Here is a 288,358-nt window from a genome sequence, read left to right on the forward strand (position 1 = left end):
ATTCATAGAAGTTTGCCAAAGTTTTAGAAGTCATGCTGAGTTTCCACCAACTCCTAAGCAGAGGCACTTTCCATGCTTTTCTTGTAATTGCACTTAGGTGCTGAGCCCAGGAAAAGTCCTCTGAAATAATACTACCTCGGATTTTGAAGTTGCTAACCCTCTCCACCTCTGATCCTCCACTGAGCACTTGATGACGTTTTATAAATGATGGGGAATTGAATCACAGAGTATACCAGCACGTAAAGCACATTTCTGGTGGATTTTTTGAACTGCGACATTTTAATTAGCTACAGTTAAGCCTTTTCAGTAAATTGCATCTTTCAGAATTTTTATTGTTTCCAATTACATCAATCAAGTTGTATTATTCACCATCACATCAAAATGGGTTGTGGTAAAGTTACAGGGATTTTAAATAATACTGAATTCCTTCATTAAATTCCAAAGCTTATCCACTTAACATTTACGAGGAAATTTATGTCATTACCTTTCGAGTGACTTGTGTACAAACGAATGGATGGATTGCAGTTATTTGCTTAAAGCTATTCCTATTTGAAACTTTGTGCTAAGAAAATAACTTGTCATTCTGTGACCATATGGATGAATTCAATCTTGTTTCTTGTATTCCAAACTGCAGGATGAAAAACATATCATGAGAGAGTTGTTCATTTAGGGGTTATAATTGAAGTTTTAAAAATTGATAGAAGGTTGGAAGGAGAAGAAACAAAGTTGATGAAGCCAGTGTACTTGTCTAAACGGAACAACTGTCTGGTTCTTTGTGATGGATTTCTGCTTTCCACCCATCACAGATTCTTAGAAAAACACAGCAGAGAAACAATCCTTTAATCCATTAGTTGGTGTTGAACGTTTAAACTGTCTACTCCCATCGACCAGCACCAGGACTACAATTCTCCATACCCCTACCACCCATGTAGCTATCCAAACTTCTCTTATATGTTAAAATCTAGCTCACATCCAACACTTGTGATGGCAGCTCAGGACTCTCTGAGTGAAGAAATTTCCCGTTATGTTCCCCCTTAAACTTTTCACCTTTCACTCTTAACCTATGACCTCTGGTTGTCGTCCCACCCAACCTTAGTGGAAAAAGCCTGTTTTCATTCAATTCCCTTTGACGGAATGCCAGAACCCTTGTTGAAGGCCAAGGATGTTGTCAAGCTTATGGAAAGAAATCTATTGAAAGTCTGATGGGGTTCTTGATAATTGACTCAGGATTTTGGCTGTATTCATAGTTTGGGTGAGAACGACCAGAGACCCTGTAACTTTCTCACTCAGGATGAAAAACTACGAAAGTCTATCAAACTCTCTCCAATAACTTTCTTCTGAGATTGGAGTGCTTTGTGAAGAGTAACTGCTTTACACTGACTCTACATCTTTGATGTAAAAGAAACCATATATTTGGTGTGATTCGAATTTCTTCCTCATCACAGAAGTTGCAAAATGTTAACTTTAACAAAGCATTTCCTTCTCCTCTTCTGGAATGGTTCTTTTCTTTCTGAAAAAGCTTTAATTTAACCATAGTACAAATCCAGAAATCGTGTGATCTTCCCAATGATTGGAAGACCATGCAAAAATAAACAGCTCTTTTCTATTGAAGCATTTTAGCCATCCCAAAGCTTGCAGGAAATATGACAAGTCTGACAAAAGATCTCCTTCACGGAGATGTTTCTCTGCTGTTAGCTGGGAATTGTCCCAAAAAGGAAATTGGAAACAGTAAACAATTCACTTCATGCCAGCAAGAAAATGAACTTCAAGGTAGTATATGGTGACAAACTACTTGGAAATGCTAGTTATTCTCCATGCTGGAAAACATATATCTTCCAATGAGGCATGTGATTTGAAGATACCACCAAAACAGTTTGCCTGGCTGCCACTGAAAGAGGGTAGCATGGTGGTGCAGTAGTTGGTTCTGCTATCTCGAAGCTCTAAATGACCACTTGGTCTAGGTTAATGACAAAAGGGAATCAAAGGGTGCTGATGGGAATGTGAGAGAGGGTAAATTGAAAGGCTTCAGATTGTACTGCTGGGATCTAGCATGAACCTTGTTAGGGTATACTCTGGAGTTATGCAATATAGCAAATATTAATTTCAACAGAAACCAGATGTGAATGTACACTGTAACTTGAATTTAAAATGCATCTCAGAACAATGGTCTTCCTGGAGCTGCAGACGGGGTGGGTAGTGGTTTCCAAACCAGGAAACACCCCATTCACCTGAGATGTCTGCAAATGCATGAATTTACATCAGAGACAGATGATTAACACTCAATTTGGGTGTGTTGGTGTGAAGATCTAGATGTTTGAATTATGAATGCATTGTAACTATAGAAATAGTCCTGTTGTTACCTTTGTTCTTTAACATATAAAAAATGATATAATATTGTGTCACGAGGCCTCTTCTTCCAAGAGTGTCTCCCAGTGACTTTGATCAGAGTCACAACACCTGACAGACAAATAGATCCTTGGCTTAACCAAGGTCCCAAGCCTTTGCAGAATTAATCTGATCTTTGGGAGGGCAATGTTGGGCTTTTACAAGCGGCTTGTGTTGACAGCTGGGGATAGGCTATGTTCATTAAGATTCTGCTTTAAGCTTTCCTGCAGAGTGTGATCAGTGCCAGATGTTGCAGTTTGGGAAGACAAACCAGGGTAGCAGTTATACAATGAATGGTAGGGTACTGAGGAGTGTGGTAGAACAGTGGGGTCTGGGAATACAGATCCGTAATTCCTTGGAAGTGGGGTCACAGGTAGGTAGGGTCAAAAAGAGAGCTTTTGATACATTGGCCTTCATAAAACAGAGTATTGAGGACAGGGGTTGGGATGATATGATGAAGTTGTATAAAATGTTGGTTCAACTAATTTGGGGTATCATGTGTAGTTCTGGTAACCTACCTACAGGAAAAATATCAACAAAATTGGAAGAGTACAGAGAAAATTTACAAAGACATTGCCAGGATCTGAGTTAGATGTAAAGGTTGAAAAGGTTAGGGCTTTATTCCCTGGAGCATAGGAGAATGAGGAGAGATTTGATAGAGGTATATAAAAATATGAAAGGTATAGATATGGTTAATACAAACAGGCATTTTTCACTAAGGTTGGGTGAGTCCAGAACTAGAGGTCATAGGTTAAGGGGAACATCAGGGGGAGCTTCTCTACTGAGAGGGTGGTGTGCGTGTGGAACGAGCTGCAAGAAGAAGCGGTGGATATGGGTTTGATTACAACATTTAAAAGAAATTTGGATAGGTAGATGGGATATGGAGGGCTACGGTCCAGTTGTGGGTTGATGGGAGCAGGCAGAATAACTGTTTAGCATAGACTAGATGGGTCAAAGGGCCTGTTGTGTGCTCTATGACTCATCAGGTTTGGTCTTGAAGGTTTACACTGTCAATTATTTTATCAGCCTATGTGCCTTCATGTGGTTAGAATGAGCATGTTGGCAAATTCCAAGACATATGAAATTCTTTCCGAAATAGCACTTCAGTTTATTGGCACAATGAATATTTAAATTTTACTGTCCATAAAATGATTGACATGCAATGTACTTTAGACAAACATTTCTTTGAAGAACAGAGAATATGAGTTATAAATCACCGATGAACTTGGGAACCGTTGGCCAAAATAATGTTTAATCTTAACTGCAGAGAAACACATGTTTTAGATAATGTCTATATTGTAATAATTATGATTCTCAATTTCAAATAATGAACACATTTTTACTATATTCTTATTTTTTATATTCAATACAAAGGCAGACACTTACTGAACATTCAAAGAACCAGTCTGAAATATGTCATACACAAGGTGCTATGAATTGCTTCAGATAGATACACACTTGTTCTAAAAGACTAAGCTTGGCATTTTCTTAGGTCTTGAAATTAAAACGTGGAACAGTTTGCCCAAATTCTTTTCTCCGCTTGGTTCGCTGAAAAGTACTCAAGTCTGTTTTATTTCCTGACACAACATTGACCATACTTTGATAATATTTCGAGGTAAAGTGCCAGAACTGTAAAGAACACTTTCTTGCCTGTCCCTTAACTCTTCCTCAGCGCTTCAACCTGTTATCATTATAAGTTTCAAGAACCAAAGGTAACAAGCTAATGAAATTTTCCATCTTTAGGCAATCATTAACAGTATGTCTGGCTGAGTAGCATTTGTATAGCTCACAAATCTAAATTATTTTTGCAAATAAATTCAAATAAATAAAGTTTGCTTTGTAAAAAAATATTTGTAAACATCAAGTAAAGAAAATATCCTTTCTGCATTGAAAATAAATTGGGTTGGTTATTGCTACTTAGTGAAAACCACTGCATGCATAATTTAAAAAAATTGTATTTGTTGATAATGATTGATCTCAGCACTTATAAATAACCTGAAATAATGTAGCAAGCGACATTACACAAGATTCGTCTCTTTCTGTGCTGTATGTTCATAGATGGTATGACTGAGATTAACATCGCTTTGAAAATCCCTTTTGCTACAAGGTTAGGGGATCAGAGATGAGGTTAAGTTGGTTGGGACTGGTACTCAGAGTTATTGCACAGTGCTTCCAGAGATCCAGCACGACCTCGAAAGGCCAAAAAGCCCAGCTTAGTGTTGTTTCATTCCATTTATTCTACAATTCTGTGACAGTTTAACTTATCTGGAGTCGGCATGCTAGCGTAGCAGTTAGCACAACACTACGACGGGACCAGCGACTCGGGTACAACTCCCACTGCTGTTTTGTAGGGATTGTGTATATTCTCCCCATGGGGTTACTCCAGGTGCCCTGGTGTCCTCCCAGATTCCAAAGACACATGGATGGGTGTAACTGGGCCAGCGCAGGCTCATTACTAGAAGGCTCTGTTGCCATGCTATTTCTCTAAATAAATCTCACTTCATATTCTTAGAAAGTGGGAGTAAGGCAACTTAAAAAAAAACAGAAGCAAAATAGTTTTCCTTCTTGATCATGGGTAAGGCACCTGCTTTAGTATCTGAACACGGTCAGTCACTGAGCTAAGGTATTCCTCCGATGTAGTACATATTGGGATTCTTGTGATTCCTGCAATACCCTCTTTCTTATTTCCCATTATTTTGGAGTTTCACTCATGAGTTGTTTCACCTACACAATTGTTTTTAACCCATAATGCCAAATTAATCACACTCACTAGAAAATACTTCAATAGTAGACCAGGAATTTTGACTCAGCCATAACATTTAGGCCCTAAGGAGGACAAATGAAGCGTATGTCTTTGCAATCATCTGAGGTCTCAGACGCACTAAAAAAGGGCAGGAATGACAATTCACAGTAATGTTTCAACTGTGACACTATAATGCTGTTTGAAAGCTCGTGGGGATACATGCAAGCCATTGAGTTCAAGCCAGATGAATTTCATTGTCTGCAAGAAGATCATTGTCCAGAAATGAATTCCATTACACAGTGAGCTATGTGGTTGTCCATGCTGTACACCACTTCTGAAAATTCAGCCCATTCAAGTCTAGTGCTACCAGTCGGGGATGAATTCCTAGGCCCGTGTGTCAGATTTGCAATTACTTTTGAAATCTTTCCGTGCAAAATGTAAAATAGACAAATTCAGGTTGTTATCATCAGAATCGGCTGACGCCTTTGTGATAATGGCCAGATCTGCCTGTGGGTTTGAAGCTGGAAAAAAAGGTGCACAAAAACATGGGTTTTAATCTTAAACTTCATCTCTCACCCATTTGACCGGGTAACAGATACTTGGAAGGCACAGATGGAAGTGAATTGTGCCTGAGCATCTGCCAGCACTCAAATATGTTACACATACAGTGTATCATGCCATAAGCCTATGACTCATGGAAAATAAAACTCTCCCTTTCCAAGCTCTGTAAATGGATTTGTGAAATCATTTTAAATTCCTTGACATTCTGATGTATCACTTTCAGGAGCTAGGGGGATACTGAAATTCTGGGAATGAACTAGACTGTATCATCATGACTTTTTAACCAGCATTCTTAGATCATGAAGCTCTGGCTAGAAACCCAGGAGCTTCTCTTGAGACAAGAATCCAGGAAAAGTGTAAGATCTTAAAATTTGTGATGCAAACACCACATTGCAGAAGGGATAACAGCTCATTAAAGCTTGGATTCTTTCGAAGTTATCCAGACTCTCATCTGGACTGTGACATATGTGCTGGTGATGCAGTGGTATCTGCACTGGACTTCGGAACAAGAGGTCCTGGGTTCGAATCCAGCTGGATCTTTGCTTGAATTCCACTTGCACTGGGTTGAGTGTTGAGCTAGCAACTCAGCCTTGTAAAACAGAGAAATGTTAAAGAGATGGCAAGGTTGTGGTCCAATGCACCACTTGTGATGTGGGGAGTAAAATAAAAACTTGCATCGGGCAGAAGATCAAAAGCTGAAAGCATGTACCACCAGGATAAAGGACTACTTCCATCCCATTGTTGTAAGACCACTGAATGGTCCACGACAATAAGATGAAATCTTGACCTCCCAATCTACCTTGTTATGACATTGTACCTTATTGCCTGCTTGCACTGAACTTTGTAACTCTGCACTCTCTATATTACCTCAAGGCACTGCTGTACTGAAATGATCTGTATGGATGTATTGCAAAACAGTTTTTCACTGTACCTTGGTATATGTGACAATAATAAACCAATAATAATAATAATTTACTGACCAATGTAATTTAGTCTCAGAGGGAACAAGTGCCCTCTGAGATTCCAGAACTACCTCTACACGAGGCAATATATGACAGAATAGGCAGAATGGAACACTTTCTCTACAAATGGAGTTCAAAAAGCTATTATGCATCCCGCGCACTGAACTCCACGGCTGGAAAAATTCTTTCCAGTTATTAAAAGCTGCACTTCTGAAATAATTCCAATATATTTCCATTGCGAAAGTTATATACAACAGCTAACAAACAATACTGGAAGAAATCAGTAGGTCAGGCAGCATCTGTGGAGGAAAATGGCCAGTGAATGTTTCGGGCTGAGGTTCTTCGCTTGGACCTTACTGCAGGACAGTGTTAATAGACATCGACATCCCTCCACAGATGCTGCCTGACCCACTGAGTTGTGCCAGTATTTTGTTTGTTATTTCAAAATTCTTTAAATAAAAGGCACACGAGGAGATCAATATCTCACTGACACAATAAAAACTGCAGCCTCTGTAAGTTTGAACCAAAAGCAGAAAAGACTGGAAGCAGATCAGTTAATATTTGTGGAGTGAGAAACGGAGCTAACATTTGAGTCTGGACAGAGCATCTTCAACATGAAGCATGACTTTTCTTCCTCTTTCCAGAGATGCTGTCTGACGTCTTGAGTGCTTCCAGTATTTTGTGTTTTCACCTCAGTAACACCAATCATTTTGGTGGACACAGTACGGATCATAGGTGCTGTGCAGTACCGTTCTACTGTATGTCCTCATGACTCTATTACTTATGTATCATTAAATAGTTACCAATCGATTCAATACACTGTAGTGTGTGTTCACGTGTTAGATGGCCAGCAATAATAGCCTAATAGTGCATTGGAACAGTTTTGTCCCACTCTAAAACAAGCAGTGTCTCACAATGTGAAACAACCTTATTAAAGGCCAATGTCATTAACCTTCTCTGATTGGTTATTTATAAAGCTGCTTTACATTTGAAGACAACCTCGTTTTTGAGTAGAGAGAAATACATTCCAATGCACCCTTTGGCTTTGATGGCAATAGACACTTGTATTCCAGCCAGTAAAAATTAATGCTTAGATTTAATGTATTTCCATTTCCAGACAAAACCCACTCTTGCTCCTTCTCCTGAGAACTGCTGAAGTCATGTTGTAAATATTTCACAACTTGGACCTTGACCCAAACCACCCAGGCACAACCAGGGTGATTACAGGAGAGTACTATATATGTTTTAAATGTGGTTGGTTATTATGGCCAGAACATTTTGATACAGACGTTACAGATCACTGGTGTTGTGTAGTACTGTTCTGTGTTCTCACGATCCTATTGCTCATGTATCATTAAACAGTTATCAATTCTATCAATATACTTTAGTGTGTGTTCACATGTTAAATGGGAAGTAATAATAGCCAAATTATGGTCCAACTGGTCCATGTAATAGGGGAATGTGATACATACCAGAAGAAAGCAAAGGATTGTGCAGACAGTGTTCACTAAAGCGGGATAGTCATTAAATAGTGAAATGGACAATTTAAGCCTAATGGATTGTTTCTGTATTGTGGATCCAATATAGTTGACCTTGCTTTGATATCAAAGTCAAGGTCACATTTGGCAAATGGTGGATAATAACTTCTAGGCTTGATATAGCTCTCAGTTCATAAAAGTATTCTTTGTCCTTGTTCCATAAAAACTGCAGCCTCTGTAAAAATGAACCAATATGATAATGTGAAGTGATCAAGAATTATAGAACTACAGAATTTAATCTTAAAATTAGAATCACGTCCTTGTTGGGAAACACATCTCTAGGCAGAATTGTGGGATCCCCTTCAGCAAAGTTTTATAAGAAACTTTACATCTAGGACAGATAGGTTTCTGTAAACCAAGTTATAGTGAAATTATAAAAACAAGAGTTCTGCAGATGCTGGAAGTCCAGAGGAGTGATGAAGTGTCCCAGCCCGAAACACTGGTTGTCTGTTCTACAGATGCCACCTGACCTGCTACGTTCCTCCTGCATTTTGTGAGTATTATACTGAATTGAGTCATTTGGAATGGAATGATATAACAACATAGAGGGACCGAATAGCTTAATCCTATTTCCATAATCTTGTCCTGCTGTGATTACACACCCTGCCTGAACCACCTGAGGGGAGAGCTGCAGTTACAATTTAACATTTACATAGAGACTTTCTATTTAAGTGTGGAAACACAAGAGTTCACCCACACTGATAAATTTAGACCTGTCATTAGTGCAAGAGACAGACATGCAGATTAGCTGCTTTTGATTTTTTCCAAGAACAGATGGACAATCTGGCAGGTTATCCATACCTGTATATACACACATAATATCTAGGTTTTGTTTATAGAGAACAAATGAAAATCTCCCTAATGTTGTGATCCATGGATATTTACTACTATACTCCTGCTATGACTATTTAATTATGACCATCTCCCTTTGGTTTATTCAAACCCAGATGGTTTCCACCTAGAGAAATGAAGACAGGGAAAATAATTGGTTGGAGACATGGTTTGAGTACAGGAATGCAAGAAAATAGGAGCAGGAGTAGGTTAACTGGCTCCTCGCACCTTCCCCTGCCATTCAATATGATTACCGCTAATCTATGCTAATTTCAGCTCCGCTACCGTGCCTGTTCCCCATACCTGTCTATCTTCCAAATATTCATCTATCTCCACTTTAAATAATCTGGCCTCCACCACCTTAGGGGCAGAAAATTCCAGAGATTGACTCTGTCTGAGAAGTGATTTCTATGTGTGTCAGTTTTAAATGACCAGCTCCTCATTTTCTAGTTCTGATTCCTTGTTCTTGACTCTTTCAATGACATTCAGGAGCACACTCTCAGTGACACAAGCTTCACTTTGAAAACCGCACTATTTCACATAACTATATATTAAATCCTGCACAATCTTATATTCTTCTATGTGTGCAAATTATAAAATAACATTTTCTCTTATTTAAGACTTATGAAAAGATAATCTAGAATTAAATACAAAATTTTTATCATACTATAATTTTAAACTGTGCAAAATTAAAAATAAAGGCACATGAAGCAGCCTGCTTTTGTCATAGAGAAATCCCTTCCAGAGGAACCTCTTCTGATGACTTTGTCCGGACGATTCGAGGTGAGGTACAGGAAGGGTTCTGAAACGTTCCTTGAGAGAGATTTGCACCCTCCAGCACCATGAATCCCGGCACAAATATCTCACCTTTTGAAGTCTGTGTCTGTGTCGAGGAATGTAAAGTATGAGTTGTATCATTGGTAGATGGTGGAAGTGTCTTCCAGTTTGGTAAATGTAAATTTAATTGGTCCTTCCCAATGGAAGGACTCAATGGTATACCGTCTTCTATCAAAGGCAGCTCCGAAACCGACTCAGTAAGCTGGGCATCGTGAACATGTGACAATCTATTTTGGATTGATGATGAATTGCCATTTGGAATGGAGAGCTTTGCGCTTTCTACAGAATCTCTGGCAGCTATACAGGTATCTTCTACTTCTGGTGCCAGTTCCTTCCTTCTTGGTCTTTTAGAGTTTGGGTTTGCATCCTTAGGAGCACTTTGGCTATTGCTTGATGAGGAACCGGCTGCTTCTACTCCGGAGTGTGTTGAAGGAGGGCTCACCAAATCAGGTTTCGGGCTAACTGAGGAACTGCCTGGGACATTCCACTTATTGGAATGGCTCCACACAGCAGGGTGCAGCTTGTCCAGCTGGCGGCCACGTTGGACTGGTGTGGGAAACAATGTGCCTTGAAAGACTCGGTACAGGTATCTGCAAAAATAATTTTACAGAAAGAGGTTGGATTAGGGTTTAGAATTGTTATTTTTCTTGTACTTTTCTTTTAGTTTAACTTCCCTACGGGTGCCTGTATTTTGATCTAATCATTTATACACATGCAACTGTTCAGTGACTTCTCCAGTAATTACGATACAGTTAGTCATAGTCATAGCAAAGTACAGTACAGAAACAGGCCCTCGGCCACCTAGTCCATACCGAACCATTTAATCTGCCTAGTCCCACTGACCTGCAATCGGAAAATAGCCCTCCATACTCCTCCCATCCATGTACCTGCCCAAACTTCTCTTAAGCAGTGAAATCGAGCTCACGTGCACCGTTTCATTTGCTATTTGAATGTTTTGCACCTTGCTTCCAAAGGAACACTGTCTTGTTCAGCTGTATCTATGTCTAGTTTGAGTGATAATTAAACTTGATTTGATCCTCCTTTTAGAACACTTCTTCATCTTTGAGATGCATCTTTACTGCGCCTTCTGAATTTCCTGCTAAAACAACAGCCACTGCCGTTCTGCTGACATCCCTTTTAGTATCCATTCCAATTAACTTTGGCCAGTTCCTCTCATGCCTCTGTGATTCCCTTTTCACCACTGCAATACCGATATATCCAATTTTAGCTTCTCCTCTTCTTAAACTGCAGGGTGAATTCTATGATCACTGCCTCCTAAGGGTTCCTTTAGCTTAAGCTCCCTAATCAAATCTGGGTTATTACACAGCACCCAATTCAGAATTGTCATTCCCCTAGTGGGCTCAATCATAAGCTGCTCTAGAAAGTCTTTTCATAGGCATTCTACAAATTCCCTCTCTTGGGATCCAGCACCAACCTTATTTTCCCAATCTACCAGCATATTGAAATCCCCCGTGATTATCACAACATTGCCCCTTTTACATGCCTTTTCTATCTTCTGTTGTAAGTTATATCCCACATCCTGACTACTGTTTGGTGGTCTGCATATAACTCTCATCAGAAATTTTTTACTCTTGCTGTTTCTTAACTCTACCCACAAGGATTCTACATCTTCCGATTCTATGTCACCTCTTTCTGACGATTTGATTTCATCTTTTACCGACAGAGCCACCCCACCCCCTCTACCTACCTGCTTGTCCTTTCGATACAATGTGGAATTGGGAATAACCTAAATAGGTCTGGTATGGAAACAAAAGGCTAGTAATTTATGTGTAAATGATATTCTGTCAAGAACGCCTGTAGCATTCTTGGACTCTCATTAAGCAGATGTTCTAGATAAATGCTTTTGTGTAAACAGTTACTCTAAGGCCAGAAGGAATGGCTTGTGTTGCTTCCCATGGTTTGGTCACAAGAATTGTTATTTAAGGAACACGGATGCATCTTATACTGCCCCAAATCAGTGTCCCAACATGTACCAAAAGTTGAGTATGCCATAGGGTAAACTTAACATTTGCTTTTCTAGGAAAAATACTTCCAATGGCATAAAAAAATCAAAAACATTTCAATACTGCTATTAAATTATATCTAAAGAGTGTTTCATTTTAAGAATTATCATTCTTCTCTCAGTTTCCATCCTTTGGGGCACCACAGTTCACTGCTTCAATTTCAACTGTGACTGTCAAACATACTTCTGCAGAAGCTGCTGGGTCAGGGGTCTTGGACTGAATAGCTGACAGCAAACACTAGGAGTGACTGAAAGGGAGGCCAGAGGTCTAGGAGTGACTGCAAGGGAGGCCAGAGGTCTAGGAGTGACTGAAAGGGAGGCCAGAGGTCTAGGAGTGACTGCAAGGGAGGCCAGAGGTCTAGGAGTGACTGAAAGGGAGGCCAGAGGTCTAGGAGTGACTGCAAGGGAGGCCAGAGGTCTAGGAGTGACTGAAAGGGAGACCAGAGGTCTAGGAGTGACTGAAAGGGAGGCCAGAGGTCTAGGAGTGACTGCAAGGGAGGCCAGAGGTCTAGGAGTGACTGAAAGGGAGACCAGAGGTCTAGGAGTGACTGAAAGGGAAGCCAGAGGTCTAGGAGTGACTGCAAGGGAGGCCAGAGGTCTGGGAGTGACTGCAAGGGAGGCCAGAGGTCTAGGAGTGACAGAAAGGGAGGCCACAGGATCTGGGAGCTGGACAGGTTCAGAATATAGGTCCCAATGTGGACAGTGGGATCACCCATATCACAATTCTGATAGGATCTTACTTATAACAGATTAGGCTAACACAACGCTCAATGCTGATTAGTTTACCATTTCTGTTTGTTTTCTTTCTCCTAATTTTCAATCAAGTAATCAATTACCATGGTGTATGTGCTCAATAGGATTTTGTTAGCTCACTACCCAATTCCGTTAGGGCTGCACCCAGTCAGTGACACTCCAAATTTGCTTTGTTAAGTTACCTGGGTAGTAAAGCTGCAACAGGCGTAAGAACACAGATCAGGTAGAACTTTGGATCCGCCATCAGCCTCTGCATAGTCCAGTATGGATTGGATGGCGGGTAACATTTAGGACAAGCTGCATTGTAGCTCAGTGCAACGGTAAAGAACAGAACGATGCTGAAAACAATGGAAGTGACGTGTATCCAAGTCTGAAAACATAAAGGAATACTGATCGTCAGAAACAAATGTTACATTACTAACAAAGATCTGACAGATTAATAAACAATAATCAACTCATGCAAAAATATTAACAGTTGAAGGAAAACTGAAGAGAATTTCTGAACACCAAACCCTATTTGTAGAAGTCTCCTTTATGCTTTAATTAAGGTCATCGTGCTAGCTTCCAAGGCCATCAAGCTGAGCAGTGGTGGTGGGGACAAGCTCTCACTATCTCAAAGTGCTCCTCAGGGCATGCTCCTCATATAGCCTCTGACAACCAAGTCCAACTCCTGGCCTTCTCGTGTGGCTTAGCCTCTAAGCCCGGCGGAACTGTTTCTACTGACAGGAGAAGGGGCGAAGGTGGGTCCTGGTGCCTTAAAGTGTTTCGGGTAGATGGAGCTCATCAGCCTGGGAAGGCAGTCCATCTAAGAGAGGGAAAACTCTGATTTCAAACCTCCGCTGCCTTGCGGCCGTACCCACTCATGGGAAAGGCTTCGGGAGTAAACCCTGAGGATAAATCTGGAGCTGGAGTCCCTAAGGCAGTCCGACATTGCCTTCAACCTCGTTCTAGCAACGACACTGGTGCCAAGCTGTATCGGCCCTTGCCCTTCCCTTGGACAACACCGGTGGCGTGGAGAGGGGAGACTTGCTGCGTGGGCAACTGCCGGTCTTCCATACAACCCTGCCCAGGCCTGCGCCCTGGAATTCCAGGTGCAGATCCATGGTCTTGCGAGACTAACGGATTCCACCCAGTGCTAGTTTAGTGACTATGAAGCTCGGGAATCTTCTTGGGAAGAATTTTAGGAAGAAGGCAAGAGGAGGTGAAGTAAAATGTTAACAACCTGGAATTGGCGATGATGGAGGTGTGAGGTTTTTGGTGCTAAGTGTTATAAAGTAGTCCGATATCAGCTTATCAATGACTCACCCATGCAGCTAAACAAGGTAAACCATAGGCTGTTGTCTGCAATTCCTTGCTCCACCACGGCTTGAATTGTTATAGCCTGCTCCGGTTACCAGCAGAAGTCATTGAATTGACATGAATATCAAATAATTGAAATGCTTTCTATCATCCTTGACAAGTTAAATCCTTTCAATGAAGTGTAGCTTAGTTTTAATGCCTTACTAAACCCCAATCCATGCTTAACAACCTCGTTGGTTCTGAAAAATTAAATCCCCTACAATTATTTTTAAGTTCCTCGGCTCTTAAAATAAAATTTCAAAAAAAGTTGAATTGTAATAGTTTTTAGACAAGAATACCCAATTATACTACAGTCGGCCCTCCTTATCCGTGGGTTCTGCATGCGCGGATTCAACCAACCGCGGATTGGGAAAACCCGGAAGTTCTCTCTCCGGCACTTGTTGTTTGAGCATATACAGACTTTTTTTCTTGTCATTATTCCTTAAACAAAACAGTATAACAACTATTTACATAGCATTTACATTGTATTAGGTATTAGAAGAAATCTAGAGATGATTTAAAGTATACGGGAGGATGTGCATAGGTTACTGCGGATCGGGAATTGAAAAAAAACAGAAGTTCTCTAAGTCAGAACAGGTACATCTGGTATTATTTAGTGTCAGTTAGTCAAACGTTTGTCTTAGTATATTTTACCTTTCTATGCATATAAAACACTTAAGAAACTTATGTATTTCAATAATTACAAAACTGCATTGCTTAGTAATAACTGTAGCTTTCATCGGGGCAGGGCCTTCACATGCTCCATTATTCTCACTTTATCCTTTAAAATTGTTCCTATCGTTGACCAACTGTAGCCTGACGCTTTTCCAATGATTGATGGCGTTTCACCTCTTTCTGATCGCTTTACTATTTCCACTTTATTTTCAATCGTGATCATTTTCTGGAACAGAAATTGTGCAGGTGGCGGGTCCCAAGCTCCGCCAGGTCCTAAAGTCCACTGCACTGACACAAGTTAAATAAGCTCCAGAGTTCCGCCGGGTCCTAAAGTCCACCAACTTGAGCATCCGTGTTTTTTGGTATCCGCGGGGGGGTCCCGGAACCAATCCCCCCCCCCTCGGATAAGGAGGGCCGAATGTATGTGTATCGAGAGATAATGATATAGACTACACAATGAGAATGCCTGCACATTGAGCTTATAGAAGGAAGGATTAACTTTGTTTGTCACATGTACATCGAAATATACAGTGAGATGCATCTGTTTGCAATAATGACCAGCGCAGTCTGAGGATTGTGCTGGAGACAGTCCACAGCGTCAATATCTTCTGGCATCAATGTAACATGCCCATAACTCATTAACCTTAACTGTAACCATACGTCTTTGGAATGTAGGAGCAAGCCCACGTGGTCACAGGGAGAATGTACAAATCCCTCACAGGCGTCAATGGGCCGCCAGCCCGGTGATCGCTGGTACCTTAAAGCGATTACACTAATTGCAGTGCTATTGTGCTGCTCATTAAGTTCCTCTCAATAAATATCAACCTATTGGAAAAGAACAGTGCGGACATCTAGCAACTTCTTACCCATGTTTTAGTTTCAATGCACAGGTGCATTAAGATCGTGAACAGAGCCAGGGTGGTTATGGGTGTTCCCCAGGTAAAGACATCAACATCTGAATCCCGGAAAGCCTACAAGAGGGAAATGAAAAAAAAAACAGTTCCAAGTTGTTTTTGATTTTTGCTCAGTTTTTTTTTTCTGAGTTTAATTAGACAGAAGAGAAACCAACGTACCAAATATGGAAAGAAGAAGCAGATGATGCTTTGGTAGAGGGCATCTATCATGTTCATCCAGAACATGTATGGCTTGTATTCCTAGAAGAGCAAGGAAATTGAATGGTTGGTTTCATGCAGAATTTGCAACAGATGCCACAGAGCTACAGCTAACAAAGAGTGATTTTATTAGTCGGGTGGCTTTAAGTTCTACAAATAAATCAATTGCCTTTTTAAGACCAGTTAGCTTGTATTTTATTTGTTGCGTCTCTGTTTAATAGCTTAATTTTTATTTCTTTTATGGGATGTGGAGACGACTGTTTGGACTATCATTCATTGTCCAACTCTTGTCCTTGAATGGAGAGGCTTCATAAAGCCATTAGAGAAGGCAATTCAAGTCAGAGCTGTACAGCATGTAAAAAGTCCCTTTGGCCCATCAAGTCTATGCTGAACTTTAGCCAACTGCGTACACTAATCCCATTTTATTCCTCCGATGTTCCCAACAACTCCCTCTACTTGTGACTGATTAAATGTAAATTCGCAGTGGCCAGTTAACTTATCAATCTGAATGTCTTTGAGATGTGGGGAACTCAGGGAGAATGTACAAACTTCACGCAGGCAGGAGCAGAGGTCAGGGTCAAACCCAAGCTGCTGGAACTGTGAGGGAGCAGTACTGCCAAAGGCCAGACTAGTAAAGATGGCAAATTTTATTTATTATTTATTTTATTCATTTAGCATGGAAAAAGTCCTCCTGGCCTAACGAGCTGCACCACCCAGCAACCCACCTACATAACACCAGCCCCATCACAGGACAATTTACAATGACCAACTACCCTACTAATTGAACTGTGGGAGGAAATTTTGGCACACGGTGGAAACCCATGAGGTCACAGGGTGAACGTACAAACTTCTTACAGAGAGCGCCCGTGATGAACCCCGCGCTGTAGTAGTGCCGCGCAGAGTGCTATGCCTCTGTGGTTCCCATTTTCCAGCGATAAACTTCCACGTTCTTTTGTGGTGACATTTTTCTAACTAGCTTTTAAATTCCTGAATTCATTAACGTAACTTGACTTTAAATAACCAACTGACAGTACGTTAGCCACTACTTACCTCAGAATTCTGACCACTTTTATACAGGTGAGGCAGGGCCACCAACGTTTCTGCGGAGACATCCTTATCAAGTATTCCAGTGATGAGTTGAGGGATGGACGAAAACAGAAGGTTGAAGAAAATAAGGTACCACTGGTCGATCATTGTTGAACCCGAAAATCCACAGAAGAACTGATACCAGAAGAGGAGGGCGACAAACATCTGAAAAGAAAATGGAATCAAAGACAGTCGTGACCCGTGCTTGTTGAACTGAGTAGTGAAATGCTAACGCAAGGTGACCGAGTCAGCAAAATTTAAACATTTGGAAAATGACGTCACAGCTACGCACCTGGAAGTAAATATCAAATGGAGTTGGAAACCTCTTTTTTCCCCACACAGAACAGAGTTGTTAAATAAGGTACAATTACAAATTAAATGATTCCAAAGGAATAGCATGAGATGATGACAGGCATTGATCGTGTGGCTAGTCAGAGGCTTTTTCCCAGGGCTGAAATGGCTAGCAGTTTTAAGGTGCTTGGAAGTAGGTACAAAGGAGATGTCAGGGGTAAGTTTTTTACGCAGAGTGGTGAGCGCGTGGAAGGGGTTGCCAGTGACGGTGGTGGAGGGAGATACATTAGGGCCTTTTAAGAGACTCCTGGATAGGTACATGGAGCTTAGAAAAATAGAGGGCTATGTATAACCCTAGGTAATTTCTGAAGTAAGTACATGATTGGCACAGCATTGTGGGCCGAAGGGCCTGTATTGTGCTGTAGGTTTTCTATGTTTCTATGAATAACACAGTCCAAGTGATGAAAGTTCAAATTACATTTGGGGCATTTTGTTATTATGCTCCTGTGATGTGAGACATTTATATTTAACAGGTTATATAATAGGAAATAGAGGCAGTAGTAAGAGGACGAATCACGGCGACATATTTGATTAGAATCAAAGGGTTTGCAGGCATGGAACCAGTTCCTGAATATGCACACTATTGGAGTTTTAGGGAGAGCCAACATGTAATCAGATAAAGATTGTATCTGTTATTTACTCGTGTGATGTAGGTGTCAGTGGTAAGACAAAAACTTATCGTGACTCCTCACTGCCCCTGAACTAGGTGGCTAACCAGGTTATTCCATAAGAAATGAAGCATCAGATGTAAGTTAGTGAGCTTCCTTCCTGGAGGATATCTGTGACTAAATTTCATTTTCAAGATTCAGGATTGTTTATTGTCACTCTACAGTACAGAGTGTAAAGGAGAACAAAATGATTGTTACTCCGGATCCAATGCAGCATTAAAAACACAATAAGCAAAAAAGAACACAATAAAAAAAACCCTCTATGTATAAGCAGTCTTTAAAAAAATGTAATGCACAATTAACAGTTTGAGTGAGGCTGTATATACATAAGATGAGCTGATGAGTGGTCACTTTGATTGGTGCCTCTTGTGCTGAATAAAAAGAGCACTGGGTATATGTTTGTGGTCTGCTGCTGTAGCCCATCCACTTCGAAGTTTGGCATGTTGTGTTTTCAGAGACACACCACAGTTATTTGAGTAATGTCACTTTCATGTCTGCTTGAACCAGTCTGGCCATTGTTCTCTAAGTTATTTTCACCCACAGAACTTCCACTCAATTAGATTTTTTTTCATTTCTCGCACCACTCTCTGTAAACTCTAGAGACTGCTGTGCATGGAAGACCCAGGAGATCAGCCGTTTCTGAGATACCCAAACCACCCAGTCCCACCAACAATCACTGACGGTCAAAATCACTTAGATTACAGTTCTACCCCATTCTGATGTCTGGTCTGAACAGCAACTGAACCACTTAACCACGTTTGCATGCTTTTATGCATTGAATTGCTGCCACGTGATTGGCTGATTAGATACTTGCATTAACGAGCAGGTGTACCGGTGTAGCTAATAAATTGGCCAGTGAGTGTACACGGACTGACCGTTTATACATTTAAGTGATGGTTCAGGAGTATCTGAACCTGAGGTGACTCTGACAGGAAAGGATAAAGTGACAAAGTGACTCTTGGCAAGAGGAACTCTTCTAGGTATCACAGGGCATACGAAAACACAGTAGGTACAATATGAGGTGTGCAGTAGGAGTGTAAACTGGCAGCGCATGGGGTGGGCGGTGATAAAAAGACCTGAGGGACTGTGGAGAGGAGCGGCTGATTTGTGTGTCGAGGTGGCGGGGGGGGTGATTTATGCTAATTAATTTAATTATGTGAATTTACATTTTCCAGACGCCATGGCGGGATTCAACTTTCTGTCTCCAGGTCAACAGACAGGGCCTACGTCCAGCACCTCAACCGTGGCAGTAATGAGTTCCTGATGTAAGTGTCAGCCTTGCTGCTAGTTCCAAGTTAGACTGCTCAACGTGACTACTCACACAGTGGTCAGTAACGGCCGCTGTGGTGTGTCTGACCACTTCTGGTGCCTGTGCAGAGTTGTGCAGCCTGGTTAATTTTTAAGGCTGAGTTGCAATACCTTCCTCTGGGCATTAAAAACATTGAAAATTCTGTCCCATTAAAGAAGTGCCTTTACAAGCAGATGGTGTGGACTCCAGCGTATATGAGCCAACCTCCTAAACAGGGAAAAACACTGCGTGGCTTTCCTCAGTCAAAGCAGACACTGAGTCTGCACGGTCAAGCCATGATTTATATTTTGCTTAGCGACACACCCTGGAGTAGGACCTTCTGGCCCTTTGAGTCATGCCGCTCCAGTAAAGCCAACAACCCTGAACTAATCATGGGACAATTTACTTATTTATTGAGATACAGCACAGAATAGGCCCAGCAACCAGAATCAGAATCAGGTTTATTATCACCGGCAGGTGTCGTGCAATTTGCTAACTCAGCAGCAGCAGTTCAATGCTATACGTTACTTAGAAGGGAAAAAAGTGGAAGTAAATAGATAAGTAAATCAATTACAGTCTACGTATACTGAATTAATTAAAAACAGAAATAATATATATTAAAAAAGCGAGGTAGTGTCTAAGGGTTCAATGGCCATTTAGGAATCGGATGGCAGAGGGGAAGAAGTTGTTCCTGAACCACTGAGTGTGTGTCTTCAGGCTTCTGTACCTCCTACCTGATGGTGACAGTGAGAAAAGGGCATGCCCTGGGTGCTGGACTCTGCCTTTCTGAGACACCGCTCCCTGAAGATGCCCTGGGTACTGCCCAGGATGGAGCTGACTAAATTTATGACCCTCCGCAGCTTCTGTGCAGTAGCCCCCCCCCCCACCCCATACCAGACAGCGATGCAGCCTCCAACTTAATGATAGCCTAATCATGGGACAATTTACAATGGACAATTAATCCAGCCGGTGTGTCTTGAGACTGTGGGAGGGAACTGGAGCACCTGAGGAAAACCCACACATTCCACAGGGTGGATGTACTGAGATTCCTTATAGATGGTGCCAGAATTGAACTGCGAACTCTGCCGCGCCGAGTTGCAATAGCGTCACACTAACTGCTACACTATCGTGGTGCTCATATCATGCACAATACAAAACGTGGGCCATATGTTTCTGTCTAGGCCACCTCATTGAGTGACAACCTGCCAGCGATCCCAGGGCTGTTCCCCTACGTACACTTACCTGCATCACCACCTGTACGGGTGAGATCTCAGAGTGATTTCCATTGGCCAGAGTGACCTTCATAACAGCCAAAGTCCAACGCTAACCTAACAATATCCCTGGAGCTTTGACAGCTGGCTAAGCCACACCCATGAATGGAACTCTTTGAACACTGCTGACATTTCCAAATACTGGTTTTTTGTCAAAGCTGAGGAAAGGTTTTTGACCTGGAATGTTAACTGGTTTTTCTCTCCGCAGATGCAGCTGGGCCTGCTGAGTATCTCCTGCAACTTCTATTTATATTTTGGATCATCAATTTGGCCTTCTCCATAAAAGGACTGACACCACTGCTCAGATTAAAAAAGGTTTTAAAAAACACACCCGATTTCTTATTGAGAAAGGTCTTGCATCAGGTACCCAGAATTCTTCAGAAAACTAGGGGTGGAATGAGATATTAGAGAAAATTTAAGCTTTAAATATACCCAATGACCTGACATTCACAGCTGTCTGTGGCAATGAATTCCACAGATTCACCTGACTCTGGCTAACATCCCTACCGTCTAGATACTTCATTACTCTTTCCTCTGACAATATATGCCTTTTTTTTTTAGCACACTGGCATTGTCACTAGAGCGAGAATTTGTTATCTATTTCTTTCAAACTTGAGAGAGTGGTGTAGAGACACCTTCTTGAACCACTTCCTCTTTTCAATAGTTCTGTCGGATTTTCTACCTCCATCTCAGCAGGCATTTCTCCCAAAGGACGGCACCTTTTACACTGTGAAATTCAGCACTCCACTGGAATGTCAACCTACAACTTGTATGTCTGGAAAGAAATCTTGAGCTCAAGATCAATGAACAGCAATCTAATAGTAAAGCTGGTGATGAATATCATGCTTAAAACAGGTGACAGAAAAACAACTTACTGCGTTTTTGTAGAAGAAATACAGCACCATGTTGGCGAGGCGGGAGTAACACCAGTGACCGTGGACCAACAAGAGCTTTTGTAAATGTCGAAACCGTGCGATCGCAAAGTCACTCGCCATTGCTGCCTGGTGGAAGGATGAGAAAATAACTGCACAAAAATTTTCTGCACCAAAGCATCGTTATTAAAATTATTCCCATTTAAACAGATACGGAGGGGCTATTGCACAGGGTCGGAAAAAGCTGCAGAAATTTGTAAAAGTTAGCCAGCTCCGTCATGGGCACTAGCCTCCCCACCATCAAGGACATCTTCAAAAGGCGATGCCTCAAAAAGGCGGCATCCATCTTTAAGGACCCCCGTCACCCAGGACGGGATCTCTTTTCATTAACTCCAACAGAGAGAAGGTACAGGAGCACGAAGACACACGCTCAATGCTTTAGGAACAGCTCCACCATCAGATTTCTGGACAATGAAGCCATTAACACTACCTCACTATTTTTAAACACTAGAGGTCTGTAGATGCTGGAAATCTAGAGTAACACACACAGCGTGATGAAGAGTCTAGGCCCAGGACATCATCAACTCTTCTCCTTTTGATCGATGCTGTATGATCTGCTGAGTTCCTCCAGCATTTTGTGTTACTCACTATTTTTGCTCTCTTTTTGCACTAGTTATTTATCTTTTCACTCTCTTTAAATTTACCTATCATATGTTATAGTATATTTATCTATGGGGATGTATGGAGAGTCCAGGGAGGGGATAGAACTTCTGGTGAAGGGGCTTGTCATGTCCATTCTAGGGCAGCCCACTCAACTTTGGTCCCCACCGGACACTCAGCTCTCACCTGAGGCTCGAAATAACTGTTTGCCGGCAACAGCAGCCACACCCCAGTACATCGGTTTGACAGGCAGGTTAAATGAGGTGAGGGTAGCTGTCAGGACTCATACCTCGGCGAGTCAGGGACGTGCCAGTCCGAGCATGTGAAGTCAGCTCCGGTGGAAGGGAGTTCTGTAACGCTTTGTGGGGAGCAAGGGGCACGACAAGGCACAGAAGAAGGCACGGTCATCCACCGTATCCAAAGAAAACTCCAGCTTGTGACAACTACTCGTATCACCGGACTTGGACCTTGGAGGTCGAGGGAGTGGAACTGCCCCAGTGCAATGGCTTTTCCACTTTAAAAACTCTCCCGCACAGGGTTCTGTCATTGTCAGATATGGCAGACAACCACTATAGTATATTATGCATTGCACTGTACTGCTGCAGCAAAATAAGCAAATTTCACAGTATTTGTCAGTGACAACAAACCTGATTCTTATTCTGAGGAAAGAAGGGCATCAGCATGGATTAATAAAGAGTCTCGAACTCAGCAAAATGCACCAGCCTTTGCACCAGGATAGGGCAAGTCTAGAGGGGAACAAGCCAAATGTAGGCAAATGGGTCTAGCTTGGTTTAGCAGCCTGCTGAGCATGCACGAGTTGGGCTGAAGGGCCTGTTTAACATGCTGTATAGCTTTATGACCCTGGAACAAGCTGTGGTAACAACACCATTACATCTACAGGGCTTTTGGGGGGGGGGGGGGGTGATAAAGATGTATTAATGAGAATCCTAAAGAAGAAAGTAGAGTGTAGGAAAGAGGCAAGATGTAAAAATCAGAATCACAACCAGATTAATTATCACTGACTGAAATGACCTGAAATTTGATGCTTTGCAACAGCAGTGTAGTTCAAGGACGTGAGAGTACAGTAAATCACAATAATAACTAAAACAGGGCAACAAAGAGATTAACAAGGTACTGCTCATGGTTCAAGGAGCGATACATCAAAGAGGTGGCATCTATTGCCCAGGTTATGCCCTGTTCTCATTGTTACCGTCAGGGAGGAGATATAGAAGCCTAAAGCTTCTTCCCTCTACCATCTGATTTCTGAATGATAGATAGATAGATAGATAGATACTTTATTCATCCCCATGGGGAAATTCAACTTTTTTTCCAATGTCCCATACACTTGTTGTAGCAAAACTAATTACATACAATACTTAACTCAGTAAAAAATATGATATGCATCTAAATCACTATCTCAAAAAGCATTAATAATAGCTTTTAAAAAGTTCTTAAGTCCTGGCGGTAGAATTGTAAAGCCTAATGGCATTGGGGAATATTGAACCCACAAACTCTACCTCATTACTTTTTTATTTCTATGCTTGTTCTACTTATTTATCTATGTATGTATATATATGTATGCACATACAAACATAAATATATATATATATATATACTGTAAATCACATTTTTTCTATTATTATGTATTGCATTGTACTGCTGCCGCAAAGACCTCAAGTTTCATGATATATTATATCCCAGTGATACTATATTCCGATTCTGATTCGCAGGCTGTTCAGAAATCTGATGGTGGAGGGGATGAACCTGTTTTTGAACCGTTGACTGTGGGTCTTCAGGCTCCTCTTGAGTCGCAGAAACCAAAGTTAAACAACAAAGACAGCTTAACAATGTCTTGTAAATATTGTAAACCTGATGGCTTGCAAATACTTGGCAAGTAGAGGGTGCAAGGAGGGAACTAATAAAGAGGCCAATGAATATATATTACAGATGTATTTAACTGAATTTAAAATCTTCATCTGCTGAGGTCGGATTTCAAAGTTCAAAATTCAAGGTAAATTTATTTTCAAAGGACGTATATGGCACCATACACAGCCCTGAGATTCACTTTCTTGCAGGCATACACAATAAATCCAAGAAACAAAACAGAATCAATGAAAGATCGCACCCAAAGGGATGGACAAGAAACCTGTGAGCAAAAGACAACAGACTGCAAACACAAAGAAAAGAAGCAATAAATACTGAGAAGACAAGGATTAAGAGTCTTTGAAAGTGAGTCCTAGGTTGTGGGTACAGGTCAGCGATGGGGTAAGTGAAGTTGAATAGCTATCCCCTCTGTTTCAAGAGGCTGATGGCTGAGGGGTAATAACTGTTCCTCAATCTGATGGTGTGGGTCCTGAGGCTCCTATATCTTCTTCCTGACGGCAGCAGTGAGGAGAGAGTGTGGCCTGGATGGTGGGTATCCTTGATGATGGATGTTGCTTTCTTTCGACAGTGTCCTGTGTAGATGTACTCAATGGTGGGGAGAGCTTTACCCACAATTGCCTGGGTCATATCTGCTACTTTTCGAAGAATTATCTATTGAAGGGCATTGGTGTTTCCATATCAGGTCATGAAGCAACCAGACAATATACTCTTCACTACACATTTATAGAAGTTTGTCAAAGCTTTAGATGAGATGCTGAATCTTCGCAAACTTCTAAGGAAGCAGAGGCGCTACCGTGCTTTCTTCATTAAACTTTCACATGCTGGACCCAGGACAGATCCTCTGAATGATAACATTGAGGCATTTCAAGTTGCTGACCCTCTCCACCTCTGACCCCCGATGAGGACTGGCTCATGGACCTTTGATTTCCTCCTCTTGGAGTCAATAATCCTGGTCTTGTTGACATTGAGCAAGAGGTTCTTGTGGCACTACTCAGCAAGATTTTCAATCTCTCTCTTATATGCTAATCCATCACCACCTTTGATTCAACCTACGACAGTGGTGTCAAATCGAACCAGATCAAATCACAGATACAGCTGAACAAGACAGCATTCCCTCTGGGGCCAAGGTGCAAAGCAGACACAGCACATTCAAAATAGTGAGAAAAAAATATAGTCACACAAGAAAACACATATATAGTCCAAGACCCTGAGCAAAATGTCATGCAAATTGTTGGTGCAGTTCCTGGCAATCCAGCCTGTCATTCCAATGTTCGAACACTGGAGGGCAGCACTGATGGGAGAGGGCAGCCTCCAACCAAGCGTGGATGCCATGCTACACTGCCTCTGGTATCTCCTCACCTGGACCGCAGCAGCAGGCAAGCCCATGACTTGGGGCCTAGTCTTTGTTACAACTGAGACCACACTGCTGCCTTGCTGTCTGTCACGCCACCAAACAAGGGAAACAGGCCTGTGGCATCTTACATTATCAATGTCTAACCGGGTCTTGCAACTGCAAGAGAAACATCCAAGGTAATCACTACACTCCGCCTCTGTGCACCATCTCTAATGCCTTTGAGTAGCGGGCAGCAACACGGTCTGCACCCAGGTCAGCTCCTCCAAGCCCAATCCGGCTCTTCCGACCTGCTGGTTGGCTTCTCCTTCTCCGACCTGCTGGCAGAATACTCCTCTGATTTGCCGGCTGGCTCCCATGACACCCTGGCTGGCTACTCCAAACAACGAGCAGCTCACTGATATGGTGGACCTGCTGTACCTGTAGTTCTAGGAGTCCGCACTGCTTCAAGTATACTTACGATTGTAAAAAACACATTTAACAAAGAAAAGGACACCTTTGGTTGGCCCCCCGAGAGCCTTTAATCATCAGCATATGGCACTGGAGCAAGTAGAACAGGGGGCTAAGCACACAGCCTTGTGGTGCTGATGGGAGTTTGTGGAGGAGAAGTTTTTGCCAATCTAAACTGACTGGATCTGCAAATGAGAAATCAAAGATCCAAATGCACAAGGGGGTATTGAAGCCAAGGTCCTGAAGTTTATAATTAGTGTTGAGGGGACGACAGTATCGAATGGCCGAGCTGCAGTCAACGAAGAGCATGTGCCTCTTCACTGTCCCGATGCTCCAGGATTGAGTAAAGAGCCGATGAAATGGCATCTGCTGTGTAGCTGTTGTGACAGTAGGCAAATTGCAGTGGATTGAAGTCACTTCTTACACTGGAGTTGAAGTGTTTCATCACCACCCTGTCAAAGCACTTCATCACAGTGCTTGTCAGTGCTACTGGACGATAGTGACTGAGGCAGGTTTAATAAGGCCTGCTTGAAGCAGGTGGGTACTCAGACTGCCAAAGCAAGAAACTGATGATATTAATGAACACTCCAGCTGGTTGACCAGCACTGGTCTTTAATAACTGGCCAGGTACTCCATCTGGGCTGGATGCTTTCCATGGGTTCACCCTCCTGAAAGATGCTCTCATGTTCTCATCAGAGACTGAAAGCATGGGGTCACTGGGGGCTGTGGGAGTTTGTGAAGGTTCCTCCATGTTCTGATGATCACAGTGAGAATAGAAGGCACTGAGTTCGTCTGGGAGTGAAAAATCGTTGTCACTTAGTTTCACTTTGTAAGAGGTAATTACTTTCAAGCCCTGCATTAGCTTCCAAGCATCCTTCAGTGAGTCTAGTATGGTCTGGAGTTGCCACTTTGCACACGAGATAGCTTTCTGGAGATTGTACCTAGACCTCTTGTATCTTCCTTGGCCACCAGACCTGAATGCCACTGATCTGACCCTCAACAGATTGCGAACTTCATTGTTCATCCAGAGTTTCTGGTTGGGGAAGACCGAACGATTCTGTGGGGAAATACTCATTTACGATTGCTTTAATCAAGTCCATGACAGCCCTGGTATATTCATTCAGAACCTTTGATGAGTCTTGAATACGACGCAGTCTACCGACTCAAAGTAATCCTGTACGGTAGTACGTAAGAGTAAAGAATGCATACCTCTTGCTCATTACTTCACGTCTCTGGTTACTGGTCCAGTGTATTTCACCACTATTCCCTATGAACACTAATGTTCCATACAAGCCTGCTTAAAAATCACATTAGCAGGTCTTTTCATATAGTTTATTAATATAACGCATTCATGACTATACATCATGCAACCAGGCAGAAGAAAAACAGCCCCATACAAGATGACTACTGCACTAACACCGTCGCTTTCCACTGAGGATATATCGTGCCATGTTGCCTGACTTACTCCACCAAATGAAATCATATTTAAGTTCTGACATGTTAATTAAACTGTCAGTGGGTAGATTCATAGGGATTGCTGAGGTGTACGCATTGTACTTTAATTATTTTACCAGCCCAGAGTTTTTCCAAGTGTAGACCTGAACGATGGGTTAATAAACATCAGCTACTTCGAGAAAGCCGAGTCAAACTGTCTCCACCTCATTAAAAGAAACATTTTTAACTATACTGATTGACGTGAGTGGCATCGAGCCAAAAGAATATCATAGAATTCGAGAGGACTAGAAGATGAAAACAAGGATGTAATGCTGAGATCTTATAAGGCAATGTGAGACCACATTTGAAGCAGTTTGGGCCCCATATCAAAGAAAGGATGTGCTGGTACTGGATAGGGTCCAGATGAGGTTCACACGAATGATCCCAGGGTTAAAGTATGAGGAATGTTCGATGGCTCTGGGCCTGTACTCAATAGGATTTAGAGGAACAAATGAAATCTCACTGAAACCTACAAATATTGAAAGGCCTAGATAGTGTGTACTTGGAGAGGATGTTTCCAATTGTGGATAAGTCTAGGACTACAGGCAGTGCCTCAAAATAGAAGGACATTCCTTTAAAACATACAATTTCCAACCACTGACACCAGGCAGACTATCTCAGAAGAGCATTGATAATGGCTGGGGTCACCTGCCTTGTAAAGACTTTGACCAGAAAAAGACAATGGCAAACCATTTCTGTAGAAAAATTTGCCAAGAACAATCATGGTCGTGGAAAGACCAAGATCGCCCATGTCATAGGACATGACACATAACAAATGAACAATATTAATATTATTCCCCCAAGGTGCAGATCATATTACGAACACCACAGAGCACACAGCATGTAGGAGATAGCACAAATAACACATATGGTTATGATTTCAGGAAAACATGCAGTCACAAATATAAAGAATATAGCTCAAGTCCCTAAGAGGCATGATTGTAGATTGATGGTAAGTTATGCTGGTCCAGCTTGTTCCTCTACTGAGTGGACACTGGAGAGCAGCACTGGAGGGCAGCTTCAAATGAACACTAGAGGCAGCACTGAGTGAACAATGGAGAGCAGCACTGGAGGGCAGCTTCAAATGAACACTAGAGGCAGCACTGAGCGAACAATGGAGAGCAGTACTGGAGGGCAGCTTCAAATGAACACTAGAGGCAGCACTGAGTGAACAATGGAGAGCAGTACTGGAGGGCAGCTTCAAATGAACACTAGAGGCAGCACTGAGCGAACAATGGAGAGCAGTACTGGAGGGCAGCTTCAAATGAACACTAGAGGCAGCACTGAGCGAACAATGGAGAGCAGTACTGGAGGGCAGCTTCAAATGAACACTAGAGGCAGCACTGAGCGAACAATGGAGAGCAGTACTGGAGGGCAGCTTCAAATGAACACTAGAGGCAGCACTGAGCGAACACTGGAGAGCAGCAATGATGGGAAGGGCCAGACCCCAAACCAGTGCGCCTATAGAGGCCATTGTTTTCTCCGACGCAACTCCGCTGGGCGAATGCAACAGGCGACCCCATGGTGAGGGCCTAGACCTCACCACAACAGAGGCAACACAGCTCTCCTGCTGTTGGTCTTTCCAATGAACCAGTGAACTGGATTTGCAGTGTTCTATATTACCGATGTCCAGCAAGGTCTTGTGATCACAATACAAACGTCCAAGCCAATTGCTCACACCTATTTCTGCACTGTACACGGTCTCATCACAACCGTACGCAATGTCCACACGACAACACAACAATGGAACGCATTAGCTCCCCCAGATTCTACCATTCATCGGTACACTATGAGGCAACATACAGTGGCCTCTAAACCAGCATACATTTGGGATGCGGGAGGAGACTAGAGCACTTGGAGGGAGCCCACATGGTCACAGGGAGAACGTGCTCACTCCAGACAGCCAGCACCTGAGGTCAGCATTGACTCTACTAGCTGTGTCTACTAACTGTCCGGATGTGGGTCAGATTTCCCAAGATGTCTCTGTGCTTGAGTAACCTTCTGACCTCCAACGTTCTGGCTCCAAATTGGTCTGTTCTATCTCAGGCTTCAATTGTGTGGGTTCAATACACTGGAATCCTCTTTCTAAACCTCTACATCTTCCCCTCCACATTTACTGGAACTTGCTGTGCATAAATTATCTGTCCTATATTATATTTTACAACTGTGGCTATATTTTAGATGGATTTAACTGAACACAGGGACTTTTGGATATCTGCATTAATGTAAACCAACATTCTCAACCACTGCCTTCAAACTCAACAGACAGACATACTTTATTGATCCTGAGGGAAATTGGGTTTTGTTACAGCCGCACCAGCCAAGAATAGTGAAGAAATATAGCAATATAAAACCATAAATAATTCATAATAAGTTAATCATGCTAAGTGGAAATACGTTCAGGACCAGCCTATTGGCATAGGGTGTCTGACACTCTGAGGGAGGAGTTGTAAAGTTTGATGGCCACAGGCAGGAATGACTTCCTATGACGCTCAGTGTTGCATCTCGGTGGAATGAGTCTCTGGCTGAATGTACTCCTGTGCCTAACCAGTACATTATGGAGTGGATGGGAGACATTGTCCAAGATGGCATGCAACTTGGACAGCATCCTCTTTTCAGACACCACCGTCAGAGAGTCCAGTTCCACCCCCACAACATCACTGGCCTTACAAATAAGTTTGTTGATTCTGTTGGTGTCTGCTACCCTCAGCCTGCTGCCCCAGCACACAACAACAAACATGATAGCACTGGCCACCACAGACTCGTAGAACATCTTCAGCATCGTCCGGCAGATGTTAAAGGACCTCAGTCTCCTCAGGAAATAGAGACGGCTCTGACCCTTCTTGTAGACAGCCTCGGTGTTCTTTGACCAGTCCAGTTTATTGTCCATTCATATCCCCAGGTACTTGTAATCCTCCACCATGTCCACACTGACCCCTTGGATGGAAACAGGGGTCACCGGTGCCTTAGCCCTCCTCAGGTCCACCACCAGCTCCTTAGTCTTTTTCACATTAAGCTGCAGATGATTCTGCTCGCACCATGTGACCAAGTTTCCCACCGTCACCCTGTACTCAGCCTCATCTCCCTTGCTGATGCATCCAACTATGGCAGAGTCATCAGAAAACTTCTGAAGATGGCAAGATTCTGTGCAGTAGTTGAAGTCCGAGGTGTAGATGGTGAAGAGAAAGGGAGACAGGACAGTCCCCTGTGGAGCCCCAGTGCTGCTGACCACTCTGTCTGACACACAGTGTTGCAAGCGCACGTACTGTGGTCTGCCAGTCAGGTAATCAATAATCCATGACACCAGGGAAGCATCCACCTGCATCACTGTCAGCTTCTCACCCAGCAGAGCAGGGCGGATGGTGTTGAACGCACTGGAGAAGTCAAAAAACATGACCCTCACAGTGCTTGCCTGCTTGTCCAGGTGAGCGTAGACATGGTTCAGCAGGTAGACGATGGCATCCTCAACTCCTAGTTGGGGCTGATAGGCGAACTGGAGGGGGTCTAAGTGTGCCCTAACCATAGGCCGGAGCTGCTCTAGAACAAGTCTCTTCAGGGTCTTCATGATGTGGGAAGTCAATGCCACCGGTCTGTAGTCATTGGAGCAACTGGGGTGCGGCGTCTTCGGTATAGGAACGAGGAAGGACGTCTTCCACAGCACAGAAACCCTCGGAGACTCAGGCTCAGGTTGAAGACATGGTGAAGTACTCCACATAGCTGAGGGGCACAGGCTTTGAGCACCCTGGGGCTGACACCATCCGGGCCTGCAGCCTTGCTTGGGTGGAGACGTTTCAGCTGTCTTCTCACCTGTTCAGCTGTGAAGCCCACCGTGGTGGTTTAACACCTTAACATGAAACTTTAGGTCAGCTGTTCAAGTGTCTTTTTCTGGTCCCAAACACACTTCTGTGAAGCACCATTTAATGTGTTAAAGACACTATATAAATGAAAGCTGTTATTTGATTAGAATATTGAAGTGCTCCTAGCATCTCCAGAGTAGACCCTACTGAGATCATTACCTTCAGCAGCAGAAGGGAAAAAAATCTCAGTAAGATTCAAGATTAAGAGCAGATGATAATGACCCACCCTTCACAACTTCATCAAGAACCGTTTAGGCAGTTTGGCTCCTTTGGAGGCAGACTTATAGAAATTGATTTGAGAGCATGTTTACCTGCATCCCTTCCTGGCCAGAGATTCCCACTCCAACATCAGCAACCTGGATCATGCTCACATCATTGGCCCCGTCTCCTGCAGGTAATGAATAATAGAGTGAAAACCAGGAATGGACACAATGGCTCCTTCATTGTTGATTTTGTCAATCATGTAAGTCAACGATTTGGACTACGGTATTAATGGATTTGTGGCTAAATTTCCTGATGACACAAAGATAGGTGGAGGAGCGGGTAGTGTTGAGGAAACAGAGCCTGCAGAGAGACTTAGATCGTTTAGATAGAAATGGGCAAAGAAGTGGCAAATGAAATACAATGTTGGAAAGTGTATGGTCATGCACTTTGGTGGAAGAAATAAAGAGGCAGACTATTATTTAGCTAGCGAGAAAATTCAAAATGCAGAGATGCAAAGAGACTAAGGAGTCCTTGTGCAAGATACCCTGAAGGTTAGCCTCCAGGTTGAGTCGGTTGTGAAGAAGGTGAATGCAATGTTGGCATTCATTCCTAGAGATATAGAATATAAGAGCAGGGATGTGATGTTGAGGCTCTATAAGGCACTCGTGAGACCACACTTGGAGTATTGTGTGCAGTTTTGGACTCCTTATTTTAGAAAGGATATACTGACATTGGAGAGGGTTCAGAGAAGATTCACGAGAATTATTCCAGGAATACAAAGGTTACCATATGAGGAATGTCTGGCAGCTCTTGGGCAGTATTCCCTGGAGTTTAGGAGAATGAGGGGGGATCTTATAGAAACATTCTGAATGTTAAAAGGCCTGAACAGATTAGATATTGGCAAAGTTATTTCCCATGGTAGGGGATTCTAGGACAAGAGGGCACAAATTCAGGATTGAAGGATGTTCTTTTAGAACTGAGATGTGGAGAAATTACTTTAGTCAGAAGGTGGTAAATCTATGGAATTTGTTGCCACGAGTGGCTGTGGAGGCCAAGTCATTGGGTGTATTTAAGGCAGAGATAGATAGGGTTCTTGATCAGCTGGGGCATCAAAGGGTATGGGGTGAAAGCAGGGGAGTGGGGATGACTGGAAGAATTGGATCAGCCCAATTCTGGTGGAGCAGACTCGATGGGCTGAATGGCCTACTTGTGCTCCTATATCTTATGGTATTATGATTTTCTACAAATCTGTTAAGGTGATAGAATTTCCACTATTGATATCTGAAATATAAATGAAAATGCTCAGCCGGTCAGACAGTATCTGTGGAGGTGGAAACCGAGAGAGCATTCCAAGTTGACAAACTTCCTTCAGAACGTACTCGAGTTGAGCTGGGTGACAACCCAGAGCAGCAGCAGATGAACAGAGCATCAATTTTGACTTTCACCACGTGAAAAACTGACCGTCCGACAACCTAGGTGAGTTGCATAGATCCAGCATCAGCTTGTTGAGTTCCTGATGTGATAGAAATATTCAGGTTCCTCTGATTCTACTGAGGCTGCAGAGATATGGTAAACTATATAGGGACTTACAGAATGTTAGCATTTAACCCCATGCTTAGTTGGAGGAATTACATTCGGTGATTCTGTTCCTAAGGAAGAAATACAAGGTAGTAGGTGATAGGTGAAACCGGGAGGGGGAGGGGTGCAGTAAAGAGCTGGGCGGTTGATTGGTGAAATAGATAAAGAGCTGGAGAAGGGGAAATCTGATAGGAGAGAACAGAAGGCCATGGAAGAAAGGGAAAGGGGGGGGGGGAACCACCTGATGCACCATCAATAACTCTCTCTGAGACGTGAAGTCGAGATATCGGCTTTTATTGACTGGAAGAAAGAACAAGCAGTAGTTGACCACCATACTACATCCTGGAGAATGAGGGCCGGGCTCAGGCCTCAATCGCCTTTATACAGGGGTCTGTGGGAGGAGCCACAGGAGCAGTCAGCAGGGGGCGTGTCCAGACAGGTATACGTAGTTCACCACACCACCAGATGAGGCGATGGTCAGGTAAGGTGATAAGGTGAGAGAGGGAAATGGGAATGGGAAATGGTGAAGGAAAGGGTGGGGGTAGGGGCAATTACTAGAAGTTTGAGAAACTGATGTTCATGCCATCAGGTTGGAAGCTATCCATACAAATTAAAATGTGTGGCCACTGGGAGATCCCGCTTTTTCTGCCGGACGGAGCGTAGGTGCTCGGCAAAATGGTCTCCCAATCTACATTGGGCCTCACTGGTGTACAGGAGGTCCCACCGGAAGCACTGGATACAGTAGATGACCCCAACAGTCTGATAGAAGTGTCGCCTCTCCTGGAAGGACTGTTTGGGGCACTGAAAGTTTGTGAGTGAGGAGGTGTAGGGCAGGGAGGTGCTCTGCTTGCAAGGATAAGTACCAGGAAGGAGTCACACCAGGAGAGATCCCTGTGGAAAGCAGGAAGTGTGGGAGCTTCCAGCTGCCACCCTTTTTATTCCACTTCCCATTTCCATTCCGACGTGTCAGTCCATGGCCTCCTCTACTGCTGTGATGAGGCCACACTCAGGTTGGAGGAGCAACATTTTATTATATTCCATCTGGGTAGCCTCCAACCTGATGGCATGAACATCGATTTCTTAAACTTCCAGTAATTGCTCTTCTCCGTCACCATTCCCATTCCCATTTCCCTCTCTCATCCTACCTGCCCATGACCTTCCTCTGGTACTCCTTCTACCCCTTCCCTTTCTCCCACGGCCTTCTACCCTCTGCCATCAGCTTCCCCCTTCTCCACCTCTTTATCTCTTTCACCAATCACTTCCCAGCTCTTTACCTTACCCCTCTCCCTCCCGGTTTCACCTATCACCTACTACCTTGTATTTCTTCCTCCGCTCCCCCCACCTTCTCACTCTGACCTCATCTTTTTCTCCAGTCCTGAGGGAGGGTCTCGGCCCAAAATGTCAATTGTTTATTAATTTCCATAGATGCTGCCTGGTCTGCTGAGTTCCTCCAGCATTTTGTGTGTGTTGCTTGGATTTCCAACCTCTGCAGATTTTCTCTTCCTAGAGATTGAATTCTACAACAGGCCTACTCCAGCTCAGGACTGTCCTTGTGAGTTAAATCGCTTAATTTAATTACTCCATCTAAATTACAGAGGCAAGTTAGCCTCTTGTAGAGTCTCAAACCGGAGACTGATAGAGCCCCCCTGCATGTAGCTACTACAGGAATGCAATGGGTACATAGGCTTTGGATATAGATGAGTGAGAATAATCAATAGGGTTGGATCAGTAACTTCCAAGCCAGTAGCATCATCATATGAACCTGACTTTGATATCGGACTAACATTAAACATATGGAAATAGTACAACAGCAGCTTATTCTGTGATTGCTTTAATACTTAAATGGGAAGAATGAGAAGCTGGAATGGGTGATTTGACTCATTGAACCTGCTCCACCATTCAATAGGCTCATGGCTGATCTTTTACTTTGTGTGACTTTGCCGCATCGACAGATTCCCTGACTTACATCCATAATTCGATCCAAGAGCATTTGAAATTAACACACAGCCATCAGCAAAAGCTGTTCTGTGACCTCAGTGGAACAGTGTGTCTGCAGACAAAAAGCTGAACGCCCTCACCTATTGCTAAGGTCATCACTTTTAGCTTGTCCCGCACCAGTCTGACGACCATGCTTTTCTGCAAAGGTGTGGAGCGGCAGCACAGTACGCTGTGGCACCGTTGGGCCAGCGCGAGGAACTTGTCCTCCAGCGCTCCCTCCAATGCGAAGGTCAGAGTCCTCCCATCGACGACCAGGCTGAAGTTATGTCGCAGCGCAGCCGAGCTCGATGACGTTCCGTTTGAAGGCAGAGGCTCGACCAAACCATTTGCAATAACGTGTGAGCGATTGTTCTGTGGACTCTTCGATTCCACGTAGTTTAAGCATTGCTCCAGCAAAGCTGCACAGCCCTCCTGTTGACAATGGAGTTTAACGTAAGAAACACGCAGATAACACAGTCCGCTCTCCTCTCCTATCAGATTCCTTCCTTTTTAGCCCTATACTTTTTCCACCTATCACGTCCCAGTTTCTCACTTCATCCCACCGCCCGCACCCACTCACCTGGCTTCACCTATCACGTCCCAGCTTCTCACTTCATCCCACCGCCCGCACCCACTCACCTGGCTTTACCTATCACGTCCCAGCTTCTCACTTCGTCCCACCGCCCGCACCCACTCACCTGGCTTCACCTATCACGTCCCAGCTTCTCACTTTGTCCCACCGCCCACACCCACCCACCTGGCTTCACCTATCACGTCCCAGCTTCTCACTTCGTCCCACCGCCCACACCCACCCACCTGGCTTCACCTATCACGTCCCAGCTTCTCACTTCATCCCACCGCCCACACCCACTCACCTGGCTTCACCTATCACGTCCCAGCTTCTCACTTCGTCCCACCGCCCACACCCACCCACCTGGCTTCACCTATCACCTCCCAGCTTCTCACTTTGTCCCACCGCCCACACCCACCCACCTGGCTTCACCTATCACGTCCCAGCTTCTCACTTCGTCCCACCCCCCACACCCACCCACCTGGCTTCACCTATCACGTCCCAGCTTCTCACTTCGTCCCACCGCCCACACCCACCCACCTGGCTTCACCTATCACGTCCCAGCTCTTCGTCCCACCCCCCACACCCACCCACCTGGCTTCACCTATCACGTCCCAGCTTCTCACTTCGTCCCACCCCCCACACCCACCCACCTGGCTTCACCTATCACGTCCCAGCTTCTCACTTCGTCCCACCGCCCACACCCACCCACCTGGCTTCACCTATCACGTCCCAGCTTCTCACTTCGTCCCACCCCCCACACCCACCCACCTGGCTTCACCTATCACGTCCCAGCTTCTCACTTCGTCCCACCGCCCACACCCACTCACCTGGCTTCACCTATCACGTCCCAGCTCTTCGTCCCACCCCCCACACCCACCCACCTGGCTTCACCTATCACGTCCCAGCTTCTCACTTCGTCCCACCGCCCACACCCACTCACCTGGCTTCACCTATCACGTCCCAGCTTGTACTCCTTCCCCTCCCCCCACCTTCTTACTCTGGCGTCTTCTCCCTTCCTTTCTGGTCATGGAGGGTCTTGGCCCGAAATTTCAATTCTTTATTCCTCTCCATAGATTCTGCCTGGCTTAAGTTCCTCCAGCACTCCCGCGTAACTTTGGATTTCCAGAATCTCTTGGGTTTATGATTTACACACCAATCACAACGGATGGCAGAGAGGGAGTGCCAGGGGCAGGGGTTGGCGTGACACACTGGCCAAGGTCATTTGATTCCAAACAATTGGTTTATTGTTCATTACAGAATGTCTCTCTGGTGCTTCCCCATTCTCTCCCCTCTCCATTCTCCTTTACCTAACCATGATTCCTTCTCCCAGCCCCCCTTCCCACCCTCAGTCCACAATAGAGACCCATATCAGAATCAGGTTTATCATCACTCATTTATGTTATGAAATCTGTTTTTTTTTGTGGCAGCAGTACAGTGCAATACATAAAATTACTGCAGTACTCTGCAAAAGTCTTGGGCACTCTATCTATATATATGTGCCTAAGACTTTTGCACAATACTGTAGTTCTTTGATAATAAATTTACTTTGAGTTTGACTTTGAAAGAAACCACTGTCAACCAGCTGCTTTCCCTCCCCTCCACCCTAAAATCTACAAACACTTCCAATGAATTTTCCAACATGCAGGCCTCAATCTGAATCCAGAGTTTCAAAATATCCTTCCTTGTTTGTTTGTTCTCTGAAAATGATTGGAGTATGTCCTCCCTTCACTCATTCAGTGAAGGATGTTTCATAAGACAGCGAACAACAGACAAATGTCTTTGGACATCCAAGCCCAACAACCGACAAGCCCACTGGTAATCCAGAGCCAATGATGCTGCTGTCTCATCACAGATTCTCATAAATACAAAGACACTGGCCAGCAGAGGAGAGTCAAGAAAAGGAGACACAAGATACTGCAGACGCTGGAATCTGGAGCAAAAACAAACAAACTGCAGTGTTCAGCGTCTGTGGAGGTAGAGATAATCAATCTTTCAGGTTGAGACCTTGCAGAACCTACGGACTCACTTTCAAGGACTCTACAACTCATGCTCTCAGTATTATTTATGTTTGTATGTATGTATGCATACGTAGTTTTATTAATTGATTCTATTGTATTTCTTTATTCTGTGAATGCCTGCAAAAAAACAAATTTCAAGGTAGTACATGGTGATATAGTTGTACTTCAAAAATAAATTTACTTTGAACATTGAAGGAATCCTCAAATGGATAGAACTACATATGAAGGATGATTGATAAGTTCGTGGCCTAAGGTAGAAGGAGTCAATTTTAGGAAACCTAGCACATTTATTTTTCAACAAACGGATCTTGGACCCTCAGAAAGAGTCCACAGATGGGTGATTGATAAGTTCGTGGCCTAGGGTAGAAGGAGATGAGTTATACAGGTCTCATTACATGCACATGCAGTTCAACTCTTTGAGTGATTATGCAGAAAGTTTGAAGTTAATAACTCATCTCCTTCTACCCTAGGCCACAAACTTATCAATCACCCCTGATGAGTTATCAACTTCAAAGAGAGCTGTATAACTCATCTCCTTCTACCTTAGGCCATGAACTTATCAATCACCCCGATGAGTTATCAACTTCAAACTTTCTGCATAATCACTCAAAGAGTTGAACTGCATGTGCATGTAACGACAGCTGTATAACTCATCTCTTTCTACCTTAGGCCACGAACTCATCAATCACCCATCTGTGGACACTTTCTGGAGGTCCAAGATCCATATGCTCCACAACTGCTGGACTAAGTGTGTAAATGTAGGACAGGACTATGTTGAAAATTAATGTGCTAGGCTTTCTGCTACTTTCTGACGAATACTGCTTGACCTGCTGAGTTCCTCCAGCATTTTGTGTGTGTTCCGTTGGATTTCCAGCATCTGCAGGATCTTTTGTGTTTATGAGTTGCCAACACTGCCCAGGTGCATGTTATCCTTGCCTCCTCTGGTGCACACGCAATCCCAAAGTTGAACCAATGGCCTAGCAATTCCGGTAACAACTAGCATTTTCTCCTCTTCTCCCTTCTTTCTTTTTCCTTTCCCCATTCTGGTTACCCTCTTACCCTTTTTCTTCTCCTCACCTGCCCGTTACCTCCCCCAGTGCCCTTCCTCCTTACCTTTCTTCCGTGGTCCATCCTCCTTTCTTATTGGATTCCTTCTTCTTCAGCCCTTTACCTCTTCTACATATCCCTTCCGTTTCTTACTTCATCCCTCCTCCCCACCCACCTGACTTCCCCCTCATCCAGTTTCACCTATCACCTGCCAAAATGTACTCCTTCCTTTACCCCCTTCCACCTTATTCTGACTTCTTCCCCCTTTCTTTCCAGTCCTGATGAAGGGCCTCTGCCTGAAACATCGACTGGGGGCTTATTCCTTTCCACAGATACTGCCTGAGCTGACGAGTTCCTCCTGCATTTTGTATGCGTTACTCTGGATTTCCAGCATCTGCAGGACCTCTTGTGTTCATGGTTCACAAATACTGTACAGGAATTTACTATCCTGATGTCCTAGCAATTCAGGTCAATGGAAATTCCAGTAATATCTGGTATTTTCTCCCCCTCCCCTTCTGCTTTTTCCGTTCTGGCTACTCTCTTACCCTTTCTCTTCCCTTCATCTGTTTATCACCTCCCCCGGAGCCCCTCCTCCTTCTCTTCTTCCATGGTCCACTCTCCTCTCCTATCAGATTCCTTCTTCTTCAGCCCTTTAATTCTTTCACCTATCCTCTCGCAGTTTCTTACTTCACTCTCCCCTTCCCCCTCACCCTGGCTTTACCTATTACCTGCCAGCTTTTACTCCTTCCCCTACCCCTTCCTTTCCAGTCCCGAGGAAGGGTTTTGGCTCGAAACGTTGACTCATTGACTCAGCTCGAAGCATTTCTCTCTATAAATGCTACCTGACCTGCTGAGTTCCTCCAGCATTTTGCATGTGTTGCTCAAGATTTGCAGCATCCCTTGTATTTATCAAGGACAATCAGGGATGGGTTAAAAATTCTGCAATGCCCAGCAGTGCCAAAATTCCATCAAAAAGTACTTTTCCATACAAAAGTTGATCTACTTCACCTTCTTCAGAAAGAAGGTAATTAGTTCTCAACACTATTGCAGCCTTGAGGCAAACAACAGCCATTTCTCTCTGCTTCCTTTCTGTTCCTTTGTATAATAATAGAGCAATACAGCATGGATACAGGTTCTTCAGCCTGATGAGTCCAGGTCATCTGTAGCGCCCACCATGCTAGTCCAATTGCTTGTAATCGGCCCTCATACCACTAAGCCATGCCCTATCCATCAACCTTTCCGAGTGCCTCTTAAATGATACTATTCTATCTGCCTCACCACTTTCTCTGGCAGCTCATTCCATACACTCACCACCCTTTTCGTGAAAAAGTTGCCCCTCAGGTCCCATTTAAATCCTTCCCTCTCACCCTAAGCCTACACCCGCTAGTTTTGGACGTCCCTACCCTGAGGAAAAGGTGCTTTTATTGTCCACTTGATATATGCCTCCCAATATTTCTGTAAGATCACCCCAATTTCCCCCACGTTCCAAGGAATAGAGACTCAGCCTGGCCAATCTCTCCCGGTAATTCAGGCCCTCTAGTCTTGGCAACATGTTCATAAATCTTGTCTTGTATCTAATAGTTATTTGCTAAATGTTCTGATGGATATGCCAAAGGTAAAAAAATTAAAACTGGTTAAAGCATTCCACTGTGCCTTTGTGGGAGTTTATGGATCAGCATCAGCTCCTTGGAATAACACTCAGTGGATTTATGTACACACTGTTAGGTTCAGCAGTGCAGTGCTTTGGAAGAACTTCCATGCAACAGCACACACAGCTGACATCTGCTGAAACTAACAGATGCTCCCTAATTATTCCTGCTTCATCTGCATTTGCAAACTGCCTCAGTGTGAGTTAGCTTTTGGACTAAGTGAAATTATTCGGTTCTTCATTTGCAGTACCAGCTCTCCCATGAATTTTGAAACTGCAAGTTATGTTAAATGCATCACGAACAATCTGCCTAGCTTTCGATTTACACAAGAGCTGGAAAGTTAAATTAATACAGAAGGATACTCTAACTTTCAATCTGTTTCTTTCTGCATTCATGCTGTTTGACTTGCTGCATAGTTCTAAATTTTACTGGTTTTAATTCTACCTTCACAGCTGGTTCAGTGTGGATATATTTTCCCTACTTGTCATGAAAATGCTATTATTGCTCTTAAAAGAGATACTGAAATAGAAACTGTAAGGTGCTAAGCTATGTATACGAGAAAATCAAACCTGACCAGTGACACATTTTCAGTAGCTTTTGTTTAAGGAATATTGTTTTATTTTCAAGTACTAGTTTTCAATCAAGAGATAAATATGGTCATGCTGATGAGATAAAGCAAACAGTCAGGTGGGAACCTGAGGTTAGAATCAAACGGGAGAATAAGTAAGCTGGAGACGGAAGATAGGGATTTGCGGAGGAGGCAATTACATTAGCCTTATTTGTCATGTGTACATTGAAACTTCAAAGCATACAGTGGAATAATGTCATTTTGCATTAACGACCAACACAGTCTGAGTAAGTGCTGGGGGCAGCTCACATGTATCGCCATAGTTCTGGCGCTAACACAGCTTGTCTACATCTTACTAACCCTACTTACTAACCCTATCTTTTGGAATGTTGGATTGTGGGAATTGAACCCTGAACCTTCCAATTGTTGGTGCTGTAAAACGTTAAGCTTACTGCTGTGCTATTGTGCCGCCCACCAGTTAGGAAGCCAAATAGAAAAAGGAAAGGCCAATGTCAGGAGTTATAAGAACTAATGTAAAATGCTAATGATTCTGGATAGAATGGATAGTGGAAGGCACTTTGGAGAAAGACTCAAGGTTGCAGTATCAAATAAACATGAAATGAATAAGACCAATATAAGGAAAACATTTCCTGCAGTGCGTGGTTAGAATCGAACTGTGCTATGAAAGTAGGCTTCGTGATTCCCTTCAAAATGAATTTACATAAATATGTAGTGGGCAGAAATTCCCAAATTTGCAAGGCGTAAGTGTTGGCGCTGCAGCTGGTAGGAGCAACTCCGGCGATGATGGGCTGAATGGCCTAATGGCGGTCAGGTTACATAGCGCAGCGGCAGCAGTCGCTGACTGGGGTTCGATTCCGGCAGCTGCCTGTGTACATTCTCTCGCACGGGATGCCCCTGGGTGCTCTGGTTTTCTCCCACATTCCAAAGACGTTGGGTTAGGGTTAGTAAGTTGTGGGCATGGAGATGCTGGTGCCAGAAGCTTGGCAATACACGTGGGCTGCCCCAGCACAATCCTCGCTGATCTGATTTGACGCAAATGACAGATTCCACTGTCATCTAATCCAACCTGACCCTTCTATAATTCTATTTTAATAAAAGCAACTTTGGGTTGAAAGGGGAAACTTTGCACACTCACCTGAGATTCAGCATTCATGGTGAGGAGCTCTTCATCTTGACCGAGGAGCTTGCAAGCGTACGCAATATTGATTGCCGTTTCCTGTTTGTCTCCAGTCAGCACCCATATTTGCAAGGCAGCTTTTCGCAGGTTCGCTATCGTTTCCGGAACGCCCTCCTGCAAGCGATCCTCGATGCCTGTGGCCCCTGAGTGGACGAGATATGACATGGGAGTGAAATGACTTCCAGTATAAGGCAAGTGCAAAAGGACTCATTCCATTCTGTGAAAAGAGGGAGCTAAGAGACAAGAGTAGACCAGCTATCCCATCAAAGCTGCCCACTGCAGTGAAGTATCTCAGAGGGATTCTACCTATTAAGTGACTGCGTGTATCACTTTGCACTATTTATAGATGGGCCTGAACTGTATCGAATTCACTGTGAGATTGTGGCAAGTGCGCCTGCAAACAATTGATCAGCTCTAAGCAGGACGGACATTTAATAACTTTCGGTTTATCTCACATGTTCCCTTCCTCTGAGGCTCCCACCTAAAGGGGGGGAGCGATGAACCGTACTGAATCGATGTGGCAAGTGCACATGCAGCCGGCTGATCGCACAGTGAATCGACTGGGCCTCCTGTGCACGGGAGGCACTCTCTTTTGGGCGTGGGCTTTCGAGTGTGCAAGTCCCTTTTGTCTCAGCAAGCCCGGTTCGTGGTTCTCACAGTGCAAGTTGCCCAGGGTGTACAGTGGCTCATGTGACTCAGTAAAAGCGTTTGAACTACTGCCCCATTTTCATTCTTGCTCCGCATGTATGTAATAGGACCACTGAAGGATAACTTTGGAAAGGTTTTCGGAGGGCCCAGTTCATAGCTCCCGCACCATGAGTTGCACTGTGTGTACCGTTACTAACGTGACTCAGTAAAAAGTTTAATCCTGCTGCACCATTGTTGTTCTTGCTCCGCATGTTATGTTTTGTACTTCAAAACATAAAATTAATTGAAAAAAGAAACTGGGAGAACGCATGCCTTAGTTTAATTTATACATTAAGAGAGGCACACGCATATATGACGTGGGGACGTAATGACGCATGCCATTCACGTACTTTTGCATATAACCTGTAATGAATTAGGTCAACAAAGAATGATTAATCAAACAACATATTTACAATATTACTGAAATATTAAATACATAACACTCCTTCCAGCCTAGCTATAAACTCCAACTCAATATAGAATGCAAGAACGCATTTCAACTCAATATGTAGCATATTGCTTTTGTGGGATAACATTTTTCCTGACATGGGAGGTCACGTTGCCTGGCAGGTGAGACTTGTGGCTGTGAAACAATCTCAGGTTCCGGGGTCTCCCCTGTGGTGGTTGTAGGTGTTGACTCTGGGTCTGCAGCAAGTGGTTCTGACAGCTCTGGACCCTCGTCTTCTGGATGTCTCGCACCCTGAGCAGTGCATGGCAAGCTGCTCGATTCAATGACCTATCCCAGGCCACCAGACAAAGCTTCGAGCCAACACTTTCATTTCATGCCTGGATGACTGGCGTGTAGCTCCTCCAACACTTTGGCTCTCAGATAATTCAACAACTCTCAGTCCCCACATAAGGTAACCTCCATCAAGAGTATGATCATTCCGGCGCTGGTAAATATGGGGTAACTGTAGCTTCTGCTGCACACTGGTGTTCCAGCCATTCTGGTGGTCATGTAGACCTGAGACAGTGTGGGGTCTTTTCTGGTTTCCCTTTGGATCATCTCCACCATAATAGGGGAGACTTTGGAATTGCATTAAGGAGGATACGTCAAGAAGAGTGTCCTCTTTTGCAAATTTTTTCGGGTACTTCCTTGTCCAAGTGTAAACAGGAAAATTCATCAGCATTGCCATGATTAGTTGTCCTCTTGAATTTGACTGTGTCATTGTGTCCTCCAAGAAAAAGAGCTCGTCCCTGCTTTTCTGCTGCTGCTGTTAGTGAAACACCCTTCGGTGGATGGAAAATGGACGCCAGTGGTTGCTGATCAATAATGAGGGTTAAACACTCTCCCATACAAGTACAGGTTGAAATGTTCCACACCCCAAAGCAGACTGAAGGCCTCGCTGTCAACCTCTGTGTAATTCTTCTCTGCAGCGGTAAGGGAACACGATGCAAAGGCTCTGGGATGTCCACTTCTATCATTCCTAACATGTGACATGACTACACCTATACCATGAAGAGAGGCGTTCCAGGCAAGCTTCACTGAACGACGTGGATCATAATGTGCAAGTACAGTGTCTGACGTCACCAATTCCTTTACTTTTTTGAAAGCCACCTCACAGTGCTTTGTTCATTGCAATTTCTTCCCGAACTGTAGTGATGAGTTCAAGGGGTGGAGCACAGTTGCCAGGTTCGGCAGGAACCCGTTATAGTAATTGACATCTTTTCTATAATTCGGTGACCAGAACTGTACACAATACTCCAAATTTCGCCTCACCAATGCCTTGTACAATTTTAACATTACATCCCAACTCCTATACTCAATGCTCTGATTTATAAAGGCCAGCATACCAAAAGCTTTCTTCACCACCCTATCCACATGAGATTCGACCTTCAGGGAGTTTTATTAAATTAAAATACAATGCAGTTAGAAAAATAGCTGCCTAGCCACTTTCTGCTGGTAAAACTGAAGATGATGGTCTATTATTTCATAATACATCTCAAAAATAACAGAAAAATTGCTGTTTTCCAGTTTGTGAGTTTATCTGGTCAGATCAGAAATCACTGTTATCTATTATGAGCCTATCCATATCATTTTAGCTTTGCAACCAGCCTCATCATTCTATACTCAGCTGGCAGCTTGACACAAATAGTTGTGGCATGAATCCTGATTTATCATTTCCCCATACAGATTTACAGCTCAGTAAATGGATGGGACAGATCTGGGGGATTTTGTTCACTTTCTCGGATAATAGTGCTGATTTTATCCCTTCCAAGTAAGTGCTGGCTAGTTCAGAGCTCCTGCACGAAGGCTGACATTCCAAACACTTGCCGAGAAAATTCCGCCAGCTATTTCCCAATACTGGGCAACTGGTGGTCCAGGGAAATGCTGGCAACTCCTTGCATTTATGCTGGGAATCTGTCCTTAAATCCTGTACATCCTGTACTTTGGCCCATTAGTCTCAATGGAGAGCATAAGGCAGGCGAAAGGAAGAATTAGCTGAGTTACATTTGCTTTAATAATCTCAGTTTACAGTAAAGGTATTTTTTATTTTTAAATAGCTTTAATACTGTTTACACTTATTCTGTGATTTATTTTTGAATTTTGCTGGCATTGTTGCTTGCGCTGTCCTGCTGAACATTGTGGGCATGCTCTGACGGCGCTGGAATGTGTGGCGACGCCCGCGGGCTGCCTCCAGCACATCTTTACGTTGCGTTGGTTGTTAACGTATGCTTTGATGTACATGTGAGAAAGAAATGAATCTGATCTCATAATGATGTACGACTTAGTAAATGTGTTGGTTATATGTGTGCAATTGCTTGCCGTGCTGGAAGGGCCGGTAATTGTGCTGTATCTCTAAAGACGTAAGTGCCTTGACTGAGAGTAAAGATGTTGGTGTTGCTTTACCCTCTACCAGTTCCGGTCAAGATGGCGCCGGTGTACAATGCTCCCCTGGTGGGCATCTTCTGGATAACCCACGAAAATGTCGATTTTACTTCTTTGTCGTGTTTTTCACCTTAAATGTGTTTCTGGGACCGTTAGCGCCTGCGATTTACAGTTTGGAGTTGCTTGAGTGATCCAGTGCTTTGCTCTCTCCAGGAAGATTCCGGAAAGTAAGCGCATACTCGGACGGCCTCGTTGTGAAGAAACTTCAAGATTGGACACAGGCCGATGTTTTACTACATTTGGCTGATTAAAGCCTCAAGGAAGATTGAGACATCGAAGCAAATGTGGAAGGCAAGTGAGAGTTCATGTTCTTTCTTTGTTTTGTGGCTATCTGGGGAAGACAAATTTCAGCATTGTATATGGATACAAGCTTTGATAGTAAATGAACCTTTGAACAACGGTTTTCGCAGCAGTTCCATGATTAGGACATGTTATGGATCGCCAACATGACAGGATCCTAGTGCTGGACAAGATTTCACATATCATGGCAAACGATGTCCCTGTACATGGGTTCTTATTCAGGAATACGTGCATGAACTTAGGTTCAGGAATATTGCATATCTCAGCACAAAATGCACACAACAAACACTACTCTGTCTATAGTAAGACCCAATACTCTACTCTTTCAGTCACATGCTTACACCTGAACATTTTTATAGACATTTGTCCAGTTTTCTCAAATAGTGAAAGACTGGGGTAACAAAATTAAATGCAAAGCAAAAAACAAACTGCAGATGCTAAAAACCTGAAATTAAAACAGGGAATACTGAGCGAGCCAGGCTGCATTTGCAAACAGAAAAAAATTGAGTTAATCGTTTATGAAAATGGTACTGATGATTGGTTGTTAACTTTAAACATCAACTCTTGGTTTTCTCTCTCTACAGACACTGCCTGACCTGCTGAATACCACTGGCATTCTCTGTAGTTGTTTTAAAGATTCACATGATGTATGAAAACAGGACAGATGTACTTTGATTGTGCTCTGGAAAGACCTGATTTTTATTAATTGATATAATTTATTACCCAATTTTTTTGTATTCCACTGAAACCTCATTATAGTCGGTTTGGTGGAAGAGCCCCAAATGTTATCAGAGTCTCCACAGATGCATAATTGTAGACACACTGCATGGGCATTTTTGCTAACTACTTACTTTTAAGATCCAAAAGCACAGATGTGCTTATCTAAGGCCCACAGTAACACACAGCAGTTATCTCATACCTAACAGCTGAAGGTCAGTCTCCAAACAGACTGCTGACTGGTACAGGAGCTCGTCTCGATTTTCAACAGAAGATTCTGCCTCCAAGCGGTTTTCTAGCCAGTGTGCATACTCCTCCTTATGTAGCACCTGAAACAATAACAAACGGCAAACGTTAGGGATCTTTTTTCCAGAGCGATTACCATGAATAAATCCCATAAACGCTTGCTTATTCTGTGGAGCACACACAAGATGCTGGAGGAAGTTAGCAGGTCAGGTCGTTGGAAAGGAATAAACAGTAGATGTTTCAGGCCAAGACCCTTCATCAGGACTGAAGAGGACAGAAGCTAGTATAAGAGGGTGGGGAGGAGGGAAGGAGTAAAAGCTAGACGGTGATAGGTGAAGCCAGGTGGGTAGGGGGAAGGGGGCTGAAGTGAGAATCTGGGAGGTGATTGGTGGAAAAGGTAAAAGGCTGAAGAAGAAGGAATCTGATTGGAGCAAAGAGTGGAGCATGGGAGAAAGGGAAGGAGCAGGGGTATTAAAGGGAGGTGACAAGCAGGTGAGAAGAAGTAAAAGAGGTAAGAGGAGAGCTGAGTGGGGAATGAAAGAAAAGTGAAGGGAAAGTGGGGAAAAACTACTGTACGTTAGAGAAGCAGAGTTCCTCCAGCATTCTGTATGTGTCACTCTGACTTTCCAGCATCTGCAGAATCTCTTGTGTTTTTGATTTTCTCTTTTGTAATTTAAGTTTTAAGTTTGGCATCAAACTGGAAACATAACATAAATAAAACTAAGGTCACTGTTTTAACAGAGGCGGGCAGTTTGATCTCGACTAATGCCGGGACTTGGATCATAATTCTGCCTCAAGTTCATTCTTCAACCCAGGGAAGTAGAAGCTCTTATGTCTATAGGCACCAGCCGACACAGGCAGGGCCAAAAACACAAAGAGATTCTGCAGATGCTGGAAATCTTGAGCAACACGAACAAAATGCTTGAGGAACTCAGAACTGTGGCTGACAAGTGAAGTTAAGGACTGTATGGAAGCCAAGGAAAGGGCGTATAAGGTAGCAAAAGTTGGATGATTGGGAAGCTTTTAAAATCCAACAAAAGGCGACTAAAAAAGCTATAAGGGAAAAGATGAAATATGAAGGCTGACTGGCAAACAATATAAAGCATGATACCAAAAGCTTTTTCAGTTATATAAAGAGTAAAAGGGAGGTGAGAGTTGATATCGGACCACTGAAAAATTATGCTGGTGAGGTAGTAATGGGGGACAAAGAAATGTCAGATGAACTTAATGGGTTCTTTGCATCAGTCTTCACGGTGGAAGACACTAGCAGTGTGCCAGAGGTCCATGAGTATCAGGGAGCAGGAGTGAGTGCCATTGCTATTACAAAGGAAAAAGTGCTGGGCAAACCAAAAAGTCTTAAGGTGGATAAGTCACCTGGACCACTTGGACTATATTCCAGAGTCCTGAGAGAGTTTGCTGATGAGATAACAGATGCATTAGTCATGATCTTTCAAGAATTACTTGATTCTGGCATGGTCCCGGAGGACTGGAAGATTGCAAATGTCATTCCACTCTTTAAGAAGGGAGGAAGGCGAAAGAAAGGAAAATATAGGCCAGTTAGTCTGACCTCATTGCTTTGGAAAGTGTTGGAGTCTATTACTAAGGATGAGGTTTCGAAGTACTTGGAGACTAATGATAATGAGGCTGCTTAACAAGATAAAATCCTATAGCGTTACAGGAAAGATACTGGCATGGATAGTGAAATGGCTGATGGGCAGGAGGTAACGAGTGGGAATAAAAGAGGCCTTTTCTGGTTGGCTGCTGGTGACTAGTGGTGTTCCTCAGGGGTCACTATTGGGACTGCCGCTTTTCACATTGTGTGTCTATGATTTAGAAAATGAAATTGATGCCTTTGTGGCAAAGTTTGCGAATGACATAAATATAGGGGAGGGGTAGGTAATGCTGAGGAAGCAATGCGATTACAGCAAGACTTAGACATATTGGAAGAATGGGCAAAAAGTGGCAGATGGAATACAGCGCTGGGAAATTTATGATAATGTATTTTGGTAAAAGGAATGATAGTGTGGACTATTATCTAGATGTGGAGGTCTAATAGTGGAGTAGATGAGGTTTGAGGTTAAGGGATGTGGGGATCTGACGGTGGAGTAGATGAGGTGCAGAGGGACTTTGGAGTCCTCGTACAATACTTTCAGAAGGTTAATTTACAGGTTGAGTCTCTGGTAAAGCAGGCAAATGCAATGTTGGTATTTATTTCAAGGGAAATAGAATATAAAAGTAAGGAGCTAATGCTGAACCTTTATAAGACACTAGTCAGGCCACACTTGGAGTATTGTCAACAGTTTTGGGCCCCATATCTCAGAAAGGATGTGTTGTCATTGGAGAGTCCAGTGGTGCCTCATGAAGATGATTCTGGGAATGAAGGGGTTAACACATGAGAGGCATTTGATAGCTTTGGGCCTGTACTCACTGGAATTTAGAAGAATGCAGGGGGATCTCTGAATCCTACGTAATGTTGAAAGGACTAGATGGGTGGATGTGGGAGAGGATGTTTCCTATGGTGGGGCTATCCAGAACTAGAGAGCACAGCCTCAAAGTTGAGGGGCATCCCTTTAGAACAGAGGTAAGGAGGAACTTTTTTAGCCAGAGAGTAGTGAATCTGTGGCATGCTCTACCACAGACTGCGGTGGAGGCCAAGTCTGGGGGTATATTTAAGGTGGAAGGTAATTGTTTCCTGATCGGTCAGAGCATCAAAGGATATGGTGAGAAGGCAGGTGTACGGGGTTGAGTGGGATCTGGGATCAGCCGTGATGGAAGGGTGGAGCAGACTTGATGGGCCGAATGGTCTAATTCTGCTCCTGTGTTTTATGGGTCTAAGATTGGGTAACATCTATGGAGGGCAGGTATAACAGTTAATGTTTCGGACCAAATCTTTACCACAGGGTTTGGTACTGGGCCTCTAACTCTTGCTTGCAGTTTATTTTAATGACTTGAATGTGGATGTCAGAGATCTGATTCGTAAGCTTGCAGGAAAGCTGACGGTGTCTGTGATTAGCCAAGAAGTTTATCTAAGGTTACAGCGCGGTTGGAAATTTTGCGTGGAGCACTGGAAGATGGAAATTAATTCTGACAGGTGGGAGGAAATGCATTTTAGGAAGTCAAATAGGAATTGACATGCACCGTAATGTAGGGTCTATAGAATTTTGTTGAACAAATGGGCCTGGGGCTTTAAGTCCACATTTTCCTGAAAGTGGCAAAGTAGGCAGTGGCATGCTTGCCTTCACAGATAGGTTAGACAATGGAATGTAAAACATTAGTTTGATTGTACTTGTAATATTGTGTAAATTCCTGGTTGGCACAAACAGGAAGGATGTAACAACAAAAATGCACAGATTACTCCAAGTACAGTGGAGTTTCACCAGGCGGTTACTTGGATGTGATCATTTAGGTTATGGGGAAAGATCTGATTGGCTAGATGTGTTTTCCTTGGAGCTGAGAGGCTGAAGGGTGATGCAAAAGAGATATATAAAATTATTAGAGACCCGATAGGGTAGGGCTGACTTCTCTTTTGACCATGTGTATGAGTATCGAAAGCAAGACGTCACAATTTTAAGGTGAGGGGAAGAGTTTCATAGGGGGTTTGAAGGGGAAATGGTGTTACTTACACAGAGAGTGGTTGATACCTGGAAAAAGCTATCATAGGTGGTGGAGGAATTGAATACAATCATTAAGTTTAATGGACATTCAGACAGGTATTTTAATATGTAAGAAATAGAAGTATACAGATTGAATGTCAACACTAGGGTCACCATGGAGATGGTGGACTGAAAGGCATGTTGCTGTAGGACTCTGAGTCTAAATGCCAGTGAACAGGGAGGTTAAGAGTAGGCTGACTGTTAACATGAACATAACATCAAAACAAGTACAGGGATAGAGAAGACACCCACATCTCATTCAATGGATTTTAGTTCCCTGCACAACTCAAAGCTGTTCTCCCTCTCATGCCTGTCAAACCCCTTTTAAATTTTTTGACTATACTCTGCGATGTGGGAGGAAAGGGAAGAAACCTACACGGTCTCAGGGAGAAAATACAAACCTTACACAGGCAGTAATGAACACACATTCCGTGAAGTCGTGATACAGTAGAACTGACTATCGTTGCAACACATCACCTTACTGTGGGCAACTCTCAACCATCATGTTACGGACTTTCTTTCAAGGACTCCAATTCGTGTTCTCAGTATTATTATTTTTTATTTTATTTGCACAGTTGTCTTCTTTTGCACTTTGGTTGTTTGTCAGTCTGTTTTTTTTTATTGATTCTATTCTATTGGTTCTACTATGAATGCTTGCAAGGAAATGAAGCACAGAGTAGCATATGGTGACATAACTACTTCGTATAGGCACGGCAGCGCCTCTAATTCCTTGTGAAGTTTCAGCATGACATCTAAAACTTTGACAAACTTCTCTGGATGTGTGGTGGGGAGTATATTGACTGGTTGCATCACAGCCTGGTATGGAAGCACCAATGCCCTCGAACAGAATATCTTACAAAAAATACTGGAGATGGGCCAGTCCATAACAAGTAAAGCCCCCCCCCCCCCCACCACTGAGCACGTCTACACAGACCGCTGTCACAGGAAGGCAGCATCCATCATCAGGGACCCCATCACCAAGATCATGCTCTCTTCATGCTGCCATCAGCAAGAAGGTACAGGAGCCTCAGAACTCTCACCACCAGGTTCAGGAACAGTAATTACCCCTCAACCATCAGGCTCTTGAACCAAAGGGGATAACTTCTTTTCCCCTATCATCTGATGGACTCACTTTCAAAGACCACTCATTTCACGTTCTCAATATTTATTGCTTATTTATTATTTTAATTTCTTTCCTTTTGTATTTGCATAGTTTGTTGTCTTTTGCACACTGGTTCAACACCCAGTAGGCGCATTTATTTCAACGAATCTCAGGGTTGTGTCTGGTGACATACAAGTACTTTGATAATAAATTAACATTGAAATTTGATCAATAACAGTGAGGGAGATTTTCAGATCATTAGTTCAGTACTGCTTGTGGAACTTGCTGTTTGCAATCTCCTTTGTTTCATACATCGTCAAAAAACCTAATAAAAATTGTCGTATTTATAAATCTGAATTTATATAAAATTATTTACAATCTATTTTCAGTCATTAGGAATTATGAAAGATGCTGTGAAAATAAAGGTGCTTTCTTGGTGCTGCCTTGTAGGAGTTGTAGGCAGTGTTAGGTGTCTATGAAGAGCTTTCAGCACAGTTAGTTTAAACAATGAGTTCTCAGAATGATTAAGGACAGATTCCTTCTTCACCTAACTATTTTTAAATAGCGATTGAAAATTCAAACCTTTTTTTTCTAATGAAGCTAAAGTTTAAGCAAAAAGTTACCTTTTTATAATTTTCATTGGGTCAATGACATTCAATAAAACAGGTCCCTATTTAAAAATGCATTTATCTCACTCTTTCAAAAAGATGGAGTGTATTTAAATTGTATTTCCGTATTATGCCGACTTCAGCTTTGCATACAATTTATTTTCTTTCTTTATTAGTTTACATTAGTTTTGCATTTCAGTCATGATAATTCATTGCAGTTGTTTGGACTGTACAACAATGACTAAAACACTGGATTAATGGACCGTGCATCCACTTGACAGAATAATATAACCTCGACAAGCCATATTAAATTGCTGTAGATTAACAAAGCCAGGCAGGCAGCACAGCAGCTGAGAAATTTATTTGTTTGTTTTATAACTCAGCTTTTTTAAAAAAAATTCAGACTCCCAAGAACCTGAAATTTCAGGCTCCAAGAACCTGTGGCTCAGAAGGGTAGGGAAAGGAAGAGGAAGGTAGTAGTGATAGGGGACTCTATAGTTAGGGGGTCAGACTGTGGATGCAGGAAAGAAACTCGGGTGGTAGTTTGCCCCCTGGGTGCCAGGGTCCGGGAAGTTTCAGATCGCGTCCACGATATCCTGCAGTGGGAGGGAGAACAGCCAGAGGTTGTGGTACCAATGACATAGGTAGGAAAAGGGAATAGGTCCTGAAAAAAGACTACAGAAAGTTAGGAAGGAAGTTGAGAAGCAGGTAGTCATCTCGGGATTACTGCCTGTGCTATGTGACAGTGAGTATAGGAATAGAATGAGGTGGAGGATAAATGTGTGGCTGAGGGATTGGAGCAGGGGGCAAGGATTCAGATTTCATTGGGACCTCCTTTCTGGCAGGTGTGACCTGTACAAAAGGAACGGTTTGCACTTGAATCCCAGGGGGACCAATATCCTGGCCGGGAGGTTTGCCAAGGCAACTGGGGAGAGTTTAAACTAGAATTGTTGGGGGGTGGGAACTGAACTGAAGAGACTGGGGAAAAGGCCGTTGGCTCACAAATAGAGAAAGCTTGGAGACAGTGTGTGAGGGAGGATAGGTAGTAATTTCTAAGATAGGGATATGTTCGGCACAACGTTGAGGGCCGAAGGGCCTGTATTGTGCTGTAGGTTTTCTTTGTTTCTATGTAACCACTGAACAGATCTCAGCACATAGTCTGACCATAGGCCAGGAGTCAGTCCAAACAGTGATGGTCCTCCCTGTCAACCACATCTCTTTCTGTGTAAGACAGGTTGTACAGGCAAGGACAACTACATGTACTAAAAACATTAAAATGTCAGAAACACTAGAGGTACCAAATCTGATCCATTTTCTCCTCACGTTGGAAGGTAAGTTTTAGAGTAATATAGTCATACAACCTATCACCTTCCTCTGGTGCCTGCTGGTCCTCCACTTTTCCCAATGGTCCATGGTCCACTGTCCCCCCTCCCCCCCCCCTCCGCCCCACCACCGATCTTCGTCCTCAACCATTATTTCCAGCTTCCACTCATTCACTTCCCCTCACCTACTTTTTTTGGATTCTGATCTCTTCCCTTCCAGTCCCGAAGAAGGGTCTCGACCCAAATCATCAACTGTTTATTCCTCTCCAGAGGTGCTGCCATGACTTGCTGAGTTCCTCTAACATTTTGACTTCCACATCTCTTGCAGAACTTCCTCATATCCCCTCTAAACCTTGTGCTGCCTACCTTGAACCTATGCCCTTTGGTTATAGATACCTCTGAAATGGGGAATGGTTTACCACTGTCCATGCTCCCCCACAATTTTGTACATCTCTATCAAGTTCCTTTCAATTTCAATAGCTTCCATAATCTGAGAAAAGAGAAGGAACTGTACTCATCAATTTCTCCCCCTTCCCTGCTTCTCTCTTTCCATTTGCCATTCTGGTTACTCTCTCAGGCCTTCTCTTCTCCACACCTCCCCATTTCCTATCTTTCATTGTCTACTGTCCTCTCCTATCAGATTCCTTCTTCTTCAGCCCTGAATCCCCCTCCCCCACCCACCCACATTTCCCCTCATCTGGTCTCACCATCACACGGCAGCTAGTATTCCTTCCCCTGCCCTCATCTTCTTATTCTGGCTTATCCTCTCTTCCTGTCCAGTCCTGATGAAGGTTGTCAGCCCAAAACAGTGACTACTTATTCCACTCCGTAGATGCAGCCTGACTTGCTAAGTTCCTCCAGCACTCAGCACTTTGAGTTATGGCTCAAGATTTCCAGCATCTGCAGAATCATTTGTGTTCGTACTTATACAGTGAGTTCCACATCACTTCCTAAATCACTCTACAGGTGTCCCTTGCTTTATGAAAGTTTGCTTTACGCCACTTCGCTTTTACGAAAGACCTACTTTAGTACCTGTTTTGCTAACCGAAAGAAATCTGAAGAGGATTTTTGCTTTTACGCAAAAAGGCGCCCACTTTAAACTTGTGTTTACCCTGAGAAAGACTACCATGACTGTAAAGCAGTGTGTGGGCAAATGTGTGCGCATGCGTGTACGTGCCAATTTTTTTCAACAAATCGGTTTTGGCTAGATCTTCCCGATTCTGGTAAGTGAAACTACAGTGTACATACATTATTTCTACTTTTATATAGGCTGTATATTTATCATATCATTTCCTGCTTTTACTATATGTTAGTGCTACTTTAGGTTTTATGTGCTATTTGGTATGATTTGGTAGGTTATTTTTTGGGTCTGGGAACGCTTAAAATTTTTTCCCATATAAATTAATGGAAATTGCTTCCTCGCTTTACAACATTTTGGCTTACGAAAGGTTTCATAGGAACGCCCTACTTTCAGATAGCGGGGCAAACCTGTATAGTAAACCAATCTTGTTCTTTCAATTCAGAACCATTGCTATAAGGAGAATGTGGTAGCCAATTGGTAGGTATCAAGATGCCTCTAGCAGCAATATGATTAGGACTAGATAATACCCTATGTCTTGATGGAGGTGGTCGAGGGGAAGATATTGGCTCAATCAGGATAACTCTCTGGACAGTGGGTCGTCTGCTGAGAGTTTTGTGTTGCTAAGTCTGAAGTAGGAGGTGAACTAACAGTGATCAGATCCAGAGGCAAAACTGCCACCAAATTTGTCACAGCAAACACTGATTTCCGAAAAGGACATGGAAGTCAGTGTATACATCCCCTCTGTGGACTCTTACGTCGTGCTTCAGTAAAGCAGCCAGAATGATCAAAGCCCCCACCTACCCTGGACATCCTCCCTTTACCCTTCTTCCATTGGTCAGAAGGTGCAAAAGTCTGAAAGCATGTACCACCAGGCTCAAGAACATAGGGCTATTAAATAATTTCCTACAATGGTAAATTGGACTCTTAACCTCACGATCCACTTTGCACCTTACTGTTTACCCGCAGGGAGCTTTCTCTGTAGCTGTTACACTTTATCCCGCATTGTCATTGTTTTATTCCTGTTCTACGTAGCTCAATGCATCGTGTAACGATCTGATCCCTATGAACAGTGTGCAGGAAAAACTTTTCACAGTCTCTCAGTACAGGTGACAATAATAAATCAGTTCCAATTCTATTCTGGATTATGGAGAACACTGACATGAAGAGGCTGCTAATAAGAGTACATCTCTAACTCCCTGTCTGCTTTGACACTCTCCACCCACACAAATGGTCCGATGCTTCTCTTGCTCCACTTACTCTCTCCTCCACATTGCCATGATTGTATCTCAAATTCATACATTTCAAAACATCCTACTTAATCTCAATACTTAGCTGAATAATTACTTATTAATATTTATATAGGATTCTTTAAGTATAGTAGTCTGCGTGTATGATTTAAAAACGATATTTCAAGTAGTGTGTGTTTGCAGGGTCAGTATTTATTCCCTATTTCCAAATGCTTTTCGATGATAGTGAGTGTGTTCTGAACTGCTGTACCCTTACAATATGGTTCATCAGGAAACTTCAGGACTTTGCATTTTGTATTTAGGATGACACAAACAGACAGTATCCCACTGAATAATTAATAGTAATTCCTGATTCAAAATGTTAGTGTCATAAAACATTTTAGCAAAAACATCCAGGTTATTGAGGGAGTCCTGCTCAGACAAAGATGCCATTTTTGATGAGGTGATAGACTGAGGCTTGTCTACCTCTCAGGTGAACATGGGAGATCCACGCCATTATTCTGCCAAAGAGCAGGATACTTATCCCTGGCACAAACACAAAAGATTCTACAGATACCGGAAATTCAGAGTAACACACACAAAATGCAGGAGGAACTCAGCAGGTCAGGCAGCATCAATGCAAAGGAATAAAGAGTCAATTTTTATGATCCTGATGAATGGTCTCAGCCCAATTCGTCGACATTTTACTCCCTACCATTGATGCTGGCCGACCTGCTGAGTTCCTCCAGCATTTTGTGTGTGTTACTCTAGTTACCCCTGGCATTCCATTCAATACTCATCCCTCAATCAATATTTCTAAGCCATAGCTTATCCAGTCATTAGCACACAGGAGTTTATGGGAGTTTGTTGTCTACAAATGGGCTGCAGTGCCCTCTATAATGGCGAGCACTTGATTAGTTATAAAGACCTTTGGGATGTTCAGGGAAAGAAATGGAACATTTAACAGAAAAGCAAGACTTTCACCCCACGAGTGAGAACCAAACGATTCTTGATTAAATGAGTTCAGGCACCAATTTAAAACTCAGAGGAAGGAATTTTCCATTACAGAAGTGTTCTGGAACCTGATTCTTTAGCCAGCTTTCCAAGCAAAAAAATTCCTCGCTCCTAAAGCAGTTTTACCAGCTGGGCAGCTTTGTACAGAGGAGAGTGGAGAAGAAATCCACTGGAAGGAAAAGTGAACAAATATTTAACCGCTTAATAAAAAAAAAACAATGGATTTAGCTGTTGTTTTGGTTTCCAGTATAATCCCATTAAATTTACCTGGACTGCAATTCATCTACTGCTTTACTCCCTTCCCCAGGTATATGTAGTTCACCACACTCCCTTCCCTGCTAGCGCACCCAGGATGAACCATCTATCATCTACAAAGTAAGTGGATTGATTATAATTGTACCACTGGTGTCAAAGTGGCTTTAAAAATGGTGTGAGGTGTACACTCGGATGCTGCTGTAGTGCAAACTGCACCTGTTGCTTTCTGCGTGTGTCTTGCAGTATTGAGATATGTGGGCACTTCTTGTGATCACTGTACAGAGCTAATTTGTTGTTTACTCTGCCAAATTGACACGAGATAGGAACAGCAGGAAGCAACTTGGCTTCTTGAGCCTGTCCTGTTTCACCGTTTAATAATAGTGTGACTGATCAGACTGGAACCTCAATTCTCCACTCTCCTTTATCTACAACTTTTTATCCCCTTTCTTGGACCAAAAAAACCCCCCATAAGACATAGGAGCAGAATTGGACCATTTGGCCCATTGATTCTGCTCCACCATTCCATCATGGCTGAGTTATTATCCCTCAACCTCATTCTCCTGCCTTCTCCCTATACATTTGACACCCTGACTAATCAAGAACCTGTCGACCACCACTTTAAATATATCCAGTGACTTGGTCTGCACAGCCAGAGGTGGCCATGAATTCCACATATTCACCACCCTCTGGCTAAAGAAATTCTTCTTAGCTCTGATCTAAACGGAGATCCCTCAGTTCTGTGACTGTGCCTTCTGGACTCACTCATCTCTGTTCTTCAGAATATGTCCACTGGCCAAAGGCATGCTAGTGATATGTATAAAATACACAGTGAGTGGTAAAGTGGGAGGCAGGTGAAAAAGGTGGTTGGTGTTGGGAGACTTTGTATGTGTGGGTATTATGTCCTGCCGTTAGTAATTTAGTGTGTTATGGAGACTGAAAATGGATGCTTTCACCGTACCTTACCTAACCAAAGATAATAACCAAAAGGACATTTTCAAACAGAACCAAAAATAAAGACCAAAATATTCAGGCTCCATATGTAGGGATAAGAATAAAGGATTGTGAGGTTGTTTGAGCAATGAGATATTGCAGGTATAAGTTGACCCATGAGTCCTGACGAAGGGTGTCGGCCCGAAACGTCGACAGTGCTTCTCCGTATAGATGCTGTCTGGCCTGCTGTGTTCCACCAGCATTTTGTGTGTGTTGCTCCATGTATTTAACCACTGCTTTCTGAGGAACCTTTTTAGATTGCATGTTAAATTTCTAACCGGTGCATCTTGGGAGTTGTGTGTATTCGATCATACCATGGGCACGGACATCAAGAACAGTCTTATATTTTGGACTGTTGTTCAGGGGAAACTTTGCTGCACTGCAGCTTAACTGTATCTTTCAGCATGGAGATTTATTTCTGTTTTGTTATAGTTATACCGCTTAAATTAAGACAGAATTCTTGCAAAGGTAGAAGAATGGGTATGGGTGATACGCGGGATTAATTTAGGAGACTTCTGGCCACCTAGGAGAGAATGGATTGAACAGCCTCTTTCTGCACAATAATGTTCTACTATTTAAGTGTATATAATTTGAAGACAACCTCAGGATGACTGCATTATTATAATTCTCTGATGATCCTTGAAAAGCACGATGATGAGGTCCTCTCTCTGCTGGTTGGGGTCGAAGATGAATGTTGCATCCCAGCTGTCTACATGATATGCAAGCCAGGACAGAACAATATGGGGAGCAGGCTGTTGTCCAATTGGCTGCCCCCTCCTACATGCAGCTGGTGAATCCAAACGAACAGCAGAGACCAATACAGATTGGATGAGCTTTATTTGTCACATACACATCGAAATATACAGTGAAATGTGATGTTTCCGTCAAATTAGATCAGAAAAGACTGTGCTGGGCTGCCTTCTAATGTCGCCATGCTTCCGGTGCCAATATAGCATGCCCACAACTCACAAACACTAACTCGTACCTCTTTGGACTGAGGGAGGAAACCAGAGCACCTGGAGGAAACCCGCGCGGTCACAGGGAGAACATACAAACTCCTCACAGACAACAGCGGGATTTGAACCCTGATCTCAAAGCTGGCACTGTAAAGCACTGCACTAAACGTTATGCCATCATTTGGTTGTTGAACACCATTGCAATGAACACACTTTGATAGCATGCCGACACAGTACCAAATATATGTGCTACAGGAAACATCATTAAGCTGGGAAGAGTGCAGAGTACAATAACATTGCTGGGAGTTGAGCAACTGAATTATAGCGAGAGGTTGAACAGGCTGGAACTTTTGGGACTTTATTTATTGGAGCATAGGAGATGGTGCAGTGTTGTTATGTATAAAATTACAAGGAGCATAGGTAGGGTGAATACACACAGTCTTTTTCCCAGGGATGGGGAATCAAGAACTAGAGGACACAGGTTTACGGTGAGAGGGGAAAGATTTAATATGAACCCAACTTTTTCACCCGGAGGGTGGTCTGTACATGGAATGAGCTGACAGAGGAAGTGATGAGGGATGCATATTATCATTTAAAAAACAATTGTACAGGAACATGGATAGGGAAGATTGAGAGGGACGTTACCAAGCGCAGGCAAATGGGAAGCTTTGTCGCATGGGTCAGTTGGGCCGAAGCACCTGCTTCCCATTCTGTGTGCCCCTATGATACTACCAACTTGGTGTTTGTTGTTCTAAAATAATTAAAAACTGAATCATCTTAAGAATGGCTTTGGGGAGTCTTCTCAATTATCAATTTAAAAGTAATTCAAGCTCTGTTTAGTTACACCTAATGGCACCCTGAATCCGTTCTGGGGAGGCTTCAGACAATGGAAGGCAGCATGGTAGTGTAGCAGTTAGCGTAATGCCTGAATCGCTGAGACCAGTCAGAAGTATTCAAGGACTTTTTACAAAACTCAACAGTTCTTCCTTATCCATCAGGTAACCACTTTGTTTCCACGTATCCCTAAATCCTTGCAACATTGTCCCAGTTTCCTTTCCAGAAATGATTCCTATTCTTCATAGATCATGACCGCCGACAGGAAAGCGCGGTATGGGCCGTCGCTCCATTTCCTTCAGTAACTTCTCCTCTCCTTGGTACTTCAGCAGCTCACACAGGGCCAGTTATCAGGATTCAATTCCCTCCACTGTCTGTAGGGAACTTGTATGGTCTTCCCGTGACCACTGTGCGGGTTACCTCCAGGCACTCAGATCTCCTCCTGGATTCCAAGTCAGTGTGGGTTAGTAAGTTGTGGGTATGCCAGGCTGGCACTGGGGGCACAGTGACACCTGCAGCTTGCCCCCCAGCACATCCTCAGATAGTGTTGATCGTCAATGCAAATAATGCATTTCACTCCATGTTTCGACAAACATACGACAAATAAAGCTAATCTTTAATTTTTAATCTTTACAATAGGAAATGGCAAATGCAGTTTATTCACTGTAGTACTGTGTGCTAGTGAATCAGATGAAAACACTCTAACCAGGGATAGCCTGATGAACACACCCATCCACAGACCTCACTGACAGGCTGGGAGGACGTAAGTGCCATTTCTCTGCTGGTGGAAGCAATTAAGGGCTGCACTGCCTTCAGAGATGACACCAGGTTAGTACCCCTGGCACATCATTAGAGGCAAATCTGCGGCACAAGTGAAGCCGAGTTGATCAAATATTGCAGAGGAGTCAAAAGCTCTTCTGCTGTGGGACAATGGAGCAAGGAAGAGCGAATGCTGATGGAAGAACAGCAGGACAGTGCTCGTGAGATGGGTAAATACAGTGGAATTCGGTGCATCTAAACATCACAGAAGTTTCATGCAGAAATTTATTTCAACAAGTTATCTGGTGGGGGACAAATGGGTAGCATCTGTGGAAGCAAAAGGATAGCTGACGTATCTGGTTGAGGCCTAGACCACTACTGAGGCAGGGTCTTGACGCAAAGTGTCAACCTCCACAGATACTGCCTGTCCTCTAGCAGTTTGTTTCCACTCCAGATTCCAGCATCTGCATTCTCCTGTGCCCTGATTAAACAGGTAGGCCACCTCAGTAATGGAGGATAACCTGCATGGGTTACACCAGGACCCTCAAGGACGGCTTCTAACCCACTGTTATCAGACTCTACAATAAGACAGATTATTGACCTCAGAATCTTCCTCTTTATGACCTTGCACTTTATTGCTACCTGCCCGCAATTTCTCTCTAGCTTTTACACTGCATTTTACGTTGTTCTATTTCAACGCACAGTGTAATGATTGCATTGCACAAACAAGGTGCATGACACGTTTTTTTACTGTATCGCAGTACATGATAAACCAAAGGTTGCTTTCTCAAAAATGAGGCATTCATCGTTCAGGACCCACCACCCAAGACACGCCTTCTCCTTATTACTACCACCGAGGAGAAGGTACAGGAGCCCGGAGACGCACACTCAACATTTTAAGAACAGCTTCTTCCTTTCTACCATCAGAATTCTGAATGGACAATGAACCCATGAACACTTCCTCACTACTTCTGCTCTCTTTTTGCACTACTCATTTAGCTTTTTTTAATATATATTTATTATAATTTATAACATATTTCATATATTGCACTGTACCACTGGCACAAAACAATAAATTTCACAATATTTTTGGGCCCTTTATTGAGTGTATCTGCTCATTAATGTAAATATCTAATTAGCCAATCATGTGGCAGCAACTCAATACATAAAAGCATGTAGGCATGGTCAAGAGGTTCAGTTGTTCAGACCAAGCATCAGACTGGGATGAAATGTGATCTAAGTGACTTTGACAGTGAAATGATTGCTGGTGCCAGACAGGGTGATTTGATTATCTCGTAACTTGCTGATCTCTTGAGATTTTCATGAACACCAGTCTCCAGACCAAGAGTTGCTAACCTTTTTTATGTCATGGACCAATACCGTGAATCAAGGGGTCTGTGGACCTCGGGTTGGGAACCACTGCTCTAGAGATTAGAGAATGGTGCAAAAAACAGACAAAAAAAAAATCGTCCAGTAAGAGGCTGTCTGTCAGCGAAGATGCCCTGTTAATGAGAGTTCTGAGGAGAACGGGCAGTCTGGTTTAGACTGACAGGAAGGTGACAGTAACTCAAATAACCATGTGTTACAACTGCATTGCATAGTAGAGCACCTCTGAACACCCAACATGTCAAACCTTGAAAGAGATGAGCTACTGCGGCATATATATCAGAAACTCAGTGGCCACTTTAGGTATCTCCGATACCTAATAAAGTGGCCGCCGGGTGTATTTCAGTGACAACAAACCTGATGCTGATTCTGATCAATATTTGTATCAGTGCCGATGGGTATGTTGGCTTCTTCCCTTTTGTTTCATAGGTGCCAAAACAGTTCAAATAAATCTACAGCAAACAACATGGAATCACCTTTGCAAAGAGATTAAAATCATGAGCTATTGCAGTCATAACCAACTGTGGGTAAACGCAGCATAGAATGGTTTTAAAGCATGCCTGACAGTTGGCATGGACTCTGTGGGCCCAATGGCCTGGTTGCCGACTGCAGCACTCTCTATTATACTAGTCTGCACAGAGCAAATGGATCCTTAAGGCTTGCAAAAATACTTACCCGTTTGGCAATGCAGAGTGTCCGCAGTCCATCTGTAGCATACTGGTTTAGGTAATTCTGGGTTTTGTTCCGAATTTTTCTTGTGCGTTTGCCTGTAGTGTTTTCTTCTGAGTTGAAAAGAGAAATAAAAAGATCAGTTAAAATCTGCAAGACAATAAAACATTTGACATGCTGTGCAGTTGCTAAGAAACCTCAAAACAATATAAAAATGATTAAAGATGCTTCGACAGGTCACAACAAATAACTCAAGAAAATTATCCCAGATTAATGCATTGTACATCTGAGCAAATTAAACATGTTCTTCCTGGAGGAGGATCATTGAATATTTCTCCCTTTTAATCTAAATTAGTTATCCAGTTGCCATGGGCATTCACTTTCATTTTGAGGAATAGACCTGTGGCTCTGCCTGTTTTCTGTTTGATCACCCTTTCGAGGCACATTTCTGGTGGAGCATGCTTGTCTTGGCCATCTGTTTAACCTCATCTGAGGGCAATGTGCAACATGGCAAACTTTGTTGAAATGCCAAGTTTTCAGTGGCCTCTGGCTTTTTGCGCAACAAGGACTTGTAACACATAACATCAAAATACTGTATGACGAATAAGCTCTTCTCGGGCTTCCAGAAGAAGAGTTAGTTCGTCGTATTCACCAGGAGAGCACTAGATCCTTTTTCAAGATACAGTATTTTCTACACCTGATCAATCAACCACACACAAAATGCTGGAGGAACTCAGCAGGTCAAGCAGCATCTGTGGAGAGCAATAAAGAGTTGACATTTCAGGCTGAAACCCTTCATGAGGACTTCAATCAAACGAGTGTAATTAATACACTTGTACAACTACTTCAAGTCTGCTTATTTCTAAGGTACGTGTGTCACAGTAAGTAATGGCTGCAGTATCGAAACTTCTTTACATCTTTCAGATTGCAATTATGGTTGGAAGAACTCCAACACAAGAATATTTATCAGACGTTAAGTGTTGAATATGGTCTTTTGGAGTGTGTCCAATCAGCTGCTTGTTTTTCCATTTACGATGTTGTCAATACATCTCTTTTTAATTTGATTTTAATGCTGCTTATGCAGGTTTTAAATCCAATGTTACGGATGCATATCTACTGCATGACATTTATGATCAACATTAAGCTGCACTGGCACTTTGCTTCAAGTGAATTGCAACAAACATTGGTGACTATCTCTGACAGTTTACCACAACTACTTCCATTTACTTCACTGATGTTCTCTTGGTGTTTCTAAATCAATGTTCGGCAAAAGGACTTAACTTCAGGTAAAAAAAAACACTCAAGAGATGCATCAACTCTCAAATGCAAACAAATGGGAAGTGGTGATAATTATTCAGGTGAGAGTGACTATTTTGAAAAAAAAATCGTTCTTTCATTCATCTGATCGTGAACACTTCATTGGTTCCATGGCAGATGGAATTTAATGCAGACAAGTGTGAAGCGTTGCATTTTGGAAGGACAGCTCAAGGTAGGTCATACACAGTAAATGGTAGGGTACTGAGGAGTGCGGAGGAACAAAGAGATCCGGGAGTTCAGATACATAATTCCCTGAAAGTGGCATCACAGGTAGACAGGGTTGTAAAGAAGGCTTTTGGCATCCTGGCATTCATAAATCAAAATATTGAGTATAGGAGTTGGGATGTTATGGTGAGGTTGTATAAGACATTGGTGAGGCCAAATTTGGAGTGTTGTGCGCAGTTCTGGTCACCTAATTATAGGAAGGATATCAGTAAGATTGAAAGAGTGCAGAGAAGATTAGCTAGGATGTTGCCAGGTCTTCAGGAGTTGAGTTACAGGGAAAGATTGAACAGGTTAGGACTTTATTCCTTGGAGCGCAGAAGAATGAGGGGGGATTTGATAGAGGTTTACAAAATTATGAGTGGTATAGACAGAGTAAATGCGAGTAGGCTCTTTCCACTTAGATTAGGAGAGATAAATACGAGGGGACATGGCTTTAGGGTGAAAGGGGAAAGGTTTAGGGGGAGCATTAGGGGGAACTTCTTCAATCAGAGAGTGGTGGGAGTGTGGACCGAGCTGCCATCTGACGTGGTAAATGCGGGCTCACTCTTAAGTTTTAAGAATAGATTGGATAGATACATGGATGGGAGAGGTCTGGAGGGTTATGGACTGGGTGCAGGTCAATGGGACTAGCGGAATAAAGTTTTAGCACAGACTAGAAGGGCCAAATGGTCTGTTTTCTGTGTAGTGTTCTATGGTTTTATTATTCTCACTGTTTTCACCAACTTGTGCTCCCAACCAACCCAGCCCAGGCAAATGGGATAATTGAGCAGTCCTCAGAAGTGCTTGGAAAGCAACGTGTAATCACACGGATGATTCCGGAATATGAGGAGCGTTTGGCAACTTTAGGCCTGTACTCACAGGAATTTAGAAGAATCTGGGGGTGGGGGGGGGGGGGGGGGGATCTCATTGCAACCTACCGAATCTTGAAAGGACCAGATAAAATGGATATGGAGAAGATGTTTCCTATGGTGAGGATATCCAAAACTAGAGGTAACAGCCTCAAAATTGAAGGGTGACCTCGTAGAACAGAGATAATTAGCCAGAGAGTAGTGAATCTATGGAATGCTCTACCACAGTCTACGGTGGAGGCCAAGTCCATGGGTATATTTAAAGTGGAAGTTGACAGTTTCCTGATTGGTCAGGGTATCAAAGGATATGGTGAGAAAGCAGGTGTATGGGGTTGAGTGGGATCCGGGATTAGTCTTGATGGAATGGTGGAGCAGACTTAATGGGCTGAATGGTCTGATTCTGCTCCCATGTCTTTATGATGTGGTATTCTTAAAACAAAATAAAGGAAAATTGATCTTTATTAGTGGCATCATTGGTAAAGCTAATCTAAAATCAAAAAGCTAACATTTTCTTGGTAGACCTTTAGGGGTCTAAAAGAGACACAAAATGACGACAGATGCTAGAACCTGGGTCAACACACAAGATGCGAGAGAAACTCAGCAGGTGAGGCAACATCCATAGACAGACAGTCAACTCTTCATCTGAACTGCCAGGTGGTCTGTTGAGTTCCTCCAGCATTTTGTGCATTGTTCTAGACTTTCAGGGGTGTCTGATTATTAGCTTATCTGTTAAAACTGAACTCCTTCCACAGTGCAAAGGTATTTATGACACTTACAGGAGATTGCAGCTGCAGAAATCTGGAGCAACAGACAAAGCAGTGGATGATGTCAGCGGGGCAGAAACTGCACCTAATGGACAGTGGACATTTTGGTTCGAGAACCTTCATCTGGACAGCAAGAAAGAAGGGAGGCGGCTGAAATGAGGTGGAGGGAAGGGGTGGAACAAGGGCTGGCAGGTCTAGATTATGAGGAATCACCCCGAGTCTGGGAGGGGGGGGGGGTTACTGAACAAGTGAGAGGGAATAGGTTACACGGGTACCCTGGGACTGATGAGATTGCTCGGAGACCAGAATAGACTTAGAGTGTAGATGAACGAGACTGAAAATGATCAAACCCAGAGGAGATCAAAGTTCTTATTGTCATGCTTTGCCAGCTATTAAAATTAATATCTCTATATATAAAATTCAGTGCGCACCTGTTTCTGTCACTGGGCAAGAAACTGCACAGCACCAAATTTTTGCACACATTGGTCATTACAAATTGGAGGGAACATTGCCTATGGGTTGCCCCTTAGCACATTCTCAACTGACTCAAAACATTGCATTTCACTGTATGTTTCAATAAGGCTAATCTTTCTAAATTAACAGCATCCCCCCCGCCCCCTGATAAAGGTTAAACTGTTCTCTTTGTGACTCTAGGCCAGGGATTCCAATCTTGCTCTCGACTGTGGGCATTTTCAGCATTTCAGTAGGGACCATGATTGCTATTCATCCACTCTGATGAAAGGTCACCTGCCAACAGGTTAACCCTGATTTGTTCCTTGATTCCTTATTGGTTTGCAAGTACAGCAGGATTTGGTTTGCAGGCTATTAAGAATTAAATGAAATGTTGGCCTTCATTGCTAGAGGGATTGAATTTAAGAGCAGGGAGGCTATGCTGCAAATGTACAGGGTATTGGTGAGGCCGCACATGGAGTACTTTGTGCAGTTCTGGTCTCCTTACTTGAGGAAAGATTACCGGCTTTTGAGGCAGTGCAGAGGAGGTTCACCAGATTGATTCCAGAGATGAGCAGGTTAGACATTGAGGAGAGATTGAGTCGCCTGAGACTGTACTCACTGGAATTCAGAAGCATGAGAGGAGATCTTATAGAAACATATAAAATTATGAAAGGGATAGATAAGATCGAGGCAGGAAAGTCGTTTCTACTGAGAGGTGAGACTTAGAACTAGATTCAGGGGAATAGATTTAGAATGGAGATGAGGAGGAACTGCTTTTCCCAGAGAGTGGTGAATCTGTGGAATTCTCTGCCCAATGAAGCTGTGGAGGCTACCATTTTGTGTTTGTGTCTCCCAAGAGGTCTTCTCTTTTCCGTAATTCTGACAAAATATCCTTGACACAAAACACTAACTCTGTTTCTCTTTTCACACCTGAGTGCTTCTAGCATTTTAAGATTTCCAGTATTTGACTGACTGGCTCATTTGATGAGTATTGATGGCTCTTTGAAATTGTCAGCAAAACAGTGGACAGCACAGTGACAAAGTATACCTGCTTCATCACAGCTCTTGAGACCTGCGTTCAACCCTGACCCTATCTGCTGTCTGTGTGGGATCTGTACATATTCCTGTGGTAGTGTGCATTTCCCCAGGTGCTCCGGTTTGCTCCCACATCCCAAGAATGTGTACACTGGAAGGTTAACTGGCCACTAAAAATTGTACTGAGTGCAATGGTGACCTTCAATAGGATTTGATGTAAAACTAGAGAGTATTAATAAAACTGGATTAAAATAGGTTAGTGCAAATCGGTGGTTGATGGGCAACACAGTCTCAATGGGCTGAAGGGATGCTATAAGTCAAAAGAAAAATTATCTCTACCAAGCTCTAGAAATGCAACACTGCATCAGTTGAGCAAGAAGCATTAGACCATAAGACAGAAGGGCAGAATTATTTTATTTGGCCCATCAAATCTGCTCTGCTATTTGACCATGGCTGATTTAATAAATCCTCAACCCTATTATCCTGTCTTCTCCCTGTACCCTTTGACACCCTTACGAATTAAGAACCTATCAACCTCCGTTTTAAATATACCCAGACTTGGCATCCATAGCCATCTGTGCCAATGAATTCCACAGATTCACCACCCTCTGGCTAAACATATTTCACTTCATCTCCATTATAAAGAGACATTCTTCTGAGGTGCTCTCTGGTCCTAAACTCTCCAACTACTGTAAACAACCTATCCACATCCATTCTATGTAGGCCTTTCAATATTCTGTAGATTTCAATGAGATCCCCCTCATTGTTCTAAACTCCAGCAACCATAGGCCCAGAATAATCAAGCATTCCTCATGCATTACCTCTTTCATTCCTGGGATTATTCTTGTAAACCTCCTTTGGACCCTTCTCAACGCCAGCATATCCTTTTTTTTAGATAGGGGGCCCAAAACTGCTCACAATATTCCAAATGCGGTGCGACCAATGTCTTATAAAACCGTCAGCATTACATCCTTGCTTTTATGTTCCCGTCCTCTTGAAATGAATGCTAACATTGCATTTATCTTCCTCACAGGACTCAACCTGCAAGGTTACCCTTTAAGGAATCCTGCACCAGGACTCCCGTCCTTTTGCATCTCTGATTTCTGAACATTTAGAGAACAGTCTACGCCTTTATTCCTTCACCTATACACTTCCTTCTACTGTAGTCTACCTGCCATGTCCTTACCTGTTGTCTTCTGCAGACTCCCTACATCCTCAATGTTACCTATCCCTCCACCAACCTTTGTACCATCCACAAACTTGTCCAGAAAGCTATCAGAGGATTGTGAAATTAAAAATTGACATGCCCAGCTCCTTGAGAAATCCAAAAAGGGGCAGGTGCCTCTCTATGCCAAGAGTTTAATCTGCTTCCAACAGTTTTACTAATCACCCAGGCATCCAAAGACTCGACACCAGTGCCACTGCATTCTTTAATTCTAAGGAAGTAGTTTCACTTCTAAGCTGCGAGATATAAAAATGTGCAGATCCTTTCTGCTGAAAAGAATATTGATGAACCGACAATGCACAACAAGCTTTTGATCATCGTTGCTATCGACAACTGTACAGGTGGACATTTCAGGAAGCTTCAGAAGGAATGCTGTTGCTAGGGCAATAACAATTAACCAGGAACTGAACATGGCATGCTGGGAAAGTTTCTATATGCCCTTCAGTATGCCTTGTACTAATGATTATGTTAAGAAGGTTTGATGTCAGCATGGTGAGTTCAGGGATGGAGGTCTTCACATTTTTCAGGTTATCTGATGACACGGAAACCTCAAGCGATGCTGCACTGTATCAGCATTATTGCTAGAAGAAAAACTTCTAAGGGCTGTGATGATTCATTCAAAGTTCAAAGTACATTTATTATCAAAGTATGTATACTACATGTAACCTTGAGATTCTTCGCTTTTCAGGCAGCCACAAAACAAAAAAAAACCCAATAGAACCCATTAAAAAAAGAAACTGTCAAACACCCAATGTGCAGAAAAAAAACAATTTGTGCAAACAATAAAAATAAGCAATTGACACTCAGAACTGAATTTCACAAAAGTGAGTCATCACTGCAGCTTGTCCAGGAGCCCGTTAGTTGCAGGCCACAGCCTCAGAACAGCGCGGAGACAGGTAAACCTTGCCAAGCCATGTGCTGAGCCGCCTTTCCCTCGCCTCTGGACCGGATACACTGACCTTTCCAATCTGGCTGTCCAAACCTCGGGTCAGGCTGAGGGACAGAGGGTCATGAATGGAGAAGGACGCATATACGTTCACTATCCACGCTGTGCAGCAGACAAGGATCAAGGATCAACTTTATTCCCCATATATATTTACATGTATTAGCAGTTTGCTGTGGTGTACTGATTAGGGTGCAACATTCAGCTAAAAAAAATTACAAATAGAGAATTACATAAAAGATAAAATGCAGATATGGATTAAACTGCTGACAACATAAAAAAACAGCATGTATAGAGGGTCTGGGGCTACCTAGAATGGTTAATCATATTCACTGTCTGCAGGGAAGAAACTCTTAAGATGGCATGAAATTTTTGTTTTAATCAACCTATAGTGCAAATAGCCTAACACAGGAATTCACTTATCACTAGGGAGATAAAAATGAGGATTCTCCATGCAATGCTACTGTCACACAATGACAAAAGATTGCGTACAAATCCCAAACCAGTTCTGCTGTTATGAAGGAAAATAGGAGGGAGTCACTGACTGAGGAAAATTAATAATCTTTCCGACAGAAATTTTAATGAAGAGTCCATTACCAGAGCTGGCTAAACTCCCACAGGCCATTTGTTTTTGGTGTCTATGATAGTTTACAGGTTTTCATCTCAAACTTTGAACATCCACTGGCACAGAGAACATTTTACAAAAATAGAAACTGCAGTCGGTGTCATTATTGTCAGGATGCAAGAATCACTTTGTCAGCTTCCTCAATGCATTAACCTCAGAGATATTATCCTGTCGAAAATTAATCACTAATTTCTATTTTGTGTATTACAAGTTACTGGTCAGACTATCATCCGACACTGCAGGTTCTACGTCAGACCATGATCTTATTTCTATGGTCAGGAAACTTTTAAGGCATTTTTCCTCAGAAATCAGAATCAGAATCAGGTTCATTATCACTGACATGTGTTGTGAAATTTGATGTTTCTGTGACACCAGTATAATGCAAAACATAAAAATCACTATAAATTACAATAAAATTAAAAATACAGTTTATAAAAATATTTCCAGAACAAATTAATTTTCAATATTTTATTTCCCTCTCCTGACACTGCTGCAAACCAAAGTCTTTAGCAAATGTCTACAGATGTGCCGTGGGGAGCATTTGACAAGTTCATTGATTGCCTCAGCCTTTGTCGTGGTTACTTGAAATGCCCCATTCTGACTGGCTGCATCACCGCTGGTATGGATGCCAAAATGCACAGGATCAAAAGAGGCTGCAGCAGATAGCTGACTCTGCCATTTCCATCATGGGCACAATTCTCCCACCATCGAGGGCATCTCCATAAGATGGTGCCTCAAGAATGTGGGATCTATCATGTAGGACCCTCGCCATCTGGCCCTCACAATCTGCCGTCTTCTTATTTCGACCAACGGCGATGAGGTACAGGTATGTCAGCGTTACAAAACCTAATTCTGATTCTCACTAAATGGCACTGGTGAACTGGCTTGGTTTTGTGATAACCTGGTAGTTTCACTATCATGATTACTGATCCAAGCCTCTCAATTCCAGATTCCTTTAACTGAATAAGAGCATGTGTCGGCATGTGCATTGCTAATCCAGTGACACAACTCCAGAGTTACAAACTAAACCCAATCTGCTCATGCTGGATTTGGGAAAATAGTTATTATAGCATTTTCCATGAGGAAAACAGTTCAGGAATGGGAAACATAAACACAAGAGATCCTGCATTTGCTGGAAATTCAGATAAAATGCTGGAGGACCTCAGTAGGTCAGGTTGCATCCATGCAAATAATTAAAACAGTCAAAATTTCAGGCCGAGACCCATCATCACGACTGGAAAAGAAGGCATGAACATCAATTTCTCCAAGACCAGTTAACTTTTTTACTCCTCCCGCTTCCTTCTCTTTCAATTCTACACTCTGGCCCCACCACTTTTCTGGCACACTCTTTTCCTCACTTGCCTATCACCTCCTCCTTCCCTTTCTCCAATGATCCACTCCCAACTCCTATCAGATTTTTTCTCCTCCAGTTCTTTGAGTTTTCCACCTATCACCTCCCAGCTTCTTATTTCATCTCACCTCCCCGCCCACCTGGCTTCACCTATCACTTTCTAGTTTGTCCTCTTTCCACTCCCCCACCTTCTTATTCTGGCCTCCCCCCCACCCCCCAACTTCCTTTCCAGTCCTGAAGGTGGGCCTCGGCCTGATACCACGACTGTTTATTCACGTCCTGCAGGTGGGCTAACATCTATGGAGAGAAATAAACAGCCAATATTTCGAGCCCAGCCTGGAAAGGAAGGGGCAAAAGCAAAAGCGTCAGAAGCCTGTGCCCCCTTCCTTTCCAAATCTGATGGAGGGTCTTGACCCGAAACATTAACTACTTCGATGATGCCTGACCGGCTGAGTTCCTCCAGCATTTTGTGTGCATTGCTCAGAAGTGGGAAATAAGATTTAGAAATTTTCAGATTTAGGCAGCACAGTGGAGCAACTAATGGAGCTGCCATTTGACAGTGCAAAGACCCAGGTTTAATCCTGACCTCCACCACGGGCACTAGCCCCCCCACCTATGAACACTGCTTCACTTTTGCACTACTTATTTACTTTGTTTCTATTTCTTACTGTAACTTATGATAACGTTTTTATGCATTGCGCTGTACAGCTGCCACAAAATAACAAATTTCATGTCAGTGATAATAAATCTGATTCTGAATCTGACCCCTGTGACTGTGTGGGTATTCTCCAGGGACTCTGGTTTCTCCCTGGATCCCCAATCCGTACGGGTTACTAGATTACTTGGTCGCGATAAAATGACCCTGCTGTGGAGGTGAATCGATGAGAACGTGGGGAGAATAAAAGACGTAGGCTTGATGTAAATGTGTGGTTGGCAGAACAGACAGTGGGATGAACGGTGAGTCTCCGAGCTCTATCTCCGTGATTCTATGCAAGCATTTGGAATTCGAGATTTATTGAGAAAGAGTGCAAACAGGGCAACTTTAAATGTTGAACAGAATAAGCAAAGGGACCGGCTAAGGTGCCTGCGCAAAACTGCATGAGGTCTAAGTACTTGGAAGTAAAAATTTATGGCGTGTGGGGATTACCTGATTTCAGTTCAGAGTGGGGAATAAGCCACTGAGTCACATCACACTGCTACCCTCTAGCATTTGATAATATAAACCACGCTGAAAGAGGTTTGAAATCAAATAGCCAGCAGGGTTGACTTCACTGGAGAACCATAGGTAGTAATTGGGTTGAATTCTCAAAATTCAAAGTAAATTTATTATCAAAGTACATATATGTCACCATGTACAACCCTGAGACTCATTTTCTCATTGGCATTCACAGTAAATACAAAGAAACAATAAAAAACACGTAAAATAATAGTAATAAGCAATAAGTATCAAGAACATGAGATGAAGAGTCCTTGAAAGTGAGTCCACAGGTTGTAGGAAAAGTTTAGTGTTGGGATGAGTGAAGTTGAGTGAAGTTATCACATTTGGTTCAGGTGTTTGATGGTTAAGGGGAAATAACTGTTCCTGAACCTGGTGGTGAGGGTCTTGAGGCTCCAGTACTTCCTTCCTGATGGCAACAGCAAAGAGAGAGCATGGTCTGGATGGTCAGAATCAAGTTTATTATCACCGGCATGTGACGTGAAAATTGTTACGTCACAATTGGAGGTCCTTGATGATGGACGTTACATTCCTGCAACAAGGCTCTGTGCTGATGTGCTCAGTAGAGAGGAGCGCTTTACCCATGATGGACTGGACCATATCCACTACTTTTTGTGGGCATTTCTATTCAAGGGCATTGGTGTTTCACATCAGGCCATGATGGAACAGTCAATACTATATTCTCCACTGCACATCTATACCAATTTGCCAATGTTTTAAATAACATGACAAATTTTCACAACCTTCTAAGAAAGCCGAGGCGCTATGTGCTTTGTAATGGCACTTATATGAGGGACCCAGGACAGATCCTCTGAAATGATAACACCAAGGAATTTGAAGTTGCTGACCTCTCCCACCTTGATCCCCCAATGAGGACCGGCTCAGAGACCTCGGGTTTCCTTCTCCTGAAGTCAATAGTCATCTTCTAGGTCTTGCTAGCGTTGGGTGAGAGGTTGTTGGTGTGGCACCACTCAGCCAGGTTTTCAGTCTCGCTGATTCGTCACCACCTTTGATCTGGCCGTTGACAGAGGTATTGTCAGCAAACTTAAATGTGGCATGGGCACCATGCTTAGCTTCACAGCCTTAAGTGCAATATGAAGAGAGCAGGGGGCTAAGAACAGCCTTGTGGTGCACCCGTGCTAATGGTGATTTTGGAGTTCTCATTGCAACCATCAGGGAAAAGATACAGAAGACTGAAGACACGCGCTCAACTCTTTAGGAACAGCTTCTTGCCTTTCCCGATCAAATTTCGAACAGTTTACCAACACGACCTCATTATTTTCCTTTTTTGGACTGTTTTTTAAAATACATTTCTTATTGTAACTTGCCGTAATTTTTCTAATGTTTTGCACTGCACTGGTGCTGCAAAACAATAAGTTTCATAACATACAGTATGTTAGAGCTAATAAGCCTGATTCTGACAAGGGAGAAGTTAATACCATAGAAGGTATTAACTGTGCCTTTGTTACAGAAATATCTAAAGTGCTCAATCATTGAGTAACTATCCAAAAATGGATGCTGAGTCAAAAGAGATTTTAGCAAGGGTAACGAAAAGCTTGTTCAAAGAGATGGATTTTAAGGAAGGTCTCAAAAAAGGTGATTAGAATTCTGGAAGGATCTTTGAAAGGAAGGTGACCCTGGAGGAAATGAAACATTGATAGAACTTAGAACATTAAAATGTAGCCCAGCGCCTTTGGTCCATCTTTGCCAATCTTTTAATCTACTCTAAGATCAATCTAACCCTTCCCTCTCACACATCCCTCTATTGTTCTATCAAAGAATATCTTGAATGTCCCTAATGCACCAGCTCTACCCACCCCCCGCAGTACAATCCATGCACGTGCCGCTCTCTGTGTAAAAAATTTGTCTCTGCCATCCCGCCCCCCCTTATACTTCTGTTCAATCACTTTAAATTCATGCCCTTTTGCATCAGCCATTTCTACCCTGAGAAAAAGTCCCTGGCGGTCCACTTGATGTGTGCCTCTTATCATTTGTACACCTCCATCAAGTGAACCAGCATCAGAGTCGAGATTACAGGATGCAGCTCGACTGACACAGAAGGTAAAGGGCCAAACCACAATTTGGCAACATCACCTAGGCACAACAGACACCACTGTCTACACAATATATACTGGATATACTTGTAATCAAAAGCAAAATCATTCCAATCACTAATTATTAAGAATTAACATAGAAAACAAAGGATTTTGGCAAAAATGCTTCCTTCCATCAAGATAATTCAATAACACTCATCTCTCTGCTGCACAGCTGGGATTTGTGATGTAGGTTGAGACAGGGTTTAACCTTCGTATGTTCCTTAATTCATATAAAATAAAACACCCACTAGGCCATTTCCTGTTCAGAAATGCAAAGTTCAGTGAACAAAATATTTTTCATGTGGTTCTGTATTTTCATTGAACTCATCTTCTAATGCACAGGTCCATGTCAGAGATCTTATCTCCATTGATCTGATAAAATACTGTGGAAAATGAATCAGCGAATGTGTTTTTCCATGTTATAAAAATAGCCGTACATATCTTTAAAATCTCTCTGAAACAACCCGCTGTCCCTGCAGGCTTCAAGCAGCCACCATTATGCCGATGCCCAAGAGAGCATCGGTAACTGGCCTTATTGATTCCGGTCCAGTGGCACCGACTTCAACAATCATTAGTGCTTAGAGCGGCTGGTAATGGGTCATATAAAATCCCACCTTCCTGCTACATTGGACCCTTTCCGGTTCGCCTACCTCTCAAACCAATTCGCTAGTGACGCCGTGGCCTTCACCCTCCATTCCCTCTGACCTGTCCCACCTAGAAAATGACGTCTTACGTAAGATAATAAGATACAAGGATCAGAATTAGGCCATTTGGCCCATCAAATCTACTCTACCATTTCATCATGGCTGATCCCTCTCAGCCCCAATCTCCTGCCTTCTCCCCATATCCTTTCATGCTCTCACCAATCAAGAATCTATCAACCTCTGCCTTAAATATACACAAAGACTTGGCCTCCACAGCTGCCTGTGGCAAAATTCGCCACTCTCTGACTAAAGAAATCTACTCCTCATTGCTGTTCTGAAAGGAGCCCTCTCTATTTTGATGCTGTGTCCGCTAGTCTTAGACTCTCCCACCATAGGAAACATCCTCTCCACATCCACTCTAACAAGGCCTTTCACCATTTGATAATGAGGTCACCCTCATTCTTTTGAATTCTAGTGAATACAGGCCCAGAGCCAACAAACACTCTTCATATGACAAGCCATTCAATCCTAGAATCATTTTCGTGAACCTCCTTTGAACCCGCTCCAGTTTCAGCACATCCCTTCTAAGATAAGGGGCCCAAAATTGCTCACAATAGCCCAAGTGAGCCAGGATGTTGTTCATTGACTTCATTTCAGCATTTAACACAGTCATCCGTCAGAGGCTGGTGGGTAATCCGTCCTCATTGGGATTCAACACCCCTCTCTGTAACTGGATCTTGGACTTCTTTACGGAAAGAACCCTGTCAGTCTAATTTGGCAGCAACATTACAAGCTCCACCAAGCTGAGCGCTGGTGTCTCCCAGGGCTGTGTGCTTATTCCACTGCTGTTCATGCTACTGACTCATGACTGCACTGCCAGATCCAGCTCAAACTGCATCATCAAGTTTGCTGATGACACCAGAGACTGGTCTCAGCAAAAATGAATCAGCATACAGAGAGGAGGTAGGGAGGCTTGTCAAATGCCGTGAGGGCAGCAACCTGACTCTCAACGTGGACAAGACAAAAGGGATGACCGTGGACTTCAGGAAGGCACAGGTCGACCACCCTCCATTGCACATCAAAGGCTCTGCTGTGGAGAGAGTGAAGAGCAAAGTTCCTTTCGTACACATAATGGATGATCTAACCTGGACCCACAATACCTCCTCATTAGTCAAGAAGGCACAGTAGCCTCTACACTTTCTGAGAGACTGAGGCGAGGAAGGGTCCCCGCCCCCCTTCTACTTCCTACAGGAGTAACATCGAGAGTGTCTTGTCTGGCTACATCATTGTGCGGTACAGAAACTACAGGGCACTGGACCACAAGACCCTACAGAGGACAGTAAAAACTGCTGAGAGAATTACTAGGGTCTCCCTCCTGTCTACTTGTGACACTTACTGGGAACGTTGCCAAGGAAGGACCCCAATTATTGTTGAGGATCCCTGACACCCAGCCCACAATCTCTTTGACCCACTGCTGCCAGAAAGGTGGTACAGAAATGTTAGGGGCTGAGGCTGGCAGACTGGATAACAGCCTCTCCCTCTCAGGCTGTGAGACTAATGAAAACCCTACCACACTGAGGTCTCATCACTAGGGCAACGTGCTGTTCACTGTACTGTTTAATACGCTGCTCTCTACCACATGCATTCTGAATTATATTTTAAGATTGCCTCTATTCCCCTGAACTTCAGTGAATGGAAAAGCAAACTGCTTAAACATTCCTTGTAGAAAAACCCTACCGGTTAGCAGGTTAATTGGTCACTGTAAATTATCCTGTGATTAGGATATTGTTAAATAGGTGGGCTGCTGGGCGGTGAGGCTCTCTGGGCTGGTACAGCCTGTTCCACCCTGTATCCCTAAATAAACAAAAAACCTCCATATCCGGGATTATCTAAGTGAATCTTCTTTGAATCACATTAAAAGACATAAGAGGCTTTCCTCAAAGAGTAGATCTTTGCAATGCTCTAGATGTAATCTCATTACAACTGCTCCGTACAGGAAGAATTCCCCCCTTAAACCTCCAGGTTCCTTGAAGTTTGAACCAAGGTTCAATTAGCCTTCCCTATGATCTGCTGCAACAGTGCACCATCTTTCTGTTCTCTAGTTTTTCAGGGACCCCTCCACCCAATTTTTTAAAATTCTACTGTGAATGCCTGCAAGAAAATAAGTCTTCGAGTAGTGCACGCATGGACTCTATTATGGAGTCTATGTACCCCCGCGGGCGGGTGTGCAGCAGGCTTGGCAATTGCTTGTATGTTCCAGGGTTATTTAACTCCCTTCTTTTCACTGTAGTCTTCTCAAGACTTGACCAAAAGCACACATTATTATCCCCCCTGCTTACCCTTGTCCTTGTCCAGGAAAGAGCATCACCATTCTGACTAATGCTGAAAAGGAGTGGTACTCACTTAGTATTTAATTAATGTTTATAGCCACGGTGTTGACGATTAAATTTCAGTTTGATAGTTTTGGTTAATGGCCCTATGGCCCAAGCTTATATTGGTTTTCTTTCCCTAAATATTCTGCCACAGTTCTCATTAAAGTCAGTGAACTGTCAGTGAACCTCAGAATAGAGGCGATGTCCTTTTAAAATGGAGCTGAGGAGTTTCTTTAGCCAGAGAGTGGTGAATCTGTGGAATTCTTTGCCGCAGGTGCCGTGGTTTTTCGTGCCTCACAAATGACCAAGAGACGCAGAAGATTCTTCAAGAAGGGTTAAACTTTAATTTGCAAATCAAAGCTGAGACAGTCATTGAGCTAGTCGCTGACTGCCCCCCCCCCCCCCCCGACACAGCATTTTTTATAGCAATCTCCTGGTCCAGTTGCATTAGCATATGTAATCGATCTATAGTTGCGTATTACACGTACCTCACGTACATCATGTCCCTATTGTTTCTATCAATTGATTTAATCATGTTCTAATCTACATCTCTTAGCTACCTCTCATTAACATACCATTGTCTTCTACATTTTTAGGATTTCAGTCTCCTACCAAATTGGGTACACGCATAGCAAATAATAGTCCTAGGATTATGTGACTTAATTTTGTTCTAATCTATATCTCTTAGCTACTTCTCATTAACACACCATTGTCTTCTACATTCTTAAGATACATGCATAGCAAATAGCAAGTTTCAAAACTGACTTCATAGTTTTGGTAAATTTATACTTTTATACTCCAATACAGGCAGCTGTGGAGGTCAAGTCTTTATGTATATATAAGGCAGAGCTTGTGAGATTCTTGATTGGTGATGGCGTTGAAGGGATACAGGGAGAAGGGAGGCGACTGGGGCTGAGAGGAAAATTGGATCAGTCATGATGAAATGGCAGAGCAGTCTCAATGGGCCAAATGACCTAATTCTATATCTTATGGTCTTATATATCAATGACCAAAGCAGTCCAAGTATGCGTTGAGGTCAGCTGCATAGCATGCCACAACTTACTAACCCTAACCCTTACATCTTTGGAATATGTGAGGAAACTGGAGTACTCAGGAAAGCCCATGCAGTCACAAACTGCTTACAGACAGCAGTGAGAATTAAGACCATAAGGCATAGGAGCAGAATTAGGCCGGCCATTCAGCCCATTGATTCTTCTCTGCCATTCCATCATGGATGATCTCAGATCCCACTCAACTCAATACACCTGCCTCCTCGCCATATCCATTAATGCCCTGACCAATCAAGAAACTATCTACTTCGGCCTTAAATATACCCATGGACCTGGCCTCCCAGACTCCAGTGTCTCTCTCTCCCCGCACTTGGGCCATATCCAAACATTCTGTCAACATATGTACTTTGACTGGAAATTTATTTTGAACTTTTAATGCTGCAGCTCTCTGTAACTTCTCCACCTAAAACAAGAAGACTTGGTCCTACATTTAGTTTCACATTTTAACACACTGCCACTTTGCCATCATTCTTCCAACTGACCTATCTATCCAGGGATCCCTCTGCAGATCAAGAGTTCTCAACCTGGGGTCCCTGGATACATCGCTTAGTGGCTTTGGTCCATAGAATAAAGAAAGGTTGGGAACCCCTAATGTAAACTGTTGCAGCCTCCTCTTGCCTTCCTTGTTATATTAGTGTCATCTGAAAATCTGGCAACTCAACACTCACTTCCTTCTTCCAAGTCATTGGGTGAACCGCTACAGTCTCAGCACTGACCACATTGTACCCCACTGGTCATGGATCATCAACTGTAAAAATATATCCCCCCCCCCCCTCACTTGGTGCTTCTTGCCTCTTTTGGTGCCCCTAGGTTGGCATGGAGGCCAGATGTCTGCAAATCCAGGCCAGCGGCTGGATGTTGGAGACCTAACATTTGACTGTCTGAACATCCAGGGCCGAGGACTGTGGTCAGACGCCCAGAGGCCAGAGCTCCGCAGTCTGAAGGCCTGTCTGTACCTGTGTGCAGTGGGTGGGAACGAGCTTGTTTTACTTTTGTTGCTGGTGTTTTCCCGTTGAACGTGGTAGACATGCAATGTCGCCACCAGAATGTGCAGCAACACTTGCAGCTGCCCTCAGCACTCCCGGGGGTTGTGTTGGCAGTTAACACAAATGACCATTTCACTGTATGTCTCGATGTACATGTGATAAATAAATGAACCTGAATCTGTCCATGTTACCTCTAGCACCAGGGTTCTAACCTTGTGACTTAAGCTTTTGTGAAATACTGAACCTCATTAAACACCCTTTGGAAGTCTGAACACACTTACGCGCTCCCCTCTAGCCACACTGGTCCATACTTTCTCAATAAAAGTTTATCATACACGACTCCCCTTCATGGAAATTGGAATTGGAGGACACTTGCACCACTCATAGTCCTCTTGATGACACAGCAGTGTAAGTTACAGGCCATCTCAAACTGCAGGGACTGTACACCTTGTATAATTCCTCATGGTCCCAGAACACATTCTACACAATCAAGACAGATTACGAATGCTCTGCTTTCTGAGGAGGCTGAAGTGAGCTGGACTATGCATAATCAATAGTCACAGTCTTCTACAGATGTGCAGTAGGGTGCATCCTAACGTGCTGCATCACTGGTTGGTATGGAAACGGCACTGCGGCGGACAGGAAGGCTCGAGAGTGCTTAGTCAAAATGGTCCAATGCATCACCGGCACCAACCTACCCACCATCAAGGACATATATTCAGAAGGGTGCAGGTAAAAGGCAAGTAATATCATGAGGGACCCCACTCACCTTGCTCATGGACTGTTTGTCCCACCTCCAAGAGGAGGAAACTACGTAGCATCCACAGCAGGACCAGTAGACTCAAAAACAGCTGCTTTCCCCGAATGGTAAGGCGAATCAACACCTCCAGCCTTTAAGCTACCACACCACACCCCCCATCACCACTACTTCATCATGACTTGTCAGTCACCTTATGTAGACACCCCTGTGTCTAGCATCACTTTATAGGAATACAATCAATCTATGGATATAAGCTATCCTATCTATTTAATTTTATTTTTGTTTTTTAAACTATTGTGTTCTTTATCTTACTGTGTTTCTTTCTGTGCTGCATTAGATCCAGAGTAACTACAATTTCATTCTCCCTGTGTACTGCAAACGTTACTGAACAACCCTCCATCTTGCACACCATGCTCATTCTACTTGTGTGAATATGGTTTTTCAAACGTGTTGCCAGTATTTCCCCACTTACTGCTTTTAATGCCTGTCCAACAACAGTTATTGGACCAATCCATCACTTTCTGTCTTACCCTAATTTAAATAGTGCTGTCACATTAATAATTTTCTGGCCTTCTGGCACAGCTATCAGTTTATATACGTTCACCTACATACTTAGAACATAAGAGCAGTACAGTGCAGACCCTTCAGCCCACAATGCTGTCCTGACATTTTAACCTACTCTAAGATTAATCTCCTACATAGCCTTCTATTTTTCACTCATCCATGTGTCATTTTAAGAGTTTCTTAAGTGTGATAACATATATGCCTCTACCACCACCCTCCATGCATCTGTCAATGTTCAACGTCAAAGTAAATTTATTATCAAAGTACATATAGGTCACCATTATTAACCCTCAGATTCATTTCTTATGGGCATACTCGATAAATCTATAGAATAATAATCATAAAAGAATCAATGAAAGTGCCCAGCCTGGGCGTTCAACCAGAGTGCAAACACAAAAAGAAAGAAATAATAATAAATAAATTAGCAATAAATATGCTCAGAACATGAGCTGAAGAGTCCTTGAAAGTGAGTCCATAGGTTGTGGGAGCAGTTCAGTGATGAGCCAAGTGAAGTTGAGTGAAGTTATCCCACTTTGTTTAAGAACTTGATGGCTGAGAGTTAGTAATTCCTCCTGAACCTAGTGATGTGAGTCCTCAGGCTCCTGTACCTTCTTCCTGATGGCAGCAGCAAGAAGAGAGCATGTCTTGGGTGATGGGGATCACTGATGATGGATGCTGCTTTCCTGCGACAGTGTTTCACGTAGACGTGTTCAATGGTGGGGAGGGTTTATCCATGATGGACAGGGCCATATCCACTGCTTTTTGTCAAATTTTCCATTTAAGGAAAATTTAAGTGTTTCCATACCAGGCAGTGATGCAGCCAGTCAATATACTCTCTACCACACATCTATAGAAGTTTGTCGAAGTTTTCGATTTCATGCTGAATCTTCATGAACTGCTAAGGAAGTAGAGGTGCTGCTGTGCTTTCTTCATAATTGCACTTACTTGCTGGGCCCAGGACAGGTCATCCAAAATAATAACATCGACGAATTTAAAGCTGCTGACCCTCTCCTCCTCTGAACCTCCGATGAGGATTAGCTCATGGACCTTTGGTTTCCTTCTCCTGAAGCCTATAATCATCTCCTTCATTTTGCAGACATTGAGTTAAGAGGTTGTTGTTATGACATCACTCAGCCAGATTTCCAATCACTCTCCTAAATGCTGCTTCGTCTCTACCTTTGATTCGGCCTATGACAGTGGTGTCATCAGCAAACATGGATATGGCATTGGAGCTGTGCTTAGCCTTAGTCATAAGCATAATGCAAGTAGAGCAGGGGCTAAACACACAACCTTGTGGTACACCTGTGCTGATAAGAGATTGTGGAAGGGATATTGTTGCCAATCCGAACTGACTGGGTTCTGCAAGTGAGGAAATCGAAGATCGAATTGCACAAGGAGGTATTGTGGCTGAAGTCATTGATTAGTTTTGAGGGGATGATTGCATTGAATGCTGAGCTGTGGTTGATAAAGAGCATCCTGAGAATGAATCTTTGTTGTCTAGATATTCCTGGGTTGAGTGGAGAGCCAATGAAATGGCATCTGCTGTGGACCTGTTGCTCCAGTAGGCAAATTGGAGAGGATCTAAACTGCTTCTCAGGCAGGAGTCGAAATGTTTCATCGCCAATCCCTCAAAGCACTTCAGCGTGGATCAAAGTGCTACTGGACAATAGTCAATGAGGCAGGTCACCATGCTCTTTTTGGGCACTGGTCTAATTGAAGCCTGGCTGAAGCAGCTGGACACCTCAGTTTGGTGGACCGAGAGGCTAAAGATCTCAGTGAACACTCCAGCCAGTTGATCAGCCCGGGTCTTTAGTACTTGGTCAGGTACCCTGTCTGGGCCAGATACTTTTCATGGGCTCACCCTCCTAAAAGCTGCTTGCATGTCCCCTCAGAGAATGAAATCACAGGATCTTCAGGGGCTGTGAGAGTTTGTGATGGTTCCTCCATGTTTTGATGATCAAAGCGAACATAGAAGGCATGGACCTCACCTGGAAGTAAAGCCCTGCTGATTGATTTAACTTTCCAAGAGGTGGTAGTTTTCAAGCCCTGCCATAGCTGTCAAACATCCTTTGTTGATTCAAGTTTAGTCCGGAATTGCCACTTTGCCTGTGAGATGGCTTTCCGGAGATCACACCTGGACCTCTCGTAACTTTCTTGGTCGCCAGACTTGAATGTCACTGATCTGTCCCTCAGCAGAGTGCAGATCTCATGGTTCATCCATTTGGGGAAGACTGTGAATTATTTTGTGGGGACACACTCGTTTACAGTTGTTTTAATAAAGTCCATCACAACCATGGTGTAATTATTCAGATTCACAGATGAATAAGGCCAGTCTATTGACTCGAAGTAATTCCACAGCTGCTCCTCTGCCTCCTGTGACCACCTCTTTGTTGTTCTAATCTCTGGAGCTTTGCTCTCTGTGTGAAAAAACTTACCTCTGACATGCCCTCCCTATATTCTCCTTTTAAACACCTTAAAATGAGGCCCTTTTTGTACTGTTATTTCATCTACTTGACTATGAAAGCCTCACACACTATGATACATACTCCTCCTCCAGGGGCTGTGTCTGTACTTTCTGCTGCCTCAGGCAAACAGCCAACAAAGAATCATAGAGCACCATAGCACAGAAACAGGCCCTTCAGAGAACACAATGAAAGATCTCACCCAACCCGGATATCCCTCCTTCTCTCCCTTCCATCAGGCAGGAGATACAAGAACTTGAAAACACACACCACTAGGCTTAAGAGCACCTTCTACCCTGCTGTTAGAAGACGAGCAAACGAACCTCTGGTACGGTAAAGGTGAACTCTTTGCCTCACAGCTGACCCCAGCATGACCCTCACAGCTTACTGTCTACCCACACTAGACATTCAGAGTTCAAAGTGAATTTCTCCAGAACAGTAACACTACATTCTCCACTTTGTTATTGCTTTTCCTTTGCAATAACTCAAGGTACTTATGCCGTGAAATGGTCTGTTTTTATGGCACAGGTTTTCATTACATGTTTCAACGAACACGTGAGAAATAAATCTGAATCTTGAATCTATCTCAGTACATGTGGTAATAATGAGCTAGTTACCAGTCTTTGCATGATATTGATCTTTTGTGCTCACTGTTGTATTTATTGTTACCATGGGAACTCAGTACTTTGTGAGCTTCATGCAAGTACGGAGTTTCACTGAACCCTGCAGTACACTCAGCGGCCACTTAATTAGCTACCTCAGTGGACACAGTGTTTGTTCGTGGTCTTTCGCTGATGTGGCCCATCCACTTCAAGACTTGTGACTTTAGAGATGCTCATCTGCATGTGCTGTCGTAGCACGTGGTTACTTGAGCTATTGTTGCCTTCCTGTCAGCTTAAACCAGTCCAGTCATTCTCCTCTGACCTCTCTCACTAACAGAAGTAATACTCACAGGATGTTTTTATCTTTTCCACACCACTCTCTGTAAACTCTATAGATTGTTGTGCATGAAAATCCCAGATCAGCAGTTTCTGAGATACTCAAACCACCCCATCTGGCACCAACAATCATTCCCCAGTCAAAGTCACTTAGGTCATAGTTGTTCCCCATTCTGATGTTCGGTCTGAACAACAACTGAACCTCTTTGATCCCGTCGGCATGCTTTTATGCACTGAATTGCTGGCACATGATTGGCTGCTTAGATACCTGCATTAATGAGAAGGTGTACCTAATAAAGTGGCAACTGAGTGTATATGGCAATAAAGTAAAGTAATTCAATCTTCTGAAAGATCCAGAGTTGAATTTAGGCCTCTGAAACAGTGAAGCTCCTAGAAATTGGATGCCCCCCATTCCCCTATTTCTGGTATGCTAAACAAATGTACCGCATAGTTTACTTCCTCTGCTCCCCGCCCCCCCCCCCACCCCCACTCCACATACAGTAAGTGACGTTGGGAGGCCAAAGCATATCATGTCACTCTTATGAAATTTGCTCACAGTGCAGCTGTGGGTAGTTTAATTGGAATTCTGTCTCTCACTTACCGTATGACCATAAGAGCTAGGAACAGAATTAAGCAATTTTGTCCATCAAGTCCACTCTGCCATTTGAGCATGGCAGATTAATTATCCCTCTCAACCCCGTTTCCCTGCCTTCTCCCTGTAACCTTGGACACCATAATCTCATCAACAACTGATTTATCTCTGCTTTAAATATACCTAATGACTTGGCCTCCACAGCTTCCTGCAGCAATGAATTTCACAGATTCTCCACCCTCTGGCTAAAGAAATTCCTCCTCATCACTGTTCTAAAGGGACTTCCTTGTGTTCTGAGTTGTGCCCTCTGGTTCTAGAGTGCCCCACTATTGGAAACATTCTCTCCATGTCCCCTCTATCTAGGCTTTCCAATATACAAACCCCATTTCCAGAAAAGTTGGGATATTTTCCAAAATGCAATAAAAACAAAAATCTGTGATATGTTAATTCACGTGAAGCTTTATTTAACTAACAAAAGTACAAAGAAAAGATTTTCAATAGTTTACTGACCAACTTAATTGTATTTTGTAAATATACACAAATTTTGAATTTGATGGCTGCAACACACTCAACAAAAGTTGGGACAGAGGCATGTTTACCATTTTGTTACATCACCTTTCCTCTTAATAACACTTTTTAATCATTTTGGAACTGAGGATACTAATTGTAGTAGATTTGCAATTAGAAATTTTGTCCTTTCTTGCTTGATATAAGACTTCAGTTGCTCAACAGTCCGTGGTCTCCGTTGTCTGATTCTCCTCTTCATGATGCACCATACATTTTCAATAGGAGATAGATCTGGACTGGCAGTAGGCCAGTCAAGCACGAGCACTCTGTGTCTACAAAGCCATGTTGTTGTACCCCGTGCAGAATGTAGTCTGGCATTGTCCTGCTGAAATAAGCATGGACGTCCCGGGAAGAGACGTCACCTTGATGGCAACATATGTCTCTCGAAAATCCTAATATACGCCTCAGAGTCAATGGTACCTTCACATACATGCAACTCACCCATGCCGTGGGCACTGATGCACCCCCATACCATCACAGATGCTGGCTTTTGCACCTTTCGCTGATAACAATCAGGATGGGCGTTTTCATCTTTGGCACGGAGAACTCAACGCCCGTTTTTTCCGAAAACTAGCTGAAATGTGGACTCATCTGACCACAGCACACGGCTCCACAGTCTTTCGGTCCATTTGAGATGAGCTCGGGCCCAGAGAACTCGCCGGTGTTTCTGCATAGAGTTGATGTATGGCTTCCACCTTGCGTAATACAGTTTCAAGTTGCATTTCTGGATGCAGCGACGGACTGTGTTAAGTGACAACGGTTTTCCGAAGTACTCCCGAGCCCAGGTGGCTATAATTGTCACAGTAGCATGACGGTTTCTTAGGTAGTGCCGCCTGAGGGCTCGAAGATCACGCGCATTCAACAGTGGTTTCCGACCTTGCCCTTTACGCACTGAGATGTCTCTGAATTGTCTGAATCTTTTCACAATATTATGTACTGTAGATGCTGAAAGACCTAAATTCTCTGCAATCTTGTGTTGGGAAATGTTCCTTTTGAACTGACTAACAATTCTCTCACGAATTTTGGCACAAAGGGGTGAGCCATGACCCATCCTTGCTTGCAAAGACTGAGCCTTTGATGGACGCTACTTTTACACCCAGTCATGATACCTCACCTGCTACCAATTAGCCTGCTTAATATGGAGTCTTCCAAACCGGTGTTACTTGAATATTCTGTGCACTTTTCAATCTTATTTTAACTCTGTCCCAACTTTTGTTGAGTGTGTTGCAGCCATCAAATTCTAAATATGTGTATATTTACAAAATACAAGTAAGTTGGTCAGTAAAACTATTGAAAATCTTTTCTTTGTACTTTTGTCAGTTAAATAAAGGTTCACGTGAATTAACATATCACAGATTTTTGTTTTTATTGCATTTTGGAAAATATCCCAACTTTTCTGGAAATGGGGTTTGTACAATAGGTTTCAATGAGATCCCCAGGGCCCGGTGTTCCAATGAGAAACTCCAGCAAGTACAGGCCCAGGGCCGACATACACTCCTTATACGTAAACCCCTTAATTCTTGGGATCATTCTCATGCAGCTTTTCCAGACCTTCTCCAATGCCAGCAATCCTTTCTTAGTTAAGGGGTTGAAAACTGCTTACAATGCACCAAATGCTCTCTAACCAATGCCTTATAAAGCCTCAGCAAGACATCCTTGCTTTTATATTTTAGTCCTCTGAAAATAACTGCTAGCATTGCATTTGCCTTCCTCACCACTGACTCAACCCACAACTTAATCTTTTGAGAACCCCGCACTAGGACTCCCAAATCCCTCTGCACCTCTGATTTCTGAATTTACTCCCAGTTTGGAAAATAGTCTACATCTTTGTTCCATTCAACAAAGGGCCCATCCATAGTCATACTCCGTCACTGTGAAGAATATTATTTGCAGAATGCTTTCGGTAAAGCAGAAATAGCCCCTTACCTGTGGGTTGCTTCTGGAGAAGGTCCATGATGACAGAATCGGCCCCTTTAGTGTAAACAACAATCTCATCAGTCAGGGGGTGCCTCACCACCACGGACATCCGCTTCCGGGTAGAATCGAAGCCCAGCGTATGCAGGAGCTCAAAGGCGAGCTTGCCCACGTGAGGCAACTCCACGGTCACCTGCTCTGGGAGTCGGCCCACCAGGGCGCAGTTGTAGGCTTTGGCTGCGTAAACCAGGGCAGCTTCATCCGGGCTCTCTGCCTCGTAGCGCAGCTCTCCGTCCTTTCCCTCAGCTATCGTGCTCTCTGCCTGAAAGCCGTTGGGGGATCTGCCAAGCTCTTCGGCCATCCTCACGGAGGCAGTGTCTGAAGAAGGAGAGGCCAAGGTGCTGGCGGAGACTCTGTGCAGAGATTTACTTGTGGAAAGACTGGAGGAACTGCTGTTGTTAGAACCCGAGGTGAGGCGGCTGGGAGTAAACCTTTTGATGAAATCTTCTAACGACTTGACCGGAGACTTCATCTCAAAGCGGGCTCGGCCCTTAAGTCTCGGTTGGTTCGGGGATGAAACCATTACAGTGTTACAAACAGTCAGTGCTATAAAAAAGTCAGTGACATCAGACAGTTCGGGGGTTAAGTAGCTTAACGGTTGGCCGTGTTGTCTCAAATCTTTCAGTCGACTGGCACATTCATTCACCTTTTCCAGCAACTGAGGGTCGGGCGTGATGTCTTTTTCCTAGAAAGAAATAAAATCCCGAATGGAAGATTAAAGCCAGCAAGGCTATATCTCCTGTGCACTGGTCAATGTATCATCAAATGAGTTTGTTCCAATTTCCTCCCACACCCAAAGGACTGCTGGTAGGTTAAATGGCTACTGTAAGCGACCCCAAGTGTAGGTGGGTGGATGATGAGGAATTGATGTGTAAGGAAGAAAGAACAGATTGCAGGTAAACAAGTTGTGACTGGTAATGCGTGTACTCTGAGAACCAGGGGCAGCTTGGCAGCACAGCGGTTAGCGTAACTCCATTATAGTGCTAGCAAACTTGGTTCAATTCCCACTGTTGTCTGTGAGGAGATTGTATGCTCTCCCCATGATAGTGTGCGTTTCCTCTGGGTGCTTCTGTTTCCTCCCATATTCCATAGATGTACGGGTTAGTTGGTCACATTGGTGTAATTAGAGGGCACAAGCACTTTGGGCTGGAAGGGCGTGTTATCGTGCTGCATTTCTAAATAAACAAACTAACAAACAATCCAGCAAAGACTCGACAGGCAGAATGTCTTTATGACAAACAATCTGCAGAGGCTGGAAATCCAAGCAACACACACAAAATGCTGGAGGAACTCAGCAGGCCAGGCAGCATCTATGGAAAAGAGTACAGTCGACATTTCGGGGTGAGCCCCTACATCAGGAGTCTGAAAGGTCTCGGCCTGAAACATCGACGCTTTACTTTTTTCCATAGATGCTGCCTGGCCTGCTGAGCTCCCCCTGCATTTTGTGTGTGTTGCTTGGATGTCTTCATGTGTCTTTCTGTGTCTTTCCACACCTTCCACAACAAAGACCCATATATGATAATCACTGAAAGAAAATCCTTTAGGGTTTTCTGTTTTTACCTTAGGATGTCAGATATGTGAAATTTAGTTCCAGAAGGAAGTCAACTTAATGTGTTGAGGGAAAACAGGTAAGAACATGGAATAATATGATACAAGAGATAGAAACATAGAAAACCTACAGCACAATAATAGGCCCTTCAACCCCCAATGCTGTGCCAAACATGTCCTTACTTTAAAAATTACTTAAGGTTACCCAGAGCCCTCTATTTTTCTGAGCTCCATGTACCTATCCAGGAGTCTCTTAAAAGACTCTATCGTATCTGCCTCCAGCACCATCGCCGACAGCCCCTCCCATGCACTCACCACTCTCTGCGTTAAAAACTTACCCCTGACATCTCCTCTGTACCTACTTCCAAGCACCTTAAAACTGTGCCCTCTCATGCTCGCCATTTCAGTCCTGGGAAAAAGCCTCTGATTATGCACATGATCAATGCCTCTCATCATCTTGTACACTTCTCTCAGGTCACCTCTCATCCAACATCACTCCAAGGAGAAAAGGCCAAGTTCACTCAACCTATTCTCATAAGGCATGCTCCCCAATCCAGGCAACATCCTTGTAAATCTCCTCTGTACCCTTTCTATGGTTTACACATCCTTCCTGTAGTGAGGTGACCAGAACTGAGCACAGTACTCCAAGTGGGGTCTGACTAGGGTCCTATATAGCTGCAACATTACCTCTCAGCTCCTAAATTCAATTCCACGATTGATGAAGGCCAATGCACCGTATGCCTTCTTAACCACAGTGTCAACCTACGCAGCAGCTTTGAGTGTCCTATGGACTCGGACCGCAAGATCCCTCTGATCCTCCACACTGCCAAGAGTCTTACTATTAATACTATATTCTGCCATCATATTTGACCTACCAAAATGAACCACCTCACACTTATCTGGGTTGAACTCCAGCTGCCACTTCTCAGCTCAGTTTTGCATTCTATCAATGTCCCATTGTAACCTCTGACAGCCCTCCACACTATCCACAACACCTCCAACCTTTGTGTCATCAGCAAATTTACTAACCCATCCCTCCACTTCCTCATCCAGGTCATTTATAAAAATCACAAAGAGTAGGGGTCCCAGAACAGATCCCTGAGGCACACCACTGGTCACTGGCCTCCATGCAGAATATGACCCGTCTACAACCACTCTTTGCCTTCTGTGGGCAAGCCAATTCTGGATCCATAAAGCAAGGACCCCTTAGATCCCATGCCTCCTTACTTTCTCAATAAGCCTTGCATGGGGTACCTTATCAAATGCCTTGCTGAAATCCATATACACTACATCTACTGCTTTACCTTCATCAATGTGTTTAGTCACATGCTCAAAAAATTCAATCAGGCTCATAAGGCACGACCTGCCTTTGACAGAGCCATGCTGACTATTCCTAATCATATTATGCCTCTCCAAATTTTTATAAATCTTGCCTCTCAGGATCTTCTCCATCAACTTACCAACCACTGAAGACTCACTGGTCTATAATTTACTGGGCTATCTCTAATCCCTTTCTTGAATAAGGGAACAACATCTGCAACCCTCCAATCCTCTGGAACCTCTCCCGTCCTCATTGATGATGCAAAGATCATTGCCAGAGGATCAGCAATCTCCTTCCTCACTTCCCACAGTAGCCTGGGCTATATCTCATCCAGTCCTGGTGACTTATCCAACTTGATGCTTTTCAAAAGCTCCAGCACATCCTCTTTCTTAATGTCTATATGCTCAAGCTTTTCAGTTGGCTGTACAATCACGATTGTAGTCCTCCCTACAATCACAAAGGTCCTTTTCCTTAGTGAACACTGAAGCAAAGTATTCATTAAGTATCTCTGCTATCTCCTCTGGTTCCATACACACTTTTCCACCGTCCCACTTGATTTAGTCCTATCCTGTCATGTCTTATCCTCTTGCTCTTCACATACTTGTAGAATGCCTTGAGGTTTTCCTTAATCCTGCCCATCAAGGCCTTCTCATGGCCCCTTCTGGCTCTGCTAATTTCATTCTTAAGCTCTTTCCTGCTAGCCTTATAATTTTCTAGATCTCCATCATTACCTAGTTTTTTGAACCTTTCGTAAGTTTTTCTTTTCTTCTTGACTAGATTTTCAACAGCCTTTGTACACCACAGTTCCTGTACCCTACCATTCCTTCCATCTCATTGGAACGTACCTGTGCAGAACATCACGCAAGTATCCTCTGAACATTTCCTACATTTCCCTGAGAACATCTGTTCCCAGTTTATGCTTCCAAGTTCCTGCCTGATAGCTTCATATTTCCCCTTACTCCAGTTAAATGCTTTCCTAACTTGTCTGTTCCTATCTCTCTCCAATGCTATGGTAAAGGAGATAGAATTGTGATCACTATCTCCAAAATGCTGTCCCACTGAGAGACCTGACACCTGACCAGGTTCATTTCCCAATACCAGATCAAGTACAGCCTCTCTTCTTGTAGGCTTATCTACATATTGTGTCAGGAAACCTTCCTGAACACACCTAACAAACTCCACCCCATCTAAACCCCTTGCTCTAGGAAGATGCCAATCAATATTGGGGAAATTAAAGTCTCCCACCACCATGACCTTGTTATTGTTACACTTTTCCAGAATCTGTCTCCCTATCTGCTCCTCGATGTCCCTGTTACTATTTGGTGGTCTATAAAAAAAAACACCTTGTAGTTTTTGATCCCTTCCTGTTCCTAACTTCCACCCACAGAGACTGAGTAGACAATCCCTCCATGACTTACTCCTTTTCCGCAGCCGTGACACTATCTCTGATCAGCAGTGCCACACCCCCACCTCTTTTGCCTCCCTCCATATCCTTTCTGAAACATCTAAAGCCTGGCACTCTAAATAACCATTCCTGCCCTTGAGCCATCCAAGTCTCTTTAACGGCCACAACATCATAGCTCCAGTACTGATCCAGGCCCTAAGCTCATCCGCTTTGTTCATGATGAGTACAGAGCAGCTGAACCAACTACCCTGTAGGCCTGATGTACATTAACACCATGCTTTGTCAAGATGTCAGGGTGTATCCTAGCTGAGAGCCATTGTTGTTTATCATTGTGGGAGTCTTTCAACTTAGAGCCCAGCCCATACATTAACTCGTGCCATCTAGCATTTTGTCAACCAATCAACTCAATACCTAAAATATCTCTTGAATAGATGCTTTGCTTTTTCTTCCTTGAAAGTAAGTCCTAGTCAGCTTAGTCTTTCTGGAATATGAACCTTTCATTTCTAGCTTCACACAAGAGATTCTGCAGACGCTGTAATTCTTGAGCAACACACACAAACAGCAGGAGAAACTCAGGAGATCAGGCAGCATCTATGGAGGGAAATGAACAGTAGAGATTTTTGGCCAAGGACCTTCATCAAACTCTTATGTATCTTGTTCGCATTATGCCTTTGCTTCCCAATTTCAGCTGGCCTCCAATTATCTAAGCAGTTATGGGCTCGTTTTTTTAACCCCTCACGATGTTTCCTTGCGTTATATTATAAACATATTTGTTTAGTTATTTTTTTATTTTTTGAGAAACAGTGTGGAGTAGGCTCTTACGGGCCTGCAAAGACCAATTACCCTACTGATGGTATGTCTTTGGACTCTGGGTGGAAACTGCAGCACGTGGAGAAAACCCAGTCACTGGGAGAATGTGCTAACTCCTTACAGGCAGAAGTGGGAATTGAACCCGTGTAGTCTGTACTGTAAAGTGTGGTGCTAACAACTACGCTACCGTGCAGCCTCGTATTTGCCATTTATATTTTCTCCAAGTTTATTAAAAGCCCCCTGCATTTTGTCAATATCTTCCATTGATATTATCTACACCTTTCAATTAGTTTTGAACTGAAATTTTTCCCAGCCTAGCTCATTCTTGCTAAATTAGAACAGAAAATACCCTACAGAAACATTCCTGATAAGAAGTTAGTGCCCGGAATCATTGACTCTGTTTTTCTCTCTCCAAAGATGCTGACTGACCTGCAGTGTATTTCCAAGCACACTCTGTTTTATTTTAGATTGCCAGCATCTGCAGCATTTTGCTTGTGGATGACCATTCACATTAATGTACTGACACACTGAGGTAGAACTACCAGCTAATTTGCCCAAAAACTTTCTCACCCAATAAACACTTTTAGTGAACACTCATAAACAGAAAAAGAATTGAGCAACACGCACAAAATACTGGAGGAGCTCAGCAATTTAGGCAGCATAAGGCCACATGATATATAGGATATGGCTTTATAAATTCTCAACATTACATTCATGCTTTTATATTCTAGTCCTCTTGAAATGAATGCTAACATTGCATTTGCCTTCCTCATCTCAGACTCAACCTGCAAATTAACCTTTGGGGAATCTGGCACAAGGGCTTCTAAGTCCCTTTGCATCTCATCTTTTTGTATTTTCTCTCCATTTGGAAAATACTTAACCTTTCCATTCCTTCTACCAAGGTGCCTGACGATACATTGTATTCCATCTGCCATTTTTTTGCCTATTCTTCTGATCCATCTACGTCCATCTGTAGCCTCTACTTCCACAGAAATACCTGCCCCTCCACCTACCTTCATATCGTCTGCAAACTTTGCAAGAAAGCCATCAGTTCCATCATCCAAATCATTGACATTTTAAGATAAAAAGAATCAGTCCCAACACAGACCCCTGTGGAACACCACTGGTCACTGGCAGCCAGCCCGGGAAGGCTCCCTTTAGTCCCACTCTTGGCCTCTTGCCAATCAGCCTCTGTTTTACTGGAGGGATCTTATTGGTCAATGTTTCAGGCTGAATCCCTTCATCAGGTTTGGAAAGGAAGGGGGCACAAGCTTCTGACATTATTGCTTCTGCTCCTTCCTTCCCGGTCTTGGCTCAAAATATCAACTGTTTATTTCTCTCCATAGATGTTGGCTGACCTGCTGAGGTCCTCCAGCATTTTAAATGACTAGTTAACTCCTATTGGGCAGGTTCCTGATAAACACTGGATGGATGCTTTGCTTAACTTCGCCTGCCCTTGACTGGTGTATGCTACCACCTGAGTATGCAGGGCTGTCCCAAGTTTTCATGCTGCATCTATAACATTAGTGTGGAGTATGTGCCCAAGTCAAAGATTCAGGCTTGGAGCCAGAATCTGTTCACTTTTGGTTAATGTTAGAAATCCGTCACGGACCCCTGACTGTATGTTGCGCTCACTTACCATGGGGCTGCTGAAAGCCGTGTGCTTGGACAAGATACTGGCCCTCTTAGCCTCTGCCCTGCTGCCAGTCCGACGATGAGACTTCGTGCTTTGGGTTCTGTGGGTTACTTTGGCACTCTGGTGACTGGAAATGCTGTCGCACCTCGGCATTGTTCCCGATTTGGATATACATTCTTCGTCCTCTGAGTCAGGGTCTTGGTACATCGCCAATCTCTTTGCTATTGGTGGAAAAAGAAGTTATTTCTTCAGTTCAATATTAAACAGAACAACTGAAAAGGTGACTATTGTTGATTTAAAACAGAATGGCATTTTGCTCTTTTTTTTCTCTTATAATAAACTAATTATTGTTCATTTTAGACTGGGTTAATTTTGGAGGTAAATTGGTTTATTATTGACATACATACTGAGATACAGCTAAAAACTTTGTTTGGCATGCTATCCGTACATATTATTTCATCACATCAGTACACTGTGGTAGTACAAGGAGAAAGCAACACACAATGGAGAATTAAGTGTTGCAGCTACACAGAAAGTGCAGTGCAGGCTAGCACAGTAGCATAGTGGTTAGCACAATGCTTTACAGTGCTGGCGACCCAGGTTCAATTCCCGCTTTGTACTTTGTACGTTTTGCCCGTGACTGTGTGAGTTTCCTTCAGGTGATCCGGCTGCCTCCCACAATTCAAAGACATACCTTGAATTAATTTTTAGGTTAATAAGTTGACCTGTAATTAGGCTAGAGTTAAACTGGGGCAGCTTGAAGGGCACGGAATCTCGATAGATAAATAAATAATAAATTAATTAAGGTGCAAGGGCATAACGAGGTAGACTGTGAGGTGTAGAGTCCATCTTCTTGTACTAAGGGACTGTCCAATAGTCCTATAACAGTAGGATAGAAGCTGTTCTAGAGTTTGGTGGCATGTGCTTTCAGGCTTCTAAATCTTCTGCCCGCTAGGAGCGGGGAGAGAAAAGAATGCCCAGGGTGGGTGCGGACTTTGATTATTCTGGCTGCGTTACCGAAGCAGTAAGAAGTGTAGACAGTGTGGTGAGGCTAGATTTCATAAAGTGCTGAGTTGTGTCCACAGTTTTCTGCAAGTTCTTGCATTCTTGGGAAGAGCAGTTGCCCAATCAAGTTGTGCCGGATCTGGATACGATGATCGTATAAAAATCGGGGTGCTGAATTTCTTCAGCCTCCTGAGGAAGGAGAGGGACAGGTGAACTTTCTTGGTCATGGCGGGTCTATGTGGATGGACCAGGACAGGCGATTGGTGATCTTCACTCTTTGGAGCTTGTACTCCTCATTCCAGTGTGAGCATAACATATAGAATATTCCTAAAATAGATACCATACAGAATCACACCGGCAAGAATTGTTCCTTGAGTATGCAATGAGTATCCCAGCGGTTTCACACCCCCATACCCGGTCTGTTTGGTAAAAAACGTGTTCCTGTTACCAATCTAAAAAAACCCACACAATTTAAGATCAGTGTGATCTTTAAGAATTGTGTTCTAGGTTTGCAGACTTCTCCAATGTCCAGTTCTTTGGGCGGTGAATCTGTGGAATTCATTGCCACAGACAGCCTTGGAGGCCTAGTCACTGGGTCTATTTAAAACAGAGGTTGACAGGTTCCTGATTAGTCAGGACATCAAAGGTTACAGGGAGAAGGCAGGAAAATAAGGTTAATAAATCAGCCATGCTGGATTGGCAGAGCAGACTCGATGGGCCAAATGGCCCAGTTGTACTCCAATGTCTTGTGGTCTTCTGGCCTTATGGAAATTGAATATAAATGCTGAGATTAGCAGACACATCAGATATCATTTGCAAGGAGGGAATTGGAGTTACTGTTTCAGGTTAATGATCTTATTCAGTCAAATTACCGATCATTGACCTGGAATGTTAACTTTGCTGCAGTCAGTGACTAAAGGGTGCACGACATTGAGAGGATGTTTCCTGTTGTGGGGAAGTCTTGGTCCAGAGGGCACAGCCTCAGAATAGAGGGATGTCCCCTGAGAACAGGGATGAAGAGGAATTTCTTTAGCCAGAAGACGATGAATCTGTGGAATTCATTGCCACAGAATACTGTGGTGGTGAAGCCATTGGGTTTATTTAAAATAAGTTTGATAGGTTATTGATTAGTCAGTGAATCAAAGGCTACAGGGGGAGGCAGGAGAATGGGGTTCAGTGGGATAATAAATAAGACATGATGAAATGGCGGATCAGGCAAGAAGGACTGAATGGCCTAATTCTGTTCCTATGTCTTAGGGTCTTATTGTCTTCTCATGTACACACTTTTGATTCTTGGACAATCCTTCTCCTTAAGCAACTGTACCTTAAGATCAATCCAAGTAGCTCCAGTTTCTTTACTTAATTAAAATGTGCCAGTCCAAAAAAAATCTTCTAAACCCTCTTGCACCCCCTTCAAGTGTTTGATACGGTTCTTAAGTGATGGTATCCAGAATTGTACAAAATGTTCCAGTGAAGTCTAACTGGTGGTTCTCAAGTTTATCGAACATCCAGGATCTGTACACAACAATGCAACTAAAACACAGGCAGGGCCCAGGGCTTTAGTAACATGTCCTCCCATTATCTGTGCAAGACCACTGGTTTATTTTTCTCATGGTGTCACGTATCCCATGTGCATTTATAGGTCCTCTCAGATTCGAGTCTTGAAATGAATTGTATTTTGTTGATCAAACTGCTTCCCATATCTTATCTCTGGGGCAGGAAACTTCAACCTTGCTGCTGTTCCCTGCCTATCGGGCTCCACAACGTCTCACGATTGGATCAAAGAAACTGTCTAACCAAGGAAAAACGCATTCTGTCTTATACTGGACAGGAGAATGGACATCAAATCTGTAAAATGCAGAAGGATTCACCTTGCAAACATAATCATCTATTTCAGAAGCATGTTATATTCTGGAACACATTTCTCAGTAGATAATAGTGAAAACACCACTCACACTTGAAAAGTAATTTTATGGACATCTAATGTCAAATTTCAAAGTAAATGCCAAAGGAAATGTATTATCAAAGTACATATACGTTACCATATACAACCCTGAGATTCATTTTCATGCAGGCATACTCAATAAATTGATAGGATTATAACCACAGCAGAATCAATGAAAGGCCGCGTTCAACCAGAGTTTAGAAAATAACAAATTATGCAAATACAAAAAGAAGGAAATAGTAATAATAAATTAGTGAGATGAAGAGTCCTCGAAACAACAGAAATGGATAATCAAATGTAAAAATATTCATCAATTACAAGAAGTTCAGACTAAGATGGTGAAAACGCTTGCATCAAGAGGTATGGATGCTTGGAATTCTCTTTTCCAGAGCCTCCTCCTCTGAGTACATTCAAAGATGAGACTGTTACATTTTTAAAACATTACAGCATTTGTGTGGAAATTAAAGGATCCGGTGACTGGAAGGAAAACTTCATTATGGAGGTGTTCCTAGCTATGACTAACCAGAATGGCATCTATCATTGATAGATGATTCTATTTCTCAATTTCCTGTTGACCATTGACATTTTTGAGCTGCACTTTCAGTTGGTTACACAGAACTATACTTGATTAAGCTTTAATCCCATCATTGATTTCTCTGAGCACTTTAATATTACGTGCAAAATATAGTCCAGTAGTCAGCTAGTAATTGTCCAGTATAAGTAATCCTTCAACCCATCATCAGCACTGAAGCCTGGCATGGTCATTCTGTCAGAAACCTCAAAGCATGTGGCTGTAGAACTGACAGGGCCTTGGGAGGACCAGACTGTGCGTAAGAAAGCCAATCACCAGGAGCTGGTAGAGCAGTGTCAGAGATGGGTGGAAGGCACGATGAGAGCCTATAGAGGAGGGGTGAAGAGGTTTTGCTGGCTGCTCGCTCTGCAGAACCCACTCTCTCTTTGGCCTTAGAGAGGCTGAAAAGTAAAGAGCCATCATGTCTGTCACAGAGGCAGATGGCTTTGGATCAAGAGGTGTGACCTGTGAACCAATGCCGCTGGGACACAAGCCCGGCCTGATCAGCCCTGGCTGGGTCACCTGGGCGAGGATATCCGATGCCCAAAGTACTGGCCGACCCCAGGTCACATCACGGTCTTAGCGCATCCTAGGACATATCACAGCATCACATAGGATCTTATCATCGCTTTCTTTCACTGATGGAGGAGATAACTTCTTTGATAACACGAAGCACACTGCAGATGCTGTGGTCAAAGCAACACGCTGGAGGAACTCAGCAGGGTCTCAGCCCAAAACATTGACTGCTCATTTCCACGGATGCTGTCCGTCCTCCTGCTGAGTTCCTCTAGCGTGTTGTATGTGTAATTTCTTTGTTAGTAAGGCTCCATATAAAACCTTTGGCCTGTGATTTCAAAGAAACCATACACCTGAATGGTGTTACTGCAGCATTCAATTCAAGAGAACAAGAACGTAAAAACAAGGATGTACTGATCTGTTTTTTTAAAGTGTTGGTAAACCACACTTGGAATACTGTAAGCAATTTTGTGCCCCATATCTGAGGAAGCATGGGCTGGCCCTGGAGAAGATCCAGAGGATGTTCAGAGGAATGGTCTGAGGAATGAAAGGATTAACATACGAGGAGTGTTGGACATCTCTGGGCTTGCACTCGATGGTGTCCAAATAATGAATGAGTATCTCATTGAAACCTACTGGATACTGAAAAGGCCAAACAGAGTGGATGTAAAAGAGGATGCCTCCGTCAGTAGGATAGCCTTGGATCTGAGGGTATCACCTCAGAATAACGAGGCATCACTATAAACTGAGTTGAGAAGGAATTTCTTCAGTCAGAGTGGACTTCATTGGCACAGAGGCCAAGTCATTACATGCCTTAAGACAAAGATTGACAGATTCTTGATTGGTAAACAGGTTAGTGCTTATGAGAAGGCAGAAGAATGGGTTGAAGAGAAAATTCAGCCATAAATGAATGGTAGAGCGGACTTGTTCAGCCGGATGGCCTAATTTTGCTCCTATATCTTACAGAAAAAGGTTAGCTTTATTTGTCACATGTAGAATACAACAGATTATGGAGCAGGTGAAGGTTAATACAGCAAAACTAAATACAATTCCAATTACTTCCTTTCCTGAACTGCAGGAGTCAGAATGGGCTGCTGCTGTCTGGTTTCCAAAGCACCTGAGTGTCCTTGCACCTGTCTGAGCAGCAGCCGAATGCGATCCTGTTAATGGACAGCCATTCGGGAACACATCAACAGAACGCAGCGGTAGAAATTGTACTCTTCATTTAATGGCATAACTGTAACTGTTCACACAAAGAGCTGACTATTGACTACAGTAAGAAGAAACCAGGAGCCCATGAGCCGGTCCTCATTAAAGGGGATTGGAGGTGGAGAGGGGCAGTAACTTGAAGTTCCCTGTATTATCATATCAGAGGATCTGTTCTGGGACCAGCACGTAAGTGTCATTACAAAGAAGGCACAAAAGTGCATCTACTTCCTTCGAAGTTTGCGTAGATTCGGCAAGTCATCTAAAACTTTAACAAACTTCCACAGATGCACAATGGAGAGTATCCTGACTGGTTGCTTCACAGTCTTTTATGGAAATACCTACACTCAAGAATGGAAAAGCCTGCAAAGTGGTGGTTACAACCTACCCATCAAATGAAAACCCCTCCTCACCATCGAGCACATTTATGAGGAGTGCTGCCACAAGAAAGCAGCATCCACCATCATGGTCCCCCACCATCCAGGCCATGCTTTCTTCTCTCTGCTGCCTTTTAGAAAGAGGTACAGGAGCCTACAGTCCCACACCACCAGGTTCAGGAGTACTTAATACCCTTTGTAATGTTTCACTGCCAATGCTAATGTAATGGCTTCTCTGTAATGTTCACTGCTGAGGTAATGGTTTCTCTGTAGCAGCAACGTTTAGGTTATGGCTAGGAGATAACGGGGTTGGTATGCAGGGGTTAGCCCATGAGGAAATGTTCTTTCGTGTGTGTCTGGGAACTGGGTTTTTGTGGTTTTTTGTTGAGGAGAATGAAGAGGGAAAATGTGTGTGGAGAGAGCTGGTAGACCACTGGACGGAGTGGACTGGGATCTGAGGGTCCGAAGGTCAGCGACGTTTGGAGATCGATGGAGAAAGGATGACTACTGAGTGAGCTCGAACTGGGACTTTGACTTGGGCCCTTTTTTTGTTTTGTTTATTTTCATTACTAACCCTATATTCAGATTAAGAATCATAAAGTTTATGATTTAATTGCATATGGTGTGCTGTCTGATATTTTGCATTGTGGGTTTGTAACTGGGGGTACGTTACACGGCATCCACATAAACGTGATTATCCAGTTTGGCGGGGCCGAAAGCTGTTTCCCCTAGATGAACACGAGCTGGGCGAGTCTGAGGGTTACACCTTTAACTATTAGATTCCTGAACCAGCATGGATAACATCACTCACCACAACAATGAATTGATTTCACAACCTATGGACTCTACAACGCATAATCTCATCATTTTTTCCCTCGTTTATTTATTCATTTATTTACTTTTTGTATTTGCACAAATTATTTTTGTTTGCACATTGGTTGTTTATCAGACTTTGTGTTTGATTTTCCACGGATTCTATCGTATTTCTTTATTCCACTGTGAACGCTTGCGAGAAAATAAATCTCATGGCAGCAGAGTAATTGGCACAACACTATACAATACAGGTGATCCAGGTTCAACTGCCGTCTCTGCTTGTATGTTCTCCTAGAGACCGCGTGGGTGTCCCAAGTGCTCCGATCTCCCCCAGCGGTCCAAAGACGTACTGGCTTGTAGGTTAATCGGTCATTTAAGTTGTCCCGTGATTAGGCTAGGATTAAATCAGAGAATTGCTGGACGGTGTGATTCAAAGGGCCGGAAGGGGCTGTTCTGCGCTGTATCTCAATAAATAAATAATAAATATTGTGACACAAACGTACATTGATAATAAATTTACTTTGAAATAGAGCTTGAAGCAAATTAAACCTTTGGACTCCAGTCTTCCTTTCTCTGCAGTGTCATGAAGGACTGTTTGCTTCCTTTACAGTTTCACATTAACAAGTGAGATTATAATTGACGCCAGAAGGAAACTTGACTTACCATTCGCATCGTGAGAATACTCAACTCCTGCTACTGTACATCGTCGGAACACCATCTTATTTTCCGTCAGTGTCCCAGTTTTGTCAGAGAATACATACTGTATTTGCCCTAGATCTTCTGTGATGTTCAGTGCCCGGCACTGCAGGTGAGAGTCCGTCTCCTCATCATACAGGTCAGTGTCTTGATGGATGAAAAATACTTGGCATATTTTAATAATCTCAATGGACACGTACAGTGAAATAGGGATCAGCACCTGCATCCAAAAATAAAATGATCAAACGTTTTTACAGCGGTACTTAAAACTCACACATATCACCCAGGAAGCAATGTTTTAGATGTAATGCTTGAAGCTGAATGAGAACTGTTGTTTGGTTATAGCATATCATTATCACTGTCTGGTGTGGGAGTTGCGAGGCATCTGACTACATTATCCTGCAAAGGGTTATGAGAACTGCTGAGAGGATCCCTGGGTTCTCTCTTCCACCCAGCTAAGTTACTTACCAGGAGCGCTGCATACACAGAGCCCTTAACATTATCAATGATCTGTCCCAATCATCCAACAATCTCTTTGATCCCGTACCATCAGGTAGGAGGTACCACAGTATTAAGAGAAGAGCTGTCAGGATGGGAAACAGCTCCTTCCCCCAGGCCGTGAGACTGCTGAAATCCTGACCACCATCCAAGTTTCACCAGCTACGAAGCACCAGTCACGTTGTACTTGTTCACTTTTTAACTTGTGAGATAAATGCACCTTATTATTTTTTAATTTATTTTTGGTAATATTACCTTACAGGTTCTGTGTGTGAGTTATATGTACTACGCTGTTCCTGGTCCGGAGGAAAATTGTTCTGATTGGTGGTATACATGTGTATGACAATAACCTTGAACTTGAACTTCATACAGATTCACAATTCTCACAAAGAAAATACCATGGCCGGAACATTAGTTGCAGGCTTTTCTGAGGGATTATTGCAGCTAGGTTCTATTTCACAGGAAGCCCAAAGCATTTAAAGTGCTCCAGGTATTATCCCCCTCCCCTTTGCCATGTGATCTAGAGAGAAAAACCCGAGGTTCTGGTGAGGGGAAGGAAGGACAAGAGATGGATGGGGTATAGGAGGGGTTGAATGTTAGGACATCAGGCATGGTGAGAAACAGGAACTCGCAGGCCGAAAAGAACATCGGTCAGACTCAAGGCTCAGAACCTCCCACATTCCAAAGACATAGGGGTTAGAATGTTAATTGGTCACATGGGTGTAATTTATTTTATGAATTTTATTCAGCGATACAGTGTCACCCTAGCAACCCCACAACCCTGATTAACCCTCACCTAATCACGGGGCAATTTACAATGGCCAGTTAAACTAACCGGAGAGTCTTTGGACTGTGGGAGGAAACTGAAGTACCAGGGGAAACCCCATGCATTCCATGGGGAGTTGTGAGCTCATTGGGCTGGTAGGGCCAGTTACAGCATGGTGTTTCTAAATAATTAAAAAATAACAAGTAGCCACCCAGTTCAAAGGTCGGTTAGGAATGGACAATTCTGTATGTAAAGTCACCTATGGTGTTTTGTAGCAACACACACAAAATGCTGGTGGAACACAGCAGGCCAGGCAGCATCTATGGGAAGAAGTACAGTCGACGTTTCAGGTCGAGATACTGCTTGAATTTCCAGCATCTGCAGATTTCCTCAAGTTATGCTGTTTTGTAATTGGATTTCCAAATAGATTCCACTGCCTGGTATAGAAAGTCAGGTTCATACTCTTGACTTCATCCTGTGAACCATTCGTGTCCAACCTACACAGTGATTTGGAAGCTGATCCTGCCTTCCCAAATGAAACAGCGGTTCAGTGCCTTCAGTTTCCAGGGGGCCCTAGACTGGTGACCACAGTAAAATCAGAGACTCTTGCTCCCTTACAATAGCTTTTAACGTCAATCTGCCCATCATGTCTGGAGATGTAAGGAGTTTTTATGTTCTCACCATGACACCATTGATCTGCTCTGGACACTCTGGTTTCCTCTCACATTCCAAAGATATGTGAGTCAGGGTTAGTAAGTTGTTGACATACTATGTTGGCACTGGAAATGTGACCTCCACCACCACAATATGGCAGATTTGATTTGACGTCAACAACACAATTCACTATATGTTTTGATGTTTCAATGTACATGTGACAAATAAAGCTTATCTTTATAAAGCTAGTCTTAATAGAGGTAATCTTTACAAGGATATCAATTTCAGAAGGTAGCAAATCTCACTCAGTACCATTAGACACTCAAGAGCAGGGGGAAATTCCATAATGATGCATTCTACCTCATAGTGACAGGGGGAGTGAAATTAATGCATTTCATCTTAGTTACCTGTAGCACAATTATCATAGTGAAGAACAAGTATAGTCCAGATAATGCAGGAGATAAGGAGGTGCCATCAGCACTGAGAACGTCAAATACTGGCCGCTGATCACCATACCCAGCTACCCAGAGACCATGACCTGTGCATAGTCAGAGAGAATATGATATTAAGGAGCATATCCAACAACACCAATGAAAAACAAAACATGTTCTAGTTGATTCTAGTTAGTTCACAAAATATTTTGTAAAACACCTTTTGATGACTCGGATCTTTCCCTTCTCACTTTCAACTTGTGCCTCTTATTTTGGACTCCCCAACTCCAGAGTAAAGACTACAACTACTCACCTTTTGTACAGCCCTATTCCACCTGTATCAGACACTTGAACAGACCTCTTGTAGCACAAGATGGATTCTTGACCTCACGATCTACCATGTTAAGATCTTGCACTTTTTCGTTCACCTGCACTGCACTTTCTCTGCAGCTTTTACACTCTATTTGGCATTTTGTTTTACCTTGTTCTACCTCAGCGCGCTATATAATGATTTGATCTGCAAAGAACAGTGTACAAGACAAACTTTCCACTCTGTCTTGGTACATGTGACAATAACAAACCACTTACAATAGCCTCATGATTTTATAAACCTCTAGTAGATCAGTCCTCAGCCTTTTATACTCTAGGGAAAAAGTCTTTTCAGCTTCTCCTGGAATGGACACAGTCCAGAGGATGTTTGTGAGAATGATCCGAAAATGAAATGGTTAACATAGGAGAAGCATTCGATGACTCTGGGCCTGTACTCACTGGAGTTTTGAAGGATGAAAGAGGATCTTATTGAAACCTACTGAATATTGAAAGGCCTAGATAGAGTGGATGTGGGAAAGGATGTTTCTAATAGTCTCAAAGTCTAGGACCGGAGGGCACAGCTCTGATTACAAGGATATCTCTTGAGAACAGAGATGAGGACTTTCTTCAGCCAAGGGTGGTGAATCTGTGGAGTTCATTGCCACGTATGGCTGTGGAAGCCAAGTCACTGGGTATATTTGAAATGAAAGTTGTTAAGTTTTTGATAGTGAGAGTGTCAAAGGTTATGGGGAATGGGGGTGAGAGAGAAAATAAGTTAGCCATGATAGGATGGCACAGCAGACTTGATGGGCTGAATGGTCTAACTGTACTCCTATGGTGTTACGGTCCGATATTCCTTCCTGAAATCTGATCAATAAAAATAGATGTAGGCTTACTGCACAGTGAAGAATTAAAGCATCATTGATGCCAAGGAATTAGAGAGTAATCACAATCCTGCCATTCATCGTACTGACTCCATGTAAAAACTTTCAATGGCACCTTTGAAGACCACATGCTTAGTGCTCTGACCAAACTTGCCAGAGCAACAGTAACTCACTTTATAATTGTCAACCGAGATTTGACTTTCGGTTTCCAGGTGACATGGGGCAGCACAGTGAGATGGGTGGTAGAGCTCTGCCGCATAGCATCAGCGACCCAGGTTGAATCGTGATCTCTGGTGTCATCCTCTATGACTGCACAGGTCTCCTCTGGGTGCTCTGGTTTGCTCCCGCAGCACAACAACATGTATAAGTCGTATAGCAGAATCGGGGTAAGTGTTTTATTTATTTATTTATTATTGAAATATAGTGCGGAATAAGCCCGTCCATCCTTCCAGCCTCACTGCACAGCAACCCCCCGATTTAACCCTCGCCTCAGTAAGGGGCAAGTTACAATGAATAGTTAACCAACCAACTGGCAGGTCTTTGGAATGTGGGAGGAAACTAGAGCACCGGAGGAAACCCATGCAGTCACAGGGAGAAAGTTCAGATTCCTTACAGGCAGCGACGGGAACTGAACCCCTGCCGCTGCTACTGTGCTGCCCCGTGTTGATGGGATCATGGAGAGAACAGGTTGCAGGGACATCAGGATTCCTACATAATACTGGTTTAGACTTGACGGGCTCAATAGCCCTCTTCAATGACGTAAAGAAATATGAATTGAATCAGCACTGCTAATGGGTCTGCTAGTCCCTGTCTAAACTCTCTTGACAGGTCAGAACACATTACTCTAAACAAACATACTTACCAATGGCTGAGAAAAGGCACATGACGACAAGGATGATAACACACCAGAAGACGTCTACATTCATTTGTCTCTCCAGTTTGCTGCGCTTGTAACGTGGACCATTGTTGTTTAACATGGCTTTAGTCTCATGGCCTAGGAGGATTGGAGATAAATGGGTGAGGAAGGTTACTGGGATGGCTACATCCTTGAGCGAGGCCAGGGATAAAGCAGTCAGGAGGTCATGTTCTAAATGCTAAAGCACTAGTTTGGCCACAGCAGGAGCTCTGCATGAGGTTCAGATCATCCCATTGTGGGATGGTCAGAGAGAAGTTGCAAGGACTGCAGAAGTACTGATAGAAGGAAAGTCTGAAGATCATTTCTTTAGGGAGGTTGTGGGAAGGATTAATTAGGGTGTAGAAAACTATGAGAACAGATAGCAGCTACTTCCCTTGGGTCAGAGGCCAAATACAAGAAGCAATAGATAGCAGGATAGGAGAGGAATTAGAGGTAGACAAAGGAATCTTTCAATGAGTGGTTGGGATAGTGAAGGATAACAGAGACAGAAATTCTCACCAAATTTGTAAAGAACACCTGATAAGTTGTAAGCTACAGAGGTATGGGCAGGGAGCTGGGAAAGGGGAAAGACCCAAGTAACCTTTCCAATTGGCATGGACCGTGGATGTTATCACTGTCCACCAGTGGCAGGCTGGGAAGATTAGAATAGCCATGATCTGGCAGGATGGTGGAACAGGCTGCATCTACTTTTTATATTGTGAATTAAATACATAATTACAAGGATTAAAAATGAAATAAGAGATGTTGAATCTCTGCTGTTATAAAGTCCAAGTGAGATCTATACATTCAAATAAATCTATCTGATATCACTCATAGTTGACACGGCATATCACTGGAATTTAAAAAAAAAGATCACAAGCACTCATTTCATGGAGAGGTTCTGTGCCAAGGAGACCATTTATATTCCTCTCATAGACTTTGCGTGCCTCCCATATCTTCTCTCTACCTTGAACCTTTATTCAAATCAAGGATCGTGGCAGCCTGGTTAAGCCTAAGCTACCTGTGTACTGATGCCCATTCCCTGATCGACCAATGCTCTTTCACATCCCAATAACTCAGTCGTGTTTTATCCTGTGGATCTTAGTTCTCTGCACAGGATTCCCAGCTGGGAGCATGGTCTACTTTCTTGTGCGTTCCCAACATCAGGACTCCCTTCAATCACAGGTCCAATAGTCCAGCACCAATTTACTTGTGGACTTCCTTCCGTTTATGCTGCTAGCATGTCCACTGACTGTCTTCCTTTCTTCCTTATCCTATTCATTCTGATAATTATCTTTCCTGAACTCTGTGCATTTTCTTGAAGCTTTCGTAGATATCGTCCTTATTAGCCAATTCAGTTGTGAGAGCATCTCTTTATTCTCAGAAAAATTACTTCATTACTAGATGGCATTTGTTACACAAAGTCAGAGGTTCCCAACCTTTTTTATGCCATGGACCCCTCCCATTAACCAGGTTGGGAACTCCTGCACTGTCTACTTTGCTCCTAAGGGAGTCAGTTCACATTCTACAATACCTGCAACAAAGCCCTTTCATACCCTTCCAATCCCCTCCCTCATTGACAACTCCAGCGACCTCGGATCTATTCTGACCTTCAGTTGTCTGTATGAAGTTTGCACTTGCTCTTGTGTAAATTTTGTCCCAACAATCTCTTTGACTGCACCTCCCCCCCATCAAACAGGGAGATACAAGACTGTCATTTGGACAAGAAGTGTTACAGTGGGAAACAGCTTTGTCCCTAGGCCGTAAGGCTGTTGAACTCCCTGCAGCCACCCAGGTTTCATCACGTATGAAGTGCCAGTTGTGTTATACTGTTTACTTTTTCACTTGCATCATATACACACCTTATTATTTTAAATTTATTTGTGGTGATATTACTTTATGTGTTGTATATGAGTTATATGTACTGTGTTCTGCATCTCAGTCCAGAGGATCATTGTTTCATTTGGTGATATACATGGATTGAGCTGAATGACAATAAGCTTGAACTTGACCATTTCTCCATGCAACAATCTGCTGGAGGAACTCAGGGGGTCCAGCAGCATCTATGGGGGCGGGGAGTGGAATTATTGAGGTTTCAAGTTGACCTGAAATATTGACTCCCTCATAGCTGACCTGCTGTGTTCCTCCAGCAGACTGTCTGTCGTGCAGGATTTTGCCTCCCACAGCCTCTCAAGTCTCCTTACACACTCTCTCTGTGACCATCTGTGTTTTCCCTGGGTACTCTGGTTTCCACTCCCACCCCCATAATTTTTACTGGAAGGTTGACTGAATGGAGTAAATTGCCCCTGGAGTAGGTGGATGACTGGAGAATCAGGCAGCTGGAGTGGGGGTGGGGGTAGGTTGATGAGCATATGGATAATAGTTTACAGGGAAATAAATGGGTGGGAGGGAATAGGATGGATTGAATAGTGCTCGGAGGGCTGGTAGAAAATCAATGGGCCGAGTGGACTGAGAAAAACACCTCCTCACTAGATCCCACGTCTTTTGCCCTTCACTTGACTCTGTGTCACTGCTCATTGAACCATGCACTGCTGAGACTAGATTTTTATTAGCCTGCCTCAACTCATCATGATCTTGCAGAACACTATTAAATCTCTACACCAACAGTCCAAACTTGTAGCTGAAATCCCTCACCCTGGAGATTCCATTTCTGAGAGGCTTTGGATCCTCGTGGGCACCTTTCTTTCAAGCCAGTGATGAGTGGTGCTGCTTTCATGTAGAACACAAAATCAGACTATGATTTCTGAAGTTTGACCATCAAATATCTAATAAAAGTGCTGGTGGAACTCAGCAGGTAAGGGAACATCCATAAATGAATTGCTGAGTTCCTCCAACATTTTTAATGTTGTTACTTTGGATTTCCAGCTTCTGGAGAATCTTATACGTGTCGCCGCCAGACTTTGAGAAAAAGTCCAGATCATGGGATAGAGTTACAGCTCTAAGTGAGAAATTTGTTGCTATTCAGATCACTAAAATAGCAAATGGGATGTGCATTTAATGTGGTACATGCATGAAATGTGTGGCTGTTTAATATGACCTCAATACTGCAATCATGTCAAAGCAGGTGGGAATATGAGATGGGAGGGAGAGGGTGGTTAAAAAATGGAAGAAACTAAATAAAAAAGATAGAGAATGAAAAAGGAAGGGTAAAAGTTTTAAGAGAAAGCAGAGGATGAAAGCATTATGTAGAATACTTCAGCTTTATTGACAACATATCACAAAAAAAGTCAGCATAACCAATTGCTGTGGTCCAAACCAATGTCGATTTATGACACAAGACTTACAAACGTTTGTGCATTCATTGTAAGGAAGAACCGTATTTTGAATATTAAATTATTCCAAAGCATATTATATCAGCAAACCTCAAAAGAAGGCCGGCATCTAAGTGAACTTCTGATGGTCAATTCTGTTCTGCTTTATCTGTTTTGGGTACTTACATCATAATAAATCGAAGGTTTTTCAAATAAACAAATCAATCTGAACTTGGCTAACTAGTCGCCACACTTCAAACGAGTTCAATCTTATCAGGAATTGATGGAGAAAGGCAACAGATTATCAATAGATACTTTCGTCTTAATGGCACTGTTGAGCAGATTTGGCTCGATTTTCTCAGGGCACTGAACCAAATACAGACAGTAAATCCATACTAGAAAGACCATGTGTCTTTTGCACATCACCCACTGGCCATGTTTCATAGACAATTGACAAATTTTATACTTCTTTTTCTGATCACTAAGGACGAGGAGGGCGGAACAAAGTCAAGATGGCACTAAATGGTGACTCCTTTGGTTTCATCTTCAGAAACAGCTCTATTTCCGTCTTTGATATCTCTTTTTTCCTCTTTTTCAAGGTTCTTTTGAAGTCCCTGACCCGGAGTTACACCGTGGCTTTGGTCCCTTGTGGGAATGGGACCCGCTCTCAGGGCCTCACAACCCGCCGCTTTTTGGTATCTCAGGGACTCGGCCTGGAAGATTAGCACGCCTTCAGGGTGTCGGATTTTCGTGGCTCTGGAGATGGGCTCATTTAAGGCCAGTGCCCCTAATAACTGAGGCGTCGCAGGAGAATGCAGGACATCACGAGCAGTGGGTTAGCTATTGCCTGTGTGTCCGAGGACCTAGGCCTTGGGGACGATTCTCTGGGCATGGAGCTCGGAAGAAGCAATGTAACAGACTTTTAATATCATGGATCAGTGAGTTGTTTGTTATGCCTCCCCTCTCGCTGTGGAAAGGGGACTCTTCTTTTTCCCTTATTTGGGAGTGAGACAGAGAGCTCCTGCGGTATGTCGAATTACCGGGTGAACAGGTAGTCTTTGGGGTATCGCAAGTCCGTGTCTTTATTGATGCTTTGCTGCACGCTTGAGTGCTTGTGGAGGGCTCTGATGCTTTTTTTTTGCTGGTTGGGGTGGGGGGGGGGGTCGTGGCCTTGCTGCTGCTTGTGTGTGGGAGGGGGGAGCGGGGGGGGGGGCTTTGGAGTTCTAACGTTCAACTGTCATTCATTCTTTGGGGCACTCCTCTGATTTTGTGGACGTTTGCAAAGAAAAAGAATTTCAGGATGTGTACTGTATACATTTCTCTGACGTTAAATGTACCGATTGAACCTATTGAATTCTGCCTCTTCAGTCACTGATGCAAAGTCTCCATTTCCACCATGGCCAATCACAAGGTGAATCTCCTGAGGCCATCCTGGGTGGAAAAAAATCAGTGGAAAGTCTCCAGATCCGTTGCAGAAGGAGGGACAATAAAAATGAAAGAAAATACAGGCAGACTTCTTCATGTCAAACTTCCACATACAATATAATCACTGGCACTTCACTCCTTCTCCAAGCCAACACTTACACATCTTTATGCAGGCTGGCCGTTTTTGTGAAGGATTTGGGCAGGTTTGAAGAAGAAATCAATCTTTCCTGAACTCAGCACTTTGTATCCAATGTACTGGCTATGAAATTTATACCATGATGAAATCTAGGCCTCATACCATATTTATGTTGACATTTTCCATTTCACATGGGTTTTTTTAATGGATTAATGACTTCAGGGTGATTTTTTTAAAAATCTGTAAACAGTACGCTTGAACAAGGATGGAATGTGATGTTAGAAACATCACAGGACACAAGCTTGCCCTCGGCTGATTACATTGAACTGTGCTTTTGAGACCCAAATATACTGATTAAAAAGAAACCAAATCCCATGGGAGGAACTCACAGAGCATGAGTTATAACATTGTGCGTTTATCACAAACAACAATGGGGATATTTCTTGCCCCTTGACTTCAGAGGCTCCTGTGAAAAGACATACACTCATACACATGTACCTGCATAGATTACAATGCCCACGACTTCTTCTGTGTTTCTAATGGTACATCCCCGAAGTAAGAGGTTGTCTTTAGAAAGTCCAGCTTTCTTGTCATTTTTATATACTCTGTAATATAAGGAAACTTAGGTTAAACAAAACTTTGTTTCTGCACAAGCTCTTTCAGTCCCATTACTAGCTCTGTTTTCATATATGTAATTATGACTAGTTGCTGACCCTTTGAACTTATTGGACTGAGTAATGATTAGTTTGTCACCCACTCAGTAACAATCTGAAATGGCTTGATGTTTGGTTCAGCATCTCCAGTGTGGACGATGACTTGGTTATGCACTTCACATTCACAACAAAGCTATTCCTTAATTTTCCATTTGTGTGCCGATATCCGTACCTCCCATGTGCTGTCAACACATAATAAAGCAAAGTCCATACCTCTCCGCACACCAAATATCTGAAGACCCCATGCAGAAATTACGTGCTATTCCAGCGAAGTGCGTGAGGCAGTCTTGTCACTGCACATTGAAAACAAGAGATCGCACAAAAGCTGGAAATCCAGAGTAACGTACACATAAAATGCTGGAGGAACTCAGCAAATCAAGCAGCATCACTGGAATGGAATAAAGAGTCGACAGTTCAGGCTCAGACCCTCATCAGGACTGTCCCGAAAGAACTGGAGAGATTTAACACCTTCATGATGGGGTACAGAAGTGTGTCTGAGGGTGGAGACATGTCTCTACCAAGGAGGTGTAAGGCACCTGTGATCAAGGTTATATGAAGCCGTGATGGATGGTTGTATGAGCAGCTGGTGCACATCACAAGCCCTGGGTATGTGACCACTGACACCAGGCAGACAATCTCTGAAGAGCATTAATAATGGCTGGGGTCACCTGTCTTGTGGCAAACCACTTCTGTAGAAAACGTTGCCAGGGTCATGAATAGAGACAGATGGAAGACCATGATTGCCATGTCATACAACATGGCACAAAATGATGATGATGATAGAAATGTACAGGGACTGGACATCCATGGTGAACAATGTCAACCAGCGAGTTGTTTGTTATCTCTCCTGCTCGTTGGAAAGTGGAATGGAGTCTCCTCTTTCTCCCTTATTAGGAGAGAGAGAGAGAGAGCCTGCAGCATGTCGAATTATCGGGTGAACAATGTCATCTTTGGGGTAATCACAGGTCTGTGTCTCTGCTATTGCTTTGCTCACGTTTGAGTGCTGGTAGTGGGTGCGCTTTGTTTTTGCCGGTGGAGGAGGGGGGATTGCTGCTTGCTGCCGCTTACACGCGGGAGGAAGGGGAGCTGGGGGGTACTTTGGGGTTCTAACATTTAACTGTCGTTCATTCTTTGGGGCACTCCTCTGTTTTCGTAGACGATTGCAAAGAAATAGCATTTCAGGATGTATATTGTATACATTTCTCTGACATTAAATGTACCTCTGAACCTTTGAAAATCAGGCGATCAGGGCCATGGAAATGAATGTTGTTGAAGAGAGCATGCAAGGTGTCGAGACTCTATATGAGAATGGACTGGACCAAAGGAGTATAAAATGGCGTTCAGGTAGGCAGAAAAATGCTCATTAAAACCTGTTTCTACATAGCCAGTCCACTAAAGTCAATGGAATCAAATTTCAGAGTTCACATGTATACTTAGAGGTGAGATCAACATGTATCATTACACAAAGATACATAAGATTTTACAAAAGCTTAACATCTGAAATAGTTTGAGATTTAATTGTAAACGTTTAAGTACTGTGCAAAAGTCTTAGGCACATATATAGCTAGCTTTTGCACAGTATTGTATATTATGTCTTTCCAGTTACCAAATTACACTTAATACTACTGAGCTAATAAAAAGCTACGTACTCTTATTTCTGTTTCCCATCCACCTTCCTCTTTTAACCAATACACAGTACTGTGCAAAAGGTTTAGGTGCCTAAGACTTTTGCACAGTTCTGTAACTGGCAAAGGAATGGTCTCCATGGGCAAAATTCAACAGGTTGCACTTACAGAGTTCTCGTAAATGAACAAAATGCTCCAGGCCTTTTTAGGGGAGAGTCATCAACCAGCATTTTGATGCAAAGCATATACACTCAGCGGCCACTTTATTAGGCACACCAGTACACCTGTTTATTAATGCAGATATCTAATCAGCCAATCATGTGGCAGCTGCTCAATGCATAAAAGCATGTAGGCATGGTCAAGGGGTTCAGTTGTTCAGACCAAATATCAGACTGGGGAAGAAATGTGATCCAAGTGACTTTGACTGTGGAAAGATTGTTGGTGCCACAGGGAGTGGTTTGGTATATCAGAAACAGCTGATCTCCTGGGATTTTCAAGTCTCTCAAGTTTTCAGAGAATGGAGCAAGAAACAAGAAAAAATCCAGTGAGTGGCAGTTCAGTGGGTGAAAGTGCCTTGTCAATGGGAGAGGTCAGAGGAGAATGGCCAGACTGGTTCAAGATGACAGGAGGGCAGCAGTAACTCAAATTACCACACATTACAACAGTGGTGTGCCAAAGAGCATCTCTGAATGTACAACATGCCGATCCTTCTACAGCAGCAGAAGACCATGAACATACACTTAGTGGCCAATTTAACGGGTACAGGAGGTACCAAATGAAGTGGCCACTGAATGTAAATACTCCATGCTCTCACCTCTTACTGATTCTCCAAGCAGCTCTAGTAGATTTTTAGTGTGCTTCTATTTCAGGCTTCTTGAGAATTGCTGATTTTAATTGTTCCACAAGTGGCATCTGTGCCTTCAGTTACCTAGTTCTAACTCTGAAGTTCTCTCCATGAATCTATCTGTCTCTCTAACTTTATCTCTTCCATTACAATGTTCCTTTAAAGTTACCTTGCTTGCCTGGTTTTTAGCACCGGTCTGCCCATCCAGCTAGAACTAAAAACTAAATTGGATATTTCTTTTTATGTGCTATAACATATTAAGTCACACATTTATAGTGTGATTTAAGTGCAAGCTGGTGTTTTGCTGCTTAGCACAGAGTTTAATTAAAAATATTTTCCCCGCAAAATAAAGTCTCTGTAATTGGTCTGAGAAGTTGGAATTTCAGTACCACGAAGCCCAGTCTGAATTTACAAAGAACAATTGTTAGCAGCTGATCGAATATAATCTAATTTTAATCTCTTATCTTCTCATCAAACACCATTAGCTTAATTGGGAAACCTTTTTCTAGGACTGTGTATGTAATTAAATCATATACCTGTTTATAATACGGATGCACATCGACAACAAGGAAGTCATCCAAGATTCATGTGTTTTATAATTAACTATAAAAAGGATAAGGAGCTTCATCTAGTTGCAAATTATTTTAAGATAAGTAAATGATTTACTGTTTTATGCAACTTCCATAATAAATTTTGTTATTGTTTTCCTTCATTATTACTTTGATGTACTTATGAATGAAATGATCGATCTGGATGGCATACGAACAAAAGCTTTTCACTGTACCTTGGTACGTACAGTATTAGAACAATGTACCATGGATGCAGGTCACAAACAAGAGCAAATCTACAGACGCGGGAAATCCAAGCATCTCAAACAAAATACCGGAGGAACTCAGCAGGCCAGGCAGCATCTACAGAAAAGAATCCACGTTTCGGGCCGTTCAGCAGGACTGGAGAAAAAAAGATGGGGGTCCTTGGCCCAACGAGTCCATGCTAACAACAGTGCCACCCAGTTAGTTTCAATTTCCTGCATTCGGCCCATATCCCTCTAAGCCCCACCCCACCATGTATCTCTAATGTACTTTTAAACGATACTATTGTACCTGCCTCAGCCACTTTCTCTGGTGGCTTGTTCCATATATTCACCACCGTCTGTTTGGAAAAAATGCCTCTCAGCTCCCTTTTAAATCTTTCTCCTTTTACCCGGAATCTATGCTCCCAAATTTTGGTCAACCTTGGGAAAAAACGTTACCATCCACTTTATCCATACCTTTCACAATTTTAAAACATTTCTATAATGTCTATGTTCAGAGGAATAAAGATCTAGTCTGGCCAACTTCTCCCTAAAACTCGGGCTCTCAATTCATAGCAATGTCTTTGTAAATCTTTTCTGCATCCTTCCACTTCAACCATATCTTCCCTATAACAGGGTGACCGAAGATGTACAACATTACTTTAAATGTGTCCTCACAAGTGACTTATACAACTACCATGTAAAATGTTTCCTCTAATTTGTAATGACCAGTGTGTGCAAAAATCTTGAGCTGTGCAATTATTTGCCCAGTGACAATAACATGTGCGCACTGAATTTTTAAGTGGAAATAAACCCAAAGCTAGTCCAAACTACCAAGTCCAGTTTGTTGTTCATTGTTTTAAAGAAATAAAATAACTGTCAATAAGTATTTTGATCACCTCTGGGTTTGATCGTTTTTGCTCTTGTTCATCTGCACTCTTATAAAACATACATAGCAGTCCTGTGGTGGGCAATGAAGGATTTTCTCACCGGAGCTTTTGCACACCGCCCAAATGTGATTTGCTTGCTAAATGATGTTTTAAAAAGTGAAATTTCCAACTATCATGCCACTTCTTCCCACTTGCAAATTCTCCAGCAACTTTTGCTTCACGACAATACACACAGGTTAGCAGTCCTGACGAAGGGTCTTGGCCCGAAACGTTGACTGCTTGTTTCCACGGATGCCGCCCAACCTGCTGAGTTCCTCCAGCGTCTTTGTACCAGTTTCTGTATTCTACATAAATATTTCCCATGGCTGCACGCTCCTGACCTCATGAGTGTTTGGTGTAGTAGTTTCAACTGTTTCACTAAGCCATTCTGCTTTAAATGAAGTACGGTAGTTGTTCTTCTGCACTTCACACCCTTTGCTGCTTTGGAATGCAATGTAGCGAATCAATAATTTCTTCAATTAAAACTGTATAAATAAGCCAGTCTTAAAATCTGCGGACAAAACATCGCAAACTCCATGTTGTCAACACCGTCCACATCAGAAACCGGAAAAGAAAATGTGATTGTGTACGATCGTGAAATATATTTAATGTGCCAACAAGGTGGAGGGTGACAACCTTTTGAGCGCAGTTTAAATTCCTTTGTCTCTCTCTCACACACACACACACACACACACACACACACACACACACACACACACACACACACACACACACACACACACACACACACACACACACACACACACACACACACACACACACACACACACACACACACACACACACACACACACACACACACACACAGTCCAGATAATGTCCCATCTCCTAAATTCAGTGCTCTGAGTGATGTAGGCCAACATGCAGAAATGCCTTTTTCCCCACCCTGTCTTCTGTGGTACCACTTTCAATGAACTAAGCTCTTGTACGCCTAGGTTCCTCTATTCCATTTCACTTCCTCGTGCTCTATCATTCATAAGTCCAATTCTGATTTGACCTTCCAAAATGCATCACCTCATGTTTATCTGTATTAAAATCCACTTGCTACTCCTCAGCCTACATGACAGTAATAAACCGATTACTAAGTATATCATTTGGTACAATCCGATAAAACCTAATAAGTTAACTAATTCTAAAATGACTGGTCTTAAATGATCTGAAATAACAATGATAGCTTTGCAGTTTTATGTCTTTTAACTGCATGATAGGCCACCAATTCAGAATTCATTCTACAATAAACAGCTCAATAATATGCCTTTCAATCCTTGTGGGTGATGCTGTCAAACTCAAAGGCAATTGCTCTTACCACAATCTAATATCCTGGGTTTGGTAAATAAACTGGGATGACTTCCTGACTGGGAAATGCTTTCATAATAAGTTTACCGCTTGCGTTCCATCACACATTGACAATGAACTTTGTCTCTGACCATACTAAAAGCGAAACCAGTTCCTGCTTCACCTTTGCTTCTCTACGCAGGCTCTGCTGAACTTCCTGATTACTGTACGGTCAGCAATGAGTAATTAACCACACCCTCAACCACTACAACCACAAACTGAAACAGAGTTTCATGAAGCAAAATCTGGAGGAGTGCTTCAATTGCCAAGGGATTCAGCATAGAACAGAACATTACAGCATATTACAACCTTTTGGGTGTTGAGGCGGAGGTACATCTCTACCAAAGGCGCTTCTTCCCTCTGCTAGCCTGCAGGTCACCCTTGGGCAAGGTGTAACACCTGCTTAGCACCTGCCCCCCAATCAGGGTTACGTGAAGCCATGGGAGCAGGTGGTGAATGGTCATGTGATCAGCTGGTGCATATCACAAGTCCTGGTTATGCGGCCACTGATGACAAGCAGACAATCTCTGAAGAGTATTGATAATAGCTGGGGTCATCCATCTTGTAAAGACACTGCCCAGAAGAAAGCAATTGCAAACCTCTTCTGTAGCAAATTTGCCAAGAACAATCATGGCTTACATCATATGACAAGGCACATAATGAAGATGATAATGATAGGCCCTTCAGGTCACGATGTCGGACTGACCTCTTCATCTACTCCAAGAACAATCTAACCCTTCCCTCCTACAAAACCCTCCAATAGTCTATCATTCATGTGCCAGTCGAAGAATAGTAGGCTCCAGACTAGGTGCTGGTAAATGGAATTAGTTTTGGAAGATGCTTGATGCAAGTACACGATGAGCCAAAAGGTCGGGTTCTCTACTGTCTAACTCCATTGTTTTCCATTCTCTCAGATCTGTGCAGTCTAATTTCTGATACCAGAGAGCTGGATTCAGCTGATGCTAAGTGGCTTCTGTGCATTTATTACTTTTGTGACACATAGCAGATGAGAAATCCATTGTGCTGAGCCCCATAATGAATGGCCACCTTAGATTATGCAAGGTAACTCAACTTCTTTAGTATAAATTTCACTATACAATGACAGTGCAGAAGGCAGCTATGAAAAGATTACATGGAACATCTTTAAACTGTTTTTCTAAATTAGCATGAAGTGAATAATGTTACGTACCCGTGACACGTGATAGTGGTACCCTTGTCACGTGACTGGGGTTGAAGCTATACTGGACTTGAGGTAATGGTCTTGTGATGGTGGAGTGACGTCATTTTCCCACCATTAGAGGTCATGGGACAGGTTTTTTTTACAGGATATAAAAGGAGGACCCCTCCCTGTGAGGAGGGGCAGTTCGTGGCTGGATTTGCCATGTTGACTTCATGCCACTGCATGATTTAATGTTAAGACGCAGTTTAGTTGAAAGATGAAGTTTTATCTAATGCCTAAAGTTTAAAAGGTCATTGCCAGCAGTTTCTTTATAACACTGCTAGTTGAGAATCAGTGGAGAGTGAAGATTGGAGTTCGGGAGTTAAAAGATCGAGGAGAATCGATTTCGACGGTGCAACAGGTTCGACCTTGTTTGATCCTTATTCGGAAGGAATTCATTGACTGTTCTTGTGTTAATCCCTGTGAAATAGCAGAAAGGATTGGGAACAGTTCTGTAAAGGAAAGGTCAGTGCCTTTAAGCCGTTTCATTTGTCCATCTTCGTAAAATTCTTCGTGGGAAAAGTTCGATTTGGGAACCGAAGCAACACGACGTGAAAGAGAATTTAAATCGTCTTAAAAAGTCTCTCCCTTAAATGGACTGTAAGCATTTTGAACTTTTGCAATACTACTTTGAAGAACTGTTTTTGCAACATCGCTTTAAGAACTGTTTAAGCTTCCTTGCTTTAAGAACTGTTTAAGCTGCCGCACAGCAGCTGATTTCCGGTTACGTTAGTGATTTGTTTACTTTTGGGGGGTTTGTTTTCAGTGTTTAATAAACGTGTTATTTGTTATAAAAACCCCTGCCTAACTCATATATTTATTGTTGCTTGAATCCATAACAATAGGAAGATCTTTTGGCTTGAGACGAACAGGAATTCATCTCCAGTACTTTTAAAGAAAAGGAAGGTTTCTGATTTTTAGCAAAGTTATGCACATTCAGAAGCCTTATCATGATTTCATTTAAAAAAAAAATATTTATTCAGAAGTACAGCACAGTAACAGGCCCTTCTGGCCCAAAGAGACCCACTGCTCAATTAACCTTTAAACTGTATTTCTTTTGGAATGTAGGAGGAAATTGGAGCACTTGAAGGAACATACAAACTCCTTAAAGACAGTGGCGGGAATTGAACCTGCATCGCTGGCACTGTAATGGCTTTACGCTAACCGCTATGCTATTGTGTCAACTCTTTTAAGCATATTGTTTTAATCTAATACTCTCAATCTGCAAATGGGGAAGAGTTAGAAACGATTCACAACTTCCCACAATCCCGTGATATTATTGGCCCAAAGTTACTTGCAATGGTGATAAACGTTCAAACTCTCAGCTGACAGCAATGCAATAAATCTTTTCAACTTCAATTTAGTCACATCATGAATACATTATTTAGAGATACAACATGGAATAGACTCTTCTGACCCTTCAAGTTGCACTACCCAGCAACCCCAACAACCCCGATTTAACCCTAACCTAATCACAGGACAAATTACAATACCCAATTAACCAAAAGAGACAGGCCAACCCCTATTGACATCAATGGATCTGTGGTTGAGAGGGTGAACAGCTTTGAGATCCTTGGCATCCACATCACCGAGGATCTCACGTGGTCTGTACATACCGGCTATGAGGTGAAAAAAGCACAACGGCACCTCTTTCATCTCAGACGGTTGAAGAAATTTGATATGGAGTCCCCAAATCCTAAGGACTTTCTACAGGGGCACAACTGAGAGCATCCTGACTGGCTGCATCACTGCCTGATATGGGAAATGTACTTCTCTCAGTCACAGGACCCTGCAGAGAGTGGTGTGGACAGCCCAGCGCATCTGTAGTTGCGAACTTCCCACTACCCTGGACATTTACAGAGACAGGTGCGTAAAATGGACCCAAAGGACCATTGGGGACCCGAGTTACCCCAACCACAAACTGTTCCAGCTGGTACCATCCGGGAAATGGTACTACAGGATAAAAGCCAGAACCAACAGGCTCCGGGACAGCTTCTTCCACTGGGCCATCAAACTGATTAATTCACGCTGATACAATTGTATTTCTATGCTATATTGACTGTCCTGTTGTACATACTATTTCTCACAAGTGACTATAAATTGCACATTTAGATAGCGACATAATGTATAGACTTTTATTAATGTAAAGGATGTAAGTAATAAAGTCAATTCAATACCCAGTACGTCTTTGCCCTGTGGGAGGACGCCGGAGAAGCTGCAGAAATCCCGCACATTCTATGGGGAGGACAAACTGAGACTCTTTACAGAGGACACTGGGATTGAACTCCCAACTCCAACGCCCTGAGCTGTAACAGCTTTGCACTAACCACTATGCTGCCATGGCGCACATCTCCTAGAAATGAACTTCCACACGCTTTTGCGGTGACCTTTCCCTAATCAAAGAATGACGGAAGGGTACAGAATGTACAGGGTGATGGGGGGGGGGGGGGAGGAGTGCATTAAAAGCAAAATCACAAAACTTAAAGGCTTTTTCATCTGAGCGCATGTGGCATTTGTAAAAGAATAAATGAACGAGATCACCAGCTGATCGTGATCTTATAGCCGTAATAGATATGTGATTGCAATGAGGCAGAAAGGAAGTGGAGGCGAAACAGCTCTGATTGGCAAATGAAGTTTTGAAAAGTGATTCTGAAGATGCAGAATCAGTTCGTGTGATGAGAAATAGCGAGAGAAATACTCTGATGGTGGGAATAGTCTTTATAACAGTAGTTACTCTGTGGGACAAGAGTACAAATCAAGAGATAATGGGCAACTGTAAAAATCTTGCAGAAATAATTGTAGATGCCATTCATTTTCATATATTAAATAAAATAAAAATAGCCTCTTCCCTACTTGCTACCAAATTCTTAAACTGACTTGAAATTCTACCTTGGACTGTATTTCTCTCAACCTGCACCAACATCATTATGTTATTTTTGTTTACTTTTGTTCTGTTTCTGCAAGATGTTTCTTATAGTGGGAGAGCCTCGGACCAGAGGACACAATCTCAGAATAGAACGTCCGTTTACAACAGAGATGAGGAGGAATTTCTTTAGCCAGAGGGGGGTGAATCTGGAACTGATTGCCACAGATGGCTGCGAAGGCCAGGTCATTGGGGACTGCGACAGATGAGGAGAATGGGCTGATCGAATACAGTGTCAGGAATTGTATGGTCATGCACTTTGGTAGAAAAAACAAAAGGTTTCATTATTTTCTAAATGGAGAGAAAATACAAAAAAACTGAGGTGCAAAGGGACTTGGGAGTCCTTGTGCAGAGTTCCCAAAAGGTTAATTTGCAGGTTGAGTCTGTGGTGAGGAAGAAAAATGTGATGTAAGCATTCATTTCAAGAGGATAAGAATATAAAAGCACAGATGTAATGTGGAGACTTTATAAAGCACTAGTGTGGCCTCACCTGGAGTATTTTGAGCAGTTTTGGGCCCCTTATCTTAGAAAGGATGTGCTGAAAATGGAGAGGAGGTTCACAAAAATGATTCCAGGATTGAACAGTTTGTCACATGAAGAGCAATTGATGGGTCTGGGCCTGAATTCACTGGAATTCAGAAGAATGAGGGCTGACCTGATTGAAACCTATCGAATGTTGAAAGGCCTTGAGAGAGTGGATATGGAGTGGATGTTTCCTTTGGTGGGAGAGTCTAAGACCTGAGGACACAGCCTTAGAATAGAGAGGGATCCTCTTAGAATGCAGATGAGGAGGAACTTTTTTTAGGGAGAGAGCGGTGAATCTGTGGATTTCTTTGCCACGGATGGTTGTGGACGTCAAGCCTTTACGTATACTTAAGACAGAAGTTGACTGGTCAGAGCATGAAAGGATACGGGGCGGGGGGAAGGCATAAGATCAGAACTGAGATGAAAATTGCGTCAGCCATGATGAAATGGCGGAGAAGACTCAACGGGCCAAATGGCCTATTTCGGCTCCCATATCTTATGATCTTATATTTAAAGTGTAGGTTGATACATTCTTGATTAGTAGGGGTCTCAAAGGTTATGGGGAGAATGGGGTTGAAAGGAATAAATAATCAACCACGATGGAACAGCGGGGCAGACCTGAAAGGACTAACTCTGCTCCTAGGACCTATGGTCTTGTTCAACACCTCGTTTTAAAGCTTTGAAGCTGGACTTGAACCTTCAACCTTCTCAATGAAAATTGAACCTCTCTGCTCATCAAGCAACAAGATACGCAGGTCATGTTTCATCCATTTCTGTCTTATGGTCTTCATTGTGCTGTGTACGTTATGCGGGTTTAAGTTTCTGTACTTATATCTCTCATGTTTGTATTGTACTGAGCTATTTTTCATGGTACTTATACTCTGAGTGTGTACACCCATGACATTCAACTCCAGCTTGACCCAGAATCACATTCACAAAAGAAGAGTTCATGGAGTCTCTCTGGGATCTATCCTGGGACCAGGCAGAAAACAGATCACTTTAGATCTGGTCATGGATAATGAGGCAGGATTAATTAATTATCACATGGTAGGAAGATCACCAGGGAGACAGTAATCATATAACACAATAGAATTTCACATAAAGTTTGCGACTGTGGAACATAAATAAAGACAATTACTTCGTAGAAAGGCAGATTGGTTCAATGTATGAAGTGGTCAGAATTACTAGCAAACACTGATAAATTTTAAAGAGCTGAGCTATAAACATAAAGTAAGGTGGATATCTTCCCATTTGTGCAATGTGGAAGACGGATGTAGTGACTCACAACTCACTTAATGACTGGCAAGAGGCACCTAAACTCTCAGATTACGAGTAACACTATTTCATCACACTGCAGAATGCATTTAACAAGCTATAAATGTGCTATAAACTCCATGGAGAAGGTAAATTAAAGAGTCTGCAATTTGATAGGGTGAACATCCATTAATCATTAGTTCTTGCTTCTCATGAACAATCCATGCCTGATATACGCAAAGGGATGCATGAGGAGGGTTTTTCAGAAAAAGGCACATGACCTTTTAATTTAATTTCATCATTCAGTAATGGCCACACACTCATCTGAGTTTCACAGTTGTTGCCTACATAATATCCAAATCTTTCCAGCATTACAATTCAGTCATTGTCAAAAAATGTATTATTACAAATCGCCCAAGTCTCCACTAAAAAGAAACCCATTGCAAAATCTCCCAGAGGAGAGGATGATGAAGAAAATGAACTAGCTCAAGCAACACACACACAATGCTGGAGGAAGTCAGCAGGTCAGGCAGCATCTACGGAAACGAGTACAGCCGATGCTTTAGCCGAGACCCTTTGGTAGCTCCTGTTTTTGATGACTGTCCCAAGTCTCCATGTAGGGGTCAGCTGAGTGACTCTATTAAAAGGCAAAGGAACAGTTGGCATTTGAGAGACTTTTAAAAGTGTGACATCTAGACTCCTGAGGTCATATTATTTATTACTTATTTCACGAATGGTGGGTTCTCACTCTTCGGAACTCAACAAGCAGCCTGAGGTTCAGGATGTCTAGCAGCGGCTTGGAAGATGTGCGCCTTTGGGGTGCGGCTCTGAGGGCGGTCCGATTCCTTGCCGGTGTCGCCGACTGAAGTGTCACGGGGGGATCGAAACATTTAGACAGCGGCCGCAGCTGTTGGAGGCCTCTGCACTCAGGCGATCTCTACCAATGGTGAGAGAGGGTTTGCCGATTCTCAAGCCGGGGGAACTTGAAATAAGCGACGCTGCAGATTGTTAACATCGAAACAATGAGCTGTCAGTCTCCCCTCTCGCTGTGCGGGAACGGTATCTCCCTCTCCCTCATTAGTGAGAGATAGGGCCTGTTGAGATGTCAGGGTGTTGGGATGAACAGTAGTTTTTGATGGACTGCAGATCATGGTATTTGGGGGCTTGCTATTACTCACATAGTGGGTGGTGCAAAGGACTGATGCTCTTTGCTTGAACAAGTTGGAGGAAGGGACTTTTTTGTCATTCATTCTGTGTTTTTCTCTCAGTTTTCTGGACGTCTGTGAAGAGTAAGGATTTCAAGTATACCGTATACATTCTTCAACATTACTGAGATACAGCATGGAATAGGCCGTGCCACCCAGCAATCCTCTAATTTAATCCAGGCCTAATCATGGGACAATTTATAAAGATCAATTAACTTAACACGTGGTACTCTTTGGACTGCTCGACACCAAATTCAGGAAACCCTGGTTGATGAGAGATATTGAGTCTTAGGTAAGGTAAGGAAAGGGAGCACACATCACTTTAGGCAGCTGGGTACGAATTAATCCCTCGATGAATATAAAATGTTTAAGACAAGGGTTAAGAAGGAGAATCAGCAGGGCAAAAAAAAAGAGAGATAGATAGAGAGAGGTTAGCCATACTGGATCTTTATTAGACCGTAAAACATAGGAGCAGAATTAGGCCATCTGGCCCATCGATTCTGCTCCACCATTCAATCATGGCTGATCCATTTTTAAAATCTCATCCTCAACCCCAGTTTCCGGCCTTCTCTCCTTAATCTTTGATGCCATGTTCCATCAATCTCTGCCTTAAATACACCCAATGACCTGGCCTCCACAACTACACGTGGCAACAAATTCCACAAATTCACCACCCTTTGACTGCAGAAATTACTCTGTATCTCTGTTTTGAAAGGGCGCCCTCTATCCTGAAGTTGTGCCCTCCCGTCCTAGACTCTCCCACCATGGGATACATCCTTTCTACATCCTCTCTGTCTTGGCCTCTCAACATTCGAAAGATTTCAATGACAGCCCCCCTCATCCTTCTGAATTCCAGCGAGTACAGACCCAAAGCCATCTAATTTCCTCGTATGATAACCTTTTTATTCCTGGAATCATCGTTTTGAACCCCTTCTGAACCCTCTCCAATGCTAGCACATCTTTTCTAAGGTAGTGGCCAAAACTTGCTCACAATACTCCAAGCAAGGACTCACCAGTGCTTTATAAAGCCTCAGCATCACAGCCTTGCTCTTGTATTCTAGTCCTCTTGAAATGAATGCTAACATGGCATTAGCCTTCCTCACCAGTGACTCAACCTGCTAGTTAACCTTTAGGGTGTTTTGCACAAGGACTCTCAAGTCCCTTTGCATCTCAGATTCCTGGATATTCTCCCTGCTTAGAAAATAGTCCACACATTTATTTTTATTACCAAAGTGCGTGACCATGCATTCTCCAACATTGAATTTCATTTGCCACTATCTTGCCCATTCTCCTAATCTGTCTAGGTCTTTCTGCATCCTACCTATTTCCTCAACACTACCTGCCCCTCCACCAATTTTCGTATCATCTGCAAACTTGGCAACAAAGCCACCTATTTCATCATCTAAATCAGTTATATACAGCATAAAATGAAGCGGTCCCAACACCGACCCCTGCAGAACACCACTAGTCATTGGCAGTAAACTAGAAAAGGATCCTTTGATTCCCACTCGCTGCCTCCTGCCAATCAGCCAATTCTCTAGCCATGTTAGTAACTTTCCTGTAATACCATGGGCTCTTAACTTGGTAAGCAGCCTCGTGTGTGGCACCTTGTCGAAGGCCTTCTGAAAGTCCAAATATACAACATCCACTGCATCCCCTTTATCCATCCCTGGAGCGCAGGAAAACGAGGGTGACCTAACAGAAGTTTATAAAATCGTAAGGAGTATGGACAAGGTATATAGTCATAGTCTTTGTCCCAGAGCTCGAGGACACACAGACAAGATAAGAGGGGAAGGATTTAAAAGAGACCTACGAGGAAACCTCTTTGCATCGAGGGTCATAAGTACCTGGAATGAGTGTCAGGGGAAATAGTCAATGGTTGAGGCAGGTACCATGCAACATTTAAGAGGTATATGGATAGATACGTGGAGGGGAGGGGCTTGGAGGGTTATGGTTTGAACACGGATAACAGGGACGAGCAGGAAGGATGCTGTGGTCGATATTGGCCATTTGGGCCGGAAAGCTTGTTTCCGTGCCGTACTAATTTATGTTGAAAAACGGGCATAGAAGGCTGTGATGTCGCTTTGGGAGAATAGCCAGCCAAAGCAGAAAGCACAGTCACCTAAACGTGGCACAAGTACATGCCAAAGAAGGGGTCACCCACGGTACAAAGACAATGCAAGGACACAATACAAACTATATTGTTCAATGTCTCAAGGAACTTTGATTAGTGTAGATATCCAAAGCCATAGGCTCTCACAGCATGCTGTAGTCTCTCTGTACCACAGGCTGAGATTTCTAATGGCCATTAAATGATAGCGTGATGGAGTGGTGAAGTAGCAGCAATAAATATCACATGTTGTAAAACAACATCATGACCAAAACCACTAAATATCAATGTTGGAATATTGTTCTTTTAAATGAGAAACATATCATCAGGATAAAAATTAAAAAAAGCAGTTTGATGAGGAATATTAATCTCTAATATACAAATGGGTGACCTACGTGATTGCAAGATCCAGTGTAATCCACCTGCCAAAAGGTTAATTGTAAATTTATTGCAGCATAAAGTTTGAGTTTGCAGATCTTACGACACTAACTGATATAATCAGAGAGCAAAAATCAAACCTATGTTCCAGAAACAATCATAATTGCACAATCTTTGAATTTTTAATTTTTGAAATTCACCCGCTGTCCGACCTGATATGGGTGAAAATCCGAGATGGGCCATATAAATGGCCTCCAGAACATAAACCACTCGGAACCTCACAAAATCTTCTGTGCACCTCTATCACTGGGAATCAAAGGCTTAAATATCAGCTACTACAGGAAAAAAAAAACAAGTCCATAACCACAGAAAATATTCAACTACTGACACAACTTTTAGGAGAGAGGGTCAAATGATAAAACCTTTTGGACAAAGAAAGATTAGATTGAAAACTTTTTGAAATATAATATTCAGGGAGAACTGGGTCCTTCTATGCTCAGGATGTTAAAATTCTCGAATGGTTACTGAATGGTGAAGTTAATTGGAAACAGAAAAGACCACTCTCCAGAGGACATGGAGAAGGTGTTTCCAATAGTGGGGGAGTCTAGGAGCAATGGGCACAGAGTAAAACAATGTCTCTTGAAAATAAAGATGAGGAGTTATTTCTTTTGCTAGTGGGTGGCAAATCTGTGGAGTTCAATGCCACAGACCAGCTGTGAAGGTCAAATTATTGGGTATATTTTAAAGTGGAGTTTGGTAAGCTCTTAGAGTAGTTGCTCCCGGAAACTCCAGCCATTGGTGCTTTGCCATCATCCCTGCTAGTGTCCCTTTCCAATTAATTTAGGCAAGTTTCTCTCTGATGCCTCTCTAATCCCCTTTTTTTCCTATTGTAATACTAATACATCTAATTTTAGCTTCTCACTTTCAAACCGCAGGGGGAGCTCTATCATATTATGATTACTGTCTCCTAAGGCTTCCTTTATCTTAAGCTCCCTAATCAAATCAGATGCAATACATAACTGCCGCCATCTGATTTCTCAATGGACATTGAACTTATGAACACTACCTCACTCTTTTTTGCACTACTTATTAATTTAACTATTTTATTATATACATTTATTGTAATTCACAGATTTATTATTATTATGTATTGCAATTTTGATGTACAGTACTGCTGTAGCTAAAACACCAATTTCACGACACATGATATTAAACCTGATTCCGATTCTGGAACTCTGCAGATCAGGCAGCATCTATGGAGGAAGTTAACTGTCAACTTTCCAGGCTGAGACCCTTCATCAGTACCTCAATGGCCCAAATCCCTTCATGGAGAATGATACTGCTCTCCCTAGAAATACACCCACACAAAAATGTTCTGTTTGTGGAGGTATCCATTCTAATATGGAGGCTCTGCATGTTGGAAGCTGCTTCAATATAAAAATTATTATCACTGATATTTTTCTTCCAATACAATGAGTACTTCATGCCATAAAAATCCAGGATTATAGTCTCTTCTCTTTTAATGTCTTGTTACCGAAAAGGGCAAAAGATAGAGGTCACTCTCACAACACATCGACAAAGTTTTTTTACTAAACAGTTAAATGGCTGGCTTACTATTTACTATTCTAATTCAGGTTTCCAGGATTAAGTTATTCCCTGGCGCTGTCATTTAAGAACATATACTTAGCAATTCAGTATAATAGGTACTAAAGCACATGTGGCAATATTATTAATTAACACATTGAATTTGCTGCGACATAAACAGTATGGGATAAGAAACATGTTGATGCATTTATGAAAATTACACAGCACAATTTCAAATGAAAAATAAATATAGAAGCTTTAATGTAGGTAAGCAGAACTCATTAGGACCTCAGCGATCAAGCATTGTGCACGTTGCACACCCTGTACTCTGAAGTAACCAGGCTCCTGCACACTAATGGAGCCAAAGCAGCATCTGTTCTTAGAAAAACATGAAATACACGTCAGATTAATTTGAGTTAAATACAATGATATTGGCCTTTTGACAGCCCAAGGTTGCCTGTCTTGACGATCCTGCTGACTGAGTGAACTCCCTTACATAACAGACACACGACAACCTCTCCATCTTGTGTGACTAAGCATAACGGATTAGGAGCTGCAGACCAACAAAAATATATATATAGATGTCCTAAATAAAGAAAAACGCTGGCAAAACTCAGCAGGTCAGGCAGCACTGGTGAAAAGAAAAAGAAGAATTAATATTTCAGATCAGGGAACTGGACTCAGGAACCTGAGTTATGGCGAAAGATTGAGCAATTGGGACATTTTTCACTGGAGTGCAGCAGAGTGCGGGTGATCTGTCAGAGGTATATAACATCATGAGGGGCACAGATCACATTAATGCAGTCTTTTTCCATGGGTTAGGGAAATCTAGAACTAGAGGGCTTGGTTTTGGTGTGAGAAGAGAGAGATTTAATAGGAACCTAAGGCTCTTCCAGAGAATGGTCAGTATATACCAGGGGAAGTGGTTGAGCAAGTGCATTAGCAATACATGTGTAATATAGATATATAATGTAAATAATACACTTTAATATACTTGTCCAAGTGCCTTTTAGATGTTGCCAATCATGGGCAAATGGGACTAGTTAAATGGGAATCATCAGCATGGATCACTTTGGCCACAGGGCTGGATGGCTCTATAATCTCTACTTTTCTTCACACAGATGTTGCCTGGCCTGCTAAGTGTTTCAGGTATTTTATGCTTTTATACAGGATTAAGAACTGTGAAAAAGATAGTTTCAAAAATACAGTTTTTTCCCCTTAATTAGGTCTCTCGAAACTGAAATGGCTTCAAGGGGTTCCCACCTTCAAATTTCCACCTCCCCTCCCAACTGAGATCAGGGGATAACAGCGTCACTAAAGTAAAAGTGTGGTTGGAAACTGTGAGGCTTAACTGGATAAGACCAGCAAAGACATGGGGATAGTGAAATGTAATTTGCCTGTAGCTGATTAGTTGGGGTTTGGGGGAGGGGGCTCTGTGTATAAAGTTCACATAAATTAAACTTATGAGTGCCACATATTGGGGGGGGGCATGTCAAATGCATACGTTTAAGCTGAGAGAAAGAAAGTTTAAAGGAGATGTGTACGGCAATCTTTTTCTAAACTGGGGGAGGTGGGTGTGTGAATTAGGCTGCCAGAAGCAGGTGTGATAGTGGCATTTAAGAGGCCATAAGGTAAGCACATGAATATGCAGGGATAGATCGATATGGATCAATTACAGGCAGAAGAGATAGAGTTAATTTTGCCAAGATGTTTGATTCAAATGCAGTAGGCAGAGGGATCTATGCTGTACTGTTCTATGTCATCTGTCCACCACCACTACACTGCCTAGGCTGCATGAACCGCACCTTGTATTGTACGTCAGCTGTGCAAGTTTAAAGTCGACCAGCATCTCTTCAAGGGAATTTGCACCATGACTACATCAGTCTGTGGAAGTCACTCTAGAAGTTACTAGAGTCATAAGGGACTCAATAAAATCCAACAGGTAGCTGGTTCCACAATATTCGAGCAGTGAATTGGTAAGCTTGTGGAGAAGGTAAAACGTTCTTTATCAATATTTGTGCCACAGGCTCAAACAATGGGAGGAGATAGCCAAAGATGAGAATGGTAAGAATATGAGACTGGATACTACTTACATGTAACCTTGAAATCTGTTCAGATCGTTGTTTGGCTTTTCACATTCGATAACACTGTTAAACTTCATCGGGTCAAATTCAGTCTCCTAAATACGCGTACAATGGATGCAAAGAAGAAAAAAGTCAATCAAGTTGATTTCAAAGGGAAGTGCATGCAAAAGGACAAAATAGTGCCCTGTCACTTGAAATTATATCTTGAATATGTTCAATAAGATTTCAAAGTAATTTTATTATCAAGGTACGCATATGTCAACATATATACAATCCAAAGATTCACTCCTTTCTGATGCCAGCAGTGAAAAGAGAACTTGGACTAGATCGCAGCGTGTTTGATGATGGACACTGCTTTCTTGTGTTAGCACTCCTTGTAGATAAGCTCAATGTTAGGGAGGGCTTTTCTAGTGAAGGACTGGGCCGTACCCAACACTTTTTACGGGTTTTTCCATTCCTGGCCATTAGTGCTTTCATACCAGGCTGTAATGCATCCAGTCACGATACTCTCCACCGTGCAGCAAAAGAAGTGAGTCAAAGTTTTAGGTGACATGCCAAATCTGCTCCGATTTCCCCACACTGGTGCTCATAAAACATGTGTAAACACCTGTTTTTGGTTTAAGCTATGTTTAGTAAAATTCTGAGAAGCTGCTATCCAGTTATTTGGAACTATGACAATCTAGCTCCTGAGCACTCCTTTTAAATTTCCCAGGGCCCTGCTTCCCGTGCTCCTTTAAACGCACTGAGGCCCTCTTTTCTGCACTCCCTTGAAACATCAGTTAAATAGTCCAGAAAGTCTGTCAGCCCAGCACCACCAAAGACCCAAATGTGGCAGGTTACTGGGATTTTGGTGCACTGACTTTATGGAGGACTACTAGCTTCTCCGAAGATCATCATGTTGCTGTCTGGAGTTGAGCCATATTAGATTAGATTAGATTAGATTCAACTTTATTGTCATTGTGCCAAGCACAGATACAAAGCCAATGAAATGCAGTTAGTATCTAACCAGAAATGCAAACAATAGTATTATTTACAAAATAACTGTGAATAAAAAGTAAGTGCTACAGCACACAAATATAAAAGTACTGAGACAGTACAATATGGGTGCAATACTGCTTAGTGCTGTGATGTGAGGTTCAGCAGGGTCACAGCCTCAGGGAAGAAGCTCTTCCTGTGCCTGCTGGTGCGGGAGCGGAGGCTCCTATAGCGCCTACCGGATGGGAGGAGAATAAAAAGTCCATGGTTAGGGTGAGATACATCCTTGATAATGCTTTACGCCCTGCCCAGGCAGCGTTTATGGTAGACGCTCTCAATGGTGGGCAATTGGGTGCCGATAATCCGCTGGGCAGTTTTCACCACCCGCTGGAGTGCTTTGCAGTCTGATACGGGACAATTGCCATACCACACTGAGATACAGTCGGTGAGTATGCTGTCAATGGTACAGCGGTAAAGGTCTGTCAGTATCCTAGGACAGAGGTGAGCTTTCTTGATGCTCTGCAGGAAATAAAGGTTCTGTTGCACCTTTTTGATCGGGATAGAGGAGTTCAGGAACGCAGTCATAGGTGAAAAAGGAGTACAGAAGAGGGCTCAGCACAGAGCTTTGAGGTACGCTAGTGTTCAGGATGAGAGTGGAGGAGGAGAGGTTGTCTAACTTAACAGACTGGGGTCTATTAGTCAGAAAGTCCAAGGTCCAATTGCAGAGGGATGAGCTGATACCAAGCTGGCGAAGTTTGGCGATCAGCTTGGAGGGGATCACAGTATTGAATGCCGAACTAAAGTCAATGAACTGCATTCTGACGTAAGAGTTGGGGTTGTCCAGGTGGGTCAGGGCAGAGTGAAGTGCCGTGGAGATGGCGTCCTCTGTTGACCTGTTGGTGCGATTGGCAAATTGAAGCACCATATGGTGCTTAGCTCCCAGTAAGGTGAAGGGGGAGATTCAATCAAGATTCAACAGTGAAGCTGGCGGAAGTGAAGTCACTGCAAAGGCAGTGAAGGCAGAGACAGGCCACAACAGTAAAAGGTCCTCAGTTGTCTTGCATTCCATGCCACTGGATCCTGACCTCGATCTATCAAGTGCCATGATGCCCGTGTGTCAGCCTCCCCATGCTAACCAAAGTCACGCACAGGCATTCTCCACTTGTGTGAATCCCGGATTGGCCTCTGCAGCCACCTGAAGATCCAGCAATAGACAATCTCTTCGGAAAGCATCACGCTCAACTTGAGTGACCGCATCACTACCAGATCACTGAACACGCTGAGAAGATAAGTGACCTTTCTGATGGCACTGGTCAAGAGTGGTCAAGGTTGAAGATGGAGAAGAGTACGTTATAAATTTATAATTTCTTTTTTCAGACTGAATGGTTTTGTCGTTAGTTCCTAGTTTCTTTGCACATGACTTTAGGGGCTTGGCTTGGTCTTCCGTCAATTTCCATTTGAAACAATAAGCTTTAACATTCTCTGCACCGATGCTGGAAGGTTTGCTGAGATGTTCAAAGTCCATTTCTGCAAATGACAATGCTCCGGCTGGCCACTGCCTTGATTTCAGTTACCAGTTCCACGTTTCTGTTCAATGCGAAGGTGGAAGAATGATCCAAAGTTGAAACCATGGTGAGGAACTACAAATCTAGCTGACCTGCTCATTAGTTTGCTCACAAGGCACTTATGAAGATTAAGTACCATCTATGAAAATTATTTATTTTACTTAGAGGTATCACATGGAACAGGCCCTCCCACCCAATGAGCCACACCTCCCAGCAACCCACCTACTTAACACTAGCCTAATCATAGGACAATTCAGAATGACCAATTAAACTACTAACTGGTATATCTTTGGACTGTGGGAGGAAACCGGAGCACTCAGAGGAAACCCACATGGGGAGAACATACAAACTCCTTACTGACGGTGCCAGAATTGAACTCTGAACCCTGGAATGCTCCAAGCTGTACTAGCATTGCAGTAACGGCTTCTCTAGCATGATGCCTCAAATTAGTAAGAGTGTCAAAGGTTATGGGGAGAAGGCAAGAGAATGGAGTTGAGAGAGATAATAAATCAGCCATGATAGAACGGAGGAGCAGAATCAATGGGCCAAAATGGCCTAAATCTGCTTCTATATCTTATGGTCTAATATCACAAATTTAAGGAAAACAGGTGGTTACAGTATAAGAGGAGGCCATTTGGCCCAATGCTTCTGTGGCCACTCTCTACCAGGGTAAGACCATAAGACACAGGAGCAGAACTTGCTCATTTTGGTCATCGAAGCTGCTCTGCCATTTGATCATGGCTGATTTATTTTCCCTTTCAACTCCATCTTCAGGCCTTTCCCCCATAACCTTTGACTCCCTTACTAATTAAGCACCTATTAATCTCCACTTTAAATATACCCAGTGATTTGGCCTCCACAGCCATCCGTGCCAATGGATTCACACAGACTCACCATCTTCTGGCTCAGGCAACTCAGCATTGTTCAGGGAGGGAATGTAAAAGATGGTGAGAGTCCTGCATCCTTCTCAGCTGTGTTTTCAGTTTGAGCAGGAAGTCTCCTTCTCTATGTTTAAACCATGTTAGAGCCAAAAGGTTCTTACAGTCCTAGCCTGAGTGCTTGTTAAGAAAACTCCATTCTTAATAAAAGATCTTGTAATGGCAAGTCTTGTATTCTTATTCCCAGAACAGTGTGCTCCTGATGTCAATGCTCAGCTGCTGTCTCCAATCTAGAGACCGAATAGTGAGATTCCTAGTCTCTGTGGTCACAGTCTAGATCTTGATGGACTGTCTCATCTTTATTACATTCTAGAGGTTGTATTGAGAGCATCCTGAGCAGCTGCATCACTGCCTGGTACGGAAATTGCACCATTTCGGATCGCGAGACCCTGCAGCGGATAGTGAGGTCAGCTGGGAAGATCATCGGGGTCTCTCTTCCCGCCATTACAGACATTTACACTACATGCTGCATCCACAAAGCAAACAGCATTATGAAGGACCCCACGCACCCCTCATACAAACTCTCCTCCCTCCTGCCGTCTGGGAAAAGGAACCGAAGCATTCAGGCTCTCACAACCAGACTATGTAACAGTTTCTGCCCCCATGCCATCAGACTCCTCAATACCCAGAGTCTGGACCAACACCAACTTACTGCTCTCTACTGTGCCTATTGTCTTGTTTATTATTTATTATAATGCCTGCACTGTTTTGTCCGCTTTATGCAGTCCCGGGTAGGCCTGTAATCTAGTGTAGTTTTTTTTCTGTGTTGTTTTTATGTAGTTCAGTTTAGTTTTTGTACTGTGTCATGTAACACATGGTCCTGAAAAACGTTGTCTCATTTTTACTCTGTACTGTACCAGCAGTTATGGTCGAGATGACAATAAAAGTGACTTGACTGTAAATGTCCTTCGATTGAAGCAGTGGAAGAGACATTTGTATAGGTCTCTCCTTTGATACAGAACATTAGTGAATCAGGCTGATCTTCCTGACCTCAATCTCTTCTGTTTTCATCAAACACTGAAGTGTTTCTGCTTTTACTAGGTCTCTGCAGTTTCAGGGTATCTTCCTATCTCCATGCAATCCCTATAGCCTTACTGTGGCATCATATCAGTCAACACAAGACTGCACCTACTGAGAGGCACTTGTTTGGACTGGTGTGAGAGAGCACAGAATAGCTCGTTCTTATTTTTGTCAGGACAGTCACTAACAGCAACGTTAAAGCACATCTAAGAGGCATTTACTCCGGCGCCTTCCACCTTGAGCAAAGGCCACATGAAACAATCAAATTAATTGTTTTAAGTAAAAAAGTAACCTTCTGATGAAGAGCAATGAGAGACACTGAACCCATGAACACTACCTCACTACTTTTTTATTTCCAATTTTGCATTACTTATTTAACTTAACCATTTAATTACCAGTATGTATAATTACTGCAATTCATGTTTTTTTTCTCTGTCATTATGTATTGTATTGTTCTGCTGCTGCAAAGTGAACAAATTTTTTGCGACATATGCCAGTGATGTTAAACCTGATTCTGATTCTGTTGTTGAATCTATCAAAATTTATAGGTCACACATGAACTAGTCTCGCAGCATTTAAAGAGCAGGTAATTCAGGAAAAAGGCTGCACTGTATTGATCTATTTATGGCAAACAGTTGGGAATGAAGTGGAATGATTAAACGAAAATCTGCCAAGTGTGAGCAAAGCTGCAAAAAGCCACAAGGGAAACCTTGGCAGTAACAGACTGATTCAGTCCTGAAACTGCACAGGGAATTATTAAGTTACTGATCTCTTCCAGCTCCAATCAAACAACTCTACCTAAATCTGTAGTCTGCCTTTTCTATTTCAAAGCTATTAGCCCTACAAATAATCCACAGTATGTCCTGATTTCTAAAGCAGCCCGGAACGAGTAGTGAGTATTGCTTTGGCTCTCATATGGTGTGGGATATTGTCGAAGGTCTCAGATCTGATGCAGGTAAAATGCACGCCATCATGCAAGTAAGGGATAACCCCAGAGGCTTCTACAGACCATTACCCACCCAACAGGGAAGCTTGATTCCTACCTGTAAAAACAGAATGTTCATTTCTGTACAGAATAAATGATCAATCCCTCTAAGATATGCTGGGTTTTGCATTTCCATGTGTATTACTGATGAAAGATGCATGATAGAAATCACATCAGTCCGGGGTGACGTTTCACTCTGGGTACAAAAGTTGAAGGAAAAATCTTCTAAACTTCCATTGTAGATCCTCCCAGCTCAACTGCAGAACCCTATATACAGCACGGTTAGGATATACCCTAATAACAATCTCTTTATTGTTCTTGCTTCCTCTAATTAATCTGGCTTCTGGCCTGTCCCCCTTTTCCCCTCTCACTGGCTCAATAATAATGTCTCATATCAGCTTTTTATCTTTTATGCAAGATAATACTTCCCCTCTCCTGCACGCACTCCTTATAAATATTTTCCAGTTCCTTATCCTTCTCCTTTTCATTTTGGACATCTTTTCAGCACATTTATCTATTTTCTTTTTCATACCTCACCTCTCATCCACTGAACTCTCCTCAGCTACTCCTGGAGGACCAAGATCATGATAACTTGAGAGTCATATTCCCACAGCCTCAACAGTGATAGAGTTCCTGTTGTCCTTACTTACCACCACATGAGCCCCTGCATCTTTCTTTACAACTTCTACTGTCTCCAAAGGGATCTTACCACCAAAGATATCTTTATCTTCCCCCCTACCTCCGCTTTCCACAGGGATTGCCCCCTCTGTGACCTTCTTGTCCATTTGTCCCTCCCCACTAATCTCCCTCTCAACATTTATCCCTGCAAGTGGCCAAGGTGCTACGCCTGCCCATTCATCTCTTCCCTCACCTTGATTCAGGACCCAAAACAGTCCCTCCAAGAGAGGCAACACTTCACCTTCGAATCTGCTTGGGTTGTCTATTGTGCTTAGTGATTCCAGTGCAACCGCCTCTACATTGGTGAAACCCTTTGTAAACCTGGGGCCTATTTTGTCGAGCACCTCCGCTCCATCCACCAAAAGCAGAACTTACTGGTGGCCAAAAATTTTAATTCCCATTCTTGTTCTGACATGTTGGTCAACGACTTTCTCTTGTGCCATGATGAAGCCACCCTCAATGTGGAGGAGCAATGCCTTATATTCTGTCTGGGTAGTCTCCAATCTGATGGCATAATCATTGATATCTCCTTCCCATTAAAATTGCTTTCCCTTCCCCTCCATTCTTCTCCTATTCCCCACTCTGGCTGTTTACCCCTGCTCTTTCCTCCTGGGTCATCTCCTCCTTCCCTTTCTCTTATGGTCCACTCTCCTCTCCTATCAGATTCCTTCCCCTCCAGCCCTTTACCTTTCCTACCCTCCTGGCTTCACCTATCACCTTCTAGCTATCCTCCTTCCCCTCTCCCCACCTTTTTAATCTGTCTTCTTCCCCCTTTCTTTCCAGTCCTGAAGAAGGCTCTTGGTCTGAAACAATGACTGTTTATTCACTTCTATAGATGCCGCCTGGCCTGCTGAGTCCCTCCAGCATTCATCTGGTTTCACTAAAGATTGGAACATTAAACAACTTCTTTTGGCTGTTGATAAAAACAGCAGTTATATCAGGAGAATGCGTGGCAGCAAAGAAACGCATACAAACATTCCTCAATTTACAACAGGGTTGCATTCCTGGAGAAGATTTTAAACAAAATTCTTTAAATTAATAAGTCTGAGTGAAATGCCATATGGGTGCTTTGAGGCAATCTGTCCCTATGGACCCCGAGCTGGATAATATATTGTGTGGCAAAAGACAGATTTGCAAAACAATAAAAGATAAATGGCGTTGTAGTAAAAATATCTAAATGAAGTTGTAAACTGAAGGGTTTCCAAAAGACAGTTATGTTTTCTTTTAAAGCTGTTAGCTCAGAAGAAAACCCACATTGACAGAATCACCCAAATTTTGGAACAAGTAACTTTATAAAACTTCAAACACACCTCTACACCGTTCATGGGTAAAACAATACCACGGCCTAGTCAGGGCAGAAACAGGACGATGGTACAGATGAATGAGTGGCTGAGGAAGTGGTGCAGGGGGGCAGAGTTTAGATTTCTCGATCACTGGGCTCTCCTCTGGGGAAGTTATGACTTGTACTAAAAGGACAGGTTACACCTGAACCCGAGGGGGACCAATATCCTTGCTGGTAGGTTTGCCAGAGCTGTGAGAAGGGTTTAAGCTAATCTGGCTGGGATACGGGAAAGGCAATTCTGGATTGGTTGTTGTGAAACGAACCAGACTGTATAAGGGAGCTTAAGGTAAGGGAATCCTTGGGAGGTCGGATCGACAGAATTCACCCTGCCATTTGAGAGGGAGAAAGTAAAGTCAGAATTACAATGGAATAAAGGGAATTACAGAGGCATGAGAGAGAAGCTGGCCGAAGTTCACTGGAAGTGGACATTAGCAGAGATGATGACAGAACAGCTATTTTACGTCAGTCTTCACTGTGGAAGACACTAGTAGTATGCCAGAAATTCAATTGTAACAGGGCATAAGTGAGGGCAGTTTTTATCACTAAGGAGAAGGTACTTGGGAGGCTGAAAGGTCTGAGGGTAGATAAGTTACTTGGACCAGATGGACCACACTGTCAGGTTTCTCAAAGAGGTAGCTGAAGAAATTGTGGAGGGAGTAGTAATAATCTTTCAAGAATCGCTAGGTTCTAGGATAGATTCAGGGGATGGGAAATTGTAAATGCCACTGCACTTTTTAAGAAGGGAGGGAGGCAAAAGAAAAGAAACTATATGTCAGTTAGCCTGACACCAGGCTAATGTTAGGCTAATGTGCAGATGTTAGAGTCTATAATTAGGGATGAGATTCCAGGGTACCTGAGTTACACGATGAAGTAGGACAAAGTCAGTACGGTTTCCTTAAGGAGAAATCTTGCATGACAAATATGTTGGAACTCTTAAAGGAAACAGCAGACAGGGTAGACAAAGAGACAGTGGATGTTGTTTACTTGGATTTACAGAAGATCTTTGACAAAATGCCACACACGAGGCTGCTTAACAAGAACCCATGATTATCCAGGAAAGATATTAACATGGATAGGAGATTGACTGACTGTCAGCAGAGAGCAGTGGGAGTAAAAGAGGCCTATTTTGGTTGGCTGCTAGTGTGGTGTGCCATGGTGTTGGCAATGGGACCGCTTTTTTTTACGTTATATGTCAACGATTTGGATCATGGAGCTGATGGCATTGCAGCAGATGATACAAAGATGTGTGGAGGGCAGGCAGTGTTGAGGAAGCAGGGAGCCTGCTCAAGGACTTGGACAGATTGGGAGAATGGGCAAAGAAATGGCAGGTGGAACATAATGTAGGGAAGTGTACGATCAAGCACTTTGGTAGAAGGAATAATGGTGTAGAATGTTTTCTAAGTAAGGAGAAAATGAAAAAAAAACCTGAATTGCAAAGGGACTTGGGATTCTTTGTGTAAGATTCCATAAATATTAACTTGCAGATTGAGTTGGTGGTAAGGAAGGCAAGAACAACATTAGCATTCATTTCCAGAGGATTGGAATATAAGATGCAGAGGCTTTGCAAGGTATTAGTCAGACTGCACCTCTGAGCAGTTTTGGTCCCCTTATCTAAGAAAAGACGCGTTGTCACTTCAGAGAGTCCAGAGGATGTTCACGAGAATAATTCCAGGAATGAAAGGGTTAAGATATGAGGAGCATTTGATTGCTCTGGGCAGGTACTCACTAGAGTTTAGAAGAATGAGGGGTATCTCATTGAAACCTACTGAATATTCAAAGGCCTAGATAGAATGGATGTAGAGAGAATGTTTCGTATAGTGGGTGAGTCTAGGACCAGAGAGCACAGCCTCAGAGTATAGAGACATCCATTTAGAACAGAGATGATAAGGAATGCCTTTAGCCAGAGGGTGGTGAATCTGTGGAATCTGTGAAGGCAAAGTCAATTGTGTACAGTACATTTAAAGCGGACGTTGAAAGGTTCTTGGTTAGTCAGGGCTTCAAAAGTTACGGAGAGAAGGCAGGGGAGTGGGGTTGAGAAAGATAATAGTAGAATGTAGTGGAAAGACTGAGCAGATTCGATGGGCTGAGTGGCCTAATTCTGCTCCTATATCTTATGGTCTTGAAAAAACATTCAGTGAGCAGCAGTTCTGGGGGGGATAATGAGAGAGTCAGTGGAGAATGGCCAGACTGGTTCAAGCTGACAGGAATGCGAAAGTAACTCATCTAACTATGAGTTACAACAGTAATGTGCAGAAGAGCATCTCTGAACGCACAACACATCGAACCTTGAAGTGAATGGGCTATAGCAACAGAAGACCACAAATGTACACCGAGAGGCTCCTATGACAAGCTAATAAACCAGGCAGGAGTACAAGATCAGGCAGAAAGTGGGCTACCAACTCAGCCACAGACCTGGCAGTGAACTCTCTGCAATTGAGAGAAATCACTGGCAACCTATGTCTGGGGCGGCAAGGCCTCGGCTCAGCACACTTCCGACAACGGGAGAGTGTAAGTGCAAGGGATAGGTGCGACTGGGTCCAGGGAGAGGTACGGAACTGTGAGGACGAAAAGCCGTTATCGAAAGCAGTGGAGGTGAGGTCACAGGGTGCTTGGATGAAATGGGATTTTCCCAAGCGCAAGATCATTTGGGCAGAGCTTTGGAGACTGGAGCCATTCCGCATTTTTTCCCTCCTGTGGTCCGTGTATGACTCTCTCCCTACACCATGACAGCCGCACACATGGGGGCTGAGAGAGGACACTAACTGTAAGCTTTGTCGTCAGCGGCGTTCACAGGCACACAAACTGTCAGGATGCAAAACAGCTTTAACTCAAGGACTGGGCGGGTGGCACCACCACAAGGTCCTGCTGTCCCTTGCTGACACAGTGGAGCAGGAGAGGTGTAAAAAGAGACCAGCAGGCAGAGAGGCAAACAGGGCAGTCATTTTCATCAAGGAAGAGGGGCAAGGCCATCATAGCAAGGAGGCCTAAATCCAATCTGCTGCAACCTGCCAAATCGTGGAAGAGGAGGGTCGATGTGGGGAGGAAGCCGCGGTTCCCGGAGGTCGTACAAACCACACATTGTACTGTGGTCCACCAAAGACAAGAAAATCATCCTGGAGGAGCTCACAGTACCATGGGAGGAATGAAGTGAGGAGGCTCATGAGAGGAAGGCCCTGAAGTGCCAGTCCTTAGTCCAGGAGTGCAGGGACAAAGGATGGCAGACATGGCTATTCCCCATGGAGATCAGGTGTAGAGGGTTCCCAGCAAGATCAGGATGGAGTTTGCTGTCTGTGCTGGGCCTTGATGAAAAGAGCAGGAACCAGGCAGCTCGCAGGTTGGGGGAGGAAGCAGAAAGAGCGTCTTGTTGGATATGAACCTGGTGAGGGGAGTTGAGCTGGAAGTCAGGAGCAGATGGGCAGTGTCTTGGCCACCACTGCTGACCCATCAACTGGAGAGTGTAGTGGTTAGGGGTCAAAACACTCTAGGAAGGTTGGGCAGCTCCTGACGATATCTGCTCCTGGCCAAAGGCTACGGTTACCTCATCAGGTAACTGCCGAGAGCACCCCAGTGTATGATGCAAATGTACACTTTATTAGTTACAGGAGGTACATAACAAAGTAGCTACTGTGCATTTAGCAATCAGTAATGTTTTCAGTTGCTATTAATTGTTCTAAATTAAAAAGGTCCTACCCACGTTAGTAAGTTTCAAGCTTTACAGATCAATAACCTATCAAACTTTCAACATGCTCAGTCAGATAAAATTCTGATCCAACCTGTAATGAGAAATTCAAATACACTCAGTGGGCATAGAATCTTGTCTTAGTTTCCTCTGCTCGAAGGGGACGTTAGTTTGTCCTCAAAAAAACGCTCTAAGTATTAACTGGATAACTCAAAGATCTTATTTAGCAGCAGATAGAAGAGTCAAAATTATACGGGTTTGTATGCCAAAGAGTTCTTGCAGATGTTGAAAAATTCACACGGAGAGGAGAAGGGGTAGGGGATGGTGTGAATTGTGCGTGGGGAATGGTGAAATGTTTCTTGAACTACTGATGAATTTCACTGGGACTCCCAAAAGACAAAAGCAGAATAATAGTTCTGACCAGACTCAAATATATAAGGCGAAGGCTCCAAGAGCAAACATTTGCTTTCAATTAACAACTGAGGCCAATAACATCCCAAGTGAGTGAGTGGGCCCTCATCCGAAGAGGACAGAAACTTAGAAATAGATCTAAAGAGAATTATCTGAGGACAGTGACCAATAAGCTTGTTTGGTAATATTAAGTGATAATTGAATAGGCTGACTTTTAATAAAAATATAGGAATCTCACATCGCGAATGGGTCGCCAATAATGAACAATATTAAAATTTGCTTTTACGGTACTTGTAATCTAGCTAACAATTAGGGGATTTGTTGCAATCAAATCATGGCTTCTAACATCCAAACTGTAATGTCTTTAGGAAAGAAGCTACAGTTGGAAAAGATAGCAGCAAATAAAGAAAAGAGGCTTCATTTGGAAATGCAGTGGAGGAATGAGCCTTTAAATTGCATTTGTGAGAACAGAAGGTGAGCCTTCAATTCTAAGGTTACTGGGCTTTGATGTATATTGTCGATGTGAGGTGCTGCAATCAATGTTGTCTTTCTAATGTGGAAACCTTCCATTCAACAGTAGTTTTGATTAAGTGGAGCATAAGACAGAGGAGCAGAGTTAGGCCATTTAGCCCATTGCTCTGCATTTCATCATGGCTGATTTACTATCCCTCTCAACCCCATTCTCCTGCCTTCTTTCTGTAATCTTCTGTAAACTAGTCAAAAACCTGTCTACCTCTGCTATAAATATAGCCAACACATGGCCTTCCCTGCTAACTGTAGCAATAAATTCCATCTGCTGAAACTCCATCTCTTTCAGATTCTGTATTACCCACTGGGTGTAATTTTCATTATTTTTTACTTTAAATTTCTGATTATTTCATATTCCTTTATATAACTTTCCAAACCAAAGTCTAATATTGTTCATTGCTCTTTTTGCTTAGAAGTGCGAAGAACTGGAGCTACTTGAAGAAAGGAACAAGAAAGGGTAAAAGTAGCAAATACGCACTAGTGAGCATGCTTTTAAGGTGAGAGGGGCTAAGATGAAAGGAGCTATGCAAGGTTTGTCTTTGTTACCAAAGTGAGTGGCAGGTGGCTGAGATGTGCTGCCAGGAGTGGGAGTGGAGGCAGAAATGACAGATGCATTTAAGTTGCTCTGATATAGGCACATGAATGTGCACAGAAAACTACATTCAGTGTAGTTTCTGTAATGTTCATGTAGCACCATAGTCCTGAAAAGCATTGTCTCATTTTTACTGTGTACTGTACCAGCAGTTATGGTCAAAATGACAATAAAAAGTGACTTGATTTGACTTGACTTGGTGGGATGTGGACCTTGTATCAACGATTAGTTTCATCATCATCATGTGTCATAATGATGTGGGCGACCATGGTATCTATAACCGTGATTGTGCTTGGCAAATTTTTCTACAGAAGTGGTTTGCTACTGCCTTCTTCTGGACAGTGTCTTTACAAGATGGGTGACCCCAGCCACTATCAAAACTCTTCAGAGAGTGCCTACCTAGTGTCAGTGGTTACATAACCAGGACTTGTGATATGCACCAGTTGCTCACACGACCATCCGCCACCTGTGCCCATGTCTTCACGTGACCCTGTTCGGGGGGCTAAGCAGATGCTACACCTTGCCCAAGGGTGACCTATAGGCTAGTGAAGGGAAGGTGCATCTTACACCTCCTTTGATAGAAACATATCTCCACCCCACCACCCAGGGATCAGTTTAGAAATATATTCAACTGCTAGTTTAATTAGTATAGCACAACATTGTGGGCTGAAGGGCCTGTCTCCATGCTATGTTCAATGAGAATGGGATCAATTGGAATGGTCTTTCTACGTTATTGTACAACACAATGAACCAAATAGCCTCTGAAAATTGATGCAAAGAAGTCAAAATTGTTGTAAAGTTGCTTACCAGCTCTGTAAGCCCCTTAATAACCTGTCGCTGCTTGAGGTTGGTCTCTCCATCAAGATTAGCTGTTTCAATGTGGCAGAGACCGTCAGGATCACTGGAATACAACAGCAGGATGTCGGCAGGAATGATTTCATTGCATCGCAGGCGAACAAAGTCCCCAACTTGAACTTCTTTCCAATACTTTTCCACGTACTTTTTCTCATTCCTAGTAAGAAGCACATACACAGTGGGTATATAGTCTCAGGTAAAAATCTACATTTCAATAAATACCCAACAAGACAAAGACAACATTTTAAATCATAGACCGTAAGACCACAGGTGCAGAATTAGGCCATTCAACCAATCGAGCCTGCTCCAACATTCCATTATGGCTGATTTATTATCCCTCTCAACCCCATTCTCCTGACTTCTCCTCTTATCTTTTGACACACTTACTAATCAAGAACTTATCAACTTTGGCTTTAAATATACCCAGTGACTTGGCTTCCACATCCGTCTGTGGCAATGAACTCCACAGATTCACCACCCTCTGGCTGAAATATTTCCTTCTCAGCTCTGCTCTAAAGTGACATCCTTCTATTCCGAGGCTGTGCCCTCTGGTCCTAATCTCCCCTACTATAGGAAACACCCCCTCCACATCCACTCTATCTGGGCCTTTCTATACTTGATAGGTTTCAACGAGATCTCCTCTTGTTCTTCCAAACTCCAGTGTGTACAGGCCCAGAGCCTTCAAGTAGTTTCTCACACATTAACCCTTTCATTCCCAGAATCATTCTTGTGAACCTCCTCAGGATCCTCTGCAATGCCAGCACATTCTTTCTTAGATAAATAGCCCAAAACTACTCACAATACTTACAAGTGCTGTCTGACCAATGTCATAAGAAGCGTTACCTTTATTGGAAATAGGTGTTGTAAGAATACATGTGAGTACAAGAAAAAGGAACAGTGATTGGCCAAATGGCCCCTAGAGCTTGATCTAGGCCTCAATTCTGTTTTCCTGCCTTTTGACATAATCCTTTGGTATTTTTATAGATCAAAAATCTGGTCTGTCTCAGCTTTGAAAATACTCAATGACTAATAACACACACAAAATGCTGGTGGAACGCAGCAGGCCAGGCAGCATCTATAGGGAGAAGCGCTGTCAACGTTTCGGGCCAAGACCCTTGACCTGTGTCCTGACGAAGCGTCTCGGCCCGAAGCGTCTCGACAGCGCTTCTCCCTATAGATGCTGCCTGGCCTGCTGCGTTCCACCAGCATTTTGTGTGTGTTGCTTGAATTTCCAGCATCTGCAGATTTCCTCGTGTATGCAATGACTAATGAATTATCTTGGCCCACAGCATCTACAGTTATTCCCCTCCATTGATGCTGCCTGACTTGCTGAGTTCCTCTAGCACTTTGTGTTGCTCAGGGTCTCCACCCACACGAAGGGGTACAGAATTCCTAAGTTTCACAACACTCTGAAGAAACAGAATCGTCTAATATCATAAACACCTTCACTTTGTCTGTAACAAGCAGGAATCCTGGTAACCAACCATTTTAATACAATTGCCTATTCCAATTCCAGCAACATGGTCCATAGCCACGGATGAGACCACTCAGGTTGGAGGAGCTACACCTCATATTCTGTCTGGATAGCCTCCAAACTGACAGCGTGAACATTGATTTCTTTTAGCTTCAGGTAGTTTCTCCCCATACCCCTCCTCCCTCTTTCCATTCCCCATTCTGGCTCCCCTCTTGCCCCTTCTCTTCTCATCATCTCCCTCTGGTTTCCATCCTCCTTACCTTTCTCCCATAGTCCACTCTCCTCTCCTATCAGATTCCTTCTTCTTCTTCTTCTTCTTCTTCTTCTTCTTCAGCCCTTTGCCTTTTCCACCTATCACCTCCCAGCTTCTCACTTCACACCCCCTCTCCTCCCCATCTGGCTTCACCTATCACCTTCTAGCTTGTACTCCATCACCTTCCTCAATCTTCTTAATCTTCTCCCTTCTTTTTCAAACCCGATGTAGGGCCTCAGCCCAAAATGTCAGTTCTTTATTTCTCTCTGTAGATACTGCCTTACCTGCTGAATTCCTCCAGCATGTTGTGTCTGATCCTTTTATACCTTCTCAAATGAGTACACAATTTTGGATTTGATATGAGGCAATACATTGCATCGAGTGCCATAGATTCATAGAAACAGGCCCTACAGCCCATCTAGTCCATGTTACACCACTTAAAGTGCCCCCTTCAATTGACCAACTCTGGGACCACACCCCTCCATACCCCTACCATCCATGTACCAATCCAAACTTCTGTTAGACATTGAAATTGAGTTTGCATGCCAGATGCACTGGCAGCTCGTTCTACACGCTCACAACCCGCTGAGTGAAAAAGTTTCCCCTCATGTTGCCCTTAAACTTTACACCTTTCACCCTTAACCCATGACCTCTAGTTGTAGTTCCACCCAGTCTCAGTGGCAAAAGCCTGCTTGCATTTCCCCTTTCTGTACCCCTCATAATTTTGTATACCTCTATCAAATCCCCCCTCAATCTTCTACAGTTCCAAGGAATAAAGTCCTAACCTATTCAATCTTTCCTTATATGTAACTCAGGTCCTCCAGACCCAGCAAAATCCTTGTAAACTTTCTCTGCACTCTTTCAACCTTATTTACATCTTTCTTAAAGGTAGGTGACCAAATCTGCACACAAGACCCCAAATTAGGCCTCACTAACATCAATATAACATCCTATCTCCTCTACTCAATGCTTTGATTTATGAAGGCTATTGTACCTACACTTATTTGGCTTGAAATATTACCATACAATGTTATATACACATTAATATAAATATTTTACAGTCTTTGGCTTCAAAAAGGCAATTTCACATGAAACGATTCGTTATTAGAATCAGAATCAGAATCAGGTTTATTATCACCAGCACGTGACGTGAAATTTGTTAACTTAGCAGCAACAGTTCAATGCAACGCATAATCCAGCAGAGAAAAATAAAATAAAATTTAAAATAATAATAATAAATAAGTAAATCAATTACATATATTGAATAGATTAAAACAAATGTGCAAAAACAGAAATACTGTATACTAAAAAAAGTGAGGTAGTGTCCAAAGCTTCTATGTCCAATTAGGAATCGGATAGCAGAAGGGAAGAAGCTGTTTCTCCATCGCTAAGTATGTGCCATCAGGCTTCTGCACCTCCTACCTGATGGTAAGTGAGAAAAGGGCATGTCCTGGGTGCTGGAGGTCCTTAACAATGGACGCTGCCTTTCTGAGACACCGCTCCCTGAAGATGTCCTGGGTACTTTGTAGGCTAGTGCCCAAGATGGAGCTGACTAGATTTACAACCTTCTGCAGCTTCTTTCGGTCCTGTGCAGTAGCCCCTCCATACCAGACAGTGATGCAGCCTGTCAGAATGCTCTCCACAGTACATCTATAGAAGTTTTTGAGTGTATTTGTTGACATGCCAAATCTCTTCAAACTCCTAATAAAGTATAGCTGCTGTCTTGGCTTCTTTATAACTACATCGATATGTTGGAACCAGGTTAGATCCTCAGAGATCTTCACATCCCTCTACTAGGATTGGTGTGTGTTCCTTCGTCTTACCCTCCTGTAGTCCACAATCAGCTCTTTCATCTTACTGATGTTGAGTGCCAGGTTGTTGCTGTGACATTACTCCACTAGGTGGTACATCTCACTCCTGTACGCCCTTTCGTCACCATCTGAGATTCTACCAATGATGGATGTATCATCAGCAAATTTATAGATGGTGTTTGAGCTATGCCTAGCCACACGGCCATGTGTATATAGAGAGTAGAGCAGTGAGCTAAGCATATACCCCTGAGGGGGCACCAGTGTTGATCGCCAGCGAGGAGGAGATGTTATCATCAATCCACACAGATTGTGGTCTTCCGGTTAGGAAGTTGAGGATCCAATTGCAGATGTTGGTACAGAGGCCCAGGTTCTGCAACTTCTCAATCAGGATTGTGGGAATGATGGTATTAAATGCTGAGCTATAGTCGATGAACAGCATCCTGACATAGGATTTTGTGTTGTCCAAGTGGTCTAAAGTCGTGTGGAGAACCTTTGAGATTGTGTCTGCCATTGACTTATTGTGGCCATAGGCAAATTGAATTGGGTCCAGGTCCTTGCTGAGGCAGGAGTTCAGTCTAGTCATGACCAACCTCTCAAAGCATTTCATCACTGTAGATGTACAAAGCAAATGGAAATTGTTTGCTCTACTGAAGTTAAATCAAAAATAAATTGGACAAATAACAGAAAACCTTCAAGCATCTAGCAAAATGTCAAATCATTACGATAACTAAGGGGAAGGATTTATTTTGAGACGAGACAAAACAAGTTTAACCACTTGATCTCCATTAAGAGATTGTAACACAATACAGGAACATTGTGCTTCTAGTTATTTGTCTGAGTAAAAAAAAAATGCCTGCTGATGTAAATCAATTCAACTGCACCAACCAGTCCAGTTGTATCAATTACAAGATGTTTCAAAGCCTACTGCAAACGTTGCCATGTCAGAATTCGGGAACAGTCTATTGTGAATAAAGCCAGACAGCTTTAGCAGTTTAATACCAAGAATACCCCAAAAGGGCAGACACAATGCACACTCCATAGGGAAATGTAATGGAGTGACTCTGGACAGACAGAACCAAAATTACATCCCATTATGCTTTGCAAAAGGCAGATGTATTAGGATTCATTTTGAAACCACTCCTCCTGCCTTCACACCAACAAGCAACATTGAAAACAGAAAGAAGACACAATTAACTATCTTTGTAGGATTATTGCAGCACAGAGCATGCAGCCAATCAACTTTGTACTGGGTCCGAAGAGGACGATTCTACACTTCTTTTTTGTAGTCCAACACTCTATTCCATTTCACGTATCCATCCTATTGCTTTGAATTGTCCACCTAAGAGACGTCACAGGTGGTGTGGCACGGCGGGTGTCCGAGCGGGGTTGGGAGCTGACCCCACCTGTCAGTGCTGCCCTCCAGTGTTCACTTGGTTAAAGACAAGCTGGACTGCATTCGTCTGCAGCTGCACAAGCACATGATGAGGAACTGCTGCATAAAATATTCTTGCAGGAACGCGGCTCCAGGGAAATGTCCCACGCACCATCAATCTACAGGCCATAACTACCAGGGACTTGGGCTATGTTTGCTTTGTGAGATGGTATGTTTCACTGTTATTGTAATTTTGGTGCATTGTGACTGTTGGCACTTTGTTTTGCACCATGGCCCTGGAGGAACACTGTTCATTTGGCAATCTGAACTTATTTCTGTCTCTGTGGAATTACCCTACGAGGAAAGTAAAAGTATCTCTTCAAACCCTCCTTTCTGACAAAATAAATCTACAGCCCCAGCTCTGTCTGTCAGAAGAACTAGTTCCTTCTACCTATGCCATCCCAATCAGTCTGATGGGACGCAAGGCTCCTGCCATTGAGAAGGAGGAACAGGAACGTGGGTTCCACACCATCAACTTCAGGAACAGTTATTACCGTACAACCATCAGGCTCCTGAGCCAGCGTGGATAACTTCACTCGCCTCAATACTAAACCGATTCCACAATTTATGGATTCACTTTCAAGGACTCTATGTCTCATGTTCTCAGTATTACTTATCTATTTATGTATTTATTTTTGTTTTTGCATAGTTCGTCACTTTTCCACATTAGGTCATTTGTTAGTCTTTGTGTGTAGTTTTAATTGATTCTATTGTATTTCTTTGTTCTACTGTGAATGCTGTAAAAAAATGAATCACAAGGTTGTATATGGTGATATACACGTACCTTGATAATAAATTTACTTTGAACTTTGAACAGCTTCTCTATATACCCTGTTGAAACTAGCAATGACTAAAATGTCTGCCAATATTTCATAAACTCACAAGAGGCTCAAGTACTTCATAGCCATTTGGCTATTTCCTTCAAGACTCCATCAGGCTGCTTATCTACAATAAGCTCTGTCCAGTTTAGCACTCGGGGAGAATAAAATCACAACCATGGTTCTGCTGGTAACCCTCTCCACCCCTTAATCAGAAAGGCGTAGGTTCAAGTCCAATTCCAGCCACAAGCACATCAGGTGATGCTGTAGTCAAGGACTGAGTCATGGAGTATTACAGCATAGAAACAGGCCCTTTGGCTTAACACACGCATACCAATCAAAATGCCCATTGAAGCTCGTCTCACTTGCTCGTGTTTGGTCCCTGTCCCACTAGTTTCTTTTTGATTTATCATCCATTCAACAGCAAATCCCAACAGATCTATTGTGACCCTGCACCACCAACCCACAGTCTCACACCACCCATGCGTGAATAATGTGTGGATAGAGCTCCTGGCATTTGTTGGTGGACATGTGTAGCAAGAATATCCAACACCTCCTGTTGAACTGCGCAAACTCACTGAGTACAAAGATACCGCCTTTTTGATGCAAAATTAAACCAAAAGATCCAACTATCATCTTAGCTGGACATAGAAGTTCCCCTCAATTTACTGCCTCTAAATGGAAGTCAGCTTTGCCTGATATCTGTCCAATATTTGACCCTTGATAATAATCATAAAATGACTGCACTTGCACAAGTTGATGCAACCAACACAGTTCACTGGACCATTCAATGTACATGTGACAAATAAAGCTAATCTTTAATGACTGCAATATGCACAGAATGCTGGAGGAACTCAGCAGGCCAAGCAGCATCTATGGAAATCAGTAAACAGTCAATGTTTCAGGCCGAGACCCTTCAGCAGTGAGTCCTGCTGAAGTGTCTTGGCCTGAAATGTCGACTGTACTCTTTTCCATAGACGCTGGCTGGCCTGCTGAATACTCCAGAATTTTATGTGTGTTGCTTGGATTTCCAGCATCTGCAGATTTTCTCTTGTTTATCATAAAATGATTGGTTAATGTCACAATGCTGATTTTGGTTGCTTTTTATGCACACATCATTAAAGATTAGCTTTATTTGTCACATGTACATTGAATGGTCCAGTGAACTGTGTTGGTTGCATCAAATGGAGGATTGCGCTGGGCTTGCTTCCTTTGTATGCCTACAAGTCACTAACCATAACCCACGTATCGTTGGAATCGGGAGCACCCGGAGGAAATCCACGGCGTCACAGGGAGAATGTATGTACTCCTCACAGGCAGCGGTGGGAATTGAACCCCAATCTTACAGCTGACTTCTGTAAGGCTTTGTGTGAACCACTACACTACTGTGCCATGCCAATAATAGAAATTTACTGCACTTGAAGCCATTAACCTCACTGCATCTGTGTTGATTAAAACTGGATAATGTATGTTACAGAGACTGTTGTGTTTGCCATAATACAAAAATGACTACACCCCTTTAGATTCAGGGACACCTTGAGTGGCAATATACCTGAAAGACCTTTTACCTTCATCCTCCAGATAAACCCATGGATGAAAGGGATGTGGAGGGTTTTGGTCTCATGCAGGTAGATGGGACTAGGCAGAAGACTAAGTTGGCATGGACTAGATGGGCCAAAAGGACTGTTTCTGTGCTGCAGTACTCTGTAATTATAACCGATAAGACACAGGAGCTTAATTAGGTCATTTGGTCCAATTTTCGCCATTCCACCATGTCTGATTTATTATCCCTCTCAACCCCATTTTCCTCCCTTCTCCCTGTAACCTTTGACACCCTTACTAACCAAAAAATCTATCAACCTCTGCCTTAAATATACCCGATAATTTGACCTCCATAGCCATCTGTGGGAAAGGATTCCATAGATTCACCACCCTCATAAATTTCTGCCACCCCTCCCAAAGCCCCAATACAGGGTCCATGCCTGTGCCATCTATCCAAAGTCCACTCTGCACAAGGAATAACTCTCCCTTCTCTACACCAACCCTCAATTCCAGCCCCTCCAATGCCCAATTCATTCTAGCACCCTCAATCGCATTTTAGTCTTTTTAAAATTATTTTGTGCTCCTGCCCAACCTCCCTTCATCTGCAATCCATAAGTATTTGAAGTGTCCAAGTTATTCTGCTGTGTTCTTCATTCTTGTCATCCTCACTGAGTTCCGAAGACACAAGGTGAATTTTAAATCTGAGGAATTTGGAGAAATTTCACTCCTTGTGCCAGCTTTGCCATTTTGATAAATCATTCAGTAACCTTTGCCCTGGCTCCAAATTCCTCCCATTTAATAATCACCTTGCGTCTTAAATCTGATCCAATAGACAAGAGACTATTGCACTTGAATCTGGAGTAACAGAAAAAACTGTGGAAGAAGTCAGCGTCCAACATTAAGGACGCTAACCTTCTAGGACATGTCTTCTTCTCATTATTCGCATCAGAGCAGGAAAACCCACACTCATCAATTTAGGAACTGCTTCTTTCCCTCCACCATTGACTGAACCACAGACCATGAACACTACCTCATTAGTCCTTTCTACTACTCTGTACATTTCTGTATTTTATACATTTTTTATGTCTTGCATTGTACTGCATCTGTGAAACAGCACATTTCATGCCTTAAATCAGCGATCTGATTTTGATCTGCAGCGAGAAATGTCATCTTTGTTCTGATGGCGGCATAATCTTGGATTTTTGCAAACAAATCCAGAAGTCGAGCTTGAATCCTTAACCTCTGACTTGAGGAAAAGCACTATGTTAATACACTGTAGCCCCTTGAGGAGGAGGTCTTGCATCAGCTACACAGTGACTGTGATATAATATGTGCAAGTTCTGTATTTGAAAATTACAGTGCTCCCATGAGTCCAATGGACTCCCTCTAAATTTTTATTAAAGAAATGACATTATAAGTCAATGCTTTGGCACATGCTGTTCTAAATTGATGACAGGAGTCAAACTGCTAGCATTTATTGCCTTTGGGTCTTATAGAGGCTCAAAGCTTATCAATAAAAAGTAGTTTTGTTGATATGTATTGTTGTGCAAGCAAGCACTTATGCATTTGTTTTAATAAGCAGTGGTGGAACTCAGCACTGATTTAATTTCCCCTTCTTGTGTCCTCGTCTCTCTACACCTGGACATCTTTCCTGGCTGCAGACAGGACATGGTGGTAACTGGAAGTTTTAAGATCACAATCTCAGCAGGCACAACCGTTTGAAAAGACTGCAGCGGTGCCTTATGACGGATCAGTTGATTTAATTCTCCGAGTACAGAGAGTATGAAAAATGAGCATGTGAGACTACAGATCCCTACCTAGCAACTGTAGCCAGACAGAACAGGAAAGGAAAATAAATGACTTATTACGATATAGTTATTAAAATAACTACTGCTATCTCCTGAATATTGCAAGAGCTTCAAAAGCCTAATAAAAGGACTCGGCGTGACAAATAAGGGCAATATGTATTTATCAAATCATGCACCCTTTTTCTCCAGCAAGTCTTGTAGCAATCAAACTTAAACTCAGTGTTGCTACTGCTTTGACATCCATGAGCTACTGAAGGCTTAAAGTACATAACGGCACAAAATCAGTGAGTCTATTCCACAGGAATGACTGAATGAATGGGACATGTGAGCGTGTCTTGCGAGTACTGCATTAGGAAATGCACCACGTGTTCCTCTTTCTGAAGCCCATCACACCTGTTGGGGCATAGGCCACCCAACAGCAGCTCTCCTCACTCTGTCCCGGGCCGACAGAAGTGTGATTATCCCTGCGGCTTCCGCCCTCGCCACACGACTTGGTATGCCTTCAGGGCGAAGATCCTTCCTCTCCCAGGGATGAGGCCTTCGGAGCTTCTGCAGCTCTGGGAATCTGTTCTTTTACAGGATGGGGTTTTCAAAGCATGCGCACCCCTGTTCCTTTTGCAGCCGAGCCTGGGAACACCCGTGGCAGAGTTACCACGTGTTTGCTGCAGGTTACCGTCACCCAGCAGGAGGAGGTTTGAACTCTGGTGCAGAGTGAGAAAGGGCAATTCCGGTGTACACTTAGTTCTCCCAATGCTCCTTAAGCACCTGCTATATTTGTTTTGTCTTCCTGTCCTTGGAATTCTGAATCCTTTCACTGAAGTCACATTGCAAACTGACAGTCACCATATGTGGCCACTTCATTAGGTACCCCCTGTCCCGAATAAAGTGACTACTGAGTGTACACTACGCTCATGGTCTTCAGCTGCTGTAGACCATCCACTTGAAGGTTTGACATGCTGAGCATTCAGATGCTCTTCCACACATCACCGTTGGTAGATAGTTACTGTCGCCTTCCTGTCAGCTTGAACCAGTCTGGCCATTCTCCTCTGACCCCTCTCACTGAACAAGGGGTTTTAGCCCACAGAGCTGCAGCTCACTGGTTGTTTTTATTTTGTTTTTCACACCATTCCCCCTAAACTCTAGAGAATGTTGTGCGCAAAAATCCCAGGAGGTCACCAGTTTCTGAGATACTCAAACCACTCCATCTGGCACCAACAATCATTCCACGGTCAAAGTCACTTAGCTCGCATTTCTTCTCCATTCTGATGTTTGGTCTGAACAACAACTGAACCCCTTGACCACATCTGCTTTTATTTACTGAGTTGCTGCCACATGATTGGCTGATTAGGAATTTGCATTAACGAAGTGTACCTAATAGAGTGTCCATTGGGTGTATTTGCTATTCATTGTACTGAGTGTTACATTGAGTGACATCACAAATGACCCCAACCCTCTTGTTTGACAGCTACACAAAAATATGACTTTATATCAAGGATAATAATAAAACTTCCCTCTCAAGGGAGAGAAAAAATGCAGGTATAAACTTGTTACTTGGTAGGACTAGAGGACAAAACAATTTCTATTTCCAAGAGTGATCGGAGTCTGAATCTCACCATCTGAAAAGATGGTGAAGGCAGATTCACTACCCAATCTAAACAGGTAACTGAACAAGTACTTAAAGTGCCTTTGCCAAAGGACAGTCAATGGAGTTGCATGATCTAAAGTAACAGATTCAGTCAGCAACCATTTTTATTCTTATTCTTCCGGCAGAAGAGGCCATTTGGTCCGTCAGATCCATGCCAGCTCCCAAGCAAGAAGTTGGCAGAAACCAACAGTCACAACGAAAATGTGCAAGTTCCACAAGAAAAAAACAGCATCAGAATCAGGATGAAATCCAGGCTGCTAGACCTGTGAGTCACTCATTCATGGGATGTGGCTGTCTGGCAAGGTCAAATCTAATTAATCTTGACCGCTGTCTCGTAAGGTGGATTACAGTGGTTAGGAGATGACCCCAATGTTGTGGATCTGGAGGCCAGTTGAAGATAAAGACAGAAGAGAGTGCAGATGCTGGAAATCTATGGTGACAGGAAAGTGCAGGAAAAATTCAGTGGGTCAGGCAGCATCCGTGGAGGGAAATGGGCAGTTGGCATGTTGGGTTGAGACGTTTCATCAGTACTGGAAAGAAAGAGTGGAGACAGCCAGTATACAAAAGGTGGGGGAAGGGTGGAAGAAGCACAAGAGGGTGATAGGGGTATCCAGGTAACGCCACCAAACGCTTCCAAGGGTGACATTCTCAAGCTAAGTCACGAACCAACTCCTTTCACTTCAGACGTGAAAATGTTCACTTTTTATTTCAGATGTGGTTTTGTTGCTGTTGGAGCCTGCTATCTACGCTCTGATGGTGTATTTTCAGGCCGATCGGGCGATCTGGAGCTTCGTTGTCTCCACGAGGCTGCGAAAAAAGTGTGCGGCATGGAGGCCAGGAAGCCGGGAGGCGTGACGAGAGCCCATGATCGACTCTGCCTCCCGACGATCTCGCTGATTAGAGTGCCGAGGAAGATTGAAGTCATCGGAAGCCAGCGAGCGTTCAGCACTGTCTACCAGCTTCTCACTCTCTGCTGCCGGAGAAGAGTGGCTGCATGTGGCAGTTTCTCTCTCCCTCTCGCTTACTGCTCCCGAGGGAAGCTCACTGCGCTTAAGTGATCTCTCTCGCCCTCCCTCGATGCTGTTGGAGTTTGGTCTAATCAATGCGGTTTGTAAATTGGACTCCAATACAATTATGAAGTGTTCCATTTTTCCATTTGCTCCTCTTTTTCGTTGTTGCTATTACTGGGAGATTTTTGGCCTGAAGATAACGAACACCGAAATGAAACGCACCCTCTGATTTTGTGTTTTGGCTCTCTTTTTGTTGCTGTTTGCGAGATTCGTGGGTTTTTTTTTTGCATGTCTGGGAGAGATGGGTGGTTTTGATGATCTTCTTTGAACAGGTTTCATGGTTTTCGTTTGTTTTGCGTCTGTCTGTGGGGAAGATGTACCTCAGGGTTGTATATTGCGCACCTACTTTGATAATAAATGTACTTTGAATATTTTGCTACTTTTTAAGTTGTATGTCAGTGACTTGGATGACAGAGTTGATGGCACTGTGGCCAAGTTTGTAGACAATATGGAGATTCGTGGAGGGCCAGGTAGTGTTGAGAAAGCAGGGAGGCTGCAGAAGGACTTAGACCGATAAGGAGAATGGAATACAATGTTGGGAAGTGTATGGCCATTCACTTTAGTAGAAGGAATAAAAGCATAGACTATTTTCTAAACGGGGAGAAAATTCAAAAATCCAAGGTGCAAAGGGACTTGTAAGTTCTCGAGCAGAATTCCCTAAAAGTTAACTTGCAGGTTGAGTTGGTGGTGAGGAAGGGAAATGCAACGTTTGCATTCATTTTGCAAGTACCAGAATCTAAATGATTAGAAAGTTTGGCTCTTTATAGGAGTCAAACTGCATATACTGGAGGCTGTGGTAGAACAAAGGACCCTACAAAAAATCCTGGCAATTCTGGACAATGTTTCTCACCCTCTGCATGCCACCTTGGCTGAACAGAGGAACACTTTTAGTAATAGACTAAGGCAACCGCACTGCTCCAAAGAGGGCAACATGAGCTCATTCTTCCCCCCCCCCGGCTATTAAGCTCTAAAATGAGCCAGGGAGGTGATGACCCTCTGCTCTCAAGACTGTTTGAGGTAAGTTTTTTCTTATTCTTTCTTATTTCTCTTTCAATATTTGTATATCTGTGCACTTGTAATGACACTGTAATTTCCTTTGGGATCAATAAAGTATCTATCTAAAAACAAAGATGTAATGTTGAGACTTTATAAAGCACTGGTGAAACCTCGCTTGGAGTACTGTGAGCAGTTTTGGACCCCTTATCTAAAAAAGGATGTGTGCTGACATTGCAGAGGGTTCAAAGGAGGTTGAAGAGAATGATTTCAGGGTTAAAAGGCTTATCATAAGAGGAGTGTTTGATGGATCTAGGACTGCATTCGCTGTCATTTAGAATGAGGGTGGATCTCATCGCAACCTATCGAATGTTGAAAGGCATTGAACATTCAAGAGTGGATTTAAAGAGGATGTTTCCATTGTGGGAGTGTCTAGGACCAGAAGGAACAACCTCAGAACAAAGGGACATCCACATTTCTTTAGCCAGAGGGTGGTGAAGCTGTGGAAATGGCTGTAGAGGCCAGGTCAATGAGTGTACTTAAGGTAGTTGATAGATTTTTGCTCAGTCAGGATGTGAAAGGTTACAGGCAGAAGGCAGGAGAATAGGGTGAAAGGGACAATAAATCAGCCATGATAGAGTGGCAGCATAAACTCGATGGGCCGAATGGCCTAATTCTCCTCCACTGTCTTATAGTCTTATATGATTGACAGCTGAATCGACTGAATCCATCGATGTAGGAATTACACCAAATTGTCAGCAATGGCCCAAAATAGTTGGATGCCTGTTTGCTTTTCATCCCTGCAACTCCTCCCCAACGGAGAGCGTTCACTGTCTACAATACTTGGCCCACGTGAAGGTCATATGGAAGCAGAGCTCATTGGCAGGTCAAACATCTCACTCTAGTCATATCAGTTCCCAAGGCAAGGCACTGCATTGCTTTGCTCTCATTCAGACAGTATTCAGTATTCACTTGAGCAAATTATTAAACATCGTTGGAGCAGGCACCGTTGATGGCCAATCTATTCAAAACATTGTTACCGAGGAGGTAAACCATGGACAAAGCCTCCACTGGAGACTCAAACTACAGCTTCTAAAGTGACCGACAGACGATGTGGCAAATAAAAACTACGCAGTTACTTTGAGGTGCTTCAGAACAAGGGCACACAAAACAGTGATTGATTTGTGTTGTTTTCCCTTGTTAGTGATTATGAATACAAACCACTTAAAAAATAAATCTAAGTGCAGCAATCAGATTACCATACTTGTGCACGAGATTACAAAGATTACGAACCCTGTCACCCTGCGACAGGCACATCCTAAAAGTCCTTTGATACACGAAACCCCGGGACACCTGCGGTTTGCATTTCCAATTTTTAAATCAGACAGATTTTAATCAACACCATTGCACAAACTTTTGGCAGTTCTTCAAAAGACTGCTGCGCACACGTGCGCACACACAGCACACAGAATCAAGGACACAAATTGGTTATCCGGTAGCTGGAGAAATGGGGAAGAAAACCTGACCATTTGCAGTTAAGCCTATTGTCACAGGTCACTCTGGCGCTCGAATGAACCCTAACTGTAGTGCCACATGGCAAAGAATAAGGTCTCACATTTTGTGACTTGCTATGGAGTATATTTTAAAAATTCCTCTTTCAGGAGCTGGACATCAGGAACATTTTAGCCCATCTCTAAATTCCTTTCAAAGGATGACAGTGAGTCACCTTCTGAAACCACTACAGTTCCTCTGGTGAAGGCACTCGCTCAGTGCTAGTGGGGAGAATTCCTGAATTTAGTCTCAACGTTGATAAAGGATGGGTGATAAATTCTTGAGTTGTGGCCAAGAAAGCACACCAGCCCGTCTCCTTCGCGGAAGGTCAAAGAAAATTCAGCATGTCCCTGTTGGCCTTCAGCATTTTTATAAAAATCGAAAACACCCTATCCTGATGCATTACAAGTTCATATATTGGGATGGCAGTAGTTTTGCCCAAGATCGCAAGAAACTGCAGAGAGTTAAGGAGCTCCTGCATCGGACCATCATCGAAACCAGCCTCCCCTCTGTCTGTACTTCTTGCTGCCTCGCAAAAGCTGTGAACATAATCAAATACCCCTCCCAACCTGGGCATTCACTCCTCTCCTCCCTTCCATTGGACAAAAGCTGGACAGCTTCTATCCTGACTCCTGAACAGATGTTAGAGATGAACTTAGTCCTTACATTCTACCTTTTCATGGTCTTTGCACTTTATTGTCTACCCGCACTGTATTTTCTCTGTAACTGCAACCTTAACACTATGTTCTGCATTGTTCTAGCTTCTCCCTGACCTGAACGCACACGTTTAGAAATGAGCTGCATGGATGGATTGCAAAGCGAAGTTTTTCCTACTGTATTTCAGTACATATGACAATAATAAACCAATGGCAAAACCACTATGGTGGGCAACTGTTGGTTGTATTCTTATGTACCTGCTGCCTTTGTCCTTCTTGGCGGCAGAGGTTTGGAAGGTGCTCTGGGTGACTGGCTGCAATACAACGAGGACCACCATCCAGGCCAAGCGTTTTTCTCACTGGTGCCATCAGGACGGGAGCACAGGAGACTTAGATCTCACACCACCAGGTTCAGGAACAGCTACCGCCCATCAATCATCTGGCTCCTGAACCAGTGTGGATAACTTCAAATCTGGACTGATACTGTAGGGTAATGTAATTGGTGGAAATGTACATAATTCTTAGCCACCGACATTGAGTTGGGCTCACTTTAAGAGGCTGGTCAGACATAATGACTAAACGAGGTAACATACTTTTACCGCGCTTTGCGTTGTGTTTCAAGTACAATAACGGTTTTTCTTAAACATAAAACACCCCCCCACCATTTTTATTTGCAAAACCTTACATTGGTGATCCCGATGCTCTAGGATGATTCCAGTTACTGAACACGTTGGCTAATGCGGTCACCTTGAAACTGCCGGAGCTTTGGGAGCAAAATGCCACTGTTTGGTGTGTACAAGCTGAGGCCTCTGCTGTTCCTCCACCCAACCCAAGCCAGGCGGCTTGTCCGAGTTCCAGACAGGCTCACAATGCCAGCCTTAGTGAATTCTGGAGGAAGGGCTGTGTAGGGAAATGTAATTGTGAAAACCTACATAATTCCCAGCCACCGACATTGAGTTGGAGTCACTTTAAGAGACTGGTCTGACGTGATGACTTAATTACATACTTTTACCGTGCCTTGTGTTCAGTGTTTGGAGTACAATAAAGGAGTTGTTATGGTTTTTCTTAAACTTAAAACGCCTTCGCTGTTTTTATTTGCGAAAACCTACAATACCACAACTTATGGACTCACTTTCAAGGACCCTACAACTCATGCTTTCAGTATCATTTATTCGTTGCACAGTTTATCTTATTTTACACATTGGCTGTTTGTCTATCTTGCATGTAGTTTTGTATGTATCTTGTACGTATGTAGTATTGATTCTATTGTACTCTACTGTGAATGCCCACAAGAAAATCTCAAGAGTAGTATATTATGACATATATGTACTTTAATAATAAATTTACTCTGAACTTTGACCACAAAGTACTTAGATTTTGAAATTATCTGTATGGATGGCTAAGGAGTTTGCAAAGACTCAGCATGATATCAAAAACTTTGAAAATCTTCTATAAATGTGTGGTAGAGAGTTTATTGACTGGCTGCATCACAGCCTGGTATGGAAACACCAATGCCCTTGAACGGAAACACCTACAAAAAGTAGTGGATACGTTCCAGGTCATCATGGGTAAAGCGTTCCCCACCATAGAACACATCTACATGGAGCACTGTCACAGGAAAGAAGCATCCATCATTAGGGACCCCACCATCCAGGTAATGCTCTCTTTTTTCAGCTGCCATCAGGAAGAAAGTACAGGAACCTTCCACTAGATTCAGGAACAGTTATTACCCTTCAACCATCAGGCTTTTGAACCAAAGGGCTTAACTGTACTCAACTTCACTTGTCCCATCACTGAAATGTTCCCATAACCTATGGACTCACTTGCAAGTACTCTTTACCTCATATTCTCAATACTTATTGCCTATTTATTATTTCTTTCTTTTCGTATTTGCACAGTTTGTTGTCTTTTGCACACTGGTTGAATGCCGAAGTTGGGGTGGTCTTTCATTGATTCTATTATGGTTATTGGATTTATTGTGTATGCCCACAAGGAAATGAATCTCAGGGTTATATATGGTGACGTATATGTACATTGATAGTAAATTTACTATGAATTTTGAGCTTTTCCCCCTGCATCTTGGTACATGTGACAATAATAAACCAGTATCAAAACCACTATGGCGGGCAACTTTGAAAGGAACCTGCTGTTGGTTGTATTCTTAAGTACCGGCTGCCTTTGTCTTTCCTGGTGGTAGAGGTTTGGGAGACCAGTTGCAATAAATTCCACAGATGATACACAGCGTAGCCACTTTGGTGGTGGCAAGTTTCTTCGTCCCAGATAGCATCACAATTCCTGAGAGTTGTTGGAGCTGCCTATATCCTGCTGGAAGTGGAGGCTGAAACAGGTTATATAATGGACTAAAGGACAGTGACTGTACACGGATCTTCATGATCCAAATGAATTGGTGGAGCAGGTTCAAGAGCACAAATTGCTGAATGCTTTTATGCTCCTGTTTTGTTGATTCTGCAACTGTCTCAAAGCTTTAGCTTAATAAGTAAGGGGTTTACTGAAATTCAGAGATTTACTGGAAACCATTTCAGAGATCGAGATCAAACCAGCCTTTGCTGTTTCTTTTGTGAAGTGCCAGAAAGTAGTGATTCGATGTTTTTTTCCATCCGCCGAGGCATTGATTACTTCTGGAGGATTTAGTTCCAAATTTTTTTTCCCAATTATCTCCAGATGTTGCTCTTTGAAGGTGAACAATATTTTGCAGCATCCTTCTGTTCACAGACTTGGTGGCTGGCGGCAAGGCGTTACCTTTGCTTTTTCACAGCATACCAGTGTTGCCACTCTCATCAATTATCTCCAAACCGAGTCATTTCAGAGGCAAGTGCAGAGGGTTTGAGGGTCACACGCAGCACAAGTTTGCTTCCTTGAAAAGCATCCATGAGCTAAGGCTTTTAGAGAGTCATAGAGCACTACAGCACTGAAAGAAGACCTTCAGTCCATCTAGTCCATGCCGAACAATTACTCTATCTTGTCCCATTGATCTGCATCTGGACCATAGCCCTCCATTCCTCTCCCCTTCATGGACTTACCCAAATTTTTTTAAAACATTGAAATCAAACCCACATCTACCATTTCCACTTGCACGTCATATACCAAATTCTCTCTAATATTTCCCTTAAACATCTCACCTTTAACCCATGACCTCTAGTTCCAGTCTCATCCAACCTTAATGGAAAAAGACCTGCTTGCATTTTCTGTATCTATAACTTTGTATACCTAAATTTTGAAAGCAATCCACAAATTTAATGGACGTCGTTGCTGATATTTAACTTTTTATTCCAGATTTATTTAATTACCTAAATTTAACTTCATCAGCATCACAATGGGAATCAAACTCATGTCTTCAATTCAGTGTCTGGATTCCAGCCCAGTAAGTTAACTACTCTAAACTTGGAGCTGCAGGCTGTAATCAAGAGAAGATGTGGCATCAGAAAATGATCGGGGCAAAAGTAGGAGGCTGAGCTTTGATGCAAAACTCCAGCAAACAAAATAGGATCATCAGGAGCAACACGAACAATACAGGAAGTTCAAAGTTCAAAAGTTCAAAGTAAATTTATTATCAAAATATGTAAACCATATTCAACCTTGATATTCATTTTCATCCACTGGAAAACAACAAAATAGAATGAAATCCATGAAAAAACAGACATAACAAAGACTGACAAGCAGTCAGTGGGAAAAAGAGGACAAATCACTCAAATAATTTAAAAAATAAACAAATTCCGAGAACATGAACTATAGAGTCTACAGCTGCAGAGTCAGTTCAGCACTGAGGTGACTGAAGCTGGTCCAGGAGCCCATTGGTGGTGAGGCAACAACTACTCCTGAACCTGGAGGTGTGGGACCCAGGACTCCTGGACCTCCAGTCTGATGGTATTGGCGAGAAGAGAGGGAAATGGGTAAAACACAGGCAGACTGGACAGGCCCAGACGGGGGATCTTGGCTGGCATGGAGAAGTGGGGCTGAGCACCAGTTTGTTTTCAATCTTAGGCCTTGATGCTTTAATCTGAAGCTCACCCTGGCCATCTCTTCCAGCGATGGCAGACCTCAGTTTGCATCAAGGTGCCGTGCTTGCATTTTGGCCAGTCAAGTTCACTGAGTCCTTCAGGAGATCATAAGATGAAAAACGTACTTCTGATCATCAGTATTACCCGCGTCCGACAGGCTTGGTTTCTGCTTGTATTCCCATATTTCCGAGTGTGCAGTTCTAGTGCCAGCCAAGAAACTGATAAATTTTGTCCGCCAGTGGAGTTCATAGTGCTATAGTAACATGTCGGACCCAGTTAAACACTGCAGGATTTATCATGATGTTTTAAAACTTTAAGTCTTGTCAAAACTTGTTAAGTTTAGAACAGCTATGGGAGGAAGCAGTAAATCGCAGCCTGGAGCCGAGATTTACAGGGTTATTGGGGCTCAGATACCGAGCATGTGCAAATCATTCACTCATTGCTATTTTGAGGCAGACTATAAAAACCCAACGTAATCTCATCCCAGTCCAACAGATGCTCCCAACCACCCAGCCCTACCCCGCCATCAAGCTCCACTGCGGTAGCGTAAGAGCTTAAAGTCTGACACCCTTAGCGTTCAACCATTATGTCCGAATTTAACCACTGCTTCTGCAAACAGGAACTATCTCATTTCCCAGCCGCCTGCTAGGAAAGTACATAAACATAGGCCTGGAAAAAATTAGGCAGGTGGATCTGGAAATAAACTATCCAACAATCGCACCCAGTGTGCAGTATACCACACCACAGAAATGAGGTCTGCAACTTCATTCACCAGACTGCCTGGTTCTGAACTCCCTACCTGTGTTTTCCCAACGGATTGAATACAAACAATATCCGTCTGTGTGTGTCACAACATGAGCTCCACAATATTCAGCATTGTTGAAAGAAAATAATTACATTGCAGAAGAAAATGCCTTTGGTTCTTTGGTTTCCTCCTCTATTGACAATATTGTGCCGAGTAACTGAAGAATCTCTGTGCACATAAAGCAGAAACAAACTGGTGAACTTTAAACCGACTGCAGATGCTGGAATCTGGAGCAACAAACTATTTTTATTTTATTTATTTATTGAGATGGAGCACAGAACAGGCCCTTCCAGTCTTTCGAGCCACAGTGCCCGGTAATCCCCCAGTTTAGTCCTAGCCTAGTCACGGGGCAATTTACAATGAACAATTAACCTACCAACTGGAACAGCTTTGGACCGCGAGAGGAAACAGGCGCACCCAGAGGAAATACTCGTGGTCATGGGGAGAGTGCACAAATTCCTTAAGGGCAGTGGCGGGAATTGAACCCAGGTTGCTGGTACTGTGAAGCGTTATGCCAACCACTACGCTAAGCTGCTGGAGGAAGTTAGCAGGTCAAGCAGCATCTGTCGGAGGGGAAGAAAGTGTTGACGGTTCAGGCTGAGATCCTGCACTGGGTCCGAAACGCATGCTGGAAGAACTCAGCAGGTCAGACAGCATCTATGGAGAGGGATTAAACAGTCAGCATTTCAGGCCAGAACCCTTCATCAGGACTCAAATATGGTTTCTGCTGCAGGGTTTTGGCCCGAAATGTCAATGTTTCCGTTTCCTCGCACAGAGACTGCTAAATGAACATTGAATCTGCTCTCGGAAAACTGGTCAGTGTTGTGCTGAGTGGAGGAACAGATGCTATCAGACTAACAGCGTTGGGCTGTTGTCCTTGCTAATGTGATGGCCACTTAAGGAAGGGCTGCTGAGGCAAGTAATTGAGAGTAACTGGGCAAATCAGCAGGTCAGGCAGCATCTATGGAGGGACACGAACAGTCGACATTTCAGCCCCTTTATCTGGAAAGAAGAGGGGCAGAAGCCAGAATAATAAGGTGGGCAAAAAGGTGGAGTACGAGCTGGCTGGTGATAGGGGGTGGACACCGTGGCATGAGGCCTCATCCTTGCTAGGACCGAGGCCACACAGCTCCCTCACTGTCAGTCTCTCCAGGAGAACCGGACTAACACTATTCTGTGTTAGTTAAAGTCTGTCCCGAGCCTTACAGGCTCATCAGGCCAGTGCTTACGCTGGGTTCCGTGGCGTGAAGTGACTGAGAGTACAAGACTCCCCCCCCCCCCCCCCCCCCCGATAGGACGCCAGTCTATCGCGAGGTTAACCCCCATTTTCAGCTGGGTGGACTGGAGCAGTGTGTGGTTAAGGACACAACATGCTGTCTCGGCTGGGGCTCGAACTCACGACCTTCAGGTCGCTAGTCCAACGCCTTAACCATTTGGTCACGCGCCACACGCCCAATAGGACCTTGAGATTGTTGAAAGACTGCACACCGCCTGCGCGCACTGACTCTGACGCCTTTCTGTAGCACACCCAGCTCCTCCTTTTAACAAGCAACTCACCGATGGGGCAGGCCAACTGTACTTGAAGTCCTTAATGGCCAGCAGTGTCTTGTAATCATAAAAAAAAGATGCTTAGAAAAGACAAGAACAGCTTTGGCTGGTCTTGAAGAAGCTGCTGCATCCGAGCATGCCGCCATTTTGCTGGGAAGTTTCCTTTAAACTTTCCTCCAATCACCTTAAAAGAATGTCCTCTGGTTTCAATTAATAGCCCAACATATTTTAAGAATACTTGTTTCCCCCCCTAAAGCATTACACAGTTTTGTATCAAAAGTTTCAGTGAACCATACAAGTTGAAAGGGATTTTTGGAACTGGAGCCCCAGTGAGTGGGAAGGGAGTGCCAGATTCAGGAAACTGATGAGTGAAAGGGAATCCGGGACTGGGGCCCTGTGTGCAGGAGGGAGCACAAAAACTGGGGCACCAGTGAGAAAGAGTCATTATAGTTAACTCCTCAATCAAACCTGGAGAACCAGATGCTGAAACACTGGAATTTCTGTATCACTGGACAGTGGACAATTAAAGTGGTACCATATAACCATATGTCAATTACAGCATAGAAGCGGACCATTTTGGCCCTTCTAGTCCGTGCCAAATGCTTACTCTCACCTAGTCCCACTGACTCACACTCAGCCCATAACCCTCCATTCCTTTCCTGTCCATATACCTATCCAATTTTCTTTTTAATGATGAAACCGAACCTGCCTCTACCACTTCTACTGGAAGCTCGTTCCACACAGCTACCACTCTCTGAGTAAAGAAGTTCTCCCTCGTGTTACCCCTAAACTTTTGCCCCTTAACTGTATCTGTACCTGTATACAGTATCTCTTTGTCCTAAGAACACTAGTTATACTTAACTATCAGCTAGAAACTATTTACTGAAGATGGCTTTCTGAAGAACAAAATAACGTTCAGTTTAATGCAGCACTCATTTTTTGCCAAGTTCTAAGATACTGTATTCATGAGTCATACAGCACAGAAACAGGCCCTTCAGCCCAAGGTGTCTATACTAACCAAGTTGTCAATCTGAAGTACTTTGATTGTTTGAAAATTGGCTTAAACATGCAGTGACACTGCAAACCAGGTGAAAACCATCCAGCACAGAGCACTGAGCTCACCCTGCAGAGCAAATCAACCAAAATGGAGGAATTCCAGAGTCCTGCTCCCAATCGAGATTTGATAATTCCTTCAGGAATGCGTGCATCAGATAAGAACAGCACCAAGTTTGATCTTGACCTTTTCTATTAAGAAAAACTCAGCTCTACAGTGATTCTAGTTAACTCCTCAATCAAACAAGGAATGACATGAAGGTGCCACAATAGCGTAGTAGTTAGCGTGATGCTGTTACAGCTCGGGAGTGGGGGAGGTTTCAATTCCAGTGCCGTCTGTGAGGAGCTTATACGTTCTCCCCGTAAATCACATTGATTTCCTCCTGGTTCTCCAGGTTCCTCCCACAATCCAAAGATGTACTGGTTAGTCGGTTAGTTGGTCAGTGTAAATTGTCCCATGATTAGGCGACTGTTAAATAGGTGGGTTGCTGGGCAGTGCAGCTCGTAGGGCCAGAAGGGTAAACTCCTTGTTGTACCCCTGTATCTAGAAATAAATGATATTTCATAAATAAAATTATTTCACAGGAGCACTGCAATGTAGCGTGTTTTACAAATATTGTACCTGTCATTCCAAATTCGACAATGATTAAATCTGCTCCCAGCACCCGCAGATAAACTATTTGAGGCTAAGAGGAATGAGAATGCCGTGTTATTACCCGCCACGTATCAGTTAGCAAAACAGAGCGTTGATCTAGCTCCAGACACTGTCAAACAGCTGATGCGGCCTGCAGCTCGGTTATCTCTGAGGCCCAAGTACACAGAGTGGACAGTCACGAGGCAGCGGGACCAATGGCATCCCAGGGCGGGTACTCAGGATGTGCATGGCACAACTGGCAGGTGTGTTTATAGACATTTTTAATATGTAGATGCCCTCCAGCTTCAAAACATCCACCATTGTTCCTGTACCTAAAAAGACCAAGGTAACATGTCTGAACAACTGGCATCCTGTCACACACCTCAATAATTAAGAAAATGCTTTGAGAAGCTGATCAAGGTCTACATCTGCAGCTTGCTGCCACCCACACTGGACCCCCTACATTTCTCCTACTGACACAACCGATCGACAGATGAAGCAATAGCCACAACTCTACACACCTTACACATCTGGAGAAGAGGGATGATTATGTGAGAATGCTGTCCTTGGAGTACAGTTCAGCTTCCAACACCATAATTCCCTCCCGGCTCGACAAGAAGCTCGGCCTTCACCCTCCCTTATGCAGCTGGATCCTGGACTTCTTGTCAGAATGCTGGCAGGTGGTAAGAGTGGACTCCCTCACCTCTGCCCCTCTGACCCTCAACACTGGTGCCCCTCAGGGCTGTGTCCTAGGCCCTCTCCTTTGCTCTCTGTATACCCATGACTGTGTTGTCACCCACAGCTCCAATCTGCTGATTAAATTTGCTGACGACACCACACTGATTGGCCTAATCTCAAATAATAACGAGGCAGCCTACAGAGAGGAAGTCATCACCTCGACACAGTGGTGTCAAGAAAACAACCTCTCCCTCAATGTCGCAAAAACAAAGGAGCTGATTGTGGACTACAGGAGGAATGGAGACAGGCTAGCCCCTATTGACATCAATGGATCTGGGGTTGAGAGGGTGAACAGCTTTAAGTGCCTCGGCATAAACATCACTGAGGATCTCACATGGTCTGTACATACCGGCTATGAGGTGAAAAAGGCACAACAGCGCCTCTTTCACCTCGGACGGTTGAGGAAGTTTGATATGGGCCCCCAAGTCCTAAGAACTTTCTACAGGGGCACAATTGAGAGCATCCTGACTGGCTGCATCACTGCCTGGAATGGGAACAATACGTCCCTCAATCGCAGGACACTGCAGAGAGTGGTGCAGACAGCCCAGCACATGTGTAGATATGAACTTTCCAATATTCAGGACACTTACAAAGACGGGTGTGTAAAACAGGCCCAAAGGATCATTGGGGACCCAAGTCACCCCAACCACAAACTGTTCCAGCTGCTACCATCTGGGAAACGGTACCGGAGCATAAAAGCCAGGACCAACAGCTTCTTCCAGCAGGCCATCAGACTGCTTAACTGATGCTGACACAACTGTATTTCTATGTTATATTGTCTGTCCTGTTGCACATAATATTTATTATAAATTGCACATTTAGATGGAGATGTAACTTAAAAGATTTTTACTTATGTATATGATGGATGCAAGTATTAAAATCCATTCAATTCAATTCAAAGTAAATTTATTATCAAAATACATATACGTCACCAGATACAACCCTGAGACTCATCTTCTTGCAGGCATTCACAGTTGAACAAAGAAATACAACAGAATCAATGAAAAACTACACACAAAGACCGACAAGCAACCGAAGTGCAAAAGAAAAGACAAACTGTGCAAATGTAAAGAAAGCAAATAATAATGTTAAGTAAGTAAATAAATAGTACTGAGAACATGAGTCGTAGAGTCTTTGAAAGTGAGTCCATAAGGTTGTGGAATTAGTTCAGCGTTGAGGTGAGTGAAGTTATCTACACTGTTTAGGAGTCTGATGTTGAAGGTTAATAACTGGTCCAGAACCTGGTGCTGTGGAACCTAAGGCTCCTGTACCTCCTTGCTGATGGCAGCAGTGAGAATAGAGCATGGCCTGGAATGTGGGGTTTGTTGATGATGGAAACAGCTTTCTTGGGAGTAGAGCTCCGTGTAGACGTGCTCAATGATAGGGAGGGTTTAGACTGTGATGGACAGGGTTCTATCCAATACTTTTTGTAGGCCTTTCCATCTTGGGCACTAGCGATTCCATGCCAAGCCATTAAGCAACCAGTCAGGATACTTACTTTCCACTGTGTACCTACAGAAGTTAGTCAAAGTTTTAGACGACATGCCAAATTTGCGCAAACTTCCAAGAAAGTAGAGGCACTGCTGTGCCTTCTTTGAAATGGCATTTAGATACTGGTTCCCAGGACAGATCTCCTGAAATGATAATGTCATTGAATTTAAAGTAACTGACTTTCTCCGCCTCTCGTCGCTTAATGAGGACTGGCTCATGGACTCATGTTTTCTTGCTCCCGCAGCTGATAATCAGTTCTTTGGTTTTGCTGACGGTGAGTGAGAGTCAGTTGTTGTGATTAATCAACTTTACAATCAATGAACTTATGAACTGCAGTCAAGAGTAAGGCGGCAACCATTTTGCGCAGAGCAAGTTCCCACACACAGCAATGGTTGTTAGCAACAATTGTGTATTTAATATTTCAGTAATATTATAAATACATTGTTTGATTAAGCATTCTTTGTTATTTAAATAATTTTGTGTTATACATAGAAGTATGAGAATGGCATACATCATTTTGCCACCGCATCATATACGTACATGCACATCACTAGAAGTAAAAACGAAACATACACATTTACTGGGCTTTTGGCTTTTCCTTTCAATATGTTTTATGTGTTTGAATTACTAAACATAATGCTACAAAAAGATTTGATAAATCCTGAAATCACAGAGGTCATGAATGCCTGAGTGATAACTGGCCACAGCTTGCTACCTTCCCCTCCTCACTGATCTGGTCAACCCTATTTACAGCATGCAAACCTTGCTTTTCCAACTTACGCTTTGGAAGATCAGGCAAGGTTTTAGCATCTGATCCCTGCTGAAAAAGAGACGTTTCTGAGGAAAGTGAAACTAGGGCCAGACTCCCACCCTCTCCATAAACATCTAACCTACGGATCTTCGGTGTCCCTGGTTTGCCCTGCCTTTAGCAGTTGTGGATCCTGGAATTTCAATTGAAACTTCCCTCTTCTCCCAAAAACACTTTGCTTTGACGTGGCCAGATCTAAGTGTGGGAAAGCTGCCTGCCGTTCAGGCTAATGTTCTCATGTGATGTTTTTGGAACTGCTCTCCATCACAATTGGGCAAGAGGAAAATAAAGGAATATTTTGTCTTTAACAGCCGTGCACATCTATAACTTACTGACTCACAGCTCTTGTCAGATCAGGATGAATCAATACAACCCAGGTTACGACATACGTTTCATTCCCCTACTCTGAACCAAAGTAGAGAGCAGAACATATTGATGGGAAAATAGTAAATGGGTGACATCCAACTGTTATAACAAGACAGAATACTGTAGACACTGACAGTCCTCACTTCCATTTGTTGGCCCTGTGTTAAATTATTTCACCACAAGCCACAAACTATCCCATCCAGGTGATTTAGGAAGAGGGCACGATTTAGATCTGAACAACTAATTTACAGGCCTGCAACCAGGTACTTGGGCTTCTTTGTGATAATGCCTGGCCATGAATCAATGCTTTGCTGTTATTTCTGTACAGCCACGAAGTATTTATCTCCCAAAACCAACAGCCAAATTGAGATTTTGCGAGTGAAGTCATCACGTACACTTCCTTTTATATTGTGCATTATTGACGGCATTTTGGTTTCTTTTACTGACTGGATGAATTGGCACTGAACCCTTCAGCAGAGTAACACTGAAATGTCGTAGTAGAAAAAAGATGTATGAGAAGAAACAGATCTCCTTTTAAGCTGGTTAAGCTGTTATCAGGATCTACTGGACAATTCAGCTTCAACTCAATTGCATTTGGAAGCTTGGATGCATTAATGTAAGCAAGTAGGGTCAATGGTTAAAGATGAGTTAACAGCAGCATGGTCACAAGCCGTACAAAAAATGGCCCTTTGGATCCAACTATGAATTTCCACGTGTGTGAAATCTGATCCTGTCACAGAAATGGTAATTAAATGCCTTAACACACAGGAGGCAATAGATAACAGGCTGGCCATCAACCACACTTCTACAACAGCACTGGTCTAGTTTAGGCACCAGCTTGCAAGCTCAGAAGGCAATGAATCGTGGACATGGAACATTACTGCATAGTACAGGTCCTATGGTCCATGATGATGTGCCACTCTTTTAACCTACTCAGTTATCAATCTAAATCTTTCCCTCATTAATCACCCTCCATTTTCTATATCATCCATGTGTCTATCTGCGAACAGTCGGTAACGGTTTTCATTGATGAATCGCTTGTGCAGATTGCATCAAGGCCTGGCATGTAAACACCAATGCCCATGAACAGAAAAGACTACAGAAAGCAGTGGGCATAGCACAGTCCAACACAGGTAAAGTCCTCCACACCTGTGTGCACATCTACAAAGAGCCTGTCAGGAGAAAACAGCACCCATCAAGGACCCCACCACTCAGGCCATGCTCTCTTCTCCCTACTATCATTGAGGAGGCGGCACAGGAGCCCGAGGTCCCACACCACCGGGTTCAGGAACAGTTCAACCATCACGGATAACTTCATTCACGTCAGCACTGAACTGGTTTCACAACCCATGGACACTTTCAAGGACTCTTACATAATGCTTTCAACATTATTTATTTATTATTTGGGGGCTTTTTTCTGTATTTGAACAGTTTGTCTGCTTTTGCACATCAGTTGTTTATCTGACTCTCTTTGCGTGTAGTTTTTCATCGGTTATATCGTCTTTCTTTAAATCTACTGTGAATGCCCACAACAAAATACAGCTCAGCGTAGTATATACAGTAGTGACACATATGTACAGTACTTTGATAATAAATTTACTTTGTATTTTATAACTTTATAGGTTGCCCCAGGTAATGAATGGGTTCTAATTTTGGGGATTGAGTTAAAGAAGTGAGAGGTAATGTTGCAGCTCTATAAAATTCTGGTTAGACCACAATTGGAGTATTGTGTTCAGTTCTGGTTGTCTCATTAAGGAAGTTTAGAGAGGACATAGATGAAATTTACCAGGGTACTGCCTAGATTACAGATCATAACTTATGAGGAAAGGTTGAGCAAGTTAGGGCTTTTCTTTCTGGAGCAAAGGAGGCTGAGAGAGGTGATAGAGGTGTTCAAGATGATAAAGGGCAAAGATATAGCGGACAGCCAGAACACTTTCCCTTTATCATGGCTAATATGAGAGGGCATAATTTTAAGGTGATTAGCAGAAAGTTTAGAGGGGATGTCAGAGGTTTTTTTTACACAGAGTGGTAAGTACATGGAACACTTCTCACACACCCTTTAAACTTCAGATCCTCAAACTACAGCAGAAGGAATTTCAGAAACAAAGTGCACCATTTAGTCTCTGCTATGTAGCACTATTGACCAGGAATGAATTTCTAGATAAATATCTTGCATTGGAGAGCAGCCAAACAATTCTAAATTAATAATCAGAAGTTGTACAAAAAGCACATTACATACAAGGCATTATTACTTACAAACAATTAGAACAAGAAATGACCCATAATTGGACTGGAAGTTCAAACTATAAAAAATATTTTGATTAAATTAAACTTGTTAATCTGCAGAACAATTGCAGTTTGACTTTTCCTCCCTGCTGCAACATTCCAGACTGCAGAGATTTGAAAAATGCATTCTTAGTTGGAAAACATTTTTAGGTACGTGATGTGTAGCGGCTGCTATTCTGGAAACTACACTCACCCAGGCTAGCAAGTTATGCACACACAGACTCTATTAAATTTGACCATGTAAATAAATTACCATGACCACTGGTGGGACCAGGCTTGGGCTTGAGGTAGTTCCAGAGTTGGTGAGAATTAAATATTCAGTAATGATTGTCTCAGATTGAGAAGTCTGTCATTGGAAGGAGAACTGATGGAGTGGCGAAGTGGGGTGAAGGAAAAACTTGACAATCAACATGGATGTAGTGAGCCAGAGGCCCAGTCCCTGTGATGTAGGTTCCATTTATGACAAAAGAGAGGGTGAATGAGACAGGCAAAGAAAGGAAGTGAGAAGAGTATTAACAGAGGGGAATAGTCGACATTTCGGGCCGAGACCTCTCATCACGACTGCTTCATCCTTCATCAGTCAGTCCTGATGAAGGGTCTTGGTGCGAAACATCAACTGCTTATTCCCTTCCAAAGATGATGCCTGACATGCTGAGCTCCTCCAGAATTTTGTGTGTGTAGATCAGAACTTGCTGAGTTCCTCCAGCATTTTGTGTGTGGTGCTCAGGATTTCAGTACCTATTGTGTTTATGAGTAGGGAAATAAAATGAGAATCAGAATCAGGCTAATTAAGACAGACATACGTCCTGAAGCATATAGTGCAAGACATGATGAATTTCTACAATAAAGAATAAATAGTGCAGAAGAGAAGTAGTGGGGGAAGTTTTCATTAACCATTCAGATACGTGATGACAGAGAGGAAGAAACTGTTCCTAAAATACTACCTATGGATCTTCAGACTCGGCAGTAGTAATGAGAAGAGGACAGATCCCAGGTGTTGAGGGCCCTTAATAACTGGCGCCACCTTCCTGAGACGCCATATCTTGAAGATGTCTTCGATGGAGGGGAAGGTTGTGCTTTTCTGGAGCTGGCTGACTCTACAAACTGTCACCTCTTTCAATGAAGCCTCCTTACCAGGTGGTAATGCAAGCAGTTAGAATGCTCTCCACCGTACATCTGTAGAAATTTGCACGAGGCTTTGGTGACATACCAAAATCTCCACAAACTCCTAATTAAGTATAGCCACTAACATGCCTTCTTAGTGAATGCGTCAAAGTATTAGGGCCAAGATGGGTCCTCTGAGATGCTGTAGCCCAGGAACTTGAAGCTGCTCACACTTTCCACAGCTGACCTCTCAATGATGATCGGTGGGTGTCTTTCGAATGTCCCCCTCCTAAAGTCCAAATTAAATTCCTTGGCCTCGCTGCCATTGAGATTTTGAGAAGCTTGTGAGCACATAGACACAACCTGTTTCACGATCACTGTATTTTATTGCAATACGAAGACTTCTTTATGTGTTTCCGTTAAGCCACTGTACATTTAACAGTGATTATGTGTCTACTTTTGTATAAATGGATCCAGGAATTCAGTGGTCACAGGAAGAACAAGTAAACACCACACAGACAGCACCAGAGATCAGAATGCAACCTGAGTCGCTGGAGGTGTGAGGCAGCAGTTCCGCTCACATTCCCACCGGGCCACCCCATCCTCAAAAGTAGTAAAGTTTTGGATTGGCTAAAAAGATAACCGAGTCCTAGAACATGGTCATACAACACTACAGCACAGAAACGGGTCCTTCTGCCTATCTAGTCCGTGCCTAACTATTAGTCTGCCTAGAACCATCACCCTGTACCTAGGCATAGCCCTCCATACCTCTCCCATCCAAGTAACCATCCAACTTTCTTTTAAATGTTGAAATCGAAACCACATCTACTACTCCCGCTGGCAGCTCATTCCATACTCACACCAACCCCAGAGTGAAAAAAGGCCCCTCCTTCTCCCCATAATCATTACACGTTTCACCATTAAGCCAGGACCTTTGGTTCTAGTCTTCTAGGATTAGACTGAGATGGAGAAAATAGAAAGTGGCTTGTGTGGAGCATAAAAGTTGGCTTAGACTTCTCGAGATGAACTGCCCATGTCAATAGCACATACCCTTTGAAATTCTAAGTGCCCACTGAAGAGGTTATTGAAGAGCTCGACAAGCATACACTCACTAAGCAACTGACTTTTTATCAGAATAGAAGCTGACAGAAGGTATAATAAACTCACTGTAATGTTACTAAGTGAAAGGAAATTATAGTTCCAAGAGAGAAACTGAAATAGTGAGTGATTTTCTTCCCTTTGTACCAGAGTTGAAAAGATTAAGGCGCTTCCCAATCACACTAAGAGTTATTGCTTCAAGCATTCCATCCACAGATAAGAACATTATCTGGGTTGACACTTTAAAATTAAATTGCTGGCTTTGGAACATCCCAACGATATGTATTATATGAATAGAAATTCTCAAGAATTTCTTGAGAAAAAGGTAGTCACAAAAGGAATAGGTTAGGAAAAGACTGTGGTCAGAATGTGGAACTACAGTCTTGAAGTAGAAGTCTGACAAAAACAAGTTAGATCCAAGTTCGAAAATGAGCGTCAGAAGCCATGAACAGATGCAAGTAGAAAGGTAGAACTTGGAAGCTCGTAAAGAAAAGTCATGGCAGGATTTCCAAATGCTTGGAACTAACTACAGCAATCAAAAGACCAAGTGAGTACAAATAGATCAAGTAATCCTGGTTGCTGTGCTAAAGGCCAGCGGCGTAACAGGCAGCAACTACTAAGTGATTCTGGTGCAAACTCTCAAGCCACATTTGTGTCATCCACCAATGGTCTCTCGGCATCCCCAGCATCGGGGACATCTTCAAAAGGGGACACCTCAAAAAGGTGGCATTCATCATGAAAGACCCCCCTTACCATCCAGGAGTCATATAACAGAGAGATACAGAACACTACAGCACAGAAACACGCCCATTTAGTCTGTGCTGGACTATTATTCTACCTAGGACCATCAACGGGCCCCCGGGTATAGCCCTCCAGTCCCAGAGGACTATTCTTGGGTGGTGCAGGAGCCTAAAGGCACACAGTAAATGTTTTAGCAACAGTTCTTTCCCTCCAACATCAGCTTTCTTAACAGTCCATGAACTCGCAAACATTATATTTTTGCTGTCCTATTTTTTACTTTTTATTTATTTATCTACACACACAAACACACACATTTCTTAATGTAATTTATAGTATCTTATGTATTGCACTGTATTGCTGCCATAAATTTCATCACATAGTCAGTGGTAATAAACCAGATTCTATCACATTACAAGACAAATGGAATAAGGGTGCATTGGGTGTGACTTTGACATCAGTGTCATAGATTGGTGTGAGTACACCAGCCAAGAGTTGAACTGGCAGCCTGTCTCTCCAAGTCCTGCACTCCACAGTAGCTGCAGCACCTCAGAGGGTAATCTCTAGCCAAATTTAAAACTCCAGCATTGTATGTCCTACACCAACTCTTAAATACCGTATACAAATGTGATTTAGTGAACTCTTGCCTATGGGTCAGTGGGTTATGAGTGGGTGCTACAACTAAACCAAAATCTGTGTACTGATCTGCCATAACTTGGCGGTAATTCACCTAGTTTCGGTCAGGTTATTATCACCCACCCTCTCAGGTAGGCACAGAACCCGTTAGCACTGAAGAAGGGTCTCGGCCCAAAACGTCGACTGTTTATTCATTTCCATAGATGCTGCCTGACCTACCGAATTCCTCCAGCATTTTGTGTGTGTTGCTTTGGATTTCCATCACCGCCAAATTTATTGTGCTTTTGTTTCAAAACAATCTGCTTACCCCGGCCAGGATTTATCCCCCTTTTAGCAGTTCAAATGGCTGTATGCAGGATCTTTCTGTAGATAGAAAGGCAAAGTGGCAATGCATCTAAACGATTTACTTGACTGCCAGAAGCTCAGGGACGCATGAAGTGAGTGCAAGGCGCGGTACTGTTACCATACTGTACCCCGAAGAAAAGAATAAATTAAAAATACTCCCATGAATGCAGATCCTTTTCTTCTTATTTATAGAAGATCATACACTTGTGAAGCATTTCATGTTGAAATGAGCTGCCAGAACAGACAGGGAGGATCTCAGATTAAAGTACACTGAATGCACAGGAAAGAACAGGGCAGTGTAACACTGCGACTTTGGCAGAGAGGAAATGTTTAGCTTTGGTTAGGGTCCCCACCCATGACCTTTGAATGTAACCGGGCCAAGCTGGTGCAGTAAGTAGATTGTGAAACAGAAACAGAAAAACATTGGAAGCATTTAACAGGTCAAGAGGCATCCATGGGGAGAGAAGGAGCCAGTGACTCAGATCAAGAGCCCTTTGTTAGAACTCACGAAGAGAGAAAGCAAGCCGGCTCTTTGTTGCAGAGAGGAAGGTGTTCCGGAGTGTGGGGAATGTGTCAAGTGGGGAAAACTCTTTCTGAATGGAGATAAGAAGGGAGTGGATACCCACTGTGAATTGTATAGTGATTTTGTTTTATTCATTTTCAGGATGTGGACACCATTGGCAAGACAACTAATTTGGTCCATTGCCAACTGCTCTTGAAAAGCTAACGATTCCTTTAAAAAACATACAGTTAGTGAACAGTATAAAACAAAACAATCTGAAACAGGAAGTTTCAGCCTCATCGGTGGATACAGAGCTGCTACCAGAAATTGTTCAATTCAATATAAAATCACATGGGTTTCATTGCATCTCACTTTCTAGGTTTCTAGTTCTGTAAGAGTACAGAAAAAAAAAGACAAACACGATAATCAATGTAAAAAGAACAGGGGTCTGAAAAGGATTGAACCATGGGTCAGTCCACATAACCAATGAAGAGACAAGCATGGCTTGGCCAGTAAGAATTCCCATAGCTACAACTCCGACCTGGAAAAAGTGGAGTTTAAAAAACATTATTGAAAGTGAGAACAAAGTGAGTTGAAATCCATTGTTAAGGATGCGGTTTCGGGGTACTTGGTTAAACATAGTAAAATAGGCCGTAGTCAACGTGGTTTGCAAGGGAACATTTTGCCTGACAAATCTGTTGGAATTCTTTGAAGAAATAAGAAGCAGGATAGACAAAGGAGAATCGGTTAATGTGGTGTACTTGGATTTCCAGAAGGCCTTTGACAAGGTGCCACATGTGAGGCTGCTTAACAAGCTATGATCCCATGGTACTACAGGAAAGATTCTAGCACTGGCTGATTGGCAGGTGGCAAAGAATGGGAATAAAGAGAGCCTTTTCTGACTGGCTGCCGGTGACTAGTGGTGTTCCATGGGGGTCTGTGTTGGGACCGATTCTTTTTACATTATATGTGAATAACTTAGATGATGGAATTGATGGCTTTGTTGCGAAGTTTGTGGACGATACAAAGACAGGTAAACGGGCAGGTAGTTTTGGGGAAGTAAAGAGGCTACAGAAGGAATTAAGTCTGATTAGGAGAATGGGCAAAGAAATGGAAGATTGAATATAGTATCAAGAAGTGTGCTTTGTGGATCCTGTACTTTGATGGAAGAAATAAAAGGGTAGACTATTTTCTAAATGGAGATAAAACTCAAAAATCAGAGATACAAAGGGACTTGAGGGTATTTGTGCAGGATTCCTATGAAACTGTAAGACAGAATAAGGCCATTCAGCCCATTGAGTCCACTCCAATATTTCAACATGGCTGATGCTAGATCCCATTAAACCCCATACACTTTCTCTCTCATCATATCCCTTGATGCCCCAACCAATCAGGAAACTACCAACTTCCGCTTTGAATACACCCATGGACTTGGTCTCCACCACAGTCTGTGGCAAAGCATTCCAGATTCACCACCCATTGGCTAAAAAAATTCCCCCTTACTTCTGTTCTAAAATGTCAGCCCCCAATTTTGAGGCTCTGCCCTCTAGTTCTGGGTATCCCCACCAGACAAAACTTCCTCTCCACATCCACCTTTCAACATTTGGTAGGTCTCAATGAGATCCCTACGCATTCTGCTAAATTCCAGTTGGTACAGGCCCAAAGCTGCCAAACGCTCCTCATATGTTAACCCCTTTATTCCCGGTATCATCCTTGTGAACCTCCTCTGGAGTCTCTCCAATGACAATACATTTTTTCTGAGATAAGGGGCCCAAAATAGTTGACAGTACTCCAAGTGTGGCCTGACAAATGTCTTATAAAGCTTCAGCGTTATCTCGTTGTTTTTATATTCTGTTCTCCTTGAAACAAATACCAACATTGCATTTGCCTTCTTTACCATTAATTTTCCTGGGAGTCTTGCACAAGAACTCTCTTTGCTCTTCTGATGTTTGAATGCTCTCCCCATGTAGATAATATTCTGCACTATTGTTCCTTTTACCAAAACGCATTATCATACATTTCCCAACTCTATATCCCATCTGCCACTGTTTTGCCCAATCTTCCAATTTGTCTAAGTCCTGCTACAATTGCATCACTTCCCCAGCACTACCTACCCCTCCATTTATCTTTGTATCTTTGCCACAAAGCAATCAAGTCCACTATCTAAATCATCGACAAACAATGTGAAAAGTAGCAGTCCCAATACTAACCCAATACTGGCAGCCATCGAGAAAAGACCACTTTTTTATTTCCCATAATGCCAGAGGATTTCCTTTTATTAAAAAGCCCCATGTGAGACACCTTACCAAATGCCTTCTGAAATCTAAGTAACATTCACTACCTCCCCTTTGTCCACCTTGCTTGTTACTTTCTTGAAGAATTCTAACAGATTTGTCAGGTAAGATTTCACTTTACAGAAACCGTGCTGACTTTCACTTATCTTATCATTAGTCTCCAAATACCCAGAAACCTCATCCTTAATAATGGACTCCAACACTTCCCAACCACTGAGGCTAGGCTTACTGGCCTATAACTTCTTCTCTTTTGTCTTCCTCCCATCTTAAAGACTGGAGTGACACTGCAATTTTCCAGTCCTTTAGGACCATGCCACAATCAAGTGATTCTTGAAAAATCATGACCAATACATCTATCTCTTCAGCAACCTCTCTCAGGACTCAGATGTAATCCATCTGGGACAGATGACTTATCTACTTTAAGACCTTTGATTTTGCCTAGCACTTCTTCCTTTCTAATAGAAATATCACTCACTCCTGTTCCCTGACACCCATGGACCACAGCTAGTGTCTTCCACAGTAAAGACTGAAGCAAAGTACATATTAATTTCATCTGCTTTTTCTTTGTCCCCCATTACTACCTCACCAGCATCATTTTCCAGTGGCACAGTATCAACTCTCATCTCCCTTTTATTCTTTATATAGCTGAAAAAACTTGTGGTATTCTTATTTATATTATCTATATTATTTATATAGATATAGTGGTATTATTTATATTATATTATAAAGGGAGGGAAGTTCAAGGGGGATATTAGAGGAAGGTTTTTCACTCAGAGAGTGGTTGGTGCGTGGAATGCATTGCCTGAGTCAGTGGTGGAGGCAGATACACTAGTGAAGTTTAAGAGACTACTAGACAGGTACATGGAGGAATTTAAGGTAGGGTGTTATATGGGAGGCAGGGTTTGAGGGTCAGCACAACACTGTGGGCCGAAGGGCCTGTACTGTGCTGTACTGTTCTATGTTCTATGATCGGCTACTTTGCCCTCGTATTTCATCTTTTCCCTTCTTCTAGCTTTATTCATTGTCTTTTGTTAGATTTTAAAAGCTTCCCAATCATCCAACTTCCCACTCACTTTTGCTACCTTATAAGCCCTTTCCTTGGCTTTAATTCAGTCCTTAACTTCCCTTGTCAGCCACAGTTGCCAAGCCCTGCCACTTGAGAACTTCTTCTGTGGGACTTATCTATCCTGTGCCTTGTGAACTATTCCCAGAAATATCAGCCACCTCTGTTCCACTATCATCCCCCTCCAATCCTCTCTCATGCCTCTGTAATTTCCTTTATTCCACTGTGATGCTGATACACGTAACTAATACATCTCCCTCTCAAACTGCAGTATGAATTGAATCATATCATGATCACTATCTCTTAAGGGTTCATTTACGTTAAGCTGACTAATAAAATCTGAGTTATTACACAACACCCAATCTAAGATAACCTTTCCCCTAATAGGCTTGAGTAGAAGCTGCTCTAAAAAGCCATCTTGTAGGCATTTGACAAATTCCCTCTCTTGCGATCCAACACCAACCTGATTTTCCCAATCCCTTTGCATATTGAAGTAATCCTTTACAAATATGACATTACCCTTATTACATGACCTTTCCAGCTCTTTTTGCAATCTCAACCCCACATCTTGGCTAGCACATCTTCCTTAAAGGTTAGTTTGAGTCTGTGGTAAAAAAGGCAAAAGGGATGTCAGCATTCATTTCCAGAGGACTGGAATATGGAAGGATGTTTTGTTTAGGCTTTATAAAGCACTGGTGAAGCCTCACTTGCAGTTTGGACCCCTTATCTTGGAAAAAAATGTACAGACACTGGAGAAGATTCAAAGGAGGTTCACGAAGAGCATTTGATGGCTCTGAGACTATATTCACTATAACTCAGAAGAATGAGGGGTGACCTAATTGAAACCTGTTGAATGGTGAAACATTTTGATAGAGTGGGTGTGGAGACGATGCTTCCTGTGGCGGGAGAGTCTGGGGCCAGAGGACACAGCCTCAAAATAGAGGGGTGTCCTTTTAGAATGGAGATGAGGAATTTCTTTAGCCAGAGAATGGCGCATCTGTGGAATTCTTTGCCGCAGGCAGTTGTGGAGGCCAAGTCTTTACAAATATTTAAGGCAGAGGCTGATATCAATTCTTGATTGGTCAAGGCATGAAGAGATATGGGGAGAAGGCAAGACATTGGGGTTGAGAAGACAATTGGATCAGCGATGATGAAATGGCATAGCAGACACGATGTGCCAAATGGCCTAATTCTACTTCTGTATCTTATGGTCTAACAAATATAGCCAGACAAAGGGATAGTGGTAATGAAAAGAGTTTAGGCTTCTGTTCTAGGGAGAAGTGAAGGACCCTCAGACCATCTTGGGATGGAGGTAAGAAGGGACTGGATACTCATTATGAACCGTAAAATAATTATATTTTATTCATTTTCAGGACATGGACATCATTGGCAAGACAAACATTTTTGTTTATTGCCAACTGCTGTTGAAATAGTGGCAATGCAATTATGCTTTAAACCACAGTCGTCCCTCTGATGAAGGGACTCCCAGGATGCTGCAGGGTATAGAGATCTAAAATTCAGATCCAGCTTCAATGATTGAAGAGAGACACATTTCCAAGTTAGCATTGTCTGGGCCCTGAAAGGAACTTGCAGGCACTCATTCTCATTTCCACTCTTGCCCTTCTTGATTGTAGAGGGTGTAGATTTGGAAAGTGCTGTTAAAGCAACCTAGACAAGTAATCACAACTTATACATTACCAGTATCTTTATAACCAGTTCATTCTACTTTTTTAGATCACAGTATTTTTAATACAGGTTTTTTTTAGCACATGAGTAAAAACACAAAATGCTGGCAGAACTCAGCAGGCCAGACAGCATCTATGGGAGGAAGTAGTGACAACATTTCCCCAAGGGTTTCGGCCCGAAATGTCGTCACTACTTCCTCCCATAGATGCTGTCTGGCCTGCTGAGTTCTGCCAGCATTTTGTGTTTTTATTTATTTCCAGCATCTGCAGATTCACTCGTGTGCCTTTTTTTGGCACATGTATATTTTGTAGAATGGTTAGGACAGCCAGTTAACCAGCCATATTCTATTTCAATTTCAGGTAGAATCCAGAGGGAAATATGCTACCTGACTCATTCCCCACTATAGATGCTGCCTGAGCAGCTGAGTTCCTCCAGCACTTTGTGTGCTTTCCTCAAAATTTCCAGCATTTGCCGAATATTTTGTGTTTAAGTCCAATTTATTTTTATACATTTGTTAGCACATTATTCTGGTACAGTATACAGTACACCAGGAAGATGGGGGACAGTGATGAAGGAGGTCATCTGTCTCAGAACAGAAATACAGGTGGCCCCTGTTTTTCGAACGTTCGCTTTACGACAGCTCGCTGTTACGAAAGACCTACATTAGTACCTGTTTTCACTAACCAAAGAGGAATTTCGCTTTTACGAAAAAAAGACGCCCGCTTTATACGTGTGCTTACCCCAACAAAGACTACAATGACCGTGAAGCCTTGTGCGGGCAGTTGTGTGCACACGCATGTACGTGCCGATTTTTTTCTCCAAATCGATTATGGCTTGCTGTCTTCCCCATTCTGATAAGTGAAACTACACCATACATACAATATTTCTACTTTATATAGGCTGTATATTTATCATATCATTCCTGATTTTACTATATGTTAGTGTTATTTTAGGTTTTATGTGTTATTTGGTTTGATTTGGTAGGTTTTTTTTTGGGTCTGGGAATGCTCAAAATTTTTTCCCATATAAATTAATGGTAATTGCTTCTTCGCTTTACGACATTTCAGTTTACAAATGGTTTCATAAGTGCGCTATACCTTCGTATAGCAGGGGAAACCTGTATTCTAATTGCATCGCTGTTTTGTTTTAAAAGACGCAAGAAGTGTTTGTAGGTTCTGATCTACAGCAACTGACCTCTGACGGACAGGGTGCATTGCTACTTCTCAAAACTCCCAGCGCTACAACAGCAGTTAGACTCGTGGCCATGAAGGAGCAGACACACATGTCTATGTCAGAGTGGTCTGTGTCTTGGAGGAAAAGCCACATCTGTTGCCCTAATCCTCCTGAGCAGCAGGGACCATCAAAGTCAGGATCCACAATAACAAGCCTGGCTTTAATTTTACTAAGCTGCAAGAGTATCCAGACATTGAATTATTGGAAAAAGCATTCTGCAATTAATGAGAAAAGCAACCAAACAGCTGGAAAAAGTTCAGTTGGTTGAGGAGCAAAGTGAGCAAATGGAACTGGAAACTCTCCATTCAGAAGAATGGGGGCGAGGAGGGCGAAGTCTCGTATATTTTTTTCCGGTAAGATTGCAGTATGCTTGGTCGCAGCAACCTCTCCGGGACCATAAAAAGGTGTAATTGTTCATCCTTTGCTTTTTTTGTGCAACTCCAAGATACTGCTGGATGTTGAGAACATCAAATGCTGCAGGTCTGTGTCGCTGGCGAGTTGCTTCATGGTGTTGGAGCTGGACTTGCTGCGCATCATATTTCCAGCACTAAAGCACCCAAGAAGGAAGGTGTGAGAGGCGGTGCAGGGTCCAATAAACTTTTGTCTTGGATGTTTTTCCTGTGATTGGAAGACCCTGTTGGGACATTTATAATGTAGAATACATGTACACCACCTAGTTAATGCAAATATCTAATCAGCCAATCATGCGGCAGCAACTCAATGCATAAAAGCATGCAGACGTGGTCAAGAGGTTCAGCAGTTGTTCTGAAAAAAATATCAGAATGGGAAAGAAATGTGATTTACATGACTTTGACCATGGAATGATGGCTGGTGCCAGACAGGGTGTTTTAAGGATCTCAGGACCTCCTTGGATTTTCATGCACAGCAGACTCTAGAGTTTACAGAGAATAATGTGAAAGCCAAAAAACATCCAGTGATTGGCGGTTCGGTGGGTGAAAATGTCTTGTTAATGAGAGAGGTCAGAGGAGAATGGCCAGGTGATTCAAGTCGACAGGAAGGTGGCAATAGCTCAAATAACCATGCATTACAACAGCGGTGGGCAGAAGAGCTCCTCTGAAGGCCCAACACATCAAATCTTGTACTGGATGGACTACAGCAGCAGAAGATCACAAACACAGACAGTGGCCATTTTATTGAGTGCAAGAGGTATAAAGTCGCCACTAACAGCATTATGTGTCTTTTCATATACTACTAAGCTAGCTATGAAAAGGGTTTCCACAAGCACCACATGTGTGAGTATCTGAGAGGAATCCGAATGGCACTGAGTTTTTCCTTGACATTCTTCATTACAGCAATCAATTCTCAATTCCTGTATTTAACCAGAATGCAACGAGCTTCTGTACTATTACATCAACTTCCCTTTATGATCTGAACTACAACGGTCAGAGAGGCAACCATCTACTACCACTCTCCGGCTTCTCCTGCGAAGCCTTTCTCAAAGAACACGACATCAATAGCTATCCTCTGATCCGCTGGCAACTCACGTGCAGCTAAGGATGTTTCAAATATCTCTGCTAAGGCCCCTGCAATTTCTGTACTAGCCTCCCATAGGGAACACCTTGACAGACCCTGGGGATTTATCCATCCTAATTTGCCTCAAGACAGCAAACACCTCCTCCTCTGTAAGTGAGGTTAAGAACCTCACTGCTGCTTTGCCTCACTTCTGTGTCTGTAGACCGTGCGTCTGTCTCTTGAGTAAATACAGATGCAAAAAAAATTTAAGATCTCCCCCATCCCTTTCAGCTCTACCTATAGATTACCACTCTGATCTTCCAGAGGAACAATTTTGTCCCTTGCTTTCATTTTAATATATCTGTAAAAACCCTTAGGATTCTCCTTCACCTCGTCTGCTAGAGCAACCTCATGCCTTATTTTAACCCTCCTTTTGTCCTTAAGCATTCTCTCACATTTCTTATTCTCCCTCAGCTACCTCATCTCTTCCTACCGCCTATGTCTGCTATACACCTCTTTTTTTTCTTTATCACTGCCTCAATATCTCTCAAAAGCCAAGGTTCCCTAAACTTGTTGTCCTTGCCTTTTATCCTGACAGGAACATACTAACTTTATATTCTCTTTTGAAGTACACCTTTGCCAGAAGGTATCTTTATCTTTAGTTAACAATTTTCCTGTATTTAACATGAAGTCTTTTATACATGTTTGTTTCCCCATGGGACATCTTGTTCCAGTGTTAAACAATCAAGAATGACTATAGACAATTGCCTTTCGTTTAACATTTAAAAAGACACAATTGAATTCTGGAGCTTTGGAAATGGTTTAAAGGATTTTTTTTCCCCAAGACAGCCCTAGACCACAGCCACTTATAACCAGACATCCATCCACCCCCAGGCGTTTTGATGTCTCCTGGATGAACTGTGGTGCCAAAAAATGGGAGGTATACAAAATATACTTGCCCTGCATTGAAATGACCAAAATAGTGGAACAGGCCTGAGGTGCTGAATAGCCTTCTCAGAGAACACAGAATAGTACCACAATTAAAATAGTAATCAAACGGCCAACTAAACTCATCCCTTCTGCCTACATAATGTCCACATCCGTCCATTTCCCTCTCATTCATGTGCTTATCCAAATGTCTTTTAAAAATCCCTAATATATCTGCCTGTACCACCACCCCAGGCAACACATTCTAGGTACCCACCACTCTGTGTAAAAACTTACCCCTCACATCTCTCTCACCTCTCTCACCTTAAATGCCTGCCCTCTGATATTAGATATTTCAACCCAGGGAAAAGGATACTGCCTGTCTACTCTATCAATGCCTCTTATGATCTTATTAACTCCCATCAGATCTTCCCTCAGTCTCCACCACTCCAGAGAAAACAACCCAAGTTTGTCCAGCCTCTCATTATAGCACAAACCCTGTTTCTGTTTCCAATGGATCTTCCTCCATTATGAGCCATTTGATGAGGTTTTAATAATGTTTTTGTCTTTGATACGAGTAAATTGTTCCCTGTCATAACCACTGCCTAAAGCAAATTTCAGAATTAAATACACCCCTGCTTTTTCATGTAGAAATGGCCACAGAATCCCTAACCACAGAAGGCGTTTCTATCACAAACAAAAAACATTTTAAACAACGTAGTCCCGGAGATTTCCACCCTGGGAAATTCATAAGCAATCAAGTTCAATGCCAGCTAACTGAATGCATTCAATGAGAAGCTGCTCTAACAACAGAGAAAGCCATTCAGCCCATTCAGTCTGTGCCACGCAGAGAATGATCCCATTCTCTTCCTCACTTTCTAATAACTCTTTCTCCCCATATTCCCATCAGCTCCCCACAGAATTTAACGCCCATCTTCACACTAAGGGCAACTCTCACTCACTGATAGATTTACTAATCCACACATCTTTGGTGTGCGAGGAAAGGGTCGCGTCCAGGCGCAACCCACAACATCCAGCGGTCACAGGGAGAAACGTGCAAACTCCAGGACGGAGAGCATCAGCGGTCACAACTGAACCGGGCTCACTGGCATGTGAGGCAGCAGTTCGACCACTGTGTCGTCACCTTTTCATTGAATCCAAACAGTTCAGGTCAGGGCGGGCTAGCTGAGCTCTCATTTTGTAACTGCATTGCATTTGTGGTTTCAAAATGACAATAAACTGAAACTGAACTGAAATGAACTGAACTGATTAAGGCCAAAGGGGAAACTGTTGAAAGCTTAGAACCAAGGACAAAATCAGCGTATCAAAGCCAGGAATTCCAGATCATGTGCATTTAACATCCCTAAGGTGACCTTGCCCCCACTATCCCCCAGCAAGGAAAGAACTTCTTTCCCCAATAGATGCCACATGCCAAGTAAAAGGTGGTTTTAAAAGCAATTGGCAGGTAAAGAACATCAGAGGTTTCCCCTAAACATAAAGTCTAGAAGCAGGAGTCAGCCTCAAAGCAAGATACGTGTTATTCAGGACAGAAATAAGCAGATATTTCTTCACCCAGATAATGGCAAATCTTAGGAATTCTCTAGCCAAGGATTTTGGAGCACAGTGGTTTATTACAGATTAGATTACTGACAGACATCTGGTACAAGTACAGCTTAGAGGGCTCTTCATGTAAATTTAAAAAAAATTAAAAATTAAAAACTCTGAAATTTGTGCAAATTGTTAAAAACCATCTACCAGATCAAGAATGTTACAAGTTTCAACAAGGTACCTCCAAATTTTCAATGTTTGTATAACTCCAGCTCAAAATGATTTAGGAAAAAACCTGGGGTGTGGGTATAAAAGAAGGAAATTAGAATGGGAGGGAGAAGTTGGAGTTGAAGGTGTAGAGGGAGAGGGATAAAAGAGATAGAGAGAAAGAAAGAGGATGAGAGAAAAGGACAGGGAGGTTGAAAGAGAAGTGGGATGTGTGTGTGTGTGAGAGAGACAGCAGTATCAGACTTTAAAGGCAGATATTTAGGAGTGAATGGAGCTCACGAAAAGCAGGCTTCCATTGTGCCAAGGTGAGGTAATTTCCTTACCACAACAAGACAAAGGTGAAATGATGTGGAAAACACATGCATCAGCAAGGGAGAGGAACCATTCAACCCACAAATCCATACTCTCCCCTTGTACTAGTGCCAGAGGAGGAGTGCATGGTATACCACCACTCCCAAGTTCCCTTCTCTGACATAGGCCACCTCGAATTGGAGATTTAACACCACTCCTTCATCAGGTCAAAGCCTGGGAAGTTCCTGCTGCTGTTTATTGCACTTGCTAGAGAGGTTTAAGATGGCTACTCACTACTGCCTTCACATGAACAATAATGGATGGAGCAAAACCTGCAGGCCTTATTAACAGCTACAAGGGGGAGAAATGCCACATGTTTCCATTTTGCACAGGATGCAAGACCATACTCCAAAGACTTGAGATGAAGCACTATTCTAATCCCATAAAGAGTAAATGCTACAGATTATGCATTAAACTCAAGTTCAAGTTTATTGTCATCTGACTGTACATATATACAACCATACGAAACAATGCTCCTCTAGACCACAGTGCACCCACAAAACCTATATCACACACAGCACGTAAAACAAAATATTACCACAAAAAAGTAAGTAACATATGATTCAAAATTCATGTAGTGCTTAGCACAGGTAAACAGTAAACAGCTTTCCCTAGTAGACATACAAAAACCCATGGAAACAATTTAATATAAATCATAAAAACACGCAAATTCATTCTCAATTGAGATCAATAGATCATCTGGTCACTGACATTTGCTGACAATGGAATCACGCTGTGTGCAAATTGGCTTAAATGGCAACACCTAAAAGCAACTTTTCCCATCACTCTCCCCTAAAATGATTCAATGTTCCCTCCATGACAGGAAGGTATTCACGTTCACTTAGAAACCTGGTTGTATGGAGTAACTGTGGGGCAATTTATTATTGGAACGATGATGAACGCACAATGGAAGAAATATACACGCAGACTAAACCAGCAACTCTAGTGAAAAGGAACTGCCTGTCTGCTGGTAGAATCCTCAGGACAGGCAGCAAAGTAAACCTGAACTCGCTTTCAGAAGTTTCTAGGACAAGTTCACACCCTGTTACACGTATTCTAAACATAGTAATTTCATGAAACATTCAGGGCTCTCATTCCCTCCATTTAACACTAAATAGTCACTTGCATAAACAGGCAATTCAATACTTGTTTAAGGCCATTTTTCATTTACGGACTTTAAGCTCCATCAGGAAAAAAAATTCTTTAAAGCGGTCTTTTTTTTTTATTTTGGAAAGCAACCAGTCATTCAGATGTGTCCTGAGGCATAGCTTCAATCTGCAGTTTCCAACAAAGAGCCAAGTCAAACTCTCACCTGCCAATCTGTGTACTTTGGCAAATGATGTGAAAAACCTTTCTCACCAACTTGCGTTTTCTCATAAGCTTGTCACTTCACTAAACCACACTTGCGTTTCTTCCCCTCCGAAGCATGGAAAGAAACCGCTGCCCCTTGTGCTGTACACTACAAGCAACTCTCTGTATAAAAGAAATGGGTTGAAGTGCTTTTTTTAACCAGATCCCAGGGCCGTGCAGTGAATATGTAAGTGATCTGTAAAATTGCTTTTAGGAAAGATTACCTGTTATAAATTTATTGAAATGAATCACGTAATCTTGATCCATGATGTGGGAGTCGGAGGAATTACCCACTTCTTCTCCCACTATTTTGACTTCAATCTAGTTTCTTGCCTTCCCTCCCAAAATACACAAGGTTTTGGGCGAGGTGAGAGTTTATGTATTATGTGGTACACTGTATCACCAAAAGGAATATTCTCGTCACTCTTCCTGCGTAGAATACGGCAGACTGGAACATAGGTCTGACTTGCACAAAGACCAACTTACTGACATTAAGCTGTTTCTAATTCCTCATACTTGCTCATTTCTATCAGGAAATTGAATATTATTACACATTTGTCAAATACTCAACACTCAGACAGCAAGGAACATCAAAGGTTAGTTTACTCCATGAAAGCATTTTATCATTAGCTCAGAGGCTCTTTTACATTTGTGTGCCCACAGGTGATCGCTTTATGTACTTTGGTAAATTACACCTTGGATTACCATTGATAATGGAACACCCAATGCAAATATTTTAGGCATAAATTAGGAGGATAGGTACAAAATGCTTCATCCTGTGCTTGGAAGGTAGGTTTACCTTCGAATGGAGTCCAATTAAGAAACAAAAAAACTAACTACCTGTTCAACCATTAATCCCTTGTAAGCATTTAATTCTGGATGTGGTCTCACCAATGCCCTACATAACCTTCCCGGCTTTTGTGTTCAAGTGTGCGATAACATCCAGTTAGCTTTCCTCATCACTTGTAATACTTGCATTATAGTTATTTTTGCAAATCATCCACTAAGACAGCCCAATTCCTTCTCTACATTCACCCACCATTTAAATAATATGTTTAGTTTTTCTTATTTTCCCTACCAAAATCGACATTTTCGCAAGTTCAACGTTCAATGTAAATTTATTATCAAAGTACTGTACATATACAACCCTAAGATTCTCTTTCTTGTGGGAAAACTCAATAGCTCTACAGAGTAAACATAACTGAAACGATGAAAGACTGCCCAACTTTGGCATTCAACCAGTGTGCAAAAGACAACAAACTGAGCAAATACAAAGAAAGAAATAATAAATAAACAAGCAATAAATATTGAGAACATAAGATAAAGTATCCTTGAAAGTGACTCCATTAGTTGTTGGAACATTTCAATGCTGGGACAAGTGAAGTTGAGTGAAGTCATCCCCTTTAGTTCAAGAGCCAGATGGTTGAGGGATAATAACTATTTTTGAACCTTGTGTTGGCGCGTGGCCTAGTGGATAAGGCGTCAGTCTACTGATCTGAAGGTCACTGGTTCGAGCCTCAGCTGAGGCAGCGTGTTGTGTCCTTGAGCAAGGCACTTAACAACACATTGCTCTGCGACGTCACCGGTACCAAGCTGCATGGGTCCTAGTGCCCTTCCTTTGGACAACATCGGTGGCGTGGAGAGGGGAAGGCTTGCAGCATGGGCAGCTGCCAGTCTCCTCACAACCCTGCCCAGGCCTGCGCACTGGAAACCTTCCAAGGCGCAAATCCATGGTCTCACGAGACTAATGGATGCCTATTATTACTATTATTGTTGCTACATGAAATGCTGTTGCAGGAAAGCAGGCATTATATTTCATTTGCAAGATTTTGTCCACTCAGTTAAACTTTCATAATCTTTTTATAGGCTCTATTACATCTCCCTAACTTACTTATCTACCCATCATTTCAGTAACCCTAACCCCAATCCTTTCTCCAAGTCATTAATACAAACTTTATGAAGCTGAGGCCTTAGTACTGATCTTTGTGACACACTAACTGTGGCATCATGGCAACCAGAAAGAGACACAGCTATCCCTACTCCCCAGTTACCACTAACAGACAATTTTCTATCTACAATCAAATGTTATACATCTTAGCTGCTATTTTCTGCAATGATCTTCAACAGATCAAGTGGCACAGCTGGTACAGCCAGGTTCAATGCTGAACGTGGGTGCTGTCTGCATGGAGTTTGTATGTTCTTCCTGTAACTGCGTGGGTTTCCTTCCACATCCCAGCGATACGCAGGACAGTAGGTTAATTGATCATTGCAAACTGGCCCTTACAGACAGACAGACATACTTTATTGATCCCGAGGGAAATTGGGTTTCGTTACAGTCGCACCAACCAAGAATAGTGTAGAAATATAGCAATATAAAACCATAAATAATTAAATAATCAATTAAATAATAACAGGTAAATTATGCCAAGTATGCGGTCGGTGATGGTAGAATCTGGGGGGAGTTGATGATTGGGAACAAAATAACAGGACAATGTAGGATGTGTTGTGAGCTGAAGAGCCAGTTTCCATGCTGTCTTTAACACCCTTTCTGCCTAGTCCCATCTACAGGACTGTGCATATATATACAGCTAAGGTGCCTAAGATATTTGCACGGTACTGTATTTGTCAACGTGGAGTGGACAGTAAGTTTGTAAATCCGGCGGAAGCAAAGCGAGTTGGGAATGATGAGGGTGGAGTTCTGCCGGGGGGTGGGGGGGGGGGGGGGGAATGTGAGATAGATGGTAGAGAAGGAGTGTCAGGGGCAGGGGGTGATGCAAATGCAGACACACCCAGCCTTGAGACACCAGGCAAGGTCATTTGATTCCAAACAATTGGTTTATTGATCATTACAGAATATCTCTCTGGTGCTTCCTGCTCCCTCCTCTCTCTTCCCCTTTTCCCAGCCATGATTTTCCCTGCCTTATTCCCACTCTCAGTCCACAAGAGACCCATATCAGAATCACGTTTATCACTACTCACATGTGTCATGAGTTTAGTTTGTTTTACAGCAGCAGTACAGTGCAATACATAAAGTCACTACAGTACTGTGCAAAAGCCTTAGGCACCCTAGCTATATATTTGTGCTTAAGACTTTCACACATTTTTGCACATGTACCCGAACCACAGCCCATCAGAATCAGGTTTAATATCACCGGCATATGTTGTGAAATTTGTAATCTTTATGGCAGCAGTACAATGAAATAAATATAGAGAAGAAAGAACTGAGTTACAGTAAGTATATATGTGTCCATTAAATAGTTAAGCCAAAATAAGTTATGCAAAATAAACAAAAATAATAAAGTAGTGAGGTAGTGCTCATGGGTTCAATGTCCAATTAGAAGTAGGATACCTCATATCTCATCCATATATCTATTTAACCTTCCTTTAAACGTTACAACTGAACTCACATCCAGCACTTCCACCGGCAGCTCGTCCAACACTCGTACCATTCTCTGGATGAAGAAGATTCCCCTTAAGTATTTCACCTTTCATCCTAAACCCAAAACCTCAAGTTCTAGTCTCACTCAACTTCAGGGGAAAACACCTGTGTATTTCATCCCATCTATACCCTTCATAATTTAGTATACCTCTGTAAGAACACCCCTCATTCCAGGGAATGAAGGAATAAAGTCTTGACTTATTCAACCTAACACTGTAATTGAGGATCTCAAGTCATGGTAAGATCTGTGCAAGTCATGGGGGTACAGGAAGCCAGTCTCATGGGACAGACCGGTGAACAGTACAGCACAGTATGGGCTCTTCAGCCCTGAACCTATGATCTTATAGTACGCTTGTGGTGAGCTAGGACCTGTAACATTGTTTAGCTCTGCACAGTTCCCCAAACTCCTTCCTCCCCCAGCACACTGAGTTCTGCAAGGTCTGTTGGTACTCTGCCCTTCCAAGCAGAAGGTGTAATTGGACATCTCTGTAGAGCTGCATCTTTAGAAAATAGCTCAGCTCAAAGCATGTCCACTCACTGCAGGGCGCCCGGTCTCTGCAGTGAGGAAAGGTACCCTCTGCCCGTTAGGCCGCTGGCATTCAGGGCAGCAATGAAGGTCCTCCATCTCTGGTGGTGTTCAGGGCTTCCCTCATCATGTCAGTAGCTTGGTTTTCACTACTGTCAGTTGTGCAAGTCCTGGGTGGAGACTCAAGAATACTGTCCCCCTCAGATGTAGAAAGATTCTTCATTAGTGATTCTGTAATAGCTTCATTTTACTAATCAGGGTTGTTAGCTCTGGGCTGAACCCCTGAGCCTGGACGACTGGTGGAGCATTCTTAGTCTGGCCTCTACCCTTTGACTTGTTTGGCATCAGTGACCCTACCAAGAGCCAAAACATAAAGCCCTGACTCCAGCCAACATAGGACTCCAGTCATGGAAGCACACAAGCCTCCAAACCCTACAAGTTAGTGGTCGTCTTGGAAGAGTGAAGCAGGGTGCTGAACATAGTTTATTTATTAGAGATTGAGAGCGGAACAGGCTCTTCCAGCCCAATAAGCTGTGACACCCAGCAAACTAGTTTAATAACAGGACAATATAAAATGACCAATTAACCTACTAACTGGTACATCTTTAGACCGTGGGAGGAAACCACAGCACCCGGAGAAAACTTGCATGGTCACGGGGAGAATGCGCAAACCCCCTACAGATAGAGCTGAAATTGAACTCCGAACTTCAATGCCACGAGCTGCAATGGCATCACGCTGACCGCTACGCCATTGTGGCACCCCACCTTTGACAAGAAAACTTCAAACAAACCAGGGAAAAGTTTGAAGGAGACGTGCGGGTTAAGTTGTTTTGCAGAGAGGGTGGTGGGTGCCCGGAATACAGTGCCAAGGGTGGTGGTGATGGTGGATAGAGGAGTTTAAGGGGCTCTTAAACAGGCATCTGTAGATAATGGAGGGATATGGCTATCATGAAGGTAGAAGGGATTTGTTTAGTTAAGCACTTGTTTAGTTTAATTAACCTGGCACAATCTTGTAGGCCAAAACCCTGACCCTGTGTTGTACTTTCCTGTGTTCAATGTCTCTGTTCTCCACGCTATTGAAATTATAGTTGGTTTTACATAAAAAAAAGACCTGACATTAAGCCCTTACAAGCAAAATCAAGGCCTGCCTAACTAAAGGCCAATCTACAATAACTCCCTTCAATCATAGATTTTTTTTCCTAACTACTGCCAAATGTTCAGCCTAAGGAATTGAAAACAAACGATTCATCCCAACGACTGATCCTCAGAGAAATTTATGCATAATCCATAAAATGAAAACAAAATGATTGTATGTGCTAAATTTAGGCTTGTGTAGTAGAGTTGAGGATAATGTTGCTTAAGTGCATTGATTTGTTTAAGTGAAATATGAGCCACTTATCAGTGACAATGAACACACACCCTTCTGTGATTGCATGAAGGCTTCTGTAGAGGGATGGAAGAGAGGGGTCCAACCTTTGATAAAGACGAAGAAGAAGAAAGTTAGGGACAATACCACATAACCTCTGGCGTCTCACTAGCTATGTGTCAGCAGAACAAAGTACTGTATAGGCAACATCGCTCAAAGATCAAAGCTCATTTATTATCTAAGACCGACCAAACATCCAATGTGCGAAAGAGGACAAACTGCACAAATAAAAAAAGTAAACAAATAATAAAAGAACGTGAGCTGCGAAGTCCCCGAAAGTGAATCCGCAGACTGCAGTCAGCTCAGTGCTGAGGTGAGTGAAACCGGTCTAGAAGCCCAATTGTTGTGGACAACGACTGCTCCCAAATCTGGTGGCGTGGGATCTGAGACCCCGGCACTTCCCGTCCTATAGTAATAGTAGGGAGGGAGAGGACAGAGAGGGGAGGAGGGGATAGGGAGGGGGAGGGGGGGAGAGGGAAAGATGGAGAGGGAGAGGGGGAGGGGAAGGGGGGGAGAGAGAGAGGGGGAGGGGAAGGGGGGGAGAGAGAGGGAGAGGGACAGATACCGAATGTAGGCAGATGAGATGGACTCAGGTGGGGAATCCTGGCTGTCATCAGGGTTTGAAGGATGCCAAAGAGCCGATACACAGCACATTCGCAAAGAAGCTAAAAATTCTTTTTTTTAATTTTCAGATAAGCTCAGAACAAGTACTTCTGGCCCAAGAAGCTGCACCACCCAGCAACCCACCTCTGTAACTCTAGCCTAATGACAAGACAACTTACAATGAACAACTAACCTACTAACCGGCAAATCTTTGAACTGTGGGAGGAAACCCAAGCGCTCACGGAAGGGCATACAAACTTCTTACAGAAGATGCCAGAATTAAACTCTGACACCCCTGAGCTGTAATAGCACTTTGCTACCGTAGTGCCCTATCCGAGGGTAGGAATTATTGAGCTACACTGTGTATGTGTGTGCATACACAATAGAGACCATGAAGAATGCTGTGCTTGTGCTGTTTATGTACGTGGACACACGTGTGACGGACACTATGAATTAGGTTGTGTGCAGTATTGGTCCTTTGAGCCTGCTCTAACACCAGATCATGGCTGATTCTCCACCTCAATGTCATATTGATGCTCTCACATACCCTACGACGCCTCATGACTAAAAATCTGTCTGCCTCTTAACACATTGTGTGACTTCTCTTCTGCAGCTTTCTGTGATAGAGAACTCCACAGTGTCACAACCCTTTAGGTAAAGGATATTTTCTCAGTTCTAAATATTTTACCCCACATCCTATCATTTTGACCCTGGTTATAGAATTGCCCCTCCCATCAGGGGAAATATCCTCCCTGCATCCAGCCCTGTCGAGCTTTGTTAGAATCTGTACGTTTCAAGCTCTCCTCTCATTCTACTAAAAATTTAGTGAATACAGGCTGAGTCGACCTGAGTTTCACAGGACAGTCCCAAATTTCTGGAATCAGCCCTCCGTTGATTCACGACAAGTAAATGGGAGGTATATCCCTTCTCAGACAAGGAAACCAGAACTACAGCACATTATTTCAAGTATCAAATTATCTCAAAGCCCTGCAAAATTGTAGTAAGACTTCTTTGCTTCTGCATTCAAAGCTCTTTGCTGCAGCAGGGACAGCCAGATAATTGCAATCAGACATCAGTGAGAGAGAAGTTATTGGAGGAAAAAACTTTTGAGGGACAGGAAAAATCCAAACCTGGAAAAACAAGGTAACAGCACCACTATGACAAAGTCAGCATGGCCAGGATGGGCCAAAGGGCCTGCTTCTGTGCTGAAATGCTCTGAAGATGAAAGGTAACATACCACTTGAGTTCTTAACTGCTTGCTACACCTACATGTTTGCTTACAGTGAGTAGAAATGAAGGCCCACATACTACTTGATTTATTCTTCTAGAAATGAAGGCCAGCACACCACATGATTTCTTAACTGCTGAGTGTACAAAACATCCAGAACTGTTGTACATCAACATTTACTAATCTGTCACCATTTAAGTAGCACTCTACTTTCCTGTTTTCCTATCTAAGTGAATAACTTCACATCTATTCACATTATATTGTACTGTCTGCGCATTTTTCTAAAATGCCTCCTAGCATCCTCCTTGGAATACACAACCCCTTTAGCTTTGTGTCTGTTAGAGGGTTAGAACATATCGCAAATAGCTTCAGCAACTAACTTCACCCACCAATCTTCAGATCTGAATATGAACTGCAGATTAAATATAAAATGCAGCTCTGAACAATGGGTTCCAAAGGACCATGAACCACAGTTAAATGGAAAACCAGACAATGCTGATTTAAATTTATTGTCTGGGTGTGTGTAGTGTGGGTGGAAAGAGGGAGGTGTAATTCATAGGAAGCATTGTAAATATGGGATTGTCCTGAATTGTCCTTTGATCTTTAGTTTATAAAATGTCGTGTAGCGTTGAGTCAAGCAGGTCATTTTTCTCCTAAAGGGGTCTCAGTACGATGGTGCTGTGTCTCATTTTGTTAAATAAAGAGACTGCTTGATATCTACCAGTACTCTCCAGTGACTTCATTCAACAGTGTCATTAGCATATTTGGAAAAATGACATTTGTTTCCCTCAGCCAAATCATTGATATATAAAATGCAGGAGGAACTCAGCAGGTTCAGTAGCATCTATGGAGGGGAATAAACAGCCACATCCTCTTTTTCCATTCTCACTTTGGCTTGCTTCTTACCCCTTCTCTGCTTCTCACATGCTAATCACCTCCCCCTGCTGTCCTTCCTCATTCCTTTCTCCCATGGTTCACTCTCCTTCCTATCATATTCCTTCTTCATTCCTTCATCTTTTCCACCTGTCATCTCCCAGCTCACCCCTCCCTCACTCACTGACTTCCCCCTCACCTGGTTTCACCTATCACCTTCTAGCCTGTAATCCTTCTACATCCTGCACCTTCTTACTCTGCATTCTTCCCCCTTCCTTTCTTGTCCTGCTGAAGGGTCTCGGCCTGAAACATCGACTGTACTCTTTTGCACTGATGCAGCCTGGCCTGCTGAGTTCCTCCAGCATCTTGTGTGTGTTACATCAGATCTTTATTCTTTTTCATAGATGCTGCCTGACCTGATGAGTTCCTCCAGCACTTTCTGTGTGTTACTTGGAATATCCAGCATCTGCAGAATCTCTTGGGTTTATAAATCTTTGAACTATTTTGTGAATAACTGAGACCAAAGTCCTCAGCTCACAATTTTATTTATTTAGAGATACAGTGTGAAACAGGCCCTTCTGGCCCAACAAACCACACCACCCAGCAACCCACCTACTTAACCCTAGCTTAATCATAGGACAATTTACAATGCCTAATTAAACACTAAACATCTTTAGAACGTGGGAGGAAAGGGGAACCCGGAGGAAACCTACGTGCTCACAGGAAGGACGTACAAACTTCTAACACACTGAGTTGGCACTGAACTCCGAACTCCAAATCCCGAGCTGTAACAGCATCATACTAACCGCTACGCACCTCCAAGAGGACCACAGCTTTGTCATGGTTTGGAGAGTCGCTTGCCCCAGAGACAGCTACGTTGGCGGAGTCAGGGCTTTAAGCTTTGGCTCTTGGTAGAGCCACCCATGCCAAACAGGTCCAAGGATAGAGGCCAGACTAAGAGTGGTCCACCAATCCTCCAGCTTTGGGGGGGGGGGTTCCAACTCAGGGCTAGCAACCCTAAGTGGTCAGACAGAACTGCTGCGGAAACGGCAATGGCGAATGCTTTTACATCTGTGCGCTACAGCATTCCTGAGTCTCCACCCGGGACTTGCATAGTTGACAGTAGTGAAAACTGAGAGGAGGCTACGGGCATGATGAAAGAAGCCCCGAACACCGCCAGGTCCAATAACAAAACTGAATTTTGGAATGTATGAACCATGCACAACACTGGCAAGCTAGCAGAAATGAGTCCTTACAACCTCAATGTACTGGGCTTCAGTGAAAGCGGATGGGACAGGGTTTGGCAGGCTAGGCAGCAACCGGTGAAACCGTTTTATACTCAGGAAGAGAAGATGGTCAGCATCATGATGATAGCTGTCGGTTTGAAGAAAGGAGTTGAGAAGTGCTTGCTGGAGTGGAAAGCAGTCAACAGGAGGCTGATGGGAGTCAGGCTGAAAGGGAAGCAAGTGAACATGACTGTGACCCAGTGCAATAATGATAGCGACCCAGGGTGGGGCTTCAACTAGCATGCGCTGAAGCTGGCAGGAGGGAAGGGGGAATTATGAGAGGAGGTGGAGAGATGTTGCAGCGCAGGCTGAAGAGGCAGGCAGTCAGGGTCACCGGGGAAATATATACTGGATTTCGGGATTGGTGTGCAGAGGGTTCCAGCCGGACACGATGGTTCCATGGGAGACGGGAGTGGTCTGCTACTGACGGCTGAGAAAGAGCAGGAAGCACGATGGATAATGGAGAATTACTGAATAGATCATCACCAGAGTAAGAACCTGACATGCAGGGAATAGAGGGGGACTTCAGCAACAGCACCATTACACCCAAGAGAAAGGAGATTGTTGCTACGATTGTATCACTGAGGAGCAGCAAAGCTCCAGGACATGGCAGGTTGAGTACTGACTGTCCAGAGCTGGGCCAGGGCTTGAAGCAGCCATCCTGCAGCCACTGTTTGCTGAAGTCTGGGAATGGGTACCCAGGAGCTGGATGGGAACGATCACCTTTGGGATCCCCAGGAGGGGAGAACTAAGTGATTGCAACAACTGGCGTGGCACCACACTTTTGCTGGGGCCCAGTGGGATTCTCGATGGGGTCACTGTCCAACAGATTACCGAGGCCATCAAAGTGTGCTTGAGGAAGCAGCAAGCTGGCTTCCAGAAGAACACAGGCTGTGTCAACCAGATTTTCACGCTGTGTAACATCACAGCACAGTGCACAGAGGCCTGGAGAAGGCTTTTGATAGCATACACAGGGAGAACCCTGGCAAATTCTCAGATCATACGGGATTCCTTCCAAAACGTTCCAGCTCATCCACCTTCTCTGCTAAATTCTCCTGCACACCTGAGGGCAATAATTTGAGCTTTGAAATCAAGACAGAAGTCAGGCAAGGCTGTGTGATGTCGGTGATATTATTTAACCAGGTGATTGACTGAGTTACGAAGCAAACAATGAAAAATTAGCAGAGAGGCATAAGGTTGGTTCTATTCTCTACTTTGGAAGACCTTGACTTTATGGATGATCTCACATTACCATCACATGCACACCAGCACAGGAGAAACCTGAGTTGCTGTGTACCCTTGGTGGACAGGTTGGACTCAAGAGTCAGCCAGTGAAAGATTGAGACCATGACATTCAATGTAGAGTCTCCTCGTCCCATCAAGGCACACGGTGTCAACTTACCCTGTACCAGCAGATTCTCCTACCTGAGCAGCATCATTCGAACAGATGGTGGGACCGAGGACGACATTCAGTGCAGACTCAGCAAAGCGAGAAACATCTTCAGATCAATAAGTGACTTATGGGGATCAACGAAGCGCAGCGTCAACATTGGGGTGGAAGCTGCACCAGAGTTAAGTTCTGTCCACACTCTTGTAGAGATCAGAATGCTGGTGCATGACAATGAACGACCCTATCAAGCTCATTCCCAAAGATCCTCCCTATTTTCTGGCCTAGGAAGATCTCCAACCATGCCCTACTCCTTCAGTGGCATCAAGGAGACATGGCCACAATCGAAATGAGGAAGCATTGGAGATGGATTGGGCATGCGTTAAGAGGAGAGGCCAACTCCATCATCAAGACAACACTTCATTGAACCCCCGAAGGGTGGAGGAAACGTGGGAGACCAAATGAAAATTGCCGCCATATTGTAGAGGCAAAAATAAGGACTCTAAACCACTCCTGGGGCACAATAGAAAAAATGGCCAAGGACAGACAGAGATGGAGGATCCTTAGTGTTATCCTAAACTCTAGTGGCGTAATGGACAGTAAGTAAGTAGTTACCACTACACTACTGTGGCACCCCACTTAAATTATCATGTACTGTTCTGTAAAAAACAGACACACCAATTCCTACTTTGTTTTTTGTTGGCTAATAAATATTCAAATCACGCTAGTACATTATACTTTTTGATCTATTTTAATTCTGCACATTACACACTTGTAGGACTTTAAAATCAGACCTACTGAAAATTCAAATAATGATTCTCCCTTATCTAGTGTATTCTAGTAGTTATCTCCTCAAAATATTCCAGCAGCATTGCCAAATACAATTTCCTTTCCAATTCCTACTGACTTTGTCAAATTCTGTTGATACTATGTGTCCTTGATAAAAGACAAGCATTTTACTGCTGCACAAGGAGAACACCCATTAATCATCTTTGAGAGGTCAGCAGCAGAAAGGGTGAATAGTTTCAAGTTTCTGGGCATCCGCATCTCAGAGAATCTACCCTGGGCCCTTGATACTGATGCAATGATGAAGAAGGCGCGCCAGCGGCTATAATTCTTTAGGAGCTTGAGTCGATTTGGTATGTCACCTTCAGATCAATGAGCGACATATGGGGATCAATGAAGTGCAGCGTGAAGCTGCACCAGAGTTAAGTTCTGTCCACACTCTTGTAGAGATCAGAATGCTGGTGCATGACAATGAACAACCTCACCAAGCTCTCTCCCAAAGATCCTCCCTATTTTCTCGCCTCACCGCCTGGTGTGGGACACAAATTGCAAATTGGAAAGAGATGAAGAGGGTTGTAAACTCACCCAGATCCATCCTAGGCACTGGACTCCTCACCATCAAGGACATATTCAAAAGGCAATGCCTCAATGAGGTCCCATCCATCATTATGGACCCCCATCACCCGGGATGTGCCCTCTTCTCATTACTACAATCAGGAATGAGGTACAGGAGCCCAAATATTCACACTCAGATGTTTTCAGAACAGCTTCTTCCCCTCAGCCAATCGATTTCTCAATGGTCCATGAACAGCCTCACTTTCTTTGCGCTATTTTTTAATATATTCATATTGTAACTTTCAGTAATTTTTAAAATATTTCAGACTGTACTGCTGCCATAGAACAGTAAATTTCACAACCGTAAGTCAGTGATAAGAATTCTGTTTCTTTTTAAAATTGAAGGGTCACATTTGCTACCCTTCAATCTGCAGCAACTGTCCATCGAATTCTGAAAAATGGCAACTAAAACATGCAGTGCAGTTAAACAGCAGCCCACCAGGTCTGGGAACTCATTCTAAACTCATCTATGCCCCTCTGATAACACCAAGGATCGCCACCACCCGACAAGGGAAAGACAAGGGAAGCTGCTCCATTGCGAACATAATCACTAAAAGCTTCTTCGCAAAGCCACTCACTGTTCCAGCCTGAACAGATACTCCTTCAAAGACACTGAGTGAGAGCCTTGTAACTCTTCATTTTGATAATAAATTTACTTTGATCGTTGAACTTTGCACCTGGAAAGCAGCATCCTCAGAATTCCAACACCCTATCACCCACCCGCGGACAGCCAGAAGTGCACAATAGATGCCAGCAAAGTCCTTATGTTGAGAATGAGCAATTCGCAGCTTTATAATCTGCTTCATAAAATTCTACTTAGCCGGCTTCTGGAGTGTTACATTCAGCTCCAGCTCCCCCGTGACAGGAAGGATGTAGAGACTTTGGAGGGGGTGCAGAAGAGGTTTACAGGATGTTGCCTGGTTTAGAGGGCATGTGTTATGAGGAGAGGTTGGACAAGATTGGATTGTTTTCTCTGGAGTGGCAGAGGCTAAGGAGAGACATGGTAGCTTATAGGACTGAGGGGCACAGATAGTCAGTAACCTATTCCCAGGGCTGATGTGCCTAATACTATGGAGCATGCATTTAAGGTGAGAGTGGGAAAATTCAAAAGAGATGTGTGGGCTAAGTTCTGTTTGCAAAGGGAGTGGTGGTGTCTGGACTGCACTGCCAGGAGTGACGGGGGAGGCAGATTCGATAGAGGTGTCTGAGAGGTTCTTAGCCAAGCATGTGAATATGCAGAGAACAGTGGTACGTGGATCTTGTGCAGGCAGAAGGGATTAGTTTAGTTAGGTGATTAATTACTAAATTAACTAGTTAGGCACAACACCGTGGGCCAAAAGGCCTGTTCTTGAGCTGTACTGTTCAATGTTCCAACAGCAATAGTTTACAATCTAATTATACTGTTCAAGTCCCTAAAACAATAAACCTCTTCAGTCAAACTGCAAAAAATTACCTTTTAAGAAACACAACAGGAGTTCAATTGGTGAAAGGATAAACCTTCCTCAAGGCCAAGTTTTGTCATGATTTGTACCATGAAAATAAATCAACTTAAAAATATAATTGAGGCAGAACAAATAACTTTAGAAATCCAGCAAGGTTACGGGCAATTAAATACAAAAAAAAACCCTCAAGAGATTAGTAAAGGGCATACAGTCTTTCCAAGGTGGCTGACCAAATCTATACATACAGCCACCCTCTCTCTCAATAGGTTTCACTCCCTGTTAGTGAATGTGCACCTGCTGGTTTGAAATAGTGACATCCCAAAAACACAAGAGGTTGGGAGGACTAGGCCACTCAGGTTCTCAAACCTGCCCCATGGTTTCAATGTGCTCCTGGTCAATCTTTGCTAGCCTCAATTCTTCTTCTGTGCCAGTTACCCCAGCCCTCAATCTCTCAGATATTTACCTACAGAACTGTGCAAAAGTCTTAGGCACCCTAGATTTATTTTTTTTTTACATGGTTTCAGCTGGTAAGGTCCCCACAGAACTCTGATCTCAAAATCATCCAGGTTGGCTTGAATTACCTGGAGAGACAGAAGCAAGCAAGAAAGCCATAGTCTGCAAAAGAACTGTGGCAAGTTTTCCAAGATGCTTGGAATAATCTACTAGCTGATTTTCTTATAAAACTGAACGACAGTGTACCTAAGAGAATTGATGCAGTTTTAAAGGCAAAGGGTTATCACACCAAATATTGTTTTCATTTGGTTTTTTTTTACTGCTTACTGCTTTTTTTGATATTTAGAAACTTTTCATTTCATTATTTTGAAAGCATCTTCACTTTACAGAATTTTTTTACGTGTGTCTAAGGCTTCTGCACTGTATTGCCCTATTAAATATTTCCATTGATCTAAACTCTATCACAAGAGTCCAGAGACACAATCCTCAGAGAAGAAATTTCTACACGTGCTGTAACCATTTTAAGTGGCAGGCCCTTTATTTTGTAGCAATGTCTCTTCTGTTTGATTGGCCCACCAGCAAAAGCATGCCAACATTGACCCCACCAAACCCCATTAGGATCTCATATGTTTGAATAAGGTCAACCGGTATTCCTTTAGATTTCAAGGATTATAGACTCAAAATGTCCAGCCCCTTTGTTATAAGTGCACGAGCAAACTGAACAATCACATAGAACTGGTGTTCCAAATAACAGGCGATTTATTTAAAAAAAAACCTGGTGGACATCAGGAAACCAGCCAAAGCTGACCTACCTGATCATGAATGTTTGTACAGCTTTAACATTCTTGATTGGCAAGGTTACCCGTAAAACTACATTTTGATTACAGAATGGTAGCTACAGGAAGACATAATTAAGGAACACACTAGGTCTGATGATAGGAAAAAATTGCAGTCAGCGGGGTAAGTATCAGTGCATTAGGGATGCAGAATCAAAAAAGCAAATACAGTACTCAAAGTGTTATACGTATCTCAATGCACGGAGTATAAGAAATAAGGTGGATGATCTTGTTGCACTATTACAGATTGTCAGGTGTGAGATTGTGGCCATCACTGAATCGTGGCTGAAGGATGGTTATAGTAGGGAGCTAAATGTTCAAAGATACACGTTGTATCAGAGGGATAGGAAGGTAGGCAGAGAGGATGGTGTGGCTCGGCTGGTAAAAAATGACATCAGATCAGTAGAGAGATGTGACATAAGATCAGGAGATGTTGAATCCTTGTGGGTTGGGGTAAGAAACTGCAAGGGTAAAAGGAACCTGATGGCAGTTATATGCAGGCCTCCCAATGGTAGCTGGGATTTGGACCACAGATTATAAAGGGAAATTGAAAAGGCATCTCAAAAGGGCAAAGTTATGACAGTCATGGGCTTGAGAAAATCAGCTTGGTAACGATCTCTAGAGAGTGAGTTTGTTGAATGCCTATAAGATGGTTTTTTAGAGCAGTTTGTCATTGAGCCTACTAGGGTATCAGCTATACTGGATTGGGTGTTATGTAATGAACTGATTAGGGCATTTACGGTAAAAGAACTCTTAGGAGGCAGTGATCACAATATGATTGAGTTCAACTTTAAATTTGATAGGGAAAAAGTAAAGTCTGACTTGACAGTATTTCAGTGGAGTAAAGGAAATTACACTGGTATGGGAGATGAGTTGACCAAAGTAAATTGGAAGGAGCTGCTAGCAGGGATAACAGCAGAGCTAGCAATGGTGTGAATTTCTGAGGAAAATGAGGAAAGTGCAGGATAGATGCATTCCAAAAATGAAGAAAAACTCAAATGGCAAAATCGTACAACCATAGCTGACCAGGGAAGTCAAAGCTAATGTAAACCCACAAGAGGGCATACAACAAAGCAAAAATTAGCGTGAAAATAGAGGATTGGGAAGCTTTTGAAAACCTACAGAGAATAACTAAAAGAATCATTTGGAGGGAAAAGGTGAAATATGAAAGCAAGCTAACAAACAATATCAATATGGATAGTGAAAGCTTCTTAAAGTATGTAAAAAATAGAGAGATAAGAGTGGATATAGGACCCCTAGAAAATGAGGCTGGAGATATAATAATGGGGGTAAGGAGATGGCAGATGAACTAAACGAGTATTTTGCATCAGTCTTCACTGTGAAAGACACTAGCAGCGTGCCAGAAGTTGAAGAGTGTGAGGCAAGAGAAGTGAGTGCAGTTACTATTACAAGGGAGAAGGTGCTTAAAAAGCTGAAAGACCTAAAGTTGCATAAGTCACTTGGAGCAGATGAAGTGCACCCTAGTGTTCTGAAAAATGCATGGTCATACACTTTGGTAGCAGAAATAAATGTTCAGACTATGTTCTAAACGGGGAGAAAATCCAAAAATCTGAGATGCAAAGGGACTTGGGAGTCCTTATGCAGACCACACAAAAGGTACTTGCAGGTAGAGTTGGTGGTGAGGAAGGCAAATGCAAGTACTGGAGAGTTTAACATCGGTAGCTGAGCGAAGGGCGCTGAGTAGGCTACGGTCAATTATGGAAAACCCTGAACATCCTCTACATAGCACCATCCAGAGACAGAGAAGCAGTTTCAGCGACAGGTTACTGTCGATGCAATGCTCCTCAGACAGGATGAAGAGGTCAATACTCCCCAATGCCATTAGGCTTTACAATTCAACTGCCAGGACTTAAGAACTTTTTAAAGCTATTATTAATGCTTTTTGAGCTAGTGATTTAGATGCATATCATATTATTACTGAGTTAAGTATTGTATTGTATGTAATGAGTTTTTGCTACAACAAGTGCATGGGACATTGGAAAAAATGCTGAATTTCCCCATGGGGATGAATAAAGTATCTATCTATCTATCTATCTATCTATCTATCATTTCAAGAGGTCTAGGATACAAGAGCAGGGATGTGATGCTGAGGCTTTATAAGGCACTGGTGAGGCCTCGTCTTGAGTATTGTGATCAGTTTTGGGCTCCTGATCTGAGAGGAGATGTGCTGGCATTGGAGAAGGTCCAGAGGAGGTTCACCAGGATGATTCCAGGAATAAAAGGATTATCATATGAGGAATGTTTGATAGGTCAGGGTCTGTACTCACTGGAATTTAGAAGGATGGGGGGGGATCTCATTGAAACTTTTCAACAGAGCAGATGTGGAAAGGATGTTTCTCATGGTTGGGGAATCTAGGACAAGAGGGCATAGCCTCAGGACTGGGAGGGGGTGGGGGCATCCATTTAAAACAGAGATGCAGAGGAATTTCTTTAGCCAGAGGGTGGTGAATTTGTGGAATTTGTTACCAGAGGTAGCTGTGGAGGCCAGGTCATTGAATGTACTTAAGGCAGAGCTTGATAGGTTCTTGACTGGACAAGGCATTAAAGGTTACGGGGAGAAGGCCAGGGAGTGGGGCTGAGGAGGGGAAAACAGGATCAGCCATGATTAACTGACGGATCAGACTCGATGGACCAAATGGCCTAATTCTGCTCCTCTGTCTTATGGTCCTGATTGCAAAGTAAAATGATTAGATAGATAGATAGATAGATAGATACTTTATTCATCCCCATGGGGAAATTCAACTTTTTTTTTCCAATGTCCCAAACACTTGTTGTAGCAAAACTAATTACATACAATACTTAACTCAGTAAAAAATATGATATGCATCTAAATCACTATCTCAAAAAGCATTAATAATAGCTTTTAAAAAGTTCTTAAGTCCTGGCGGTTGAATTGTAAAGCCTAATGGCATTGGGGAGTATTGACCTCTTCATCCTGTCTGAGGAGCATTGCATCGATAGTAACCTGTCGCTGAAACTGCTTCTCTGTCTCTGGATGGTGCTATGTAGAGGATGTTCAGAGTTTTCCATAATTGACCGTAGCCTACTCAGCGCCCTTCGCTCAGCTACCGATGTTAAACTCTCCAGTACTTTGCCCACGACAGAGCCCGCCTTCCTTACCAGCTTATTAAGACGTGAGGCGTCCCTCTTCTTAATGCTTCCTCCCCAACACGCCACCACAAAGAAGAGGGCGCTCTCCACAACTGACCTATAGAACATCTTCAGCATCTCACTACAGACATTGAATGACGCCAACCTTCTAAGGAAGTACAGTCGACTCTGTGCCTTCCTGCACAAGGCATCTGTGTTGGGAGTCCAGTCTAGCTTCTCGTCTAACTGTACTCCCAGATACTTGTAGGTCTTAACCTGCTCCACACATTCTCCATTAATGATCACTGGCTCCATATGAGGCCTAGATCTCCTAAAGTCCACCACCATCTCCTTGGTCTTGGTGATATTGAGACGCAGGTAGTTTGAGTCGCACCATATCACAAAGTCCTGTATCCACAGTCTTACTGTAAATCCGATTTTCTATTAGAATAACAGGCGCACACTATAACATAATTTGTGAAGCTCCTGAACCTGAACCTTGGGAGTCATCACTGATGCATCCATGTCGCTACATTTGTCTGCAGTTTTCTTTGACCACTTGAATACACTCTATATTCCCGATTTACTAGTTATTAACCATCACTATTCTTTCCCCTACAACAGTAAGGTAACCCTCTCATCCAGGCTTGGGGAATCTCAGTTTGGACTATCTTTAATAGAAACATAGAAAACCTAGAGCACAATACAGGCCCTTCAGCCCACAACGCTGTGCCCAACATGTACCTACTTAGAAATTACCTAGGGTTACCCATAGCCTTCTATTTTTTATGCATATATCCAGGAGCCTCTTTGAGTTGAAATCCTCCAGTGTAGCACCCTTGGGACGGGTGCAGGGACACAGAGAATCCAGACCACAGAAACTGCCCTCGATCATCTTCCTCTTTGAGGAGAATCTGCTCCTTTTAAGTCTAGACACTTTCCAGGCCACACGTGGTTTCCATGAATCTGAACTTTCTGAAACACTGTTGGCTCTGATCCTTGAAATTGCACTGGTAAATTAATTAGCTACAGGCCTTCATTAACTTTAGACCTTAAATGGATTTTAATCAAAATACTAGTTACTTGGTATGAATCAATACAAATTCAAAGCATGCTAGATCATGGGATATGTTAGTTAACCAGACCTGAGAGTTTCAACCTGTATATCCTTTTTAGAAAGGATATGCTGGCATTGGAGAGTGTCCAGAGGAGGTTAGCAAGAATGGAAGTGTTAGTGCACAAGGAGGGGTCGAATGACTCTGGGCCTGTGCTCATTGGAGTTTAGAAGAATGAGAGGAGATCTCATTGAAACCCATTGAATAGTGAAAGGCAGAGAAAAAGTAGACATTGAGAGCATGTTTCCAACAGAGAGTCCAGGTCTAGAGGGCACAGCCTCAAAATACAAGGACATCTCTTTAGAACTGGGCTGAGGAGGAAATTCTTTAACCAGAAGGTGGTGAATCTGTGGGATTCATTGCCACAGATGGCGATGGAGACCCAGTCAATGGGTATATTTAAAGCGGAGGTTGATCGGTTCTTGATTAATAAGGGTGTCGTAGATTAAGGAAAGAAGGCAAGAGAATGGTGTTGAGAGGACTAATAAATCAGTCATAATGGAATGTTGGAGCAGGATCAATTGGCCAAATGGCCTAATTCTGCTCCTATGCCTTATAGTCTTATGGCTTAGATAAGAGGACCGATCCTGCACAATATTCCATTTATAGTCTCACCAACACACTGTACAACTGTAACAAAACCTTCCTATTATTAAACTTCAAAACCTTTGTAATGAACTTCTATTTTAATTTAGCTCCATTAGCAACAAAGTGTAGTTTCTATGACAGGAACACTCTTGGAGATGGATGTCAAGACAATTCAGATAACCCAAACCAAGACACCAAAGCCATGCTGTTCCTTAAAACAATGCCATCTGAAAAGAGCAGGTCGCAAGTGATCGCAAACATCACCCAAGGGACAGAACCCTGTCACACAGACTCAGCGCTGCACTGGCGGAGAAGCCTAGATTCTATGCTTGAACTTACCATTCTTACTCCGAAGTCTAGCCAACTCAGACATGCCCACATCCAGGCCACTGATTCCTGATACTGGCATGCATCTCTTTTTCAAAGGTGCATTTCTCATTTGATGCACTGCCAAAGGAAAGCAGCATCCATCATCAAGGACCCAGGCAATCTTCTCACTGCTGCCACTGGGGATGAGGCATGGGAGCCTAGTGTCCCACAGCACCAGGTTCAGGAACAACTACTACCCTTCAACCATCAGTGTCCTGAACCAGTATGGATAACTTCACATACCTCAATGCTGAACTGATTCAACAACCTATGGACTCAATTCCAAGGGCTCTATATTCTCAGTATTATTTATTTATTCATTTATTTGTATTTGAACAGATTATCTTCTTTTGCACATTGGTTGCTTCTCAGGCCTTGTTTGCAGATTTTCATTGGTTCCATTTTATTTATTTATTCTACTGTAAATGTCTGTGAGAAAATACACTCAGTGGCCACTTTATTGGGTACATCTGTACACTTGCTTATGAATGCAAATATCTAATCAGCCAATCACGTGCCAGCAACTCAATGCATAAAAGCACGCAGACACAATCAAGAGGTTCAGTTGTTGTTCAGACCAAACATCAGAATGGGAAAGAAGTGTCATCTAAGTGACTTTGACCTTCGAATGATTATTGGTGCCAGATGAGGTGGCTCGAGTATCTCAGAAATGGCTGATCTCCTGGGATTTTCATGCACAACAGTCTCTAGAGCTTATGGTATGAAAAACCAAAAAACATCCAGTGAGCATCAGTTCGGTGGGCAAAAATGCCTTGCTAATGAGAGAGCTCAGAAGAGAATGGCTAGACTGCTTCAAGCTGACAGGAATGTAAAAATAACTTTTAAAAAAATGCATTAAAACAGTGGGTGTGCAGAGGAGCATGTCTGAATGTACAACACATCGAACCTAGAAGTGGACGGGCTACAGCAGCAAAAGATCACGAACATACACTCAGTGGCTGCTTTATTAGGCAGAGAAGGTATTTAATAAAATGGTCACTGACTATAATTCTTTTAATTCAGACATCTCCCTCATCCCTCTCAGTCCTGAAGAAGGGTCTTGGTCTGAAACACTGACTGTTTTATTCATTTCCATAGATGCTGCCTGGCCTGTCGAGTTCCTCCAGCATTTTGTGCGTGTTGCTTTGGATTTCCAGTATCTGCCCAATGTTCCTGTGTTTGTGTCTTAAACATACAGAACTGCTTTCTCCAAGAGCAATCTCCAAAAACATCAATGAAAATTCTTTTCATGCCCCTAAAGATTCACCGTGGAGCTCCTGTCATTTAAGGCACTGAAGGAAAATGCCCGCATCGCAAGGCAGTGGTAAGTAAAATACACAAATAAACTAACTTCCAAAGGAAATGGATGGTCTGCTTAACCATAGAACAAGCCAGTGAATTTCTAAAAGTAATTCACTGTACAGAATACTACTGTATGAATAATTTAGAAGTTATCGTTTAACCACCAAAGAGAAGGTAAATATACTGCTTTGAGCTTTTGCTATCCATTCAAGGCCACTGTGACTGCAGAGGCGCTTGCTAATGCCAACCTGACCTGCAGTAAGGGCAAGGTGCCAGTAGTGAGATAAACTCAAGAGCAGGCTTCTCAATCCCAGACAGGGAGGAAAAAAAATAAACACAGCCTTTTCACTGGCTCAGATCCTGTAAACAGAATCTTTGCAGCGGGAAAACTGTCCTCATTAAAACCCTGCAGTAAACCATGAGGCTGGAATCTGGCTCGGCATGGGCAAAAGCGCTGTAGTTTCTCACAGCGCAGGATACAAAAATTCCTTATGCTCGTAAAATAAGTGGAACCAAGCCTGGCCCAAAGTGGTCTCTGATGTTGGGAAATTCTGACTCACTTTCGCCAATGCCAGTTGCCAAGCAGAGGGGAAAGGAACAAATTGTACTGCTTATTCTTACTCATTAGTTCACATTGATTGCTTTAATCCTGCGTGCCAGGCAGCAGTGGTGCCAGAATGGGGTGGAGATGGGTGCGGATAAGGGAAGGCTAACTTACGAGGGAAGTTTGATGGCTCTGGGCCTGTACTTGCTGGAGTTAATAAGAATCAGGTGGGGGCTGAGATGGGGGATTTCATTGAAACCTATCGAATATTGAAAGGCCTAGATAAAAGACATGGAGTGGATGTCTCCAATTGTGGGAGTGTTTAGAACAAGAGCCTATAGCCTCAGAAAACAATGATGTCCCTTTAGAACAGAGATGAAAAGGAATCTTTTTTCAGCCAGAGGGTGGTGAATCTGTGGAATTCTTTGGCACAAAAGGCTGTGGAGGCCAAGTCATTTGGTATAAAGCAGAGGTTGATAGGCCCTTGGTTAGTAACATCATCAGATTACAGGGAGGAGAATGGGGTTGAGAGGGATAATAAATCAGCCATGATGGAATGGTGAAGCAGACACGATGGGCCAAATGGCCTGGTTCTGCCCTTATGTCTTATGGTCTTGTAGGAATGCTTGTTAAAATGAGGCAATGCGCACTCCCTCGCTGAAACTCACTTTAGCTTTTCACCACAGTCAATCAGCAGGCTCAAAAAAAGATGGAAATCCTGGGAATTCATTCCCATTCTTGTCATGCCATTTGGGATGCAGGCAGTACTTCAGCCTGTGTCATGGGCAGGGATGCTGCCTCTAACTTGTGACCATTAGCTTGTCCCCAAATCCTTAATTTCAGTGCCCTAAACCAAACCCCACAGACCATCAAATGAATCAATCGAACTGAACTAAACTGAATTCTCCTGGACTCCTGGGTTGACGTTGATATTCTCAAGTGTTCCTTTTTGCTGTTTGTGCAACTTGTTTTTTATGCATTGGGTTTTTCTAGGAACAGGTTCCACAGTGTTTCTTTGTTTTATGGCTGCCTGCAGGAGGATGAATCTCAAGAGGTGTATTCTGTATCCATACTTCAATAATAAATGCACTTTGAATTCAAGACAATAAGGCCAGGAGAGGGCATCCAGCCTGGCATTCAAAATGGTTCTGGGTGATCTCCAAAGGCCTGAGAAGCTTACCCACCTAATGAGTTATCTGCCACAAGATCCTGGGAAAGAGAAATCCATTGCCCTCTGCAAGAAGAGATTCTCATACACCTAAGTTTTAAACCTCTTGAATCTTTATCCCATCATTGGAGACTACACTGAAAACATTGTCTTAGAAAGGATGTATTGTCATTGGAGAGAGTCCAGCAGAGGTTCATGAGGATGATTCTGGGAATGAAGTGGTTAATATACGAGGAGCACTTGGCAGCTTTGGGCCTGTACTCACTGGAATTTAGAAGAATGTGGGTGGAAATTCATTGAAACGTATGGAATATTGAAAGGACGAGATAGGGTGGATGTGGAGAGGATGTTTCCTCTGGTGAGGGTATTCAAAACTGGAGGGCACAGCCTCAAAATTGAGAGGTGACCTTTTAGGACAGAGGTAAGAAAGATTTTTTTTTACCCAGAGAGTGGTGAATCTGTGAAATGCTCTGCCACAGAAAGTGGTGGAGGCCAAATCTGTGGGTATATTTAAGGTAGAAGTGCATAGTTTCCTGATTAGCCAGGACATCAAAGGATAAGACAAGAAGGCAGGTGTATGGGGTTGAGTGGGATCTGGGATCAGTCTCGATGGGCTGAATGGCCTAATTCTGCTCCTATGGTCTTAGCATGTTCCCTGTTTCAGTAAGATCACTGGTCGATGTTCTAAACTCCAAAGAATACAGCTCCAACCCATTTAGCCTCTTGTTGGGACACTGTTCACCACCTGACCCTTTCTATTTCCTCTGGGTGGACAATTCAATGCATGTGAATCGATTCCAGTAGCTCAGATCTTAAATTGAGGCATTTGAGTCTGCTTTTACCATCAAACATTTTTCTGCAGCTTTCTTTCTCCCGGCTAAAAGAAAATGTACAGAGGAGGTTAAATGATGGACAACTTAGGCTCTCATAACTCATTACTGATAGGAATCCAACCATTCAGTTCTATTAGATTATCCTTTAGCATTATGACTTACTGCGATCTCAGAAACATTTTCTGATTTTGGCCCAGATTTGAAAGCCCATTGGTCTCACTAATGCTCTGTGGTATTTTATTTTCAGCATAGACAACATTTCAGAGTCAAGCCTTTAATACAAGAAAAATTGCTCAAATAGTCCCATGCATTCTGGTTCCTATCAGATTATCTCTTCCCACCTTCATTTCCCACTAATGTTATAGAATATTACAGCAAAGGATGGGGCATCTATACTCAGTGGCCCAGTATTAGGTACACCTGCTTGTTAATGCAAATATATAATCAACCAAACACGTGGCAGCAACTCAATGCATAAAGTAATGCAGATGTGTTCAAGAGGTTCAATTATTGTTCAAACCGAACATCAGAATGGGGAAGAAATGTGATCTAAGTGACCTTGACTGTGGAATGATCGTTGGTGCTAGACAGGGTGGTTTAAATATCTCAGAAACTGCTGAACTCCTGGGATTTTCACGCAAAACGGTCTTTAGAGTTTACAGAGAAAAAGAAAAAAACATCCTTTGAGCTGTAGTTCTGTGGGTGGAAACGCCTCGATAATGAGGGAGGTCAGAGGAGAATGGCCAGACAGGTTCAAGCTGACAGAAAGGTGGCAGTAACTCAAATAACCAAGCCTTACAACAGTGGTGTGCAGAATATTATCTCTGAACATACAGCACGTTAAACCTTGAAATGGATGGGCTGCAGCAGCAGAAGACCACATCAGGTTCTACTCATGTACCTAATAAACTGGCCACTGAGTGCGTCTCACTTGGGTATGTGGCTCTTTGAAAGTGTTCTGCACAACTCCTCCAAATTAGGCTTCATCTCCCTTTCAAAATGAGTATGAAATTACTTGCCATTTTCTTGTCAGTTAGTGTTCCCACTATTAAATGCACTCACTGAGATATAGCTCTTGATTATTTTCTCGCACTTCTGCTGACTATTTTAAGTTCATAACCTTCCTACTAGCAAAACAGTTTCTCTTCACTTACTCTATCAAATTCCCTCATAGTTCCCTTGTTCTATGCAGAACTACTCCATCATGAGACCTCTGATCTCAGCATGAAAAACCCGACCTTCATCCCTGGTCTAGAGGTGCCAAAGCACAGGATTGTAAGAAGCATCAGATGTTTTTAGACTCACCCAACTCCATCATCAGCACAAGCCTCCCCACCATCGAGGACATCTTCCAAAGGCAGTGACTCTAGAAGGCCATATCCATCATTAAAACCCCACCACCTGAGTCATGCCCTCTTCTTACTAGTACCTTCAGAGAGAGTGTTCACGCAAGACCTGAAGACCTACACTCGATATCTTAGGAACATAAGGTGGAGGGTTATATGGGGGGGCAGGGTTTAAGGGTCAGGACAACATTGTGGGCCGAATGGCCTGTATTGTGCTGTATTATTCTTTGATTTTTAACAAGTTCTTCCCCTCAGCCAACAGATTTCTGAACAGTTCATGAACAATACCTCACTATTCTTCTTTTGCATTACGTATTTATATATGTGTATATGTACAATACTGTGCAAAGGTCATAGGTATCCTAGATTTTTGTGTGGTCTCAGATGGTATGGTCTCCACAGAGCCCTAATCTCAAACTCCTCAAGGCTGTCTGGGATTATCTGGAGACATAGAAGCAAAAGAGACAGCCAAATCTGCAGAAGATCTGTGGCAAGTTCTGCAAGATGCTTGGATAAATTTAAGTGATTTTCTTATAAAACTGAGCAACAGTGTACCTAAGACAACTGATGCAGTTTAAAAGGGTGATCACACCAAATATTGATTTGATTTTGTCTTTTACTGCTCTTTTTTTTGATATTTTTGGAAGAATCTTCACTTTTCAGATTTATTTTTACACGTGCCCAAGACATTTGCACAGTACCGTATGCTATATAATCCTCAACAGCATAGGTGCATCACAAGACCCTTTGCTTAATCCCCTGATCTACTCACTTTACACTTATGACTGTAGATAAGCACAGCTCCAATGCCATACTCAAGTCTGCAAATGTTGTCGGCTGAATCAAAGGTGGTAATGAATCAACATATAGGAGGGAGATTGAAAATCTGGCTGAGTGGTGTCATAACAACAACCTCTTACTCGATGTCAGAAAGACCAAGTTGCTAAGTAGACTTCAGGAGACAGAAACCAGAGGTCCATGAACCTGTCCTCATCGGAGGATCAGAGGTGGAGAGGGTTAGCAATTTTAAATTCCTAGGTGTTATTTCAGTGGACCTGTCCTGGGCCCAGCATGCAAGTGCAATTTATGAAGAAATCACAGCAGTGCCTCTACTTCCTCAGGGGTTTGTGGAGATTAGGCATTGCATCTAAAACTTTGACAAGCTTCTATAGACGGGCAGTGGAGAGTACGTTGACTGGCTGCATCACAGCCTGGTATGTAAATACCAATGCCCCTGAATGGAAAATCATATGAAAAGCAGTAAATACAGCCCAGTCCATCACAGGTAAAACCCTCACAACCACTGAACAACATCCACATGGAACACGGTCACCAGTAAACAGCATCCATCATCAGGGACCTCCATCACCCGTGACATGCTCTTTCCTCACTGCTGCCATCAGGGAGAATATACAAGAGCCTCAGGACTCACACCACCTGGTTCACGAACAGTTAGCATCAGCCTCTTAGACCAAAGCGGATAAATTCACTCAACTTCACTTGCCCCATCATTGAAATGTTCCCACAACCAATGGACTCCCTTTGAAGACCTCTTCATCTCATGTTCTTGATATTTATTATTTATTACCGTTGTTTTCTTTTTGTATTTGCAGCGTTTGGTGTCTTCTGCACTCTGGTTGAATGCCCTATTGGGCAGTCTTTCTCTGATTCTGTTGTGGCTATTATTCTATAGATTTATTGTGTAAGCTCACAAGAAAATGAATCTTAAGGTTGTATATAGTGACATATGTAACTTGATAATAAATTTACTTTGAACTTTGTATGCATGCATATATTGTTATTGTAACAGTAATTTATAATGCCTGTTCTATACTGCTGCCACAAAAGAACAATTTCACACCGTTAAGTTAGTGACAATAAACCTAATTCTGAATCTGATTCTGGTATCATTCTGTGCACCTGATCTAGTGCCTTACCTTCTTATTAACTATTCTTCAGTCTGATTGGCCTCACTTGTCTCCTAGCTGGCAACAGCCTGAAATGTAACATCTGAGAGAAATCCACAGGGAAGCATAGCAACACAACACTGTCCGCCCACATGAATATGGTATATAAGACTCTGAGCGTTTTTCAGCTCTCTTCATTGGGAATGGGAACACAATGATCACGAAGCTATGCCATTAATCCAGAAACCTATACTAATTATCCGGAGACTTGGTCAAATCCCTCCACAGCAACTGCCAACTTTAAGCTCAGTTGCATCAATAAATTAGCATTGCAAAAGTAACATTGATCATGAAACTTCTCTGTTAGTTATTAAACCCAGCAATGTCTCCTGGGGAAGAAAACTTGCCACCCGTACCTAGTGTGAGCAAACGTGACCAAAGCAATATGGCCGAATCTTAACAAATCTCATTTACATCATTAATTAGAGATACAGTACAATAACAGGCCCTTCTGCTCAAGAGCACATGCCACCCAATTACACCCATGTGAGTTGTTAATCTACTAACCCCTACGTTCTTTGGAATGTGGGTAGAAACTGGAGCACCCAGAAGAAACTACACAGTCATGGGGAGAACGTACGAACTCCTTACAGAGACAGTGGCGGGAAACGATCCAGTAAGCCACCTGGCTCAAGTTAGGGACAGACAAATGCTGGACCTAATGGTGCTGTTTTCATCTTTTAAGTACTGTAGTTTAAAGAAGTAATTGAAATCTAGTCCAGCAGTATGTGTATTACTTATTTTTACTTCCTATTTGAAACATTTTATGTTTGTCATTAGAATCATATAGTTTTACAGCAAGGAAACAGGTCTTTCACGTTGTCCAAAACACAAGAATGTCTGCAGATGCTGGAGGAACTCAGCAGGTCAGGCAGCATCTACGGAAAAGAGTTAACAGTTGACATTTTGGCCCGAGACATCTCTGGTCTCACCCTGAAATGTCAACTGTTTACTTTTTTCCATAGATCCTGCCTCAAAGTAGTCCCCATATACTACCTTGAGGTTAATTTTCTTGTAGCAGGCATCCACAGTAGAACAAGGAAGTACAAAATAGAATCAGTGAGAAAATACACACAAAGACTGAGGAAGACAATCTGTACAAATACAAATAACAATAACAACAATCAAGTGACAAATGTCATTCATCAAACTCTTGCTTTAAAATACAAATTCATAAAGGAAACCATACTTTACTATAAATACAAGCCTGTTCCAGTTTCCGAGTCAGAACCCCACAAATTATATAATGACTGATCTGTTATTACAGATAGGACAATCCATTATAGCCATCTGGATATAATATTACAGGATAAACAAGCAAGGACAACTTACTTAAGAGATACAGCCATTATAAACATACATGACTTACAGAAATCAATATGTGAGTGAAAAACACCAGAAATATGCTGAATTAAAAGAGAAAATTGAAAGACTTCGGAACATGAACAGGGTATACATTGTCTCGATAGTAATATCCACAATTGGTATCATCCCAAAGACACCACACAATAGCATTGAACAATTAGGGATACACAGCAATATCTATGTAAATCTACAGAAAGCCACAATACTAAATACCACTGGAATAATTCGAAACTTCCTAGCAATTAAGAAATGAGTGTGCTTGGCTACGCCCGTACCTCAGGTTTTACCAGCTTGGGCTGAGAAAAAATAAATAATAATAATAATAATAATAAATACTTGAGTAAATAAATAATACTAACAACATGAGTTAAGATCTTAAGACATTTGGCCTATCAAGTCGGTCCACCATTTCATCATGGCTGATCTGTTATCCTTCTTAACCACATTCTCCTGCTTTTTCCCCCATAACCTTCAAATCCCTGACTAATCAAGAACCTATGAACCTCTGCTTTAAATACCCTGGCCTCCACAGTTGGCTGTGGCAATGAATTCCACTGATTCATCAACCTCTGGCTAAAGAAGTCCCTCTTCATCTCAGTTCCAAATGGAAGTCCCTCTATTCTGAGTCTGTGCCCATAGGTCCTAGACTCCCCAACTATAGGAAACATCCTCTCCACATTCACGTTATCTTGGCTTTTTAATGTTCAATAGGTTTCAATAAGATCTCCCCTCATTTTTCTAAGTTCCAGTGAGTATAGGCCCAGAGCCATCAAATGCTCCTCATACGAAAACTCTTTCATTCCCAGAATCATTTGCATGAACCTCCTCTGAACCTTTTCCAATATTAACACATCCTTTCTGAGATAAGGGGGCCAAAACAGTTCACAATACTGTGCTCCAAATGAGGCCTCACCAGTGCATTATAAAGCCTCAGCCTTATATTTTTGCTTCTATATTCTAGTCCTCTCAAAAAGAATGTTACCAGTGCGTTTACCTTCCTCAACCACTAACACAACCTTCAAGTTAACCTTTAGGCAACCCTGATGAGGACTTGCAAAGTTTCTCTGCACCTTAGATTTTTGAATTTTCTCACCATTTAGAAAATAGTTCATGCTTTCATTCCTTCTACCAAAATGCATGACCATACACCTCCCAACACCATACTCCATCTGTCATTTTGCCCCATTCTCCTCATTTTCCTAAATCCCCCTACAGCCTCACTGCTTCCTCAACACTACCTGCCTCTCCACCAGACTTAGTATTGCCCACAAAGCCATCCATTCTGTCATCCAAATCACTGACATACTGTGTAACATAAAAAGATGCGGTCCCAACACCAGCTCCTGCAAAACACCACTAGTCATCAGCAGCCAACCAGAAAAGGTTCCCTTTATTCCCACTCTTTGCCTCCGGCCAATCAGCCAATCCTCTTTCTGTGCTAGCATCTTTTCTGTAATACAATGGACTCTTATCCTGTTAGGCAGCCTTATGTGTGTCACCTTTTCAAAGGCCGTGTAAAAATCCAAGTACACAACATCCACTGATTCTTCTTTATCTATCCTGCTTTTCACTTCCTCAAAGAGCTGTAAGGTTGCTGGTGCATCTATAGGTTGTGCAATCAGTTCAGTTTTGAGGTGAGTGAGGTTATCTGCATTGATTCAGGAGCCTGATGGTTGAAAAGTAATAATTTTTCCTGAACCTGGTGCTTTGGGACCTAAGGAACATATACCTCCTTCCCTATGGCAGTGGCAGGAAGAGAGCACAGCCTGGATAGACTTTACATGCAATTCTACCCCCCTCTTCTACATTTAACAGTTGTCAAAATTCAATTTCATTTGCCATTGTCCTTCTATTATTTTATAATATTGTATATTGACTGCCCAATACTAACCCAATTGTTTCACTTAGAATACTACAACCTACACTGAAAGCATCTGAATTACTTTCCTAATGAATCCAACTTTGCATCCTCTCATTACAGTATTCCATGTGTTTCATTCTGAAAAATAACCAAGAGAAATCCAACATCATATAAGTATTGAAAGTTTCAAAAGGAGGGAGAGTGATGAAGGAAGACCAATATGTGTGCAAGAAAGATTAGGGATCAATCCCTATCCCCCACGAATAAGCAAATCGCAGGGCAAGGCTCGGACAATACTTTATTGCAGTCTACAGAAATGGCAGCCACACGGAAGCACAAAGTTTCTGCTTCATGTTGCATGCAGTAGGTGGTCAAGCCAATACTTTGTCAGGGCTCCGTATCCCGATAAACAAAGAAGGATGTACCATTTTGTAAAAGTACCGTAAAGGAGCAGCTTCTCAAAAGTCGAGTGTTACAATGAATGGACATCACAAGAAAGAAAAAGCAAACTCCTGATCTGCGCTGGTCATAAACACAAGAGATTCTGCAGACGCTTTAAATCCAGATCAACACACAAAATGCTGGAGAAACTCAGCAAGTTAGGCAGGAGCTATGGAGAAGAATAAACAGTTGACACTTGAAACTGAGACCCTTGAAGTGTCTTTCCCCAAAATGTCAACTATTTATTTCCTTCCATAGCTGCTGCCTGTCCTGCCGAGTTCGTCCAGTATTTTGCGTGTTGATCTGTGATGGCTCTATTTCTCTGTGCCGGTTCTTCAATACCCTCAACTCCCCAAACTTTCAAAAAAAAATCTATCACAACTTAAACCATATACTTCTAACCATAAGTTACCACATTTTTATTTAAAGATACATTACTCTAACAAGCCCATCCAGACCAATGAGCCCACGCTGCCCAAATACAACCAAGTGACCAATTAACCTACTAACCTGTACATCTCTGGGGTGTGACAGGAAACGGGAACGCCTGGAGGTAACCATGCGATCATGGGGAGAACATCCAACCACCTTACAGACAGTGGTTGGAATTGAACCTGAGCCACTGGCACTGTAAAGCATTACTACGCTACCGTTCCACTCCACAATGATTTCGTCTCCACCACCCAATGGGGTAGAGAACCACATCAATTCACCACCCACTATGCAAAGAAATTCCTACACCCTTTCATTTTATATCAACGGCCCTTATCTTGAAACCATATGCCCTCATTTGAAATCTGAGCAGCTTAACCACTTGACCACATTTCACTTTTCAGTGTGTCCTCTACCCTTAAAGTCTGGAATTGACAACTTTCCTTCTTTGCAGGTAAGCAGCAAGTAGGACATTGCCACTCAACAGCAATGTTTCGACTCAATTTGATGTCAAAGTGCTCCAAAAACCATTATGCTTACAAAAGCAGTATTTCTCTAAGCAGGCCTCTATAGCTGCACTCCACTACCTCTGACAAAATAAAAATGATACTGAGTTTACTCCTTACTTAAACCAATAGTTAATTGGTGGTTAAGTATTTTGGTTCACATAATTATTCCTATCGTACTTGCATGTATATAATGTAACAGACTGATGTTCATTCTACACTTATGAGTCACTCGTTTCTGGGATAGGACTACATTCTAAAGGAGCCCAAACCAAAGATAACAAGCATTTAATTTCCTATTTTTAAGCCACGGGTTATTTGAAAATTCTCATCGCGATGGTGTGCTAACAGGATATTTCACCACGTGAGGGAATCCAAGGCTGTAGCTTCTGAATGAGGGATCTTCCGCTTAGATTAGGAGGTATTTCTTCCCTCATGGGATCATAAAGCCGTGAAATTCTCTGCCCGATATTGGTGCTGGCTTATTATCACACGTACCAAGATACAGTAAAAGATTTTGTTTGTGCGCTATCCAGACTGATCATTCCATGCAGAAGTACATCAAAGTAATAAAAAGTAAAACAAGTTGCAGAATATTGTACTATAGTTACAGAGGAAGTGTTAAGGTAGACAGATACTTTGTGAGGGCCTTGTAAAGGTAGACTGGAAGATCAAGTGTTCATATTTCAGCAGACAAGAGGTCTGTTCAGGAGTCTGATTCACAAATTATGATAGAAGCTGTCATGAGCCTGGTGTTATGTGTTCTCAAGTCACTGAATAATACAGCACAGACAGTCATAGTCACTGAGTACTACTGCACAGAAACAGACCCTTTCACTCATCTAGTCCGTGCCAGGCTGATCTTCTGCCTCGTCCCAACTATCTGCACCTGGATCATATCCCTTCCAAATCCCTCCCAACCATCCACCACTCCAAACTTCTACTGAAAGCTTCTGTAGCTGACGCCCACTGGGAGAGGGGAGAAGAGAGAATGGCCATGGCAGCTTTGTTGCTTCATTCCCCAAGACAGCTGGAAAAATGTAGACATCGCCTGGTTTTTGTGATAGCTGAGGAAGCTGAATTTGAATAGATTCAAGGCCAAGGCAGACATGAGTTTGGCCCTTGATGAAGTTAGTGAGTCAGGAAACTAATGGCAAAAGGCAAGTACAGATTGACCATGATCTTAGTGAATGGCGGAGCCGATCCCCGAATCCATATGGGCGACATCTGCTCTGTTTGCTGTGAGTTCTTGAAAAGCTTTTTATTATTTCATTCAGAAACTCAAATAAACTCTTTGGTAGGCGCAGCTTTGAGCAATGCCTGGGGATGGAAGCTGTTGCCTTCTTGAATCAAACCCTACTAAAGCATAAGTGGGCAAAGAGCCCAGTGTGGCACCTGCAGAAGGAAGAACTGAAAGGAAACTGACCAAGCTTCAACCTCCCCAGAAACAAGCTAGCATATCATCTGGCCTTCAGCAAGTTAATGGATTCAACCACTATGCAAATGATGTAAGAGTCCTTGCCAGGTGGGGACAGATTAAAATCTGTACAGTCCCATCACATGTGCCATTATACTAGTTATTGGGTTATTTATCTGATTCATGGTGCACCTCTCATGCACGTGAGTAGCACATTTAGATGAAACAGATGCACCATGGAAAGCATCCTATCTGAATGCATTGCATTTTGGTGTGGCAACTGCTCCGTCCAAAACCACAAGCAACTGCAGACTTGCGGACACAGATCAGTGCAATATGCAAATCAGCATCCCCTCCATTGACTCCAAGTACACTTGCCACTGTCTGGAAAGCAGCCAACATAGTCAAGCACCTCACCCATCGCAGTCATTGCCTGTTTTCCCCTCCCTCATCGGGCAGAACGTACAAAAGCCTGAAGGCACGTGCTACCAGGCTCAAAGGCAGCTCTTTTCCCCATGGTTACCAGACTCTCAAATGGACCACATTTGTGCCAAAGGATGAACTTTTGATCTCTCGATCTACCCGACTGTGGCCTTTGCACCTGATAAACTGCACCTTCCCGGTTCCGCATCCTGCATTCCTTTGACCACCGCGATGTGTGATGGCATCCAGAACAGAAAGCTTTTCGCTCTATCTTAGTACACGTGCTAATAATAAACCAATACTAATCTGTGATGTTGCAGAACACCGCGATGGAAGTTTCTGGAATGATCAATAGAAGAAAGTGCCAGAGGACAGGGTGGACCTGGGGTCTCCGGTGAGTGTGCAATAAGCAGCTCTATCACCTGCTCTATTATGTCATATCCTTGACTACTTTATAAACCGTGTTACCGCAGGAACCGTAACACATCGGATCGGAATTACCCCATTCAACCAATCGAGTTTGTTCTGCTATTCCATCATGGCTGATTTATTATCCCTCTCAATTCCATTCTCCCGCATTCTCCCCAGAACCTTTGACACGCTTACTAATCAAGAACCTATCAACCTCCACTTCAAGTATAACCAATGACTTGGCCTGTACAGCCTGATTGTTGCAATGAATTGCACAGATTAATCACCCTCTGGCTAAAGAAATTCCTCCTCATTCCTGTTTGAAAAGGATGTCCTTGTATTCTGAGGTTGTGCCCTCTAATCCTGGACTTCCTCTCCATAGCAAACATCCCGGCTATATCCACTCTATCTAGGCTATTCAATATTTGACAAGATTCAATGCAATACCTCTCATTCTTCTAAACTCCAGTGAGTAGACCGAGAGATATCAAACGCTCTTCACATGTTAACCCTTTTCCTCTTCTCTCTACTACAGTAAACCCAAACCCATTGGGTATTCTTCTGCCTACATCCTAACTCACATTATCTGCTTTTCTCCGGGGCTGCTGCCCAACTCCGCAACACCCCTGTGACTTCTTTCAGACCTACAAACCTTCGCTTTTCCAATTCTAGGCCAGCCGAGGTGCTAATTCTACCCACTGAACCTCTTGAGCTGATTCAGATGGAGCAGGAGAAAAACGGTGAAACTTCAGCACAAAATAACTATTAAAATATGCCTTGTTAATTCCACATTACTCTATACTGGTCTTCCCGCTGTACATTAGATAGATATGGAAAATAAAGTAGGATGAATCCATTAGTTTAAGTCTTCAATTGGGCTAATTTTGATGACATGAGACAGAAACATCCAATAATTGATTAGGAGAAACTGTCAGCAAGCAATAGGCTACCTGGCAAGTAGGGTTTTACAAGTGAGATCAGGAGAGTTCAGAACCAGAATATTCCTGCTGAAGTCCAGAGCAAGGATTAGGGAACCCTTATTTATGACTAATATTGAGGCTCTGCTCAGGAAAAAGGAAGCATGTGTCAAGAATAGGCAGCTGGGATCAAACAGATCCTTTGAGGAGGGAGATGAAGGTGTGCATTTGAGAAGAAAAGTCAGAGTGAAAAAGAGCCATTAGATATGCTTGGCAGATATTAGAAAGGAGGATCTTAAGAGATTCTGCAAGTATATTAAGGCAACTAGACAGCGAGTAGGTCAGATTAAGGATGTGTGGTCATCTACATTTGGAGCCATAGAGGATTTGAATGAGTATCTCTCACTGTGAAAAACGACAGAAGCTAGTGAGTTCAGAGAAAAGCACTTGTATCCTGAAATATATTGACAATTCGAAGGAGGGGGTTTAGATGGTCTTGAAGAACACAAAGGAGGAAAAAAATCCCTGTGGCCTGACCAGTAGTAGTCCTGGAAAGTGTCATAGAGCACTATAGCAGAAACAGACCACTTAGTCTGTGCCAAACTATCATTCTGCCAGGTCCCACTGACCAACACCCTGGACCACAGCCCTCCATACCCCACCCATCCATGTACTTGTCTATACTTCTTTTAAATGTTGCAATCAAACCTATATCCACCACTTCCATGGACAATTTCAAACCAGCTTCTGTTTGAAGTTCACCTTAAATATTTTACCTTTCACCCTTAAATCATGACCTATTTCTTGCCTTATCCTACCTCACTGGGAAAAGCCTGCTTGCCTTTACACTATTTATACCCCTCATAAATTTGCTTACCTCTATCAAGTCTCCCCTCATTCTCCTACAGCCCAGGGAATAAAATCTTAACCAATTCAACCTTCCCCTCTAAAACAGGTCCTCAACTTCCAGCAAAAGCCCCATAAATTTTGTAGATGTTGTGAGAGGCAAGAGATGAGATTGCTGGGGCCTTAACAGAGATATTTGTATCTTTCTTAGCCTAAAGTGAGGTAGCAGAAAATTGGATAGCTAAAATGTGCCTTTACTTAAGAGGAGTTGCAAGGACAAATCATGGAACTGCAGCCAGTGAGATGGTGAGAAGGTCAGTGGAAGGGATTGTGAGGGACCGATTTATTTGTATTTGTAAAGTTACAGAGTGATCAGACAATTAGCATGGCTTTGTTCATGAGAAATTTTGACTCACAAATTTTCATTCAGACTTTTGAGGAGATGACCAAGAGAACTGATGAGGGCAGGGACAGTAGATCCTACCTACATGGACTTTTAGCAAAGCCTTTGACGGAGTCTTGTGTGATAGTCTGGTCTGGAAGATGAAAATACATGGGACCCAAGAAGAGCAAGAAAATTGGAAACAAAATTGGCTGGGTGGTAGGAGGCAAAAATGGTTGTGGTCTCGATTCAAAGACTCAAAGTACATTTATCATCAAAGTCTGTATGCAAAATACAACCTTGAGGTTCATCTTCCCACAGACAGCCATGAAATGAATAAACACCATGGATCCCATTCAAACATCAAACAGTCAACACGAAAAAAAAATAGCAAATCACACAAAAAGGCAAAATACAAGTAAAAATAAAACACAATATAAAACATCAAATCGTGAATTCATTGAACCAGTCTAAGAATGTCCAGGTTAGTTCAATTTCGTACTGTGCCGTTCGTAGGCCGCAGAGCCAGCCTGCCCCGTGCAAAATCGCTCAAAACAGCAAAGGAGTAACCAGAGACCACATGAACTAGAGTCCAGAGCACAAACTGCGTTGATTAAGCCTCTCCCAATACACAAGAGTGCAGCACCATCCTTCAGCAAGCAGTGTGCGAGGGGGAGAGAGACTGGTCAAAAGATGATGAAAGGTCTCAGGCTGAACCAGCAATGCTTTATTCATCTCCATAGACATTGCCTGATCTGATGAGTTCATCCAGCATTTTGTGTGTGTTACTCTAGATTTCCAGCGTCTGCAGAATCTCTTGTGTTTGTGGTGGAGGTTTGCTCTTCATATTGGAGACCTCTAATCAATGGCGTGCCACAGGGATCAGTGCAGATTACTTGTGGTATACTGTACACACAAGATGCTGAAGATGTCATGATCAGTAAGTTTGCAGATAGTACCAAAATTTGAGCAGTGAGTATGGTTGTCTAAGTTTACAACAGGACCTAGATTATCTGAGAATTATGCAAGAGAATGGCTGATGGAATTTAGCTTAGGAGTTGGAACCTCATGTTACAGTTGTACAAATCACTGATCAGGCCACATTTGGAGTACCCTGTGCACTTCTCATCACTACTTTATAGGAAGTGAGGGATTAAACTAGACGGTGCAATAATAATTTGCTGGAAGAAACCGTAAGATATAAGAGCAGAATTAGGCCACCAGGCCCGTTGAGTCTGTGCCATTTCATCATGGCTGATCTGTTTCCCTCTAAGCCCCAATCTCCCGCCTTCTCCTCGTAACCCTTCATGCTCTGACTAATCAATAATCTATCAACCTCTGCCTTAAGTATAGCCAATGACTTGGCCTCCACAGCTGCCTATGGCAATAAATTCCACAGATTCACCACTTTCTGGCTGAAGAAATGCTTCTTCAACTCCGTTCTAAATGGATGTCCCCCGCCATAGGAAACATCCTTTCCACGACCACTCTAACAAGGGCTTTCAACATTTGATAGGTTTCCTGGTGCTAAAAACTCGGCAGATTGAGCAGGATGGTGGGAGGAAAGAAATTGTTGACGTTTTGGGCCAAAACCCAGCCTCAGGGCTGAAAGTGGAGAAGAGACATGACCAGTATAGAGCGAAGACCATACACAGGGTAGGTAGTCACAGTCCTTTTACAGGATAGGAGAATCTAAAACCAGAAGGCATAAGGTTAAAGTGAAAGGGGAAAGGTTTCAAGGTGATCTTCAGGGCTTACTTTATTCTATGCAGAAGCTGCCAAAGATGGTAGATGGAGGTACAATTACAATATTTAAAAGTCATTTAGACAGGTACATCAATAGGAAAGGTTTAAGGAGATATAGGCCAAAAGCAGGCAAATATGATTAGCATAAGTAGGCACCCTGTTTGTATTCATAAGTTGAGCCAAAGGGCCTTCATTTGTGTTGTATGACTGTATAAATCTATGAAAAATTGGCAGTTAGAAAAAAAAAGACAACCTATATCCAAATAACTTTCCTTGAAAAACCTGCAATACATTTTGATCCATTTACTAAAATGACATAGAAACATGGAAAATAGGTACAGGAGTAGGCCATTCGGCCCTTTGAGCCTGCACCGCCATTCAGTATGATCATGGCTGATCATCTAACTCAGAACCCTGTACCTGCTTTCTCTCCATACCCCCTGATCCCTTTAGCCACAAAGGGCCATATCTAACTTCCTCTGACATATCTAACTGACAAGATGATCTGGAGGTGGAGTGGAGTGATGATGGCGCTAAACAGCAACTCCTTTGCTCGCATCTTCGGAAACAGCTCTATTTCCATCTTTAATATCTTTACTTTTCCCTTTCAGAGTTCTTTTGAAGACCCTGACCTGGAGTTACACACTAACTGCGATTCTTTGTGGGAATGGGGTCCGCTCTCGAGATTTCATGATTGGCTGTTGTTTGGCACACCAAAGGCTCGGCCTAAGAGTCCGGCTCGGATTTGGAAGCTGGGAACTCGGGGTTCTGAAGACCGGCAGGTCGAAGGTCGCTATCACGGCAAGAGGCCCGTGTGTTATCAGGGGGAGCCGGCATATCTGCAGCTGCATGCCCAGAGACACGTGATCTTTGGGCACAGAGCTCGAGAAAAGTGACGTGGTGGACTTTTAACATCATAAATCAGCAAGTTGTTTGTTATGTCTCCCAGCTCGCTGTGAAAACGGAGACACCTCTTTCTCCCTTATTAGAGAGTCTGTGTCTTTGCAGTTGCTTTGCTCACTCGAGTGCTCAGTGGCGGGCGCCATTGCTTTTTTTTTGCCGGTGGGGGAAGGGTGTATCGTTGCTTGCTGCTGCTTAGACGGACGCGGGAGGGGGGAGCTGGGGGGGGGGGGGAGACTTTGGGGTTCCAACATTTAACTGTCGTCCATTCTTTGGGGCACTCCTCTGCTTCCGTGGATGGTTGTGAAGAAAAAGCATTTCAGGATGTATATTGTATACATTTCTCTGACATTAAATGTACTTCTGAAACCTCTGAAACTACTCATATAAAGCTATGTCAAAAGCACACCAACCAAATCACTTTGTTAAAAATGACTGAGGTAGACGAGGGTCCCATTGTGACGTGAAGCAGCTGTGAACCATCGAAGGGACATACTGTTGTCACTGGCACAGGTACAGAACTGGTAGCACAAGATGGTCTGTCATTTATACACAAAGCCTAATGTTTATTTCCTTTGTAATATCAGCTCCTGCCATTTATAAGCAGTTGTTTCAAATAGCACTCAAGATTAATTTCTACCCCCAGGACTTGCAATTAGTGAAGGTTATAAATAAACTGAAATAGCCATGTAACAAAATCATCTGTTACATGCAGATCTTGAACCCAGTTTGAGGCATCAAGGAAATAATATATTCTTCTAGCTGCAGTAATATGGCTTGGTAAAGACCTCTCAAAATCCTTGCAATATTAAGGCACAAATAAGCATATAAAGTTTGTTTTGAATGTGTGCAAACTTAAATATAAAAATTATTGTCTCTCATATATTTTACAAACAGATCATTTTTCAAATATCTGCCTTTCTTTTTCCATCAAGCTATTAATTATACTACATGTATATTTTCACTACTCCCTTGATATGCAGGGAGTCGAAATGAAAAATGTTTCATCATTACACCAAATCCATCAAAATAAAGTTCTCAGAGAAAGAACAGTATTTCTTTCTATTAGTATTAATTTCCAAATCCTAAATTACCAAGTTGTAGAATGCTTAAAACAGTATTAGTTTCAGAATGACCACATTTCAACGACAGCTGTGAAGTTTTGAATACACACATATTCAGGATATATTATTTTAGAACAACTGCAATTCTGAAGCAGTATTACTTCTCATATTCCTTACAAATATATTTCCTATATTGTTGCAAATCTGCAAAACCAGATTTCTAAACAGCAACTAACTTGGCAATGCCCTTACTTTCACAGGAAGTATAACTTTGGAAAACCTAAAGCAGTGCTACTTCATGTGCTTTAAAACAAGTGCAATCGCGGAATTCGTCTATTTTTTTAAAAAAAACAGATGTTCTGAAGGAAGTCTGCCTTTGCAATGTAGCCATTCCAGATCAATTGTTTTTTTTTTGAAAATATGGATATTTGAAAAAAACTGATTTAAAATTGCAAGCATTCAACATCATTTTGTAATACTTATATTGCAAAAGTAGGATTAATTATGCAAGCAAAATCTAGATGCCTGAAGTAGCATTTGAGAATACTTGTACTTCTAAAACATAACTATTTTTAAGCCAGTGTTAGTTGGGAATGGTTTAGAATGAAATCCACGCAACCCAACTTTCCGCTATTTTCAATACCTAAATAACATATAATTTTGAAACACCGGTATTTTTATACTATTTTCAAAGACCTGGATGGTTAAAATAGGTTTAATTATGGAATTATCTGTATTTCTAAAGCAGTATTAATCTGGAATGTCTGTACTTTTAAAATAGGTACAATTTTGAAACACTTGTAATTTTAAAGCAATCTTTTGAACGCCATTCTTTCCAAAGTGTGTTTAATTATATAAACTCGAATTCTAAATCAGTATTACTTAGGAATACTGATATTCCAAATTTTCACCTGATTTAGGAATACAATACATTCATCCTGTGAAGGAGAATGACGGGTGACTTGATGGAGGTGCACAAGGTGATAAAATGGATAGTTTTGAGTGCATAGCCAGACTTTCTTTCCAGAGCAGAAATGATGTGTTAATATTCCTTTAGCAATACAGGTATGCCATTAGCACACCCCTTTAGAAATACAGGTAACTCCAGAATAATATTCCTTGAGAAATACAGATACTTAAAATAATAATTTTAAAAATACCGTTATTATTACACTTGTTTTGGAAATAAAGGTATTCAAAAATAGTAAGAAATATATAATTATAATAATATATAACGTTCCAACATTATACCTATTTTAGAAATACAGGTGTTTTTAAAAGTATTAGTTCTCAGTGCAGTATTTGTACCCAAAGGTGTACCTGTATTTTTAAAGGTATTTCAGTTCGGAAAGCCTATACCTCTAAAACTCATGTCATTTTCGAATGCATTCAATTCTAAACAAGAACTACTTTTGATCACTTCTCTTTCTATAGCTGCACTAATTTCTGTACTATTAAGAGTCCAGAGAAGACATGGATCCAGGATGCTCCATAGATTGAGAGGGAATGTTTTATGAAGATAGGTTGAGCCAGCTAGGGTTTTTCTCTTTGGACTGAATGATGATGAGAAGAGGTGTACAAGATGATATGATGGAATAGATCATGTGGATAACTAGAGACTTTTCCCCTCAGGGCAGATAAGTCTTATACTCGGGGCATATTTTTAAGATGAGTGGACAAAGTATAGGGGTTAAGTATTTTACAGAGTGGGAGATGCGTGGATTACCTTGCCAAGAGTGGTGGTAGAGACATACATTTAGGGGCATTTGAGAAAACTTTAGGTAGACACAAGCAATGACAGAAAGAACGAGAGTTATGTGGGAACAAAGGGTTTGATGGATCTTTGTTTAAAGGGTTGGCACAACATCGTGGGCCGAAGGGCCTGCACTAAGCTGTAAGTTCTGTGTCCTTAATGTGAGCACAATGTTGTAGAGTGATTTGGACACCTGCTTTCTCTCGCTGAGACAAGTACCTGCAGTAGATGAGGCAGTCCATGTGATTGATCTCCTGGTCGGACCTGTACCTCCTGTAGTCCTCCCACAGGTCTTTGAATGCGGTCACTGCGAGGATGAAGACTACGGGAGCCAGGGCTAGCTCGGGCTGGAACGCCCCGACGACGGGCACAAAGTTCAGCAGGGCGATGAAGACGAAGTAGACGTTGGCGAAACGGTGGAACTGCTCAAAGAGGTTCTTGGGGAGGAAGGAGAGCAGCGAGTACTTGGTGGTCTTAAGCCGGTTGTCGGCGTGTCGGCGCACCGGCTTGTCCTGCAACAGGTTGGAACGGACACTCCGGCTTTCTGTCTTCGACACCTTGCTCTTGCGAGACAGCTTGCAACATCCCCGCCAAATGCTTTCTTGGGCCATCGTGAGCCCTGCACCGCCACTCCACCCGCCCGCCACCTTGACCACCAGCAGCACAGATAAACTCATGCACCAAACCGCAAGAATTGAAACCACCACCAAAAATGCAAATAAGCAGCTACCAAGATGGCAAAGCGTGCAACAACAAAAAAAAAAGTTGCAAAGCAAATAATCAATCACCAACCAAAATCAGAAAGCGTGTTAATAGCACTAATATTGCAAGGTGCGTAAATGTTACTGGCTGTAGTATGTGCGGAACTATCACCGAGATCGCAAAGAGCTATCGTTCACAAGGTTGCAAGATCCAATGTGTAAGCAAGGCATCCAGATACAATTATCACCAGCAGTGAGGGGCAAAAGCATATCAGCAGGATTACAGGACTGAAAATATCATCAAAACTCCGGCACGTCCAACTATCTGAAAGCCCGCCACTGTCCCAAAACGCAGCCAACACATGTCGTCCTGCCACTTCATCAAGTGCTGTTCGTCAGCCACACTCTCATTCTTTCCCCCAGAAATAAATTATTTCCTCTTTGTGGACTTCTTGGCAGTTCTTCGTCCCTGCGATCTCAGACTTCCCACTTTCTGCCCTTTCATTTGGACTGTATAATGAACGAAAGTCTGGAATCAGTAATGCACACAACGCAGAGCGAAAAGAGGAGGGGTGGGGATGGAGGAAGAGAGCTCTCCTAGGTTAGAGGCGTTGCTCCTGACGATAAATTCGCCGTTTCCGGTCTTAAAAAGTTGTGGAGAGAAGTCGTACGGTTCTGAACGCGCCTCCGCCGGGTTTCAAGTGTGGTAGACCCACACAATGAGAGTGTTCGCACCACAACTACACCGCCACGCTATCCACCCTGCAATAGTTAGGGTCTGGCCGGATTCTCGGCAGCACATCCCTCTCCGCTTTCCACTCATGCCTCAGCTTTATTTTCCTGTCTGTAATATCCAATCCACATATTTAAACATAATACCACAGTTGCAGACTTAAGTGTTCTAGCAAAACCTATAGACTGGATTAAAATTGTCTAGCAAAACCTATTGACTGGATTAAAGAAAACACACAACGGTAGTTTCCTGTCATTTGCTGTCTTGGTTTTGTAGCCATGGTAGCGTAAAACAAGGGTAAAAGCAAACGTGTGCACAGACCACGTTTGACAGGAAAATGTCTTTCATAATGATTTCTGTTTCGTTTTCTGACTAAAGTTCCGATCCTGATTACACTTTTCTTCGGGGACTTTTTAAAAAAAATATAACTCACCCACATGGTCTGTCTCGAATTCAGCAGACACTCCACAACTCAAGCTGTCTCAATAATTAATGCTTTTCGAAATATTTTTAAAGTCGTTGGCATGCAAAAATGTCAATATTTTGTAGCAGGTATCAGCGGAAAATACTTTTTAAGAACAGAGTGTTAAAGATTTTTTAACTGTCAGACACTGCTATTTAGTTGGGACATGCTCCCATCATTAAAGGAATTCTGTTCATTATACTACCGCACGCTATTCATTTACACTCAGTGTACGCAATACAGTCTGTATGTTTTTTGGTCTTCTGCTGCTGTAGCCCTTTCACTTCGTTTTTTTATATCAGTGTACAACCATTTTAATTCCTATTCCAATTCCCATTGCTATATGTGGAAATGGTCTTATCTTGCGCCATGATGAGGCTGCCCAGGGTGGAGGAGCAATGCCTCATATTCCGTCTGGGTAGCCTCCAACCTGATGGCCTGAACATTAATTTCTCCTATCAGTAAAATCCTTTCCCTCTCCCTTCCCTCTTCCATCCCCCACGCTGGCCTCTTACCTCTTCACACCTGTCGCTCCTTCTTCCCTTTCCCCCATGGTCCACTCTCCTCTCCCATCAGATTCCTTCCTCTTCTGCTCTTCACCTTTCCCACTCACCTAGCTTCGCCTATTACCTTCTAGCTATCCTCCTTCCCTGCCCCACACCTTTTTTATTCTGGCGTCTTCTTCCTTCCTTTCCAGTCCTGAAGAAGGGTCTCAGTCTGAAATATCGACTGTTTATTCATTTCCATAGATGCCGACTGATCTGCTGAGTTCCTCCAGCATTTTCTCGGTGTTGCTTTGGATTTCCAGCATCTCCAGAATTTCTTGTGTTGTTGTAATACATGGTTATTTGAGTCACTGTCACCTTCCTGTCAGCTTGAACCAGTCTGGTTATTCTCCTCTGACCTCTCTCATGAACAAAGTGTTTTTGTCCACAGAACTGTCACTCACTGGAGATTACTCTTTTTTTTTGTTTTTGCACTCCATAAACTCTGGAGACTGTTGTCCAAGAAAAATCCTAGGCTTCTGAGATCCAAACCACAATCATTCCACAGTCAAAGTCACTTCTGATGCTTGATCTGAACAACAACTCAACCGCTTGACCATCTCTGCATATGAGCACATGTCGGAATAACTAAAGGGATTCATCAAAGACTTTTGAGAACTGCAAGTTCAGTGTGTCTGAACAGGGATCAGAGGAAAATGAGTTTTGAAAGTGAAGTCAGTCCAGAGTGATTGGCAGAAAGGTGCAATCCTTAAATCTTTGACACCAGGCTCTCTGTTGGTCAGTCTGTGTTCAAACTGGCGAACGAGGATTCAGGCAAAAACGATGCAGAGGCAGATTTGCTGGCTAACAGATCATGTGAGTAGTTGCACCTCTTTAAACTTCTTCCACTCCAAAACAGGGTTTTCTGGACATCTTCTGCTTGGTTCCCCAGTTGCCGGCAACGGTGGTGGTTTAGAAAGTCATGCAAACATTTAGAAATGTTGCAGAAAAGAGTGAGGTATTTTCACATCTGCATTTATTTTCACCAGCCACCTGGCTGGCGAAGTCAGTTCGGCTTTCTTTCTTTGGCACCCTGCCCTTGCTATATATTGTCATGGACCACAGACCACCCTTTGGACCACAGCTGGTCCTTCCAGCTGTTGAGCTGAAAATGCATGTGGATTAAGCTGCCTTTTCAGTGTATGGAATGAGTGGGAACGTCTCCAAAGCAGCAAAGCATTGTTTTGGTGGCAAGGCTGAGAAACGTGGCAAAGTATGAGAAGGCAAAGGCAACGTTGTTGCTAGTGCTAGGACGGGAGAGAAGTGAGAGGCTGGTGTGAGCATTTGGTGCTGGCGTTGTCCAGTTGAGTGAGCTGCTGGACAGGTAGCCTAGGAGCAGATGTGGAAATCACTGAGGAGATATAGCATTAATGGGTCATCATTTTTGTGGCATTTGAACTTCTGCATTGTGGAGTCCACATTATCTCAAAGCGGTGTGTAATTTAATTTGTTTATTATTGTCATGCGTAATGACTTTGTTTTGTATGCTCTCCATACAAATTACTTCATCACATTAGTACATCGACACAGCAAAAGTAAAAAGCAAAAACAGTTTTCAGAATCACGTTGACGATCAACGCAGGTGCACAACTCACAGATACGTGCTTAGCTTACCGCTCTACTCTCTCTATCCTCACGAGTGAGAGGCTAAGCACAGCTCAGATAGAATTTATAAATTCACGGATGATACCACTGTTGGTACAATCCCAGATGGCAACGAGGAAGCCTGCAGGAGTGAGATAGACTGACTGATTGAACAGTGCCGCAACTGCATCCCATTCAATGTCAACAAGACCTGGAAGGGGCATTCAGAAGGACATGCACAAGTCTTCATTGAGGAGTCACTGGAAAAGCTGAGCAGCTTTAAGTTCCTGGGAGTCCATATCTCAGGGGATCTGGCCTGGGCACAACATATTGATGCAATCACAAAGAAGGCACACCAGTGGCTCTTCTTCATTAGGAGTTTGAGGAGATTTGGTATGTCAACAAAGACTCTTGCAAATGTCCATAGATATACAGCAGAGAGCATTCTGACTCTGGTATGGAGGCTCCAATGCACAGAATCACAAGGGGTTGCACTGATTTCTAGACTCAACCATTTCCATTACAGAAACAACCTTCCCCAACATCAAGAGTATCTTCAGAAGCAGTGCTTCAAAATGGCAGAATCTGTCATTAAGGACTCTCTGGGACATACTCTCTACCATCAGGGAGGAGATAGAGTGGCTTGAAGACCAATGCTTAATGCTTCAGGAACAGCTTCTTCCGTCCACCATCCGATTTCTAAATGGTCCATGAACTCATGAACACTGCCTCATTATTCCTTTCTTTTACACTGCTTACTTATTTTGTAATTTATAGTAATTTTATGTCTTTGCATTATACCTCTGTCACAGAACAAATTTCGCACCATATTAGACAGTGATAATAAACTTGAATCTGTTTCTGATTCTGAATATAGCAGTACAATTACAGAGAAGATGCAGCGCAGGCAGACAATGAAGTGGAAGGCCATGACGAGGTAGAAAGTGAGTCAAGAGTCTATCTTATCATTCAAGAGGAGCATTGAATAACCTTATAACAGCTGGATAGACGTTGTTCTTGAGCCTGGATGTACATGGTTCTAAGCTTTTGTGTCTCCTTTTTCATAAGAGGTGGGAGAGAGAGATTGTCCAGGGTGGAAAGAAGCTTTGGTTATGAAGGCCACTTTAGTAAGGGAGCAAGCAGTGTAGTCAGAGTCCGTGGAGGGGAGGCTGGAATTTATGACATGCTAAGCTGTGTCTGCAGCTCTCTGTCGTTTCTTGCAGGCTTGCCGAGAGCATTTGTCATACCAAGCTCTGAGGCTTCTGGACACGATGCTTTCTCTGATGCACCTACAAAACCTGGTGAGGCATGACAGGTTTATCAATTACAGCACGGAAACAGGCCATCTCGGCCCTTCTAGTCCGTGCCGAACGCTTACTCTCACCTAGTCCCACCGACCTGCACTCAGCCCATAACCCTCCATTCCTTTCCTGTCCATATACCTATCCAATTTTTTTTAAATGACAATATCGAACCTACCTCTACCACTTCTACTGGAAGCTCATTCCACACAGCTACCACTCTCTGAGTAAAGAAATTCCCCCTCGTGTTACCCCTAAACTTCTGCCCCTTAACTCTCAACTCATGTCCTCTTGTTTGAATCTCCCCTACTCTCAATGGAAAAAGCCTATCCACGTCAACTCTATCTATCACCCTCATAATTTTAAATACCACTATCAAATCCCCCCTCAACCTTCTACGCTCCAAAGAATAAAGACCTAACTTGTTCAACCTTTCTCTGTGACTTAGGTGCTGAAACCTAGGTAACATTCTAGTAAATCTCCTCTGTACTCTCTGTAATTTGTTGACGTCTTTCCTGTAATTCACTGATCAGAACTGTACACAATACTCCAAATTTGGCCTCACCAATGCCTTATACAATTTTAACATTACATTACATAACATTATATTCGTTTCAGATGGGAGACACTGTAAGACCACTTCATTGACCAGATCTTGGAAGATTGTGAAAATAGAGTCTTTGCAGAGATTGTGGAAGCTCTGGCTCTGGAGAACTACTTAGAGATATTGAGTAACACAACATAGAAAAAGGTCTTTTGGATCTACTCAGGTGCACCGATTACAAATTGAGCACCCGTCAAGAAACTGCTGTAATTTTTGATAACCTTCTTTACTACCTACACCACCACCATTTTTAGCAACTTAAGACCATAGGACATAGGAGCAGAATTAGGCCATTCAGCCTATTGAGTCTGCCCCACTATTCCACCATGGCCGATCCTGGATCCCAATCAACCCCATACACCAGCCTTCTCGCCATATCCTTTCATGTCCTTACTGATCAGGAAACTATCAAGTGCCTTAAGTATACCCATGGACTTGGCCTCCACCACAGTCTGTAACAGAGCCACAGAACTTATAAATCATGCCTTGTACATTCACATCCAAATTGTTGTTATGGAGAAGATGAGAGCCAGAAGTTAAGGAGCTTAGCTGGTACATGTCCATAACTCCCAAGAGGAAGGGGACTGAGAACACAAGATGCAAACAGACATTCATTTGAACTATAGGAGTGGTTCCATGATTCAGGATTTGGGTCAATGTTGGGACAAACCCTAGCAGAGGCTGTGGTTTACCAGAGCTGAGGGCTACTGGTGAGGATCCCACACCAATGATCTCCTCCAAAATGAACAGAAAATTGATTGATTGTTGGGCACAAAACAAACCTGACAGAGAGTATCAAAGGGTCTGGCTGCACCTGAGGCGGCAAAGCAATAGCTGAAGTTTTGGATGGAGATGCTGCATCAGGAATGTAAGCGTGCAGAGGAGGTGGCTGCTTCCAGAGTAAAGCCAAATGCTAACTAGAAGAGTAACACCTCACATTTTGCCTGGGTGGTCTACAACCCAATCACCTTGCGTTCCCCCCTCCCTCCTCCCACAACCATCCCCTGCTTGCTATCACTCACTTTTGATATTTCCACCACCTGGTTCCACTTGCCTATTAGCCAGACACTTGAGAGGAGTAATAAGTCAGCCACAATGAAATGGCAGAGCAGACTCAATGAGCCAAATTGCCTAATTCTGCTCTTATGTCTTCTGGTCTTACATAACTACTGTACATCTGAACAATAATTAGGAATACAAATTGCAATTAGGGGTCAGCTAGAATAATACAAGAGAATCTGTAGCTGATTTCAGTGCTCTGGACTTGTGTAAAATAGATAGATACTTTATTAATCCCAAAGGAAATTTCAGTGTCACAGTTGTATTACAACAGATATACAAATATTAAAAGAGAAGTAAGAAAGAATAAAAATAAGTTACCTTAAAACAAGATGTATAAGATTTATAAGTCAAAGTTTACAAGATTTTCAAGTTCACACTGATGAGGTGGTAGTGCAAGAATTACCGTCATAGTATACAGTAACAAGGGCACATTCACACCATTCAGATAAGAAGTGATGGTAGAATTGCACAGTGTTTCAAAGGGTGTTTGCGATTGCAGGGTCTGGTAAACAGAGCTAAACAGAGCTTAAACAGAGCTCTAGTAAACAGAAGTTAGTAACAGGAGGAGGTCATCACTTCCCCAGCTACAGGCTGACTCGTTATAAAACCGAATAGCCAAGGGTAAGAATTATCTCATATAGCGTTCTTTGGAGGAGCACAGTTGTCTTAGTCTATTACTAAAAGTGCTCCTCTGTTCAGCCAAGGTGGCATGCAGAGAGTGAGAAACATTGTCCAGAATTTTCCAGAGAGCCCTTTGTTCTACCATAACCTCCCGTATGTCCAGTTATGAAGCTTAAGTTGAAGTTTGTATTCCTAATTGTTGTAGAGATGTACAGTAGTATGTAAGAGCATGACATAGGAGCAGAATTAGTCCATTCAGTTCATCGAGCCTGTTCTGCTACTCCATCATGGCTGATTTATTATCCCTCTCAATCTCATTCTCTTGCCTTCTTCCTTTGACACGCTTACCAATGAAGAACCTATCAACCTCCACTTTAAGTATACTCATGATGAGCAATGTAAGATGGGCAAAATTTGACTTGTTGATATTATACTCAAGAATTGGGTGCTTAACAGCTCTGTTAAGAGGGGAAATCTATTTAAAAGTGTCACTAACTTTTCAAACATCTTCAGAAACAATGTTCAAAATATTTTACTTCCCTTTTAAATGTCACAATTATTTTTAAATACTTACTTTCAGAGATTAATGTGTTATCAAGTGTTTTCAAACACCTTTCACTTTTTTAACTTGTAGTTCAGCTTTGTGGTGCTGTGGGTTTCTTTACGCTGCTGCAAACATAGGTGATTGGACATGGATAAATGCAATAACTCAACTAAACAGTGGAGACTGCGCTACAATGTTACATAGATGTAAAAATGCTTTTACGTACTCTATTTAAGTGTATGTAATTACACAATAGGTTAAATGCTTATATACCCAGTTATAAATTCAACCAATTCTGAGGGGTATAGATAGGATAAATGCAAATAGGCAGTAATTTGAACTATAGGAGTGGTTCCATGATTCAGGACTTGGGTCAAGAAGGCACAAGAGAGAGAAGTTGGATGAGACTAGAACTAGAGGTCATGGGTTAAGGCTGAAAGGTGAAAGTGTTTAAGGGGAGCCTGAGGGGGAACTTCTTCACTCAGAGGGTGGTGAGAGTGTAGAATGAGCTGCCAGTGAAAGTGATAGATGAGCATTTGATTTAAACATTTAAGGGAAATTTAGACAGGTACACGACTGGGAGGGGTATGGAGGGTTATGATCTAGGTGCAAGTTAATGGGACTATGCAGAACCATACTTTAGCATGGACCAGATGGGCCAAAGGTTCTGTTTCTGTGCTTTACTTCTTCGCGACTCTATAACTATCTGCAAATTACTTTGTAGTAGGACCATTCTACACATGCCATACACCCAAATGTGAGTTTTAATTAATAGTTTTACCACAGTCCTTTACTGCTTTGGCTGAAGAATTAAGATAAAACAATCTCATTATTATAGCACTGATGTAACAATCCCCTGATAGTGAGGCCAATGACACCAACAAAAATTTGTATGATGGAATTTATAACAGATATAAATTGTGGACTTGCCCAACAGTCATCCAATTCATGGGTTTGTTATTAAAAACCCAAAGTTCTCCAGACTGATTCATTCTGTCGTACAGTGAAGAGAGCTTACTATTTATTACTGGTTCACTCCATTGGCTTTTATTTATATATTTATTTCCTTATTGAGATACGGTGCGGATAGGCCCTTCCGACCTTTTGAGCTGAGCCAGCCGGCAACCCCCGGTCTAACCCTCGCCAAATCATGGGACAATTTACAATGACCATTTAACATCAACCATTATACCTTTGGACTGTGGAAGGAAACCCATGCGGTCTCGGGGAGAACCATAATCGTAAGACCATATGATATAGGAGCAGAATTAGAGCAGTCTGCTCTGCCATTTCATCATGGCTGCTTCATTCTTCCTGTCAGCCTCAACTGCCTACCTTCCCTTGTATCCCCTTACACCTGGACCGATTAAAAATCTATCAGCCTCTGCCTTAAATATACGTAAAGATTTGGCCTTCACAGCCACCTGTGGCAATGATTTCCACAGATTCACCACTCTCTGACTAAAGAAGTTCCTCCTCATCTCCATTTTAAAAGGACACGCCTCTTTTCTGTCTTCTGGTCCTAGACTCTCCCACCGCAGGACACATCCTCTCCACATCCACATGTAAGTTTGAACATTCAAACTCCTAACAGACAGGGGAGGGAATTGAACCTGGGTCACTGGTACTGTAAAACATTGTGCTAACCACTATGGCTAAATTGGTAAATTTATTGTCACCCGTGCAAAGCTACAGTGAAAACCTTGCATACTGTGCATACAGATCAATTCATTAGTACAGTGCATTGAGGCTGTACAAGATAAAAGAATAAAAATGTGTAGAATAACGTGTTGCAGGTACAAGAAAGTGCAGTGCAGGTAGAGAATAAGGTCATAATGAAGTAGACTACGGTATCAACTGTTTATTTTATCAAACTAGAGATTAGTATCTGTAATAGTAGTAACAGCATTGAATAGTCTTATAGTAGTGGGACAAAGTATGTCCTTGAGCTTGGTGGGGCTTTTGTCTCTTCTGCCTGAAGAGATGGAGAGGAAAGAGAATGTCCAAGGTACGTGGGGCTTTGATTATGTTGGCTGCTTTATCGAAGCAGAGAGAAGTGTAGACAGAGTTCATGGACGAGAGGTTGGTTTCCATAATGTGCTGAGCTGTTTTGTCAACTTTCTGCAGTTTCTTGTGGCCAGAGGCGGAGAGGTCGCCATACCTCTGTGATATATCTGGGGACGAGGGGTTGTTAAAAATAGGTGCAGGTCAAAGGGGGCATATCCAATTTCTCTAGCCTTTGGAGAAAGTAGAGGTGTTGGTGAGTTTTTGTGGCTATGTTGTTACACCAAGACAGGTTAATGGTGGTGTTTATCCCGAGGACCATGAAGCTCTCTACCCTCTTTGGATCAGCCATGATGAAATGGTGGAGCAGACGCGATGGGCCAGATGGCCTAATTATGCTCTTATATCTTATGGTCTCTTGACCTCAGAGCCATCATTGTAAACAGGATTATGCCTACTAAGCACTACCCCCTATTCCTGAAAGTCAATGACCAGCTCTTTTGTTTTGCTGTCATTGAGGGAAGGATTGTTGTCATAATACCATGTCAGTAGGCACTTTATCTCATTCCTGTGCTCTGACTCATATCTTATTACTGAGGGCAGCATGTAGCATCGTGGTTAATGTACTGCGTCAGTGACCTGGGTTCAATTCCCACCACTGTCCGTAAGGCATTAATACATTCTCCCCACGACCACTGAGATTTACTCTGGGTGCTCAGTTTCTTTCTACATTCCAAAAAGTCATATGGGTTAGAATCAGTAATGTTAATCTTTATCTGAAGAAGGACAAAGTACTCTCCCTGAGCAGAAACAGATAAAGTAATGTGGGTTTGCACTGCAATCCATCAAACATAGTGGCACAATGTCAGTTGAATTCCTCCTGGGCAACAGATATTTGCAGAACAAAATATCGTCCCTTGTTGTACGTTGATCTACTACAAAAATAACTGGGGAAGTGAAGAGTTTGAACTGCTCATAATTAACTGTTCAGTTTTGCTTGAACATGGATATTTTATTGGAGCAATAACTTCAAATCTGACATTGTTTTTACTCTACTCTTCCCAAACTTAAGTTAGTGATACCCATTCTTACATCGATGAATAGTGAAAATCTGAAGCTAACAATGAGCTATAATTAGAACAGGAGCTCAGGGCCTCAGTGTGAATGTCGAGGTTCATTAGGCATGAATGAAATTGATGTCATTATTAACAACATTTTCAGTCTAAGGGCTTCCTACACACACTTTCCTCTGAAGTAAACATCCACCTTTTTGAAGAGTAGTCACAATTTTTGGAAATGAAGCAGCCATTTTGCACTTACTAAGGTACCACAAACAACACAGCGATCAGGTCTTCTCCTTCATCGTTACTATTTGTCGAATAAACATTCAGAACTAGAATCAGAATCAGTTTTATTAACACTGGCATATGTCATGAAATTTGTTGTTTTGTAGCAGCAGTGCAGTGTAATAATTACTACAAATTACAATGAAAATACACAGGATCCCTGTTAACTGGGACACAGCGGGACAATTAAGTGGCTGCCCCAATTAGTCAAAGTTTCATGGAAATAGTTAAAAAGACAAACTGAGTAACAAATTATGTATGTAATATTACATTACCAATAGTACCATATATGTATTTGTTCCTCATTAGTTATTGACTGAGGAATTCATTCAATGAATGCAATGAAGAAAATCAGCGCAGGCACCTAATGCAGATAATGGACTGTCTTCGTTCAATGCTTTCAATGATTGCATCCCCTAAATCTTCATTTTGATTGTAATTCAGGATGCTTGTTGATACCTTCAACTTCTTTGTAGTTCTGGCATCTCCAAGGCTGAATGCTTGAAACCACAGTGAGCAAGACAGTTTTGAATCATCATACTGCTTATTTCTTGTCAACTATCAGCAACAAAAACACTGCTTTTTAAACACAAGTTCACTCAACTGTCGCTATTTAAAAACTGCTGGCACTAAGCATGGTGTAGCGTCTAATGGCCACACAAATGTATGTGACTGATGCTTGTTAGACCCTGTCCTGTCCCAGTTAACCAGTATAGTGTTCCAAATCAATAAAAAAACTCGCAGCAATTTTCTCAATTATTTTGTTCATTTAAGAGATGTCCCAAATAAACAGCTGCCCGTGTTAACCGATGGCCTAATTAATTGGAATCCACTGTATATTAGAAAAAAATCAAAAAATAAGAATGTTGTGCACCTTCACATGCTGTCAGGGTGTGTTGGTGTTTTCAGGGAACTATGTACCTCTGTAATTGCAAAAGACATGCCATTCACTGCACATGTCTTTTACAATTACAATTTCCAAAATGTATCATTTTGCACTTCATCAATTGGAATTCCATTTGCTATTGTCCATTTTCCTAGTTCATCTAGATCTTGTTGTAACCTTAGACAGCACTATTCACTTTTCAGTACATCACTAATTCTTGTATCATCTGCAAATCTACGGAGACATGAGAGGTGGCAGATGCTGGATCAGATCTCAGGATTATGACCCAAAACATTGACCATCTGTTTGCATCCATGGAACCTGCTCGATCCACAGAGTTCCTCCAGCAGTACGTCTTCTTGGTCTATACTAAATTACCTTCCTGCCATCTAATCCAAATCATTGCAGCCTATGACGAACAACAAAGGATCTAGCACTTATCCTTTCAGCACATTACAGGCTTCTAGTAATGTGTATGTAATGTGTAATAGCCCCTAGTAGGTCAGGCCTCTAGTCTGAACAACCCTTCACTACTATCCTCTGCTTCCTATCACCAAGCCAATTTTGTATCTAGCCTGCTCTCCCTGGGTTCATGTGTGCTCTAAACTTCCTTACCAACCGACTATGCTGGCTCTTGTCAAAAAGTGAGCAAAATAGTGGGGTAGTGTTCATGGGTTCATGGACCATTCAGATGCCTGATGGTACAGGGGAAGAAGCTGTTCCTAAAAGGTTGAGTGTGCATTTTCAGCCTCCTGTACCTCCTTCATGGTGTTGTAATGAGAAGAGGGTATGTCCTGGGTGGTGAGGGTCCCTCATGATAGATGCCACCTTCTTGAGGCATTGCTTTATGAAGACGTCTTTGGTGTTGGGGAGGCTAGTGCCCATGATTGAGCTGGCTGAGTTTACAATCCTCTGTAGCTTTTTCCAGCCCTGTGCATTGGACCTCCATGCCAGACAGTAATGCAACCAGTCAGAATGCTCTCAACAGTATATCTGTAGAAATTTGCTCAAGTCTCTGCTGACTACCAAATCTCCCCAAACTCCGAATGAAATATAGACATTGGACTGACTTCTTCATAATTACATCAATATGTTAGGTCCAGGATGCATCTTCAGAGATGTCAACACCCAGGAACTTGAAGCTGCTGACCCCTCAAAAATATTCAAAGCACATTTATTACCAAAGAATGTATAAATTATACATTTTGAAAAACTGCTGCGTGTTCTCAGATTTCTCCTTCCTGAAGTCCACAATCAATTCCTTGGTCTCATTGATGCTGAATGCCTTGTTGTTTTTGTGACACCACTTAACCAACCAATCTACCTCACTCCCATATGTCTCCTTGCCACCATCTGAGATTCTGCCAACAACAGTTATGCCACCGGTGAATTTACGGCTGCTGTTTGAGCTGATCTCAGCAACATGGTCATGAATGTAGAAAGGGTAGAGCAGTGGGCCAGGTACGCATCCTTGAGGTGCACCTATGTTGATTGTCTGTGAGGAGCAGATGCTATTTCCAATCCACACTGACTTCCCGATGAGGAACTCAAGGATCCGGTTGCAGGCGGAGGTACAGATACACGGTTTTTGAAGCTTGTTCATTAGGACTGACAGTCTAGTTGAGTTGAAGACTGAGCTCTAATCAATAAACAGCAGACTGATGTAGGTATTGCTATTGTCCAGATGATCCAAGGCTGAGTGGAGAGCCAGTGAGATTGCATCAGTTGTAGACCTACTGTGGAAAAAGGCAAATTGCTGTAGGTCAAATCTTTGCTTATGCAGGAGCTGATTCTGGGCATGACCAAACTCTCAAAGCACTTCCTCACAGCAGATGTGAGTACAACTGGGTAATAGTCAATGAGGCAGCTCAGACCTGGGCACTGGCATGATTATTGCTCTTTTGAAGCAGATGGAAGCCTTCAACTACAGCAGTGAGAGATTGAAGATGTCCTTAAACACTCCTGCCAGTTGGTTGGCACAGTTTTTCGGTGCCCTACCAGATCACCATCGGGGCCCGACACCTTGCAAAGGTTCACCCTCTTGAAATATGTTTTGTTGTCGGCCTTTGAGACAGAGATTACAGGGTCACCAGATGCTACAGGGATTTGTACAGGTGTAGTTTTACTTTTCAGTTCAAAGCCTGCATAAAAGTCATTAAGCTCATCTAGGCCATTCATGATGGTTGGTAGGTTACGCTTTGTAGTAAGTAACGGCCTGCAGCCATGCCAGAGCTGACGTGTATCCGATTCTGTCTCCAACTTCAATCGGAATTGTTTTTTTGCTCTTAATATGACCTACTTACCACCTTAATATGGTGGTACCCAGACTTCTTGTATAGTTCTGGATCACCGGTCCTGAATGCCACAGATCTAGCCCTCAGTAGACCATGAATCTCCTGGTTCATCTGTTGCTTTTGGTTTAGGTATGTCCAGTATGTTCTCAAAGGCACACACTTATCCATACTGTTCTTGATGAAGCTGCTGATGATAGTAGCATACTCATTCAGATTCGAAGATGAATCCATTAATGTTGTCCAGTCCACTGACTCAAAGCCATCCTGTAATCACTCTTCCACTTCCTTTGACCATACCTTCTTGGTCGTCACCACTGGTGCTGTGATCTTTAGTCTCTGCCTGTATGCTGGGAGTAGAAGTACAGCCAGGCGATTGTAGTTGGCAACATGTGGGCATGGGAAGGCATGGTAAGTGTTCTAGATGGTGGTATAACAGTGGTCAAGTGAGTTCCACAGGTGATATGCTGGTGGAAGTTGTTCAGAAACTTCTTCAAGCCACCCCGGTGAAATCCTCCACAAAGATAGGGTAGACATCCAGATGCGCTATTTTGTGACTGCTGATCACAGTGCTCAGCTCCTTCAGTGCCTGTCTGAATTTGGCCAGAGGCGGAATGTACACCATTACCAGGATGACAGTGGAGAACTCCCTCAGCAGATAAATTGGATGACATTTGGCAGATTGAGACAGAACTTCCACATCTGTACACCATGATGGGTTAATCAAACGCATACTCCACCTTCTCTGCTTTTTAAAGACTCAGCTGTCCTCCCTTTGCGGAGAAGGATGAAGCCTTCGGCTTGCAGCAGAGTGTCTAAAATGGTGGAGGTGAGCCATGCTTCCCTGAAGGAAAATACACTAAGTCCCTGATATCCCTTTGGGACTGTAATCTTGCTCAGAGGTCTTCAGTTTGATTTTACAGGGACTATGCATTTACCAGTAGGATAGTCAGGAGTTGGGGTCTAAGGCCTCTGTGCTTCAGACAGTCTCATCTTCCAGAGCTTCCTTTTCATAAAAGGGAACTGTACTCATGACTCAAGTCTGCAGTCCAGGATCTGCTGATGTTGAGTACGAAAACATTTTTAGGTGTTTTAAAACAATGGTGCTTACTGATGGCTCTAACTGTGGATTTCAGCTGTATTAGCCCTAAATGGGAATATTTGATAATTCTCTTCGGAGCTGCACACAAAGCATTGCCACTTATTGGAGCCATTTTGAGCAATAACTATAGATAGCAATACTGAGCTATAATTGATAAACTTGATGTGGGTACTGCTGTTGTCCAGGTGGTCCAAGGCCAAGTGGAGATTGCATCTGCTGTAGACCTGTTGTGGCAGTAGGCAAATTGCAATGGGTCTATGTTCTTGCTAAGGCAGGAGATAATCTAGCCACAATCAACTTTTAGTAGAGACATTGGCTATAAATATTGCTCAGAGTACAAAAGAACATCATTTCTCCTCTTATCCAATAGAAGAAGCAGACAAATTCAACCAATATCCAAAGAATGGCCAAAGGATCAGCCAAAGTATCTCTAGACTGAAATTTGAGCAGCGTAGAAGAGATCTGACTCTAAGCAATGTCTGCCCCCAATTTATGATAATTGATCCATGCTTGTTGCACAATTGAAGAAAGTCCAACAAAGAAGGATCAGGTAAGTATGTTATGAGAAGTGGTGTTCCAACACCCATGGAGATTAAGATTTGTCCCATCAGTAAGGGAGAAAATGGTGGGATTGAAACAAATTAAATCTGAGAAATTGGCGACATGTGGAGCATTGTGGTCTAACAAAAACAGATTTTGTTGTGGGACTTTGGAAGTCTGTTGATAGTCTGTTGAAAAAAGTCACTACACCCATAGCATGATATCAGGTAAGTAGCCTAGTAGTCCAATAAAGTCCTATTCTCACCATCAGTCGTGAGTGGACACTTACATTCACTGTTCTTTAAAGGTTTCCAAGTGTTTGCCACACAGTGTTTCTGAATGGAGAAACAGATGGTGGAACAACTCATTTCAGATGTAGCAGAAGTACTTTGCGTGAATTCCACCGTGTTTGTTCAGTGAGTGCAATTGTGTAAACCCAGGAGAAATTGTACAGTTGAGTCATATCCTAGTGTTTTATGGCCTAATTTCTCCTCTTTATTGTCTGCCACAGAACTGGATCACCATCTGGCTGTGGAGTTGCTTTCAGGACCTTGGAGTTCATTCATCCCTTTTTTGTACCCCCTTTTCTTTTCCATTTATTTCCACAAAAGACAGATGGACTCTTTGAACCAATAAAAAAAATTAAACTTATTTTCTATTTCCTGCACTTACAAAGCCACGCGGCAACATTCCACACTGGAGGTCACTGTGATTGGAACCCCTCTACTGAATTGTGTAATATAGTGTATCACTCTGAAACTAGACATTGACTGTGGTTGTGATTCTTGACAAATACCTTGGGAAGGTCTCTAGCCTAGTAAATGGTTTCAAAATGATCATCAACCTATTTTGAAACAAATATATTTAATGTTTCAGTGAAGCATTGCATGTACTGATGTCACATCTATCTCAGTTTTTAAGTGCTTTGCAAAGAAGTACAAATATAATTCAATTTTTAGTGTCACTTTTAGTTGTTTTTGTCTTTCATGTCTAGAAAAATAGCACGTATTTTCCTGCTCAGGTACTATATCTTGTACGATGAGCAAACACTGCCATGATTACTCGTTACAGAATTTATTTCCTCAAGGACTTTAAAAGCTATGTATGTAATTAAAATTGCTGCTTATCACGTGAATTGTAAGAGAGTCAAGTATCAAAAAGACATCGTGCATTTTGCTTGGTGAAGACGGCAGGCAAAGCTTATCAAATGATAAATGCCAACATTGTAATAAAAATACTATATTGGTTGCAAGTATCAGAACCTTCCAAACAAATTTTTCAAAGCGGTTCACTTAGATCTCTAGACTTTTGATTCAATTGAACGTAAAAATATTGGTAAAATTACATTTTTCGCAGTAAAATCTTGAACTATAGTAGAAAGCAGACTGCAGTGGCTGGATATCTGAAATAGTATAAACACTGGAAATGCTATGATCATAGGACCATAGTACCATAAGATATAAGAGCATAATTAGGCCATTTGGCCCATCGAGTGTGTTCCGCCATTTCATCGTGGCTGATCCATTTCCCTCTCACCCCACCACCTCGGCCTACCTGCCTGTCCTTGTGTATCCTTGGACGTTGAGCTCCCAGCTATAATTTTCTTTCGATGATGCCAACAACGTCATACATGCCTACTTCTAACTGTGCTACAAGATTATATACTTTATTTCCTGTACTGCGCACATTCAAGTACAACACCTTCAATCCTGCATTCATCACCCTTTCGTTCCCCTTTTACACTGCAACTCACCCTGTTCACTGCAATTTTGCCCTATCATCAGCCTGTCCTTGCTAGCAGTCTCACTACACATTGCTCCTGTTTTTAAACCAAATGCCCCATCCTCAGCACTATCACTCCAGTTCCCATCACCCTGTCAAATTAGTTTAAATTCTAACGAACTGCCCTAACAACCCTGCTTATAAGGATATCGGTTTGCCTTGGGTTCAGGCGCAACCTGTCCCTTTTGTAAACATACCTCTCCCTGAAGGGATCCTAATGCCTGCCCCCGCCTCCTGCACCAGTTCCTCAGCCACGCATTCACTTGACAAATCATCCTAACCTATCCTTGCTAGAGCAGGCATACTACCCTGGAGGTCCTGCCTTTCAGCTTTCTACCTAGCTCCCGAAAATCTCTCTTCAGGACCTCCTCACCTTTCCTATCTATGTCACTGGTGCCAGTATGTACCAAGACTTCTGGCTGCGCCGTCCCCCCTTTAGGATGCCTTGGAGCTGATCAGAGATGTCCCTGACCCTGGCACCTGGGAGGCAACATACCATCCTGTAGCATTTACAGACAGGAGAACTGAATTGACACACACAAACTGCTGGAGGAACACAGCAGGTCAGGTAAACTCCACGGTGAGGAATAGAGTCGACATTTCTGGTTGATACCCTTCATCAGGACTGGAAAGAAGTGGGAAAGAATTACAATAAGAAGGTGGGTCGAGAGGAAAGACTACAAGCTGGAAGGTGATAGGTGAAGCTAGGTGAGGGGGGCTGTAGGTGAGGAAGGGGGAGTGAAGTGAGAAGCTGGGAGGTGATAGGTGGAAAAGGTAGAGGGTTGAAGTAGAAGGAATCTAATAGGAAAGGAGAGAGGACTATGGAAGAAAGTGAAAGAAGAGGGGCACTAGAGGGAGGTGATGGGCAGGGGAGGAGAAAAGAAGGGTTAAAAGGGGAGTCAGGATGGGAATGGAAAAGGAAATAAAGGGAAATGGAGGAGAAATTATCAAGAATTAGTGAAATCGATGTTTAAACTGCCAGGATTTGAGAGTAAATGAAATTTGGTTTCAGGTTGATGACTCATCAAAATTGGGAAATGTTCCAAGAAAAAATGTTTCAAATTATAGAGAGAGGGGAGGGATGGAAAGAACAAGGGGAACATCTGTATTTTTTTAAGTTGCAAACACTCTTTTCTCCTCATCCTTCCTCCTTGTTAATTTAAAACAAGCCCATTTTCTTACATTTCCTACTACTGCTAAGGTCATCAATCTGCTACCCTTCTTGTGCATAACTAAGAAAGTACACACACTTGCTACATTAGCAGTGAGAAGTACACTAACTTCTGAGACAATAGTCTGTGAGTTTATGCCCTACTCAATATTAATACACCAAATTTGCAATGAAAGATTATTCCAGGTGAATCTTATATTATTAATCTGACACCCTGTTCACCCTTACTGGCAGTGGTAAAAAAAATCCATTGGCATTATCATTGAAAACTGGGATTATTTCCCCATAACCTGACCAATATTCATCCCTCAGCAACAGCAAAAATATATTTTTCATTAATTCCTTCCTGCTTATTGAATTTTACTGTGCAGCAGTTGACTGCCCCATTAACTCTGCTGTAAAACTGTGAGATCAAATCTTAAAATACTGGAGCAACTCAGCGGGTCAGGCAGCATCTAGGGAGAGGAATAAACAGTTGACATTTCAGGTCCTGATCAAGTGTCTTGGCCTGAAACATCGACCATTTGTCCCTCTTCATAGATCCAGGGTTCTCAACCGTTTTTACGCCATGGACCACTACCATGAAGCAAGGGGTCCACGGACCCCAGCTTGGGAACCATTGCCATAGATGCTGCCTGACTTGTTGAGTTCCTCTAGCACGTTGTGTGCGCTGCCAAGATTTCCAGCATCCGCAGATCTCCTGTGCTTTTGAGATCAAATCTCAAATGTGTATCATTTTAGGAAAAGTGGGACCTTGTGAAAAGTACTTCATCGATGCAAACCTCCCTTTAATGTTCTATTAATTTTGTTTACAAGTCTGTCATCTTTCTGCTGTTTTTTGAATAGTCAGAACTCCTGCTTCTTGCAGAATAGAATACTTCTGGAAACATCTGTCACTGGTGCGGGCATAAGAATGAGTTGCAGGTCAGAAATGGTTACTGATTTGACAGATAAATATTTCCGAGCAGGGATAGTAGGTGGAAGATTGAGGTTCTGGCAGGAACTGGTGTGTTAAAAGAGTGGATCATAAAGAAATTCAGAGTAAGCTTTCAAGTTGAGTGCTGATGCATTATGGTGCCAGTGGACACTGGGACATCTTGACTGTGCTGCTTGAGTAATCAATGTCTTTAAATTTGGCAGCTTCTGTTTCTTCTCTCACTCTGTCTGGGTGAGCATCTTAGCATGGAGGTGAGTCCACAATCAAGAGTCATGAAGTCACGTAGCATAGGAACAGGTCCTTCAAATTTCTCCGAACATGTCAACCATCAAGTACTCATCCTTACCAAGAACAGCTGGGAATTTTTGTATGAGTTAGCTTCTTGATGGTTTTCTGTCTTCCCACCACGTGAAATCGGGGTCAGGGTTATTATTTCTTTTTACTCAATGTACATTTTTGGACAGGATGTGGAAAGTTCTGATACATTTTTTTTGCCTCTCCCTACCTGCCCTGTGAAGGTAACCATCTTGAGCCATTGCAACCCACTCACTGAGGTGCACCAACAGTTCTGGAGAGTAGGAAGCTCCAGGTCAATGATGAAGTGATGCACTTCCAGTTCAGGAGACATGTGACTTGGAAGGGAGCCGGGAACATTGTTCCCATACACTGCTGCCCTTGTCTCTGTCATGGCGGAAGACACAAGTTTGGGGTCAAGTCATTGGCATTGTCTGTGCAAGTGGATGCAATGCATTTTGTGGATGACATCCACTGGAAGTACCAGTGGTGGAATGTGGATTGCCAACCACGTGGGCTGCTTTGTCTTCCAAACAGCACGGGCTTCTGCTTGGATTCCTAAAAGCAAGCACCTGCCTGCAACCTTACAGTAGGATCTGGATCCAGGAGGACTTTGGAGAGTGGCATTGTATTCTTGCCTTGCACAAGCACTTCAATAAGTAATCTAAAACTGACTATGTAGAAGTAGAGACTAATCATTCAAATTGTCCTGTTAGTGTCACAGAATCATAGTTATAGAGCGCTACAGCACAGAAACAGGCCCTTTGACCCACCTAGTCCACGCTGAACTCCCCAGTCCCTTTGACCTGCACTGGGACCATAGCTCTCCATACCCCTCCCTTCCACGTACCTATCCAAACTTCTCCTAAATGTTGAAATTGAACGTGTATCCACTTCTGCTAGCTTTTCAGTCCACAACCTCACTAACCTCTGAGTGAGGAAGTTCCTCCTCAAGTTCTTCTTAAACTTTTCACCTTCCACCCTTAGCTCATAAACTCTAGTCTCACCCAACCTCAGTGGAAAAAGTCTGTTTGCAGTTACCCTATCCATATCGCTTCTGACTTTATATACCTCTATTGAATCTCCTCTCATCCTCCGATGGTCCAGGGAATGACCTATTCAATCTTTCCCCATAACTAAGGTCCTCAATTCCCATTTCAATTTGTACAGAGCTGTCCAGTCTAATTTCATGTCTCAGTACGGGGACCGCTCTTCCCTCTAAGCTGTGCAGACGTGCGAACGCACCGTAACTGAAATGCTCTCACGCGCCTCGCCTCTGTTGCCGCGCAGCTGATTTTTTCTTTTATATAATTCTTTGTTAAAGTTCAGTGCAGTTTTTAGGCTGTGTGGAATAAATTCCTGCTCAGAGCAATGGTTGGTCCGTGCAGCTGTAAAAAAAAAACTAGAGGTAATGTTGACTTGGGATGTACCCAAAAGGTTATGATTACTGCAAAGGGCATTCAGGTACTTTATAAATGTAATGATGGTTTCTGCTTTTACCTCCAGTTTACCAATAACTGTAAATCTATGCGGCTGGGCTTTTGAGTCCTCTGTGAAGTGAAAACCTCTATGTGGCCTGCTATAATATTTCTCATCTCAGTTAAGCGTCTCCTCAGCCCCCGCTGTTCCAAAGAAAACAACTTTAGCTTTTTCAATTACTTTCCATGGCTCCAGTTTTCCGGTCTTGACAACATCCTCAAATATCTCCTCTGCACCCTCTCCAGTGCATTCACTTTTTTCTGCAATCTGTGACTATAGACATCTGTTGTTGACATGTTGTGGTCTGACTGGTAATGCCTACAGTTCTGGCATGGTGCCTTTATGTCAACTATTAAGGAAGGCATCAAGAATGTTTGTGTGTTGGACACTTGTTTGCTTGAGCAGGTCTCCAGTTCTTTTCCTTTGGCTTCAGATCCACTTCATTACTAAAGAAACTTTCCACAGACTGTAGGGAACATTTATTTATTACATAGAGTTATGGTTCCGTAAGTTTGTTATAGCTAGGAGTGGTGGTGGGGATAAGCTCCCATTTTCTGTTAAATGCTCCCAATGGCATACGTTTCAAATAGCCTCCAACAACCAAGTCCAGTTCCTGACATTCACATGTGGCTACTAAGCCCAGAGGAACTGTTTCTACTGACAGGAGAAGAGGCAAAGGTGGGTTACTGGTACTTTAAAAACCAGTCTCTTAGGTCAGACCGCTGGTCAGCTGTAGTTTGCAGCTCATCTAGAGAGAGGGAAAATTCTGATCTCAAACCTCCGCTGCCTTGTGGCTATACCCACGCAAGGGGAAGGATTCAGGAGTGACCCCCAAGAAAAAATCTGGAGCTGGAGTCCCTAAGGCAGTCCTGCGTTGAGTTCAACACTGACTGGCTATTTCTGCAACGCCACTGGTGTCAAACTGTATCAGTCTCCACAGTTCCTTTGGATTAATCTGCACGGAGAGGGAAAGCCTGTTACATGGTCGTCAGCTTGCTCTTCATAATGTACTGCCCTGGCGTGCTTATCACCTAGACATCTGGAATGCAACATCCATGGTCGACTTCAGCCAACAGAGGGCCTCAAGAGTTGTGGTTGATGAAAATGGTTGTTGTATGACTGGCTGCAATTGGAAATACCAAATGGTTGACTCACAGTAGCAACGATAACTTATTTTTCCTGTGGTCTTTTTTTTTGTGAATGTGTGAGCTGGAATTCGCCCCTGTTTCCACTCGAGAACAGACCACAGTTCATGTAAAATTAGAAGAATGGCAATGAGGAAACCAGCAGCGTGGAAGCAAGCCAGGACTGATGTGCTTGAAATACCAAAGGAACAGAAAAACCTACAAAGAATGCTGGTCTTTGCCAGTCCATCACCAGCAAAGCGCTCCCCACTATTGAGCACTGTCACAAGTAAGCAGTATCCATCATCAAGAACCCCCACAACACAGGCCATGCTCTCTTTTCACTACTACCATCAGGCAGGAGTTACATAGATCCCACACCAGCAAGTTCAGGAACAGTTATTACCCTACAACCATCAGACTCTTGTGGATAATTTCATTCACCAGCAATCTGAACCAATTTCACAACTTACAGAATCATATACAAGGAGTCTACAGCATGTGAACTCAGTGCTATTTATTACTGATATTATTTTATTTGCACAATTTATCTCCTTTCGCACATTTCTGTCAGTCTCTTGTTTATATGTAGTTTTTCTTAAATTGTCGTATATTTCCTGTGAATGCCTGCAAGAAAATGAATCTCAGGGCAGCACGTGATAGCATATACAAAATTTGATCATAACTTCACGTTTGAATAATGTGCAAATAGGTGATCTCTTCACTATGGCAGACTTGCTCATTGGAGTACCTCAGTTTTATTTATTTGTTTAGTGATGCAGCGCAGGGTAGGCCCTTCCAGTCATGCCAACCCAGCAACCTCCCACAAACCCGATTAACCTGACCTAATCAATTAACCTACCCGATACGCCTTTGCACCGTGGGAGGAAGTGGGAGCACCAGGGGAAACATGTGTTTTTGTTCTATTGGTTTGGCCCTGGGAGCTCTCTGCACAATTATAATACATTAATTCTGTGAACTTGGGTCTTTTGCGAATAATTGAAACGGCAGCAGACTTCAGTAATTAACATGCATTTACCGAAGATTTTTCTAGGACAGCTTTATCTCAGATGTGCTGGAGGCTCCTTATGATGACATGACACAGCCTTCCTTCTTTAATGAAAGTAGTACAGAATCTAATTTTCAATAAATTGCAAACAATTGTTTAATTATTTCATTTTCCAGTTAAGGAAATATTAGATGATATTGTTAGGCCACAGCAGATTCAGCAGGATGAAACACATCTGCTATGAGACAAAACTGAGGAGAGGAGGATGAGTCTACTTCTTTGTACCTCCTGTGACTGAGGTTAAAAAAATATTATGATGGGCATGATAGGATAGAAAGCGAGATATATTCCCCTCTGGAGAACCTCTTATACTCAGAGGGCAATAGTCCATGATAAGGGGCAAGGAATTTCGTAAGGATTTGAAGATTATTTTTCAACTAGAAGGTCATGGAAATTTGAAACCTACTACATGAGAATGAGGTGGAAGCAGATAATCTCTTAACATTTAAAAAGTATGAAGATAAACACTTGGAATGAGAGAGTAGAACCTACAGGAGTCTTAGGTCCCACACCACCAGGTTTAGGAACAGATATTACCCTTCAACCATCAGGCTCCTGAACCAGTGTGGATAACTTCACTCACCTCAATGCTGAACTGGTTCCACAACCTATGGACTAATTTTCAAGTACTCTACAACTCATGTCCTCAATATTATTTATTTATTTATTTATTTATTATTTGTTTCTCTTTTTGTATTTGCATAGCTTCTCATCTTTGGCACATTGGCTGCTTGTCCATCTTTGTGTGTAGTTTTTCATTGATTCTATTGTATTTCTTTGCATCTACTGTGAATGCCCACAAGAAAATGATTCCTGGGGTCTGATAGAGTGACAGACTCTGTATGAGCTTCTATAATACATTTAGTGTGAACGTTGAATGGTTGGGAAATAGGATCAGGTTAGAGTCATTTAGATACAGGTCAAACAGAACTTTATTAAAAGGAAAGAGTCTGTTCCGGTTTTACGCTGACCCCATTTTGGTTCCTCCAGATTCTACCACCTCCCTTGTGGGATGTGAATGGAATCCGGACCATCCATAAGAAACTTAAGCAACAATCTGCTTGAGGAACTCAGTGGGGTGAGTTCCTCCAGCATCTTTGGGGGGAGGGGGAAGAGAAGAAGTTCTTGACTTTGCCCACAAATGCTGCTCGACTGGTAAGTTCCATCAGCAAAATGTCTGTTGCTCCAGTTTCCAGCACCTGCAGTCTCTCGTGTCTCCAGAAACTCATGTTGCAGTGGGGAGAGCATACAAACACCACAAAGACTAATCGAGAGAACAGGATTGAAAATTGAAGGATCTCTTGGACTCTACGGGCTCGTTGCTGTGCTTTGTGCATCTTGGCTTTTTGACCCTAAAAATCCACCACTGCCCACAGGGTTACACTATACCAATGTTAGTGGAACAGTAGCATAGCGGTTCATATAACGCTCTACAGCACCAGTGACTGGCAATCAGGGTTCAATTGCCACCACAGTGCTCCGGTTTCCTCCAATATTTCAAAGATGTGCAGTTAGGTGTATGGTTAGTGAGTTGTGGGCATGCTAGATTGGTGGCAAAAGCATGGCGACATTAATAAATGAACTTTTGACCACTTGCGGGCTGCCCCGGGTGCAGATTCGGACTGTGTTGGATGTTGCTGCAAACAATGCGTTTCACTGTATGTTTTGATGTACCTTTTACAAATAAAGCTGATCCTTTCATCGAAGAAACAGGCAGAGGCTGCCAGAGCTGGAGAATGATGAGAATAGAATGATCGTAGTGAGTTGTTTTCTTTGGAGCATGAGAGATTGAGTGTACAAGTTATGAGAGACCTGGGCAAAAGGAACAGGAAAGACCAATTTACTTTGGCAGAGAAATTTGATAACCATTTGGCAGGACAGTCACGGATTTCATTTAATTGCTGGAATAGAGGGAAGGGGAAAATATTTCCAATCGGAATATCTATGGAATTTGAATGTTTTCCTTGCAATTGGATATGGATTACAAAGAGAACTTATAACACCAGCACAACATTATGGGCTGAAGGGCGTGTACTATGCTCTGATATTTTATGTTCTACAGTACTGTACAGAAGTCTGAGGTACATAGATAGATACATGTATTTAGGGTGCCTAAGACTTTTGCACAGTAATTTTATGTATTGCCCTGTATTGCTGCTGCTGCTGCTGCTACAGAAAAGCAAATTTCATGACATGAGAGTTCTGATATGGGTCTCTATTGTGGACTGGGAGTGGGAAGGGGGCAGAGAGAGGGGAATCATGGTTGGGAAAAGGGGACGGGAGAGGAGAGGGAGCGGGAAGCACCAGAGAGACATTCTGTAATGATCAATGAGCCAATTGTTTGGAATCAAATGACCTTGCCTGGTGTCTCAAGGCTGGGTGTGTCTGCAATGCTGCCAACCCCACAAATGGCATTCCTTCTCTGGCACCACTCCCACAGCACTTCACCCTCCTTGGCTCCTGCCAGATTTGCAGACTCGGTGTCCGCTCCACATTGACCAATACGGTACTGTGCGTAAGTCTTGGGCACCCTAGCTATATATATGCACACCTAGGGGTTTTTGTACGGTACTGTACGTTCTATAATTTCCTCTGGGTCCTCCAGTTTGCTCTCACATCCCAATGAAATGCTGATTGTTAGGTTAATTGGCTTCACTGGGTCGGTGACTGGCAGAAGAGTCAAACAGTGTTACTGGCCCTGTGAGAGAGAGTGGGGAACAGGTGGGGAAATAGCACTGAGGGGAACGGTCTGAAAGACTGCACACACTCTGTGGGCTGAATTGCTTCCTTCTACATTCATCACTGCAAGATCAGTGCCACAGAAAAGAAAGATCCTGCTTGATTGTAAATCAAGTGTTTACAACATCCCAATCGAACTCAGACCTCCACCAGGCTGGCATTCAACGAACACATTCAAGTCACTATACAGATGTAATTTCCATGGTCTCATCAAAACAGAATGCAGCTCTGTACAGGGAATTAATCTCTTGCACACAAACTTAAACATAAAACCTTCAATCAAATTCTTAATCCTCCATTGCTTTGAACACTTTTAAAAGGAGTTGACCTGCGCTGTTTTAATTACTGCCTTTAGAAAAGCAGTTCTGCAGCTAAAGCAAGATGTTGGTGCTGGAAACCTGAAACAAAACCGGTTTGAAATACTCGGCGGGTCTTCGACCAGAAAGCTACTTTTCTTTCTCTCTTCAAAGATGCTGTCTGACCTACTGAATATTTGTAGCAATTTATTTACTTTTTTTTGACTTTTTCCAGTGTTGCTGTGTCTTCCTGTTTAATTCACTGCACCATGTCCTCCCCAAAGAAGTCCTCCACCTCTCTCAGAAGGGATTTCCACCTGTCCCGTTTTTTAAACTCGCTCACATTCAGCGGAGACGAGAGACGGCAGGTGCAGGGATGCAAACCATAGAGCGAGCTGTTGGGAGGGGAACTCGGAGGATCAAGCAGCAAGAACGAACCACTGCAGGAAGTCAGTGGCTCAAGCTGCCGAGTTCCTCCAGCTGTATGATTTTTTTACTCCATGTTTTGAGGTTTACATTTCCCTTTTCTCACCAGGTAGCTCGTTCCCACTGCTACACCCGTTTCCTAGCCTATGTCTCTATCAGTTTCAAAGTTCAAATTTCAGTTCCGTGGAATTCAGTGGAAACAATGCCTTTGCATTCTGGGTCCACTCATGAACATAGATTCAGTAATTCTCACTTAATTTCTCTTGATGCACCCCAAGGCCCATGATTAATGTCAGCATACAGGTGCTCTCGACTTCAGCACGATCTCCTTCTTCCTTAACACTGTCTCACCACCTTCTTTCTTTTCCCATTAACATTCCTTGCGTTTATGGTAAATTTTCATTAAATTGATATTTGGCACATCTCCATTTCCTGCCCCCCCACCCCCCACCCCGTCAAATTTTTATCAATGTACCATAGAAAGCATCCTGTTTGGGTTCCTGACAGCTCGGTAACGTAACAGCTCTGCTGGTGACCTCAAGGAACTGCAGAGAAACGTGAACTCAGCTCAACGTATCATAGAATCTGTCCAGTCCTTCTCTCTGCCAGCATAATCAAAGACACCACCAGTCCTAAACATTTTCTCTTCTCCCAGCTTCCATCAGGCAGAAGATACAGAAACCCAAAAGCATGGAGCACCAGACCAGGGATAGTTTCTACCCCACTGCTTTAAAAATATTAAATAGTTCCCTAGTACAGTACGATAAGTACTTCACAATCTACATTGTTATGATCTTACTGTTTACCTACACTGCACTTTCTCTGTAGCTGTGACACTTTATCCTGCATACAGTGATTGTTTTACCCCATTTGACCTTAATGCACTGTATTTTGACCTGATCTCTATGAACTGTGTGCAAGACAAACTTTTTATTGCATGTCAGTACATGTGACAATATTGAAGCAATTCCAATTCCAATTATATAATAAGGAACACGGAGACAGGAACAATGCCAAGTGTAAGAGCAAAGTAATGATCATCTGTGACGAGAGAAGAACTAGTCATCTACCATATATATATTTTCAATCAAATTACCATTACTGGGTCCCACGTTGCCGAAGTCCAAGAGAGGAAGACACCAGAGGCAGTGAGGCAGAAGTGTCCATGCTGTCCCCTCCCATCTGTGCTGCCCTCCAGTGTTCAATTGGTGGAACAACAATTGTGTGAGTGCGTGTGTGGACTGCTGAGAACTGCTTGTCCTTGCCGAAAACTCCAATGCACCATCAGTTTACAGACCGTATTACTCAAGGACTTGGGCTATATATTTTTCTGTGTGACTCTATGCTTACTTGCTATCTTATATAGCCTCTGCTCTACGTGCCTTGTGCTGTGTATGACTGTTGGTACTGTGTTTTGCATCATGGCCCCAGAAGAACGCTGTTTCATTTGGCTGTGTTCATGGATATTCACGTATGACTGATTGGTAATTAAACTGGAACTTGAACTTGAACTCATCATCAGTCTCTCGCAGTTATAATTGGCCACAAACCATTGTCGAGCCACATAAATATTATGGCTCTGGAGGAAACCAGATATCCTCCAATGCCTTTCCATCATCTACAAGACACACTGAAAGTCACAGAGTCATGAAGTCATAGAGCAAGGCCACACAAATATAAACCCTCTGGACAAGCGAGTCCATGCTGACTATGTGCCCACCTATCTAGTCCTGAACTCCTGTATTTGGACAAAATCCTCCTAAGCATTGGCCCTCCATGTACCTATCCAAGTGCTCCTTAAATGATGCTACTGCAACGTCTCAACCAATCCTCTGGCAGATTGTTCTGTATACTCACTTCACTCTGGTTAACAGTTGTTCAGCAGGCCCATTGTTCACTCTGGATGAACACCCTAGTTGGGTAGCCTTTCATTGAGTCTGTTATGGTTATTAATCAATTCAATAAGTCTGAATTACCTGGTGATTTTCTTCATAGTCACACAGCCTATTCAAGTGAATGGAGTCTCACCAGCTCTCATCCGGCATTGGTTCAGCAAGAGGTTTCTTCAGTGTAAGTGCAGAGTAATTGCATAGTTTCGTGCTTCTGCTATTGCACGGAAGACTCAATGGGCTGAATGGCCTAATTCTGCTCCTATGTTTTAGGACTTATGGTCTATACCTTTCTTTCTGCAAAGTTACCAATTATGTCTCAGAATTTATCATAAAAAAAGGTTGTGGCCAGCTATAACTCTGTTCCAATTGATATAATTTGAGCCGGTAGACTGGATGTGCCAGGGTTCTCTTTTGGAGAAGTTCTGTGCTAACCTTGACACTTCACTGTAACACCTTGATGCTGTAAGTGAATTTTCAACGCTCTTGTCCATAGTATTATCTGAAGCACTGTGCAATGGTCTGCAGAGTTTGAATTTATACATATAACACCTTTGATAATCCCACGGTGTTACAAAGTAGATCACAGTAAATTTTATTCCCTTTGAAGTTGATTCTCTGAGCTTTATAAGACACTGGTTAGATTGCACTTTGAGTATTAGACTGCAGCTTTGGGCCCTTTATCTAAGAAAAGACGTGCAGGCATCGGTGAAGGTTCGGAAGAAGTTCACGAGAATGATCCTGGGAATAAAAGGGTTAGCATATGAGGATCATTTGATAGCTGTGGGCCTGTACCCTCTGGGGTTTAGAAGAATGAGCGGAAATCTCCTTGAAACCTATCAGATATTGAGTGGGTGTGGAGAGAATACGTCCAACAGTGGGGGAGTTTAGGATCAGAGGGTACAGCCTCAGAAGAGAAATATGTCCCTTTAGAACAGAGATGCGGAAGCATTTCATTGCCACAGACGGCTGTAGAAGCCAGATTATTGGGTACATTTAATATGGAAGTTGATAGATTCTTTATTTGTAAGGCAGGGCTGGAGTGGGATAATAAACAGGCCATGATGGAATGGTGGAGTAGACTCGATGGGCAAGTGGCCTAACTCTCACAGTCTATGGTCTTATAGTAACATAGGGGGAAAAAAAAGCAGCCAATTTACACCGAAAAACTTCTGTTAAAAAAAAACTTGATAATATCCATTTAATGCATTTCTGGATGACAGTTGGCCTGGAGACTGGGATACCATTGCTGCTCTGTATTGTAGAATTTGAGTGGGATATTCATATCCACTTGAGATGGTGGGCAATGATTATGTTTAATATTTCAACCATATGACAGTGCAAAGAAATGCTGACATCTTTGGTGATGGACTTCAGCGCAATAGCAGAAGCATGAAACTATGCAATTACTCTGCATTTACACTGAAGAAATGTCTTGCTGAACCGATGCCAGCTGAGAGCTGCTGAGACTCCATTCACTTGAATAGGCTGTGTGACTATATAAAAAAAAATTACTAGGTAATTCATATTCATTGAACGAATTAAGTTTGATTAAATATTTATGTTTTGATTTTCCTTTAGTATTTTAGTGCTTCCTTAAAATCATTTTTAATTTATTGCTCTGAATGATTTTCTAAGTTTCTGCAATGTAAGGGGCATTCAGAAGTATCACGAATTCTTGACAGAACTGACAGCAGGCTTAGCAGGGGAAGAGTGACCTACACTTCACATCTTACCTCCATTTATTTTACATGAAATCATTGCAAAGGCAGGGAAAGCTAAATGTTCCCTGGAATGAATTTATTTTGTTAACATCGTGTTGTAAATCCGTCCATGGAAGTCAGAAGACTAATTGTTAGGGAGAAGTAAGGAGATCTCCATCCAGAGAAGCAAGATTGGAAATGTCAAATTAATTTGAACAAGGACTTCAGCTGTGGCTGGGTTCTATATTGGATCCGAAAGTTAGCGGAATCAGTCACATAAACACTTGGCTACAAGGGGAGGTCAGGTGTTGGCCAGGGAAGGGAAAATGGTAAATTAAGTTTGTTTATTATTGTCATATGTATCCAGGTACAGTGATAAAAATACAGTTTTGCATGCTCATTTCATCACATTAGTGCATTGAGGTAGTACAAGGAGAAACAATAACAAACACCTAATATTCTGTATGAGTCACCTCCAATCTGATGGCATGAACATCGACTTCTCTAACTTCTGGTAATTTCTCCATCTTCCCCCTTCTCTCTTTTTTGTAATCCCCATTCGGACTCACCGCTTACCCCTTCTCTTTTCCTCACCTGCCCATCACCTCCCTCTGGTGCCCCTTTTCCTTTCTTTTCTCCCATGGTCCACGCTCCTCTCCTATCAGATTCCTTCTTCTTCAGCCCTTTAACTTTTCCACCTATCACATCCAGTTTCTTACTTCATCCCCACTCCCCCACCCATCTACCTTACCCTTCACATGGTTTCACTCATCAACTGCCAACTTCCCCTCCCTCACTTTCTTATCATGGCTTCTTCCTCCTTCCTTTCCACTCCTGACAAAGGGTCTCAGCTTGAAATGTTCTTTATTCATTCACCTCCATAGATGCTGCCTGACCTGTTGAGTTCCTCCAGCATTTTGTGTACATTACACAGAATAAAGTGCTAAGGTTACAGGTAAAGTGTATTTCAGGCAGGCAATAAGGAGCAAGGCCATGACGAGGTAGATTGTGAGGGCAAGACTCTACCTTATAATACAAGAGGACCATTTAACAATCTTTTGACAGTGGGGTACCACCTTCATCTTGGTGGTATGGACTCGCTGGTTTTTGCATCTTCTGCTGGATGGGAGAGAGAAGAAAGAATGCCTTTGAGTGAAGTCAAAGGGAAAATGTTAAGAAGAGTGGGGTCTCTGATTATATTGGCTGAGGCAGTGAGAGGTGTGTACAGAGTTCAGGAGGGGAAATCAGACGGTAATCATGGTATGGTTAAATCAGACGACAGGCAGAGTTCTAAACAATTAATCCTGGCAGCTCAAATCCCACTAAGACAGTTGGGTGCTTAAATTTGGAAAAATAAGCAAATCTAGATTATTCCTTACAGACAGAGTAGCTATAGAGTTACTGAATTGTTATCAAAACGCCATCTGGTTCACTTTCAGTATATCCCTCAGGGAAGGAAAACAGTCATCCTTAAAAAATGTGACTCCAGTCCCAAAAATTCTAAATTGCCTCCTCAATGCAGTGACAGTGAGGGGTGGCTAATAAATATCAGCATTCCCGACAAGATTCGCATCCTGATAATAAACAAAAAGAAAATAGTTGACTCACCTCCTAATTTCCTCTATTATTTCCCATTGTCCGCAAAGGTCAGCAATATGGTACAACTTTCTCCATTTGCCTACAGGAAGGTGGGCCCACATGACTCAGTGCCTCAAAATCATAGTTGATGGGCACCCCACCCAGTATCCAAAACATTCAGCTCCCTCGGTCAGTGGACCACAGGAGATGCAGTGTTAATCACTGACAAAATGCTCGGCATTTACTTGCCGCTGCTCCTCCCGCAGTCTCTGCCCAGAGTAAAGTCTGCAGCCTCCACGTGGGACTCATTACTCACCATGGAATGGTAGGAGAAGCCAAGCTTCATTTGTCCCTAAGAACAGATTGCAATGGGATGTCTCCGACTTGAGACCTCTAACACCAAGAGGTACACAGGCAGGAGCGGAGAATGAACACCACCACCTGCTAGTTCTTCTCCAATTCAGGCGTCTTTCTGGATTGCAAAAACACTGCTTTGTTCATTGTAAACACTCGAGATTCTGCACACGGAAAATGCTGGAGGAGCTCAGCGGGTCAGGCAGCAACTATGGAGATGATTAAATAGTCGACGTTTCGGGCCAAGACCCCTCTTCAGGAAAGGAAGAGGGGTGACGCCAGAATTAAAAAGGTGGGGGGGAGGGGAAGGGGGTTAGCTGGAAGGTGAAAGGTGAAGCCAGGTGGGTGGGAAAGGTCAAGGGCTGGAGAGGAAGGAATCTGATAGGAGAGGAGAGTGGACCATGAGAGAAATGGAAAGTGGAGGTGACCCAGGGGGTAGTAAGAGGCAGGTGAGAAGAGGTAAAAAGCCAGACTGGGGAATAGAGGATGAGGAGAAGGGGAGATATTTTTCTTCCTCTGCAGATGCTGGAAATCTAAAGTAACACATATGAAATGCTGAAGGGACCAGTGATCAAGCAGTGTCTTTGGAAAGGAATAAGCAGTGCAAGTTTCGGTCTGAGACCCTTCAGCAGGACTGGAAAGGAAGCAGGAAGAAGCCAGAATATGAAGGTGGGGGCGGGGGGGGGAGAGGAAGGAGTACAAGCTAGAAGGTGAACCCTGGTGAGGGAGGGGAAAGATAGGTGAGTGGGGGAAGGGGGATGGAGTGAGAAGCTGGGAGGTGATAGGTGGAAAAGGTAAAGGTGTAAAGAAGGAATGTGATAGGAGAGGAGAATGGACGATGTGAGCAAAGGAAGGAGGGGGGCATTGGGGATGGTGATAGGCAGGTGAGGAGGAGAGAAGAGGTGAGACAGAGCCAGTGTGATAACAGAAGAAGAAGGAAGAGGGAGGTGGAAAATCACTGGAAGTTAGAGAAATCAATGCTTTCTTCATTGAACTTAATTCAATAGTTTTATTGACCTATTGGGCATCAATAGGACAACTTCACAGCAGTTCATGAATGTGGTTCATTACTAGGTTTGTAAGAGCAGTTAAGGATGGACAATCAATAATGCTCTTGGTGGTGATACCCACATCCTGTAAATGAACAAATAAAAATATAAAAAAATGCCCATCAGGAATTGAGTGGAAAATAGGCACCAGGGACAAACAGGAGGAGCAAGTCACAATTCACCTCGTACAGGTAGTGCACACAGAGTGGGGTCACGTGTTGCATTCTGCGGTTCTGTGTGACTCCCTCTATAAATTTGCTGAGCCATCAGGGAGACTGCGCCAATTTTTTTCAAGCAATTAGTCCTGTCGAGCAGACTGAACGCACAGCAGCAGCAGACCACTGCAGATTACTTTGTTAGTAACGAGCACCAGAAATAATAACTTAATATTACCCACCTTTGAATCCTTTACTTTGAAGTTGGTGTACAAATACTATTTCCCCAAAGAAATGGATTCTCGTGTACCCTTCTGGAAACAGCTGCTAACGACTGAGGCTGCAATGAATTATTTGTCTCATTTTCAAACCTGAAGCCATAATGTGGCCCATTGCAACCGCATAACCCATTTGTACAACAAAATTACCATCTACCTGGAATTAGACCGTACGTATAAACAGATATGCATATTTTAAATATGTTTGCCAATGAAACAAGCGTTTATTATATCTAATTATACGTAAACGTATTAGATACACAGAAGTGTTGTACTTGGGAAAACTGATGGCTGAACTTTGATTTGAGGAGTGCTATAAGTTGGGGGGAAAAAAGGCACCCATTGCCAGATCTAACAACCTTGTTACCCCGGGTTAAATATAGTGTCTGTGCAGAGAGCAGCTATCCCTGTGGCAACAGTGCTAGGTGGAAGAAACAACAGGCAAAATATCTCTGGAGCTTCAACAACCGCTATTCTCAGGGTACGAATTTTTCGTTTTCAACCAAAGATACGTCCCTGAGGACATAACTGGAAAACATGTTTTTTTTTACACACCATTAAAATTCAGTGCTAGAAATAAATACCAAGCGTGCTAAAATTACACGGTCATTCACGTGGTGGCTTTCAGATGACTGAGCAGTCTAGTTTCTCTGTGGGATCTGTCAGTCGGCGGTGTGAGAGGAGGGAAGAACAGAAGTGATGCCCGGAATGGGAGGAGAAACAAATTGGCATTTTGTAACAGAAACTGCAAATAATGTTGAATAATCTGAAGAATAAATCGTTAAAGCAATGTCTGAAGCGTTTGGCAATTGCCACAAACATCAATGGGCACTTTATTAGGTACACCTGTTCGTTAATGCAACTACCTAATCAGCCAATCATGTGGCAGCGACTCAGTGTATAAAAGCATGCAGACATGGTCAAGAGGTTCAGTTATTGTTCAGGTCAAACATCAGAATGGGGCAGAAATGTGATCTAAGTGGTTTTGACCGTGGAATGATTGTTGGTACCAGATGGGGTGGCTTGAGTATCTCAGAAACTACTGATCTCCTGTGATTTTCGTGCACAATAGTCTCCAGAGTTTACAGAGGATGGTGCAGAAAATAAAGGAAAAAACATCCAGTGAGTTGCAGTTCTGAGGGCAAAAATGCGTTGATAATGAGAGAGGTCAGAGGAGAATGGCCAGACTGGTCCAAGCTGATAGGAAGGTGACAGAAACTCAGATAACCGTGCATTACAACAGTGCTGTGCAGGAGAGCATCCTTCAATGCACAAAACACTGAAACTTGAAGTCAATGAGCGACAGCAGGAGAAGACCATGAGCGTACACTCTGTGACCTGTTTATTAGGTACGGAAGATACCTGACAAAGTGATCACAGAGTGTAGGTTTAGGTGATCTTTGTAGAAACTGGAGGTTGAGTGATTTTTTAATATCTGAAAGTGCCCTATCTTACAGATCATTGGTAACATCTATGAAAGCACTCCAGAGCTAAATCAAATGTTTAAAAAAAAAATCATTTTTTAACTATTCTGTACAGATTCACTGCAGATACTCACCCAAGTACTGTGACAGCACCTCCCAAATCTGCAATGGGGATGGGGGGGGGGGGGGGGCGCTGCACGGTAGCCTAGTGGTTGGTGTCACACTCTTACAGCCTCTGCGACCCGGGTTCAATTCTGCTGCTGTCTATAAGGAGTCTGTACGTTCTCCTCGTGGCTATGTGAGTTTCCTCTCACATTACGAATGATGTGTGGCTGTAAGTGGGTAACACGGGCTTATTTTGTCCAGAAGGCCCTGTTACTGTGCTGCATCTCTCAGTAAATAAAATAACCTTTGCTATCAAAGACAATACCTGCAAGTGCGTGGGAATGCCACCACCCACAGGTTCCCCTCCAAGTTGCACAGCGTGCTGGCTTGAAGACATATCACTGGCTCTTTATCATCAGTGGGTCTAAATCCTGGGATGTCATCCCCAACAGCATTGTGGGAACACCTTCACCAAAAAGATGGGAGGAGCTTAAGAAAATGGTTCACCATCTCAAGGGCAAAATGCCTCACCATCGCCTTCCGAAGGGCAAATCAGGATGAATCATAAACGTTTGCCTTGCCAGTGGTACTTGAATGTGAAAATAAATATAAAAGAGTCAATTGGGATCTGAGAGTTGAAACTCAGTGGGGCCTGACACAGAAGAGCTGCACAGCAGCACAGTCAGTGGAGTCACTGCCTCACAGCAACAATGACATGGGTTCAGGCCTGACCTATGGTGCTGCCTGCCTGGAGTTTGCATGCTCTCCCACTAAATATCCAGGTTTATTCCAGGAATGCTGGTTTCCTCTAATATCCCAAACATTGGGAGGTTTTACTGTAAGTTGATCCTCTTGTATAGGTGATTGCTAAACATACCAGTTGGCAGGTTAATTGATCCCGTGAATGGGCTAGAGTTAAATTGGCAATGTGGCTCGAAGGGCCAGAGGGCCTATTCTGCTCAATAAATTAATAAAGATAATAACAATCTGGGAAAAGGAAAATTGATTGGAATTTGTGAGAATGAAAAAAATGGACAAATACATGCTTGGTGTAAATGGGCGGTTGATGTCTAGACTAGACTTGGTGGCTGAAGGGCCTATTGTGTGTGTGTGTGTGTGTGTGTGTGTGTGTGTGTGTGTGTGTGTGTGTGTGTGTGTGTGTGTGTGTGTGTGTGTGTGTGTGTGTGTGTGTGTGTGTGTGTGTGTGTGTGTAGGGTGTAGTTAGCCTTTAGCTCAGCTCATTGCAGTAGTGCATAGTGTACGTTGTAGGACATGAGGCCAGACAAACTCTGAGCTTCAGCAGTCTGTGCAGTTTGCAGTGCAGGCCATGTGGTAATTTTCCAACGTCAACCTGTAAGTGGGATTGACCCACTTACGTACAACAGCTTTTGTAATGAGCCTGGGCAGTCCAGGTAAAGGGTCTCAATCTGAAACTCAACTCTCCAGTTCTGTCTGTAGCTACTGAGTTCCTTTTTAATGCTGCAAATTCTGTTCTGCTGTGCGAATTATCTCTGTTGTTTTCCTCTCCATCAGTTAAGGGCCGGCAAGATCCATTGTATGACTAAACAATTAAAACTGCTTCAAATGGATTACACAACTGGAGATCGATTATCTGCAGAGATTCCCTGCTCGGGTGGATGGTAAGTTTAGCTGACGCTGCCTCTACTCAGCAGGTCTGCGAGCATCAGTGAAGAGAAACCGTGTGAATGTTGCTGGTCATTTACCAGCAACATTCTGATATTGGTTTCAGGACCTGAAATTTTAGATAGAACTCAGAACAAAACAGCATAGGAACGGGCCATTTGACCCACTATGTTGTGCCGAACTAAATAAATTAGTAATCAAATGGCCAACCAAATTAATCCCCTCTGCCTACACAAGGTATATATCCTTTCAGTTTCCTCACATCCTTGCGCCTATCTAAAAGTATCTTAAAAGTCTCCAATGTATCTGCCTCTGCCATCACCCCAGGCAGGGCATTCCAGGCACCCATTAATCTATGTGAAAAAAAACTTGCCCCTCACATCTCCTTTGAAATTACACCCTCTCACTTTAAGTGCATGCCCTCTGGCATTAGACATTTCAACCCTTGGAAAAAATACTGTCCGCCTACTCTTATCAATGCCTGTCATAATCTTATAAACCTCTATCAGATCTCCCCTCAGCCTCCGCTGTTCCAGAGAGAACAACCCAAGATTGTCCAGCCTCTCCTTATAGCATATGCCCTGTAATCCTGGCAACATCCTGGTAAACCTCTTCTGCACCCTCTCCAAAGTCTTGACATCCCTCCTATAATAGGAAGAACTCCCGACAGAAGAACTGCATGCGATACTCCAAATGCAGCCAAACTAGAGTTTCATAAGACTGCAACGTAACTTCCTGACCTTTGAGCTCAATCTCTCGACAAGTAAAGGCAAGCATACTACATGCCTTTTTTAACCACTCTATCAACCTGTGTAGTCATCTTCAAGGAGCTATGAACTTGGGCTCCAAGATCCCTCTGCTTGTCAACACTCTTTGTAATGCCAAGATCTGATCAGCTGTGAACCTGGTAAATGGTGGAGTGGATTGGAGGAACCATATGGCTTTCTCCTGCTGTAAGATCTGTTAGAATCAGATCCTTTATGTACATGTAATGCCCTGGGAAAGGTTTCACTGAGAATGCAATGACCTTTCTGTAGAAGTAGTGTTTGGGTTATGGTTAATTGGAACGTAAGCTGTCCAATGAAGGGAGTGTGTTTTTGTGCTGTGTGCCTGACCCAGGTGATCTGGGTCTTTTGTTTGGCAGGAGATGGAAAGAGAGGACGCAGGAGAGGAGAGATCATAGGATGGACTTGGAGTGGGGCTGGGATTTGATGAAGCTCGGGGAGATCGAAGGAAGATCGGTGAAGGGGAAACCATGAGTCCAACTTGCGCCCATTAGACTGTTTCAGTAAAATGGGCTCTTTTCTTTCTTTGCTTTTTCTTCACTAACCCTGTAGTCAAATTATAAAGCGAAATCGTTTAATTGTACGTGCTGTACTGTCTGCTATTTCATGGTACTGATTTGTACCAGGGTAACGAATCACGTAGCATTTGCACAAACGGGGTGTGGTGGGGTTTCGGGGTGGACTCACCCATTTGGCCAGGCCAGAGATTGTCTTCCCTAGACTTATGCAGCCAACAGAGCCTGGGGGTCACATACACGAGCGAGAGACGGACAGAAAGAGAGAGAGGGACAGAGAGATAGAGAGAGACAGAGAGGGAGACAGAGAGAGAGGGAGAGAGAGAGAGAGAGAGAGAGAGAGAGAGAGAGACACACACAGAAAGAGAGAGAGACACACACATACACACAGAAAGAGACAGACAGACAGACAGAGAGAGGGAGACAGAGAGAGAGACACGCACACACAGAAAGACAGAGAGAGACAGAGAGAGAGAGAGAGAGAGAGAGAGAGAATCAGAGCCAGAGAGACACACACACAGAAAGAGAGACAGAGAGAGAGACAGAGAAAGAAAGACACACACAGAAAGAGAGACAGAGAGAGAGAGAGACAGAGAAAGAGAGACACACACACAGAAAAAGAGACAGACAGAGAGAGACAGAGAAAGAGAGAGAGAACGAGAAAGAACAGGACCTCTGCTTAACAGCAAATACGAGGAAATCTGCAGATGCTGGAAATTCAAACAACAACACACGCAAAATGCTGGTGGAACACAGCAGGCCAGGCAGCATCTATAGGGAGAAGCACTGTCGACGTTTCGGGCCGAGACTCTTCGTCAGGACTAACCGAAAGGAAAGATAGTAAGAGATTTGAAAGTAGTGGGGGGAGGGGGAAATGCGAAATGATAGGAGAAGACCGGAGGGGGTGGGATGAAGCTAAGAACTGGAAAGGTGATTGGCAAAAGTGATACAGAGATGGAGAAGGGAAAGGATCATGGGACGGGAGGCCTCAGGAGAAAGAAAGGAGTGGGGGGGAGCACCAGAGGGAGATGGAGAACAGGCAAACAACTAAATATGTCAGGGATGGGGTAAGAAGGGGAGGAGGGGCATTAACGGAAGTTAGAGAAGTCAATGTTCATGCCATCAGGTTGGAGGCTACCCAGCCGGTATATAAGGTGTTGTTCCTCCAACCTGAGTGTGGCTTCACTTTGACAATAGAGGAGGCCATGGATAGACATATCAGAATGGGAATGGGATGTGGAATTAAAATGTGTGGCCACTGGGAGATCCTGCTTTCTCTGGTGGACTGAGCGTAGGTGTTCAGCGAAACGGTCTCCCAGTCTGCGTCGGGTCTCACCAATATATAAAAGGCCACACCGGGAGCACCGGACGCAGTATACCACACCAGCCGACTCACAGGTGAAGTGTGAGTAACCCCCCTCACCTGCAAGGACTGTCTGGGGCCCTGAACGGTGGTGAGGGAGGAAGTGTAAGGGCAGGTGTAGCACTTGTTCCGTTTACAAGGATAAGTGCCAGGAGGGAGATCGGTGGGAAGGGATGGGGGGGACGAGTGGACAAGGGAGTTGCCTAGGGAGCAATCCCTGCGAAAAGCAGAAAGGGGGGGGAGGGGAAAATGTGCTTGGTAGTGGGATCCCGTTGGAGGTGGCGGAAGTTACGGAGAATTATACATTGGTCCTGGAGGCTGGTGGGGTGGTAGGTAAAGACAAGGGGAACCCTATCCTGAGTGGGGTGGCGGGTGGATGAGGTGAGGGCAGATGTGCGGCAAATGTGAGAGATGCGTTTGAGAGCAGAGTTGATGGTGGACGAAGGGAAGCCCCTTTGTTTAAAAAAGGAAGACATCTCCTTCGTCCTGGAATGAAAAGCCTCATCCTGAGAGCAGATGCAGCGGAGACAGATAGTTAGAGAAGTCAATGTTCATGCCATCATGTTGGAGGCTACCCAGCCGGTATATAAGGTGTTGTTCCTCCAACCTGAGTCACCTGTGAGTGATCACAGAGGGGAAGCAATGAGAGAAGGTCTTAACTCCCTTCGAAGAGAAGATTCAATTTATTTCAGGTAGACATACAACAAAGTGCTTCACAGTGGACAGCAAATCATAAACACAAGAGATTGATCTCCTTTCCTAAATCTCAAAAAATTGCAGGAGAAATTTAATTTGAAAGACTTTTCAAACAAGAAATATATTGTCTATTTGACAGGTTTTTAGAAATTTATCTGAAGGAAGGCACCAAATTTAGAGATATTCTTTCACTTTTAAGGCCCATCTACAGTGAGAAGTGCTTTAACCAGCTTCAATTTTTTGAAGTAAACATAAGAGATAGAAGCAGAAGTGGGCCATTCGGCCCATTGACTCTGCTCTGCCATTCCACCAATATTATCCATCTCAAACCCATTTTCCTGCCTTCTTGCCCAAGAACCAATTAACCTCCACTTTAAATATATCCAATAACTTGGCCTCCACAGACTCACCACTCACAGGATAAAGAAATTCTTCCTCAGCTCTGTTCTAAAGTGGTGTCCTACTATTGCGAGGCAGTGACTTCTGATCCTAGACTCCTCCACTTTAGGAAACATCCTCTCCACATCCACTATATTTAGGCTTTTCAATATTCAATAGCTTTCAATAAGGCCCCTTCATCCTTCTAAACTTCAGCGACTACAGATCCAAAGCCATCAAATGCTCCTCATATGTGAATCATTTCATTTCCAGGTACATTCTCATGAACCTCCTCTGGACCGCCTCTGTTGCCAGCACAATGCCCTTAACTCTCATAGATAAGGGGCCCAAAGCTGCTCACAAAACTCCAAGTGCTATCTGACCAGTGCCTCATAAAGCCTCAGCATTACATTCTTGCTCATATATTCTAGTCCTCTTGAAATGTATGCTAACATTGCATTTGCCTTCCTCACCACAGACTCAACCTGCAAGTTAACTTTTAGGGAATCCTTCATGAGAATTTGCTTTTGGTTTAGAACATAGACTACGCCTTTATTCCTTCTTCCAAAGTGCAAGGTACATTGGAAAGATGAACTGTTTAATTATTTATAAGCTCCTTTTGTATTTTGAAAGTGTTGTGTACCCAAGCTCTATAATCATGGTACTTAAATACCTGTCCCACAGCTCGGCTGTTTGATGGTTGAGTGCTCGGTCAAATCTGTATCTTCGAAAGTCTTCAATGGCATCCTTGATTGCGACAAAACCCAGAACAAGAACTAATGGGATCATGGTGATATCTTTCCTGAATGCTTCGACAACAGGGACCCAATTCAAAAGAGCCAAAAACAAGAAGTAGATATTGGCGCACCTGCAAATATAAGAATAAATGATGGGTTATCATTATGATAGGTTATAAGAAGAAATGATGGGTTACTATAATGTGAAACAATGAGTAACTATGATTTAAATAGGAGTGAATGGAGCAGAGAGAAGAATGGACCAAGAAGTGATAGAACGTCCCCTTTGGAATGCTCAAAGTGGAGGAGAATGGAGGGAAAATTTTGTCTGTAGTCTAGCCCTATAGGATGAAAAAAAGGACAGTTGTTGATTGTAGGGCAAGGCACAAAATACAGGAGGGATTCAACAGGTCAGGTAGCATCAATAGAGGGGAGTAAACAGTTGACATTTCAGGCCAAGACCATTCATCAGGACTCAAATCTGGCTGAATGGTGTCTGACTTGCACAACCAGGCACCTCCCAGTCTCCATCCAGCTAACAGGAATCACCTGTCACTTGTTTTCAATTCATCACCTGCAGCCTATTGAAACCCAGCTCTCAACCACGGTTCTTCATTCACCGTCCAGCTGTTCCAAGCTGTCAGTTACCTCATTGCCTTGTTGTGTCAAGTACCTGTTGTCTTATGGGCCCTCGTGGCTTGTTATTTTGCTGTTTATTAATAAAATATGGTTTACTGCTAAATTGTCTCTGCTGTTCTGCTTTTGGGTCAAGCCTCCTCTACATTTCCTGACAGATTGTGGACACTGTTGGGATGAAAGTTATGACTCCCTTTGTTCTACCTATCACCTTCACTATCTACTCTGCTCCCTAAACTAATCTGTTTCTCTTTTTCTCTGTTCTGATGAAAGGACCCTGACCTGTAACAATAGCTGCTTCTCCTTCCACAGATCTGCTTGGTTTTGACAGAATTTTGTTTATTTTTCAGATTTCCTGTATCTGCAGTTTTTACAATTTTCATTAGCCACACAAACCTGTTGACTTTTTCCTCTTTAATCGTGTGGAAGTTTAGAACTCTACACAGATTCAGAAATCACAATCTGTCCTCATAGATTCTGTTCCCGATAATCTAGGAGGTGAAAGGTTACTTTGGATAGATACAGGCTCCGGAGCTGAGGTGCTGATCATATCTGCCATGATCTGACTGAACAGTGGAGAGTTTTTTGAGAGGATAATTCACCCACTCCTGTGACAATTCCTGTTCGAGTGTTCACATGCTCTGAGTCTGATGATGACGAGTGAACTTTTTCAATTCTCTAATGGTTAGCACCATAAATTCTGCATGTGGAGCCTGCATTAAGTTAGCCTCACACGGAACTGATTGCACAACTGTAGGGTATTTAATATTTCAGTAATATTTGAGTAACATTGTGAATGTTTTGTTTGATTAAACATTCTTTGTTTACATAATTCTTTACGGGTAACATGTAAGAAGTACGTGAATGGCTTGCGTCATTATGCCACCATGAAATATGTATGTGTCTACATTATTTTGCCTCCATAAAATATGTGCATGCCTCACTAAAGAAAATCTCAGTAGACAAGAATCCCTGGCTCCTATGTTATTCTTTTGATTAGTTTCTGGATTTGCAAAGCATAACAGCAACTTTTGCATTCACTTTCAAGGACTCTGCAACTCATGCTCACAATATTATTTATTATTGTTTTGTATTTGCACAACTTGTCTTGGTTGTCTGTCTTTGTGTGCAGCTTCTCTCTGATTTGATTGCTGTATTTACTGTGAATGCCCACAGGAAAATGAATCTCAAGGTAGTAGATACTTTGGTAATGAATTTACTTTGAACTTTATGAACTTTGACATAAGATTAGCAATTCCATTCACAGAGTGGAAAGGATCAGGAGCGTGGAATGTGGAGCAGTGTACACAGTTTGGCACAGTGGAGATGGTGTACCACAGTGCCACATCCAGTAGGGCTGCTTCCTCACAGGGGCAGGTAGTGGAGGTAGATGTAATAATATTTCTCACTGTACCAAAAGCACATGGGTTCAAAGTTCAAAGCAATTTTATTACCAATATGCATATATGTTCCAGATCTGAATGAAGTGTCAATGAAATGGCGTCTGCTGTGATGGAATGCAAACTGGAGTGAATCAAAGACGTGACTCAGGTAGAAATTGATGTTTCATGACCACCCGGCCATGCTCTTCTCTCACTGCTGCCATCAGGTAGAAAGTAAAAGTGCCTCAGGACTCTCAAGAACAGTTACTACTCTCAACCATCAGGCCCTTGAACAAAAGAAGATAGCTACGCTCAGTCTATTTCTGGTGTTTCCCACACTGATGGTCTCACTTTAAGGACTCTTTATCTTGTTATTTCATGCTCTCGTTATTTATTGCCATTTATTTATATTTGCATTTGCAGAGTTTGTTGTTCATTGATCCTGTTTACAGTGACTGTTCTACGGATTTGCTAAATATGCCCATAAGAAAATTGATCTCAGGGTTGTATGTGAGGGCATGTACGCACACTGATAATACATTTTACTTTGAACTTTAACTCTCTCAAAGTACTTCACCACAGTGGATATAAGTGCTACTGAACAATAGTCATTAAGGCAGGTTATGTACGTGCAGAATTCTGAATTCTGATTTCCCTCTGTATTCTGGTGCAAAGCCTTCCTCATTTGTTTAAGATAGGCAATGGCTCTCCTGCAATAGAGAGTGATTTCAAACAAATGTACTAAGTATTAGAGTGCTATTGTCTCACAGTCCAGTTTCAAACATCAAAAGACCTAGCTGATTTCTCATGGCAGGGCAGAAGGTCTATCCCACAGTTTGTTGAACTGAATTGAATTGACTTTTATTTCTTACATCCTTCATATACACAAAGAGTAAAAATCTTTACGTTATGTCTCTGTCTAAATGTGCAAATTTTTAATTTATAGTAATTTATAATAAATAGTGTATACAACAGGAGAGTCAATGTAACATAGAAATACAATTGTATCAGTGTGAATTAATCAGTGTGATGGCCAAATGGAAGAAGCTGTCCCGGGGCCTGTTGGTCCTGGCTTTTATGCTGCGGTACCGTTTCCCGGATGGTAGCAGCTGGAACAGTTTGTGGTTGGGGTGACTCGGGTCCCCAGTGATCCTTCGGGCCTGTTTTACACACCTGTCTTTGTAAGTGTCCTGAAGAGAGGGAAGTTCACATCTACAGATGCGCTGGGCTGTCTGCACCACTCTCTGCAGAGTCCTGCGATTGAGGGAAGTACAGTTCCCATACCAGGCAGTGATCATATTGATCATATGAAATGGAATTCAAAATTTGTATTGACACCCAATTAACCCCAAAGTATTAACCGCTAAAACAATTGATAAAATGGGATTTACATAGTTTTCAGATTCTGGACTTGGGGCACTGTGAATTATCAGAGCAAGAATTTAGAGACCTCTAGTGGTTATGGTAGAAATTTCATAGCAACCTTCTATCTGCACTGTTGTCAATAATGGGTTATTACAAATGGGATGATCAAACGCAATAAAAATCCAACTACTAATTTCAGCAAGTACAAGATTTGCATTAAATGTGTGTTACTATAATGCACTGTGAATAAAAAATGTCAGAATGAATAAACTTGCATTGATAGTTAAAAGCAAATACTGTAGTACTATTTAGCATAGTGACGATGTGTGGAATCTCACACTTCCTGGCATTGTTAGGCATGGAAACACGGAGCTGTTCTTGAGCTTTATATCATTTCAGCACAAGGCCCTACAGAAGGTCTAGTTGATTTACACTTAACCCTTTGCTGTACAAAATGTCTTAATGTGACTTCAAGGTTTTCAGTCGGGTTGACAGCTAAGAGGGAAACTGTTCCTATGGTGCTCAACAGTGATTCCTTCGAGGTTATCTGCAGAAACAGTTTAATTTCTGCCTTGCAAACACGAGGAAATGTGCAGATGCTGGAAATTCAAGCAACATACACAAAATGCTGGTGGAACAAAGCAGGCCAGGCAGCATCTATAGGAAGAAGTAGAGTCGACGTTTCGGGCTGAGACCCTTCATCAGGACTAACTGAAAGAAAAGGTAGTAAGAGATTTGAAAGTGGGAGGGAGAGGGGAAAATCTGGAATGATAGGAGAAGACAGGAGGGAGAGGGCTAAAGCTAAGAGCTAGAAAGTTGATTGGCAAAAGGGATACACAGCTGGAGAAGGGAAAGGATCATGGGACGGGAGGCATAGGGAGAAAGAAAAGGGGAGGGGAGCACCAGAGGGAGATGGAGAACAGGCAAGGAGTGATTGTGAGAGGGTCAGAGAAAGAAAAAAAGGAGAGAGAAAAAGGGGGGGGGGAAGAATAATAAATAAACAAATAAACAAACGAATGAACGAACGAATGAATGAATGAATGAATGAATGAATGAATAAATAAAGATAGATAGATAAATAAATAAATAAGGAGTAAGAAGGGGAGGAGGGGCTGACAGGGGCTCTGTACTCAGCAAGTCGCGTGCTCTCTCTCTCTTTCTCTCATTGGTGGGGGAAAGTTTGTTGCCGGATCTCAAGTTACAAAATTTGGGGGAGAGGGAAGCAAAGCAGCAGACTTTAAAACCATAAATCATCAAGTTGTCTTTGTTGGCCTCCCCTCTTGCTGTGAAAGGGGGACACCTCTCTTTCCCTTTATTAGGGAGAAAGAGAGTCTGTGGTATGTTGAATTGTCAGCTGAACAATTAATTTTTGTTGTCCTGCAGATCACGGTCTTTCTTGGCATCTTTGCTATTGCTTGCTAGGTGGGTGGAGGGTGCTGATGTTTTTCTTGTTGAAGTAAGTGTGGGAGGGAGAGTGTTGATACTTTGCTGGTGCTTGTGCTTGGGAGGGGGTGAGTAGGGGGTCTTTGGGGTTCTAACATTTTTACTGTCACTCATTCTTTGGGTCGCTCTTCCATTTTTGTGGATGTCTGTGAAGAACAAGAATTTCAGTTTGTGTATTGTAAACATTCTCTGATATTAAATGGAAATATTGAAATATGGGCAAAAGAGCTGATAAACAGAAAAAAATATAGGTTACCGATGACTGGGAAAAGAACTATTAATGAACATTTATTTTTGCAGAAAGTTGCTAATTTCTGAAATACACTAATTCAGCGGTGAAGCATGTTCCTTTGGAACTAAAGTATATGTAGCCCATGGGAACGTAGGGGAGAGGGACAAATGGGATACTCCTTTAATAAATTGGCCTAGATAAGATGGGATGAATGGCTTCTTCCCTGCTACAAGATTCTTAGGGATAGAATTTTTTCTGTACACTGATATTCTACAAATATAATATTAAGAATATAAGAAATACAGGCAGGAGTAGGTTGTGGCTCCAGGTCATGCTCCCTTATCCATGTGAACATTAAGGTCAGTGGAATCAAACAATGGTAGTGCCCCCTCATGTCACCATTAAACCTCCCCTCTCGACTCTTAAAAGCATGTCCTCTGGTGTTTGACATGTCAGTAGGACGTGTGAAGAACTTGAGTCTTGTTTGATATTAAACAGGCAAAATTGTTTCAGCCCCCTGTTGTCGATTTTTCCCGTTGATGGAATGAAAATAGAGTGAGGTGATTAACAAGAAGCACATTTATTGCCGCAGCGACATCCCATGGATACTCCCATGGCAATCAATACTAGCCAAGCCAAGTGTACATCAAATGTGCTTTGAGATCACCAGTTAGCCTGTAACTGCTTGGTGTTCTATAACGTGGTGTGCTTTCAAATGACACAAAGGAGAGTCACTATTCATTTTCACAGTGTGTGATTCTGTATCTAGCAGAGAGCTGTTTGATCAGTTTAGTCTTCTATTGACTTGAACACAACAGTCTCTTTTGGGGCATTTTTAGCCTGTTCCTTCACTGATCTAACTCACTTTCCACTAAAGTCTGAGGGGTTATGGGTTAAAAAAAATAGTCTGGTTAAACCAATTCTGAATTCACTTCAACGCAAGGGATTCTGCAGATGATGGAAATCTAGAGTAACACACACACACACACAAAATCCCAGAGGAACACAGCAGGTCAGGCAGCATCTGTGGAAAAAAAATAAAGAATTGACACTTCTTGGGCTGGGGCCCTTTATCAGACCTGATGAAGGTTTAGTTTGCACATCAGCAGCTTCAGGAACAGTTATTACCCTTCAACCATCATCCTGTCTAAATTAGTCCCATCTGCCTCCATTTGACCTAAATTTCCTCCCAGAATTTTCCCTTTTGTCTTCCTTTCCTCCCCCAAAATATTCTTATCCAAGTACCTGACTAAATGCCTTTACTGTCAAGCTTGAACTAGAGTTGAGATGAGCATTGTGTTGTCTATTTTTGTGGATGTACATGTTATGGGACAGTTGGTGGTGTAGTGGCATCAGCACCGGGCTTTTAGGTGGATGGTTCTGAGTTCGAATCTAGTTGGGGCCCAAGCTGAACAGCAGCAGTACCCGCGTGGGAGAAATGTTTGGCACGAAACCCAATGCGCAACAATACTATCAATAGGGTTGCCATGAACTGACGACGACTCGAGGGCACTGAACAATCTTATGTTTAGGTTAATTTAAGTTTATTGCAACTTGTTTTGCAATAATAATAATAATGGTAAGTACTTTATTGATCCTGAGTGGGAAATTCTTTCATTACAACATTTAAAAACACACTCAGCAGTGCGAAGACTTAACTAATAATAACGTACAAAATAATAATATACCGACGTGCATTGATGTACAAAATAATAAAGCAGAGACTATTGTACTATGATGTGTGTTCTGTCACATGGAGATGAGCTGGTGTCTATGCTTTTTTGCATTCGGTAGGAAAGATTTTCTGTAACGATCCTTGTGACAGCGGAGCTGAATGAGTCTGTTCGAAAAGGTGCTCCGCTGCTTATTCAGTAGGTCATGGAGAGGATGTGCCAGATCGTCCATCATGGATAACAGTTTGTTTAGTGACCTCCTCTCCACCATTAACTCAAACGAGTCTGGGTTGTAGACAAGGACGGATCCAGCCTTTCTGATGAGTTTATTTAGACTTTCTGCATCGCCATCACCGATACTGCTCCCCCAACATAAAGCAGCAAAGAAGATCTCACTCGCTACAACAGACCGGTAAAAGATCTCCAACATCCTGCTGCACACATTGAAGGAACTCAACTTCCTTAGAAAATGGAGTCTGCTCATCTCCTTCTTGTAAAAGGCCTTGGTGTTGGTTTTCCGATCAAGTCTGGTGTTGAGGTGAACGCCCAAGTATTTGTACTCCTCCACCACCACAGCTTCTTCTCCCAGAATGTATACCGGACTTGTCACAGTCCTCTTCCTCCTAGAATCAATCAGCATCTCCCTGGTTTTGGCCACATTCAGGAGCAGGTGATTCCTCCCACACCACCCCAAAAACTTGTCCACCATCCTCTGTAGTCCGACTCCTGCCCATCTCTGATACTCTCACCCACTGCAGTATCATCAGAGAACTTCTGCAAGTGACAAGACTCAGATTTGTACTGAAAGGCTGAGGTGTACAGTGTGAACAGAAACGGAGACAGGGCAGTCCCTCGTGGTGCTCCAGTGCCACTCACCACCATCTCAGACAGAGAACTATCCAGCTGTACAAACCGGGGTCTATCTGTCAGGTAGTCAGTAACCCAGGAGATAGTGGATTTGTCTACGCCCATCCTTTGCAGCTTCTCACTTGGAAAAATGGCTGGATCGTATTAAAGGCAATAGCGAATTCAAAAAATGTGATTCTAGTAATGTCAGCAGCATCATCCAGGTGAGAGTGAGCTCTCTGCAACAGATAGATGATGGCATCATCCACTTCTACATGAGGTTGGTTGGCAAACTGTAGAGACTGTAGAGGGTCCAATGAAGATCTCATCTCCGGTCCAAGGTAAGACAGGACTAGCCTCTCCAGCACCTTCACCACGTGAGATGTGAGGGTAATTGGTCTTAGTCATTAAGTTCAGATGGAGTCGCCTTCTTGGGTACAGGGACCAAGCAGTAAGTCTTCCATCGCACTGCTATCTTTTCCTGACTCAGACTCAGATTGTAAAGATGCTGCTAAATACCAGACAGCTGGCTCACACAGGCCTTCAGTACCCTGGGGCTGATACCATCCAGAACAGCAGCTTTGCCTTAATGTAGTCTCTTCAGCTGTCTCTTAACCTGACCCACAGTCACGGTCAGGCTGGGGAGGGTGACCAACCCTATGGAGGCCGGATACTCCAAAACTGGGGAGTTTGGAGCACAAGCACTCACCAGAGGGGAGGGAGGGTTGGAAGGGGTAAGGTTTCAGGGGCAGGGAGGGTGTGTGGTTTGGGCAAGCGGGGGAGGGGTCAAGCAGGAGGTCCCACACTGAACTTGTTGAAAAACAAGTTTAACTTGTTGGCCCTGTCCAGGCAGCCCTCGATCTTCCTTTCCTTAACCTCAAAGCCAGTGATCTGCCTCATGCCCGGCCACACGTCTCTTTCGCTAATCTGCTGGAGCTTGTACTCCACCTTCCTCCCGTAGGATTCTTTGCACTCCCTCAGTTTTATCCTCAGTTCACTCTGTACTCTCCTCAGTTCTTGTCTATCTCCAGACCTGAAGCCTTTCTTCTTCATATTCAAAAGTTCTTTCAGGTCACTGGTGATCCAGGGCTTGTTGTGCTGCTGAAAAAAGTTAAGTTTTTTGGCATTTATACCTTTATGCCTCTGCCAAAATATATTTGAACCTGAACTTCTTTGGACTGGAAGTTCTGGTGCTCTGAGTGCATGTTCTCTCTGTGATGGCATCGGTTTCTTCCTGATACTCCAGTTTCCACCCACATCCCAAAGGTGTACAGGGCCAATGGGTCACTGTGTGTGTACATTTGAGGTCGGCTGTATGGGTGGAGGGAATATTCAATGGGAATCTAGGGTGACAAGGTTTCAGGGGGAAGGTTGCTCTGAGAGTCAGCACAGATTTGGTGGGCTGAATGGTCTCATATACAGTACTGTGCAAAACTCTTAGGCACACATATGTAGCTAGGGTGCCCAAGACTTTTTCACAGTACTGTGGTAATTTTATGCATTGCTGTGTACTGCTGCCTCAAAAAAAACCAAATTTCATCACAATGGTGATAAACCTGATCTTGATGTGGGTCTCACTTGTGGACTGAGAGTGGGAAGAGGACAGGGAGAAGGGAATCATGGTTGGGAAAAGGGGAAAGGAGAGTGGAGGGAGCGGGAAGCACCAGAGAGGCATTCTGTAACGATCAATAAACTAATTGTTTGGAATCAAATGGCCTTGCCTGGTGTCTCAGGGCTGGGTATGTCTGCACCTGTGCCACCCCCTACCCCAGGTACTCCTTCTCTGCCACCTGTCCCACAGGCTTCCTGCGGCACTCCACCCTCACCATTCTCAACATCCCTTACTCTCGCCAGATTTACAAACTCGCTCTCTGCTCCACATTGACAAATACAACATTATGTAAAAGTCTTAGGCACCTTACCTACATATATGTGCCTAAAACTTTTGCACAGTACTGTCCCTTGTGGAAATTTGTTCATGTTGGGAAGGCAAATTATATATCTCCAAATTTTGTTCATATGACTAGACATTTATGACAATAAGGAACAGAATTAGGCCATTTGGCCCATCAAGTCTGGTCTGCCATTCCGCCATGATTTTAATGGGGCAAGAAATGAGAAGTGATTGGTGAGCCAAATTTACGAGAATTTCCATGGAAACTGAATGAACAGAGGATTTTGCCTGAAGTGTTACAATAGATTGAATTTTTTCTACATACTGATCAAGGTTGGTAATGAATGTATAAAAATGTACATTTTTGGTTGGAACACACACAAATTGCAGGACTGATGAAAGGTCCTGGCCTGAAACGTCGACTCTTTATTCCCTTCCATAGGTGCTGCCTGACTTGCTGAGTACCTCCAGTACATTGTGGTGTGTGTTACTTGGGATTTCCAGCATCTGCAGAATCCCTTGTTTACATTTTTGGCTTTTTAGCAACCACACCTAGTTGTCATTTTACAATATCTCATAGATGGTCGCACATTACTTTAAAGCAAGACAATAAAAGGCTGATAAAAGATGATAATGTGAGATACCAGATTATTCAAAGGTTCATAAACAAAAATAATACACACCTGTGAAACTGCTCATACAGGTTCCTTGGAATGAAGGTGAACAGTGTGTATTTGGTGGTGCAGATCTTATTCCCAGAATAAGGACTTTGTGATTGAAAATAGCTGCCTTTGATGGACCTGTGATTTTGAATCACAATTCTGCGGCCAGGCACCTCATTCTCGAGTCTTGTATAGCCTTGTGTTCTGAGGGGGTTTCTCCAGACTCTGTAATAAAGATTTCTCAGAGCAGAAATTCTGGAGTAACTGGGTCTTTCATGTCTGGTTGCCATGACGACTGTTTCATGTAGCAATAATCATATGCTCTCAGTGCCCTGAAAAGCTGCACCAGAGGGGAAGAAAACACAGAATAATAAAGATGACATTTAATTTTTCCTTCTAAAAATAGCTGCCTTTATCACAGCGTGCTTCAGACATGAAAAGATCTCTCAAGATATAAATGGATAAGTCACGTGTTACCATAGCCAAGCCTTCTATAACCCTCTTCCCAATTACTATACGCTGCATTTTCTTCAATGTTTTCAGATTCTGGTCTTTGTTATCTTAGCAACAATTACCTCGGGACTCTTACATTTGTTATATTTGATGCAAATACATATTGTTGTCTTCAAGACAATTGATGTTTTGACCATAGTTAATGAAAGCAGAACATGACACCCTTGCTTCATTTTTGACTTGCATAAGCACTTGGCTGTTCTTATTAACAGTAGGATTTTCAAAACGTGAAAGCCTGAATATTTTAAAATCAGCTATAGTTCTTTATTACAGTTTTTGAGTGATAGACATGCTTGAGTTTGAACACATTTAGCTGGCAGCCTCTTAAACCACAAGACACTGAGAGGGTAAGGGGAGGTGATGTCCTGTTTTGCAGCTGGTATCACAGCAATCTAGGGATTCTACACTAACATAGACAAAGGGATTCCAGGATTAAAATGGCTTGTCATACGAAAAGCGTTTGATGGCTCTGTGTCTGTATTCAGAAGAATGAGGTGTGAAACCTATCGAATGGTGAAAGGCCTTGATAGGGTGGATATAGAGAGGATGTTTGCTAAGGTGGGAGAGTCTAAGACCAGAGGACTCAGCCTCAGGATGGAAAAGCATCCTTTTAGAATGGAGATAAAGGAGGAATTTTTTTAGCCAGAAAGTGGTGAATCCATGGAATTCTTTTCCACAGGCAGCTGTCTTTATGTATATTGAAGGCAGAGGTTGAGGCTTCTTGATTGGTCGGGGCATGAAGGGATACAGGGAGAAGGCAGGATATTGGGGCTGAGATGAAAATTGGATCGCCCATGATGAAATGGCGGAGCAGATTCAATGGGCCAAGTGGCCTAATTCTGCTCCTATATCTTATGGTTTAAACAGTTGACATTCTGGACTAGGGCCCTCTATTAGGACTGGAAAGGAACGGGGGAGGAAACCAGGTGGAGGGAGGGGGAAGAGTACAAGCTGGCAGATGGTAGTTGAAGCCGGGTGAGGGGGTAGATTATTGGGTGTGTGGGGATTCTAGACTCTGCCATAAAAAAAAACCCTTTCATTATAAATCACAATGTTCTGATCTGTTAACAAGTATATCATGTGATAAATCACCCAAATTTGCACATCCACTGTGCAGAATATGATTTACTTCCTGACCACAGGAGTTTTATAAGAATATCAATTAGATATATCTGCACAGGAGAGTGAACTGCAGTGAAAATCATTGCCCTCCAAGCAGGAAGGAAACAGCACTAATTTTTGCTGCCGCACAACAAATTGCACATTGTATAACTCAGTGATAATAAATCTGATTCTGATTCTGAGATATGAATCCCCTGGGCCGATTGATGCAAGAAGTCTGAACTTAAAGACCCACTTAATAAAGTCTTAGAGTAAGGAAATGAGTCCTTCGGCCCATCATATCTTGGTCAACCAAGTTCATGTTTGTTATCACTCAATGATACACATGTGTACAGTTAAACGGAAATGGGTTCCTCTGGGGCTAAGGTGCAAAGCACAGTACATACTGTACACTCACTCACAGCACATATCGTTACAGACCAGCGGATACAGTCCCAAGTAATATTAGCACAAGTCCCTGAGCGGCATGGCCTGAAGATTGACGGTTGACATAGAGTACAAGGTGCAATTTAATGTAAGACGGTATAAAGTTACTAGCACTATTGTAATAAAACAAGCAGTAGTATGAATATGTGAAATGGCAGCAATAAAAGATGAAAAGTGGTTATCTTTATCTTTTCCAAACTCACTGTACTCATCTAAACCTATCCCATTTACTAACACTTGGTCCATAGCTTTTTACACTGATTCAAGTGCTCGTCTGCATGCCTCTTGTATGTGAGAGTACCTATCTCCATCATCTATACTTACAGTGCGTTCCAAGTTCCACCTGATCTCTGAGTGAGAAAGTATCCTTGTCTGACTGCTTTTAAATCTCCCATGGCTTTATTTAACTTCTGCTCCCTCGTTTAAGACACCTCTGCTGTGGCAAGTCTATCCATGCCATTCATGATTTTGTACTTCACCATGAGCACCCCTTCTTCATAGAGTCAAGAAGCACAGAAACCGGCCCTTCAGCCCAAATGGTCCATGTTGACCAAAAGTCTCAACTATCCCAGTTTGCCCACATTTGGCTCCTATCCCCCTAAACCTTTCCTAACCACGTATGGCTCATTTCAAATCTTGGGTGGAGAAAGCCTCCTCTCAGGTCTTATCAAATCTCATCCCCGTCAATTTAACTCTCTGGTTCTTTTCCCCTAATCTGAGCAAAAGACTGTGCTCATTCACCCTGTCAATGCTCCTTATAGTTTTATATTCCTCTATAAGATCACTCCTCATTCTTCTATGCTTCAATGAAAAAACTCTCATCCTACTCAGCCTCACTTCATACCTCTGTCTCTTACATCCTTGTACGTCCCCTCTGCACTCACTTTAGCTAACTGGTATGTTTTCTATTAGCAGCTTGACCAAAACTAATACTATTCCAAATACAGTTTCATCAACTGGTTTTAAAGATGAGCTTAATTTGTCACATGTACATCAAAAAAACAAATATGCAGTGAAAAGCGTTGTTTGTGTCAAACCAAATCCATGAGGATTGTGGTGAGGGCAGTCCATAGCATCATCATAGCATGTCCACAACTCCCTAGCTCTTAACCTAACTATATGCCTATGGATTGTGGGAGGAAACCAGTGCACCTGGAGGAAACCCACACGGCCATGGGGAGAACGTACAGGCAGCAGCAGAAATCGAACCCCCATTAATGATCCCTGCGCTTTGAAGCGATTGAGTGAACCGCTACACTACCATGCCATTGTACAACTGCAACTTAGCACACCAGCTCCTGTAATCAGTTTCCTGACTAATGGAGGCCAGAGTGCTAAAAGGTTTCTATACTACCCTCTCTACATGTGTCACCACTCTCAGGGAAGTACATACCTGTACTCCTTGTTCCCTCTGTACCGCATCACTTTCCAACAGTGCACAGTGAAAATCCTACCCTCATTGTCTTCCCAAAATACAACACCTTGTACTTATCTGTATTAAACTCCACTCGCCATTCCTCAGCCCATTTACCCAGCTGATCAAGTTCTGATAATGATTTTTGCTGTCAATACTACCCCTATTTTACTGAAACCTGCAAACCTATTCGCTATACATTATATATTGTCATCTGAATCACTGAGCAAACTCATTTTAAAGTGATTGGTGAAATGGTGAAGCCTCTTACTTTTTAACAGATGCATATAGAGAATTGATTGAAAGGATCAATTGGTTTAAGGAAGACACGCTGACGCTGAAGGTTTTCAGAACACTTCAATGAAATACCATTCCATATTGATTGCTCACAGAAATAAGGAAATTGACAGCATGGAGAGTACTTAGTGTCCGTATCTAATTATCCTGGAACATTTAACAAAGATAGCTTTGAGGTCACAGGTGGTACAAAGTCATCATCGTCAGTAAGTGGTGTGCCTCCCTATGACATTCCATCTGTCTTTAAGATCTCCTTCACATATTGTTCTTACTCTTTTCTCTACCCATGACCATGATGATTCTTGGCAAATTTTTCTGCAGAAGTGGTTTGCCATTGCCTTCTTCTGGTCAGTGCCTTTACAAGACGGGTGACCCCAGCCATTATCACTACCTTCAATGTCGAATAACCAGGTCTTGTGATATGCACCAGCTGCTCATCCGACCATCTGCTCCCTACTCTCATGGCTTTACGTGACTCTGATAAGCAGGTAAGAGATCTCGGCCTTCACCCTGCCTTGTGTAGCTGGATCCTGGACTTCCTGTCAGATCGCCGGCAGGTGGTAAAAGTGGGCTCCCTCACCTCTGCCCCTCTGACCCTCAACACAGGTGCCCCTCAGGGCCGTGTACTAAGCTCCCTCCTTTGCTCTCTATATACCCATGACTGTGTCATCACCCACAGCTCCAATCTGCTAATTAGATTTGCTGACAACACTACACTAATTGGCCTAGTCTCAAATAATAATGAGGCAGCCTGCAGAGAAGAAGTCATCATCCTGACACAGTGGTGTCAAAAATCAACCTCTCCCTCAATGTCACAAAAAACAAAGGAGCTGGTTGTGGACTACAGGAGGAAGGGAGGTAGGCTAGCCCCTATTGACATCAACGAATCTGGGGTTGAGAGGGTGAACTGAACAGCTTCAAGTTCCTTGACATACACATCACTGAGGATCTCACGTGAATTTCACATACTGACTGTGTGGTGAAAAAGGCAGAATAGCACCTCTTTCAACTCAGACAGTTGAAGAAGTTTGGTATGGGCCCCCAGATCCTAAGAACTTTCTATAGGGGCACAATTGAGAGCATCCTGACTGGCTGCATCACTGTCTGGTATGGGAACTGTACTTCCCTCAGTCGAAGGACTCTGCAGAGAGTGGTGCGGACAGCCCAGCACATCTGTAGATGTGAACTTCCCATTATTCAGGACATTTATAAAGACAGATGTGTAAAAAGAGGCCAAAGGATCATTGAGGACCTAAGTCACCCTAACCACAATCCATTCCAGCTGCTACCATCCGGGAAACGGTACCGCAGCAGCAGA

At 42.9% G+C, this 288,358-nt stretch overlaps 1 protein-coding gene across 1 annotated transcript; it reads right to left on the reverse strand.

Annotated features, from left to right (window-relative positions):
- Positions 1–3,620: 3,620 nt before the first annotated feature.
- On the reverse strand, positions 3,621–232,559 carry atp10a (ATPase phospholipid transporting 10A). Its single transcript, XM_073044103.1, has 20 exons — positions 231,058–232,559; positions 143,707–143,911; positions 130,196–130,281; positions 111,143–111,249; positions 105,779–105,910; positions 103,700–103,830; positions 101,342–101,594; positions 94,249–94,466; positions 87,478–88,210; positions 62,505–62,611; positions 46,600–46,726; positions 41,762–41,946; positions 34,851–35,181; positions 31,302–31,378; positions 21,298–21,423; positions 16,809–17,009; positions 15,720–15,800; positions 15,513–15,617; positions 12,816–13,003; positions 3,621–10,447 (listed from the first exon to the last, which is right to left on the reverse strand). The coding sequence occupies exons 1-20, from the start codon at positions 231,513–231,515 to the stop codon at positions 9,745–9,747; spliced, it is 4,554 nt and encodes a 1,517-aa protein (XP_072900204.1). The 5' UTR covers positions 231,516–232,559; the 3' UTR covers positions 3,621–9,744.
- Between the last annotated feature and the right edge of the window lie 55,799 nt (positions 232,560–288,358).

This window comes from Hemitrygon akajei, chromosome 4 (genome assembly GCF_048418815.1).
Source record: "Hemitrygon akajei chromosome 4, sHemAka1.3, whole genome shotgun sequence".
NCBI lineage: Eukaryota > Metazoa > Chordata > Chondrichthyes > Myliobatiformes > Dasyatidae > Hemitrygon > Hemitrygon akajei.

Bases quoted from the DNA above. Each gene is read 5' to 3' on its own strand.
- atp10a (XM_073044103.1), bottom strand. From the start codon at position 231,515: ATGAGTTTATCTGTGCTGCTGGTGGTCAAGGTGGCGGGCGGGTGGAGT. The intron at 103,831-105,778 runs GTAAGTATGTTT...GACTATGCACAG, and splicing joins GTGCCTTTTCTCAGCCATTG to GTCATGGTCTCTGGGTAGCT. The intron at 15,618-15,719 runs GTACGTTGGTTT...TCCCTCTTGTAG, and splicing joins GCTTCTTCTTTCCATATTTG to GCTTTCCGGGATTCAGATGT.